This window comes from Aythya fuligula, chromosome Z (assembly GCF_009819795.1).
Source record: "Aythya fuligula isolate bAytFul2 chromosome Z, bAytFul2.pri, whole genome shotgun sequence".
NCBI classification, from domain to species: domain Eukaryota; kingdom Metazoa; phylum Chordata; class Aves; order Anseriformes; family Anatidae; genus Aythya; species Aythya fuligula.
Window position 1 is genome coordinate 21,116,917 of NC_045593.1, and position 270,902 is coordinate 21,387,818.

The 270,902-nt window shown below is 39.3% G+C and overlaps 5 protein-coding genes across 8 annotated transcripts; 1 reads left to right on the forward strand and 4 right to left on the reverse strand.

The window, feature by feature from the left end:
- Nucleotides 1-35,010: 35,010 nt before the first annotated feature.
- On the reverse strand, nucleotides 35,011-58,763 carry DEPDC1B (DEP domain containing 1B). The gene is made up of 11 exons (XM_032206228.1): nucleotides 58,707-58,763; nucleotides 58,079-58,344; nucleotides 51,846-51,981; nucleotides 49,873-50,000; nucleotides 48,957-49,087; nucleotides 46,852-46,899; nucleotides 46,279-46,419; nucleotides 37,572-37,738; nucleotides 36,466-36,642; nucleotides 35,608-35,793; nucleotides 35,011-35,313 (listed from the first exon to the last, which is right to left on the reverse strand). The coding sequence occupies exons 1-11, from the start codon at nucleotides 58,752-58,754 to the stop codon at nucleotides 35,152-35,154; spliced, it is 1,590 nt and encodes a 529-aa protein (XP_032062119.1). The 5' UTR covers nucleotides 58,755-58,763; the 3' UTR covers nucleotides 35,011-35,151.
- Nucleotides 58,764-60,670: 1,907 nt separating this feature from the next.
- ELOVL7 (ELOVL fatty acid elongase 7) lies at nucleotides 60,671-93,899 on the reverse strand. Of its 2 annotated transcripts, none has more exons than XM_032205654.1 (8): nucleotides 93,820-93,899; nucleotides 73,781-73,874; nucleotides 70,980-71,170; nucleotides 68,650-68,730; nucleotides 68,185-68,241; nucleotides 66,366-66,471; nucleotides 63,602-63,738; nucleotides 60,671-62,388 (listed from the first exon to the last, which is right to left on the reverse strand). In XM_032205654.1, the coding sequence occupies exons 2-8, from the start codon at nucleotides 73,842-73,844 to the stop codon at nucleotides 62,185-62,187; spliced, it is 840 nt and encodes a 279-aa protein (XP_032061545.1). In that variant the 5' UTR covers nucleotides 73,845-73,874; nucleotides 93,820-93,899; the 3' UTR covers nucleotides 60,671-62,184. The 2 variants fall into 2 exon arrangements, with proteins under 2 accessions (XP_032061545.1, XP_032061547.1); XM_032205656.1 differs by lacking the exon at nucleotides 93,820-93,899 and adding an exon at nucleotides 84,584-84,813.
- Nucleotides 93,900-114,917: 21,018 nt separating this feature from the next.
- Nucleotides 114,918-149,847, reverse strand: ERCC8 (ERCC excision repair 8, CSA ubiquitin ligase complex subunit). 3 transcript variants are annotated; one of them, XM_032206221.1, is made up of 12 exons: nucleotides 149,768-149,847; nucleotides 148,399-148,494; nucleotides 148,156-148,257; nucleotides 142,515-142,638; nucleotides 140,785-140,866; nucleotides 140,311-140,379; nucleotides 138,719-138,785; nucleotides 135,920-136,023; nucleotides 134,436-134,560; nucleotides 124,165-124,362; nucleotides 118,828-118,914; nucleotides 114,918-116,555 (listed from the first exon to the last, which is right to left on the reverse strand). In XM_032206221.1, exons 1-12 carry the CDS (start codon nucleotides 149,842-149,844, stop codon nucleotides 116,487-116,489), a joined length of 1,200 nt encoding a protein of 399 aa, XP_032062112.1. In that variant the 5' UTR covers nucleotides 149,845-149,847; the 3' UTR covers nucleotides 114,918-116,486. The 3 variants fall into 3 exon arrangements, with proteins under 3 accessions (XP_032062112.1, XP_032062113.1, XP_032062114.1); XM_032206222.1 differs by lacking the exons at nucleotides 148,399-148,494; nucleotides 149,768-149,847 and adding an exon at nucleotides 145,733-145,915 and having other exon boundaries at nucleotides 148,156-148,195; XM_032206223.1 differs by lacking the exons at nucleotides 142,515-142,638; nucleotides 148,156-148,257; nucleotides 148,399-148,494; nucleotides 149,768-149,847 and adding an exon at nucleotides 141,509-141,564.
- Nucleotides 149,848-149,957: 110 nt separating this feature from the next.
- Nucleotides 149,958-208,530, forward strand: NDUFAF2 (NADH:ubiquinone oxidoreductase complex assembly factor 2). The gene is made up of 4 exons (XM_032205779.1): nucleotides 149,958-150,146; nucleotides 187,232-187,321; nucleotides 195,080-195,120; nucleotides 207,374-208,530. Exons 1-4 carry the CDS (start codon nucleotides 150,020-150,022, stop codon nucleotides 207,629-207,631), a joined length of 516 nt encoding a protein of 171 aa, XP_032061670.1. The 5' UTR covers nucleotides 149,958-150,019; the 3' UTR covers nucleotides 207,632-208,530.
- A 1,250-nt stretch (nucleotides 208,531-209,780) lies between these two features.
- Nucleotides 209,781-210,652, reverse strand: SMIM15 (small integral membrane protein 15). Its single transcript, XM_032205780.1, has 2 exons — nucleotides 210,585-210,652; nucleotides 209,781-210,451 (listed from the first exon to the last, which is right to left on the reverse strand). Exon 2 carries the CDS (start codon nucleotides 210,424-210,426, stop codon nucleotides 210,202-210,204), a length of 225 nt encoding a protein of 74 aa, XP_032061671.1. The 5' UTR covers nucleotides 210,427-210,451; nucleotides 210,585-210,652; the 3' UTR covers nucleotides 209,781-210,201.
- Between the last annotated feature and the right edge of the window lie 60,250 nt (nucleotides 210,653-270,902).

Below are 270,902 nucleotides of genomic sequence, written 5' to 3' on the forward strand. Positions count from 1 at the left end.
TTCAGCATCAAAATTCAATTTTAAGCCGTGCATGTATCCTTTTGTATGTGTACAACACCACGCTAACTCTGTTTTGTGTGTGTGTCATTATAAATAACACATGCAAAATAAAACATTTATGCTGTAGAAATAACTATGCTAAGGAGCTTAATGTTAAGTAAGGGCCTACATTTTCAAAATTGTAAGACAATATGCAACTAGGGGAAATACAACTCACTGAAAACTTCTTGGGTCATATATCAAAATTCAGCTATTTGAGCAAGATCAATTGTATTCCTCTCTCCTATTGAGTAAGTTATCTACATACAGTGGCCAATTGCAATTATTTTCCCTTTTTTATTATTTTTATTTTCTTTTATTTATTTATTTTTTAACAATGACCATAACATTTAAGATATAAGATAGTTGTTTGGGATAAACACAGACAAGTGTAGATTTGATTAATCTGGTTTTGTTGCATTCACATCCCTTACATTCTCTAAACTCTGTTTTTCTGATGAAACTGAGTACTAAATATTTTTCAGGCTGTGCTGGCTCAGTTCAGCAAACAGTTCAGCAGCCCTGCAGGTCCATCTAGATCCTTTTCTGTTGCAGGCCATAAAGCCACCTTTCTTTTTGTCCTCCACTTCAGCTTCTAACTTGCCCTCTGGCAACTTCCAAACACACATCAACCCTTCATACATCAATCCACAGCTGGTTGTATACACAACAAATTCTATACAGATAATGCATAAAGCCATTTCTCTTCTTTCATCATCTTTCCAAATCTATTGCTGAGGTGGAATCATTTCATTTTTGAGTTTGGCAGCCTCCATACATTATGCTTGCAGTCCTTAGAGTGGCTCTGATAATGAAAATTCAAGAAAAGTTTTGGTTTGTATTGGTTTGACAGAACTGGAGAGATAAATGAGAACATGATGCATCAAGAAAGTTAACAGAATATGTGTGTCCTATAATTTAGATCCTAGGCTATAGCACACCTGATCTTTGATAGCTATCCGAGCCATTCTGGCAGGTAAAGCTCCTCAGCAGGTTATTTAATGCAGAAGACACTCATTTCTAATATGGTGAACAACAAGATCCAGTGAGCCCCTGAAGGAACAGCAAGTTCTCTGCACAGCAGCCAGGAGCACTGGTACTTGGGGAGAATATTTGTGTTGCTGCCTGAAAACTGAAATATATCTGTATTCTCCTTTGTGCAGCAATACTTTCATTCAGGAAAAGCAAGCTGGGACACAAGAACAGATTATTACTCTTTCAGGTACACAAAAAGAAGCTAAAGGAACCCTAACCTTGACCCTGAGACTGTAAATACATGCAGAGAACCTGTACCCCTGTTGCTTAAGGCATTTTCCTCATACATAAAAACCGTAAATGCTCACCTGTTATGAACATCCAGTCATGCAACTTTGAATTGTATTTTGGTACATGCACTGCATGACTGTTTACAGAAAGTGACTGTAATGATAAAATTATACAAGGTTGCCAAGAGCTGCCTCATTAATAATACTCCTGAAGATTTTCTTATTCCCCTCTGGGCTAAATTGCATCACATGCTTCATTTAAGAGTATATAATTTATTTATTTATTTATTTTTGAGATGCTTTGGAGATCTTCATTTGAACAGCTAATTTTATCTTTAACTTTCCCACTTCTTCCCTTCTGTTTCCTTCTATCAAACTCTTTTTTTTCCTAGTAGATTTTCTTCTCCTCTCCTCTCTTCACATGCTCAACAGCTTTGAATATGACAGGAGATCTCTCAACAGACACATACCACAAATACATTTTTATGCTGTCTAAAGCGGATATAATATATTATTGTAATGATGCTATTACATTTTTTTTCTTTTCCAATATTGTTGTAAATCTAAATGATCAGCCAGGAAGGAAGCAATACTTGTCCTATTTAAAAAGAAAAAAAAAAAATGTTCCTGTTAATTTTCAGCTATTTTTTCTTTCAAGCTCTAGAATAATCTTTATATTATGCAGAGGTAATTCAGAAATGTATACTGGCCACCACAAGCAAATGAGAAGTGCAGTACACTTTGGACAACATTTTTTTTCCTGTGAACTTTGTGTGTTTTGCACAAAAGGTTAGCACATTAAACCACAACAACCCAACCATGTCAATATGTTTCTTCTGTGAAACCAAAGTATTTTAAATCTCTAAAACTGAGGAACACCGGAGTATTTCCAGCACAAGCAGTGCCAGACTTTAAGTTCCTTAATGTCGTAATTCAAGCGATACTAGGTAGCCACAGTGGCATAAGGCCCTGTCAGATCCTCTACTTAAGCAAACCTCTGCTTAATTCCCAAAGCTGCCATGAATTATTAGCAGAAGCAAGGGCTTGCACTAACTGCCCTACTAAGCAATGTTCATGCCTTCCTGTGATTTTGTAGGATCACTTCTGTCAGTTGTTTACATGAAGGGCAGTGGCTAAGTTGGGCACATTGTTTTTGGAAGACAAAAGGAAGGTTTTTGTTTTGTTTTGTTTTGGATTGGTTTGATTTTAATTTGGGGGTGGGGGTTTCTTCCCACAGCTGACATCTGGCACAGAGGCACAACTGGAAGAAATGCTTCTACTGGCTGCAAATGGCTTAGAATTAACTGCCCATCAGGAGGCTTTGACACAGAAGCAGAGCAGGACTCTAGTGCAGGACTGAGCAGATAGTTCTGAAAATTCATAACCAAAATGTTTAGCAGAGTATTTTCCAAAGCATATCAGAGTTTTCACATAAATTATGCTGCTGCAGTGGGCACCTGAGCTTTACACTGATAGTTCACTAGCAAAGTGTGAGACCTTCAAGTTTTAAAGGGGATTTTAGTTCTTTTTATAAGCTCATCCAAATTATGTATAAAAGCGTTTATTCATATCAATCTTACATTTAAGCAGACAAACATGCATGAATTTTGTCCACTTAGGTCAAATACCAATGCATACAACACAACCAGTAGGACTCAAGGTAGGGGCTATATACAAGCTATAACTTGGGCCACCTTTCCTTTAATTTACACAGAAAAGCCTCTGGCTAGTTCTAAACATGAATGCAAATCTGAGATTCTACTAAAAAAAAAATTGTGGAAAACTTAGAAAATTTCTGAAAAATCCATCTGTCCAGATTTCCTAAAGTGGATGCAAAATATTGGAATATTTAATGTAATAGGGTACAAAACGTTTCATTTGAGAAGTGTCTGTTTAGTCCAGGAGGCACTGAACTCTGAATTAAGGAAACCTCTTTGTAGGAAGTAGTACAGTGTTCGGTCCTAGTCCAGAGAAAGCCCTAATTACCCTTCTCACAACATACCTTTGCTGCTTCTAGGATCAAGCAGATGTTCTGTCGCGGACCCCCCAGTGCCCCGCTTCTTTGCTACAGGTATGTCTAATACAACATCATATCGCAGATATATCCCAGGATTTCATTCCTTCTTGAGTTGCTGACCTGCTGTGACTTGCCCAAGGTTATGTTTAAACTGTGTGTACTTCCATCCTGTGCCTACCATCCTGTTTGGTTTATAATCTCACAGGGGCAGGGACAACCTTTTAATACTTGTTTGAACAGCATCCAGCACAATAGGGCTTTGATCCAGGCTCTAGGCACTGCTTGCAGTACATTAGATTCCAAATCTCACCTATAGAATTCTGTATCAGTAAAGGTCCAGTTCCTGGAAACATGGTATTAACAGTATTGAAACAGTCCATGTACTCAGCTACAGTAGAAGACTGATTTTCCACGTTACTCCTCTTGAGATCACAGCATACATGTTGCTTTAAGAAACTCACTCTAAAACTTGCATTTTTTTATCCATAAGTTCATGTCTCTCACTTTTTTGAGCTCAAATAAAGTAGCAATACTCAGAGTTAAATAAGCAGACTAGATTTTAAAAAAATAAATAAAACTTTCATGGCAGAGATAACATTCATTCAAATGAGAAGTGACAAGTCACGTGGCTGTTCAGACCACAGCACCACATTCTCCAAGTTAAATGCCTCACCAAGTTGTTTCCCTCTGTTTTGCATATGTCACAGAGAAACTATGCTGGTCCAGCTTTTTCCTTCTGAGAGAACTACTTCAGATTTCTTATTTTAGAAATATACATAGAAAGTGGTAATTCATGCTACAATTCATTGGCTCACTAAATGAATACCGTCTCGGCCAAATGAATTTCACTGTGGTTTAGGTTTTATATTACATATATAAATAGCGTATATATTTACTATACCTGACCACTACAGCAGAGCTGGCAGAAGTTATCTCAGATATTACCTGCATGAACAAAACACGTTTTTGTTCAACTTCATAAAGCAACTTAGAGGAACTAAACAGTTTGTTTTGCTGATCCACTTCTAACAAAAGTACTTTCAACAGTATCACAGCAGAATTAACTTTCATTTTGTGATCGTCTGCTTGATTCTATGCATTACAATGCAAGAGGTACAAACAGCAATACTGCATTCACCCCGGGACACAATATGTGTAACTGACCCTTTGAAGTAACACACACAATCACACAATCTTTACAAAAAAGAAGTTCAATAAGCATAAAGACACTAATAAATTGTTTTACTTCAATGTTAAACATAAATTAAACAGTTAATTCTTTTCTAACTGTTTTGAAAGTCGAAAATGTAGCCAAACACTACATGAAATTAGAAATTTACAATAAGGATAAATGAAATTTCAAAACTGCATTCTTATTTTTCATGTTCAAAAGATAATGTCTTTGTTGATGAAATGCATTTACAGAAGTTTTGCAAATGCATTTTATACCCCTGGAAGCTATAATATTCAGTGCAAAGAGCAAGTCACCTGTCTGAAGAACTTTTACTATTTTAAAATTTTTTACTCACACAAATCCATCTGAAAAGCTACAGCTTCAAGAAGGAAAGCTGTTAAGAAACAGTGTAGGCTTATATCCTGCTTGCAGAAAGTATGCACTTCTTAGTATAACCCAAGCTATTTACCCACAAACGCTAGCTTTATTACACCACACAATGAAATGATGTTTCCAGTGGAAAAACAAGCAATGTGGAAAGTCCTTTGCATGAACTAATGCATTTATAGCAACGAATATGACCTTGTAGCATTTGCCAGAGAGGTGTAGTGCACTAGCTTGGTAGCTTTCTGATTTCTGATTTCAATCTGCTGCTCCATTGTTTTAAACCCCAGTCGCACAGAGGTAACACCCGTCTATCTCAGGAAACCAACAAGGGAGTCACTGTGATAACTCCATCTGATTAAACTGCAGATCTTGAACAGCATTTCCCACTGGTTTCTAATTCACTGTGAGTAGTTTTTTGTTTTCAAAATGTGTGAACTCTAACATGCTGGCATTTAGCTGGCTACAGAAACAACCCCTACAGATTAGGAAAAGCACTATAGCACCATGTGAAAAAGGGGTTAATTAAGCTATACAGTTGTTTAATATACTGGCTGTTAACACAGCTTTTTTTACCAGTATGTCTGTTCTTATTTAGAGAATTTTTTCTTTTTTGGGGGGAGAGAAGGGGGTATTTATATAGTATGCTGAGAATATTGTGCATTCCTTCAATAGTTCGACTACAATTGCTCCTGTACAACGTACAAACAGTATAGAAGCATGACAGCAGCAGAAGACACGCAATATGCATTGATTAGGTAAAGCAACATCATTATATTTGCCTACAGGAGCACAAAAACATGAAGATCAAACGCAGCTGGTTTCAGAAATGAATGAACCCCAACACAGCATCATGAAGCTGCATTAGCCCTGGCAGGAGAAGAGCTACAAAGTTAACTGTACCTGAGCTGATACAGCACAGAGTCTCAAAGGTTAGCTACTAATGAACTACTTCCCAAACACAAGCATTCTTGTTTACAGCACTTAATTAACAAAGTTGAGAAAGTCAAAATTACTCACAGAGTCCTGAAGATGCAATAGCAAGCTATCTAAGACAGGAAATTCCAGGGCAATATTATAAAACAAGTAGAAATAAACATGCATAAAGTCAGGAACTGACAGGCCTCTGGATTACTGCAACTGTAGGAATCATGCTCATGCATGCTGGGCTATAATTTATGAAACGGAGCCCAGGAAACAACCAATCAGTTAGCTCCTCCTAACAAGTCCAACTGGCTACAAAAAGCTGGAAGTGCGGCACAGAACAATGAAGAGGAGCTATCCCACGTATTAATCTGCTTATCTGGGATTGCTTTATGTGTAGAGAGAGGGGAGCATGAAACAAGGGGGGGGGGGGGGGGGGGGGGGGGGGGGGGGAAGAGAAAAATCACAGTTTTGCTGTGGAAAAAACAGGATAAATTTCAATCAATGGGAAAATCTTCCATTAAATTCAGATGTCTAGTATTATATTCAGACACGTGTGATATCGGCTAAAGCTTTTCAGAAGAGAACCATCCTCCTTATGAGTTGATTTTTTTTTTCTTTTCTAACATTATTGACAGAAAGCTATGCAAACAGAATTCATATTTCCTATGCAATTGTTTCAGTGCTCTCCTGCTCTTAATTTAAATATAATGTTACTGCTTAATATGAAATGTCCTTCCACAAAATCTGATTAGAGTAGGTTTTTTTTTCAGACCACAGGTGGCTGTTCATTGCATTAATGAGCAACCCTTACCGGAAAGCCATCTGCATGCTCTTAGTTTAAAGAAATGAAGGGCTTAAGATTTAAAAGACCATCATTTTCCAGAGAGATAAGGAAAGGAACAAGAATGTCTTCAATAAATAACCAAAAACAGAAACACTTGAAGCAATCTAGGACAGGACAGGATTTACACACTACAGCACATGCAGACCAAGTTGTCCCTCCTGGGAAATTCCATGGTTTTGAAATGGGGGGCTGACCAATGTGAAATAAAACACACAACACTTTGACATTTTCTACTGAATAACTTTTCTTGAGTGTTTCAAGCTAACATAAAACATTTCATTTTCAATTTCAATTTTACAAAAATAAAAATTATATATATATATATATGGTTTCACCTAAGGAAAAATACTTAGGGATCTGACAAGACAGAATCAAATTTTGTTCTTACAGAACTATCTTCCTGTACACAAGCCCACTGAATTCTTCAAGTTGATTAATTTCTACTTACTCTCAAAAGAAGCACGAGACATATTTTAATACAGGGAAAGCTACATTTTTTTAAAGGAGCTGTCAGGCTGTTTACACAGAAATCCTAGTAATGTTGAATGAAAACAGAGATACTTTGGGATGAGTTAGCACGAACTTTACAAGGGTAGAAGTCGTGCATGTTTGCTTGTTTCATCTTTAAATCCTTTTTATGTACAGTTATTCTTCACATTTCTTCCCTTTTCTCCTTCTTCTTGTAATCTGTGCTTTAGAATCATTTCAGAAATCTACTAGGCAAAACATCTTTGATAAAATTCACTCCAGTGTTTGCAGTCATGACATTCAAGTTTGACAGTTTCTACAGATATTTTGCAGCTTTAGATATCTACCCAGGAAACAGCTAGTAGCTGCAGATGACCATCTGGACCCCCTTGTCCTGCTGGGCATCATTACTTGAATTAGAGAAATGGAAGCCTTTAATCTCATGAATCAGGTCTTTTTGCATACCTAAGCAGTCTCCTCCCCAGGTCTCCAGTATATCACTACATGTAATAATCATGAGCTATTTTAGCACTGCATCCTTTTAAATAGCTCTTGATGAAAAATTACTATAAAACACACACACACACACACAAGGTGAAATTCAACATTCAACAAATTAAACAAGTATTAAAAATTTATAAAGGCTTCTCAGATTTGGAATCTGAGATGACCACCTTTGCAAGCCAGGTATCTAATTGGAAAATGAAAAGGAAAAAAAAAAGAAAAAGAAAGAAAGAAAAAATGAAACAGAAACATTAAGTTTCAGTGTCAGTGTTCTGGTGCCATAACATGAGGAAAACAAAGCAATTACCATCTGGTTTCTTTCCACAATAACTGAGGAACAGCCTTTTCCAAAGAAAAGGATTCACTAACCAAAGGGATAGGTGAATATAGAGAGACATATGCAAAGGTGGTTTTTGTTTGTTTGTTTGTTTGTTTTTCAGGCTAATTCAAATAGAGCACTGCCTTTCTCACACATATAGACTTTATAGTCCCCCTTCTATCCTACCATCCACTGAGACCACAGCAGGGAGGAGGGACAGTTCTTCCCACACCTCTCTGCTGAAAACACCCCTCTTACACCTTCTGCTTCCTTTTATGAGCCCCCCCCCACTTCAAAAGGGAAGGTGCTAGCTGCAGTTCTCTATCTCAAAAAAAAAAAAAAAAAAAAAAAAAAAAAAAAAAAAAAAAAGAAAAACACTCTCACCTACACCTTAAGAGGATGGCAGTCGTTGGATTTTCTTCTCAAGTTCACAAAAAGCATTACCTCCATTTCCACCAGTGCAGGAGATGTACAGCCTGACACCCACACTCAGTGTTTTGAAAACAAAATCACTGCAGTACCAAAATAAATTGGTACCGATCCCTTATTTACTGTGTAACTCTACAGAGTATCACATTGCCAGTTTTCTGTAGTTACATTTATAACCAAATAATTTACTGAAATGAAATCTGCAGCAAAGAAAAACTTTCACTGAATAACTGGAATGTGAGAGCTAGGGCAATAAAGTTAATCCTTCACTACTTAAGATATCGTATCCTTGGCATTTCATTTTTTCCTATCTTGTTAAATTATTCACCTCCATAACAGGCACTTTCTGTGTGTAATTCTTCCTGTCTGTCAGAACTCCCTGATTTATTGCTCTTCTGGGTCTGCCACACTGGCATTAATGTCATATCTACTTGGAAAGTCAGCAACCTTAAAAATAATGCATGCCTCTGCTTTTTTTTTTTTTTTTTTTTTTTTTTTTTTTTTTTAAATGGTTCACCCATAAACCATTTCTCTTTGTCAATATTTGAAATACTTCTGTTAGCTGAAAACTTTTTAAACACTATAGCACGCAGCTTGAAAGGAAAGCATATCAAGTAGGAGCTTCAACACTTATCTGCCTGGAGGTTAGTCTTTCTGGCAGACTGAAGGGAAATCCCATTTTCACACGTGGAAGTGTCTAGGCACAGTAGACTTTGAATGCTTAACTGATTGGAAGAGGCAGGCACACCTAGGCATGCATGAGGCAGCCTGGCAATTGCAGCTGGCTGCATGGGAAAGTGTTCACTGTGTCTGCTTCCTTCCTCCTCTCTCCTCAGCTAAGCTGGAACCCATGAAAAAAAAGGTTACTCATGTCAGTGGCTATTAGGTTGTCCAGGAGAAGAGTGCAAAATTATATATTATATATACTGTGTTTTAGTTTTCTCAGCATCCTCACTATTGGTCATGCTGCTCATCCTTTACGTTTCACATTCCATTATCCCTGCAGTTCCAAGAGTGTCTGAACTTTAGGTGAACTGGTACATACAAGCTGGAACACCCACAGCATTCACTTGGTTCTGCAGAAAGTATTTGTGCTTAGCTTTGCTTAGCTAGGATTACTTACAGTCCACGAAGTTCATATGGTTGTGATGGTAATTTTTTCTCTGCATGGCGTAGCTATACATACAGTAACCATATAGGAAGTAAGGTAGGTAACTATAAAGTCATCCCTTGCCATTCAAACTTAAAAAATATATGGAGAGAAAAGCATATTGTGATTATATCCAGCTCTAAAAATGGCAGGGAGATTCTACAAAACACAACAGCATTGAAAACAGAAGGTATGAACAATGCAAGCAGTGATCTGCAGCCAGTCTACAAAAGAAACTGTTTACTCATCTGATTAATCATCAGGTATAATACACTACTGAACATAATTTGAAGAGTAAGGTTACTCTGATAATATTAGGAAACAAGTGTGACTTGAGGTATAAACAATCATACAATAGTTTAATAAACAAAACTTATTCACATCTACAGACACTTATTTTACTTAAAACAGCAACAACGTCAACAAATAGATCATAAAAGATAATTGTACTCTATATGGTAGTTTTGTGCAGGAAATCTTTTGAACAGTGCACAAAAAACATGGAAAATATGCAAGGAATGGAACATATGATCCATGAATACACTTCCTACGTCAGAAGGAGAAGGACCTCATCCAACATGTAATTGCGATGATTTAGCAAAACAGTGTGTAGAAGAATTTGAAACTCCTGCTTACAGTAAGCAAAAGTAACCTCTAGTTAAGATTACACTGTGTAGCTACAAAAACAAGTAGAAGAGAGAATTCACTTGGCAGATTTTTTTTTTTTTTTTTGGGGGGGGGGGGGGGAATCCTATATGCATACAGTCATTTGTATCTCAGGCAGTCATTTTTACTAGTTGTTCAGAGGAATATTAACAAGCCAAACCAGTACTAAACTCACTATTAGTTGCAGAGTTAACTGACAACTTTAACACAGAAGTAATGCAAGCAATTTTCATAGATAATCAGCTTTGCATAGAGGAAGAACAGTGTTGTACAGTTTGTCTATACCACTTGTACCTTAGTATGTAAGCCTGCTCAATATTACGCTGTATTGTATGGACTTCATACATACTTCATGGTACTGTGCTTCTGATGGAGATGCTTGAAAACACCAAGGAACTTCTAAGACAACACAATATTTAGTAATGATTTTTATTTTTTTGCAGTTAAAATAACTACCTATTATTGATTTTGTTAACAGAACTGCTGTATCTAGTAAGAGTGTAAATTAATTCAACCCAGAGTCCCCAGTTTGAAAGTAAATTGTACCGGATGCTTAGTGGGAAACATTCCCACCAAAAAACAAATAGGAGGTTGGGGGGAGGAAGAAGAAGGAATAGAAAATGAATAGAAAAGGTAGTCTTTCTTATTAGCATCTTTTATTTAAAAAAAAAAAAAAAAAAAAAAAAAAAAGCTTAGATCTCAATCAGACTCTCTAGGACTCATTTTGTTTATAAAGAAGAGAAAAACCTGTGCAGCACTTTCTAAAAAAATAAAAAGATGGGAGTGAAGAATTCCTATTTCACACATGCCAATAATACAATATTAAGCAACTTTCCCATGATCACTGACTATGGAAAGGAATCCATTTCTTCCAAGACTCGCTCCAGGATTTAAGCCACAGGCTGCCCATCTCCATCACTATTTACTGCAGTGAGTTATAGCTTTTAAACTACCTGTGAAGCCAGGAGGTTATTTAAACTGCTACTGTATGACTGAGCATCCTGCATTTCTACAATCAGCTTACTGCTAAGTTGTATTACCTAGATCCCAGGCCAGCAGTGATGGAGAATTGTTAAATCTCAGTGGTCTTCTACAAAACAAAGTCGTGTTTAGACCAAGGAAAGTCCAAAGTCAAGGGAAATCAGTCTGCCCACACTGTCTGGTCCATAAATGGAGAAAGAGAATTATTCTAGAAATAGAACAAGATACTGGGACATCACTAGGAGTCTCATTAACAAGAGATATATACATAGGAAGCTTGATCCAAGGGATGGCATCACAGGAGACAAACATATCAAAATACAAAATGTATCGTCTCTCCCAGAGAAGTAAGAAATTCAGATGAATAGCGGGAAGAGAGATTCCTTGATCTGGATAAGTCTTCATAAGAAGTGGTTCCTTTTCTCCATAGGAACCATTGACACCTGGTCAGGAATGAAACAATCTCTGAGAGCCTAAGACAGCATGCCTTTAAAAGGATGATAAACCTCATGTTCAGACATGCCAGATAAAGAAAGGAACCATCAAGTTCAGAAGCTATAAACCCAACGCGTTTACAACTCTATCAATAACCCTACTAAGCGCCTAGCTGGGGAAGTCTTACAAAGCTTACAGTTTTGTTCCTAGAAAAATCTGATTCAATTAAAAATAAAAATAAAATAAATAAAAATAAAAATAAAAAAATAAAAATAAAGTTGTTTGCATTGTGAACACAAGCATTAGAAAGTTTAAAAATGCTAGCTCTGTAGTTGCACACAAAATTGATGCATACAGTCACAGCAGTAAGTTTGGAGTTCTTTGAGCATAGACAGCAACTCTGGTAGAAACCATCTATAAAGCCTGGCATTTCCAAATTCTGAACGCTAGATTTCAGAAACAGTGTAGCATTTTGCAGAGGATTTGCAGGGGAAGTTTTTCTGGAGGGGGAATTGGTGATACACATTGAGATACATATTGAGAAAAAGGGTATGCATGGTATCTGCCACTTGAAGGCTTCACTGGTGGCTGGGAGGATCTGATGCTTGCTGGCCCATAAAACAGATTAAGCACTGACACATACAGTCACTATTTAAACATGTTACTGACAAGCCCACAGACTTGGTAGCCTGCTGGTGTGGATCACTGGGGCCGAGCACTGGCTCCCAAGAAGAGAGAATAAATGGATCCTCCCGTTACCTCTCTCCCCATCCTAACTTGGGAATCTCAGGCTCTTCTTTCATTGCTCCCAGTTGCAAAAAGTAGACATATTCAAACTATTTATTGGATCTTGGTCTCCTATAAATAGAACTAGGTACAAAACAGAGAAAACAGAGTGGGGAAGATTAAAACAACACATTTCCTGCCTAGTGCAATTCTCAGAGGTGCTGTGAGTCAAGAGATCTGTGCAGAGTGATATTAACAGCAGAAAAAAACAAGGCATTTGGTGAGACACACACACACACCAAGTTACTAGGAAAGGGAGGAGAGTGCAAGGCTGTTAGGAAGAGGAGCATTAAAAAACAAAACCAAACAACAACAAACAAAGAGCAATTAAAAAACAAAAACAAAAACAAACAAACAAAAAAAACCACCACTGAGCCTGCACTTTACCTTTTTTGGGGAGCTCCATAAGTTCAATGGTAGTGATGGATCTGTGTGGGGCTGGACTCTTGCCCCAATCTTCCCTCTCACCCCCTCTGGCAGTCTCAGATGTTCTTAGTGAAGCAGCAGCTGTCACGCTGGCAGCAGCAGTGTGAGCCCAGCTGAGTTCATATGTGCAGTTATTTTAGCACATTGCCTTTTTCTTTCTTCTCAGAAAAAAAAATCTGGCAATTTAATACTTTGGATAGTTCAGCTAGAACTGGATAGGATCTCACTAAATAGAGAAAAAATAAAAGCCCTAAACAGGACAGCTCTTTCAGTCCTGAAATTCTTTTTCTCAAACTGTTGTGAACAAAGGCACAAGAGATTTAAGAGGGAAGAGGTTTTTGGTTTTTTGTTTTTTTTTGGGGGGGGGTGAGGGGGGGAGAGTGGTGGTGGTGGTGAAGGGTGGTGGTGGTGGAAGGAAGGGGGTGTTTCTTTTATTTTCCTCTGGTAAGAATTGTTAAGCAACCACGTTGTAAGCAGAGCTGGTCACAATTTTGGTTGCAAAATGCCAACTGAAATACTCTTAAGAATATGAAATAACCATTTAAGAACTGTCAGTGTCATCTCTAGACCACAACCAACTTGTATAATGTTGCTACAGGAAAAACCACCTTAACTCTTCCTTTTACACTCTCTTCCCTGTTGCCCTTCTCGTAGTAAGCAGTAGCCTGGAAGCTGAGCCATCGTTTGAGTCACATTTCTGTCCAATTCATTTTCTCTAAAGTCACAGTCTACCCTCCATCTAGGCACAGGTTATCAACAGCCATTTCTTGTCACAGGTCTTCCACTCTTTACAGAATAGGAACAATTTGGAGTGGACTCTTGATCAGCCTATGTCTTCTTACCTCAGGGGCCATACCTTTCTGTCTTCATAAGTAAGTCATAACAAATTAATAAATATTATTGTATTGTGCTGAAATATCACCAACAATGGGCAACCACATGGTAAAAATGACCACACAGGTGAAATCTAAGCTTCGCAGGCTCTAGGATTCTCTCACATTGGCAACCAGAAGATGCCAATCAAAGAGCAAATGCATAAAAAAATGCCTCTACAGAACGCACTTGCAAACTTCAGTGAGCTGTGGGGATCAGCAACATACTGAGACAAAGTTGGTATCTTAATTTATAACAACTCCCAACTAACTCTTTTCTTCCATTAATTTCCAGTCACTTCTTGAACCCATCTAAGACTTCAACATTCATAGCAAGTTGCTAGAAAGAAATCCACATCTCAAGTAGAAAGACGGTAAAAACCATATCCTTTAGTTCCAAACCTGAAACCTGTCCTAGGTTCAATTGACGATTCCAAGATTTTGTATTTGATAATACAAGTAACAGATTACTTTTTTTTTTTTTTCTCATTTTATCACAGACATCAGTTTTCCCCTCTATTACATTTTCTCCAGGCTGCAGATTCTTTGTCTATTTATTCATTTCTTACGTGGAAGCCTTTCCAGTATGCTGTATACAGCTACCAAACTAACATCTACTCTGGCATAAAAACGTAACCTTGACATTGTAACATAATCTGTGTAATTTCTATATATTCTATAGTGACAGCAAGAACCCTACATCTCAAACAACTGTCATCTCATTATTGAACTCTGTGCAGAACTGGAAAAGTTTCTAGCACTGTCCATTCTCCTTCTCTTCTACCACACTGCAGAAAGGGACAGATTCAAGATTCTCCTACAGTAATGCAATAATACAAAAGCTGCATTGTATGATTAAGAACTTTCTATGTGCTTTAGAAGACCAAAAATGTGCAACATATATGATTTTAATCTCTGCTGAAGGTAGTTTCTTTCAGTAATTCTTTTTAGCTCCTTTTTTTTTTAAGCTTACATTTGTTAAGTCCTTTAAAAGCTACATTGTGTTGTTAATACTGTTGCTGAATCCAATATTTAAGTATTTAAGTATTGTTTAAGTAATTTCCAATATTTTTTATTATTTTTCCTATTAGCAAAAGTTGTTTTGGCAGGCAAGGCAATGGGCATAACAGTTATCTTCCTTCTGCTATCTATTTCTCAAACACTCACATGCACCATTTTGTTTTTAAATGTTGTTAAAGTTACCAAAGGCTATTAGCTCCTGGCTCCAGCATTGTTCATTTTGAAATATTACACTTGCTAAACTCCTGGAAAATATATATTCCCTGAGATTTACTTACCTCATAGTTGGAAATGAAATTTGTTCATACCGTTTGAGATGCAGAATAATGACTGGTTTTGTTTTACTGTCACATACAATGAGAACTTGACCTTTGCTTTTAAGCACATGTTGAGTAGAAGAAATTATTCTTCAGGGCATCTGTGTATTCAGGCCCTTAATGAAATCTGAAGCTTTAGTAGTAAGGGAGACTATTGTTTAAGTCTAGCGCTAAATAATTAACCCTATTTCACATCCACATGCATGATAAGCTATTTGGCAGCAGGCATTAAAAGAGCAGACACCAATTTGACCTTTAAAAGTTGGTACAAATGAAAGAATTGCTAGTTCAGTCTTCCTTATTGGAAGAGTAAACAAGTTGAGACGTGATGAAAACCTTTTCAATTTCACATAATTAACACAAGACTTACAGCTCAAATTATGAAAATACCATAAATCCACACATATTCATTAAAAACTACATTGGTTTCTAAGAATTATCTGTTGGTTAAATAATCATTTTTTCTTAAAAGTATATCTGCCTGACTTATTCAAAATGGCCTCTCTCCATTGCAACTTCTCTCTCCTAGGTAAATATGTGAAAATAGCTCTTATTCCTTGAGAAAATTATGATACTTTTGGAATTGGTACCATTTTCTTATGCACATTTTTAGCTTCATGAAAGTGTTTCAGAAATTCCTGTGAAATTATTTCTTATTGTGCTATGCCAGATCTATGAAGCAAAAGTGATCAAACATGTTAGAAGACAAAGCAGCCATTCTAATTTTATCATATCATGTTTGCCTGCAGTATTGTTACAGCTGGAGAAGAGGAAGAAGTATTTATTTTCATTTATTATGATAATGCCAATAGAATTTCCTTTTTCTTCCCCCCACCTTCCCCCCTCTTTTTTTTTTTTTCCTCCCATTTTTAAATAATTTCATACTGGGACAGTCCTCTCAACCCAATTTATATCTAAAGAACTGGGGATGGTGTAGCCAATAAATATTGTATTGGAAAAGTAAAGTGACCTGACTTCCAGGCTGAAAATATATTTCAGTATCAAATGAAGCATTTCAGATTTAAAAGTTCCGCAGAGTCCGGCAGCTGGTATTCATATATTTAGCTATTTAGTCAATGCATGTGGAGCAGCAATCAACTAAACTCAGACCCTCGGTAAAGTTGCAAATAAACTAAAATTTATAGTGACCTTTTAAGTGTTGTGAAGTTTTTGGCGAACTGTCTACAAAGGGTGAAGCAACAGAGGGTGAAGATTATGTACATAAACTGAACAGCCATTCAGTCTCGTTACAAAATACCACCTCCTAATCTTTCCTCCTAGCAGAAAACATTGTGCTACACAAACACAGAAATATTAAACAATATTGTAATTTCTAAGGTCTTAATATGAGCTGAAATACTCACACTGTTCTCAGTGTTAATTATCATGTACTACTAAAACATCAATTTCAGCAATCACCAGCATCATCAACCATCTTTCTGTGACCTGTTTATATTACGGCAAGAGAAAACAGAAGAGCACTACCATAGTCTCCTTAAAACTAAATGGGTACAGAGTGGAGAATGTCACCTGAGTACCCTCAGGCAGTGCCTCAAGCACTTCAGCTACAATACCTACAGTTTCTCTGTGACTAGGTAAAAAGTAAGAGTCCTTCCTAGTCTGACTACTCAAATTGAATACTTAAATTAAATGCAGAATTCATAATACTTTTTAATCCACTATCTGCAGCAATGAAAGCTACTGATATTTGGAACATATGTTCAAAAGCCCAGACAGAATTTCCTTCCTGTCTTCAGGCATTCATATTTTTTGAGCTACAAAGCAAACAGGTTCCAATCACTCCTGAGAAATGCCTCAGAGATCTGTCATCTGGTAATTATTTTTTCAGTTTTCTTTCCATTAACTCACACGTATTAGTGCAGACACAGAACACAACTTGTAAGTAGCTAGACAGTTATTTAGGTTGATTAGACACATCAAGCTGCATATAATAGTAGTCTGTAGTCATTCAGTCATTTTTGTTACATCACTAATGAACATTTTCAGGGAATCCTTGGGAAGAAGCCCACTGGGGAGGGCTGGAGTGGAAAAGTATAAGAGAAGATTACAGAAGTTCTGCATCAAAAAAAAAAAAAAAAAAAAAAAAAAAAAAAAAAAAAGCATGATCTAGATTTTAATTTTTAAGCAGATTCACTTGTCGTGTAGATTCGTTTGAACAGTCAAGAAGTGATGAATGGATAGTCTAGGACAACCAGTACTCACCCCGAGCTAACAGGAACAAAGCCATATATTTTTTAAAAGTGAAAAATACTAGGACAAGTTTTGAAAAGTTTTCCGAAAAAAAAAACTGTTCTGTGTTTCTAAGAAAGCTGTATTTCCATGGCACCAAGCTGGGATAAATACTAGTAAAACACTGCAAGCCAAGTTAAGTTTTGTGATAGTTAGCTAAAAATAAATAATAATAATAATAAAAAAATCAAGTAAGGTTTAAAGTTACATGATAAATTTCATATGATAGTTCAAAATGTTTCACAGTTCACTCATGCCCACATTGCCCATGCAGTATATTACAAGTTGCAGGTGAGGACTTGCAGAGAGAAATAACTGGGTAGTCCTTGTATCTGTTTTGCAAGGAAAGTTAACAAAATGATCTCGTTCCAACAGAACTGGTCCAGCTAGAGTCTGTAGGCTCAGCCTGTCACGAAGAATTTCATGGTCACATCTGTGTATTCTACAAAGCTAACGTTGTGACAACTCAATGAAATAATTGGCACAAAACAGGTAAGCTGTCAAGTGGCAGAAAGTTGCTTTTAGAAAAGGACAGGGTAAGAACTCAAAATGTTATAACACCATTATGCTTACTCATCTCTTAATTGTGGTCACTTGTTACCCAGGAGGACAGAGGATAAATAAGAAATGGGAAAGGGCTACCAAAGGGTTCAGAAGTACCAGAAAAAAAAAAAAAAAAAAAAAAAAGAAAAAAAAAATGATTCAGAGAAATCACAAGAATTCTCCTTAGAAAACAGAAGACACTTAATTTGTCTCAAAAATACCAGAAGCAGTGGACACGCACTGAAATTAAAGGGCAGTAAACTGACAAAAGTGGTTTTAGTATTTTATTAATACATATTCTAATTTAATAAATATCAGTAAAGTTATTGTATGCCCAAAGTAAAAACGTACACTACTTGCCATTTTTTATATTCAGGAAAATGACTTTTCAAGTCAATTGATTACCCAAGTAAGGAAGAGATTCCCTTTAATACATACCTCAATATATGAATCATACTGGCAGCCTATTTGAAAATACCTTTCATTTCTGGTATAGAGAAGTAGTTTTTTATTTTGTTTTTCATTGGCATCAACTATTACTTAAAAAAAAAAGTATGCTAGAGCAGCAGCGTTCAATATGCTTCTGAGTATTTACATTAGATGAATACTGTAACCTTTTTAGGTGTCTCAATGGAACAGCACTAATTCTTTTCCTCTTAAAAAAAAAAAGTTGTTCAAGTCAGTTGACAACAAAAAAGTTAGTCTCTATTCTAGCTAACTGACCTTTAGAGTGTATGTTTGGCTATCAAGCAGTTTTTAATAAGTATGGATCTGGCACTAGTCACATTCTTGCATAATTCCTATTTTCATAATGCATATGATGGAGTTCAAAGACCTATTAAAGAGGAAGAAAAATCAACAACATACAAAGTAGCTTTTGTCAATAGCTGAACCACAACTTTCCAGTTACTGAGTTTCCTGTGTCCCACCTTAATGCCAACAAACATCAACACAAAGGAGTCCTTCATTCCACCAGGCTAACAAAGAGCTGGTACCACTCTTTTGAACCTGCTATGTGTGTCTGTTCCCTCAGAAGGATTTAATAGCTCAAACTTGTCTTGCCCTACTAAGCCAGTGTCAGAGTATGCATTGCAGGGAGAGTTTGGGAAGTCAGTAACACTGAAATGGTTAATATTGTAGGTGGTCTAAATAAAGAGCCACTTACTCCACTTTGTAAATAAAAACAATCTCTGAAAGTGGTTGTTCATAAACTTTGTAGGCAAACATTTAAATGCTTATATATCAAGTATATTTATTGATGTATTGATTGCTGTAGAGTCTGTAATATGAAATGTCTCTCATATTGGACCATTGAATTATAGTAATAAGCCACGCAAAAGGCTGACAGTCCTGTATAGAAAACAATATCTAATTTGAATAAAACAGATCTTGTTTTAGTAAAGGAGAATGGTCACCTGTCTCCTGAACAGTAGAGAGGAATTTGAGGTACGAAGACTAAAACTCCAAAGACTTTTCAAATACTATTCCACACAAATTTTAATATTCTGACAGAAAATCCACTGTAAGAACTTTGTAAGCAGTTTTAAGTTATTTTTTTCTGCTACTATAATAAATAAGTGGCTCATAATTTCTGATTCAGATTTGTCAGAATTCAGTTTCTAGTTGCTTTTGTCTGTTGTGTTTCATCCAGTAGACAATGAAGTTTCTATTAATAAATTTTCTCTCTTCATACTGACAGAGTAATGTCTTAAAATCCTCTGAACATTATGCAACTCTTTTGCTGGGGACATCATTACTAACTATGGCAACAAATTGAAAGATGTGTCCTGTCTGAAGCCATAATAATTAGGCACAGTAAAAGAAAATACCAACCCTCACATAATACAGAAAATAAGCATTTTTTGATGTTTTAACTCAAAGTACAAATGCTTCAAGTTCTTGGACAAGCTACCTAGGCTGAAGTCAGAGAATCTGAAACTCTGTAAACATGCCCGACCTTATCTGTGTTAATTTGTTGGCATTCTTAAGACTGCTTGCCAAGAAAGGTGTTAAACTAGGCAGCAATTAGGAAACAGCTATCAAGAAATACAGTAGCTGAAGACAAAAGTGTTCATGGGAAAACAGAAAGGATGAAATAATTCAAGAAACTGCAGTCAGAGAAGCAAAGATGTTTTTGGCTTTTAAGATGGTGGAGGCGAGGAATCCATGGGCTGGCAGGTCAACATTGGACACTGCAAGGTGAGTGGTGTGGCACACAAAAGTTAGTGATGAATAACTGCAGCTGGTGTAAGCTATGATGCCTGAACACTTGCCTAGAAGCTTGGACCACACTGGGTGTAAGGCTCTGGTGAAAAGCTCATTTATTAACTGAAAGAGATGTAGTAGAAAGCAGAACCTGGAAGCGCATTTGTGTGGTTTAAAGAGGTGTGGCTGATTGGCAAGCCTGTCACATACTGGAGGGCTGGCAGCCCTGCAAAGGCAACTGCAGCATGGTGAATCGTGCCAATTTAGTGAGATTCATGGGCAACTGCTCCAAGCAGAGGAAAACTAATTTCTCAGTGGAAACCCAAAGGATGATTAATGTGAGGCTTTTCAAGCATTACTAGTAATGTGTATAAGATAAAAACATTATGCTTCTTCACCATCTGGGGCAATGCCTCAGAAGAACTTTCTGCAGCATAAGGACAACATGCAGCGCAGCAAAATTACAGCTTTCCTATCCCTTTATCCAAGTACCAGGCTCCAGACACAGGGGCCCTTTAGAAGGGGGCATCATATCTTCAAAGTTACCCTAAAGGAAGGAGACTCAATGAAAGGGAATTCCAAACATAATGTATTCCAGCAACATCAAAGAGACTAGAGCTGCACTAAGCATCAGAAGCTTTCCATGGTCCTCCCAAAGCACAGGCAGTGAAACTGGCTCGCTGACAGAGGGAAAGAGAAGGTGCAAGAGGGTGTGTTTAAAAAAATTAAAATCTGCAATGCTAACAGATTGCACTAGCGTAGTAAAGTAGTATACTACTACTACGTACTAAAGTAGTATGCTACTATAGCAACATAGCGTACTTTAAAGAACGACAAAAGTACTAAAGCACAAAACCCATGCGATTTATTACATATATATATATACACAGATCACTCTAGCGATAATTTTTTACATAAAAAAGGAAAAAATACTACTGTGTCATATAGTTTGGACTCCTACCAGTAATAAAACATCCTCATACGTTCTTTGCAAAGGAATGGCAATTAGAGACTGGATTGATTTTTGTTTGCTTACAAGAATTTGTAATCACCAGCTACAATTACAGGTCTCAACACCTTAAAGCTTTTTAAACAAAGACTATAATGACCTTGTTTAGACCTTAGGAATGTGCCTTGCATTATCTACATGATAGAGTATTCAGTCTCCATACTTTTTTTCATGCAACTATGCAGTAACACCAAAACAAGCCTGCCCACATACTCCCCAGACACCAACAGGCAGCTATGAGCAAATAAATGGTGACAGAGATCCTAATTTAACCTACCCATTTGTACCTCCCAAGGATATAATCAAAAAATAACTTAACATAAATAATCAACACTAAGATTACAATTAACACCTGTTAAGTTTTTAAGGCAATATAAGGAAATGTCAGTCCTACTCCTCTGAAGAGTCCTATGCTTATCAGGGACCAAGATAAAATAGCATTTCTGTGCTTATGGAAGCACTACAGATGCAGAAGCTTACCCATCAGTCTCTTTCTTGAAACCCATAGCAGTTAACTGCAGTTTAAACTACAGCACTGTACTATGAAGCAAGCATCCATATGGAAAAAATATTGTCTGGAACACACAGAGAGGAAAATACTAAGAGGCTAAAAGCATTCTTGATGACATATTTCAAGTTTCCTCATGTTATTTAGTTAGGAAAATGTCTGTAATTTATGCTTTTATTGTAATTTATGCTATTAATAATGCTTTGGTGAGACCAAAGCAAAGTTGCAACAGTGGAGATATGCCTCTCACTCCGAAAGATGATATACATGTATAACCATTCACAGTTTCATTCTTTGTTCCCGAAGCTGCTTAGTGGTATTTCTGTTTCTCTCTTCCAGTAAACTTGCAAGGGGTTTTCTGAATAAAGAACACTCTTACCATTTATTGCAAATTAACAGTTTTTTAAAAAGCTGTCTGAAGGATCCTTTCCTGCCTCCTGAGCACACATTAGCTTTCAGCATTTCTTCAGAAAGAAATGTTGAATGCCTTTTTTCTCCCATGTTTTTATATCTCATTTTGGTGAAGATAGGAACATGTCCTCAGTGGAAAATAACTCAGCCAACTACAAGCCTTCAAAGCAGTCTCCAGAAAGTAGAAAAGGGTCTTTCCTCCTCCCTGCTAAATCCCTGACTACCCAGAGGTAACCATCTCTAATTTTTAAGTCTTCCCTAAATTTAATTTTCCCGAAGAGAGTATCAAGCTAAGATAGTCTCATTACTGAATCATTTCGATTACCCTCCTGTGCATTATATTCCTTTCTGTTGTTCGTTTGTTCATGTACAAAGCTGAATGAAACCATATTAATTACTAATTGTGCCAGACAATTCATGGGGGGCTATAACATGCATCTTGACAATTAGAGAAGGTTCCACCCCCCTTCCAACAACATCACTCCATTGATTTTGTCCAAACAATGCCTAATGTCATGGCTCAGCATTCTTCACTCATCTGCTTTTTTACCACATCCTCCTTTTTTTCTACCCTGTACTATCTAACTTCTTTTATTCTGCCAAAAACTTGCATACTGGTCTTGTGCAGGCTAACACTAACAAGGTCTTGCCACTGTTGGATGTAATTACAAGTGTAATTATGACCCTAGATGGGGAACAGGGTTCATGAGTCATGTGTGGAGCTAGGTTTGTAGAGGTCATATACAAAACCCAGTCCTTACTTTGGTAGCAGAACTTGTCTAAGTTTAATATATCTGCATTAGTAAAAAAATGTACGAAAAGACAAGCCTCTGCAGGCATCCTGCTGAAGTAATTTCCAACAAGTTGTCAACTGTGTTAGGGCAAGGACTAAAGACACAGGAAGCTGACTGTGACATCGTCTTGCTTAATGCTTACCTTGCCATAGAAAATTAACTGACAGAATCTTGTATTAATAGAGGCTGTTCTTCTCTGAGCAAAGATGTATGTTGAAAAGTCTTTCCCTCTGAAAGCAAATACCTTGGAGGATAAGCGTATAAAAACAAACAAGCGAAATGCCTTTCATAAAATGGGATTATTCAGTTTGTATCTTACTAATGTGGATAGCATTCAGCCTCAAGTTTGCTCAATGCAGGTCTCAAGAGAGATGCTATTTTGTGGTAAGCCTTTAGAACTCTATAAGTAGGCATACTTTTATCCAGTCATTGAGACAACCCATCTATATCAGTAGTAGCAGCCATTATTTTTTTTCTGCTATGCCCCATGACATCCTGCAGCATCATTATCAAGATACCTGACCCCACAAGCCTTAGGGTGATTTCTTTATCCACAGTGGATGGCAACAGACAATATTCTTCTCCACTTTCTAAATAAAAATGTAAATTAAGTATGACAGAAATTCTTCAAATAACACACCACAGATAATGCAAAAGAGATCCACATATCATTTTGTTATCCATTTATTGTCCACGGAGGGCTAGAAAATTAAAGTCCTTATGATTTCCCTGTCCTCTTGGGGTGATATATCCCTACCCTCTCAGGACAAAGTGGCTCTGTCTCTGGCCTGAAAAATTCTTGAATGATGAATCAAACTGAAGGTCAGAACAATGTCTCTCCTGTCTCTTTGGCTTTTTAATGTTGCCTGTTTCAACAGAGGTGATATTTGATATTTATCCATTTTTTTTATTTATTTTATTCTTATTTCTTGCCTTATTTCTTATGCTGATCCTATGTCAAGTTGCTTCCCCACTAATTACCTTGAAAAAATGTGTCATACATGAACTTTTTTTCATAGTTAAATACTGGAAATCGGAAAATAAATCAGTATATGTAATTTCGTTCCAAATATAAGGTTACCACTCAACATAACACTATTCAACAGAAGCCAGAATTTTTCATTCTTTATCTTGTAACTCATGCAAGACTGTAATTGCTTTTCTTTAAATATATATTTACACTTCAGTTTTACTAACCTGTATGACACTTAACTATGCAAGTTAGCTCATTTAATCTATATATTATACAATACTTTGTTAAACCTGTATTTGGATTCATGAGCTCTTCAGGTATTCTCCCAAACATGTATTCAACACACTTGTGTATGAGGACACAGCCATAGCTTTGAATTAAGCTGGCAATAACAGTCCCAAGAAAGGTCATGAGAGTTAGGACTTCTGAGTAGGCCAGAGACATCGCCATGGCTTGGGCAGGTTTGCAAGCTGCACTGAAAGCTGTTTCTTCACTATTAGCATCCATGTTACCACATCAAATTACATTCATCGTGTTATAAAATGCTGCAGTCTTACCTACATTTGGCTTCACAAACTTTAGGAAAAAATAGCAGGTTGATTTTTTTTGGATGCTAAAGTTCATCTTGGGCTTTTGTTACATGGAACAAGAGAGAGACTCTGAAAACAACTCCTTTTGGTTCAAAACACAGGAGATAAGTGCTGAAACTTACTGAAATCAGCAATAAAACATGATCCAGTTGGGATTAATTCTTTATGTAGCTGAATTTGCATATAACGACTCCCATCTTAAATAATAATAATAATATAATAAGCTGGCCAAGCTTTCTGTATCACTCTGCTTTCAAATTTAAAATTCATTTTCAGGGTTTCATGGTTTGAGGCAATAACTGCATTCATTAATACAAACCTGAAAATTTATTGACAAAATGAGGTGAGAAGTACAAAGAAGACTGCAATACTTGGTATAATGGATTTTTTCTTGATATTGAAAGCTTGACTTCCAAACAAATCTCAAGGCAGAAAAACATATTTCATACCAATATTACAGAATTGATGTTACACCTGAGTTTCATTAAAATCTAGATTTAAATGTCTAAACAAAGATGTTTTCTTAATGCTGCAGTGTTTTTCAAAATAAATAAATAGATTTGGTAAAATAAACTTCCTAAATAGTTTATAAATTGTGAAGAAATGATTTTCCTAAGTTCATTCTTGCCTTTACTCCTATATTTTGCATTGAAGACTATAAAACTTCGTTTGCTTTGATTCTATTTCCTGACACAATGAAAATCTACCAGAAAAATAATTGGTGGTTTCAGATACCTGTGAAATGAACAAATAGGCTGTCTTGAACATATCCTTAATTATATCTTATCAGTCAATATTTTGCAGATATTTTGAGCATGTACATATACAATACCGATCATATATATAGAAAAACTTGGCAAAACATGTAGTAAAGCAGGGTGCCAGGTTCAAAACTTCATTCTTTTTTTCTTCTTTTCTTATGTTAAGAAAACAGATGCTATCGTGGTACAAACATTATTATTCTACACACAGATGAATCTACACATCATCACAGAATAGCAGATGAACCTGGCTACAGATGAACAGAAAAACAACAGCTGTTCTGACTGAAAAGAAGTCATGAGAGGAAGTGAAGCAATTAAAATTTGAGTCTTTTTGACTCTTAAGCAATGAAAAGGGAAAAAAAAAAAATCTTAGTAGTCTGTCTTGTAATGAGCTTGAGTTAAAGAAACTGAGGTGGCTATTTCCCAGATGAGCCTATTAAAACACTTCACAGGTGAGCACATAGCCTAGGGAATTCAAATCTGATTTGTCTAGTTCACTCCATACTCTTAGGTTGGTTGTTGTTTTTTATTATTATTATTTTTATTTTTATTTTTATTTTTATTTTTTTATTTAAAGAAAAAAAGAAATCCAAGCCTTTATAAATTTTGAAGTGCACACTAGTTAAATATCATAGCACATGCTGTTCTTCCAGGCTGAGGTGTCTGATATCTAGTGCCCCACATTCAGGAGCATGTGGTACTGCTTCTCCATACAGATTTACACACTGACTCTTGCATTTTTTTTTCAAGTTATGTAAGTCACTCCTCACCCCTAGCTAGGAAAAAAAAAAAAAAAAGCATTACCAGAATTTTTGTTTTGCTTTTGTTTTAAATATTCATGTTGCTAATTTGCCTTATAAACCACTATCCTCAGTTTGAAAGGACAGAAATTGCCTGTTTGTTCCTGTTTAACTCAGATGTGTGGAATTCCAGGAGTAACACATCCTGGGTAAAAGCACTTAGATCTTTTAAAGACTAATGAGATTTGTAGACAGCATCCCAGAAGAACCTGAGCATTGTTGTGTACTTCCATTTGCCCAAATTATTTCTTTGATGAAAGCTTATGCATCCTTACAGATGTAGATGTCTGAAGAGGTTTTAGCTGAGGCTTACATACCTGTGTGAAGCTTTGAAAAGCAGGTTTCTCTGCCAAAACCAGACCAGGCATTCCTGTGCTGTATTCTCAAATGCAAGTGTGGTACAGAGCACAGTGTAAACACCTCAGTGATTTTCTGCTTCAGTAGTCTATGTTCTGTTGGGTTAATCGGTTTTGGCACACCTGGACCCAAGCTGATTCAATTCAGAGAACCAGTCTCTGCACCTACTTTTGTTTCTCAGTGTTTAAGAAAGGCTTCCTATTTTGGATCAAAGAGTTGCTTACATCCCTGGGTTTTCTATATAACAAAAAGTGGCTGGCAAAAGCCAGTGTGCAGAGGACAAAATATGCCTTCAAATAAGAGATTAAGACAGAGGCAAGAATTCAAGAGATGGTGTGCATGATATAACGACAGTTACTCGTGCAACATTCACAATATCTTTCCATTAAGTTAGGGCCTAAATACGTAAGCACATACTATCGGAATCCATAGGATGCCCAAATCATACAACACTGTTTTCATTTCCATGGCATGAGTGGACAGGAACAAGAACAATAACATGCACTGTGGCTGATTAACATTAAATAGGGTTCTTCATCTTCAGACCTTGGCTTTCTTATTCTCCAACTAACAAACATTAAGTGTCCTCAATAACCTGCTCAAAAAAGAACACACTACAGCATTCTGGTCACAGCACAATAATATGAGCTTCCATTTCAGGAAAAGCTTCCATTTTAACAAAGTTACTTTATAAAAATGTTCTTGAAATAGAGATAAAATAATGCTCTCTGGCTGGCAGTTTCTTGGAGGGTTTGTAACCATCTATTGCAAAAGAGAAAGAAAAATGTAATAGCTGCTATTGCACCAAGCTGATCTCACCTCCTTGAAGGCAAATTAAAGAAAAAAAAAGGAAAAACAAGAAAGCATTAAAAAGCAGTCTCTATTCCTGAGGCTGATTTTGACTTGCAGCCTTGCTGCTGAAGAGACACTGAATATATTTTTATTAGCTATTCCAGAAACTCAGAATATTGTTCTCTTCTCAGCGTTTTTTATGTTTAAAAAACAACTCCAGAGCATTAGTAGCCCTATTTCACAGATTAAAAAAATAGTACAGTAACAATAAGGGAATAAAACATCTTTGTGACATTCAGAAAACAAACAGGATGTATGAAAAAGGCAACATGTTTTCTCAGTTTCCAATGTCATGCTCTAGTCATTAAAGCAAGTTCCATTGCAGAAGACTCAGCTGCAGCTTTGACAAGCCTGTTATTGCATATTCACTTCTGCTGCCTAACTGGATAAAACTACTTTGGACCTCTCTCAAGCTCCACAGAAAATTGTGTTCAAGCTAGGCAGAGCAATTTTATCAGCTGTTGTTGACTTTGCCAGTTGAAACTGAACTTATAAATCAGGTAGTCAGACAATTTAAGACAAGATTGCCACTACTACTGATGAGGACTAAAATGTGAATTGTCAACGCTACATGCAATTAGAGTGTTATGCTTATTAATACCAAGGAAACTACCAATGTGTGTTCTAGTATTGTGATAAAAAATAGGAATGGTATTTTACAGGGCGAACAAAACCTTTATGCTTCAGAACTGGTCCTAGGGGTGGAACCTCTCCTTTTCATCCTATCTTTCCCCTAACTTTGTTTTTTAAGCATCAAAAATGAAAACAAGATTTTTTTATGGAAAGGAAAGAAAACCTTTTATTCTTATGCACTGTTAGAAAGAAGTGACAATATCTGCCTATTCTTCCCACCTCCTTCCCCAACTTTTCTTCACATCTGCTTACACCATTAATGTTATGCAGAAATATCACTTGAAGACTTCATCATGAAGCATGCAAAATTCAAACAACAGTTCCATGTGCAGTTCAGTGAAACAATATCAAGAGGGAACACTACCAACTCTGAAAATACAATTATATTATTTAGTCAAATCAGTAAGAAGGTATATTAGTACACTAACAAGGCTAACATTTGAGAGGTAACAATTTTACAAAACGATAGAGCCCTAGTATGTAAAGACAATTTACAACGAGGTATTTAAGAAACCATATCTAGCTACAACACAGTAACATCACTCAATTCTAATTAGCAGGAATATATTTCATAAAATTCCAAAGGCTTTTATCATAACTTTACTTATGCTCCTTTTCTTTGATTATATGCCTTGAAAAATGTCACAAGGCTGACCTCTGCTGGGTCATAAATTACCATGCATCTAGAAGGATACACAATACATTAAACTATACAGTTATCAAGGAGAAAAGAAATTTTTCATAGGATCCCCAAACAGTTTGCATAGATTCCAACATGAAAAAAGACATTCTTCACACAGTTTCTTGAAACAAGAAAGCTAACATTCTGCAAGCCATTGTATCAGCCAAGAGACTAGCAAACCCACTACTCATTCTCTCACCACTATTTGAACACAAAATCATCTACAGAGAGGACTGCATTTCATGAGATCAAATTTAAAAGCTAGCACTGCACATCAGCTTTGAAATAACATAGCAAATCTTAGTCATGCACAAGGCCAGATCCTCATGCAGATAAGTACTTAAGCAAGGAAACAAAAGAAAGATCTACAAACATGTAAATGCATTAAATTATGCCTTTTATTCACCGTCAGAATCAGTCTAGAAGTGCCAAGGTCAGTCCATCCTCTCTTCAGCAGGCAAGCTCAGGAAACACTGCCAGAAGCTTCTCTTATATTGCTAAAGTTTCAGGGAACCTTGCAGTTACTTCAAACCACAATTATAGAAACAGTGTAAAAAAAAAATTCGTAAGAATATAGACAGCTATAGGCTAGTGCTAAGACAAAAGACACTTCAGGTTGCTTTGGATGTTCAAAAGTTGTCTTTCCTAAACATGATTTGATCAGTTCAGCACCATATAATCTTCTATTCTTCAACCTGGTATTTAAGACATACATTTTCGAATGCCTACTTAGATCACAGAGCAACAATGACTGTATTACTGGAACTCATACCAGCCACCAGACCACATTTCTATGTATCTTATCCTCTCTCATTCCCAGTGAAAGCAACTGCAGTACAGAGACATACCTCACTCTCCCTGACCAGAGTGCTGTGCAGAGCAGAGCAGAGCTGATTTTCAATATCCCCATAAGCAGCCATGCCCCAACAACACAAAAGGTGATGTCTCTTTGCCTGTATTTGCTGAGGTTTGGCTGAAAACCAAAAGTTAAAAGTACTGTTTTCTTTAGTTGCCTTAAATAAAATTTAAAAAAATAAATCAAGAGAGTTAACTGTTTTACATCATTTCTTGAACTCGGTGAAGCTGATGACTTTGAACAGAAGAGGGACTCCTGTAAAAATCCTTAGCACACAAGGACTGATGAGCCCTGAGATTTTGTCTGGTCTCCCATATATTAAGTCATTATGCTTCTCCTTTGCTCACCTTGCCCTCAGCTAAATGGTTGCAGTAAACATACACCAAAAAGAATACCTCTGAGAAACCAAGCAAAAGTTAAAATCACCACATTCCAATCATTCAGTACCCTCAATGTCAAAATAAAACCACAACCCCACCTCCCTATTTAAACATAGCTAGCTCCATTCTCCAACCACTGAGTATTGCTCCCTTCTCAACTCATGTCTTTATTCCTTACCAATATATGTACTTCTTTACGTGAATGTACTTCCACGAGCTAATCAAGTGACCTCTTGTTCCTGTTTCTCATGAATGGAAAAGACTGAAATAACGTAAATGCTCACTTTAAGGAAAGTTATTTTGAATTCTCATCTTGCATCATATACAGTTTTTCAAAAGCCTGCAAAAACTGCAATGTTTCAGTGTCAGTCACCCAGTACTGAGCGCGGAGGTCACACGAGAGATGACTCAGCTGATCTTATGTAACATCCTCCAATTTAGACCTCCAAGAATCACATTAGCCTTTTGCCTCAGTATAATGTTGGAAAGCCTTGTGCACTGGGGGAGTAAACCCTTACACAGGGGTAGTTCTCCAGAACACAATCTCTACTGAACTTTTTTCTTTTTTTTTTTTTAAATGACCTACATTTCCTCCTTTTAGATAATTTTGATATGACCATGCTTGAATTAATTTTTAACCTGCACTGTTCCATACTAATGCCCCTATTATTACTGTGCATTCTAAAAACACCAATGAGATTACCTACACTACCAACAGCTTTTTTAATATATATTTTCATATCCTGTTTCCTGTCCAGTGAAAACACTGACAGAAGAACCTAGTACTAAGAACCTAGTACTGATTTCCTGCAAAAATCATTGAGAGCATCTCTGTTAGTAACTATACCGTTGTACTTGTATTTATGCAGTTCTTAATCACTTAAACTATTACTGGCTAATGTCAGTATTTTATCAGATGCTACTTAATGGCATGCCATAAAAAGCCTAATGTGCACAAAATTTTCAGCCGTATCTGTGGCTCCATAACTACTTATGAGGAATCCGTAATAAAACAAAAATTAGGTCTCTTGTCAGTTTACCTAAATCTGACATACTGCTATCTTACCCCCACTGCAAAATTTTCTGAATTAAAAGCTGAAACACACTCTTTAATGAACCTGCAGACCCCAACCCTAATAAAACCAAGTTCACCATCCAAGACAGTGTACTTTCCATAAAGAATTAAAAACAACATATTGACTAAACATTATATTACTCAGCATTAGATTTTTGCCACTGAAATTCTGTATCAGTTTTTTCATTCTTTTACCCAGATTTGCTATCAGATGCAATCCCATGTTCTCTTGAATAAGGAAGCATATTTGGTACTCTTCTAGTCTTCCACTTCTGCCAGAATGAGCAAGAAATTTCTCTATGCAGCCTTGGCTATCCAAAGTTCCCCCCAAAAATCAATGAACTTGAAAATGACAGCCCCTAAAAATATTGTTTAAAAATCCTGCCTCTTTTAATTTCTTCTAGAAAGGACTTCACATCCATGTATCAGCTTCCTCTCTTTTAAAGAGATGTAAGCATATCTGTTATGTTACATAGTTATGTCAGTAAAATCACATGAGAGTCAGGCACCCAAACAGAAACTCATGAATAGGACCTAAATTCACCTGTTTATAATTAAACTTGTCAACTCCTTTTTCAGACAGCAGAATGCAACACCCATTTCTCAAGTATGACTCACATCAAAAGATAAGATAAATCCAGCCTACCTGGACTTGTGCAAAACATTTGACACCATCCCCCATGATATCCCTGTCTCTAGATCGGAGAGAAATGGATTTAATGGATAGACCACTCAGTGGGTAAGGAATTGGCTGGATAGACACACTAAGAACTGCAGTCAATGGCTCAATGTCTAGGTGGAGATCAGTAACGAGTGGTGTTCCCCAGGGAGTCAGTATCAGGACTGGCACTATACAACATCTTTGCCAGTTACATGGACAGTGGGATCAAGTGCACCCTCACCAAGTTTGCCGATGACACCAAGTAGTCAAAAACACTGGAGGGAAAGGATGCCTGGACAGGCTTCAGAGGTGGGCCCATGTGAAGCTCAAGATGTTCAACAAGGCCAAGTAGATAGCGGATCTGGGTCTGGGCAATCCCAAGCACAAATACAGGCTGGGTGGAGAAGGGATTTAGAGCAGTCCTGAGGAGAAGGACCCAGGAGTCTTGGTTGACAAGAAGTTTAACCTGAGCTTGCAACGTGCACTTGCAGCCCATAAAGCCAACTGTACCTTGGGATGTATCAAAAGAAGCATGGCCAGCAGGTAGAAGGAGGGAGGTGATTTTGCAGCTCTGCTTTACTCTCAAGAGACAATACCTGGAGTTCTGCATTCAGCTGTGGGGCCCCAACAAAACAAGGACATGGACTCATTGGAGTGAGTCCAGATGGATGGCCATGAAGATGATCAGTGGATAGGAGCACCTCTCCTGTGAAGACAGGCTGAAGGAGTTGGGGTGGTTCAGCCTGGAGAAGAAAAGGCTCTCCAGGGAAACATTACAGCAGCCATCCAGTACCTACAGGAAAGGTACTAATAAAAGGGGGGGCTACAGGAAAGCTGGGGAGGGACTCTTTGTCAGCGAGTGGAGTGACAGGACAAGGGGGAATGGCTTTAAACTAACAAAGGGTTGGCTTAGATTAGATACAAGGAAGAGATTCTTTACTGTGAAGATGGTGAGGCCCTGGGACAGGTTGTCCAAAGCTGTAGATGCTGCATCCCTGGAAGTCTTCCAGGCCAGGCTGGATGGGGCTTTGAGCAACCTGGTCTGTTGGGATGTATCCCTGCCCATAGCAGGGAAGGTTGGAACTGGGTGGTCTTTGAGGTCCCTTCCAGACCAATCTGTTCTGTGATTAGCAGCTAACAATGGAAGCTAGTACTCCAAGAGTGACTAACATCAGAGGATCAGAGCAGAAACAGAGACATGCAAACCAGAAGATTTTTCAGATGATTTATAATTACCTTTGGAGCTGTAGTGAGCTGTCTTTGTCAAAGTAAAGAAAGCAATGTAGCAAACATCAACAAAGAGGAATGTTGAGCAAAGTCCCAGCTCCCCTTCCAAGAGAGGAAGATCAATACTTTATCTCTTTTAGGAAATGATTGAGCAGAGCTTTCACAGCTGTAGAAAGTAATAGGTTAGCAAAAAAGGTCAAAGTGATGCTGGAGAAAAAGGGATTGCTCTGCTGGGGCAAAACTTAGCATAGAAAAAAAATAGATACAAAAGCAAACCAAAATAAAATATAAAATAAAATAAAACCTTTAAACCCAAGATTCTGGTTCTTGTCCAAAAATCCTAACAGTAACTTGACACCTAATTTCCTTACAGTTTAGGCTTTGGTACTAAGGAGTTAAACAGCATTGTGTGAATCTAATGACAAATTAGCTCCTCTTTACATATGAACTTAAAAGTGGATATTTAAGATAATGCTCTTAGATGACAAACATGAATTTATCATCCTTAAATCGGAAGAAAAAGGCAACTAAACCAATAACATTTACCTTTGAGTCTTCCTCCTGCTATGTTTGAAAAGGGTGCCTACTAAGACTTCATTTAGTGAGCCTCTTCAGTAAACAGCCACTGAGATAAGCAAAAGAATGTCTGGCCTCACAGTTCAAGGGAAATAAACCTAATAGATCCCAGGTTGTTCAGTCCTGGCAACATCAAGACACTGAAGGTTTTAATACAGCAGTACAAGTTAAATTCCTGAGAACATTAATATGAAACTGAAGTTTCTATTGACTATAGTTTAGGGATATAAAGTGTTGTGTTTTTTTTCTTAGACAGTGAATCAAGGTCAGACTTCTCTCAGCTAGCTTTCAAGAAGCCTTCTACACAAGTGCAGTTGACCCACAGAAATGTCATATCTTCAACTTCTAACAGTGGAAACTAATGAGTGAACTCTAATTGCTGTTTAAAACAGGTTAAGGAAGGCTATATGAATAGTAGGAGTGGAACAGTGGGGAAACAATTCAATGTGACACTAGAAGGCTTATCAGCAAGCAGTGAGATTACTTCTTACAAATAAGATAGAATCCTACCTCTCCTTTGCAGAGAAGAGCAAATGGCAGATGACTTAGGGTTAGCTTCCTCTTTTTTTAAGCAAGAGACTTTCCTAATAGCTGTTCTTATGCTTCGTGCGTTACTGTTGTAACCAAATGATTATACAAGTAGTCTAGTCAAAGATAACTGCACATAATCATATACAGCACACTATCACAAATTTGAGGTTATGTCACCTTCAGAGACCTAGAACAAAAGGTAAGAAGTGGCCTCAGTCTAATTTTAATATTAATATTTTCTTAATATCAAACAAGAACAAAGTTCTTTCGTATCACTTTTGTTTAAATAATGATATGAAGTCCAAGTATGAAGACAGATCATGGAAAAACACACTGTTCATCAAAAGCACTATACCTGAGAAACATTGCAGTCTGCTAAGTCATCAACCTCACGATATACATCTTAAAGCTTATTGTCTGGTTAGGGCGTTAGCAAAGTCAAAATGCTCACTGCTTCATTCCACGATAATCACCTTGCTGCTTATTAGAATTTCAGACATAATTTTTGAGATGTCAGATATCTTCTCTACTGCATAAACTTTGTGACATTCAGTAAGGTATGATATATTGTTCTTTAGAACTCTAATGGATAACCTGAAACTCACTAAGTAAATACCTGAAAACATTAATGCTTTAATTGCTCAGAGGTGCTGTCACAATCAAGGTATACACAGTACAATAGGTTTAATAATGTAAAACAAATGAAATCATTAAAACATAAGAAATGTAAGGCTTCAGATTTTTCTCTGAAAATGTGTTCTATTGGACCAGCATCAAATTTTTGTCCAGCAATACTTAGTAAGAGTTATGGAAAAGAGTTAAAAGACTGGGTTGATTAACAGACTAGGTCTGCAATAGTGAAATCCATGGAACTTCAACAGGAGTTGGGTCAAGCTATAATGCATCATAAGAATTAAAATTAAGAATGAGTCTTTACAGTTTTCTGAAATAAACCTTACATATTAAGAACACTAGGCTAGTGTACACATTATCAAAAAATCCAGTGTTTCATACTTATTCACTTCTGTACATAATATGAATTTCTCAAGCTACTTGTGAATAAAGGCCAACTAGTTTACATAAGAGATTCATCTTCAGAAAAAAATGCTGCTCGCTAACAATATTACACAAATACATTTAGACCTTGAAATAAACTACTGAAAGTGTACCTTATCACCCATGTAAGTTAATCATCGAGTTTTTAAAAAAATACAAAACATTTTAAAAGTGTTTTACAAAAATACTGATATTGGTTCACATTTAACTCCTCAATACTTTCCTCTTCTTTTGACCTTTTTTTTTTTTTTAATACATTCTCAACAGTATCCCCAATACTCTTTTTTTTTTTTTTTTTTTTTTTTTAAATGAGTTAATTACATGCTGCTTAGGCTCCTTTTGCATAAGATTGACTGATATGTTCTGACTCAGTTCGATGGTGTATTACAAACCGTTCACATCCGAAAGCTTCTGGTTCTGTGAAATGGTTGAAAAGGCTTTTTTAAGGCCCACATCAAAATTGGTGGTTTCTGTTTAGATTTTTCAGGAAATAGTACTGCTTCAGTTTCAGGGGTAGGAAATCGTTCTTTATACACTTCAGGGTAAGATTTCTGAAACTAGAAAAACACATTAATTTAAAATGAAAAATTCACTAACACTTGGCTTATTAAACAATGTCACCTCCATTTACAGAGCAAAAAAATTCCTCTATCAGACTATACAGAAAATTAACTGATATTTTCCATATGGCTTGATTCATTACAGTACCTCTATTAAAAACAATTAAACAGCAGTTTAATTGCCCAAATATTTATTATTTTAAACCTCTATATTTGCCTTCAATACTTTACACCTAAGTCCTCATAAAGAAGTTTTAAAAAGTCAGTAAAGACTGAGGAAGAATTATTTACTTGTTTGAGCTTCTTCTTCTTGTCTTTCACAGATATTTCTTTGTTCATTGCTATTTCTTCCAATAAAGCTGCCAGTGGTTCTTGAGAGCCAGTAGCCCTTTGGTATTCAAACTCATCTGTGCTGATTTGGTGACAAAAAGATGGAGCAGGAAAAGTTGCATCAGTGTCAGCCCCAGTATATTTTATCTGTAAAAAGAGGAAAAAGAGCTGTTCTCTGCAACAAATTTGCAAAAACCAGCCTAATCGAGTTGTCCATCATTTAGGGATTAATAAAGTCATTTTGGTCATTAAAGTCATTAAATGTTATTCACAGACATTAAATGGAAAAGGACAAGACACAACAAATTGTACTTATCTCCTGCACTATTTGAGCGAGTGCTAGCAAGTCAAAAAAAAGTAACAAGATAAAAAGGAAGTCCACGTAACTCTGAAAAAGTTACAAATGACTTACTATTTCAGTAAAAAAAAAAAATGGCTGAACTAAAAAGCAGATTTAAACAAAACAAAACATGGCACCAGGAAAAAGAAATAAAGTTATAAAAAAGTTGAGCAAGTATGGATGGCTCTACAAGATTGGGATTCCATTCCTGGAGAAGATGATGCAGACCAAGAAGACCAAGATAGCAACATATTTAAGTTTTTGTCTTTTAGTCATTGCATCATTCAGGATCAGCATAGTTTCATTTAAACATGTTGTTATGATTGAGTATCAGCATTCTGAATTAATTAGCTCTTCAAATGCTAGCAGAGACAGAACAAAGTGTTAGATTTGTCTTGTTGATCTGTAAGATCAACTGAAGACCAGAAAGCATAAGCACAGAAGCACAGAGACAAGATTTTTTTCTACTTGACACCTACTTGGACTCTTTGGACATGTACAACATGTTCCTCTATAGATGATTTCAAGGAAGAAGGAACATTTAAGATCTCCTGATAATTGTCCATGAGAAAAGATACTAGTTTAGCAGCAAGCAGTTCATCCAAGTCCATTTCATCTTTAGAGCAAAGAATGCAACGGGAAAATGCCTGAACCATCTGGAAAAAAACATCATTATTGTATATTTTTCTGTTTATAGAGAAAAGTAAGTTGTCTTAAAAAAGAGATATTTTTAAAAAAGATTAAAAGCACTATGCTTACCATACTTCTAATGCATCAGTTAAAAAAGTGCATTATGTATTGAGACGCTGCGTGGATTGAAAATGGCTCTTGCCCCATAAACATAATCTAACTCTTGATTTTTGGCATAAAATGGCTGAATTCCATTTTATTCTCAAGACTTCATCAAATAGGCATTCCACACTGCTTTTCCATTTAGATAGAGCAAATATATTTTCAAGATTTTAACACAGCAATTGAACAAAAGTTGCACACCATACGGAAAACCTGATGCCATTATTTTCAAATCCAAACTTCATATCCAGCTTAGTACATGTAATCTCATACCAAAGTGTTCAGTTACAAGTCTTCTGGCTATGCACCAGTCACTTGACCTTTTAAGCACTGCCAGCACACAAGTTGTTCTGTATTGTGTCATAGATTACACCACTAAATTAAAACTTAATACAAAGTACTTGTAAAGGATTGTAAAGGATTCACTTCTAAAAATAACATTTAGATTATAATGTAATTATTCTAATCAAGTACAATTTAAAGTTAATTAAATTATAACTTTAGCAGTCAATAATTTAATTATTTTAATCAAATACCATTCATTATTAAACTCTTAATTGCTATGAAGCAAATTTGGATTTCTGAATGCTACTATAGGATTTTTATGGACTGGCTCTCCAGCCAAGTCTTCTGTTGTCCTACTCCATGCAGAAGACTTGAAAGTTAGCAAAAAGACTAGAAAAATTATTCATCAAATAAGCAAGCTGTCCTTTGTACATACTCTCTAGTAAGAATATTTTATCCATTCTATTTCAAAAGCCTTGTCCAACTTTCTGCATTCCACTATACTTACCAAGGTTCTGGTCCTCACTGATTCAGAAAGAGGTGGCAAATCTTGGTTAAAGCTAATTCTTGCCATCATCCTCACCAACAGCTGTAGTTTCCTCCGATTTTCTGGTGGCAGCAGCAGACAAGATATTTGGAGAGCTTCTACAGCCTTGCTGTGTTTTTGCAACAGACCTGGTTTATACAAGATCAGGAAATATGGCAACATTTCTCAATTACAATTTTCCTTAAAATTTAATACAGCACTTTCAAATCCATCTCTAAATTCCTTCCCCACATACTCACAACTCCATTCCCCAAATAGTCTAGAAATATATTCCTAGAACTGGACTCACTTCACACTACTCACTTTAAGTATTTATAAGACTACATTCCGATACATTAGAAAATATTAATTATCATAACCCAAAGCTGCAGATACTAGCAAATATGAGCTATAATATTTTAGTTCATCCTTTGCTTATTTATGACACTGAGATCTGAATATGGCTGAGATGTATGCGCAGATGTAGCAACTGTATAAAAATAGTTGTCTGGTGCAACAACCTGCGAACCCAAACAAAACATGTTCTCATACTTCATTACCAACAATGATGATGATACTGGCATGTCCCTCAGACCTGTATAAGTTGAATTTGTGTTCTAATTCTACTTAAACTCTTGAGAAAAAAATAGTGTAAGCACAAAAGATAAATTTGAAGATTGGATACAAATAGTAAAATCTGGAGGTAGCTTATGCACCTATAAATAGGTTTTAACTTCAAAATATCATCCTCTTTTGGGTTTCTAAGGCTCATTCCAAGGCTCAGTGAAGGAAGCATGTACTAGACATTTGCTTAAATAGAACTAGTATCAGATTAGAACAGCTGTCAGAAGAAAAACATCTGATTGACTGTGGTTTCACACTGATAGCTAGCTAGGCTCCACCACATGGTTCTCTCACTCCCCCTCCTCAAAGGAAGAGGAAGAGAAAATACAGTGGAAAGATAAAACTTAAAATAAGGACAGGAAGATCGGTTATGAATTACTGTCACAGGCAAAACATACTCAGCATAAGGGAGATTAATGCAATTTATTGCCTATTACTAACAGACTAGAGCAGTGAGAACTAAAAGCAAACTGAAAACATTTTCCTGCCCCTCCATCCATTCTCTTCTATGTCTTTCCCCTAAGTGGTCCAGAAGAATTGTGGCTGCAGTCAGTCCCTGATGCTTCGTCTCCTCCGCTCCTTCCCGGTCCCTCTCTGCCTGTGCTCCACGTGGGGTCCCTCCCATGGATGCCATCCTTCCCCAGCTGAGCCTGCGGGGGCTGCCCACAGGCAGCAGCTCTTCAAGCACTGCTCCCACACGGCTCCGTCCCACGGGGTCCATCCATCCCCCAGGAGCAAACTGCTCCAGCACGGGTCCCCCACAGGTGGGGTCAGCTCCCCCCAGACCCCCTGCTCCTGCGTGGGCTCCTCTCCACGGGCTGCAGCTCCGGCCCGGGGCCTGCTCCTGCGGGGGCTCTCCATGGGCCGCAGCCTCCTCCAGGCCACATCCACCTGCTCCACCGGGGGCTCCTCTACCCATGGGGGGGCTGCAGTGTGGAGATCTGCTCCATGTGGGACCCATGGGCTGCAGGGGGACAGCCTGCTCCACCAGGGGCCTCTCCCTGCACAGCTCGCAGGGGAACTGCTGCTGCTCTATGCCTGGAGCACCTCCTGCTGCAATGGCCTGGGGGCTGCAGGGCTGGTTCTCAACCCTCTCTCCCAGCTTCTGTTATGCAGCAGTTGTTTTTCCTCCTTTCTTCAGTCTGATCACCGAGAGGCCCAACCAGCGTCTGCCCAACAGCAGGTCCCTTTTGGAGCCAACTGGAGCTGACTCTACTCTGACATGGGGTAGCTGCTGGGCTCTGCTCACAGAGGCCACCCTGGCAGCCCCTCTTGCACCAAAACCTTGCTATATAAGCCCAGACTGAAGACCAACAACAATTTTATATAAAAAAAAAAAAAAAAAAGGAACAAGACAACAGAAATGCACCTTTTCCATATAATTATGGAATAGTTGATACTGGATGGCACATGGCACCTGTGGAGATTCTCTAGACCTCTCCTCCCACTAAAAGCAGGGTCACCTCTTACAACCAGTCAGGTTTTGACTCACTTCATAATTTGAAGTTCCACAGACTCTCTGTGAAACTTTTGCCACTTTGACACTTTTTTCAGATTAAAAAAAGCTATGTTCACAAGTATAAATGGAATTTCCTAAATTTGCATTTGTGCCCATTGTCTAATTTTTCTATTGGATATCACTAATAAAAGCCTGGTCCCCTCTTCTTTACCCCGCCCTACATCAGGGTTATATACACATTAAGAGAAGGCTTCAGGGAGGGATCTTATTCAGTCCTTGCTCTCAGCCTTCCCAGTATAACAGATGCTTCAAGCCCATAATCAGTCGTCTTTGTGGACCTTCGCTGGACTCACTCACCAGTGCTGACTACAGAGTAAAAATCGGCTTTTTCAGTCTGATGGCAGCTCTTAATGCAGCTAATACTTCTTTGCCACAAGGACACATTGCTAGCTATTGGCCACATTGATATCCACCTGGACTACCAAGTCCTTCTCTGAAAAGTTGCTTTGAACCCAGTTACCCACTGCATGTATCTGGCACATAGTTAATCCTCCTCAGAAGACCACCGGGCATTTCCCTTTCTTGATCATGAGATTCCCATTTGCCAATTTCTTCAGCCTGCTGGGCCCCTCAGAGTGACAGTACAACCTCCTGCTACATTAATTGCTCTTCCACATCATATGCAAACTCGCTTAGGGCACATGCTGTCCCAAACAGGGTCATGCTGTCTCAGGTCATTAATGAAGCGTTAATAACCACTACCAGCAGTGTTACCAATTCCCTGCCCTCCCACCGCAGTGTACTGCCTAGTGACTGATCCACAGGTAGACTTCATGCCACTGATCACAATCCTTTGAGCCCAGCAATTTAGCCAGTTTCAGATCTATTCTATTGTAAACTTATTAGCCTGTACCTTGTCAATTTACTTAATGATGTGATAGGATACACTGTTGTTCAATATGAACAACATTCACTGCTGTCCCCTCATGTACTGTGCCAATCATGTCCACACAGTGTAAGAAGAGGAAGTTGTTCATTATTTAAAAATGAAATATACAATAGAATAAATACAGCAAGCAAAACAGACAGTATTCCCAACAAAGAATGGTAAGTTAACTATAGTTAATTGCATTTTCAAAGCAAAACTTTTTCTAAATTCAAAGGAAGCTTTGGCATATACACCGGTGCCTACATTTAGAAGAGGAATCCAAGGAATAATAATCATAGAATCATAGAATATCCCGAGTTGGAAGGGACCCATAAGGATCATCAAGTCCAACTCCTGGCACCGCGCAGGTCTACCCAAAATTTTAGACCATGTGACTAAGTGCACAGTCCAATCGCTTTCTAAATTCAGACAGGCTCGGTGCAGTGACTACGTCCCTGGGGAGCCTGTTCCAGTGTGCAACCACCCTCTCGGTTAAGAGCCTCTTCCTGATGTCCAGCCTAAACTTCCCCATAATGATCATAATGAGATTTATACATACAGAATCATACATACAGAATCATTACAACCTATGCAAAGAGTAAGTTTAATCTCATTAAGTTAGTAAAATAACTGATGATCACTGACAATGACCACCAACACCTCGGTCATATTTCCTTAGCTAGTTTGAATGCTATTTCAGCATTTCAGCATTCCTCTTGGAGAATTGCTCTAGACAGTCACTTCACTCAAAATGAGCAGTGAGTGAAACACGGTCACACAAGACACCTGTGATTTCTGCAAAGAGTTCTCATGCTTTAACATAAAGATTTTAAAAATATACAAAAAAGTCACTTCATAGCTACATCAATGACTAAAAATCATGATCTGCTAACACTACTTTGGCTAGACCTTAAGTCTTCCATTAAGCAAAAAATTTACACACTGAAGGAAGAACAATAAACCTTGTAGAAAGGCTGCAATTCTATTATCAATTCTAATATCAAAAATCAACAACTTGAAGACTGAAATCCTTGCACGTAAATTTCTTAAGACTGAAAATTATTGCTGGTTTTGAAAAGTCATGCTACATTAAAGAGTACAGTCACAGATATGGATCTGTTTTTCCATGATTTGTAAATGCACAGGTTGCTAAGCAATTACTGCTTCAGAGGCAGCACTCAATACTAGCAAGTCACCACCGACACATACAGGAGAGTACTGTGCAGTGTGCATTATCTTCTACATCTACCTACAGCTTTGTAAGGGTCCGTACCTTAGCCTCACTGCTGAGTGAGGACTGTGTTATATAGTAGGCAGAACCCCAAACTCTCCTCTTTCTCGCAGCTCAGAAAGAATATCCCTCCTCCCTCAACCAAGAAACCCAGCTCTAGTCTCAGAAGAAAGAATGCAAGTCATTAGAGATAACCTTGTTAGCAAAATAAATCACATATTTTCATCTTTTACTTCACAGAATGGTTTGGGTTTGAAGGGACCTTTAAAGATCCCAGTTCTGACCTACCATGGGAAGGGACACCTCCATCCACACTAGGTTGCTCAAGGCCCCATCCAGTCTGGCCTTGAACACCTCCAGGGATGGGGCATCCACAGCTTCTTGGGCAATCTGTCCCAGTATTTACCACCTTCTGAGTAAAGAATCTCTTCCTTGTATCTAAGCCAACCCTCAGTTAGTTTAAAGCCATTCCCCTTTGTCACTCCACTATCACTCCACTCCCTGACAAAGAGTCCCTCCTCAGCTTTCCTGTAGGCCCTCTTCCAGGTACTGGATAGCTGCTATGATGTTTCCCTGGAGCCTTCTTTTCTCCAGGCTGAACCACCTCAACTCCTTCAGCCTGTCTTCACAGTAGAGGTGCTCCAGCCCTCTGATCATCTTCATGGCCCTCCTCCTGACCTCACTCCAATGAGTCCATGTCCTTGTTTTGCTGGGGCCTCAAAGATGAACACAGTACTCTAGGTATGGTCTTTCAAGAGCAGAGGAAGGTGACAATCACCTGGGGACCCTGCTGGCCACAGTTCTTTTGATGCAGCCCAGAAAGCCATCTGTACCCTGGGCTGCAAGCAGACATTGCTAGCTCATTCATGTTCCATTTTTCTATCAACCAACACCCCCAAGCCCTTCTCAGGGCTGCTCTCAACCCATTTTCTATCCAGCCTGTATTTGTGCTTGGGGTTGCTAGGACCCAATGCAGGACCTTGCACTTGGCCTTGTTGAACCTCATGAGGTTCTCACAGGTCCACCTCTCACATCTGTCCAGGTCCCTATGAATGACATCCACATCCCTTTCCTTCAGTGTGTTGACCACACCACACCGCTTGTTGTCATTGGCTGAAGATGCCCTCAATCCCCCTGTCCACATCAGGAACAAAGATAATACCAGTTCCACCACAGACCCCCGAGGAACACCATTTGTCATTGGTCTCCACTTGAATATCAAACTGTTGAGCAGAACTCAAAGTGTGACCATCCAGCCAATTCTTTATCCAGAGTGTTCCATTCACCAAATGCACCTCTTTCCCACATGGAGACAAGGATGTTGTGTAAGACAGTGCCAAATTCTTTGCACAAGTCCAGGTAGATGACATCAGTTGCTCTTCCCCTATCCACCAATGCTGTAATCCTGTCACAGAAGGCCACCAAGTTTATTAGACATGATTTGCCATTGCTGACATGAAGCCATGCTGGCAGTCCAGCAACCTCTGTTCTCAGTGTGCCTTAGCAGTTTCCAGGAGGATCTACTCCATGACCTTGCCTGGCACAGAGGCGAGACTGACAGGCCTGTAGTTCCCCCAAGTCTTCTTATTTTTCCCTTTTTAAAATGAGTTATGTTTTGCCTTTTCCAATCCCTGAGAACATCACCAGACTGCCATGACTTCTCAAGTATGATAGACAGTGGCTTAGCCACTACATCCACCAGTTCCATCAGATGCATCTCATTGGGTCCCATGCACTTGTGCACCTTTAAGTTCCTTAGCTGGTCTTGAACCTGAACTTCTCCTACAGTGGGCAGTTCTTCATTCCCAGAGTCCCTGCCTTTGGATTCTGTGACTTGGGTAGTGTGGCTAGATAACCTGTAAGTGAAGATTGAGGCAAAGAAGTCATTCAGTACCTCAGCATTCTCCATATCCCAGGTAACCACGTCCCAGGTAACCCAGTCTCCTGTTTCCTTCTTGAGGGTGCCCACATTCCCACTAGTCTTCCTTTCCTGACATACCTATAGATTTTCATGTTACCTTTGACAGCCCTGGCCATATTTAATATCACTGCTTCATCTTTCCTAACCTGATCTCTGGCTGCTTAGATAATACCGTTGTACTCCTCCCAGACTTTGTCCTTGCTTCCACCCTCTATAAGCTTTCTTTTTCTGTTTGAGTTTGGCCAGGAGCTCCTTCTTCATCCATACAGGCTTCCTATCATTTTTACCAGTCTTCCTCTGTGTTGGAATGTATTATTCCTGAGTTTGGAGGAGGTGATTCTTAAATATTAACCAGTTTTCTCATGCCCCTCTTCCTTCCAGTGCTTTATCCAATGGTACTCAAGCAAGTAGGTCCCTGTAGAGGCCAAAGACTGCTCTCCTGATGTTCAGCGTTGTAGGCTTTCTCTGCATACTCCTCACTTCCCTAAGGACTCCACCATTTCATGGTCATAGCAGCCTAGGCTGCCTTTGATCACTGCATTCCCACAGGCTCCTCCCTGGTGGTGAGAACAAGGTCCAGCATAGCACCTCTCCTCTCTGGCTCCTCTATCACTTGGAGAAGGAAACTGTCATCAACATATTCCAGGGACATCCTGGATTGTTTAATCCCTGTTGCACCTCCAACAAATACGTTTTTAAAGTTCCCCATGAGGTCCTGGCCTTTTGCATGTGAGGCTGCTCTTGTCTATAGAGGGCCTCACCCACTTTTTCTTCCTTGTCAGGTGGCCTGTAGCAGACACGCACTATAACATCACCTGTCCCTGCTCTCCCTTTAATCCTGACCCATAAATTCTCTGCAGATCCTTATCCATCCCCAGGAAGAGCTCCATGAGCTCCAGCTGGTCACTGACAGGATAACACCCCCTCCTCATCTCCCCTGCCTGTCTTTCCTAAAGAGTCTGTATCCTTCCATTCCAACACTCCAGTCACAGAAGCCATAACACCATATCTCTGTGATGCCAATAAGATCACAGCCCAGCAATTATATGCACGCCTCCAGTTCATCTTATTTACTCCCCATACTATGTGCATTTCGTAGAACCATTGAATGGCTTGGTTTAGAAGGGACCTCAAAGATCACCAAGTTTCAACTCCCCTGCCATAGGCAGGGACACCACCCACTAGATCAGGTTGCCCAGGACCTCATCTAACCTGGCCTTGCACACCTCCAGGGATTGGGCATCCACAACCTTTCCAGGTAACCTGTTCCCATGCCTCACCACCCTCTGAGGGAAGAATTTCCTCTTAACCTCTAACCTAAATCTCCCTTCTTTTAGTTGCAAAGAGGTCACTCTGGAACCTTTACTTCTGTAGGCTGAACAGCCCCAGCTCTCTCAGCCGTTATTTGTAGGAGAGGTTCTTCAGCCCTCTGATAGTCTTTGTGGCCCTCCCCTGGACCCACACTAACAGATCAACCTCCTTCTTGTTCTGGGGGCTCCAGAACATGCATTTGCATAGAGGCATTTAAGTTGGGCCCCTTATTTGCTTTCTTACTGGTAGTTCCAAGCAGTTTTGAGTGCAAAAAGGAGAGTTAGGCTCCATGACAGGAAGCCGAATTGTCTTCTTGGCCTCCCTCTATTGGCTAAATAAGGAGCCTAAACAAAACAAAGTAGGCTGGAAAGAATTTTTAAGGATATTACCAAGAATATCTATTGTCTAAGATGGAAGTCAAACTATATTCAATTTGAAGCAAGATTGTCAACTAGATACTAACAAAGTATTAAAACGTCAGTTATTGTTAACGTGGTTTGCAAGTCTCTGTACTTACTGAAAGAGTGGTATATAACCTTAGCAATTAGTCAATGCAATTATTCTGAATTTTTTGAACACCAAAGTTTATTAAATGCAATGTTATCCCCTGATTACTATAAAGCTCAGGAAAAATGGCATGCTACAAAGTGTGTTTCCTTTTTAACTCAGAATTTGTTCTTTCCTGAAACACAAACAAAATGTAATCAAATATGTTCGTATTTACTGTGTCTCATTGGGCTATAGGGTAGGTGAATCCATTATATCAAGCCTTAAAAAGTTGTAGTTAAAAATTACACTGTTCTTTTTTTAAAGCACTATAGTGAGTTTATGTCTAAGTTGAAGCATTGAAGGATGCTAATTTCCCTCAAATATCACATTTCTAGGGTTAAAAACCGTCCTTATAGCCCTATTTTTTAATCTAAATTTCATCATTTAATCAGAATTTATCTGTTAGGTGCGGCAGTGTTAAGCAATGACTAAAGGACTTTAAAAATTGGTTTAAGAGTCTTCTGCCTCTAGTCTTTATAATGTAATCAAAAATAGAAGAATAAAACAGTTTTGAGATATGAAATCACTTTAAATAGTGAACTGTTTTCTACGTAGAATGGACAGGTTCTAGAGAAATAAACTGTGATGCTGTTTTGATTATGGCAAATTAATCTCAGGTTGTTAATTCAAAAGAATATATTTTTTGTTAAATCCAAGACCACTTACCTAACACACAAACAAAAATATCAAAAAAATTAAATGTAAGAAGTGGTTCTTTCATCTGGCCAAAGTAGTCCACTATAGTTTTGAAGACATCTCTTTCAAATCCTGAATATGTAGGCTGCTTCAAATCTGAGCAGCTTGGCCCTAAAAAAAAAAAAAAAAGACAGTTAATTTGCAGCTACCAACCAGGTCAGTAGCTTCTATTCCAGACCATATAAATGCAAATCCTAGCAAAAAAAAAAAAAACAAATGCTTAAACAAGCTATTCAAAATAACTTTTTCCTTATATTTCCAACAGATCTAGTGAAAGTACACATAAAAGAAATACAAGTAGATATGAAATAATATTAATAGGATCTTTACACATTTCATGGAAATAAACTGCATTGTGAGGAGAAAATATGCTCAATATTCTTTTCCAACTTCGCTTTCAAGGCCAGGATCAGAGCAAATACTGACTGTGAATATAAATTATATATGATAAAGTGGTAAAGGAACAGCCAGTCAGTTCAGTTGATTTTTTTAATGGGCTTTTAATATTTTTCCATTTTACTTATAATTTTCCCATTTACTTACAATTTGCTAGGCATTTCATTGCTGACAATATCCAGTGAGGTAGGTCCTCTGCATAGGGGGAAAGACATGGAGAAATATAAAGGTTAAAAAATCCAAGACACTTGTTAAACAAACTCTAAGTAATAGTGAAACTGAAAATTCATTGCATTACTCCTATACATAGATTGATTGCAAAAGTATATTATTCCTGAATATATAAATATCTCCATCATATAGTTTGAACTGGATCTATACTATAGCACTTTCAGTACTCAGTATCAGTTACACTACTGCTTGTACAGCTCAATCAGCAAAACCAATCACATAGTAACTCCTTACTGTGCCTTGTAAAAAGTTAGACAAACGCCTTCAAACTACATCTTCACTACTGCATTACAATAAGTTGCTTATTTAGCACTGAAGATGGTGAATAGCACTTACACATTCAGTTCTGTCATTTCTGACAAGGGGAAGATAGAGGATAATATCTTGAAGTGCTTCAATTGTTTGGAAAATGGACATGTATATGCTCTAGAGTTGTTTATTTCCACAAACCAAGTCAGGTTCCTACCTGATACTTCACTTCTCTAGAGATCTCATGGAACAAGGTGGTAATATATTCAGTAACCTATCACAACAGAAGTGCTTTCATCTCTCCCTGATGAGCAAAGTAGTTTTAAACTTGGTGCTAGTTTCAAAACATGTTGAACGAAAGCTCAAAAATGAAAAGATCTAAGCTCCATGTGTATTTTGATGCTCTCTCAGTTTTTACTAAACATCGCCTTTATGTAGACACTCCAATTCAGGTTAGACTTCATACACTCCATACAAGGTCAGAGTTCTTCAGCCTAGCTTGACAAAGTTGGCTTCAGATGAAAAATATCCCTACCATCCCTATATCCCTATATCCAGTAAGTGAAAACTTGCTGCTCTTTCATTCTTTCAATGCTGATGTGGTGGTTTCACACAGGTAAGTAATTAGAGTCATGTGGTGAGCTTCTCACTTCCCCCCCCTCAAAAGGAGAGGAGGAAAAAATACAATGGAAAAGGGATCAAGGGTTGAAATAAGGACAAGGAGATTGCTCATGAATTACCATCACAAGCAAAACAGCCTCAGATTAAGGGAGATTAATGTAATTTATTGCCTATTGCTAATAACAGACTAGAGCAGTGAAAAGTCAAAAACATTTTTTCTCCCCATCCACCATTTTGTACCTCCTTCCCCGCACACACACAGCGGGACAGGGGAACAGGGGCAACAGTCAGACCATCGTGCTTTGTCTCTGCCACTCCTTGCCCCTGACTCTCCTTCTGCTTTACCAGGGGGTCCCTCAAAAGGCATGCTGTCCTACCGAAACTGATCCTATGTGGGCTTCCCACAAGCAGCAGCTCTTAAAGAACCATTTCAGTATGGGTTGCACCACAGGGTCCATCTTTCAGTAATGGACTGCTACAGCATGGGTCCCCCATAGGCTGCCACTTCCACTAGACCTCATGCTCCACCAAGGGCACCTCCATGGGCTGCAGTGTGGAAATATCTTCCACTGTGGTACACCACAGTGGGCAGGAGGACAGCCTGCTCCACCATGGGCCTCTCCACTACAGGCTACCAGAAAAATTCTGCTACAGCACCTGGAACACATACACCTCCTCCTTGGTGTCTGTGGGGTTGTTTCTCTGGTTCTCATTCCACTCTCCAAGTGGTGGTAGCACAGCAGGTGTTTTTTTCTCTCCCTTTCCTAAATCTGTTCTCCCAAAGGCCCAACCAGTGTCACTGACTGGATCAGCTCTGGCCAGCAACAGGAACCTTTTGGAGCCAACTCTTGGCTAACATGGGGCAGCTGCTGGGCTTTGCTCTCACTGGCCACCCTGGAAGCTCCTCTGCTACCAATGCATTGCCACATAAATCTAATACAACTACTAAAGCAGGGATATGTTCAAGAGTAAATATGGAAGAATAAACACTGATCTTTGTTATTTGGACAATAGCATAGTCAGTAAAAACTCTAGTATGTTTGTATAACCACTTCTAAAGATGCTACATGTTAGTATAGATTAGAATTAATGTTCTTTCCTTAAACCAATAAACTACAATATAAAAAAGTGAAAATTTCTAAAATACTCACTTGACTTGTCTTCTAAAATGACAATGCCTTGCTTATTGACATTGTATGCATTTTGGACAATATGCTTTGAATTCACAAGCTTTGTGTCCAACACTTCATCCAGAGAATTCAAACCCAAGACCTTTTGTAGTCTGCAAAAATACATAAACACATCGTATGTACATCTGATCTGAAAGAGGTAAACATAGTATTACAATATGTAGTTTTGAAAGGGTATTCTTTCCATTGTCTTAATCACGAACATGTAGAGGATACAGAATTTAGAGATCTATTCTTCAATCACTTAAATTTCTATACTACTGCACCAGATCAGGTTTGTTACAGAGATAGTGTGCCAAGCCTAGATAAAAAGAACACATTAGTAAAGACTCAACTGTGGTGTAAAAATAACTAATGTATGTTTTTGCAGGAGGAAAAATAATATTCTAAAGTAAAGCTCTAAATTTTGCATAAGATAATTCATTCTGAAAAGTGTAACAAATATCTCAAAGCTTTCTCTACTCAGATATTATGTTTCTTATATTAAGTATTATACTTGTCATTAAATGGTGTCACGATATCATACCTATACAAGAGTGTTTCAGTTTCATGAAAAGAAAAAGATTAGCAAAAATGTGTTTAAACAAAACAAGCCCACACAATAAAAGGACTTATATACTACAACAGGAAATAAAAATTCAGAAGGTATTAAACAGTTTCCTCGTGGAAGTTATCTGCTGAATTTGATAGACAAATAACAGGTGGTATAGTTAGTCTAGCCACTATGACTTTAATGGCATTAATGAAACGTCAGTGGATGAAACTATAAGTACCGCTAGAGAAGGCAAACAATATACTATACTATACAGTCGCATCCTGTACATTGCATGCTATACAGTCTTACTCAAATTAGCAAATGACTAACAAGTATGCTCACCGTGACAAAGTCATGGACTTCCATATCTCTTCTATATTTGCTTGTGTTAACTCCCTACGGAGAACAAGTTTGCATGCTGGTACTTCCCCTATAGCTATGCTGTGACGCTTGTACCACATTTCAGAGTTCTAAAATCAGAAGAAAAAAACACTTCTCATTAGCTGATGATTTTTCAAATATTAAACAGTATAATATTTGTGGTAGAGCATGTTTCCTACTGCAAGTGATCTAGTTATTCTTAAGTTTTGGAAAAATCTCCAGAATGCAAGTATTTAGGTTTCATTGATGTTCAACATATTTTCTCTTTTATATAACATCTCCAAAGCGGAAAAATCACATCACTGACCATTAAAACTCAGGAGTCAATGGTGCCTAGTCCTCTCTTCAGAACCTGGCCCTGATTAAAACCAGTTCAAGTCACTTGTTTTTAACCACCATTCCACCATTATAACAGGTATGTAAAAACAAGAATGAAAGCCTGTGCAACTCTTTACTCAGCATTCAGATCCCAGCCTGAAGCTTGAAGATTGACATCGATGTCTCATTATGTACACACACAATACAAATTGTGTCAGCAACATACCTTAAAGCAGAGCTCTGGATCATTCCTGGTTACTGTGCTTTGACTTGCATCACAACCATCCTAGATCACATTAACAGTATTCCTTGTGATTACAACTAAGCCACAAAATGCACTCCAGGAACACGCCTAATTACTCCAACCACTAGTCATGTCATGAAGTGACAGACAAGAGCTAGTTTGAAATAACACCCTCTGAAATTGGTATCTGGCTTTCCATATCAGAATTTCACTACCAAGGTCCATGTCTATCAATTCACACACAGACAATAGGTGCTCCGATTGATGCTGCAGCAATTTATGGTTTGCTTAAACCACTTCCAATTACCTGTCCACTTCACCCTTCTACTGGAAGCTACACCTTTTTTATAAGACAGCCAGCAGAAGCAACCTTATTCCTCTGCCACAGATTCTTCAAGTTATAGTCCTGTATATTAACCAAATCTGCCAATGAATATGCTCTTTTTGAGCTATGCCAGATTTCATGCTGTCACATCCGAGACAGATGTAGATAGGCAGACCTTTGCTAACTCTTATCAGGGCAATAATCCTTTTCAGGGAACAGACGTTTAGTTTATTCAGGACCTCTAGATGTCCAGGAGAATAGTGGGAACTAATTTTCCAAACAGATCTCCAAGAAATCCAAAGCTAAAGCCCTGCACTGAATAGCATTAATAAAAAGGCCAAAGTTATCAAAGAAGTCCCAGCAGTTTACAAAAAGGATGTGAACACTCAGTGTAAACTGGAAGTTTGGAGCGAAGGTAATGCAGGAGGCCTATACTTTTAGGATGTCAAATTAGTAAGAAGTGATACAGTTTTATTTTACTTATAAAAGCAAATTTTTTTCAATTACTTTGCAAAAGCTGCAAAATTTGGTTTGGATCAAACCAAATGAACACAGAGTACAATGATTCTCCAAGCTCAAAAAAGACTGACAACAAAGCTGTATTCCTTTTTAAAAAAAAGAAATTGAAGTTGTTGAATTACCAACAACTTCACAGTAGCTGGAAAGGGAGTAATACTGTATATATTCTGCTACATGAAGAATTTGAATAGGAGTTACATTGTAGGTGACGTTAAAGGAGCTATTTTGTTAACAGATGCTTAGATGTGTTACTGGAATTAGAGCAAACTGAGAGGTAAACATAGTGGTAAATGCAACAGTGCTGAATTTAGGATGCCAAGGATATTACAGTCTGTAGCAGAAAGAAAACTTAAAACCAACATCCTCAGCAAAAAATTAAGAACAACTTCATTTCACATACATTTAAAATAAAAGTATTTTACTTTTAAATCTATAACCAAATATTCTGTGCCACAATGAAGAAATCATTGGTTGAAATTGCTTTCCAAACATGCATATGTCTGGTGAAATGAAAACTGAATATCTTACCATTGTGACAGATTTCACCGGGATATGTTCTTGGGAAACGCCAACCTTCGTTTCATTCCAGTCTGGAAATTTAATGACTTCCTTTCCAAATGAAGGTTTCTTTGGGTATGGCTTCAGAGGTGAGGAAGGAGGAAATCTGTAATTGGAGAACACTTTTAAACCTTCTGAACTCCACACTATTCAGTATTTATCAGTGTAAAACCATGTACTAGACCTTCACATGTGTAAACACAGCAAAAGCCTTAGAGATGCACAATGCAACTTACTTGCCTGAAGACAGGTGTTGAATAAAAGTTCAGACATCTTAAGATATCTCATTTAGCCTCCCTGTGTTGCTCCAGAGTAGTTCAAGTCCTTTGTACAGCCCATGACATATCTGAAAGACTTGGGTGGACATTTGATCTCCCAGCATGTCTTAAATAGCACCGGCTGCTTATACTTCAACAACTGACCCTGGTCTTACCTAAAAGGTGTTGATTCTGCTGAAAAAGCGGTAGATAGATTTCACTCATGTCATGTGCACTGCTAGCACGCATAACTAAAGCACATAAACGAGGCCCAGGCAGAATGGCACTTTCTGCAACCTGGTCTAGTGGGAGGTGTCCCCGCCCATGGCAGAGGGGTTGAAATTAAATGGTCTATAAAGTCCCTTCCAACCCAAACCATTCTGTGATGACTAAGTCATCTGATTAACACTTGGATTTAATTAGAATGAATGCAAGTGTCTACACAAAGTTTTGTTCACATTACCATATTCTTCTGTGTCTACATGCTTTCTATGCAAAGACCATATGCAGCAGTTCTGGAGTATTTCTCCAGCTGTTTGTGCAGGAAGATCATTTGCCATTAAAGGCAATTCAAGAAATAACTTGAAATTGGCAGGAAAAAAACCTATAAGCTAGCTCTTGCAGATATTGGAAAACAAACAACTCCAAATCACATTAAACTCAGCCACGTCTTCAACTTGACCAGAATTAAATTACCTCCAAAACTAGGCCAGAGCACATACAAAGGAATAAATGGCAACACATCAGAAAGAAAAATCTGTTTCATAACATTCTTTATAAGCAGATCTCATTTACCTGCACTTCTATGTTTCAGAACCTGAGTTTCCTCACGCTTCAAGAAATTGCTTCTGCCTCCCTCATTCCCTTGATCAGAATGTAAAGGATGCTTATGGCAACAAGAGCCTGTACACCACTGCATAGCATACATTCGTATCTTAACAGAAAGCTTCCCATGCTCAAGAAATGCTCAAATTCTCTCTAAAATTTAACCCCAGCTCTCAAGGCAGTTCCAACATTCTATTAGTTTTCAAATTTGATTTCTCTTGTAATTTTATTAGTCCAGTAGCAATATACTGCATGGGTTAAACTCCTTATGGTTTTGACTACGCAACACTGAGCCCATTTGCCATGTTCAACAAAGCTCTTCAAGAAAATCTCTGTGTCACAGGGAGGTATCACTTATGACAAACCCAGAGGCAGGTTAGGAAGCATCTTTCCTGGAAATTTACTTTGTCTTTTAAAAGTACATTGCAGAAGATGTTCAGCTGTGTTAATTTTTATTTTTTTATTTTTTTAACAATTATTTGTTAGAGTTTAAGGCTATAACATCTGTTGTCTTTTTCCTTTGCTTTACAGTATTCTCAGTAGTTTCCTCTTTTTCTTCAAGTTCATTGTAACTTCTAGCTTTGTCACTTGCTACCCCACTTCCTCAAAGTATCATCCGTAAAGGAATGAGTTCTTACAATCAGAAAAGTATGTGCATTCCTCCTTTTCAGGTATGACAGCAAGGTGCAGATAGAGCAAAGCTTTTGGACGCCCAGTGAAAAGCCTCTGGTTTTATGTTTAATAAAATAATATTAGCTAAGAGCTAATACCTGGGGAGCATGCCAAGATTGACATGTTTTTCAACCAGCAATACTAGTCTTATAAGCCTAGAGAAGGAAGAAATAAAGCTACTTGTTTTTGTCTAGAGTAAAGGCAATGTCAACTAACCTCGAATTGATGGTGTAACAGATGCCACAGATGAATTCCCAGAGGTTTACTAGTAGTGCGCATGTACTGACCCTTTTGATTTTAATAAAATTGCTCTGATTCCAAGAAATGTAAAGCCTGAAAGCTTCCAAAACTGTAACATATCATTGTTATAGACTACACTGAGCCAGTAGGTCAGACTCACAGACAGCCTTCACTTATTTTAGAAGCCATAATAGTTTTCTCACTTGCATTTAATAGTTTTCTAACATTCTCAGGCAAACATTTGGCAACATCTGCTTTATGTTTTTTTTTATGGAGTGAATAAGAGAGGACAACCACAGTTGCACAAGAAATTAAGGAAAGATTCAACTACCTTGTTTCCAATGACACATCTCTGCAGAGTACAATTGCAGTTACAGTCAATTACCATAGAAATATATAGAAAAGATGTTGAGCACATCAAGCTTTAAAGAGTAAGGATTACACCAACAGAACTGAAAGCTCCTTGCATTGCTACTGAGAACATGGTGAGACATGCATTTAAAAAATTAACATTGGGGATGTCCACCAGAGGGAGCTGCCAGGACATTCAATAGGTGAGTAAAAGCGTTCTGGAAGAATGATGTTTAGTTCCAAAAACAGGAAAAAAAGCATGTTTTAATACTTAAACACCGAAAGATCAAGAATATGATTAGCTTACATATTTTATTTATGCATCATGAGTGGTGGAAAAAAAAGCTGGCTTCTATTCAAAATGCATGAAAGGTATACAAATTTATTTTAAAAATATCTTACTATTCAGTTAGTCACTTAGTTGCCTTTTGAAAGGGAAGTGGAGAAAAAAGTTAAGGTAGTTATCACCACAGAGCTCTCGTCTAATAGCAGAATGTTAGGCAGAACATAGAATGAAAGGCGTAGAGATAATTCACCCAACTCCTACAGTGACCTCATAGAAGTCATGGCTGAAAATACAAAGAAGAAATAAACAAAATTTGAATAAGTCATGATTATATCACAAAAAAACATAACCCCCCAAAACACCACCATCCATTACACAGAATGTAGATATATAGCAAAATAGAGTTGTATATATAAATATAATTAAATTCAGAAAAAAAAATGAATTTTATCTTTTGACAAAAGGGAGTCGAAGTCTGTGAAGAAAGAAAACAATATTCAACATGTATGGCACCTCTGTGCAGATAAAGATGCCCTAAAAAGAACAGAGAGCAGGACTGGGCTAGGAAGTACACGGAACCAGTAACACATCTATCAGAATGAGCTCTATCAATGACTAATCATTTTAATAATGTTTCAGAACACACACTGCTTTTCTGTCCTTCAAAGACTAGGGGATAGGAGAAAGAAAAGGAAGTGATGGTCAGTGAAAACCCTGAGTCTGTGTTTGCAGGACACCTTAATATTCAAAATGTCAGACTGCCACCTTTTCAATTTTGAATGAAGAGCTAGTAATGTACAACACAAGTACGAGAATGTTCTGTTTGTGTCATATTTATCAGTTTACAGAATCAGACACAGAACACTGGTAGAAAGAATAAAACACTTCACACCAGAACATAAGCTATCAGTGGATGAAACGTATGCTGTGGTAAAAAGATCAAAGGAAGCCACCAGGTCTACAAAAGCTATATTTGCATCCCCCACGTGGTACAACCCATAGGTTCAGTCTCTAAACTTTCTCCTCACAACTTACTTGTCCCTGATTTAGTCAGGGCAGCAGAAACAGAAGTAGAAACAGAACCCTCAAAAGTTTCAAAAAAAAAAAAAAAAAAAAAAAAGGAAGGTACATTGTACTGCATTAGAAGTTTTTTTCCCTGCACAGCTTTCATAAAGACCTAATCTTGGAAGGAGACATGCGAGAATACTAGTATAAACAGAATAAATAAGTAGTTCTTTTATTTCTTCATCTGCAAGCAGACTTATATCTGAATGTTTTAAGTTTTATTTGTACACTGCTTTACCTGAGCTTCTTCCAATTTGAGGACAGTTTGAATGTTGGCGGCTAATCAACAGTCCTCACCTGGAGGATAAAATCCGTAAGGAATATGGATCCTACAGAGAATGGACTGGAGGACATTGAAAGGATTAGAGTGCATCTTCACAGATTCTGTCATTACTTGGGAGCAAGTATTAGAAGTAACAGAAGACTGACAAGTCCAGTAAAGCAAAGCTTGTGAAAGCTCTCTAAGAAAATAAAACCTAAAGCTAGAATTCGTAAGATCTAAGATAAGCTTGGAATCAGTCTATTGCCCAGTACCAACACGAAACACCAGAGGACATCAATTATTATTCATTTGTCCTACTGTTTCCACATCAAATGTTGCTTTAAATGAAAGCATTCCATTCTTCTTCTAAAGGATTGTTTGTGCAACCAGTAAGAATTGTTTGTACAAACAACCAAAGGATTGTTTGTACAAGCAATAAAGGTTGTTTGTACAAGCAGCAACCTGTGCACTCCCCTTACTCTCCTCCTGTGTTTCTTCAAAACGCCTCTTCTTCCTCAGCACTACTGCTCAAATACACACCTGAAGTTATCCATACAACCAAGTTTGCAGTCTTTCTATTTCATTTCATGAACATAACCCCTAGAACCACCAAACCAGTATGATGAGAAATGTGATATCAATCTCTGTCCTCTGTCCCTCTCAGGATTTTCATGCTACTATCCTCTGCTCATCTTCCCAGCAGAAGGTGATCTGTAGCTTAAGAGACAGCTGCTTTTCCATTTCTGTTTAAACCAGCAAGAAGTCCACATCACACCCTCACATTTAACCTTAGATCTTAACTTCAAGCTGGAGTCAGAATCCCTACAGCTTGTTTTCTATGCCTGTCTTCCAACCTCAACTAGTCAATGATTACCTGAACTATCCCCTCCTACGGGAGCCATAAACAGATGGCAAGAGGCGAGTTTAAGAAGAGGACAACACACAATACTTAACAGAGTCCCCACCCAGCCTGCAGTCATTCTCAGCTCATAAACTCCACGAGCAGCATGTCATTTGTAAATGGAAAATATTTTGACAAGTTCATCCAAGAAAGTCTCTTCCAAAGTATCTACATGTCACCGGGTCCTTAGAAGTTGTGTGTCAAATTTCAGAATTTAACATTTCCCTTTACTATTGATTACATTGAATTCCCCTTTATGGAGCTAAATGAACAATGTCACAGCACAGGTGCACAGCAAAGCAAAAAAGCTTAGGCATCATTTTGCAAACAGATTAGTTAAAATCGCAAATCAAAACAAAAATCTGTCTTTACATGAAATGAAAGATTTGCTTTTCCATGTATTAGGTTAAAAGAAGTAGGTATAAAAAATCATTACAAACTATTAATACAAAAAAAAATCTGTAAGAAGAGGACTAACAAGTAGAAGTGTACCATTATTTTTTACCTATTTTCCTTACAGATCTGCATGAAGAGAGCTCCTACTACCTCAAAAGAAGACTCATCACAATATAGACACACCCATGCTCAGGCTAATGCTAATTTTAACACTACTGAACAGAACAACAACAGAAAGTACAAATTTGGAACCTGCAACTTCTTAACACCCAAGCCTTAACTGAAGTAGTAGGGGGTCAGAGAACAGCCTCCAACGCTGAGCTTTCATCACAAATAAAATTGTTTTCCTCTGTTGACAAACCACAAGTAAGAAGGTTAAACAATCTCCTTTAAACATGAGCAAATACAAATTTCTCAGTTTCAAAAAATATCTTATCTAAAGGATACATTGATGACCCAAGGTATACAAAAAAAAAAAAAAAACAATTGTTATGAATAACTTTTAACTTCAGATGTCTCTCTCTTCTCTCAGAAGGAATAGAAACTTAGTACAAAGTAGCTATGGGTGGGGTTGGATGCTCAGTGCCATCCTGACTTTCATCAGCACCTTTTTCACACAGAGTTTCAGTCACCAACAAACCTGATGTTTATCAACAGCAAACAGAAGTCACTACCTTCTAAAAGCTGCAAAAGCTTTTGCTAGTATTCATCATATGAGATCAAGTTAAAAGTTCCCTAAAAAATATTTTTTAAATAGAAATCAAACAAACATTAAATCTGACCCTTGTCATCACTAGGGAGACAAATGCCTTTAAGAGGAAAGAAAGGAAGTAAAACACTGATACCGTTGCAACAGCATTTCTCAAAAATATTTGCAAGACTAATAACGTAAGTTATTAATGTATTCATAAAACCTAAGGTTTGCAGAGTCATCATCTATAGGCTTACCTGTACAAATGGCCATCATCTTGGAAATCCTCTTTGCCCCATCTTCCTTTAATGTCTTCAATAACGTGGTTTTTCAGGAACTTTTTAAGCAGCTTAACCGTCTGACCGCGAGTCACTTCGGGGCCGAAGTTCTGGTTGGAGCCGAGCAGCTCGTGCAAGCAGTCCACGGCCTCCGAGGCTTTGAAGCAACGCTCGTAGCTTTTGAAGCGGCAGCGGTGCTTCCGTAGGGGCATCGCGGCGCGGAAGAGCTCGATGATCTCGTTCCACTGCCAGAGGGGAACAAAGCAGCCCGTTAAGGGGAATGTCGCTTGGGCTGGTGGAAGGAGCTGAGAACTCAGGCGGGTGTGAATGCGGCAGCGCCTGCTTTTGGATCAGCTGTGCTGGCAAGCGCTCCGAAACGCGAAGCTACGCTTTAAATAGCTGAGATGTGGGAACATAAGAGGGGGAACAGGGGAATCCACAGCCCCGTGCTGCCCGCAGCCGCACCTTTAATCCCCCCCCCCCCCATTTTCCCATTTTAGGGCTTTAAATCTCCTCCCGGCCGCTCCCGGGAGACCCCCACACACCCACTGGGCGGGGACGGAGACCCCCCAGAGCCCGCAGCGGATCCCGGCGGGCGCCCACTCACCAGCCGCGTAGCGCGGTAGGGCCCGGGGCCCACCAGCCGCGCCGACATGCTGGGTGTGAGAGGTGGGGGGGGGGTGCAGGGGCCGGGCAGCGCCGTCCCCTGGGGAGCCACCGGCCGCACGCGCCGCGCCCGCCGGCCGTTTGAATCCCGGCCTGCCGGCAGCCGCCTTTTCTCATTGGGCGGCCGCCGCGCCACGTGACCCACACACCGCCGCCTCGGATTGGTGGAGGCGGACACTGCCTTGCTCCGCCTGGGGAGGGGGCGGGGCTGGGCGTAACGGCTTTCTCCTCTCCCCCCCCCCCCGTCCTCACCACACACACACAGAGGCGGGAGGGGGAAATGGCGGTTGTGGGGCAGGGCGGCTCCTGGCAGCGCCTGTCAGCGGGGCGGCTCGGCTTCCCTCACAGCGGACATTAGCCGCTGGTTTTCCTTTCTGTGGCTGAGCAGCAAAAGGTTGAGGACAGGGAACCAGGCGTTGGCTTGGTAACCGCGCAAACCGTAGCAAGGGATGGTGGGTTCGCGCTGTGTGATTAGCGCCTTGGTGATAACGTACCGCAGCGCTTTCACTAAGTCACAGAAAAAAAGTGGTAATTTCAGCACTCAGTTTCTCAGGAGGAGCTGGTACGATCAGCGTTCCTCCTGCACCAAACCTAAGAACACAGCATCCCAACACACTTCCCCTCATTCTCCATGTTCACTGCACACTTTGTGGTTTAACTGAATGAGGCACTCCACTTCCCAGTGTCACCCAGGTGTGTAATACAATTTTTAAGTACAAAAAAAATGTAAGTGCATGATTCTCACAAGCTACAACACAAACCTTTTGTATTGAAGCCACTAGGGTAGCTACTATATGCAGCCTCTTGCCATACACCCATACAGCACACTGAAAGAATGCATTTTCTTCCTTCAAATGCTTCGTAACGCACAGAAAACTAAACCATTGTGCAAGAAACATAAGCAGGATTCCGAAGTGGTACTTACTGACAGCCCGCAGACTGATCAGCATCTCCAGTTTCTGCTCCTGCTTATTAAAACATAATCTCAAGTTGTAGAAGCAGTTGGCTGCTGCACAAGTGTTGGATTTGGAGGTTTTTCCTGGCTCCTCACAGGAGGCCTGAGCAGCTCAGTTTTGACCATGTGTATTCTCAGACCCTACTTAAGCTTCAATGAGTTTGAAGAAGTTTGTCCTAGACCAACAAACTACTGTCTGGCCCCTCACAGCAGTAGGATGCATTCCTTTTAGAATGCAGCTGCACACTCAATTTCTCTTACTTTTGATAAGACTTCCAAGTGGTTCTGACCTCTGCATTTTCTATTGCTGCAGTGGGTGGAATAACTACAAAATGGTGGGCCAAAACTAGGACTTCCGCACCTGCAATGGGTCTTCTGCAAGCCTACAGCGTAGTCTCTCTTCATCAGTACCTAGTTTTAAGGAAAAAAAAAAAAAAAAAAAAAAAAGCAGCAAAAATAGGCACCACTCAGGCTTTAAAAAGAGACAAAGCCTTTTCCACTGCTTGGGAAAAAAAAAAAAAAAAAAAAAAAAAAGAAGCACTAGACCCCTATTGACAAGAAACAACCCCCCTCCTTTGGAAGTTAAGGGTGTCGGAGGACTGGAGTCAGTAATCAGATTTCCCACTGAAAATGGTTGTGGCCCCCAGTCAGCACCCTGGCTGTTCTGCATTCTGTGCTAAAGCACCTCTCTCACTCTCTCAGGAAGCTAAAACACGGAGCTGAGGATTCCATGATTAAGCACCTAAAAAAATGCAAAAGTCATGATAATCTGATTTCAATCAGCCATGAGAGTTGATGGCTGTGTGGATTAAATGGTGGAAAAATATAAAATATAAATTATTTTTTATTTGTTTTATAAAGATGACTTGTATGTAATTCCGTAAGAATTATTTGCAACACATATCCATGATAAAGTTTAAATTCTTTTAGTATTAACAGTACACAATAAATGTTTCTACACCTATAAATTTATTGAGGTAACAACTTATTTTCTTGGAGTTTTACAACAGGGAAGCAATTGAAACCTGCACCAACATTTCGGATATTTGAAAATCCTGTAGATCAGGTCAAGCACAAAGCAAAAACAACAAGCTTCTTCTCTGTTAGTAGTGAACATAATAGAAAACAATACATTTAAAGGTAACATGTTAATTTAAACACCTCTACCTCCTGAGTTACAAGTCTGATGCATAAACTTAATAAGCTGCATTTGTATTGTATGAGTTTATGTGCAAATAGCTAGACTCTTTAATTTCTCTACGTGTGTGCCCTTAACAATCTGCCATGTTTCCAAAAAAACCACACTGATCAATCTGATACGGACTCCACACGTGCCCTACCACCTCTGCCAGCCCCAGTCTCAGGAGTTCAGAGAATGTCTTGTACTTTTTTTTTCCTCGTTTGACAGAACAGAGGCAAGGTAACCAGTGCTACTTAACAGAGAAATCTTTACTTTAAACTTGAGTTGTTGAAAACAAATAATAATAATAACAAACAATAAGAAAACCCCAGAAAGTCTTTCGAGGCATGTATTTCAATAGGTAATGGAAATGGAAGAAAACAGATCACAGTACAGTCATGGTAGCTAACATTTAGACTTCAATCAAAAACGTTTCTTTAAAAGATATATAAGGACTAAGATTTTGACTGCTGAATTACATATTTATCCCCACTAAGCAGTCTATCCTACATATCTGAAAATATACTGATAGATTAAGATTACTATAACACTTTGGTGAACAAATCACTAGGCTGTTTTGATCATTATACTACAAGACAGTTTGGTTAACCCTCAAATTAGTAGGCTTCCTGCATTTAGGATAACTTTTAAATGAATACAGATTTCCTACATAAATGAATTAAGTTATCTCAAAGAGGGTAGGCATAAAAATTTATCTTCAAATTAAATGCCATACTTTGACAGATTAACATACATTCCTTTCTTTAAAGTAATATTGTTTTTAAATGCATAATGCTTATATGTATTAGTTATATTAATAATAAGCTTTATATTCAAATACTGTATTTATTGAAGATTCATTCTTTTAATAAATTGTAGCTGACATTCTCAACAACTTACAACAATTAAGGTCATTTTTTTTCCCCCTCAATGTTCAAAGTACTTTGTACTTGTCATACACACTAATTTTCTCAACAAGTATCTTTATTTTCCTGCATCTTCTAGATAGAGATCATCTATCCATTCATTTATTGCAGGAAAGACATAAACAAGTTGTTGAAAACACTTGTTTTTTTTAATTCAGAGATACATGCTCTTCTATCCCGCCCCCCAAATTCGGAAACGCAAATAACTTATGGTAAAAATACAAGTTCTGCTTTGGAAGAAAACATACAAAATATACACAGTGTAGTGTGTGCACCTAAATGTCTTGATTGTCAAGTAGCTCAAGTTTTCACTCTGATGTATACATTTTTTCTTCTTTCTTGTAGACAACAGTTTGTTTCACTGATCTTTGCTGGTGCCATTTCTTGTTGTCTTTGGTAGTCGTTGTCCCTTTGTGTAAGCATGGTACCAGAAGTGCAGAAACAAGACTAAAAACATAGAACCATATAGCCAAATAATAAACATGAAAATTGGATACTGGTACGGACAATCATCCATGATGTAGATTTGCCCTATATGGACTGTAATCATAATGAACTGGACCTGCAGGAAAAAGGGAAGGAAAAATATTCATTTTAAAAGAAAGACAAACTTCCTACAGACATTTAAAAAGATTTAGCAGAACTTGCATTCATAAAAAGTTGGGGGCAGGGGCTTTCTCAGCTACAGATAGGGTCACCATTATTGACCCTCTCCCAAATTGTTACTGCATTGAAAAGCACTTCCACAGAGTAAAGAAAGACGTATTGTCCAAGGACAATACGAAGTACAAGCAGCAATGAGAAACCTGTGCTAGAAGAAAGGGAGTCTGCCAGTTCAGTAAAGAAATAAGTAATTTGACTCGTTTGACCAGTGACAAATGGGATATTGCTCTAAAAAAAAAAAAAAAAAAAAAAAAGGCCAGAAAAAAAAATACACATCAGGATCTGTGAACATGATAGTATACAGGTCAGAGGTGAGGGGAAATTCACGTAACACAGAGGTCTGCAGGTCCCAAAAAAGCAATTTGAGGGAGGATTTAAAGAAATTCGACATGTACATTAAGTTAATAATCCACAGATAATACCGCCAAGACAAAAAGCCTCTAAACTTATAAATATTCAAGCTAAGTCATTCCTAGTTACACAGGGTTACGTAAACAAAGACCAGACCTGGTGCAAGCAGTTACAGCCATGGCTGCTTCTCCCTGCTTCTTTTGCTCCTCTGTGAACAGGCCAAACTGATTGTGTAGCCAGAAGTTGCATTTTTTTAAATTTATATTAAAGAAGCTGGGTGTGAAAAAGCACCCATAGCAATAACCACTTCAGAGTGATCTAATGCTAATAAAACACTTAATGTAAATTCTCTACACATAATTTCTATGAAAGAAGGGACATGACATTAGGAAATACTTTTTTCCCTGCAGTCATTACTATTTACATGTAGGCTCTGTACATTAGTTATGTTTTCTTGGTGTAAATTTATATTCTAGTTATTTTTATACAGCAGATGAGTTTTGCATGTAGTATTCAGTGAACACATTTAACTGAAAAGCTTGTGTCTATGATTTTATGGTGAATGTTGAAGTCAGCAGATTTAAATAAATAACTCAACTGGGGCTCATTACTTTTGTTTTACTCATTTAAAACATGAGTAAAAACTGTACCAACTGTACTGACCACACAGATCAACATTAAAGAGTACAAATTTATTGCACTGTCTGCATTAGCCACAATCAGCTTTGGGAGATGTTCAAGTCAAAGAGAAAATTACTCACAAGTTGTATAGTTGTCATGTATTTTTTCCACCACAAGTATTTGTGATAGGCTGGTCCCAGAGAACAGATGCCGTAGTAAGTGTACATGACAACGTGTACAATGCAGTTCAACAAAGCATGAAACGTCCCTAAACCACCTGTAGAAGGAATATAATAAAGTAGTATTATTGCATTAGGTTTATTTAGGTCATTTAAAAGCCAACTCAGGTCCTGGTAGTTTGTTTTGATTGAGGAAAACAAACAAAGACCACAACAAATATAGACTTCAATTAACCGAAGTATTTAACCAGAATTGGGTTGACACCAATTCTGAAGGATCTTATCACACAGGTTTATCTAAGCTATTCCAAAACAGCAGTAAATTGATCTGAGCTAATGACCTTTAAAAAAAAAAAAAATCACTGACTTCTCAAAGTGACATATACACATGAAAGGAAGCAGAAAGAATTTTGTGGAAGCAACATTCCTCCTGTTTTACACCTACTTTCTGAGCTACATGATGAACTTTGCAAAGTTTTAGAGGATAAGTAATTCCCCAACAGAGATTTCCAGGGAACGAATCAGTTTCAGACAGTAAGTTTCTGGAATCATGATGTAAGTGAAGGCCTCACAAATCCACGTTCCATCTCAAAAGCACACATACAGCGGAAAGGAAATTTAAGGCCAACTAATAACCCACCTTGGGGCAAACTCATGACTGAAACTGGTAAGATATTAAACAAAGTGAGTGAGGAATTTTTTTTCCCACTGATCAACAAGGGAGTTAGATGATGCTGCTCAAGGTAATTTTGTTTTAAAGAACATAATAAATTATAGGTTAAAATGATACAAGGGGTGGCTGATAAAGTATTTTTAAGATAAATATGAACATGAAAATATTGAGCTTCAGGAAGAAAACAAAATGTTATGAAAAGCAGACACTTAGTGAGAAATATTTCTTATCCAAAAGCCAATTTGCCATTAAGAATCACTTCAGTTAAAAATAAAGCTTATTTTGTGATTTTATTAGCTCACGCTAGTCTTCCAGCTTGATAGATCATAACTCTTCCAGCTGTGATCGCAAACTTTCTTTGAAACTTAGTTATTTGTATTTTTGAAAATAATTCGTGTTCTCGCAGTCCAAAAAGTACATACTTTTTTTGGCCTGCACAGTGAATATTCAAAAGAAAAAATAAATAGTTAAAGCAAAGAGAGAGAAGCCATAATATAAGAATATGCTCCAAAAAGCAACACCACATGTAATCAACATCTTACAGTTCTCTATTTATCAGAAGAAAAATCAGTATCTCCTTTCACAACCCCTTTTTTTTTTTTTTTTTTAAACACAGGTTCCAAAGCTTGGTTAGTAGAGACCATAGTGCCACTATTTAGAAGGAAGTACAAGCAGTGATGAAACTGAATACAAGATAATCATCAGCAGGATTGAAATTCTTGGGGGAAAAAAAAAAGTTGTCAAATAGAACAATATTTGGAAAGATCAGTATAAAGATAAGCAAAAGAGCTGCAAGAATAAATACAGCTCTTCAAGGTTGAGTATGACTATTACGAGCAGAGGATAAAACAGACCTTGCATAATTTGTTGAAATATATGTCAGATTATCACATGGAAAATTTGAATCTGATGCAAAATCAGAAGCCTGTATCTAGTATACTGATCCAATGTCCAGATAAAAGGCAGGAAGTTAATCACCTATAAGTGGAAATTTTTCAAGGTTGAAGAGGAGAGAGTGCTAGTTGCTGGGATTCTTTGTAGATCTGTAAACAAACTGAACTGCATGCTGAAAAATCTATTTACAGTTTCCTCATTAACTTAAAATACCAGTTTTTCATCAACATTTGAGAAAGACATGATCAAGCTTCCTCATAACAGGAGCTCAACAAAAGCAGCAGAAGTATAGCCTTTCATACACTAGCAAAATCTGCACACTGGACTTGTTCAAAAGACACAATCTACAGCTATCCTAGACCGCTTACAGATATCCTGGTCTGTTTTTAGGGCTTATTTTCACATTCATAAAAGAAGAACTAACAGATCAGATGTAACTACCGTGTGCTTACCAGGCTATTCTCATGGCATTCTATATTTATTAGTGTTGTACACTAATTCTATAGCATAGAAAGATGCATGCACATAGAGCAGGAAAGGAGAAAAGTGAAGCTATTCTGGAGTGGACAGAAGCTCTTACTTCATCACAATTCAAATACAGGTAGAGCCTAACTTTCTATAATAAATAAGGTCAAAAAAACATGTCTGTGGTTTTCTGAAAACTAAATAAAGTATTAGATGTAAGTAATCCCCACTTGTTCTGTGGCTTAAAGACAATAAAAATGACTGCTGAAACAGCACTTTAAGGATAGTAAAAAAAAAAAAAAAAATGATGAGAATGTAGTCCTCCCCTCCAATTCAATTCTTACGGTTTGAAGGAAAAGTGTCTTTGAAGAAGTTTCAGAGTATCTACCTTACACCACTTTTAATTTTTCAATCACATTTTTTTTCATGTAATATTGCTCTTTGTTTATGGTTTTCTCCTGCACACCTTGTTCCCTCAACTCTGCACAAAATGATGTCTAAGAAAAATGAGTACCCCCCACCCATTTAGATAGTTGTCTTGCATGGTGATTTCAGATGTTACAAAAAATTCTGAAGACATCCAAATTTAAAAATGTTGGTGTCTGCAGGAATTTTTAATCTGTTCTTCAAATATTTGTCTAGCATGTTTTTGGTACCAGAAGATATGTAAAAGTTGAACTGTCTCTTCACTACCTGCAGCAAATTTGACTCCAAACCACCAGGTCCATGGCATGATGGAATGATGAAAGACATGCAGGAATGTAACTTGGCTGTTTTTCTTACGTAGCACAAAAAATATCTGAAACAGATTTTAACAAACAGAATGTTATAGAATACTCAAGCCCAACATACTAAAAGAAAATGTATGTATCTATGCTGGTTACTCACTACTATACACTTAAAAATTCTTCACAGCTGCAGTCTAGGGAGAAGATGGGAAACATCTGACTAATTTTTGAAAAAAATTAAACCAGTATTAAAACCCACCTGTGGAGTGAAGCCAAAGCAACCTTCAAAAGCAACTGCCCACAGCTGAGCAATGAGTGCAATGGACAACGTAAAATGGACTTGCTTGGGCTGAGAAGTATTTAGAAGCATCAGATTTTAAGTCTGCTGAACTACTACTACTAAAGGAAAGACATTTGAGAAAACTAACTGAAGGACTAACAAGAGATACAGACAGGAGTAAATATTAATTTAGAGAAGTAGCCTTTATTATTACTACTGACTTAGCTACCCTTGGAAAAAGACAACATCGGGAAGTATAAATGTAACTGTTCTTTATAGATATTGACAGGCCACACTTAAAAAGACAGATATTGTGAGAAATGTTAAGGGAAGACAGATAAAGAAAATTGTATAAGAAGTCAGGTCACGAGAAGGGTGGTATCAGATGGCAAAGAAAGTAATACAGAAGAGAAGTCTAGCATGCTATGGAAAACATTTGGAAACAGATTATTTAAATACAGTTAATAAATAACTTCTGCAATAACACCAAAAAGCTGCTGAGAAACAGGTACCTGATTGGATAGATTCAAAGAAAACAAATAATAATAAACAAAAATTTCAAGCCCAGGGCTAATTAAAAATGGGCAATCTAACAAGAGGGTAGTACAGAGGACTAAGCCAGTCAGGCTTTTCCAGTTTTAGCATTCCTGGCACTTACATTACCATTCCATTTGGCCCAGTCAGTAAGATGTTGAATCATGATTGTTTGTAGATGAAAGTTAGATGGCTAACTTCTCTTGCGGGGTATAGAACATCCCAGCTGCTCATGAGTCAGCTCCTGAATCACTGCTATTGTGCCCGACACAGTAAGATAAACGAAATCACAGCTGACTCCAACATCCAGAAGCCTGTTTGAGAACATCTCCACCATCCCTAGTAGGTGCCAGCTTCAGGAAGAGGGGAAGGCAGATGGCTAGTGGTGGTGAGCAAGGTCTACATTCTGCTTTAATGCACTGCAGCTCAGACTTCTTTTGAAACTGCTCAGAGTGCAGGCCAAGTACCAAACACATCTATGGTCACGGCCAACAAGGTACTTACAGGAGTTTAGAGCAGGTAGTTATGACAAATTATGCTGTATTCAATTCTGTTGATACAAATATTCCAAAAAATGAAAGATAAAATCTGAAGATGACATGGAAAAAAGCTTCAATGTAATCAACACTGATTTATTTTTTTTTTTTTTTTAACTTGATGTGTTGAGACAAGCATTGCTGCAGCACAACAGGTTAGTGTATTTGGCTGATAAATAGCCAAGTTATCAAGGCTTCCAATTTTTATTTTTATTTTTTAAAGATATATTCTCTAATATTTTCCCTGATAAATAAGGAGTGACAGTGCAATGGGAGAATAAGATAGTAAGGGTAAACAACCTGGTGGTATTCTAACAGTGAAGGTTGGAGGAATAATGAAAAAGCAATTTATGCTCTCAGCCCTCAACAGCAGTGGTTCTTCTACTGTGAAAGGGAAACATCACTACATTGTTTATTAGGCTACAAATACTTACGGTGTCTAATAGTTCAATGAATTTGGAAAAGTAGTACAGCCAACAAGTTCGTACCATCTGCAAGAGTGAAAAACAGAAACTGTTAAATCCTAATAGTCATAATTAAAATTAAGAAGCTGCAGGAGAAGTAAGAGTATAAAATGAAAATAGAGAGAGAAGTGGTGTCTTGGTGATGTGTAGGTTGTTTGGTGTTGTTTTCTTTTTCCTTAAAAAATAATTAAAAATTCTTTAATTGATAGAGAATTTTAAAACAAAAAGGAACAAGCCAACAAATAGGTTGCCTTTTTTGGCAAACAGTAAACCTCTACAGTTAAACTCTAAGCATATTAATGCTTTATATTTTACAGTAAGGCATTTTTCTTTAGAGCATTCCACTCAACAGCAATAGATTTGGTTGTTCAAAAAGCATTTCCAAAAATAAAGTCTGTGTAGCATAACAATTTGACCATGCATTTGGCAACTTACTCTTAGAGCTGTAGGTGACCTCGAGTAGTCAACAATATCACAGCGGAATGAGTACCCAGTGGCCCAACCTGACATGAGAAACTAGAGCAAAGAAAAAGAAAAGGGCATGGATTACTTTGTGTCTTATGAAAAATTCATTAAATTCAGATTATTATTGCAATCACTAAGCATGAGGGGAAAACAATGTTATAAACTTGTTGGATCAGCAACTTTGTCAATCATCAGCCTCTGTGTTGACTAGCTACCACAAGATCATTTGCTGCTACAGATTGATTACTTTATAATTCTATGACCACACCTATGGACAAGAAGCTTCTTTCTACACCCATTATGTCAGCATTAGTAAATGAAGAGGAGAAACAGCTGCATCTCAACACACATGCTGGCTAAGCAACCTGTTGTGTAAATCAGAACACAAAAACAAGTAAACCTTTTAGAAATTTTTGAAAGTTATCACAGTCAAATATCTTAGTACTCAAGAAAACCATCACAACATAACAACATAGAAGTAGAACTTAATACTTTAAAGACAAAGAACAAAATCAATATGCACTATATTTTTAGTATCCTAGTTCCTAAAATCTTGCTTAGTTGAACGGCATGATTCAATGAGTCTTTCACTAATACGATGGATGAGAAGCTACTGTTTTTATAATCAAGAGCATATGTACAGGGCAGGACTATATGTATCATCATTTAATCATTTCTCTTGATCATTTGATCTTTTCTCTTGGACTATATTAGAAATCAAGACAAGAGCGACATTGTTAATATTGCACTTGGCTCATTCTCCTACCAGCCATTAGGACAACTGTGTCTCATATCAGTTAAAGAAAAGAAAACCCTTGTCATCAATTGATCATAACCCACTCATGCATGATATGAGGTTCAGCTCGTAACAGACGAAGGTTTTTAGTCTATGACATGTTAAATGTTTTAACTTTGTAAAGAATCAGTTGCTTAAATAAAACAAGATTATAATGCCATCAAGATATCTTAACACTAAAACACCCACAAAATGGCTTGGATCCAAAGAGGGAAAGAATCAGCTTTTTGCTGAGAGTCTGAATCTCTGCTATTGTCTCCCTGTTATACAGCATCTATGCACCCTTTCATGAAATTTTAAAATAGATGTCTTGACAGCAGATTAATTGAGTACTGTGTTAGTATCAGACACTGCTAGAAGTTTAATTTAAGTTTCAGAGGGCTTATAATCAAACCAAGCTTATCACCAAATTACAAACAGATGTGTTTGGTGAATTTTCAAAAAAAAAAAGAAAGGAAAAAAATGTAAGCATTTTATCCCAACACTTAGAACATTCGGCACAGCTATTACATGAAGTAGTTGCTGCTGCACTGTCATTTAAGTGCTGTTAAAAGAAATGTCAAGCAGTTCACTGTAACTCATGATGAGATTTATGCAATTTGAGCTAACAAAAACATTGCCAATTTTACAGGATTATATTGCAACATTACCAATTTACCAAACATAACCACATAACCAGACTTAATATGAAAAGCATCAGTACTGGCATAGGGATATTTAACCAGGCAAATGCAGACAGCTATCATGCACATAATACTATTGTTATATAAATATATTTTCAACTGAAGCAGGCATCATGTATCTTAAGGTTTAAATACTGGTTCTAAAGCTTCTACATGGTCTATGCCATTCATTCTTATGGATTTTTAGTTCTATCAACCCATAATCCTACACAATGCCAGGCTTTGCTGTTTTAAAGTCTAACATTTGCTTCAACACTTGCTATGGACTAGAGCAAAATCTCAACATTCTCTCAGAGAAAAAAATACTTCCTGTTTCTGAAAAAACAGGCTGAAATTGTTCACTGTATTTTTTTTTTTTTTTTAAGAGAATGAAGGTCCCCTAAGTAGATATCATTAACATTTGCAATTTATAAGGCTGACCTAACTGAAGATTATTATTTAGTAAACATACAGTGTTTGAAACATCAGAGCTGACTATGAAGTAGTAGGGTAAAAACAATTACAACAGACTAAGAAAAACATATAGTCTACTTTACCTGCTACAACCCAGGGAAATTAAATAAGTTAAAAATCTTTAATTTTGTGCATTATATATAATGGCACATTAAGTATTTTACCATCTTTCTTTCTAAGTATGACTTCTTTTTATCAAGTATCAGCTCAGTAATTTTGTCATACTGATCACAGAAATATATATTACAACAATCAGAATAACAGTTTTGAGAATTGAAAAGTAGAAAATGCATTAATAAATTTAATAAAATTTATGAGGGTTTTTAGAGACAAAATATGTGTGTGCTGCCTATAAAAGTAATACTTACTTCGTAAGTCATGTACAAAGAGAGGATTACCACACTAAAGTTATAAAATGCCATTATCTGCCTGAGTTCAAAAGGTTTTTTGTTTTCCATGAGTTTGGGTCCCAGAGAAGTTACAAAATAGATGTAGGTTCCAATGATAAATGTTGTTGGAAAAGGCGAAGACATGAGTGGCCAGCCTTCCAGTCTTGGATCTAGAGAAGAGGAGGAAAAAAAAAATCAGATCTTTCCAGTACTCATTAAATCCTAAAGACGCCACTGAAAAGTACTTAATTCCTAACAGTTTGGGTTTTGTTTTCACTGATCAAGAGAACATTTACCTCAAATCTGCGCTGACTGGATAACAACATTTAGCACCTGTCAGATTACTTCTTCCTGCATCATAGGATCATCTAGGTTGGCAAAAACCTAGAAGATGACCACGTCCATCCATCGACCTGACCTACTGAGTCCAATCACTAAACTATGCCCCTGAGCAACACAACCACAGGGATATTGACCCCACCTCTTCCCTGGGCAGTGTGTTGCAATGCCTAATCACCCTCACCATAAAGAAATTCTTTATGGTAAAAAGGACCTAAACCTCTGTTGGCACAACTTGAGGCCACGTCCTCACATCCTGTCACCTGAGAAAAGAGGTTGACACCCACCTCACTACAACCTCCTTTCAGGTAGTTGTACACAGCAATGAGGTCTGCCCTCAGGCTCCTCATCTCCAGACTAAACAACCCCAATTCCTTTAGCTGCTCCTCAGAACTCATTAGTTCTTCACACAGAGAATCACAGGAAATGCGATTTTCAGTCCAGACCCCTCCTCCATGAAAAGCCTGCGTCTTCATACACTGCTGTGGCGCAGAAGGCACAGGCAGGAAAGCAATGTACAAGCAGGTCACAGAGCCTGCATGTCCTAGTGAGACTTCATTATCCTGAAAAAGCATTTATTTTGTCTCACAGTTTAAGGCACAGACAAGCAGTAGCCCCACTTTTCAAGATCCTCAGGCCTTATAAGCAGTATTGTGTTAGATGCAATAACCGTGGGGAATTCAGACCGAGGAAACATCCTCTCATCAGTTGGTATTCAAAGATTGTTCCTAAGAAGTCCTGACACGTCACCCTCACAGTACCTTAAAACTCATAATTTTATATTGCAGATCTCCAAACGGCAAATATGTTGCAAGTTCCTCTCCAGTTATCCCATACTGATTTCAGCTACTGCACAGAGTCCTTCCCCTGCTCATGCTGCCGTTACCTCTCTTCACAGCTGGGACTGACAGACCTACCCTTAAACTTCACCTTGATCCCACTGCACCGATTTGTCATTCATCACCAAGCCTCAGCTCAAAAAGCTTTAACATTTCTCCATAACCAGGATAAACAGAACAAACTTTTTTCTAAACTGACTTTTGGAAGTTTCGTTTCTGAAAGACCCCTAACCTTCCTGTTGAGTCAGCAAACGGCTGCTTTCATGGTCTGCTGCTGGATGCTGGGCATGAAATTACATCACTGCAATTTTTGTTAAGTGTTAAAATCATGGCCAAATGTCTTAAGTCAGTGATGTTCAACCTATGGCATTCAAGCAACATGTCTTGAGGCACTCTGGTGCTGTTTACAGCTATAGTTTTTTTGTTGTTGTTGTTTGTTTGTTAAAAAAAAAAAAAAAGGTTGAGGAAAGCAAATTACAATGCCTTTTGCAGCCTGTTATGCGCCCCATGCTGCTGCCCGTGAGCCAACAAGTATTGTGAAATGCTGCACGTTAGATTAAAAAAAAAAATTACATCTATCTGCATAGCACTGCAAGAGAAGCACCCGCTCTTCACAACTGACTAGTTTTTTGCATTCACCACTTGCACTGATACAACCAAAACCTTCCCGCTGGTTTTCCCATCTTGATTCTGAGAAAAAACATGTTCAGGCACTAATGGTACAATATGCTATACCAAATGCAGGCACTGGCAGAGAGATGAGCAACTGAAATTGTGAATTCATGAACAGGGCAGCAGCAATGTTCTATCACCCATCCTAATCCACTTCATCCACTGAGTCGTACTCAAAAAGCTCCCTTTTCATGTGCATGATCTGATGCTACAGAACAAGAGAAATGGTTTTCAGCTATACTGGAAAAGATAAGCTACTCATTGTAGTGATCAAACCTTAACTGCTTCTTAAGCTTTCCCTAGGAATCAACTAATCCTGTTCATGACGTGACTACCATGATGAGGAACATTTTAACATTATGTTAAAGCAAATCATGCTCTATGTCCTCCTTGTATGAGGTGCACCAAGAGACTGCAATTCTTTTCTGAAACAAGACTGTGAGAGTGAATTACTCTGAGGGCAAATTTCAATATACTATAACTCACCAGAATTTGTATTTCCTTTTACTTTGCAAGGGGAAAATAAAGCATCACCATACACCTAACTCAATTAACTGATAACACAACGTTGTTAGTTAATGAAAAAAATAGAGCTTTACATTCAGTGGAACAGAAAAAATAATTAAACTATATATTCAAGGTGAGCCAGAAACTCTTACAAAGTAATCACTGGTGGCACTTTAGTAGTCTGGGGTTATAGCCCTAAGTTACCTGAGTTGTTTTTTGTTTTTTGTTTTTTTTTTTCCCTTTTTTAAAATTCAGACAATTTGTTATTTATAATTTAAAATGTCAGTAGGTAGCCTGGAAAGTCTATTAAACATGTACAGGAAGACAAGGCTACTTGAAGCTGATATTAGGACATCTACACTAGCTACATGCTGCTTTTCAAACTTATTGAAAGTTAGTAAGTTTTAGACTTTAATGACTCACCAGCATCTTTGATCCATTCATCATACAGTAGCACAGCCTTTGATGTCAGATTGCTGAAGGCCATTTTCACTTGATTAAGATTTTATGATGTTGCCTGCAGGAGAAAAAAACAAAACAGAAATATGGATTTCAGTAATTAATAAAACAAAGGTGAATAAAGTGTTTTGGAAAAAAAAAATCAATAAACAGAATGGAAAGAAATGGAGGAGGTTAACAGAGAAACATGTGAAATACAGATCAGGTAATGTCAGCTGGACAGATCACACTACACTTGATGGTGATTTATAGCTGAGCTGTTATGCAAAACAATACAATTTCGTAATCTCTTCATGCCAAACAAGGTACTTCCATGCCATAAGGCGTTATCTCAAGAAACCATGCTGTGGTTAACCGTTACAGTTAAGGGAAAAATATAAATAAAGAGCAGCTGCTAGAATTGCTTTTTATTGTCATCTCCTTTAGAAGTCCACACTGATAATGTAAAGTTCAGCTTTGCAGCATTTACTACTGAAAATGTAATTTTCTAACTAAGAAGTATTTCTAAGGTAGGTGGGAGGGAGAAGAGGTGCCAATATGTCTGCACACTTGTTTTAAATACAATAATTAGCTATGTTATAACTAGTATGCAAATCACACTCTGATGAATCAACTGTTTCCACACCAGGATTATGAAGCATCATAGTACCACCGGTAATACCATTAACTCACAAAAAATTTCCAGCACTTCCAGTTTGCCTGCAGCACCACCCTCATATGTAAAACAAAGAAGTATGCTTGTATGAATACTGATTTTTGCTTTGACATCAAGTACTCACCAGCCCTTTGCTTTACCACATTTCCCCCAGAAAAGACTTCAAAGAAAAAAAAAAAACAGTTTTGAATGGTGCCTCTCCTTTTCCTATTCAGTGTTTCACTGTGCCATATGATTTTTCTCAATACCTTCACATAATCTTCACACAATAGTCACCTTAGTTCAGGCTACACACCTTGACAATCAGCTCCTGTCCTCTGGATAAAAGGACAGTCTTTTCAGAGAGACATCTCAGCCTCCTTCAATATAAGCCAGCTGCAGCTTTTGGGAGCCAGTTCTGTACCCCACGATACTGCAATGCATCTCTGCTCACTCCTCAGATCTCCCCGTCTTCTCATTTGTGCTCACCTTAGCAAGCCTACACAACAATTTCCCCCATATTTCTAGTTCTAAAACTGTTCACTGCCATTTCATAGTATTTAGACAGCTCAAAGTACACTATATCCCACCCTTCATCACAAAATGCGACACTGACAAGCCTGACCTCACTAGTTTTCACATGATTTACCTCTTCAGTTCTCATTTTGCTACACTTGTTTTCCTGCTTGCGCTTCTGCTATATGCACCTGTACATCTCAAACTATTTCTTGTTCAGAAAATGAATGTTCCTTCAGCTCACATCTTCCAGAAATACCATCTTCCAGCATCAGCACTTCCCAGTTCAATGTCAGTGCCTTTCTGCTGACCATCCTCACATGCCCAATACTACCTTGATTTAGACAGCACCGCATCAATGCTAATTGCTGCACAAAGCATCATCAGTACAACAAAGAGGGAGAGCTTCCTATTTCTTCATAGCCATCTTTTTCAAGATGTATCATCATAATTACATCTTCCTATCTACAGATGCTGCAAAGCTATTTTTGTGGATACCAAAAAGTCAACATTAATCCAGCAAGCCTGTCATCTTTCACTAAATGATTTCTAGGCAACCATCACACGCATCATTGTAACTCAAGTAATACACTAGGCTAACAAACATTTTACATAAATGCAGAATTACTTCCTCATGCTCAACAACAGAAAAAGATACACACAGCCACTAAAAAGGAGAGAACAATCCCATAATCCTCCACACAATCTGCTAACTGCAACGCTCACTTCACAGAAGTGTTATTTTTCTATTATGCTGTACTGAACTCTTCCTGCTAAGTCAGTCTCTCTACCACGTACCCCGTGGATACAGGGTGCTTCTGAGACAGCTCTAAACATTCATTGACATTTAAAGTCTTACTGAAAGCCAGAGTATTTCCGATGCTAATATGCAAGTGTACAACAGTCAATTTCTACCTACATACATTAATTTGATTGGTCTGAATTACTAACCATACAATTCCAACATCATGAGTGTGGTTCAGACACATGAGCAATGAAATCCACAGTGCAGCAACCAATTTCAAGTGATCAAATACTTCTTTTTAATATAAATTAAGTATGAATATCCCCTTTCTACCCCATTTTCCATTTAAACTGGCAAACGTAGTTCAATCTATCTAGCTCCTGATGTGTTATTCTAAGCTATATTTCTGTAGAGGTTTTGGTTTCTTCATTTTTTTTATTTTATTAAATCCAGTTGTGCCTTGCTCTATCCATCTCACTTTGATGGAGATCAAGGGCACTTACTGTAACCGACAAACCATTGCCCACACATTCCTCAGCAACAGCTGTGGCCATACACCCATAGCAGTTGGATTTACTAAACCCGCCCCACACACACAATCACATTGGAGGTCAGCGAGCACATGTAGGCACACGCACACTTTTAACAAAAGTGTGAAGGAAGTCCATGTCTATTCTTATTTAAGTATTGTGGCATTTGATAAAAAGGGCAACGTGTTATAAAACTCCGTGTTTATATAGGTTTATAAAGGAAAAAACGGTACATATAGGGAACATCTCCTTCCTTTTCTAATGGAAACCTGAGTGGCCTCCTTTTTGACAGTAGCTGAAAGTGGTTAGAGACAGATGAGTATCACTGGCAACTTGCTCAGTAAACCAAACCATGGATGATGTCAAATGAAGGTAAACCCCACCCTGTCTTGAACATCACATGCTTTGGATTGTGCTACAGTGACAACTGAGAAACCCAGCTGAAGGTAGCTGGTGCTGTGTGGGGGGGAAGTATTATAAATCTGTATTTTATAAATAATTATTTAAATAGATTGATTACAATAAGTTATCCTTAAAATGCACGATTCTTCCTATTTCAGTCTCCTGAGAATAGTAAATCAAGAGAAAAGGCATATCAGACAAGATACTTTGTTCAAGAGTTCTAACAATATTCCACCAAAAACCTGCAAACAACTTGTGCACACAAAGGCTCAATAGTTCAATAATACACACACACACACACACAGAGATTCACTGAAATAAAGTATCCATGTTACATTTAATCATCACTTCAATAAAAAGTAGCTTATTGAATTCACTGTCAGAGTCTTCCTTCTCACAACCTGATGAAGATCTTAATACAACTCAAACTGGCTAGTTCAACACACTGAACAAGACCCATGCCAAATGAGCAGCCTACTATTTCAAAACATTCTGTGCAAAAACCAGAAATGCTGTGGACGTTGCCTTAAAATGGATTGCTATTTATTACAGGTTTGGGGGTGTTGATTGACTTATCCTTCTCCTTATGCTCAGCCTACAGATTGCAACCTCACAAATTCACAGTTCTTTGCATTTATCCATTTGACATGTCAACACCAGTTCAGTGTATTAGGAGTCAGATAAATGTGCTGTTGGTATTTAATAAGCAACTCTTACGCTAGCTGGCCACTGGGACCAAACACTGTCTTTATATCTGGAACCAGACTACTTCCAATATGTTGCTGTTGATCATGGTAGAAATGCAGCAGACAAAATGGCATGTCCTCACTTTTCCCATGCTGCTAGAAAAACACTTCTCTTACCCCTCCTGACCCCAGCACTCACAGTTCTTCTCCATTTAAAACATTTCATAAGAACTGATGCATCAGAGCCCCTTAGTCTTCAGAGTTTTTATGTTCAAGTCCACAACAGCTGCTAAACTGATTTTGAAAGTTTAGCAGTTCTCTCATCCTTGAGAGAAGGATGCACCAGTCACAGCAGCCAGCTTAGTTCAGCTTAAGGACACAAAGACACTGACTGAGAAATTACTGCTAATCAAAAAGTAAGCAAAGTACAATATACAAAACTTACTACTGTAAGAGCGGGAGTAATGTCAGGAAAGACAAAGCCATTCACAACTTTTCTACAGTTGAAAGACTTAATATCAGCTTTTGCATAGAACACAAATACTTTATTTTCAAAGTGTTTTTACAGTTTTCCTTTTTTTTTTTTTTTTGTACTTAACTAGCTACCTAGTTATTTCTTTGCAAGTCTACTTTTATAAACAATTTTTTTTGCATTTACTTGACTATGTCAGGATTTTTTGTTCATTTGTTAACTATCTACAAGTAGAATTTGTGACTGCATAAGAGGTATTTTGTCTTATCCCATTACATTTGCTTCACACACAAGGTCTCATATACAGGAAAAATACGTTCAAGGCCTCTTGTGTTTCGTTATTGTTGATTTTGCGGGTTTCTTTTGTTTGTTTTTAATACAAGACTGAAAAAAAACAAAACAAAACAAAACAAAAAAAACACCACATAGCCACACACAAGAGAAGCAACTAGATTGTGCTTCAGAAAAAAAAAATCATTTTGAAAGACTGCTCTTTCAGAGTACAACTATATCATTGGGAAATAACCCAAAGATGCTGTGGCTTAATGGAGTTTTCCATAGTGTTTGGCAGTTTTGAGGCCTACAGAACTTATCCTCTAAACAAGAAGTTGGAAATGTTTAGCCTGAAGGCACAAAGACCTGTGGGCAGAGAAAGCCATTTGTTAATACACAGCTTTAGTTCTTCATGCTATAAAGCCATCTACACATGAAGTATTTGTTTAGCCACAGTTCAGTCAGGATAATGTATATTTAATATACATAAATGTTAACATATTTACAGAATCAGCACATCAGCACTTCTTTTTCCAATGTTCTACTTTCTGCTTGTAATAGCATTACAAAAAGCAACTAGAATGTGCTAGCAACAGGGAAATTTTTAAAATAGCATCTAGGTTGTAGTAAACTCCCCCAAAATTACAGAAGGAACACTAGCAGACTGATTTTAAAAATTGGGTTATTTTAAATGATGCATGAGAAGAAATTTACATAAATCAAAAAAAAAAGTCATTTATGTTTAGCCTGCCCAGTGCAAAAAGTTCTAAAGAACATATATGCAGCTCCCTGAAGCACATGCATTTGGAAAACAAGAACTGAAATTATGCCTATGAAACCTGTGAAATCACCTATGAAAAACTTAGGCAAGGTACTCAGCTCTTAGAAAAAAATGAGTGCTATTTTTCTTTTTATTTAAAAATGTCAGTGGGAGTCATCCTGTGCACCTCAGGTCAGGCCAGCTGCACTAATATTTCTAAAGACACCCTTAAACAAATGTGCCTCCATCATTATTAAGGATAGGGGTGTAAGGGAGCCAAATGATAGAACGGGCTGTGTCAAAAGAGTAAAGCCATTTGCTGGCCCCTGGTTCCCTACAACTCAGCAGACAGCTGAAATAGGTGCAGCTGAGTTAAGGCACACAGCTTTGCAGAACCAATTTCAAGTGTGACCATTACCTTTACTGGAGAGGGAGGGGTACATAAGATCACTTACACCAGCCAAGAATGTGCATTTTCATCCAAAAATGCCACATACCTTAGCAAACTGTATGAGAATGCCACAAGATGACAAGTGGTAGTTATTAAGCTGTTACAAGTTTTGTTACTATGCAAAAAACATTAGTGATTCTTGTAATAGGAATTACTGGTATGCCTCACACATTCTTTATTTTTAAATGAGAACAACAAGCTTCTAGCATTCCTTGGTTTAACCCACATGAAAGATATTTGCCATTCTTTCTGCTTATTTATTCCCCCTACGTAGTTTTTAAATATTAAAACATATTGAGATTTGCTTTTAAACAGTAATTTTACAAGCAATGCTTTACACTGATGGCTACTAAACAAATGCAGCAAGCAGAAGAGCTTGACAGAACCAAGCAAAATGAAATAATACCACTGGGAATCTAACATCAGCTTTGTCACTCCATAAACCATCTTCTTAATTAATTTAATTAATTAATATTAAGGCAAGACTTTCTCTTCACAGAGAAAAACTTGCTATTAGAAAGACAGAGATACTACTTAGAATCACAGAATGGTTTGGGTTGGAAGGGACCTTAAAGACAAACCAGTTCCAGCCCCCTGACATAGGCAGGGACACCTCCCACCAGACCAGGCTGCCCCATCCAGCCTGGCCTTGAGCACCTCCAGGGATGGGGCATCCACAGTTTCTGTGAGCAACCTGTGCCAGGGCCTCACCACCCTCTGAGTGAAGAATTTCCTCCTTATATCTAATCTAAACCTATCCTCTTCTAGTTTAAAGCCCCTTGTCCTACAGGCTCTGGTAAAAAGGGCCCTAGTTTTACAGGGACCTCTTAGCAAAAGACATGAAAATCTGATAAAGTACAATCTTCAGTGGGGTAATTTTCACCCAAGTCAGATGTCAGAAACAAAGTTTCTGGAGTGTTACCTCCTTGACACATCCAGCAGGTAATGATGGCAGGACCCCCGTCCTACAGACCCTGCAGGAAGATGGAAAGAACACTGACCCACGCTGGTCTGATTTCAAAATGATAGCACAAGAAGTGACAGTAACACTGGGTGACACATTCAGGCATAATTATGAAACACTAATGCTTCAGAATCATTTAATATACCATTGTTAATTTTGCTTTTGAAGTTCACAGGGTAATTAAACCAGAACATTTCACAGATCATATCTTTGGCTTTACCTGGGAAATATCAGCTCTGCCCTTCCTATTTCCCAAGGTTGTGTTGTTACATAATTGCAGTTATTTTAACTGCTTTACTCCCTTATGCCAGGCTGCAAACAAGTACAAAATGCCTATTACATCAGATTGGTTACTCACCTATATTCTGCCACAAAGTTGTATATCACCTGATGTTACAGATTTTCCTGAGAAAAGTTTCTGTGACCTTCCTGATTCTTTATGCCTTTTCTCAACTAAAGAGGGCATTTTGGGGAAGTTTCATCTCCCAGGTAGGCTGGTAACATCCTGCTTAGCATTAAGCGGCCTTTTTGTTGTCATTAATATTGCTTGTAAGCACTGTTCCTGTCAGATGGCAGTGCTCAAGTGAGTTACAACTCTGTTTAACAGAGGGATTTAAGGAAATTTCCAGGTTTTTGGAGATGTATTAGTTAAATGTTACCTTGATTAAATTTCAAGCTTTGTCTCTGAAGCCAGCCCATTCTAAAATAAAAATTACTCCTTAGTGTGCATCAACCACCTCCAGTAGACATTGGTGAGGGAAAAGCATATTTCCAAATACATGTAAATCCCTTTGGAAATAATGCGGACATCTTAAAAATAGATGAAAGAGGTTTAGAAACTGCATTAGAATATCTGCTTGTAAATTCCCACACCAGCCATATTCAGTAAAAGAATACTTAACCTGTATTGTCACCCTTATTGAATTCGTTGTATGGCACCTCTTTATTTAATGCTTTCCTTTTTAAACTAGCATCAAAACTACAATTTACCTACACAAGTAAAGTAGTCTGTAGGCAGCAGAACTAGTGAAAACAGTTCATTTCAACCACATTACATACTGGTGTTTTTTTGTTTTTTTTTTCTTCCTGTCAGCCTACTGGATTTCCCATTCTGATGCTGGGTAAAATAAAAACCAGTTTGTATTTCCTTCCATGCCCGCACGCAATGTGTTAAAAGAATGGATACTGCAGGCTTCATGCAAGGCTGATTGCTAATGGCCACAGAAAAGCTTCTCCCTATGGGAACTGTGTCAGGTTCTTCACTGGGAATGATTACAGCCCCATTTTGTGCCTGCTCCCAGCTGATATCAAACAGGAATCCTCCTGGTCCACATACACTGATCCAGTGACCAGTGACTGCTGAATAGGGACCCCCAGTGTGCAGTCCCATGGCAGCCCTACTGATGGTCCTGGTCCCCAGGCAGCTGCAGGATAAGCCACAGCAGCTCACTGACCCAAATGAAATCACAATCTTGGGGAAAAAGTTCCTTTTTCGGTCAGCACAGTGGCTCAGAGGGAGCTCATGCAAAGGAAGCAGCAAGACACCTGAGCTGGGAGCTGCAGGAAGGTGGAAAGGTGGGAGCTGCAGCCCTGTCACAGACATTTAAGCTGATGATGAAATCACCGGATCATCATGTCTGGTCCTGCCTGCAAAACCATAGACAATCATGTGCCAGATCGTTAGTTAAGATGTGCACGCACTGCACCTTGGCAAGCCGTCACTCTGTCCATCACATGCACAAGGAGTACTTCACAACACACGAACTGAAGCAACAAGAACGACTTTGTGCTACACCATGGCAGCAAAGGATTGGGCATCACAGATATGTTAAATTACCTGGTGATGCAACTGAAAGCAATCCTAGGAACTAATCCTAGGCCCTCTAGGACCAAACAGTCCATGCAAATGTAGCCTGGGAGGAAGTTTCCTTATGAGTCTGAACTCAGTTATCAATTTAACTCAAGTATGAGAAAGGCACTGGGCTGGATCCTGAAAGGATTTCCAGTTTCACTTGTGAAACAACCACCATAAACCACACACCAGTATATCTACCTCAGTTTTTAATCCTCACATTCCCACCGTTTCAGAGAAAGGCAAAAACATAAACTGAGTCAAAGCTGCTAGAATTTTAACTAGTTATTGGTGGTCCCCTGGCTTTACCAAAATCCTTTGAGCACTGGTATGTCAGCCACTCTGCCTTCAGCTAGCCTCATCTGCCTACCTGCATGCTGCTGAGAGGCTCCTGCACCTGGATTACTGCAGGAGCTCTTTTTGTTGGTCTGCCAGTATATGACTTGTACTTGGCTCCCTTGGATTTCATGCCAGCAGGGTGACAGCAGCTCACAAAGTCACCTAATCCCGCCTGCACAGTGAGCGCCATGACACGCATCCCATGACAACTTTCACCTAGAAGTCAAAATAAGGTTTGCCTGTGACGTAATATTTGTATTAATGCAAACGCATTTCCATTAGATAATGACACACCATTACCCTTATCAAAAACCTCTGGCAAATTATTCATTTAGTATTTGGGCCATATCCGACTCAGGTTAATCTCCTGCTTATGCAAAGGACTTAATAGCTCCTCCTTTTTCCTCCTTGCTAATTACTACAGAAAGTTTTCTGGTTGTATGTTTTAATTTTTATTTGAAGATCAGCTAGGCTTAATGTCACGTTAAGCAGGCTTTCACAAAGCGAGAACCAGGGGACAAGGCAGCGGTAAGGCAATCTGTTATGTTTAGATGGGCAGCACAGGCACATGCGCCCTGTGCAACCCCTTAATTCCTCTACAAGTCGGTGTCTTCATAACCCACAGCTTTTACCCCTTCTGGGCTTCTTTGTTCTGGAGTAGGGATAATTCTGACAGATACATGAAAGTATTTGTAACTGTGGTATTTCTAAAGCATGTACACATTGTTAGTAACCAAGCAAACTACAATATAGATCAGCACAGTTTGAGGGCTAAGAAGTGATATTTAAGCTGCAGTGCGTTTTTGTTTGTTTTTAGCCTGTATAAGAAATACTTTACTTTCAATAAACAATTTATAGATGAGTTCTGTAAAGGTAGTGGGAGTGGAAGTGCTACCTAAATCCCAAGAATGAAAATGGTGTCTCATGACATCAAAAGTTCACATTTTAGAAGACTAAGAATGAAAGGACTTTGTGGATGCATCCACAAAACAGGGTTAATGGCATTTAATTTTCTCTCATTGTGATGATGAAAATCTCTTGTTTTGAGTATACACTACAATTATTTGATTGCTTTGATAAGAACCTTTTCAGCTTTCTACCAGACACCCATTCTTAGGGCAAAGCATTCAGAACGTAGGTAGAAGCATCCTCATAACAGTCCTCAATACCTTATTAACGTACCCTGGGAATCGGCAGGCCATAAGCAAAACAGACTCAGCTAATGTTGCCACATTTATGTTCAGTCTAAAGATCTCCCTACTTCTCCTGTGTTATACCATTGCACAAAGTCTGCATCAGTCTTAAACCTCCATGTAGGATGGTTTAGAATTTGGTCCTGTTATGAGCAACATTGCCTGTACCTACCTTAAAGTTACTTGTGAAAATATGAAGAGAGATAAGAGTGAGACCATCCCCTTCCTTCAGCTGCAAGCTGAGCCACTGGGTTGGCTCCATCACATCTTCTATCCTCATTAAGAGTTAACAGGTGAATTGCATGAGAATATTCTGTGTCCAATTAATTACAATATAAGCAGTTTGCTACCAAGAACGGGTAGAAAACTTAGTTTATGTTCACCCATTATTTCACAGAACCATGACATACATGTATATTGTCATTAAGTAGTCATTGTGGGGAGGACTCCACCAAAGCTGATCAAATAGAGGCAAGAGATGTAGTACTAGAGTTCATCTTGCAGAGCAGACTCCTTAAAACATCTGGGAATGAGATTTGTTACACAGGTAACATATTGTGAATCTAGCTAATACCAATGGAAAATAAAAGCAGACAAGCCTTGTTTCCATTGACATTTTGTAACCAAATAATCAATGGCAATGTACCTGTAGCTATTCAACAATGCAGAAATTGAAAATCAATAGAGAAGAAAAACAGACTATAAATTTCCATCCATGGTAGGCAAAGATGGGGACGCTGTACTGTCTTTTGTAATATGAAAATACAGCAGAAAGGAGATTCATGGGAAGAGGAGACAAATATATATGTGTATATATATATATATAGTTACCTTAAAATATATATATAGTTACCTTAAAAACATAGTACTTAAGAAAGAAGCAAGCAAATAAAGTGAAAAATGTTCATCAATACTGAATGAAGAAGTATTTTTCTACAATCATATCTTACCTATAGTACACACTCAGCTCAGTTACTGTCACCTCAGATGACATGATGCAGAGTCACTGCCGATTTATGGAACTTCTATTGCACCGCCTGCAATCTTGCTGGGTTCAGAATATTAGTAAGCAGCAACACTGATAACACCGGTGTGGAATTGCAACACATTATTTTGTTCACCCTTTAATGCAGCAATTCTCAGAAGCTGAGTTGCTCCCACACCACTCTTTCATGCTGACATGGGCTAATTTCCTTTACCATTGTTTCCCACTGCCTTGCACTTGCTCAACTTACCCACCCTCGAGTCCTAAGCTGATATCCTCGGCAGGAAAATAATGCATTCCTTCTGCTCCAATGTTGCTTGCACTGCACTAGGCAGGCATAAATTTTAAAGGCGTATGACCTAGAACTGACACCCTCCCTATCCACCCACCCTTGGAAAAAAAAAAAAAAAAACCTACTATGCAGCATAGCGGACACGCTGTTGCACACTGTAAACATCAGCAACTGCATCCTCCCTAGCAGGCTCTTCCAAAAGAAAGCTGGGACCAGCTGTGTCCACAACCTTCTGCTGCGATGCACGCAGCACAGCCGCCAGCCCTGGGAAGCATGACACAGGCTGCTGAGCACTGAGAGGAGATGGCAGGGATTTTAGGGCCATTTTTGGAGGAGCCACTTTAAAGGAAATCTGTGCTCAGCATTGTTTTTAAACTAAAGTATCGGAACACGGAAGTCTGCTGTCATTGTCATTAAAAAAGAGCTGCTGCTCACAAGTTCATTCTTGGCACATCAGCTGATGTTGTGAATGTACTTTCTGGAGTGCTCCAGGAAGTTACTGTATGGCCACATCCTAAATCTTTCCAGTGCAGTGGTGATGATTTACAGAGATGCAGTCCCAAATCATCAAGGGATGTGCAATGAGATATAAAGGCCTTCTCTTCTGTTCATTTGTTTTTTAAATCAACATTCTTCAGCATGATGAAAGGTTTAGTTAATCAGCACAAAACATAATCAGAAGTATTAGTGTCAGGCAACCCATGAAGCCACATTATGCTGTTGCTTGGAGATTCAGGCCTCTCAGTCAGAATAACCAAGCAAAGCAGTAAGAACATGAACAGACTTCTAGTTTCTCCTAGCAGCCCTGTTTTTCATCTACACCCCAAAGATCTCCACTTGAAAAAAAAAAAAAAGTAAAGAATTGGTTTACACTTGATCAGAGTTCACGCAGGAGTGCAATACAGCTTTAGAAATTGATTTGATGTGGAAATGCCTTACAAAAAAGCCAGACGTTTCCCAGCCAGCACTTGCTGTATTCTGTCCTCAAGGGAGGAATCACAGAGGGGTGGAGAACAGAAGGCAAAGGGATGCCCAAACGTCAGGGACAGCTGGAGGAAGTGACCCTGCAGACTCACCCTATAGTCAAGAAAGACGCTGTCGAGATAGTACAGTGCTTATTATACTTTTAGTCCAAGGGTGAAAAGACGGAAACAAGTATTTTTATAAACTCCCACTTGATACCGTTTGAAATCTGAATAAGCTTCTGGGTTCCACCCAGGCAGTCTTGGATGCTGCTTGCAGTACGGCTTGGTCAATAGCTTTCCACAGCACCTTTCCCTTTTGAGGTGACTGCACCCCTTACAAGGTTATCCAGTTTCCCAGAGCTTGGACACGGGACATGCGTAAAAGAAAGGGAGCACCTTCGTTTTGGCTTGGCATTAAGAGCAATTCTAGAAAAACTTCTACACTTGCTGTGCAGGTAACTTTCAAAGGACTACAGATGTGCTGGGCATCCAAAGGGTTCCTGTGAAAGAGCTGTTGGTCAGGACTCAATTAGAAGTATGGAGCGGAGGCATTCACAGCTGCCTACTAGTATTACAGAGAGGAAACATCCAGTCCAGATGAATCAGAGAAGTGGACAGCCTATGGAGAAAAAAGGAAAAGGGCAAAGCAACGCTGTGTGGGACAGTAGCCAGAAGACAACCTACCCTCAAAAGTTTACATGGAAACAAGTCTCTCCATCAGCTAAAAATATTAACTGGCTTCTTAGCAAAGGGAATCTTAAAACATTTTTAGAAATCAGATATTTTGAATAAAATTCAGGTTCAAATGGATATGAGCTTTGTTGTTCTACTTCCAAGCAAAAAATATGCAGTAGTGTGCACAACACCAAATGTCAAGTAGAGGCTGATATTATGGGCAAAATATGTTAATGACATGACAGAGTTGTGACGGGTGACTTTTGCCCCAGATCTAGTTACTTAGATCTTACTTGCTGTGCTAATAGAAACTTTAAAGTCTTCAGTATATTGCACTTTCAGGAAGAGTGTATGAAACAGCATTGTTAGGCTGGAGTGTCTTCAAATTAGTTTAACACTGATTAATAACTTCACAAAAGAACAGAATGAAACACCACATTACCGGACAGGTTTATCACAGGTGTGCTGTAATGCACAATTCCACCTGGGAGAGATACTGAATATTTTCCACCTTCTATCAGCATTTTCCACTACCACAGCAGAATGCAGTTTTTATCATCTTCCCAAACACTCAGAGACCACCCAGGACCATGACACATGGCTAGAGTTTAAAATAGATCAGCTCAGCTAGACGGTGGGTAGAGATGAACCAGGCCATATCAACCACACTTATTTTTCCCCTGTTTCTGATCCTGAAAGATTGCCAAATACAAATAGCTCAAGAAAAAAAATTTTAAAAAGTCCATCAACAAAGTGCATTAGGCAGTGGACGTGCCACATTAGAATAACGCAGGAGACAATAATACTTTCAGTGCAGAAGCTTGGCAAGAAGCAGAGTACTCAGACTAATACTGACGTTCCTGTAAAACAACAGCACATGAGAAACACTCAGCATGCAACAGCAGGAAAGGAGAGGAAAGCTGGAACGTCTCCAGTAGAAAGAATGAGCTTATATCTACACATTTCTGTTACCAAAAAAAGTCTGAAATGGCATTTTTCAGGTAGAGGTTTCAGCGTTCTGTGGAGGAGGTCAGCGTGTTTGGTTTATTCTCTGTGCAGAGCAGACGGCAGGTCACTAGAGAAAAAGCAGCACTTTTTTCACTTGTTGGCACAGCAAAGCTGTGAACAAAACTGAAGTGATGGTGCCAGCTCAGTATTCCAGTTACCATGCAAAACTACCAGGCCACACACCACTGCCTGAACCTAGAGCAACACCACAACCCTCGTCACTCAAGCAGGTTTCTAAAGACAGTGGTTTGTCTCTTCTACCTCACCTCCAGATGATTTCACTGTTAACACTCAAACCAAGGAATTTGCTTTCACCCACGCTCACTGCGCTCCACACACACAATGCAGCTGCAGGTTCATCCAGCTGACTGGGTCCACACAGTGAGATGCCTTCCCTCTGATGGGTGGAGGACCAGACCTCTTCACACAGCTGTTTTCTCAACAGATGAGCCAAGGTCACACAACTTCACCATCTGTAAAAGCAGCTCCCTTTCTTACCACAAGCCTGTTTTGGTTCAGTTAAGCTTTGTCTGATGCTCCAACACCTTGGGTGACATGAAAGTACACTCCTCAAGGACACAAATGAAGTGTCTACAGAACACCAAACTGCACAATCCCCACAGGTCCAGAGGCAGTTTTCCATTCAATAACTTTAAATGTAGGTCAAATGGAGCACCTAAGCTGTTTAGTTTTAAAATACAGTAGCAGCTTCCTTTCAATGAATTGGGAAGAACTCCAGATCAACTCAGAACTCCCTCAGGCCAATGGACTGATTAGATTTTGGGGAGCAGTTTCAGGATAACATGAAACTCGGATGGGGAACTTCTTACTCCATGACATTTCAGGCATTCATGAAAGGAGTTGTTGAAGGGAGGCAAGGAGACCTTTAACAGCTTATAACTTCTGTACTCCCTCCTCTCAGCTTTCTCCCTCCTCCAAAATATAGCAGTTGTGCTTTTGGTTAGAACTTAAAATGAGAGGACTTCTTGACCACCAGAGCTATGCGTAAAACGATTTACAGCCATTCTTTACAGTTTTATTACTTCTTCATGGAAAAACAAACTCAGCCTCCTGTAACAACTCAGCTTATTGCAGAACAAAAGGTGCTACAGAAACGAAGTTGTTGGCACCACAGCAGTAATACAAGAGGCAGAGGGAATTAGCATCTATAATAAAGTCCCATGAAACATGGCTCAAAAACAGTTTTGTGAAAGGTTTAATTTCAAAGTTGGTGATCAACACCTCACTTACTACATCACTCTTTTGGCTTTTGTACATAGTCTTTCATACATCTTGTCATGAGTGATAAGGGTGGACAGGGCACTTCCTAAATGCATTACTGTAATTTAATTAAAAGCTTGTCAGGCCCATTCTGTACAGTTAGAAGTCTCAAAAATGAGCCTTTTATTTCAGTACAGAAAGACAAGCCACAGAACTCTGAGTACAAAAGCGATTAAAGAATGTAATTCAATCCAGATATTTCCAACTGTACATCCAAGCAAATAAAAAAGGGATTGTCATGGATGACGTAAATGTAAACACTGTGAAATACACTATTCTATTGCAATGTATCTGGACATAAGTAATTTTCACCTTTACAGGAGAAGGCAACATTATGAGCTACTACTGCTTTGAACAGACAATAGACATTTCTATGTAGTCCATCCCTATCTATTCATAACACCACAGGGCAAACAAATACCACAGTATCTGCTTAACAGAATAAATGAGCATATCTGACCTACAACTCTGATATTCTTGACACTTCAGCCAATACCTTTTAATTAAAAAGAAAACTAGAAACATTTTACCAAAAGAAAACAAGTGAAAATACTACCTGTTAAGTCCTTACCATAAAAAGACAGACATATGAAAAAAGATTGTATTTCAAAACTTTACTGAGCAGAAACATTTTTCCCCACTCCAAAAGATATTTTCTCCTCCAACAGCAGCAGCGGCTCTAAATCAAGGAGTTTCTTCATTCTGGTCACCTTGCACTCTGCTCTGGTATACATCACACAACATCAGCTTCAAACACTAGAAACATGTTCCAGGCACTTTACCTTGTAAATGATCAGAAAAAAAAAAATAATAATAATAAAAAAAATCAAATAGTTGTCACCTCAGATAACTTTCCTGAAAGAAAGGGAAGAGTACCAACGTTAAATGGACCCATACTCTAAGAGCATACAGAGAAGCATTGAATCAGGCTTTTGTGACTTTGTTTTAAGCCATTTTGGGATTGATGATACAATGCAAATTATTTCCAAATCAACAGACAGATCTTTGTGTTTCAAACCCCAGCAGAAGTTGTCTCCTCCTTTTGCTGGGCAACAAAAGAATAAAAGGAACAGAGTTATTCTTGGTGAGCTATGTTTTTATCTCAGACATACCCGTAAGTCCAGCGTACAGCCCCTGGGATAGCAGGGGTTTCTTCAGCTTCCACCCAGGAGAAGCCTAGAGAAAGTTACTAACTTTTTTCACTGTACGTAGTATTTGTTTGCATGTGTTTTAAAAGCACACCATGCAGATTTATAACCACATTCACACCCCTTTGGTGAGGTACTGCTTTAAAAAAAAAAAAGATTTTGAATAGAGGCTCCAGGCACCGGGCCCAGTGTGCAAGGCACCGTATCAATATAAAAGATAATCCCGACTACAAAGAATTCACAATACAATTAAACGCCCACAGGGAACACACAGGAATTCAGAAAGCTGCGACAAGAAGCTTCTCTTGAGCACAGCAACTCTGGCTGTTTACAGGGTAAGTTTTCAATTAAAGAGTGGTTTAAATGGGACCAATGTCAGCTTAATCAACTTCTACCCCCATTACTCACTCCTAATCCCACGTCACTCTTTACTCACACTGGAACAACTGTTTTTCTCACTGCGTAATAAAACAGATTGGGAAGCACATCAAGGGCGGGGGGGGCAAGGCCACAGGAAAAGAAAGAAAAAAGAAAGCTATTTTTAACCTAGAAGAGTTCATCAGAATAGTTCAGCACCGGTCCTCTCCAAGGGTCAAAAGCACTTAGGATAGAAGAACGGATGGTGCAACTGCAGCAGGAGGTGGAGGTGGCATGGTTAGGTGAGGGGAGATAAGAGTCAGCATTCGCTGCTTTTACCATGATGAGTAACACGGCCCTGACACGGTGGAGAGGAGCAATCCGAATACCATTGCTCCTGGCAGATACGATGACTCACTGAGTTTATTTATTGCCACCTGAATTCATCCTCCCTGTGACATCCGTGCTACTCTGTGAGTGGCACCCGGAGCTTACTTTGGGCTGGATAGGCTCTGTGAGTGGTAGTTTACAAGAGATGAGAGTTCTGTGCAAGCTTTGGATTTCAAAGCTAAAAACCTGGTTCCTCTGATTCTCCCACAGTACCAAGATAACAAGGCCCTGTTTACACCTGTGCTGCTCTAAATTCAGTATTCTGTTCACATTATCCAATCTATGAACTGCTTACAGGTCTTCTCTAGTCAACATCTTAAGTAATAAAGAGTTTTCTGTAACCACCATAAACAGAGCATAAGTAGCAAAAGACACAAGGAAAAAAAAATACACACCGACAAACACACGGTAAGCATTTTACTACATGATTTGAGGGGGGGGGGAACCCTGCACTATTCAATGGCCTGAACACTTCAACACTGAAACCAAAGACAGGTAAAGAAAAGAGACATCTGAGTTCCTCTGGTGTCTCTCCTTAGGCTAAACTTTCATATTTAATATCAGCTGAAGTAATCCCTATTACTTCTGAGATTTCACCCAAGTATCAGAAAGATAGAAAAACTCTTAACTGCTACATCATCTGCTACTTCGCAAAACTTCTTGTAAATTGAACATGGCAATTGAACAGGCTCTGCAGGACAAAATTGCACTGCGTGTCTCTTTTTAGCTTTCATTTTCTTGCCTTTTAAAGGAACTACTTAAAAAAAAGTACAATCAAACCTAAAAAATGAATTATTTATTTTGTTAATGTTTTTGTTCAAATATTCCAATATTTTCAAGTAGGAAAATGTTCACTTTTCACCATTTAGGCTGCATTTGCCCTCTGTAGCTGCAGCACTTAGCCTGGGTACCACAGAAAAGCACCTGCAGGGGCTCCATAGCCCTGCACAACCACCCACCTCTGAAATAGTATTTAAAGTAAATTTAAGCGAGCAGAAAGGGATGAGTATTAAATCTCAAAGCAAACCATGACAGTTTTTCTTTTCTTATATACTTTAACTCTTTTTAAGCTATAGGTTCTCTGCAAGTCTCTCAGTGCTGGGCTCCCAAACAGATCAGCTTCCTCCTTAATGTTCAGAACTGCTTTTTGAAGTATAAATTGTAATAGAGAAAAAGGTAACCAAGTATGTCAGGCCTTCAAACTTAAAGTGTTCTTGGGGAATGGGGAAAGAGATGAAAAAGCGCACCTGTGAGTATCACCTGCTGTGAGTTCAGGAGAGAAGAGCAGGACAAAAGCTGCTGCAAGGGACAGGGGTACAAGGGACAGGTAGCAAGACGGAAGGGGCACTTCTCCCTTCACAGCTGCACAGGATTTGGGAAGCAGCTCAGTGCTGCAGACATCCCCTAGCCTGAAACCAATACCAACGCCAAGCTGTGAAATTATCTTTGCAGAATCAGGCTGCACCTCTGAGGATGACGCCAGCCCTTCCATTCATCCCCGCCTGCCACAGACACTCGCCATACGTGTTTTACAAGAGGTCCTGTCCTCTGTCTGCTCCGGGACAAGCCGGCGGGGAGCTGGCACAGACCCTGCCCTGGCACGGCCGGGATTTGGGGATTTGGCCAGCAGATGGGGAAGGGGAGATGGGGAAGGTGCAGGGCAGGATCCAGCTCCCTTTGCCTGCCCGCCGCTGGGCGTGGGAGTGGCGCAGCAGAAGTACAGGGTAGGAGGAAAAAAAAAAAAAAAAGTCAAAAAAAAAAGTTTCCCAGTTTCCTGGTTTGCTGCGGGTGAGAGAAACAAAGCCAGGAAGGGCACGGCACAGTCAGCAAAGACAGCCGAGTCACGTCAGGATAGAGAAACGTACCTGATTAGCTCTTTTGCCGGTATGCAATTAGTTGATAGACATTTTGTGGCGTTAGGGAGCCGCATAACGAGTCAAATCCTATTTGTCACGCGTTTTCCTTGACTAACGCCGCGGCACCTTCCCTGGCACATCCCGGGAAGGTGACTATCTCTTCCTGCACCCTAACCTGCCTCCTTCCTCCCGAAAATGAGCCTGTAATGGAAGGGCACCCCGCAACGAGACGCCGCAAAAAGCCCTGCTGTTCCCCGCTCGGGCGGCAGAGGGGCTACCCAGGAGGACTTTAAGCCGGGTTTTCCCACCTCGGGTCTTTCCTTGCACTTTCTCCAAGCCACCAAGCAAGTGCAAGGCGCTCCCGCCCCCCAGGAGCACCTCGCACACGCAAACGAGCGGCGGCCGTGCCCCGGCAGCCAGAAAAACCCGCCCGAGCTTCTCCCATAGGGACAGCCGCTCCCGGGTCTGGGGCGCAAAGCGGGGAGGAAGATTCCCGATTTGCCCAAAAAGCCTCATCCGCGGCATGGGGGGGTCCGAAACCCGGCCGAAATGCCGCCGACCCCACAGAGCCCAGGAGGCAGCAGCCCCCTGCCCCGCTCCCTCACTGCCCGGAGAGCCCCCTCCGCCGGGGGGAGGCAGCGGGACAGGCGGACAGACAGACAGACGGACAGAGCCGCCCCACTCCCAAGCGGCGGGACGCCGTCCTCCCAGCCCTACATTTTGGGATCCTCCCAAGCACGTGGAGCACACCTCTCCCCCGGGGCTGCTCCTGCGGAGCGGGGGTCCTCAATTCCTCGATGCCCGGCACCGCTCGTGGCTCCGGGGGTTGGGAAAAGGGCACTTTTTGGGGAAAAACAGCCCCGGAGCAGCCTCCTGAGCAAGGCGGAGGCCGTGCTCCTGCCTCACCTCCGGCGCGGCTCCTTCCTCAAGACGGGGCGACGAGCTCGGAGCGGGGGGCACGGCCGGGAAGTTTGGAGGGCTGGGGGCTCGGGGGAGCCTCAGAGGGCGCCGGCACCGCGGAGCGAAGCCGGAGGAGACGGCACAGCGCGGGGAGAGGCTGGGGAGGGAGCCGGGACGGACGGACAGAGGGAAGGAGAGGAGCAAGCAGTGATTTTGGGGCAAGGCGGGTAGGAGCCACCCCGTGTCCCGTCCCACCCTCAGCACAGAGCCGGTGGGACTCCCCCCAAGCCCCTCAAACCTCCCCAAAGCCCCGAGCCCCCCGCACTCACACGGCAGCGGCGCGGCCACACCTGTCCCCGCACCGCCGGACGGGACTGCGGGGCGCCGCCGCGCACGGGCCTCCACAGGGCGCGCGGCGGGGGGCACGCCCACGCCACGCCCAGTGCCACGCCCATGCCACGCCCAGAGCCGTCCCCCCTCGCCCCCGGCAGCCCCCGACTCCTCCCGCTCCGTTCCTGCAGGCAGCGGGATGCCGAAAGAAGAGTAGGAGGTCTGGGGAGACAGGGCAGTTGCCTGCGTTAAACATAACAAAATAATAATAATAATAATAATAATAATAATTAAGCCAAACCGCCCAGCTCCAGCCCAATACCTCAAGCCACATCTTCCTCCCCAAAATATTGCGGGACACAGAGATTTTCCTCTCTCAGGACCTAATTGGGATGAAGGTGATGTTCCCCGATGACTTCCATCCGCAGATGTGAAGGGCAGAATGGGGGGTGATGAGGAATTTCCAGATTTCCAGGGTGTAAGTAGGTGATCCTTTTTTTTTTTTTTTTTTTTTTTTTTCTGACATTCAGCCCACAAATATGTAACTGACAGGTTTTGAGATAGATAGCAAGGAGGTAAAAGCTTGAGTCAAAATAAGAGGCAAAATCTTGGAGGAAGGAGAGGGTATAATGGCAAAACTGAAGGAAAGAGGCAAACACCTCTTGCAACTTGTGGAAAAGCATAAAAGGAAGGGGCTGAGAGTGGATGGTGTTAAACTAGTACAATGTATAAATGCAGAAGTGGCCTCTGAGTTGGGGGACACCAAACAATTCAAAACTAGGAGTCTGAGGCAGCAAAAGGCAGAATAACCATAGGAAGCCTTTTGCAATTGTGGAAACGTTAAGGCTAAAACCAGGTGCTGAGGTGGAGATGGAGAAACAACTCGTAACAAATCCTACAAAAGCTCTGCATTGCTGAGCAATTGATTAGGCTGGAGATTAAAAGGAAGACCCTGAGGTTTTGGGTTTACTTCATGCTCCTCTTGGAATTGTTAAGATTATGACAAGTGAGGAAATCCTGGCACTTTTGAGAGGGCATCATAATAAGATTGGGTTTGGCCAAAAGGGATATGTAGAAATATGACAGTCCATTGAGCAATACTGCATGTCTCACCTAGGAGGGGAAAATCACAAAACCAAATTAAACAACCCCATTCCTCCCTCCATCCCTTAATGTTCAGAACTTGGGAAGTTTTCCTTGATTTTTTGGTTCAAAACTTTTTCTTCTTTTTTTTTAGACATCAGCCAAGAAGAACTACAAACAGACCTTAGGAACCGTACGTCCCTGCTCAGGCAGAGCTTTTGGGAGCGTTGCGACTAATAAGTCTTGACTTGTCCAGAGGGATGCGGCTATATGGCTCAGCAAGCAACTAATATTCCTCATGTGTTGTAATATCTACTTTCCCATGCCTGATAGGGCTGCCCTGGCTGTGGCAAAATGGGACACTGTGGTACATAATAATAAAAAGCAAGTAGGTCACCCAGAGACTTCCAGATACAAGGTTGCTGCCATTAATGGAAAAAAAAAATATTAATATATTGACAGCAATTATGAGATACAAACAAGAAGCTCCAGCACTTTTGATGCCAGCAGTGTTAGGAACAACTGCTACTGCTCTCTTCGGAGCCTGATAACAAGAGCAAGCGGCCTCACCTTCGGTGAGGAGCAAAGGTAGTCCTAAACATTGGGTCGGGAGGACAGGAATAATGGTTGACCTGCTCACGGCAGGTAAATGATTAACATCCAGTTACACGGGCAGGGGAAGGGCAACAGGAAGGAGATGGCTGTGCCCTGCACAGAGGAAGAAAGCACAGGCACGCCAGAGGTCAGAGGCATTTAATTTGCAAGAGAGGCAGCTTGCAGCAGCTCGGCTTTCTCAGCGTTTAGCACGTGAAAGCTGTACCACTTATCCTGTCAAGAGAAGTGGTGGCTCAGGTCCCCTGCCTTTGCCATCCTACAATGGGGTGAGAGGGAAATGAGAGTAGGCACCGGCAACGTCTCCATGGATGTCCTGAGGTGCTGAAGGCTCACCTCCATGCTGCATGACAAGCCAAGCTGGTCATGCATACGTCTCCCCCGTGCCTTTCCCTGCTTTGTTGCCTTACCAGAATCAAAGAGCTCATACGCTACGCTCGGGTGGTCATGTTGTGGGTGAGATTGTGTTTCACCAGGCTGCTGGAGACGGGTGCTCTCCAGGCCGTATTTGGAGCAGGAGGGCCTGGGGAGCAGGAGGATGGAGGAGCTCCCTCCAGCTCTCCACCAGCGCCGGGAGCCTGCTGGAGCACGAACAGCTGTCAGGCAGCCAGGAAGTCACCCAGAGCACACCAGCAGCTATCTGCATACCTATCTTGGAGAGACTCGCAGAAGTTACCAGGTCTTGTTTGCTTTCCTAGATATCGCCTGTTCTGCCCGCGTACTCGCACAGGTGCCCCGAAACACAGCAGCCAAACCTGCCCTCAGTGGGCTCCATAACAGCACCAGCCTGGAGCTGGAGCTACTCTCAGCTTTTCCCTGCAGTTCATTGCAGAGAAAAATGGCCCTTTCTACCCAACCCTCAGCCCAAACCACGTTTAGCCTTCCCAAATGTCCCCAGGCCGGGCCCTGGCCTGCAGAGCCGTGCACGTTCGGGTCTGTGCTGGGCACCAGCTCTGGCCTTCCTTACAGCTTTCCTTGCAGCACCTTACAGCTTGTCACCACTGAGATCTTGAATATAGATGTTGTCTACCAACTGTTTTGTTACATGAAATGAATAGCTACTTCTTTCATTTACCTGTCTGTATGTACCTGACAGTGATGGCAGCAAACATTGCCTTCTGCAGGAGCTTGCACGGAGGAAGCCAAAGGGATCTTTTCAGGATGTGGGAGGGTTGTGGGGTCTGGTTGTTGTACCTTGGTCCTGACATCGTGCCATTTCCAAAGATCCGTCCGTGAGCTGGGGATGTAAACACATCTGGAAAAATAACTTCCCTTAGGAGAGCAGTGCTCCATGACTGCCAACACAATCTAACACGTATTTTAAAACAAAAAACAAACAAACAAAAGCCTTTGACAAAAAAATGAACGCTAATTCTGCAGAATACCTGCCCAGTGCTCAATAGGTTTTTGCTGACCAAAATATGCAGGTGCAGGAACATAACCTTGGAATACACCAGAAGGATGCAGAGCACCAGGAAGATCGATAACAAAGTACTGTTAGCACAGACATTGCCATCTCCAAATGAAAGTGAGAATTTTTGCCTGATGTAAAGTTTGCTTTGTACTATTAGAAGCAAATGAGTTGATTAGGCAACCTGAAGATAAAATGGTGCAGCCTAGGGAAATTCTTGGTGCTAGTGAGGACTTAGCTGTGCACATGACTGTGGCATGCTATGTCCTGCGCAACATCCGCAAGGATAAGAGCAAAATCTTTGCCAGGAGTGGGCTTGAGTAATTGCTGATTTGCATTTTGCCTGAACCCAAAAGTGGCAGCTCGTTCACCCACGTCCCAGCAGCGTGTGATGACATGGAGCTGTGCAAAGAGTTGTGCCTCCCTGGTCACTTTGGCCATAAGGCTGTGCTCTGTGAGTTTGTGTCTTCTCTGGCCAGGAGGGACAGAGCTGCCAGTGAAAAGTGCTCCTTTTTTTTCTATGTCCATGCAGAAGCTTCAAATAATTTTTCCAGTTCCAAGACATTTTGTTGTACACATGCACTATGCAGGAGGTACACCTGGGTTCAGGACTAAAAAAAGACCTTGGAACCAGAGGCCTTGGGTTACCCCATTTGTGTCACACGCAGGAGATGTCAAGGCTCAGGAGGTATTGTATCAGGGTACTGAGCAGCACAGAGAGAAATGGGCATCCACAAAACTTCTGGGGTAGTCACTGAAACCTCACCTGCCCCCTCTCCCAAAGACCAGCCATTTATTTTTTTCCCGTTTGTTCTCATATTTCTCCTGCCTGTGTTCACACAGTTTTGCATGAACACTGCTAAATAGCAGTCTTTCTAACAGCAGAGCAGCTTGTCTTCCCCTTCTCTGCCTGTCTCTGAGGCATGGACAAAACCTAAGGACCAGAAAAGGGAGCTTAACCATTAATTACAACAAATACACAGTCCATTCTGCCTTGACGAGTATTCCAGTACTCACAGGACGCAAAACTACAGTCAAATCATAGAAAGAAATTACTCTCAAAAATTCAGGCTGGGTCAGGCTAGATGTCCTTAACAATGCATTGTGTAAAGTGGATTTTTTTCTTCCTTAATAAAACTTTCTGCAGACAGGGGGTTGGGAAGAAGAACAGGAAAATAAAACCAGAGAAATAGAGAAGGAAAGAGAAAAAGAGAAAAAGGTATTCAACACCAGTTCTGTGAAAACATTGTAGCTTCTCCTGGCTGGGGTTCCTGTCTGATTTCAGACAGTGGCTATTCTCATCTCCATACTGCCCAACACAGTAATGTCACCTGTGCTTGATGCATAGGCCACAGATCAATAAGTTACTTTGAAGTTGAATGTACCCACTCACTACTCATGGAAAGGTAAACCATGGAAAAGTGTCCTTCATGCCTTCCAAGAGGCACAGAAAAGGAGACGTAGGTGAGATATATTTCAAACGGATTAGAATCAGTACCACAAGTTTCCTAATGAGGGCTGCAACACATTCAGAATAAACAAACTGATGAAGTTTAAAACTTGCTAGCTGAGATGAATAAAGTGAGATTCTAAGAATAACCTTGGAATTTGAATGTCTAATCTTGCTGCAGATTAGAGGAGTCTTTGTAGTTCATGTGATGTTGTCAGAGCCAGGTTACACAAATAAACAAGTTGTTTTTGAAACAGAGCCTCTCCACTGGCAATGCTAGACCTGAAAGGCAGCAGTTCCTGAAAATGAAATCCCATAACCTAATTACCAATCAATGTTTTATTTGTGTAACTGTTGCATCTGAAGCCATTAGGTTGCAATCAGCTATACCATAGGGTCTCTAAAACTGCTGACTCTTTTCACGTGACTGTGGTCAATAAATAGAAATCTAGATTACATTTTATAGCTAATTACGCTTCTTCTGTGGTCTCTCATACCTTTAATACAATCACAGATCATGTAGCTTAAAATAAGTCTTCTGAAATTAAAATGAAAATAAAAAAAAAAAAAAAAAAAAAAAAAAAAAAGCCAAAAAGCAAAAAAGCCAATTCTTCATATATATATATACATATTCAATTTTTTTTTTTTTCTAGGACAGATGTGTTTTTTTTTCTAGGACAGATGTGTTAAGGACATCTTCCTACATGTACTATCTAAGTACATCATACTCCTATATGTCTTCTTTTAGGAGAGGACGCACTCTGCTTCTTTCTTGCACCTCCTCTCCTTTGTGCCTTTTACACCATCTGGAAGGGGTAGCAGTTAGCATCTTAGAATCAACTCAATTCTATGAGCATAAAAGTTTGGCAGAGACCTTCAAGGTCATCAAGTCCAACCATCAACCTGTCCTACCGAGTCCCATCTCTAAACCATGTCCATTAGTGCCCCATCCACAATAAATACCTCCAGGCTGTGCACTCCACTGCTTCCCTTGCATCTGGTTCCAGTGCCTGACCATCCTCTGCATGAAGAGTCCATGGAGTCCATTCTAAGCCTTCCCTGGCACAACCTGAGACCTGAAACAGCCTATAGTTTGAGTTATAAGACCACAATGAAATAAAATGAAAATAAAATGACGTGCAGATAGACAACCTGTGCTCAGTAGTTCCCATTCACTTACATGGGTCTATTCCTAGTGCTCTCCAGACAAGTCTGATCCTTTCTACACACCCCTGGCCAGCTAGCACAGACACGCATACTCATGACCATCTTTTCTTCCATGAGGGAAGTAGACAGTCTTGGATTATAGCAGAGACTTTTACTCAGAGCATTGCTCTTATCCCTTTTTTATTTAACCTTTGCAATCAAATGTGAGGTTTTCACAGGAAGCACGTGGACCACCACCAGCCCCAAGCAAGACAACACATGCCTGCCAATTGTTGTTAAAGATCTTCTTCTAAAGGAAGACACACACTTGCAGCATTATCAATTGCAAAAATTCACATAAACATAGCTGGACTCCTCGTATTTGTGCCAGCTCAAGTGTCTGTAAGTAGCATAACAACAGCAACAGCAAGCACAGAGCAAGGAACGAGTGTTTCCTTGAGGGCTCAGCAAGCACTTGTGAGGCTGCTGAGGCTGACAGAGCTGACTGTGCTCGGTAGGAACCATGGCAAGAGAGGAGAGGAGAGCAGAGCAGAGGAGCTGACTCCATCAGCTAATCCAGCAGTTGCTTGTGCTGCTACTGGGCTGAGCATTGCCTCCTTTGGGAGGTTTTACTGGCCTGGCTTTGTTAGTGCCTCATGGAAAAAATCCTGTGCAGCCCATGGCAGACAAGCAGATGATTCAAAATTAACAGGCCAGCACAAATGCATTTTTATTCCCATAATGTCATTGATCTTCAAGGCAGGTTTTTCCATGAGAGTGAAAAGAGAGTGAAGAGTTTTAAGTAGGCAATACTAACACACATCACTGCTGCTGGTCAGGTGGGAGATGTGCTTCCAGAAGTGCTCTGAGTACTCTGTTTTTGTTTGTACTCTGTTTGTTTGTTTGTTTTCCAAAGTGCTAAAAGTTCTAGAATTTCTACTCTGTGAAAAAGTCACTGCTAACAGTTCAGAGCAATGTGTTTTTGCAAATAAACCATCTCCTTCATGTGCTTGAAGGAGTGCAGCAGAGCTATCAAATAGAGACACTCAAGGTGAGGGTTAAAGATATGAGTAGAAGTGTGACTTTAAAAATTCATTCTGCCTTGGAGAATCTGCCCTAAAACCCAAAATGTTCTGTAGAGGAGTCTGGGGCCAGTGTGGAAGCAAAGTGGGAAAAAAAATCTCCAAACAAACTAGTGAAACTTTTAGTCTAAACTGAATAAACCAAATGTTTTCTTCAAAAAACAGGTCTCAGTCTTCCTAGTTTAGCTGAGAAATGAGAGTTGTCAGTAAGAGCCTTGAAATGCAATGGGGCTGCTGCTGGGGTGGCTACTGTGGGGGCTGTGCTGGCCCTGAGGATGCTCTCCCAGGAGGACTTTGGCTGCTGCATCTGGGGACATGTTGGGCAACAGCGAGCGACTCACGGCAGGAGCTGCCATTCCTCCTCTTCTGCAATTTCTTTACTGTTGGGCTGAGAATTTAAATAGGTCAAGAATAACAGGTGGAATTGGGAATGTGGCTTCATATCAGATGGCAGAGCATTATCTGACTCTTATGTGTAGGTGGGAGCTGAGAAAAAATCCTTTTAAGTGGACTTGTTTTCATATCTCCACCCATTTTGACATGCCTTAACACTCACTCTAGTGTAGCTACAGGCAAAATAATGAGTTACAAGAACAGCTCAAACAGAGATTAATGCAATTCTTTACAGCATGTTGAATCTTATATAAAAAAATCCTAGTCTTTCAAAACAAAGCTTACACTTTCTTTGTTGTTATGGTTCAATGAATTACTCTAGTGTTAATCAACAGCATAGTACTACTGAGTAACACAGAGCCTGATGTTCTTCGGTTGGATACATTTTGGGAGTCAAATTTTCAGGGAGGTTTGCAAGAGCTACATTCTTAGGCTGTTTTTGCAGCAGAGGTACTGCTTTCTCTGTGCATGTGATACACACAGATGATTTTTAGAGGGAGGGAGATGGGGATGAGCTCTGTAATCTTATAAGCCAGTAGTTTCTCTTCAAAGCTTAGACACTGGATATTAGAAAACTGTTAAATAAGGCAGCCAGTTCTTTTCTGTCATTATAACACGGCTTCTCAAGTATTTCTAAAGGACACTCTGAAGCTTTCTCCCTTTGCTGCTTCCTTCCTGACTATCGTCTTATCCAGAGGATTTACTGTGGTTGAAGTAAACCGTGATTGTATTTATCGTGCCCACCTTTGCTTACTGAGAGATGCTGTAAGAGGACAGAATGGAAATTTTGAACTTAATAGCAGCATTTTTAGAGACATCTCATGCTCTTGTCTGCTAGGCTTCCCTCGGCTTGATCTTGGTCTTTATTGCTTATAATGAGTTCTACATATATCTCATAGTCTCAGAGGCTACACAAGCTCATACATATGAATGCAGATGAAATCTCACTCTGCAGATATAATGTCAATGTGACACACAGAAAGGTCTAAATTATTGTGCTTACTATTCTCTCTCAGCCATTTTTAAGGCACTTTGTCTCTTCATCAAGTTCTCAAGACAAACAAAAAGAAGTTGTTTCCATGCACCTTTGCTTCTTCTGGTGGCAGCATTTTCATATATGAGGCCATGCAGGAATTAGGGCTCTTTGTCAGGACATGCACCCTGATCCTTCGGGTCTAAGGCCTTGAATATGGAAGAGAATACTGAGGTAAGTCATCCTAAATACTACCAGTTGATGTAATAGTAATGAACAAATAACCATACAAAAATAAAATAGCAATTAAAAATAAAGAACTATGAAAAGCCAGCATCATTCCATTTCTCCCATGCTCTGGTTGTCAGTTTGGTCAGTTCTTGTCCCAGGTCTTTGATTCTGCAAGAAGATCCAGGTGAATTTACAGCAGAATTTGTGAAAGAAAAAATTGTTTTTCTTTTTAAGACAGAAATTGAAAGGCCATTTGAAATTTTGCTGAAATTCCTGAAAGCAAAATGATCTCACAGTTCAGTCTGCCTCCTACTCTTTATTTAAAAAAGAGTTTAGCTATTTCAGCCTAAATGATGAAACAGCTTCTCCGGTGACTTAAAGTTAAAACAAATATTTCAGTGTCACTAAAGAAGGATTAAGCAAAATACTGTGCAGGAAAACTCTCACTGATAGTAGCAACTACTTTTGTTCATCTTGTGTGAGGGAAAGGTTCAAATATCTGTATCTCTTAATCTTGCAGGGAAGTCCAGGTGAAGTTGTAAAGTTCTGAGCATTTAGGTCAAGTTTGAACTCCCAAATTCAACTTGAGCATAAACACCGTTTTGAAAACTCTCTCACAGCCTCAAGTTGCACCAGGGGCAGTTTAGATTGCACATTGAGAAGAATTTCTTCATGCAGAGGGTGGCCAAGCACTGGAGTGGGCTGATAGGGAAGTGCTGGAGTCACCATCCCTGGAAGTATTCAAGAAAAGTTGGGACATGGCTCTGAGGGATGTGTTTTACTGATGGGATTTCATAAGTCAGGCTGATGGCTTGACTTGGTGGTCCTGAAGGTCTTTTCCAGGATATATGACTCTATCTGCTACCAGTGCTTTAGCATTGGGTTTTCTTATCTGTATCATATTAGGTCTAATGGGGTCATTTCAGAGCTTTGCTTTTCCAGCCAGACATGCCCTTCATCCTCTCCAAAAGGCCCTTTTATGTCTGAACTCCTCCACCTGGGCCTGATTCACTGCATTCATCCATTTGTCTCTGTGTGGGCATGTGTGCAGCCCTCCTGCCCTCCACACTGCAAGTGCCCAAGCCTTGCAGAATCAAGGAGCTCACTAGGAAGCTTCATCAAAATTGAGATCTCCAGCAAATAGTGCCACTGAAAGACAGGTCTCACACTGGCTCATTCGCTGTCAGCAGCTTTTGTGCCTCCCCAGGCGGGCATACTCCTTTAGCCTGTGTTTGGTTGTTTTCCACATAAGATTTGAGCGTGTCTTGCTACCAGCCTGTGAAGTGTGATTGAGCCATTGAAGCATTGCTAATAGCAGAGTTTCAGAATGTGGCAGGCAAGAGTCAAGTGTCAGGGAAATGTGTGCTTTTCCACAGATGTTTTAATGGTTAATCTTTAACAGTTAAAAGGCTTTTAGATTAGAGTTCCTAAGGAAACACCTTGTTCCCCCTTCACCCCCTCAACAGGCCACAAAGGAAGGTGGGGAGGCTGAGAATGGTCAAAAAATGTGAAAGGAAGATGGATTAGATAGAAAAGAGAGAGAGACAGAGAGAGAGAAATAACCTGAGCAGACAAAGCAGGGCAGTTTCCATACAAATTCTTTCCATTACGCCGGATTTCTTTTAAGGACTCTGCCAAGACAGCAGGATTTTTGTGCATGGAGGCTGAAGAAGCAATCTAGTCCTGCACAAAGAGCTTTCCTTCTTGCCACCTGAGGTGGGGCAAAGTTAATTTTAACTGCTTTGAACTCCCTCGCCCAAACTGCCAGGACGTCCCTGTGCCTGTTCAGCCTGTCTTGAGCTGAACAGCCCCGAGGGGCTCCAGCACTGCAGACTCTGGTGGCTGCTGCGGTGCAGACCTGTCAGGCAGTGGCGGTGGAGGTGGTGGAGCAGGGCTCTTCCTGCTGACTCTGCCTGACCTTGCCATCTCCGGGAATGACTTTGTCTCCTGCAAAAGGTGGTAGTGCTGAGGGAGATAACGTGGGGTGGGTTTGGGATAATATCTACACACTTGCAGATTTCTACAGTGCCAGTCTGGGAAGTCTTCTTGGCTGCGTTGTGCAGCATGGACTCAGGTTGTATCAGCTCTGGGACAGCTATCATTTTCTTCAAAGCGTTTCTGACAACAGATCATCAATCATTAGCAGCATCAAGCATCTCTGTATAGGCACTCTATGCGATGTTCTGTAGATATCCTCTGTATTTCTTTGTTAATTATCTTTTAAAACCTTAGAATACATCCATAAATGTAATCAAAGACTACTTGGTTTTACTGCTAATCTTAGGTGAAGGTTTACCTACTATATTAAATCATTCACTTGTTTACCGTACCTGTACTCTAGGACCAAGAATATATGAATCTTAATACAAAGAAGGGGTAAAAGCTTTTGGACAGGAGAAATGAAGAGGAGTGGATGATGTGATCATGCAGGAGAAGCGAGATATGTTTGTTGGCTACAACCAGTTTTCCATTCTCTAGGTTACTGATGGTTTTAGACACCCAGGACAATGGGAAAGCATGTGATGCAGCTGAGAGCACAGTGCAGAAAAATCTCATGAATATTTAAGATGTAACCATAAACAAATGTCTGACTCATTTTCTAGGACATACTGACAGAAGTGGGTCTTGAAATCTGATAAGAATGAGAAGTTATAACCTGGGTAGACCAGCTTGGTGTAAGGTCATAAAAAGGGTGGAGATACTTGCTGGAAGAGTAAATGAACAAAAATTGCTCACACAGGTTAGGTCAGAATTATGGACTGTATTGAAAGGAAAGAAAAGTGGCTGAAAGAGGAAGTGACATAGTGTAAGAATAAAAGCAAATATATATAAAAAAAGGGTAAAACAAACAAACAAACAAAACAAACAAGCAAACAAACAAACAAACAAAAAAAAAAAAAAAACAAACAAGGTAAAAACAATTAGCTAGATCTTAGTACAGGAATGATCTAATGACTGTAAAATTTGTGGCACCTTTCATTAAATAGGTGGTAGGCATGGGAAGTAAAGAGGAAGTCATCAAGATGGGAGGTGAGGGAATGAAAGCTAATGGACTCTGAGACACTGAACACAAAAACAAACAAACAAACAAAAAGATGAGATTTTATGAATAGTTATATGGGAAAAAGTGGTAAAATCTCAATGCTGGATGGGGCAGAGCTTACAGCTTCATGTTGTGGGGGCTGCTGGTCTTAGATATGATGAAGGAAGACAAGGCAATGGAGAACACTTTAAAAGAAATTAAGAACTCAATTTGAACTTGCCTAAGATTAAGGTGAAAAGGCATTTAGAAAATCACAGGAAAAAGCCAAAAATGTGAAATTTTGGTAGAGAAATTTGAGTACAGAAAGATTATGGAGAGGTAGCATTTACAAATCAGGATAAAGAACAAATCTGGCAACCTTTCTATATTGCAAAGTTGTAAAATTGGGAAACACTTTAATATGGCAATTAGTAGTGCTCCTGATTTTCTGCAATACTTCGGTTACACTTATTTAACTAACTCTCCTTTTACATAAACTAGAGATCAAGCATTTATATGATAGATTTTTTTATTAAGAGTAAGATATTAAGAAGCTGTAGTTGACCGCGTAAAACAACAATGAAAACAGGTCAATTGTAAATCAAAATTAATATTTAAATGTCAGGTTTTCAGGACAACCTTTTCCTAGTGACTTAATGAACAAAAGCTGCAATGTGGGAGCTAATGAGCTCTTTGCAGAAGTATATTGCACTGGGTCCAAGTGAGTTAAAAAGCAGCTGTTACTCTAGAAACTGCCCGTATATGTTCACATAGGGTTACGAAAAAGTTAATGAATCCTCCCTCCAATTTGCCTTGTTCTGTGGGTACAGTTCAGCCCTAGCATAGCCAAATAGGTTTCAGATCAAAGCTCTCACGTTCTGCTCAAAAACACTATTTGACCTGGCAAACCGCTGTATGCACCTAAGCACATAGCTGTGCCAGCCAAATGGAAATGGGGAAGCAAGGGGAGGATGGGCTGAAGAGCTGCCTGTGGAGGATGGGTGATATTTCCAAAGCAAAGAGAACACCAATTCTAAGCAGAAGAGCTTGATGAACACTACTCAGTGAGCAGAAAGTTGAAGATTTGAGTGTGGAGACAGGCTGGGACTGAGCCCCGGCTCAGCGAGCTGTGTGTGGGCATGGCTGTGTGCAGCAGAGAGCAGAGAAAGGAGATGCAAATTAACAGCAGTGATTAGAGGCAGGAGCTGGAGACTGTGAAAGACTTGAACTGAACTGCCTCTGGGTAAAGCAGTGGAGACAGAGGGAAGATGGAGCTGTGTGGGGTACATTGCTCTCACAGCCCATGTGTGGAGCAGCGCCTTCACCCACTGAGGTCTGGGAGGTTGGGGAGCCCAGTGGTGGGCACTGCCTGGATGACACACTGCTGCAGCACAGGTTTGTTAAGCATCCATGCCCTGTGCATGCACAAACAGGGCTCTACCTTCCCTTCTGTAAACTAGAAAGGCTTCTGTTCTTCTTTCACCTTCATCCTTCCTCTGCCTGTTAAGCTTAATGCTTGAGCAGGCTGGTGAGCTACCGGACCACACTCCACCCTTTGACTTCTACATTTTTTCCTCTCTCTGGCAGGAAAAGAAACTTTGCTGGCTCAGTTCTCAAGGTTGCTGGGACATACAAGCTTTCCTACTGATGTGAGATATACAACTGAGAAGACCTTATTACATATTTAGGGTAGACAGAACAAGCCTGCTGAAGTCCTGAAGCCTATAATCCCAACACAGGGCAACTCTGCTAAGCAGCAGTATCACTCATATCCCAGAAGTCTGCATGTCTCACAGATACCTGCATTTAACAGGACAGCCCATCACGGAGTGTTATTTAAATTACTTTGATATACTTCATTAGTCAACATAAACTTTAATAGGTATCTATAGTGGCAGAACAGGATGAAGCAGCTGTTTCGCACATTCACTTAGGCCCTCAGGTATATTAGCTGCGTGCAAAACAATTAAATGTTCTGGAAACTTTCTTTATAAACAATGATGAATAGCATTCAGATGGCGGAGCTCTGTGCAACTTGAGAGATGCATTTATTATTATTTTTTTTCCCCTGGGAAACAACTTGTGCACTCCCCTGAGAACGTGCCACACACTGCGAGTGAGTGCCAAATGTGACATTTCCCACAGGAGATGTGCAGAAGTCCTGCATGGCGTAAGGATCCTGTTTCACGGTGGCCGTGCAAAACCACGGGACAGTGTCAGGCCATTTGGCTACTTTGGTTGCTTAGCTTCAAATCAGAAGGGTGGTTATGCACACTCTGTGTAGGAAGATGTATTCTCTAGGCCACATGCTCCACCTGCAAGTAGTAGTAATAGGCAAAAGAAAACAGCTTCATTCAAATCCATTTTACAAAGTCCCCAAACATTTTTTTTTCCATGTTTGCTAGCATGAGAATCATAATCAGCTGATTTCCTTAGGAGTTACAGCACAGTGTAGGAGGCGATAGCAACAGTAATTAAGTGTTGAGCAACCGGAGACACTCCCTCCTGACTGCCACAAAACATGAGAACTCGGTATTCTTACCCTACACCTCCTCTTCAGCATGTCTCTCATTACAGCAAACATGGGCTCCCTGGGCTGCTGCATTCACTGTGCTCTTTTGGTGGGTAAGTCCACCAGGAACAGGAGAGAAGCGTGCGCACGCAGGAGCAAGGACAGCAGCCTGGCCGTGGCAGCAGGAAGCTCCACATGGGCGAATGGAGGAGCACCACGTTAGGTAGGGCTGCTGCAGCTAGAGTTAACATGTCTGGATTATGCTGCTGCCTGCAGAGAAGACAAACCCTAAGTTACAAGAAAGGATTCCCTTCTCTCTCTCTCTTTCCCCCAGACTAGCTGTCTTTCTTAAAATAGTCCTGACAGATTAAAGTTTCGCTGTGCAGACCCAGACACATTTCTGTGGATGAAAGTAGCACAATGCAGGCAAGCATTAATAGCTACAGTTCCTTCAGAGGCCACCCTGAACTACTAACACAGAGGATTATGAGTCAACTTTAAATTTTAAATACAAATGGAACTGGCTTGCTACCAAATGTAAGGCTGTTCTTCCCAATGGTCTCCAGCAAGAGCATAACATATTCTTTCATTTATTATGAATTCATTTTTTTTGGATCTAACTTTTCTAAAAATATGATTTCAGATTTTGTTAGAATATTTTAATGATCCTATTGGAGGCTAAGACCTTAGCCTTAGAAGAATACCTTAGCCTATTATAACTAATACAAAACAAGTATGCTAACACTTGCAACTGATCTGAAACAAGTATCCTGATAAATAAATGCTTGCAGTCAACAGGAACAGAAAATGCTCGGTATCTTTCAAACACAGCCACTGAGATAAGCAAAACACCTTTTTAATAACCCCTCTTTTCTTGGCCCCCTGTGTTACTCTATTCTGCATTAAACAAAGACATATTATTTTTGTTGCTGAGTAAATTACCCCATTCTTGCTTAAACATGTTACTCTAGATTATAAACATATGGCTGTAAAAATAACTGGTTGGACTGATTTAAACTGCTGATGTTAATCTCCAATTTGGCATGAGGAAATTTACTATGAAACCTTTTTAGGATCACTTATGCAGCTCTGTCCCACAGCTGCAAGAAAAAGGTGGATTTGTAATCTTCAAGGTGTTCTGGGACAGTAGCACCTCTCCTGTGAGGAGAGGCTGAGAGAGCTGGGACGCTCAGCCTGGAGAAGAGGCAGCTGAGGGGCATGTCACCCATGTCTGTAAGCGTTTGAAGGGGTGAGTTGCAAAGAGGACAGAGCCAGGCTCTTCTCAGTGCCAGGACAAGAGGCAATGAGCACAAACTGGAACACAGGAGGTTCCCCCTGAACACCAGGAAGCACCTCTGTGCTCTGCAGGTGACAGAGCACTGGCACAGGATGCCCAGACAGGCTGTGGGGTCTCCTCCTTGGAGATCTCCAGAAGCCACCAGGACATGGTCCTGGGCAGCCTGCTCTGGGTGTCCCTGCTGGAGCAGAGGCTGGGCCAGATGGACCCAGAGGTCCCTGCCAGCCTCAGCCCTTCTGGGATTCTGTACAGACCTCCTTGACTGGAAGTCTCCTTCTTAGCACAAAACTGAAATGCAAAACCAAAAATAATCTCTCTCTTTTTTTTTTTTTTTTTTTTTTTCCCAGTGTCTCAGGCCTGGTGAATTTGGCAGGAGTGGGGTGGTTGCAGGCAGCCAGCATAGTGGATGACACCGGTTAGCTGTCATCCCGGCAGGACGTGTGGGCTGGTGGGTAAGGCTGACCACACAGCGCACGGATATGATTAGGAGGGATGAAACTGTGGGCAGCAGTTATGCACCTGCCTGAATTCCTGGCCACACAGTCATGCCTTTTTATCCTCCATTCCCATTGTTTTCATAAAATAGACCAAAAGAAAACAAAAACAAGGGGAGGAGGAAGAAGGCATGTCCATTTTGTAACTCATCTTTAACTACAGAAAAGGACTTCAATTATATGTTTTACATATTTTCATTTAGTCGGATGCTACAAGCAGGTAACTGCTCTCTACTGAAACCAGTCTTGCCTTCAAGAATGTCTTTTGGGTGTCAAAACCTCAGCACACATCTCAGTGGCTATGCACATGGCAAGTACTCAGACTCTCTCTTTGTGGACTGCCGTAACCACACTAATCCCTATTTGTTTTATGTCAAAAAAAAGTAGCAGGACGTTTCCCATGGCTTTACTAATACGCCCATTAGTTAACCATGTATCTTGAACTTTATTTGTGCTAAGCTCATACTAAGGCTACATGTTCACCATGACAGGTCCTTGACCAATACTCAGCGAAGAGCTTACAATTCTCAACTGTGTGCAGTAGACTTTTGCCTGTGCTAAAATTTGGTAAGAAGAAAAGTAAGAACTTTCCTCTAATGGTGCCAAAACAGTATCATTTCTATTACATATATACATGTATATATATGTGTATATATATATACCCTATATACATATATCATATATGTCTTCCATATATATATATATATACACACACACACATACACATACAAGGTAGGATAAGGGCTGTAACACAAAGGTAAACATCAGGGAAAAAGTAAATTCTGTTGATATTCCCAAATCCAATAAATTTTCAGCTTTGCAATGACGGGTGTCATACAGGTCAGAATTTAAGCTGACTGAGTATACAAGGAACTTATTATTGATTAAAAAAGATGTCTTGTGCAGTGTGAAGCCTGGCCTGACTACAAATCCAAACAATGCTGGAAAAGGTGGCAAACAAATACCTGCATTTTCAGTCTCATGAGCATAATATAAGAGCAAGTATAAGAGAGAGTATATTGGGTATAGAGAAAGGGGCAAAAGCAGGTAAGCACACGGCATTAACCTGTTTTTACCAGAATTTGGGAGTTAACTGTCTCTGTATGCTCATGTGCTAATACTTTCCCCCAGGAAAAACAGGACAGGAACAGGAAAAAACAATCTGCTTGTTGCTTGGATGTCTGGATGCCCAATTCTTCAAGTGTCATAATATAGACATAAATAATCAAGGAGTCCTGTCTGACCACAGAGCTCAGCTCTCACTCAGGCTGAAGGAGGTTTTTCTCAGGTGATCTGGATTTCTTAAGTTGGGCTGGATAAGACTGGCTTCCATCTCCATTGTTTCGCTCAGCTAGAAGGGAATGGAAATTCTTCGATCTCTTGTCAGAATAAATACATTCTTTCCCCTCTTTTGGTACCTTGTGTGTCAAGCTCAAATAAAAGTCTTCTCATCTTCCTTGGGATGCAAAGTGAGTCTTCCAAGCAGCGGTAAATTCCTGGAATGACTTGAAAGGATGAAAACAGTTTTCTGTGTATTCTAACATAGAGTATGACTGCTAAATCCCAGTACCTGCTACTGAAATGAAGCGCTCTCCAATTCAGCTCAAACTCTTCTCCAACTCTAAACTTTCTTACTCTTTTTAACATGAACCTAAAATTAGCTAGTTGTCTCTTAGTAAATGACTTCATTTCAACATGAATATAGCACTCCTTCTGACACCAGATTTTCAAAAGTCTGTGGTTTTTTTTTGTTTGTTTGTTTTTGTTTTTTTGACTGACACAAGAAGTGCAATGAAGTTTACATTACCCCACTTGCTGTGTTTCTGGCTCTGAAAGAGCTCAAATACTATAAAAATATGTGCTATAAGCATAGAAACAAAGTAGTCACAAAAGAAGGGGAAAATTCAGATTTAATTAGTACATTACAAATATCTGGAAAACATAAATAATAAATTTACTACATTCAGAAAAAATTCACAGGAATTCTAGAAGAATTTTCACAGAAACTGATGTCTGAGATGATGCACACTACCAAAAGGTTTCAAAAGAACATCACCTATGAGCTACTGCCATTATACTGAAGGTTTGCAGCTGCTTGATTGTAGAATCGGCCTGGATTCTCACCCAGATGAGACAGAGACATTTCTAACTTCCCTCACCAGAAACATCTCTCCTTCCATCAGGAGGAAGGAGAACATCATCAACTGATAGCAGAAGAGAATATGGGAAGATGCCTGTGTAAGAGATAATAGGTGTTAATAGGAGCAATAACCCCCCCAGGCAACTAATTCCTATTTTTAGCTGTCTGTGACAGCATCAAACACTAACCCAACAGGTACCTGAAGAAATAAATACTTGGGCAGATAATCCACAGCCCACCTCTTCCTGAGCTGAATCCCACGTTGCATTCATGGCACAGCTTATGCAAAACTGGTGTGATGCAAAAAGTTATCCTGCAACAGCATGAAAATGAGCCCTGTAAAGGCAGAGAGGAATAGATCAGAGCAGAACAGTTCAGTTGGAAGGGACCTTCACAGACCTCCTGGTCCAACTGCTTGGCCACTTCAGGGCTAACCAAAAGGTAAATCATGTTACTGAGGGCATTGTCCAAATGCCTCTTGATCATTGACAGGCCTGGGGCATCAACCACCTCCCTGTGAAACCTGTTCCAGTGTTCGACCACCCTCAGGGTAAAGGAATTTTCCTAATGTCCGCTCTGAACCTCCCCCTGTGCTTTCTGCCATTCCCTTGTGTCCTGTCATTGGTGACCAGGGAGCAGAGACCAGCACCTCTCCCTCTGCCTCCCCTTCTTCCAGTCAGGCCACCTCTTGGCCCCCTGTTCTCCTCACTGGACAACCCTCGTGTCCCCAGCCTCTCCTCACAGGACAGGCCTTCCAGCCCTGTTACCAGCTCTGCTACCTTCCTCTCGATACTTCCTTTTTGCATTGTGGACCACTGAACTGCACACAATATTCAAGGTGAGGCCACATCAATGCTAAATGTAGTGGGAAAATTACCCTTTTTCCCACATTTCAATATATTTAGGGTTCTGTGTGAAAGAATCCCATGTGACTTGGCCCTGGAAAGAAGATGGGTCCAGGAGAGCTGGTTGATTTTCACCTCCCCTAAGTTCAAGCATGATCCATCCCTACTCACAGGAAATCAGGCAAAGGTGGAAAGATATCTGTGAGGATCAAAAAGAGCTCCTGACAAAACTCAAGATTCAAATAGGAAGTGTACAAGAGGTGGAAGCAGGCAGGAATATTAAAATATACATATATATGTATGTCTGATGGGGTTAGGAAAGCCAAAAACCATCTGGACTTAAATCTGGTGATGAAAGTGAATGCAAAAAGAAAGCCTTCTATGGGTATATCAGCAGCAAAAGAAAAACTAGGGAATGTGTGCGCCCACTGAAAGCGTGGGCAAGGTAACTGGAGACAAAGGACATGGAAAAGACTGAGGTACTCAATGCTTCTTTGCCACAATACTCACACATGAAACTGGCCTTTAGCAATTCCAAGTCCCTGAGATGAACCAAAAGTCTGCAAAAAGGAAGAGTCACCCTTGGCGAAGAAGAATCCGTTAGGGAACAGCTGCACAGGCTGGATATACACAAGTTTCTTGTGCATGACTGGATGCACCCACAGCTGATGTCACTGCAAAGATACTCCCAATTATCTTGGAAAGGTCATGGCTAGCAGGAGGGGTTTCTGAGAACTGTAAATTCAAGGTCAAGGAGGAGGATACAGGCCAGTCAACCTCCTCTCCCTCCCTGTGAAGGTAATACAAGTAACCCTGGAAACCATTTCCAGACAAGTGAAGCAAAAGAAGGTGACTGGGAGCAGTAAGTATGGGTATACACTGGGGAAATCGTGACTGATCCTCCTCCTAGCCTTCTCCAAGGATTCGTCTAGCTTGGCAGGTGAGGGGAGAACAGTGGGTGAAACCTGCCCTGACTTCAGTAAGGCTTTTGATACCATCTCCCAAAGCATCCTTACACATAAGCTGAAAAAGGTACAAACTAGGTTAGTGGACAGTGAGACAGAGTGACAAGTGGGTGAAGTGCCAGGCCCAGAGGCTTGCAATTAGTGGCTTAAAGCCCCGTCGGAGGCCAGTCAGTAGTGGTACATGCCACAGGTGCATACTGGAGCCAGTACTGCTTAACAACTTCACTAATGACCTGGATGATAAAACAGGATGCGCCTCCAACAAGTTTGCAGATGACATATGACTGGGAGGAGTGCTTGGCACAGCAGATGGTTGTGCTGCTGCTGCCATTCAGAGGGACCTCAACACATGGGAGAAACAGGCAAACAGCAATCGCATGATGTTCAATAAAGCAAAATGCCAAATGCAGCTCTCGGGGAAAAAAAAAAAACAAAAAACATGACCCAGAATGAGCCACGGACCATCCTGCTAGCAACTTTGTTGAAAAGGATGTGGGAGTTTTGCTGGACTCCATGAACTTTGCTGCAATGCACCCTTGCAGCAAAGAGGGCCATCAGCATCTTGGGTTGCATTAGGAAGAGTGCCATCAGCAAGCTGAGGGGGGTGATCCTTCACATGAGGAGGGGCTGAAAGGGCTGGGACTATTTAGCTTGGAAAGGAGACGGTTCAGGGGAACCATATCAACATCTAGAGACACCTGATGGGAGTGAAGAAAAGGCAGCATAGAGAAGAGAAAGTCAGACACCTCTCAGTGATATCCAGCAATGAGGCAGGAGGCACTGGGTGCAAACTGAAATACAGAAAATGTGATTTAAACCTAAGAAGAAACTTCTACTGAGGGTGCTCAAACACTGGAACACGTTCAGAAGTTGTGGAGATGATCACAACCCAACTGGACACAGTCCAGTTTGACCTGCTCTAGGTTACCATGCTTCAAGCAGGGAGCTTGCGCTAGGTGATCTTCAGCTGATCCTTCCAACTTCAATGACTGTGTTCAAAGCATGGGAAAGGGAACTTAAGACAAAAAGGCCATTCAAAAAAAAAATAACAGAAATAATACAACACTCGTTTATGGCTTTTGCTTTTATAATTTCTCACCTTCTTAAATAAATTTAGATTTCTCTACCTCCCCCATTTTATACACCATTCTACCTGTCACAAGGCCACCACAGACCTGTACTCTTGATTTTTTTTTTTTTTTTTGGTGTGCATGTGCATTTGTGAACTTTTTTTCTTACATCAACACCATTTATGGTCATGTTACAGACAATTGAAAACTGATTGAAAAAATAATTACTTTATTCTTTGATAAGGAGCTTTGCTATGACTCACTGAGCAACATTTTAGAAAATCAAATACCAAATGCATGCATTGCAGTTGAAATATACAATATTGATATGAACACTTATCACATGCAAAAAAAAAAAAAGTCACCCTTAATAATATTTTTTAAAATAAAATAAAAATGTGTAATCTTGCTTCAAATTTGTACCCCAAGTTTTCCACTTTTAGATGGAAGATCATCATTAGAATCACCATTGCTAGTGAAAACTATTATATAAAAAAAAAAAAAGTAGAAAATGCTCTTCTCTAGTCTTTTAAAGTGATAGGTTGGTCCTTAAAGTAACCTTCTTTGAAACTTCTGGAAGTCTTTCACCTACCAGCTATCAATCTAACAGGTCAAATTAAATTTTAGGTCTGCCTCAGCAAATCTGCACTATGTATGAAACTTGTTTAATCATAACATTCCCTTGATATGCCCACTCCTCACTTTGTATTATTCCACTTCTAGACTGATATAGAAACTGTCTCTATCTTGTATAGATATTAAAATACAAAAGCACAGTGAATTAATTCCAGAATGCATACTAATTGACCTAACAATACACATTATACAAAGATTAACTTACTTTCTTTCATTTATTTATACAGTATTTTTTTTCTTCTACATGAACTTTTGCTCATAGCATCACATCTGTTTTGAAAGGAATTTTTTTACTGGAATAACTGTATGGAAATCTGATGCGAATCTCCAGCTCAGGTCTCTGGTTGATGATTAGACTATGTCTGAGGCACAAACTAGTGACTGAGATTAGACAACGCATCCAAAAAACTCCTCCTTTCCAAAACATAGAAAGTATTTGGACCACAAATTCAGATCAGAGCAGTTTTGAAGGACTACATCGATATGTCTGACTTGACTGTTCTTCGCCTTAATACTATACCTCAAGCATGTTTCTGTCTGGGAATTCTTCATACTGGCAAGTGATGTGAGCGAGGCATACACGGAACCCTTATCCTGAAAACCTTTTAGCAGGAGTGATAAAAACAAAAATAAAACTAATCTCTTTTCTTAACTTTATGGGACAGATTAAGATACTAGCAGATGGGATCACCATACAAATACTTGAACAGACGATCCCAGCTATACCTCTATTTCTGAACTGAATATAGATGAACATAACTGAAGCAAAATTAATAAAATGTAAAAGAACACCACAAAATCCTGTTGGCTCCCACAGCACATAGGCAGTTGAAAATGGACGCACTCCACTCCATGTAGACATTGCAAAAATAAACTTAAAGTAACCCTGAGCTAGTCCTCCTTAAGGCAAAATACTTTGTATCATCTCTCTCTGAAACGGAGGGATTATCTCGCTATGTATTAGTGATACCAGAAACAATGCAATATTAACTGGTCCCAAGGGCTTTTTATTTTTTTCTTTATCAGTTGTTCAATACTGAACAAAATATACAAATACAAAAGGGTAAGTATAAATATCAGTAAATCTGAAAAAGTAATCCTTTAGACGTGGCAGTAACAGTGAATAAAATAAACAAACAAACAAAAAAACAAAGAGAAAAGTGGAAACATTTCTGAAAGACCTTGCTTTAACAGAACATTACATGGAATCCGGTCACAATAAATCTGACAATATCCACTTCTGTAGATAAAGTCCTTGAATGCAGTGCTTGAATGTCAATTTTATATCGCCACGTAATTGAAATTCAGCCTTCATCATCACTGCTGCTCCATGCATCTTCATATGCTGGATTTAAATGCTGCTGAGGCAGACACTAAAGAAAATAAAAATTCTCTCAGTGGTTTGCTTAATTAAAAATAATAAAATCAAATTAGGTCAATGCTAAAGGCATTTCTTAAACTACTATCTGTAGACAAACTACTGTGTGCCTTATGGGTATTGTATTTTTTTTGGCCATTCTTCTTTGGCCATTTTGCTGTTTTGAGTCAAGATAAATTATGAGAAGAAACAATATTTAATTCTATTTTCAACGAAAATATCTGAAGCACTGGCTGAAAGCTTTACATATGATAGACAGATATTACAGATAGATATTACTGCTTTCTGAATCATAATTTCACTATCCTCGTATAACTTGGCACTACTGCTTCAAGAGGTAGTCCTGGCCTCTGTCCACCTCCAGACACACAGAATGGTTTCTGTTGGAAAGGACCTTAAAGACCAACCAGATCCAACCCACCACGGGCAGGAACACCTCCCACCAGACCAGGTTGCTCAAAGCCCCATCCAGCCTGGCCTTGAGCACCTTCAGGGATGCAGCATCTACAGCTTTGGACAACCTATGCCACTGCCTCACCACCCTCACAGTAAAGAATTTCTTCCTTATATCTAATCTAACCCTACCTTCTTTTAGTTTAAAACCATTCCCCCTTGTCCTATCACTCCACTCCCTGACAAAGAGTCCCTCCCCAGCTTTCCTGCAGGCCCCCTTTAGGTACTGGTAGGCTGCTCTAAGGTCTCCCCAGAGTCTTCTCTCCAGGCTGAACAACCTGTACTCCCTCAGCCAGTCTTTGTAGGAGATGCTCCAGCCCTCCTCTGGACTTGTTCTAACAGCTCCATGTCCTTCTTGTAATGGGGTCCCAGAGCTGAATGCAGGACTCCAGGCAGAGACTCATGAGAGCAGAGCAGAGGGAGACAGTCACCCTCCTTGCCCCTCTGGCCATGCTTCTTCTGATGCAGCCCAGGATATTGTTGGCTTTCTGGGCTGCAAGCACACATTGCTGGCTCATGATGAACTTCTCACCCACCAACACAGCCAGGTCTTTCTCCTCAGGGCTGCTCTCAAACCCTTCTCCACCCAGCAGCTAGTTCTCACCTCAGCTTCCTTTGCATCCACTCATTGGTACATGCAATCATACACTGCACTAAATAGTTCTGATTCTACACATAGTTCAGACTCTGGGTAAAACTGTTTTTCTTGTTTACTTCTGTCCTGGGTTCATATTCTGCCCATACAGGCACTCAAATGTCTGTTCATGAGAGGTAGCAGGAACCAGTAGCTGGTGGAGGGCAGAACTGCTTCCTTCTGAGGCAGTGCTAATTTACAAAATTTGCAAATAACAACTGCAGCTTAACAGCTTTCAAAACAATGGCACATTTGACAGCTCCATAATGTCATACTTAAAGTGGCAGTTATAATCAGAGATAAGCATGCAATGTATTTTGTGTTGTTTTGTTTTAGTGTTTAGTAACATAGGATAGTTTTGAAATATGTCACGTTTCAAAGCAAAGAAATGTTACAAAACTGTTACAAATCCTATCATTTCCCGCCCAAAATGAAACATTTCAGAAATTTAAAAAAGTGGATTTTTTTGTATGCTATGAGCCAAAACATTACTATCTCTCTATTTATTAACACAAATACGGTTTGTCATGCTCTGATTTTGTGAATGGTTTCAGTTTCTTGATATCTAGAATTTTTTCCCCTTCCCCTCAAACTGTTCATTCAAATTTTTATGGCCAGGATCTAATATAAAGAGGAAAAACATACACTCTTGGAAAACACTGCTATAATGATCTTCCTGCTAACAGTCTGAATGTCTTGCATCAGATACTACAGTTAGCTTACTAGAATCATCATATTTCTGCATCAAAAATATTTGGGTATGAAGTATAGCACCCCTAATCTTATTGTTCAGTAAACTGTATATTTCTAAACAAATTGAAATACAATCTTTGGTACCTTTCCAATTCCAAACTAGCATAAACTACATAAAACAGTATGGAAATTAAGGAACTTAAAGTGAAAGTTGAAAGACTTATAGCCAAAGGAAAATTACTACTTTTAATCAAACAAGAAGCTAGATATCTGCAAAAGATTATATAAGACTCCCAATGAAAAAGCCCTCTCAAAACCCCAACGCAACCTGTTCAGGCTGCACTGAAGCAGTAGGTGATTCTCTAAATCAGCAATTGGTACAAATACTGATGATCTAACACCTACTTCCTATGTAATTATTTTTCCCCCCAAGTATAACAGTCATAAAAAACATAGTTTAAACTGGCAAAATATTAATTATAATTACCTTGTCAGAAACATCATCAGGAACTGGCTCTCGAAGAGCTGGTATCCATGCGAGGATATTACAGTCTTTGCCACCACTATAAAGTTCCTTTAAGAAAGCAAGCAAAAATGACTCCTATACAAATATACTGGATAGAGAACAAAGTTCAGAAAAAAAAAAGTGTCTGACATATTTATTTAGAAATAAAGACAAATATATCGTCTCGAGTTTGTAATATAATCTTGATAAACAACATGCTTTAGAAATATGCTAAGCAAAAAGGGTAAGTTTTGGTATTTCCCCAAACCACTCACCAAAACACTACAGTTCTTATTTAAATTAACTTTATCGCTTAAATGCACTTTTCTTCTTCCCTCTTTCACAGGTCCTGAAGAGAAATCTATTTCAAAAGTTAGTAAGCTTAAAGGATGATTTATTGTCAATGGGGAAGTAAGAAAAGGAAAAAAAAAAGAGGGGAGGGGGGAGGAAACGATTTTTTGATGTAACTAAAAAGTATGAATCAACTCAAAATCATTTAAAAAGATACATGCCAGAAGAATGTATAAGTATGGAGCAAAGAAGTATTAAGAAAACATAGTTTCAGTCTGCCTAGGGAAGGAAAAGAACAAATAAAGAACAATATGAAACCTGTGTCCTGCTGGTAAGGCAGAGATCAGAAAGACCGATTTATTATTTTTAATATAAATAACCCTATTTATTATGGTAATGACAAAGGACTGAGATCCCATTGTGCAAGGCACCCTGCAAACACATGGAAGCAAACAGTCTCTGCACTGAACAGTCAAATACAGCTTTATCTATGTAGTTCGCTCGAATATGAACTTCTCTGTCATTTTAAACAGAGAATGTTTTGCTAATGAGAAATACTGCACCACCTTTGCATTACATTTTACACTAACAGTACTTATATTTTCCAAATGAACAAGCACAAAGTTATTCTCTTACACCTTCAACTTTTAGTCATACTCCAGCTTATTATATAAAATGTCTGGCAACACTTGAGTACTGTCATGTGTTTAAACTGCTGAATTTTAATTAAAATATTTTTTCTGTATTCAAGCCGACAGTCAAAAAGCTTTGTTTTAAATGTGCTGGCTTCAGAACCCAAGATAGTAACTCTGTGCATATGTGCATAATTATTATATGTTGATCCAACATAAAAATTATTTCAGTTCCATCTTTGCAGAATGTCTCCTGTGTTCTGTATGTCCAATTCTAGAACTGCCTGAATTGCAATGATGGTGTCAGAACCTAATGCCTAATTCCTCAAAAATACCCATTTAGTCTTGGGTGTTAGTGGGTAGTTTTATTCAAGTGAGCTAACATACTTCTGTAAAACCACTCCCACGAATGAAGTTACTCACACATAAAACACATAGAAGTTTAGAGTTTATAGTTTTATGATAGAGAAACAACCTACTTATCTTGCTTAATAGAAGACTACAGGTCAAAGTTACACCAAGGTACAGGTCAAATCTCACTTTATCCTGTCAGCTATAATCTACTCAATCATCCTATCTTTGGCAGGATGCACAATATCACTTGAACTTTAAAACAAGCAACTCCCCCCCCCCCAAATTCTGCTTTGTAAGCAATGTAATGGGGACATCAGCATATTTCCACTTAATCTTTATTAATACTTGTCTCATTTTCTGATCCTGAGATTGCAAGATCTTCAGTTAATACACACTGCATTGACTAATATTTACAATTAATTATTACAACGTGAAATGGTGACTCACACAAAGTCAGTCAAAAGAAGAGCCAGCGGATAAAGCTCCTTTCATGTTTACAGTACAGTATAGTATAATATTTCCATATGATGCTTTAAAACTCCGAGGAAAGGTTGCAATAAGGCTGAATCTCACTTTTAGTTATCTTTATGTGTTGTCCTACACTGTACTTGCCTACACTGTACCTTTGCAGATATCATTGGCATTTCCTGAACAATAAAAGTAACTATAATTTAGAACAACACTGGTTCCTGGGGCATGGCTAATATTTTATGACATGTTATTTGTGCGTGGGGCTTTACTGCATTTCTTTTTCTGAGAGGGAAACGTAGGTCTTGTTTGTTTACTTAAATTATTTTAAGCAGTTAACGTCGCACAATGGTATCCAGCATATTTAATCGAACAGTAAACATCATCTAAAAGATTTCACAATGAGGATTTCCTCTTCCACACCACCCCTGAAATTACCTACCTCTGATTAGATTAATGGCTCTTATTAATGGGCCAAATTCTGCAGTTCTTATTACTCAAGCAGACTAACATCTTATTAACTTCACAAAGAGATTTACGTAAGAAAAAAATAGGCCAACAATAATATAGTGGATTTTATGGCTCTATTCCCAGGATCTCATATGGGATATATACACACATTAACTAAATCTCTTACCACCCTGTGGAGATAGCTCCACACAGTATCTCAAACACAAAAGGTTTTCCACACAAACCTGCTAATTAATTTGGACCTAATAAGAACAAAGAGTAATATCATTGGATTGCAAATAGCTAGCTGCTTGGGTATCTGGGATCATATCTGATTACATGGTTCTGATCAAACAAAAGAAACTTCTCACCTCAAATACAAAATTAGTGCAATGTAGAAGTGCCTGTAGAGACTAGGCCAGTTATGAGTTGAAACGATTATAGTGATTAAAATACAGCTAAATAAACAGAAAGAAAGTAAAGGGCTGGTTGCAATCAATATCCGCCAGAAGCTTTGAACATGGGAAAAACAGTACGGAAAAACTACTGACCATATCAAGATGTGGATAGAAAAAGCAATTTAGGAGGGTTGAAGAAAGAAAAAAAGTGTAAAAATAATATTAATACAAAAAAAAAGAAAAAAAAAACTAACAAAGATAGAGACCAACTATTAGGTGGAAATGGTAAAACCTATACAGAACAGATGTAGACTTTGCTTCATATCAACAGAGTTTACCAGTTTTGGATGTGCTAAAAAGTAAGAAAGTTGTGAGAAAATGTCACCAGTAGGTGAGTAACTTGAAAAGAGACTTAGAAGAGTTGTCTCAGAAAACTTCTGGCCTGATTATGTCTTAATGACAAATAAATGAAATATGACAAAGCAGAAAGTGAGCTAATACACCATTCAGAAAAACTAAACTATAAGTGGAATAATACAGATGTTAAAGAACTAATTGACATTTCTTTAATCCTAAACAAGACAGTGGAAAGATGAACAAAGGAATAGGTTAATGAAGAGTTAAGATATTAGGAATATAAATAAAACAAGGCAAAACATTTTGCAAATTATCAGCTTTTATCAAGCAAAATTGATTTTATTTACAATTAGTTCAACTGAAAATAGAAATGAACAGTTCTGAGTAACTAACAAACTGATTTAATATTGTTTGCAAGAGTAAAATAGAGTAAGTAACTATACATTTTACAAATGTGGCTGCATTCTCAAAAAAAGGAGATGTAACTAGGAAATCATAATTTCTAGGTGAATTATATGAAGAATTATATGAAGAATTATATATATGTGAATTATATTATATATTATATTTATAATTATACATATTATATTAGAATTATATTACATTATATATGAATTACATTATATATGAATTATATTACATATCAATGTAATTGTCTCAAGAGAGAATGAGCTATTTGGAAGCACAAGTGTGAACATAAACAGATGAAATACCACTGCCACTACCTTTAGTGTTGACACAAAGACTATAATAATGTGATTCCATCAGAGAAACAATTTAATACTACCAAAAGCAAGGACATTTAATGAAAAAGAAAATCCAGCCAGAGTTCAAGAATGCAGAACTGTACTGTGGTAAAGTGTGAGTCTAAAAGAGAATCAGGGATCACAGTGGATAAACAATTGAAGTTTCTGTCAACATAAACCTACAGCTATAGTGACCAAGCATACACCTACTGGAGCTCATGGGTGGATGCACACATACTCACTAATCACGAGTGATTGTTTTCTAAGGATCTTAAAAGGGAAGCACAACACAGAAAGATGCATTTCCAGGCTGGGAAACGTGATTTACATTGAGATTTAAGTCTCATCTCTTCAGCTTATTAAAAAGAATACCAACAATGACTTTATATAAGCACACAATCATTTTCATTTGGAAACTATTTAAAGACAAAGGGCTTTTTACTTTAGTCAAGGACAGTCAAAAAAAATTAATAAACAGAAACTAAATCCAGAAAAGCTGTATCTTAGATACTACATGAACATTCCACCTTTCAGTGGATCCACTACCTGACATTCCACAATGTCTTACCAGGTCTAATAAAGCCCTGGCTGTATCGATTCCTCTCTGTAAGTTGTTCAAAACTTTCTGTGACGTCTATCTCAGTGGCAGGGAAACTGTTTAAATCAAAGTTACAGGACTCAAAGTGAGAGCTACCAGATTAAATTCTGATGTGTTTTATAAGAGGTCACAAAAAGTACCACTAGGCCTTTCTTGACTAAAATATTTCTGCCTGATATTATAGAATGGAAAGACTAGAAAGGTGCAGCTGGAACATTAGGCACAATCCTCAACACCTAAAGGCAAGTGTACAATGAACTTAAAATCCATGCTAACCTTTACTCTGCTCTTGCCACACCACCATAAGCACAATATGTTGTAAAATATCATATGACAAATTGGTCTTTGTTATTCTTAAATCTTTAATAATGAGAGAAAAATATACCACAGGAGGAAAGGGAAAGTGTGAAAGAAAATAAAAAGTTTGGCAGGGCCACAAATCCCTGTAATGCTACGCTGTCTCTTAGATGAAACATTTTCAGATTAATTTAAGAAGCTTATCGAGCTTATCGAGGCTCAATGACTTTATTCAAACTGTTCATAGATCCAGTGACGGGTATAGCTACAGACATCTGAACCAGATTATATTAGCCAAAAACTTGAGAGGTTTCTCAGTACTGCAAGCAATACTAACGCACTTCACCTCAATGAACTACATGTTCTTTCTTACTGTGAGTATTCTTAGGTATTTCAGGGAAAGGCAAATACCTCCTCTTCACTCTTACAGAAAACAGGAAAACGTCTTAACGTACATCATGTATTAATAGCAATATATTGTCAAAAATTATTATAGGTATATGGAAAAGTTACCTATGTTAGAAGAAATGAATAGTGGATGGAACCCAACATATAAAGGGCCATCACAGGAACTTGACCAAACCTTTTTTCAGTCAACACAAAGGCCACCAAACTCCCTGTTTAGTCAAGTTTTCTGATTAAAGCTCTTCCCTGAAAATGTTTCTTTTTCTGCATATGGTTTGTTAATCTGCATAAATATTCCAGGTTGTCTCCAATACTTTACTTACCTGAAAGTTAGGTTGAAATACACAGCAGCCAACATTATTATAATGTCCTCTAAGCATAGTTACCAGTTCTCCTGAGAAAACTGTATAAACAGCAATGGTACTACCACATGGTACAAAGGCAAACTCTGGACTACAGCCACAAGAGACGGCGAATTTGAGTCCTTTTCTACTTTCATTGCGGACTTTACCATAGTTCACCTGCAAAATAAAAGATGATGTAGTTAGCTATTAATTAAAATGACAGGAGATAACTTTGCATAAAAAGGTCTATTTTATTTCTTCATTGATATCCAATAAAATTCATTAAGTAAACTTCACAGTGCTAACTCAGCTCTTGAGATTCCCAGTTACTGATGTGTATCAAGAGAATAATTTCGTCCTGTTTATTAATGTTCACTCTCTCCTTAGCATTAACTTCAAGGAAGGGAAAGACAGATATGCCTAAGAACCAGCAGTTTCACACTTGGAAATAAAATTTGCATAGGTTGTTACATGCTAGATCTACACTGAGCACCTAAACTACCAGTGAAATCAGAACTGGTTCAGGAATTACCTCCTTAAACATACTCCTAGATGATCCAACATAATTTCTTTCTCTCAAATATTGAAACCATTAAAAGAACTCATTACACACAACACTATACAGTTATAAGACATATTATTTTAGGTTCCAACAATTGGATATTGAACATTTAAAGCTTTAAAGAAACAGCAATTACCTTGTCACAGCAAGTTCTCCTTACAATATGCCAAGTGCACAAAAAAAATACATTGATACATCACATCTAAGTATTAATTTTCAAATAGGAACAGAAGGAAGAAGGTAACCATGTTTTTCTAGTTGGTAGTGGGTGTAGGTCAAGCCACAGGGTTTTATTTACAATTTCAGCAGGAAATGTAAAGGTGGTTAGTGGTTTCAGCCTAGCTTTTATTGAGTGCATTCATGTCAGAAAGATATTTAAAATCCCACCAGTTTTCTGCAAGACTTTTGTCCACAGACTGAAGAAAAACTGACCTACCATTACTTTCTCACTCTGTAAATACCCTTTGTTTATCAGTCACCCAGTGCTGCAGAGAACTAAACTTCTGAAGTTTATGCACCAGTAGGATAGCAAAGAACAGAAATGTCAGTCTAGCCAATGCAAGAACTAGCTCTCAAGAGTTTCTCAGCAAGTCATCCTTTGCTCTAGGAAGAAAGAACAGGGGAAAAGCATCTGCAACACTGAGATTCTGCATCTCTCCCTCATGAGTTAGCAAGAAATGACAGAAGATAATAAGGAGTATGAAAACAACTGAAGCGCAAGCAGAAGGATGGCATTGGTAAAGGACGCCAAAGCCAATAGTAAAGCACTTAATAATTTGTTAAAATATTATGTATTAGTTAAGAATGTCAAACAAAAATTCCCTGACCATATAAAAATGTCCCTGCCCATGGCAGAGGCATTGGAATAAGACAATCGTTAAGGTCCCTTCCAATCCAAACCACACTATTCCATTAAAAATGCCTGTCTTCTATCAGCAGCTAAAACTTGGAGTTCACCACTAAGAAATTCAGTATTGTTCACTGTAAGAACAGCTGGGCTGGGAACAAATGCCACATTTCTGAGACCCTGGCTTAGGAGTTGTGTAAAGTGCCTTGAGAATGAAAGTAGTATTAAAAAGAATAGCTTATTAGCATCTATACATTCAAGCTCTTGGTAAGTCTTATACAGATAAAAAGCTCCTGAAGGTTAAAGGCATTGTTTCCAAACTGGGAACACTCTAGCTGGAAACATCAGTCTAAGTAGGACCTCTATAATACATCAGAAGTAATTCATGAAAAAATACAGAAGCATATTTACAAGAAGAGCTGTACTGGGCTTACGTGGCAAGGTTTTGGTAGCAGGGGTGTTGCAGGGGTGGCCTCTGTGAGCAGAGCCCAGCAGCTACGCCATGTCAGAGCAGAGCCAGCTCCAGCTGGCTCCAAAAGGGACCTGCCACTGGCTAGAGCTGAGCGAGGGAGCAGCACTGGTTGGGCCTCTGAGAGAGCAGCTTGAAGAAAGGGGAAAAAAACAATTGCTGTGCAACAGCAACTCAGAGAGAGGACTAAGAAGCAGCTCTGCAGCCTCCAGGTGAGTGCAGCAGGCTGTCCCCCTGCAGCCCATGGGTCCCACATGGAGCAGATCTCCACGCTGCAGCCCGTGCAGAAGCCCCCGGTGGAGCAGGTGGATGTGGCCTGGAGGAGGCTGCGGCCCATGGAGAGCCCCCGCAGGAGCAGGCCCCGGGCCGGAGCTGCAGCCCGTGGAGAGGAGCCCACGCAGGAGCAGGGGGTCTGGGGGGAGCTGACCCCACCCGTGGGGGACCCGTGCTGGAGCAGGTTGCTCCTGGGGGATGGATGGACCCCGTGGGACAGAGCCGTGTGGGAGCAGTGCTTGAAGAGCTGCTGCCTGTGGGCAGCCCCCGCAGGCTCAGCTGGGGAAGGACGGCATCCATGGGAGGGACCCCATGGGGAGCAGAAGCAGAGAGGGACCAAGAAGGAGTGGAGGAGACGAAGCATCAGGGACTGACCGCAGCCCCCATTCCCTGTTTCCCTGTACTGCTTGGGGGGAGGAGGGAGAAGAGGGTAGATGGAGAGAAGGTGGTTTAATTTGCTTTTATTTTCTCACTGCTCTAGTCTGCTAGTGATAGGCAATAAATTATGTTAATCTCCCTATGCAAGTCTGTTTTGCCTGTGACAATAATTGGTGAGTAATCTCTTTGTCCTTATCTCAAGCGATGATCCTCTTTTCATCATGTTTTCTCCCTCTTCCTCTGAGGAATGGAAGTGAGAGATCTGCATGCCAGAGCTTAGTTAGCCATCAGCATGAAACCATCACAACAGTATAGCTTACACCTAAATAAACTTAATCAAGACTATTATAATTTTGACAAATAAAATGTATATATTTTTTTAAGTAGAGGGGGAAATCAATTATGAATGCCTGAGATTCACAAAATATTTCATGATTTAAAAGAAATAGTCTAATAAAAGTTACAATATTTTAAGACATTATACAAATTCACAGTACTACATAGCATTATATAAATTTTATTTTCAAATAATACCTTCCTGTAACCATTGCTCTTTGACAAAAATGCACACCTACTTGTATATGCACTGTTAATAAAGCTCCCTGGGTTAATTTTAAAGCTCTCTATCTCATTTCCATGGCTTTTAGTGAAAAAAAAATCCTCTGTGTGAAATCTTTCAACAATAAGCTAACGCATTTGTAAAGGTTGTCAGGTAAATATTCTAAAGCAGATGTCTTTCCTTGCCAGGTTCTTGATCCGTACCATGTTGATTGCCTTCATACATTTGAGGCAAATACAAGGATCAGTCAGGATGAGCCAGGCAAGGAGGGAGACTACTTGTTGCTGTAAGGTTAAATAAAGTGTGTTCATATCTAAGAGCACTTATGTAAGAAAAAATTTAGTAAAAAGGAGTCTAGAGAAAAATCTCTCTCATCATAGAAGTGTGTAGAAAGACACAGTTCTATTAGCAAACAGATAGGTTGTTGTTTTTCTTTTTATATTGAAAGAATATTTTCATGAGATATGGGTATTACATTATGTCCCTTGTGGATACTATTGCTCATTTTGTAAAGATAGTGTCTGTAAACACTGACTGTGTTAAGCCTTGTTAATGCTAGCACTTTTAAGAGGCATATTACTGTGCCTATAAAAAGCAATTAAAGTCCTTTTCATAACATGTCAGCTGTAAGAGCCACAATTCCCAAGTCACAACACTACTCATAGCAAAGGCATGTACAATAAAAGGGAGGAGTAAAGGCTAGGAAGAAAAAAAATCTGGATATACGTGGTGTAAACACTCCTGTTGGTAGAGATGCAATGGAAAAGAAAGAACGTTGCCAAAACAAGAACTGAATTAAGATCATAAAAATTGTTTTTGTTCTTTGAGCAATGAAAGAAACAAAAATCTGCCTCCTCCTATTTGATTATTCCTATTTTCAGTGAATCAGTGCTCTGTATTACATTTTGCAAAAAAGGATGCACACAAGATGTGAACAATTCCAACACTAACTTCTTTTACTAGCAGAAACAATCCAGTAGGCCCCAAGTTAGTCTGATTGCTCAAAATTTTCACATGCATGGATTAATTTCTGTATCTTTTGATGGAGGAATGTTCAAATTTGAAGGAAAAAGACGATGTATCTATCACTGAGGTATAGACTTCAGAAAACCATTGTGAAGAGTTGTTAAGCATTATATGAAGCAGCTTAAACTTTTGATGCAGATTTTCTTCTTTGCACACATTCTTCAGCATCTTAATTCTCTTTTGTGCCCAGTGGATTGCTTAATAAGGATGGGATGCTGAATAATTGCATTTTAGAACTTACACCTTTTTCCGTGGCAACAAATAACAAGTCTTTAGTTTGTTTTATGTCAATGCTTTACTGAGTGATTCATCACAGGGGTCTTATCTTAAAAGGAAAGAAGAGATGCTAAGTGCTATTACTGGTTTATAATGCAAACCAACAAATCATAGAATCATAGAATATCCTGAGTTGGAAGGGACCCTTAAGGATCATCAAGTCCAACTCTCGACACCGCACAGGTCTACCCAAAAGTTCAGACCATGTGCCTAAGTTCACAGTCCAATCTCTTCTTAAATTCAGACAGGCTCGGTGCAGTGACCACTTCCCTGGGGAGCCTGTTCCAGTGTGCAACCACCCTCTCTGTGAAGAACCCCCTCCTGACATCCAGCCTAAATTTCCCCTGCCTCAGCTTAACCCCGTTCCCGCGGGTCCTGTCACTAGTGTTAATGGAGAAAAGATCTTGTCAAGAAGTCCCTATACTCTGAGTTTATAACTGTAAAGGAAAACTGTTAATTATCTCTTGTAATGTCCAAACCACCTTTCACTTTTTCCAGTTACAATGTTTATTCTCTATCATCTACTCAGTATTTTTGTCTGAACAGCTTGTGATGTTTGTTGATTACCACAAGTACTGAAAAACTGCTGTGCAAAATGGTCTCTTCTTTGAAATAACTAACCTTAAAAAAGAATTATAGTTTCAGTGCTGTTATTACATACCAGCTAAATAAGTGTATCTGTGCCACAGTTTGAAATTCTGCTGCAAAAATAACTATATAGTATTTAATTAAAATTAATTGATAGGGTACGTTCTCCTCGATCCTCACAGTTTAATTTTTATTTTGATCAGACTTTTGAAGTCTTTGTGTTGTCATGTAGCTGTGGAATGACTGCAGTCAGCGAAAACAGATGATGCATTTGTTGCGTGCACAGTTTTAATTGGCTTAATATCCCCAATGTAAGTATAAAGGCACTAACCACATATATTAGGGCAGTGAGGGAAGAACATCATGTTGTCTTCTACAGGAAAGCTACAGTATCACTTCCACAAGGGGATCCCAAATTGCTATATTTTTCTCAGCACTGCGAGCACAGTTTGTTTTACTTCCATGCCTCCACTCTGTAGAATAGTGCAGTTAATGGACTGGGATGTGAGCATCCTACAGTGGCACTGGCAGCTTGTTTCTTGTGCAAACTTCTTGAAATGCTTTCTGTTAGACTAACTCCAGCAGAGTATATTAAGAATGGTCAATCATAAAAAAAAATCTTTCAACACAGAGGAAAAGCATGCTTTGCATTAAAACTGCAGTGTCACCTCATACCAGAGCTGGCACTTGCCCAACCGCATAAGGAACCAAATCAAAGACAGCTCAAACTACAGATTAATAATCAGTTATTTCTAAGGAGCTCACTGAAAGGTCACAATAGGTGTATGGGTGCTATATGGTGCAAAGGCATGCCAGTTAAAGTGTGTGATAGGGGAGAAGTGCGGTTTTTACATATGTAAGAGCAGTGTATATATGTAGTGCATATATATATATATATATATGTAGTATATATATATATACACACACACTACATATATGTAGTATATATATGTGTGTATATATATATATATATATATATATACACACACTACATATATATCTGCTGTCTTATTCCTTGAAACAGCAATTATGCATTTCATCAGCTTAATTATAATGAAATTACAGCTGAAACTCACTTGCTACTTTGGATGTAATTGTTTCAATTTCCTCAAGCAGTTAATCAATCTTATGTGGAAAGATGGGCTAGGAAGAAACACTGAATCAGAATATCCTGATTTGGACAGGACATACAAGGATCATCAGGTCCAGCTCCTGGCTCCACACAGGACCACCCAAGAATCACACCTTAAACCGTATTCGTTGTAACATTTCTCAGTATTTTTTCTTATAATATTCACATCTTAGTTTCTTCTTCTATCTTACTAATTGAAGGAAGTTAAAAAAAAAGCTGCACAATTTTTACTGTATTTAATTCACAAAAAGGAAAAAGAATAGTAGGTACAATATCTCTTTGTTGTTCATACCTAAATGTTAGAACTAAAGTGCTTTTTTCAATGTTTAAATTGATATTAGTCATTTGCATTTCTGTAGACTATCCACATAAAAATACACTAAAATTTTCAATAGAAGAGTTGAAAACATAAATCAGTTGGCATTCTAATAATAATAATAATAATAATAAATAAAAATAACCAAAACAAGAAATTATAACTCAGGACTCTTGGTCCTTGGCTCTCTCCACTGAGACTCTTCAGGGGGGTCTGTCCAGTGGGACTGGTACTGTTTAATATCTTTATAAGTGACATAGACAGTGGAATTGAGTGCACCCTCAGCAAGTTTTCAGATGACAACCAAGATGAGTGGTGCAGCTGATACCATTGAAGGAAGGGATGCTACCCAAAGGGACCTGGACAAGCTAGAAAAGTGGGCCTACATGAACTTTATAAGGTTCAACAAGTTCAAGTGCAAGGTGCTGCACCTGGGTTGTGGAAATCCCAGACATGAGCACAGACTGAGGAAAGAACTCATTGAGAGCAGCTCTGCAGAGAACGACATGGAGGCTCTGGTGGATGAAAAGCCTGACATGAGCCAGCAGTGTGTGCTTGCAGCCCAGAAGGCCAACTGCATCCTTGGCTGCATCAAAATAGGTGTGAACAGCAGATGGAGGGAACGGATTGTCCCCTTCTACTCTTCCCTTCATGAGGCTCCACTTGGAGTGCTGCGTCCAGGTCTGGGGCCCCAAGCACTAGAAGGACATGGACCTGTTAGAGTGGGTCCAAAGGAGGGCCATGAGGATGATCAGAGTGCTGGAGCACCTCTCCTACGAAGACAGGCTGAGGGAGCTGGGGCTGTTCAGCCTGGAGAAGAGAAGCTCTGGGGTGACCTCATTGCAACTTTTTCAATACTTAAAGGGGGCTCGTAAGAGAGATGGAGAATGACTTTTTGCTTGAGCAGATAATGACAGGACAAGGGGAATGGTTTTAAACTAACAGAGGAAAGGCTTACATGAGATTTTAGAAGGAAATTCTTCACTCAGAGGACAGCACGGCACTGGAACAAGTTGCGAAGAGAAGTTCTGTATGCCCCATCCCTGGAGGTGTTCAAGGCCAGGTTGGACGAGGCCTTAATCTAGTGGTTGGCATCCCTGCCCATGGTGGGGGCATTGGAACTACGTAATCTTTAAGGTCACTCCAAACTCAAGCTGTTCTGTGGACTCTCTGGATTGAAACAACCAAATGACAGCAGCCACTTTGAGATCTGTCTCAAAGTCAGAATCTTCTAGCTTAAGTATTCCAGCTAAAAAAAAAAAAATCCTCCCAGTGAAAACAACAACAAAAAATGAAGTAGCCAACTTTTAGGGAAAAGGGTCCATAAGCATTCTATACTAATGATTTGAGAAATTTGGGAGGACACCTGAAATTTATTTGTATTTGCTTCTAGCATTTGCACTTAATCCTACTTGCATATTCAACCCCCCAAGAGTAAAAACCAAACTTCATATAGTTATCAAGTATTTAAAGCTAGTTTACGGAGAAGTACTCATGTTTCATATCTGCTGGTGTATGGTTCTTTGTCTCTTCATAAAAGTCAGGTATCCACCAAAACCTTTATTTGTCAATAAAAATTCCTGCTATAATCAGGAATAATAAACTGGGACATCAGGGGAGAGGAAGCATATATACGAATTTGGGTGGAGAGGTGTAGAAAAAACGGAGCCATACAAGCATACGGAGGTTATTTTTTGCGTACATTTTCCCCCAGTGTGGTGGCAGATTCAATATAGTCACCTGCTGTTAGTGCAGGCTTCTTTATATATTTCTATGTCTAGCCAAAGAGAAGGGTGAAGGTGGCATTAACAAGGAGAAGGGGAAAAAAAAAGTTCAAAAGGACTAGCTAGCAGGGGAAATAAAAGGACTGTGGTATGAGCACATTACCTTCACATGCATTTGTCTGCTGGTGTCTTAAAATCATTTTAAGAATACCTCTAGATAGGGTATGAGAATAAAGAAAACTGAGCAAAATAAATCTGGACCTTAGATAACAAGATAGGATCATGCTATTCAATGCCAAAAAAAAAAAAAAAAAAAAGTAGAACAGCCAATGAAACAAGTCAATGAACTAACAGGCACAGAAAAACAAGAAACAGTGACCCAGCTGGTCGTAGTAGAGTGAACAAACTGTATTATCTACTTTGGTAATGGTGATTTGAAGACAGAAAGATGTTTGTATATAAAGTACTGAAAACAAGTTGGCAAATATGGGTAGCATGGGGATAGAAAAGTGCTTTCATTTAAATGCCTACAGGGAATGTTTTTTGCTCTGTTCTGAAACTAAGCAGCAGAATTAAAACTGACAGGCATAAAAGGTGGGTCTGTGTGAACCTCATGAAGTTCAACAAGGTCACGCACCTGGCTGGGGCAATCGCAAGCACAAATACAGGCTGAGCAGAGAATTAGCTGACAGCAGCCCTGAGGAGCATTTAGGGGTGTCAGTTGATGAAAAATTCACCGTGAGTGGGCAATGTGAGCCTGCAGCCCAGAAAGCCACCTGTCCTGGTCTGCATCAAAAGGAGTGCAGTCAGCAGGTGGAGGGAGGTGATTGTCCCCCTCTGATCTGCTTTTGTGAGACCCCGCCTGAAGCACTACATTCAGCTCTAGGTCCATGTAAGAAGGACATGGACCTATTGGAGCGAGCCTGGAGGAGGGCCACAAGGATGAATGAGAGGGCTGGAGTGGCTCTCCTATGAGGTAGAGGTTGAGGGAGTTGGGGCTGTTCAGCCTGGAGAAGAGAAGGCTCCGGGGAGACCTTAGAGAGGCTTTCCAGTACCTAAAGGGGTTCTGCAAGAAAGTTGGGGAGAGACTCTTTGGAAGGACTATAGGAATTGGACAAGAGCTCTAAACTAAAAGAGGGAAGATTTAGATTAGATATTCAGAAGAAATTTGTTACTCAGAGTGTGGTGAGGCACTGGCACAGGTTGCCCAGAGAAGCTGTGGATGCCCCATCCCTGGAAGTGCTCAATGCCACACTGGATGTGTGGCAACGTGGTCTGGTGGGAGGTGTCCCTGCCCATGGCAGGGGGTTGGAGCTGGGTGACCTTTAAGGTCCCTTCTAAGCCAAACCTTTCTGTGATTCTTTGAAAAGATTTCTAAGACAGAGATAAAAATTATTTTCCTGATAGCAATGACAGACCATCTTATCATGACTAGCTAAAATCCCATGGTAATTGACCTATTACTGTGTCTTTCTTTCAATTTAAATATTAAGATCAGTAAATATAATCGTCTCCTATATTAAAACAGGCCATAGAAAGCACTGGAGCAACAGAGGAAATTTTCTTCCTGTTTGGTTGCAATGCAAATACAGAGAGATAGAAAATTTTGACATGTTCTAAGACTCCCCGGGAGAGATTCCACAAAAACATAAAGGAGAGCTGCAAGAAAGCCAGACAGTCAATTAGTGAAACACTCTGATATGGACACGTGTCCTGTAAATAGTACAATGGCAACTAAATTCTACAAACAGTCACTGTGTGTCAAGTTTTTCATTACTGTCTGAAGCATTTTCAGCTATGCTTACAAATAATGAACTTCAAGTAAACGATCAATCTTCAAGTAGACCCAGGCTTCTTCATATATATATATATATATATATATATATTTATATTTGTATTTATATATATATTTAATTTTAATGAACAAAAATAAGAGAACTCTGGAAAACAAAATGCTCAAAAAGTCTTCAATGTGATTAAGCAGCTATATCCTTTATGAAAATCAATAAACAGCTGAAGTTGTAATGACAGTTGCGCAATAAGTGATCTTTTAAAATCAAATGTAAGTAAAATTATAACTGAAGATCCTTGAAAACTTACTAATGTGTTTTCTCCAGTGGAGCTGTTCCAGAGTCTCATCCGATCATCTGTACCAATGGTCAACAGATGAAGCCCATCACTCATATAGCATAAACCATTAACTCTCCCATTGTGAGCTGTATTTGCTGTCAGGAAAAAAGAGTTGGTTCAGATTTCCACAGAAGAATTTCTGTTTTGTATACACATTTAAAAGTATGGTACTTAAAGTACTGTTTAAATGGTAATGTATAAGTAAATTAATAATTTAACTCTTGGTTTATAAAAGCATGACTCTCTCCATGGTCACTTAATTTAAAAGAAAAACAATAATAAACAGCTGGTATATACAACAGTTCATTGCAAATATTGCTCATAGCTTAATAGAAATGCATTCCATTGATTTCACCTGGCAAAACTGCATATTCTTAAGTAGGATAAAGTGCTAAAATCCAGCTCCATTCTACCACAGCACAGCTATGGTGCCCACAAATTAACTCACTGAGAAATAGATACGGTATCTCTGTCTGCATTGTACAGCAGTGCACAATTTTATTCTTCTTAACCTCTTAGGTTAAGAAGAATAAAAAAGCAATATCTGTTTTCCAACAATATTAACCACTAGGAATTATGCTACAAAAATCCCTTTATTCAGAACCACAATATACGGTTTCTACTTTGTGAGTTAATTCCACTTACTATGTATTTTTAACTCAGAGCAGAGACTGTTCAAGTAATTTTTTGGCTTTCCACAATTAAATATCTTTGGTCCAAAGTTGATACAGAGTTAAATTTATGAACTATAATCTATGATACTGAATCTTTCCCTTTAATTTAGTTTGCTTTTTAGGAATAGAAATGTGACCTGAAGCAATACAAATAAGTTAATGTTGTAAGCTAATAAAAATTGATACTAGGCACCATGTAATGTACTGAAAGAAGTGTTATTTAATTTTACAGGAAGCTAAATTATACTATCATAAATCTAAACCCTGTTATATACCCTATAGGACATAATTAAGTAACATAATTGATTTTATAGCACCACATCTGAGTCAAAATATTCTAGTGGCTTGCATTGGAATCAAGATTAATTTAAATAGGAAAAGGAATGTTCTTTTTGTGGGTTTTGTTTGTTTTGTCTTGCATTTAAGAAAGGGTAATTAACCACTGGAACAGCTCACAAGGTATGAAGTGATTGTTAATTTTATGAAACCTAATCTATATCAGCAATGAATTCTTCTGCTCATAAAATGGATGTCAAGTTTTCCCGTTTTAAAGGAAAAATCATTTAGAACAGACAAAATACTGTTGTCAAGGAGATGTCTCTAAACGATAACCCCAACCACAAACACAGTCTCTCTAACAGATGTACCCTAAAAAATTCAGTCGAATGTGTTATGCAGTAGTTAACAGCTGGGTGACCATTACTGTCCTTGTATTCAACATGTAGGAAATGTAAGAAAGCTAGTTACAAATGGATTACTACCAGTTATGGTCTGTTTTACCTGCCTCAGAAGATGCTTTGGTCTTTTCTCCATTGTGCTGATCAAGCGTAGTTAGACATCCAGATGCTCTCCTCACATCCCATAATTTTACTTTACTGTCAGCACTAAGAAAAACAAACTTCACTGATGTATGCATTAGGGAAAATGCTTTCACCCAGGTCGATATCTGACTTTAGCCAACCCACCTGGCACTCACCCTGGTCCAACAACTACTCTGAACTACTCATCATGCACTCACATTCAAGCCAATAGGATTTCACAAAGAGATTTTAAGACAGACTTCAGACTTTTGTTTATATGAATTAATAAATACAGCTGGTATCCTTTAAGCACCCAAGTTAAGAGTGAAACAGTTGCCTGGGAACTCAGGCAACTGCTTTTGCTATTGCAGCAGTATAGTGTCTCTGGTACACAAGCTAGCTACCTACGTGTAGGCTGGCTAAGTCACATGCTCAGTTATCATACAGCACAATGACTGAAAAAACAGCGTGACAGCTGGCTTCTGTAAGAATGTACTGGGCCTGTCTACATTGTCACACTGGCACAAGGAGGGAAAAAACAAGTTTAACTGTATCTTTACCAGCAAAAAAAAAACCAAAAAAAACCAACTATGCTAACTGTTGCATAAGTTCCTGCACAGATGCAGACAGCAACACTGCAGACAGTGCACTTTGTTTGGCACCTTGATTTGAGCACTCCACTAGTGTGCTTCATGTGTACCACAAGACTCCGAAGTATATGTGAGAAAAATTCATAGAAAAGGCCATTTTCCATGCACTAAGTGCACGTGTTTAGATGTGTTCACTAAAATGATTTGCAGTTCCCCTCAACTTAACCATCCTCTTCGATTAAAACAACCAAAAACATAGATCACTTTGCACCCCAGATAAACAAAGACAACTGCAAGGATGGTATAACCAAACTGCTTCTTAGATAAGCCATCATCTACCTGAAGTAAAACATGCCTGTTCCTGTGCATTCTCAAGTTAGATCTGCACATTAATAGTGAAAACATATATAGTAGACATATACTGACTGATCAAAACAAAAACGACCATCTGTCAGATTATTCCACATCTCTTCTGCACCTGACAAAGCTAATATTCAGTTCTTTTAATGTAAAAGCAAGCTCTTCTGTGCTCCCCTCCACTAGACTGGTTCTGTTTGCTTCCAAGAGGTATTCCAACTGAATAAGGCAACACATTACTCCGCTGCAAACAGATATTGTAGGACCATAAATAGAGGTCATTGAGGTTTGAGCTTATCATAAAGTGAGCAACCAATTGCAGGTAGTTCACTGAAATATTCTTGACAAGGGCATATAAAGAGATTTCTTATTACAAAAGCCTGTCATCCAGTTTTGATGATGCAGTGTCTATTGGCTAATCTTTTCAAACCATTTCTAATGAGAAAGAAAGAGCTTATCTTCTCTAGTGCCTGAAACTGAAGAGAATGGAAAACATCCAGAAAATAACTCTTCTCTGACCATTCCAGTCTCCTGGAAGAACTATAGAAGTGCCCAGCATCATGTAGAGAATTTTAAAACATATTTCATAAGCAAGTCACATAAATATATATATACAGTATATAGCATAATATATTTTCCTTCCCTGAAGTGATGATAGGCAAACATACAATTGCCTAGGAAAATTGTTATATTGGATAAATATGATCAGTCTAGATTCTCTTTTTATTTTAGCAGTACTGGTCAGTTTCTCCTCTGTATTTTCATTACTTCAGTGTTGACAAGTCTTATCCATATTTGTCTTGGCAGGCAGAAAGACTGCATTATGTTATTAGGAAACAGTAGTCCAATAATAGTAGTAAATCAAGAAATGAAGCCAGGAGAAACATATTTAACATGCAATTATCATAAGGCAACATAACAAGATAGGTAGATGCAGTTTATAGTTGCATGACTTTGAAGCAAAATGCTTCAGATGTCAACAAATCAATATTTAATAAATATCAAAAATTGCTACTATTTGTGTGATGGAAAGACAAGGCAACAGTTTTTCATTTGCTAAAGCAAAATCACACAAAAATTTTCCCAACTCTTTTGAGCCTTCTAAAAGCACAGCAGCACAAAACAAGGGCATGTAACCCTGTCATTTAAATGAATTGTACAGACTTGAATTCTGTAATTGAATTATTCAGATTTCACTCTCAGCTTAAAAAAAACAAACAACACCAGCCATTTCTCTCTATAATTCGAAAGAAAAAAACTTGCCATTCAAAAACTGAGTAGTGCCAGAAAAATCAACTCTAACTGTTTCAAAAGCTATAGGAAAGCCAAGAATATCTTTTACATTGCAAATGGCTAGGATAAAAAAAATGCTCTGCAATTATCAAAATACAATACATACTGACTGAATTACTGAAGCTGGGAATTATTTCAGCTAACCTACCTGTGCTATTTGACATAACTGACCATGATTAACCAGGATGGTATTGTGAGCTGAACATGTGTTACTTTGTTAACAAACAGATTAGCAACATGCTTACCATTAAACAGTATGAAGTGATCATCTCTATAGTGCTATATAATTTGCCTGTAACTTTAAATGCTACTACTATTTTCAAAACTCTGTACAATCTTCCTATAAAATAAGCATAATTTGGATAGCTCTTCAGGCTGCTTTTCTGGAGTAAGATCTACAAAAACGAAAAAAAGTTAAAGCAAACAATGAAGACTAACTTTCAAAGTGCATTTGAATTGTAAAGTGCATGCACAATGAATACATCAAATTTTGCCATTAGACATTTTTATTGTATGTAACAGCAGAGCAGTATCTCTACCTTGCTGTTGCCAAAATATATTCATGACGTGGGGACCAAGACACTGCCAGTACTTCTTGCCTGTGACCTACAAACAGTAAGAGAAAGCTTATATTATATTCTAGGAAAAGATTTATACACACTATTTTATATAAATGACTAAAAATAAAACAAATGATTAATTCTATAAAACACATCAATCCAGAACAATAATCTAAATTGCCTAAATTGTAACATGTATTTGGATTTTGTGAAAAAAAATATTTTGAGCTAGAGATTATTCCCCTTTCCTCTTCCTCATGTGGGACTGCAATGAGCTGAATGTGAGGCATGGAGTATTACATATGTATAACTTTTGATAACAAAGATGTTTTTATATATGCAAAATACAATATAAAACAGCACTGCTGTTGAGACTACTTTAAGTGTCATTATTAAATTTCAGCACTCATGTTCTCAAATGCAGAAGAAACATTACTTCTGTCTTTCAGCAAGTATTTACAAAATATTTAACCAAAAAAATGCTTATCCTATAAAGTTTTATTCAGCTTACCCTTAAACATTCTGCTCTTGAATTTGGTGTAACCCTTATTATGTTCTAGATATTAAGATAAATGTTGTCTTAGTGGTAACATACCCAGTGCAGCTTAGTGGTAAGAAATATATATATAAACTTTACAAATTGGAAAGTTTCAAAAACATTAAACAAATACAGACAATAGGAAGTCTGGGTCAACCTAAATGCAATGATTGTAACTAAACCTCACATAATAATATAAACACAGTCCTGAAAAATAAAGTCAAAAATACATTTTTGCTATGCAGGTTAGAGTTATGTGAACCACCTTGATTCTGGTGCATTAGTTGGCTTTCCATTACTTGACCATATGTATAAATAGTCATCCCTTAAAAAGTAAACACTAGGAAAATATGGAATTTTAGAGAAAGTTTTGAATATTACTTGCTTTTTACTACAACCTCCTAAATATACTGGGAATTTCTTATAAAACACCAAAAACCTGCTATTAAACAGTGCTTTGTAGCAAAATAACACTAGACAGTAAGGGCAAATTCTTATTAAGTACAAAAAGTAATACATTACAGAATAAGAAAAAAATATAGCTTACTAAATTAGGTAAATACAAGGGATTAGGATGGTATTCTTCTAGAGTAAGCAGTATCTTACTTTTTATTGACACCGATAAAAAAATATGCAAGCATCTCTACAGAATATTTTGTTAAAAAGAGTGACATTTTTTGTTCGTTAAAATAAAAACACCCCCCTAAACAGCATTCCCCATATTGAATTTATGTGAATACAAACACAATGCTAACACTTAACCATGTAATAATTAGTAATCACTATTGATTAGATCATGAAAGTGTCCCAACATTTGTAATAATTATTCATTAATTAATATTTGTATTCTCCAATTCATTACCACTAGACTAACACCCAGAAGAATCTTTTTCACTGTGCAACTTTCACAAATGGCACTAAATACATTAGTCATGTTACTTACAAAGAATACATTGTATACAATGTTTCTTTATAGGGCCTAGTTTACTCAAAGTAGTTATTGTTTAACATTTATGTTTCAGACTAAAAGTACCCTGCAGAATGTGAGAACAGGATCCAGACTTCAAGTCACAGAGCTGTACTTTGGGGCTTTTGGTACCAACTGTAAACAAGAGAAACAAAAGACAGCTGAAAAAATACCATAATTTGAAAGAACAACAATCTTAGCAGTAACAAAGAAGTAGAAGAAAATTTTAGTGGCTTAACTGTTCATCTAGTGAGAGTAACAAACTCTGTAACATTTACATTTTTATTGCAAGTAAATTTACTATCTAACAAGTAACATGTAGAAACTGGAGGCAAACAAGACAATACTCATACAACTTAAGAATTGAAAATACTGTCTCATCAACACCATTCAACCAACTGAAATGTTTTTTTCAACAATGTCTTTTTTATGAAGACTGAAATTATTTAAGAATGTCAGGAGGAGAAAAAGTTATGAATATTACTTGCTTTTTACTATAACCTCCTAAATACAGGGAATTTCTTAAAAAAGTGCACATACCTGCTACTAAACAGTGCTTTGTAGCAATTGGAGACATGTGATGGCTATAGACTGTTCCCTCAAAGTGAAATACATCTGCAATCTGATAATAGAAAGATTAAATTAATCGGACTGTAAATATGTTATCAGAATGGAAATCCTCACAATTAAGTATTTTTCGAGTCACAGCTACAAATAAAGCTAATACAAATACTACTATTTGCACACTAACAATAACTCCCCTAGTTAGAAATCCAATCATGCAAACATTGCTAAGTAAGAAAGTTTGCTTACAACACTAGACAACTATGCCAGAGCTGGGAGGAGACCCAGAAGAAAGTCCAAGGAAACTGGCTGATCAGAAACATGAATTCAGAGGGTTTATGGATTATCACAAATTAAAAGTAAGCAAAGAAAAAGAGCAAAAAAGAAAGCTGCACTATGGAGAAAAAGTCAACAAGGAGGTACTCAGCCTAGATCTAAAAGCCTCTTGTCAATGCACAAGCCTTGCATGCTAACTTACATTCCTAGAAATAATTTATATTTATAAAAACAAACAAAAAAAACACATAATTAGTCACTTTGTGTTAAAAATTAATGAAATATTATATTGGCTTTAATAATCAGTACAATGAATTTCAGGTATCATTGCTTTTGTTGTCTAAGTCTAAAATACTGAATAGGAAAAAACTAATCTTCACACTATGTTTTTTGTGTTTAGTGGAAGAACAGGTCAATCAATTACCTTCATGTGAACATTGTGTCTTGTAAGTGATGCTCACAAAACCACCTGGAAGATGAACTGAACTGTGCATTTAGGAGATTTAGCGACTGCAAACATATCTTTACACCTCACAAAAAAAAAAGTCTGTCATCCTAGGAACATAACTTATACTTTTTTAATTTTTCATTCTTTCACTGTGCATTGAAACAACATTCAAATAGCACCAGTGTAAATCCATTAATACTGGAGATCCATTAATATATGAATACTGGAAGCAAAGTAAACTGCTCCGCAAAATTCATTGTTCAACAGTTAGGTGTTAGGATTAACGAGTCAACCTAAAAGCCTACAAAAACTATGATCTTTAATAAAGTCAGTAACATTGGTTAGCATTTTCTTAGTGGTTTCTCTCATTCTCCACCAATTTTTAGAAAAAGTATCTGTAGTGTTTACAACAGAATTTTGGACTTAATGATCCAGTAAGTTCATTTCAACCCCATGTGACTGTTCTCCACATAAAACACTTTGTCCTCTTTATTTCTAAATGTCAAGAAGATCAGTCCTTCAAAAGCAGTATTTGTACCTCAGTTACTTAAAATAATTAGCCCTGCTGTATGCTGCTGTTGCTACACAACACAACTAAATAAACTGGAGAGGAGAAGAGGACGAGAGGGGAAGAAGGGGAGAGCAATCCCAGAGAATGAGCTACACCTTCTGACCAGCGGACAAATTTATGTAGCATAAATAAACTAGCTGTATTCCTGTTCACAGCAAAAACAGAAAAGAACTGTCCCAAGGGCTCCATGCTCCCATACAGTTTAAGCACTCAGGTCTTCAGAAACAGGCAGCTACACAGCAATGAATGTATGAATGCCAGAACCATGCCACCCTGATGCTGTACCCACAGTTCCAACTGTCTGTTTTTCATCCTTCTAAATGCTCACACTCCTGTCGAGCTCTGGGTGAACTGCAGATATGAAATGAGTGACATGTATAAAAAGAAGACTGAAGTAGCAGAAATTCTTACTTGTAAAGTATTAGTATCCCAAATTTTCAAGGTTTTATCAAATGAGCTGGATGTAAACATGCCAGTATCATGAGGATACCACTGGACTGTCTCCACACTGAATCTATGTACATCAGGATGGCTCCTAAAATGAAGTAAAAGATTCCAGTTGGTTCGAGTTTTGGTAATTCGCTTATTATACCCAAGTTTTCAAGGCAAACTAGTTATTTTGGTATCTCAAATTTCAATCAACCAGTGTAAATTGGCTAACAGAGTCCTTATTTCAGCAATGTAGGGATCGTTTACCTTTTCAAAATATGCTATCCGTAGCATCCCTCAAAGTAAGATACTCAGTCTAAGGCATAAAAGGCATTAATGTATTTTGAAAATTTTCAATTCTTATGCTTAAAAATCTAATGTTTAATGTTAGGGCAGAATACTACAAACATCCCACTACTACATCCCTCTGGCTTAGAGCCATATCCACTGAAAAAGAAGATCACATAAATAGTTCAAAAAATTCATGATTATTAGCTAATAATTACAGCTAAACATTTATTGGAAATTCAGGTATACTAAAGTCACCAGACAGCAGTAGATTAAGTTACTGAGAGTTAATTTTTTTTTGCATTCATAAATATAAAAGGAGGAATGATATGAAACTTTCAACTCAACAATGCTTAGTAACAAAACGTAATCTAATTAATAATACATTAGCAGTGCTGGGAAGAAGGGCCACCAGAGCCAATCTTTTTACAGCTCCAGGATATGATTCAAACAGACAGACTCTGAACAGGACAGGCAGTTCCACATACCTGCTAGGCCACTCATATCTGAGCTGCATCCACATGGATTCAGCTTCAGGGCCCAATACCATGCTCCCAGGTTCAGAAGCATCACACTGTTGTAGGTTAACCCTGGTAGCTAAGCACCAACAGAACTGCTTGCTCAGTCACTCACTCTCCCCAAGTGGGATGGGAGAGAGAATTGGAAGGGTAAAATGACAAAACTCGTTGGTTGAGATAAGAGGCAGTCTAGTAACTCAAAAGAAAGAAACAACTAAAGAAAAAGAACTAACAATAAAAAATGAGTAGCACAAAAGCAATTGCTCACCACAAACCGGCTGATGAACAGACAGTCCCTAGGTAACAGCAGCCCCTGGAAAACTGCTCCCCCACAGCTGCCCCAAGCCCGCATGAGTTTATATGATATGGAATACCCCTTTGGTCAGCTCAAATCAAGAGTGCAGGCTGCATTCCCTCCCAGCCTCTCATCCAGCCCCAACCTATTCACCAAGGGAGCACAGTGAAAAACAGTGCAAAAACACGTGCAAAAGCAGTCCAACTGGCTCTTTCTGGAGCTATTGAAGGGCTCACAGGATTTCTTCACCCCAACTCTTATCTGTACATTGTTCCTTCAAGTCTCCTGGCCTCCAAAGTGACAACTATTGCCGGGGTATCATTGTGTAAATACAGATCCAGATCTTCTGTATAGATCTGGCACTACACCTAAGCTGATAAACATTTCTGTTTATTTAGGTTGCTAGAAAGCACAGAAGGTATCTGAATGTCTTTAAATAGAGTCAGCCTGAAGCCAACACTGACAATACTAAGAACTATTGAGCAAGTATTGAGCATAGTTCAATAACTCCTCATTGGTTATCTCTAAGCCGTAACCCTAAAACGGCCTTTTACCTTGTGCTTAGTCTACCCTGATTTTGGGCACCTATTTTAGAGGGAACCAGGGTAAATATCTTCAGTACCTGTAATGCCAGGAAGTTAAGCCTGACTCAGTGTGAATTTACTTCTGCAGAAGCATTTGTATACATCATGCAGAAAAATACCAATTCACTGTGCAGGGGGAAAAAAAAAAAAAAAAAAAAAAAAAAAAGAATAAATTTGTGGAACTAATTATGCTGGTGCAGTAAATACAAGTGTACAGCCCTGGACGGCGTTCAGTACTGCACCAAAACAGTCGGTTCTCCCATATTCCCTCTTGAGTAGCTCTGCAGAAATCATCTCTGTCTGGCCAGGCTTAGTCATGGCCATGTGCCATTCCACTTGGCTTCACATCTCAAGGCATTGTAAGTTTCTAGTTCATTCTAAATGCAGTATTTTTGCCCATTACTCAGGATATCCCAACCTTTGCTACAAAAGAAAAATACAGAAATAATTCTACAGATGGTAATGTCACTGTCATTCATCTTGGATAGGTTTCAAACCTACACAAACTATGTATTATCTAGAAGCTGGTATTGTTCAGTTGCTCTCAAGTGTCAGTTTTTGCGACATCAGATTACCAATTCTACAAAAATAGGTAAAAGCTCGGTGTGTTGATGCCCAGAAGAGCAAGGAAAAATGTAAAAATTTCTTTTCTATTCAAATAGTAGCCCCACATTCTAGATAGGAAACATTGGGTATCTTGCAGTCTACTGTCTGGAATGATCTGCTCTAATGGTCTGAACTACTGGACCCTCAACTAGCCCAGGTCAGAAACTATGAAGAAATAGCTTCAAAGGGCATGTAACGAGAGCTTATTCTTTAAGCAAATTTCATACCAGAGTTGCCTTGTGCCCTGCAAACTTGGAGCACAGACAAACCTTTGCAATACGTAATTATCATATGTTTCAATAGAAGCCAGATAGTCAGATGGGAAGTATTTCTCACTGGTAATTATAAATTCATTTATGATGTCATGAAGTCTGCATGAATGGTATTCTAGTATCTGAAGCTGTATCTGTAGCTAATTAGCTACAGCAAGTACTTAAGACATAGCAGGAAGCGACATGAATACTTGAAATAAATAATTTGAGGCAAAAACCCTGCTATGGTTACTTTAAGAAATAATAACAACAACAACACCATCATCTTGAACACTGTGCTACATACACTTGGATTTGCTACTATGATTCAAACTTCTGTACAAGTGATGAGAAATAAAAGACAAATCTACCCAAATAAACACCTGCTCAAGAAACAGACTGCCAACTTGCTAAACTCATAAACATAATTTTAAAGTATGGAACACTTCAACGTACCAGACTGAGAAGTAAACAATGGCTTGATTTTAGCACAGATTTGTATTTCTTTTTTGCTGTTTGTTATCAGCACACATTTCTTCAGTTTGCTGTTTTTCAAAATTTATTTTAGTTCTGGGATTTGGGGATATATAGTCATTACTTGTTCTTAATTACAGTTTTAATTTATTTTGTTTAAGAAGTCCCAGACATCAACACTTACCAAATACAGCTTACTTGCAGTAGATTCTGTTCCTACCCATTTGTTTTGATGTAAGTTCTACAAGTCGTTTTTCTTTCTTTCTTATGGTCCAATATACCAATCCGGGACTCTGTATCTGTTACAAATATTTTCCACTCTTGCTGATCTATTCATGAAGCTATTAGACCTCAACTAATCTGAAGACTAGAGAAAAATAAGGGAAAAAATGTAACTACTGATTTTTTTTTATTTTTTTATTTTTTTACAGAGTTGGATAGATCTTGTTGTTACACTCAGCTAAAGTTCTAACCTATGGGAAAACCTTAATATCTATGCACAAGGAAGAAACAGTTTTTGCTAGTGGACAAAGCCAATAATGGACAAATTTAAACTGTTTGCAGGGAAGGTCTTAAACCAATAGAAGTTTTGAGTTTTCATACTGATTATACAAGCATTATAGTAGTACCCAGTCTTCAGAACAGTATGTCCGATTTTTGTCAGTAATGCATCTGTCCTCATTCAAACATGTTCTTAAAAAGTTTTGCATTAATTACTACTAGACCTGATGAACTTAAAATAGCTACTTGTAAAGCTGGGAAAAGGGAGAGGGGAAATTTGACACTGTCTCCCATGATATCCTTGTCTCTAAATGGCAGACACATGGATTTGATGGATGGACCACTCAGTAGGTAAAGAATTGGCTGGATGGTCACATCAAAGCGTTGGGGTCAATGGCTCAAGGTCCAGGTGGAAATCAGTGATGAGTAGTGTCAGTATTGCATCACTAACTGTCAGAACTGGGATGGGCGCTGTTTAACATCTTTGTTGGTGACATGGACAGTGGGATTGAGTGCACCCTCACCAAGTTTGCCCATGACACCAAGCTGTGTGGTACTGTCAACACACTGGAGGGCAGGGATGCCATCCAGAGGGACCTGGACAGGCCTGAGAGGTGGGCCTGTGCGAACCTCATGAGACCCAACAAGGCCAAGCACAAGGTCCTACATTTGGGCAGGGGCAATCCCAAGCACAGACACAGGCTGGGCAGAGAATGGATAGAGAGCAGCCCTGAGGAGAAGGACCTGGGGGTGCTGGTTGACAAGAAGTTCAACAGAAGCTAGCAATGTGCGCTTGCAGCCCAGAAAGCAAACTGTATCCCAGGCTGCATTAAAAGAAGCATGGCCGGCAGGGCAAGAGAGGTGATTCTCTCCCTCTGCTCTCATCACACCTCACCTGGAGAACTGTGTTCAGCTCTGAGGACAGCACGAGAAGGACACAAGTATTAGAACAAGCCCAGAGGATGCCCCTGAGGATGATTAAAGGGCTGAAGCACCTCTCCTACAAAGACAGGTTGAGGGAGTTGTGGTTGTTCAACCTGGAGAAGGCTCTGGGGAGACCTTATAGGAACTTTCCAGTACCTAAAGGGGGCTTGCAGGAAAGCTGGCGAGGGAAAATTTGTCAGGGAGTGCAGTGATGGGACGAGGAGTAATAGCTTTACAATAAAAAATAGGGCAGATTTAATTAGATCTAAGGAAGAAATTCTTCACCGTGAATGTGGTGAGGCCCTGGCACAAGTTACCCAGAGAAGCTGTGGATGCCCCATCCCTGGAGGTGCTGTTCAGGACCAGGCTGGATGGGGCTTTGGGCAACCTGGTCTGGTGGGAGGTGTCCCTGCCCATGGCAGGGGGGCTGGAACTGGGTGGTCTTTAAGGTCATTTCCAACACAAACTATTCTGTGGTTCTAACTAAAACCCACAAACGTATATATATATTTTTTCCAATTAGCTGAACAAGTTAAACAAAGGTTATTTTTCCTTTACTTAAACACATAATTATTCCAAGATGCATATATCTTTTTAATGCAAGAAATATTTCTACAACAGTCATGAAGTGATCACCTCATAGCTGATAGCATAATGTCAGCAGATTTTAATATAAACTAGTAAGAAATCTCAGAGGCGAAGAATTGTGACATGGAAGAGGATTTCTTTTTTCTTACTGTTAAAACGTGAGATTGGAGTCCTATCTCTGACTGTGGTCTACATCAATGCAAACCTCTCTACTTTATTTTCCATTTGGCACAATTAACCCTCTCCATTTTAACCTTCAAACTACCAGAGATCTGCTCAAACGGTATCAACAATGAATCAAAGCACATGCGTAGTAGCTCTTAGAATCCAAATAAAATAATAATAATAATAATAATAATAATAATAATAAAACAACAATCCCAATACTTAGTAAATCACATAAATTGTCACAAAGTTTCTTGCCTTTTTTTCCCTGTATGCCACAAACATAAGCCACAATCTAGTCCTTAAAGATTTCTGGCACTATTTTCTTGTCTTCTATAGCCTAGAAGTAAGAATTCACATTAACCTGTCAATTTAGTGCTAGTCTCTCAACAAATATCACTATGAACTTTTACAAGAATTTGTACATACCTTCCCACAGAACAAACTGCTTTACACGTGTAAGTTGGTTTTCTGCTCAGGTTTTCAAGGTCGTAAACTACAATAACACCATCTGAACCACCTGATAACATGCTGAAAGTGTAAACAAAGTACTGAAGTTACATGTATGATCTCAATTTGATCAATACAAGTTCAGAAATAAAATAACTTGGTATTACCAAAAGACAGTGAACTGCTTAAAAGCATTTTTACTAAACTGAAGCATATACTTACTATCTTCCCTCAACAGGCTCAATATCAAGGCTGTTAATACCATTTCCATGTATTCTTTCCACATCTCTATCTTTATTTAATTCCAAACTTAGAACCCTTAAAAAAAAAAAAAAAAAAAAAAGAAAACAGAGACGAACAATAAGAACAACAGATCTTTAAAACGTTGCTATGTAGTTATAAACAGCTTAAATCATATTTTCACTCCTCCTCAATGCATCTAACCCATTCCCATCTTTTTTTCTTTTTTCCCCAAAATTAGACTTGCAGACACAATACTGCAATACAGACACAATGCTGGAAATAAGACTTGAAAATCTGACAGAAAAAGTATGTGCTGTTTGGAAGGTAAGATGGAAGTATGTATGTAAAACAGGCTCAAAGGAATACTGAAGCTGCACTTGGGGTCAATATATGAAGCATAAAAACAGGAATGTAGTTTAACAATACAACATGGGGGTAAACATTATGAAGTATTTGTCACAGCTGCAACAAGTATTAGTTACTTAGAAGCTTCATTATGCCCCATCACTCCTCCTTGGAACTACGGACACCTAGTGGACAGATTCGTTTAGTTTAACAAATTACAGTATTTCCTGTCACGGCACAATCTTTGTGCGTTATGTTTTCCACAACAACAAATAAGAAATTTGCTCTCCACAAGGTGAAGCTTCCCTGAAACACCTTGGAGCTGTGATTAGTATTTTCTAACATTTTCCGGGAGAAACTTGAAAATGTTACAGGTAGACCCCTAACAGCGTGCCTACAGACGTGCTTCAGAAGCAGTTAAGTCCTTTAAGCGCTTTTAAAATACAGAAAACAACATAATTATGCTAGATTGTTGGCTTGCACAAGATAGTTAATTAAAAGCTTTCGGGCTCAAGAATTTTAGTGACGTGATGAAACCCCTTCGAGAGATGTTTTAAGGCACGTGACTGCTACACGTTAGATGGCAGTTACACACGTCAACTGCTGAAGACTATAAAAGGTCTCTTTCAAAACCAAAATGAAATCTTTTAGGGAGAAAATAATAATAAACAAGTCAGGTAAAGGGTCGTTTGAGTAACGTGAATCTGCAGGCTGCGCTTCCTTCTCAGCGCTGCACGGTGAGGGGAGGAACGCAGCCTTCCTGTCGCGACACACAGAGGGGCAAATCCCTGCCGGGCTTCACCAGCACACCCGCCAGCCCTGCTCCCTGACCAAACTTTATCGCGACAGTCGCAGGAGCCCCGCCGAGCCCCTCCGCCCCGCCACCGCTCCTCCGCCGGCCCCAGCGCCAGGCAGGCGGGGGCCCCGCCGCCAACCCCGCGGGCAGCGCCGGGCTCCCGGCGGCCTCCCCGGGCCCGGCCCCGGCTCCCCCGGGCCCCGCTACCTGCGGGTGGCCTCGGCGCGGCGCAGCCGCAGCGGCTCGTCCAGCCCGGCCTGGCGGCCCGACAGGAACCCCAACATGGCGCCCCCACCGCGACGCCCGCCGCCCCCCCGCCATCTTGCGCCCGGGGTTGGCCGGCCCCCGCCAATGGCGAGCGGCGTTGCTGGCATGCCGGCTCCAGGGGCGGGGAGCGGCGCCGGGGCCGGTTGGTGACCGTTAACGGGCCGTTGGGGGCCGTTAAGCGGCCGGCCCGCCATGAGCAGGGCTCGTCAGGCGCTGCGGGCTCTGCGCCTGCGGCTGTTCGGGCCCGGCAAGGAGCTGGCGGGCACCGACCAGTTCGGCAACAAGTACTACCGCGTGCCCGAGCACGAGTCCCGCGCAGGTAGGCAGGGCGCGGCGGGGCAGGGGGCGCAGCCCCTTATCCAGGGGGTGCGGAGCGCGGCCGCCTGCCTGCAGTGGGGAGCTGGGCAGCAGCGGGCTCTTCTCGGTACTTCTGGGCTCTTCTCGGTACTTCTGGGCTCTTCTGAAGCGCGTTCCTGCGTGTGTGCTCGCTGCGCGTCTGAGGAAGGGCGGTTTTCTCCGTTTCTGTGTTTGGGGAGCTGAGGTGTGTGTATAGCACGTCCTCACAGCGGTCTCAACGCTTAGCGCTGCGCAACTCTGCGTAACGAACTGCAGGTGTCACCCCTGAAGCTGTGAGTGTACATGCCACAATGTTTGTCAGTTATGTTTTCATTCCCTGCACAGGCTTATTTATCTGCTTGCTGTACTCCATATATTTTACATGATCAATTCAACCAGAACGCCCCAAGGCTGTGGAGACTCATTCTGTGTGATACTCTTCAGAGTAAAAGCAGAGGAGTAGAAGCAGAAGATTTGAGGCTGTGAAGTCACTGAAGTCAGTGCCCTTCCTGAAATGCAGGGGGTAGGGAGGAGGGCACATGTCATCCCTCCAGATACATGTAATGTCTTCTCGAGTAATGGTGCCTTCCAAGAAGTTCCCTGACTTGTTTTGCTATATGGCTTCTTGAAGAACTGGCAGTGACTTAAAGCAGGTCTGCTTGAACAAGTATTTGGGAAGATGATATGAATGCCCTTTTGTCAGCAATGATTCCTCTGGCTTAATACATCGTAACAATCCCAGGCTTCCTGTGTCTTGCTTTTGGTCTTCTCGCTACTGGGTCTAGTTGTGACTTTGAGGAGCATACAAAAGTATTTTAAGGAAAGCAGTCTATATTCTGCACAGCTTTGTATTAAGATTTAGAGGGCTTCATAGATCCCAGGTGGATGTTCACAAGCAAAAATCTTCTCTTACTAAGAAAGCGTTCATCGTTATGCTGAAGGGAAAGAGAGCCAAAAAAGAACCCATGAATATCAGACGTGTAGATACAGAGTTTACTGCTACCAAAAGGGAGAGATCTCTTCTCCCTGTTTTCTTTATCACTGATGCTAACTTTTCACTGTTATTTATTTGACCTTTCTGCAGAAAACTTTAATAGAAAAATGATTTAAAATGAGTTGATGAAGAATAAGCTGCAGGCTAAAGCTGGCACGGAAGAGATAATGAAGACGATGAGCTGTTAGATAGGGTAAGGTTATACAAGTTGTCTTGAAACAAAGTCAAGAGCTATCAGTCTTACCATACAAACATATTTACCATGTTTACTTAAGTCTTCCTCGACTTTCTGTTAGAAAGTTTGCTGTTAAGCTCTTTCCTACTTCCCATGACCAAACCCAGTTAAATGGGTGTTGCTCGAGAGAAATCAGGAATTTTTAAAAAATATTAAAAAAAACAGGCAAGGAATAAATATCTGGCAAGGGGCTAATGTTTTATTCACTCTTCCCATGCTTCTCTTCTATTTTTAGAATGAAAGTAAGGGAAGGGTTATAATTTTACTCTACAACCTGAAATTTGGATTACTCAAAAGTAATACCACATCTTTCATAAATGTCTTAAGTCACAAACAGACAGTTCTCTCCTTTTGTCCTTTTGATGTAACTACAATACAGGAGAGTGCACATGGAAAATATTACTAGAAGTCTAGGTGAAAATATTTTTGATAATTGTTTTATTTTTATCTTACTGATGAATGCTTACAGGGCACTAATTTTAACGTTAGATGATCTAAAAAAATCCCTGATCAGCAGCAGGATGAAAGAATTCTGAATGAAGTGAGCAAGAATTCCCTGCTCAAAGAAGTGATGGAACTTTTTCATGAATGCGTTTAAACTTTGCTTTATGGTCTGTTGATCTGTTTATATTATGCTAATTGATGGAACTCATTGTTAAAATCAGACACACTTGACCCATATACTTGAGTATATGGGTTATAACAATTATTAAGGAAGGAGGAAATAAGTAGAATGAAAACAGTATGCTTTAAGAAAATGGCCTTCAATACATTCAGAAACAAACAAAAAAAGCATATAGTGGAGTTGTTAAAGACTTCTGAGAACATGATTCTACACAAATGACAAATTATCTGTAATACAGCATGTACGATATTAATGTTATACATTTCAGTTCCACGTTCTTTTAATTCGGGTACCAATTTTCTCTGTCTGTGTCCAACTTGTAGGCCGGTATCCATTTTACTCACACAACAAACTGAGTCAGGGGGTATTTGTTATTACTATCACTTCTTTTAAGATTTCGTCTTCCTTGAGCTTAGCCTCTTGCACCAGTCTAAATACAAATTGCTTTGTATTCTTTGAATATAGGAGATTTTATATCCCTTAAACTTCCCCAACTGACGGAGACTTATTTCTGCAGTAATTTCTTCTTAACTGCTGTAGATAAAGATCCTACTCATTTTTCAATTATGCTGGTCTTGCCTCATGATGGTGTTATCTTGGGGCTGAGGCTGTTAGTGATTTTTTCACTACCACTCCATTTCCTCTATGAAAGTGGTAACAGGTATTTACAGCAACTGCCTTGGTTATTGTAGAAAGACTCGGTTGTTGTCTACAGGTTCCATTGTGAGATCCCTTCAGTGTGTCTGTGCCGTGCTGTTGAGTTTTAGCCCCAACAGGTGGCTCTGTACCATGCAGCTGCTCTCTCATTCTCCCCTGACTGTATGGGGAAGAGAATCAGAAAGGTAATGGTGTGAGAACTCATAGGCTGACACAAAGACGGCTTACTAGGTAAAGCAAGGTCCGCATGCGCAAGCAATACAGAATGGGGAATTCGGTCATTACTTCCCATCAGCAGCCAGGTGTTTGGTCACTCCAAGGAAAGCAGGGCTTGTCTTACATTATGGTTTCTTGGGAAGACAAACGACACCACTTCAAATTCCCCTCCTTCTTCCTTTTTTAACTGCAGTTTTTACTGCTGATCACAGCACCACACAGTGTGGGACATCCCTCTGGCCAGCCTGGGCCCGCTGTCCTGGCCGTGTCCCCTCCCAGCTCCTGGTGCACCCCCAGCCTCCTCGCTGGCAGGGCAGCACAAGAAGCTGAAACGTCCTGGGCTCTGTGCAAGCATGGCTCTGCAACAGCTCAAACATTGGTGTGTTATCACCACTATTTCTATCAAATGTCCAAAACACAGCATCAGACAAGCCTCTAGGAAGAAAATTAACTCTATCCCAAACAAAACCAGGACACCTGCTTTTTTGTGCTCCAGATTTGGAAAGACTAAATAGCTCGAGCACAGTGCTAGGCCTAATGTGCTCTATGCCTTTGTACAGTACCTGACCAAATAAGCTCTTCTAGAAGGAGGGTGCAAAACAGACAGCTGCTGCTTTCTCTTTAGTTTCTTAGTTTCTTTAGTTTCTTTAGTCTCCTGGGTCCCAGACCTGGACTTCATTTTAGACAAGCAGAGAGATTCTACCTTAAACTGGAAGTGAGGATGGACTGTTTGTAGTAGTATCTATCAGTCTAAAAGCTAGCTGCCGACTTTCTTTTGGCCTGTGCTGATGTCTCATAGAAGTTAAAATAGAAATACATGGAGTCTACGATACAAAGAATTTACATTTAGTTTCTTTTGGTTGTTCTCCCTAGACACAGTCCTAGGTCCAGGACTCTCTTGAATCCTGGGGCTCTGTCTACCATTAGTAAGAAGTGGTTGTAGCAGATCAGTGCATCTAAGTACTTGGTGTTGACTTTCTTTGCACCACAGTTCAGATGCAGTGGGACTGAGGGTACATTGTGTAGTATTTTTCAGGGACTTTTATTTTAATGCAGGAAGAAACTCGTCTTCTAAGGAGAGTCCAACCTTCAACACTGTGGTGAAGGAGGTTTGCTTTGAGGAAAAAACAACTCTCTTTTTAATAACATTATATAGATGGTTTTTTGCCTTTTTTTTTTTTTTTATTTAAGAAGATTACCCTTAAGTTGATGACAATGATTAAGTATTACAACTGCATTGTGCTTGTCATGAGATGAGCATCCAGCATACATAACTCATTAACGCTGACTGTTCAGATGCCAGTCCTGAAAGCAGATACAATAGAAGCTGGGAGTAGACAACTGGGTAGTGGTGATGGATGACTCATTTTGGTATTTCAGACAAGTATTTCACTAAAAAGACTAAATTTATCAATGTAATGCATTTATTTTTCTTACTATATAACACACTGCCATGGCATTGCTACATGATGAATTGTTTTTGCTGCAGAACATGGAGTGATTGTTAAAATGTTCATATATATTAATTATGAAACAAATTCTTCAGTTTATATTGACAACATTTTTTTTTGTAGGAAATAACCAACTCCATTTTCCATTGAAAAAGTTAATAGAGACTTTCTGCATTTTTATTAATAAACTGCTATAAAGAGTCACTGAATATTTAAGATTGGGTATAATATTTTTTATCTTCTCTAAAGGCTGATTAATGACCAGTTTATATTTAACCTTTCTGTGTCATCTGTTGTAAGGACTAGTAGTTAAAATGAACATTCCATAAAATAACAGCCATGTGCAAGTTTTTTAAGAACAGTCGATTAGCAACAAGAGGTTAGTTTCTGTAAATGCTTATGTATCAGTACTAAAGGCACGGATCATTAGTTTTAGAGATCCCTGTAGAAAACAATAGACTAAGATCAAACTTGTTTTGGAGCTGCATTGTGCCAGGAATAGCTGGAAAAAGCCTGAAGTGTACCTAGGTTTTTATGTCTTGCATAAACTGCGCATTAGGGGGCATATGTGACCTAAGCTTGTGATGATCTGAGCTTTGAAGATTGAAGCTGACATACAAGATGAGTTTCTCAGTATTCTTGTAAATTCTATCTAAAACAATAGTGGCAATGTTTCTGTGGGAAACCTTTCTGCATGTGGAATACCCTCTTAACTTCACATTGAAAGTGTTTTTTCTGAGGAATTGTTTTGCACAATAAATCAGAAATGTACAAATAAGAAAGAACTGTACAGGAAAAGAAATAATTGCTCAATTGTGGGAAACATGTAGGATGTCCTGACTTTAATAGAAATATGTACATGTATTTAAAGAAAAACAAACAAACAAAAACATTCTGATGGAATTAAATTAATTTTGTATGACTGTTTTTGTTGCTGCTTGTATTTTTTTTCCCATTCTGTTTTAGCTCATGTTCTGTTGCCTTCCTGTGCATAGAGCAGAACTTCTACCTTTTATTTTTAAGAAGTTTTCTATCAAATAAATCTGCTGCTGGAGGCTAGATTGAAACATTCCTGTAATGTTTTGTAATGAACAGGACGGAGTGGAAAGAACAATGTCTCATCTCTAAAGCTTGTCTTCTGAGGTTAGAGCTAATGCTTTTCTCTTGAATATTATGTTTCTTGCTAACAGAAATGAAGTCTGGGGAAGAGGCAGAAATTGATTTCTTATGGTACAAAGCATTTGCAAACTGATTATTGAATATTACTGGTGTACATCCAAAAAGAAGTTCTTTAAGCTAATTTTTAAAGTCTGGTAGAAAGTTACAGTTTTGTCCAGATGGTGGCAACCGTTGTTTCAGAAACAACCTTTATTGGAAACTCATGGAATGGAGCTTTCCATTGTGACTGCATATCAGAAACCTAGCTCTAAAATAATTGTGTTTATGCGTATTTGTACAGAAATAAAACTTGCATTGCAGACTGCCAGCTTCTAGGACAGTAATTCTGGAATGACAGAATAGCTTTTCAGTCTGGGTGATACATTCTGCTGCAAAGCAATTACCTTGTGAAGAGCTTACTGCAGATTATAAAAGCATTAATATTTGAAAAACAGTGCTTGGGTGCAGTGATATGTTTTTCTGTCAGCTGCCAGAAGTGAATTGACAACAGGCATGGTATGTTAATCTTGCCGACTTGAAAACCACAAATAGCAATAAGTAGTCGTATGCACAAGCAATAACTTGGCTGGGTTGGATCTCTGGTATGTACATCGATATTTTACTGAGATGCTGATTTAGTTGAATATGCTTGCCAGTGTTTAGTTTTATATGCTGAACATTTGTTACTTTTAATTTTTCTGGTTTTGGTTTGAGAGGCTGTTTTCATACTTGCAGAATGTGTGTTGTTTTTTGTTGGTTTGTTTGTTTGGCCAGAAGTAAAAATGCGTTTTAAATTTTCTTGCGTTAATAACTTTCTCTTTTTATATATAAAGAAACAGTGGAGTATTAGGCAGATAAATGTTTTTAATATCTATAAAAATCTTAGCTGATATTGTTAGTCACACTGTCTTAAACAGCTGCCACCTGCAGTGTTCTAAAAACAGCCCTTCTGGTGGTTGTTACGAACATGTTTCTCTAGACATATTTTTTCTAAGAGTTAAAATAACTAACTTGTGCTGACTTGTTGAAGTTGCTTGCACTTTGTTTCCCTATTTGTATAATTCAAAGTAGCATGACTCACCACTACATCACTCCACTCGCTGTAAGTTAGCACAGGTGAGCCTGTTCTGAGTCCAAAGTGTCAGGAAAAGGCAGCTGTCCCAAGAATAGGAGGACAGCTTTTGTTGCTTTCCTGTGAAAAAGTCAGCAGCCTTGTCCATGTTTCATCCTTGGAAAATGATCACTATAGAGATATCAGTTTGTTGCAAACATGATCGTCATATCCATCATGATTGTCATCATATTATCTTAACCACTTTATGGCTAGTGTCTGTCACTTCTAGATTAACGGGGGGGAAAAAAAAAAGAGAATTTGATTTATTTTTCTTGTTGAAGAAAGGGGGAAAAAAAAAGGTAACATAAGAAAAATCACTCTGTATAAAGCTCTGGGGTTTGAAATTGTATTAGTAAACTACAGAACAGGTCTAATGTACAGCAGAGACTTAAGTGTATCTAGCTGGTGTAGGAAACGTTTCTCTAATATCCCTGTTTAATACTTACATGAATCTGAGTGAACGAAATTGTAAATGCTGTCTAAATGCTTTGTTCATTTTGGTAGTCATGTGAGAATTTTTGATGTCCACTTCTGCTGGTAGCTTATTTGGTATATCCAATTATAGGATACAGTGGTTTATTACTGTGAAATAAGACTAGGAAGAAAATTAGAACATTTTAAAAGTGGAGGGGCTATATTATTTTTTAAAAAGGAAAAGAGAGAATAGAAAGAGTAAAGAGCTGAAGAAGAGATTGCAGATGAGAAATCACAGTAAAAGAGAGGTTAAATAAAAGGAGCTGAGGAAGGCTGGCATGCTACCCTGTGGGCCACTGTAACCTTTTCAGTTTCTCCTGAAGAATAGAGAAGGTGGTAAGGAATTAGGTTTGACTTCTGCTTTGTACAATAAGTTTTTTGTATTCTTTATAGATCATCAAAATACCAAATAAAGTTTCTGTCATAAGAGGCTTGATAGTTTTAAGGTCAGATTTACAGAGATACAAATGGCTTTACATTGAGGGGAGGGAAGAATCATTTTCATGTTCTGCCTCTGGGTACAGGAGTTGCATAATGAAGAAAAAAGACTTAAAAATGAGCATGACAGGCTGAAGAAATGGAAACAATGAAACAGGGAGGTAAAATCTTAACTTCCAGATGTCCTTTGTTTATGCCCATGTGCATATAAAACATGAGGTGTTACCATTCATCACTTGAAGTGAAGGACTAATGTCACTAGCTTCTTTAGGTGATCTAAAAGGGAATCAAGAGGAACTGCAGTCAGTATGAGATTTGAGTCTGGTCAGGAAAAGTCAAAGAATGGATGAATTGTGGCAGGTGTTGACTAATGCTGTCGGAGTTTGAATATGCCACAAGCCTTGGAACTCATGAAGCATGCAGACCTACTGACATTATGTACCTGTAAGAGGTCTCATATTGAACTTGTGTTAGGGCAGGGATGGAGGAAGAAAAGATGGCCCACCGATCTACTATCAGAAAGGTAGAATGATAACATCATACAGGAGAGTGACCACTGCAGATTTCAATTTCGGTGTTGAAAGCAAGTCATATTGGCTCACTGTTACTCAGAAAGACTGTGAAAATGTGTGTCAGTGAGAATGGCATCACCTCAGCCAAAATGTTTTTGATTGTTATGGTTAATATAGAGAATGGGGTAGTACAGTTATATAAGGGTCTTTGCTTCCATATGGTCAGTATTTGGGTAGGGGTGTTGTTTTGAAGTGTATTGGAAGAAAATGCCGGTTTGGCAAATAGGTGCTTCTGCATCTAGTCTGCCTACTTTGCCTTAATTTTTATTCCAACCTTGCAGTTGAACTTCCTGTAATGTAGCATTTCCAAGCAACATAGTTTTATAAACATCTAGATGTGTGTAGATTTTCCATACCCTCAGTGGTAGCTGCTTATTTCCATCAGTCATTTATTTGCTTCTTTGTAAGAAGATGGCAAAAAGGTTCAGGACATAAATTGAGGCTTACCTTCCCGTGCCATGGAATAATTGTTTCTTTTCCACTGAGGAATCTTAAATTACAATGATCTAATGAGGCAGCCTGGAGTAACAGAATATTCCTAGTGCTTCTTAGTCTCATAGTCCTGTCTGCTCCTTTTTCACCCTCACCCATAACTAGTATTTGTGTTTTTCCTCCTTTTTGATTAGCATTTAAAAGTTACAGTTGAGAATGGTGAAATTAACAGTTGTAACAGGAAGAAATGGAGATAATTCATATCAATTGCTACTTCCTATATTCTTGTATTGAAAATTACATGCATCTTCTACAACATCCCTTTCTGGTCAGAAATATTACTTATCATGTTTTGTTTTCTGAATCAAGATGCACCATCCCAAAGGCTGATTGCAGTCAAGGTGTAGTTACCACTGAAGCAGGGGAGGAGTTCATTCAGGAGCATTGTCCGTGTTGTATTAGTATAAAGGTTAAATCATGTAGACTGATAATTATCACTGCACTGTTAAATGAGCTAAACTGTGAGTATAGTTTCTCCCAAAGAGTGATCACAAGAAGGAACTGAACATCTTTTTCATTTAGTGTCTTCAGTACAATAAACTGATGTTCAGGGAAGACTTCGTTTTGTAGTCTGTCATCTGCTTCAGCTACTGTAATGGAGACTTAATGATTAGGAATTGGATAGGAGGAATATAAAGTTCCCAGTCATGCTGAGTGGCAGAATCTGTGACTTCCTGTAGGATTGCAGGCAGTTATTTGAAGCAGATGCATCAAGTAGCAGGGTACTAAAGAAATACTTGTTTTGCTCCTGTGACCAAACTGATCACAAAAGATTTTTTTTTAAGAAGACATTTGGAAGGCACAGCTCACAGTAGCGTTGTGTGTGGGGAAGAAAACACACAATTTAAAAAGAATTTAAAATTTATTTGCAATTTAGAAGGACTTCAAGGATAGTTGTATAAGGTGAGCCATGTTATTGGTAGTTTTTTTGGGAGTGTCATGTTATGATTTTGTTTGCCTGATCCATGGAAAACCACCTCTGTTTAGGTTATGTTGCATCCGATACTGGTGGTGCCTTAAGATGATCCTTGCTGCTACTTTTTCAGGCCAGCATGGGCCCAGGGCCCAGTGAGTTTTGCCAGCTTAATCAGTTTGTATTTAGCATCTTTGCTTGTTGCACTATCAAGAAGCAATCATTCTGTGGTAACAGAAAGGGGGGAAAAAAAGTGTGAAGAAGAGCTTCATGCCGTACAAGAGCTGTGGTGGGTTCAGGCTGAGTGTAAGTTTAGAGTTTGTTGTTATCGGGAGACTCAACAAAAGCTGTTCCAATGTTAAGGCTGAAGTAAGTCATGGAATCACAGAATGATTTGGGTTGGAAGGGAGTGTTAAAGGTATCTAGTAAAAACCCCCTGTTTGGTCATTTGATCTTGCCCTCTTGTATGAGGGAAGTCGCACTTTTTCTATGACAGTAGGAAGAAATTGAAATACTGAATTCTGGTTGTCACAATCATGACACTATTGAAACAACCAAGGATTATTTTAAACTTCAGATGGATTGATATTCCTTAAAACCTTAAAAAAAAAAAAAAAAAAAGTACAGAAGTTTGTACTGATGTTAACAACCTCTAACTGTGAAACTGTGAATGTGTCAGTTATAGTGATGAGACCTTCGTAAAAGTGTATAACGTATCTTTGTCTATTTTTAGTTAGTCAAGAAATGTAAGTTAATAGCAGAAGACTTGATTATGGCCAAACCCATGTGTCAATCTCTTTGACTACAACAGATTTTTAAAGACGACTTTGAACTTCTCAAAGATAAGAGAAGAAATAGATTCTATTGAAGTGAATGACAAAGATTCTTTTTTTTGCAGATTTTCACCTCTCTTTTTGCCATTCTTGCAAAGTAGCTACTGAAAGAGGAGCTCTGCACATAAATGTATTTTTAATTCAATGCATATGGCATGTATTGGGGTTTAAACTGATATAAAACTATAAAATGTAAATACTTGATCTGAGCAATATTCTAGAAACAGTAGATTCTAAAATTTCTGAAAATAAACTGTTAATGGCTCCATTTTGTGAGAAACTATGTGGCTATACTAAAATTAACATTTGGGCTTATTTCCATGATACAGTAAATCTCTGAATAGAAAGCAGAAATTAGTATTTGTGAAAAAAAAAAAAAAAAAAAAAAGCAGATGGTCTTTTTCCTTTGTCAGGCTGCTTACATTTACTTTATCTTGGCCTCTCCCTCTCCTATTACAAGTGCTTGTGCAGCCTCATGCTTTGTCTGTCATCTGTATAACCCAGCATGCTTCCTATTTTCAGGAAATGTTGTTACCTGGTCTAGTTCATGGTATGAGCCATACAAAAAGGCAGGTCTGCTACTTTCAGTGGTTCTTCTAGTTCAAATGCAAGTTGTACAGCTTGCCAATTCACATTCACAATGGAACAGTTTGGGTAGTTCTAAAGGATCAAGTCTGCACTGTTCATTGTTGCCTATCTGTAAAAGCAGAGATTTGCAAGGTACTGTTTTTCTTAGCTCATGTTTGTAAGAGCATTGTGAACTTCGTTTTGTACACTAAGATAACAGTGGCAAATCTATTAATTAAAGATTGTATAATAATGATAAAGGAATCAAAGGAAAAAGGTTCAAAAATCAAAGGTTCTAGAAATAAGTTATAGTCTTACCTGGCCAGGATTATTATTATTAATTTTTTTTTTAATTCAGCGTAGTAGTTCTGTATCTCTGTAAGAATTCATTAGTATGAACAAATATCTGTTTCATCTAACAGCATTTATTTGGTATTGTAATGTGGATATTTTCTCCTTTAAAAAATAAAATAGTTTTCTTAGTCCACTCCTAATTTGAGAACCAAGAATACAGCAGTAGTGATTTTTTTTAATAAGCAAATCATGATGTTGCTTCAGTGTGATGCACCAAGATTTCCTAGGTTGTTGTTGAAATAATTGTGAGAAAATGTCAGTTTATGAGATGGGCTGTTTTTGTGAAATTTCTGTCTTCTCAGATAAAATACATGTCATGTAAGCGATTTCTGAGCCAGAGCTGGAAAATGGGCACCTCCTGTTTTTGGATCTGACCCAGATATGCAGCAGTAGGGGATGAAGTCCAAAAAATTGGAGCCACGCTCTCTAGTTGAACCTGAAGGTGAAGTGAGATTGTTTTGGCAGATTTGCATAATAGACTGGTGGTGCTGAAAGGGACAAATCTTGTTCTTTCTTTACCCTCTCTCCCTCAGGCTGGCTGTAGCACTTGTGAGACATGTTGCGGAGCCAGTTTAACTCAGTGTTTTTCTAGGCTTTTTGTTTAGTGTTAGAAAAAAGCATCAATCTTTTTTTTTTTTTTTTTTTTTAAATGAAAAAAGTGGTAGTATTTGCTAGAGTAGGAAAGTATAGTGTGATTTGTTTTGGTTGAAGGTGAATGGCAGGTATATTAAACATTTTTATGGTTCTGGAAGAAGCCATTTTAGCACTCTCACCAAAAGAGATTGCCGAATTGAGGGGTTTTAACAAAGTTTCTATGAAGATTCTGTCAGTGGAATTTCTATGAATTCTGTACTTCCCTTCAGGTGTACCGTGGGTTTACATGGTCTGTGCAGGTCCTGTGTGGTGGCAAAGTAATGCTTCTGAGGAGCTCCTCCTGATGGTTCTAGGATAGGGCTTTCTTCTGATCTGGGGAAGGAGGAAAGGATGCCCAACCTATTCTGAGGTCAAATTAATTCTTAGACTTTTGCAACAGCCACAGCGTTTCCAAGTGTGATTACCAGTGCTCTGAAACAGGAAGACAGGCAGTCTCTATTTTGTGCAAAAGGGCTGTTCAGTACAGCCCATGACTCTGACCTGATCTCTATGTCCTAGTTGTTGTGTATTTAGTATTTTGCTTTGCTCTGGTTGAGACAGCTGGTGAGCAAACAGTTCAGATAAGGAATGAACGAGTCACCCAAGCACCTGAGTCAGTTGCATCTACCGTGTGTACAGGGAGAGAAAGACCTTCAACCAGTGTCCTGGTTTCAGTTAGAACAGAATTAATTTTCTTCCTAGTATCTGGTGGAATGCTGTGTTTTGGCTTAGGATGAGAAGAGTGCTGATAACACCCCGATGTTTTAATTGTTGCAGAGCAGTGCTTATACCAAGCCAAGGACACCTCAGACTTTTGCTCTGTCCTGCCAACAGGCAGGCTGGGGGTGCAGTAAGAGCTGGGAGGGGACAGACCCAGGACAGGTGACCCAAACTGGCCAAAGGGGTATTCCATACCATCTGACGTCATGCTAAACAATATATAGGGGTGGCTAGCTGGGGGGAGGGGGCCGGACTGCTCGGGGTTAGGCTGGGCATCGGTCAGCGGGTGGTGAGCAATTGCATTGTGCATCACTTGTTTGTACATATTAGTAGTACTATTATCATCATTGTATTATTATTATTATTATTATTATTATTTTCCTGTCTTATTAAACTGTCTTTATCTCAACTCACGGGCTTCACTTTCCATTTCTCTCCCCCGTCCCAGAGAGGGAGGGGGGAGGGTGAGCGAACGGCTGCGTGGTGTTTAGCTGCCAGCCGGGTTAAACCACGACAGTCTTTTTGGCGCCCAACGTGGGGCTTCTTCAGCACGACCCACCTCCTCCTCTGATGATATCCCGAAGTATTTACCTTCTGGCCAGTCCATAATCACTTCCAATATTCCTGGGCGACTGGGGTTTCCTATTCGAGCCCGCTGAGTAATCAGTGCAACCCACTTGCTCCATGTAGCATCAGTTGCATGATGCGTAGAAGAGACCCTTCCCTTGAACATCCAGCCTAGTACCGGCAATCGGGGTGCTAGGAGGAGCTGCGCTTCAGTACCGACCACCTCTGAAGCAGATCGAACTCCTTCATATGCTGCCAGTATCTCCTTTTCAGTTGGAGTATAGCGGGCCTCAGATCCTCTGTATCCCCGACTCCAAAACCCCAGGGGCCGACCTCGAGTTTCCCCAGGTTCTTTCTGCCAGAGGCTCCAGGTGGGGCCGTTCTCCCCGGCTGCAGTGTAGAGCACATTCTTTACATCTGGTCCTGTTCGAACTGGCCCAAGGGCTACTGCATGGACTATTTCCTGCTTGATTTGTTCAAAGGCTTGTCGTTGTTCAGGGCCCCATTCAAACTCATTCTTCTTACGGGTTACTTGGTAGAGCGGGTTTACAATCAGACTGTAATTTGGGATGTGCATTCTCCAAAACCCCACAACACCTAGGAAAGTCTGTGTTTCTTTTTTGTTAGTTGGTGGAGACATAGCTGTTATTTTGTTGATCACATCCATTGGGATTTGACGCCGTCCATCTTGCCATTTTATTCCTAAAAACTGGATCTCTCGTGCAGGTCCTTTGACTTTATTTTGTTTTATGGCAAAACCGGCTTTCAGAAGGATTTGGACTATTTTCTTCCCTTTCTCGAAAACTTCCTCTGCTGTGTCACCCCACACAATAATGTCATCGATGTACTGCAGGTGTTCAGGAGCTTCCCCCTGCTCTAGCGCAGACTGGATCAGCCCATGGCAAATGGTAGGGCTGTGTTTCCACCCCTGGGGCAGTCGATTCCAAGTATATTGGACTCCCCTCCAAGTGAAAGCAAACTGTGGCCTGCACTCTGCTGCTAGAGGGATGGAGAAAAATGCATTAGCGATATCAATTGTGGCGTACCACTTGGCTGCCTTCGATTCAAGTTCGTACTGAAGTTCCAGCATGTCCGGCACTGCAGCACTCAGTGGTGGCGTCACTTCGTTCAGGCCACGATAGTCCACTGTTAGTCTCCACTCGCCATTAGACTTTCGCACTGGCCATATGGGACTATTGAAAGGTGAATGAGTCTTGCTGATCACTCCTTGGCTCTCCAATTGACGAATTAGCTTATGGATGGGAATCAGGGAGTCCCGGTTAGTGCGGTATTGCCGCCGGTGCACAGTTGTGGTAGCGATTGGCACTTGCTGTTCTTCGACCCTCAGCAACCCCACAACAGAGGGGTCCTCTGAGAGACCAGGCAAGGTAGATAATTGTTTAATGCCCTCTGTCTCTAAGGCAGCTATACCAAAAGCCCACCGGAACCCTTTTGGGTCCTTGCAATATCCTCTTCTGAGATAGTCTATGCCAAGGATACATGGAGCATCCGGGCCAGTCACAATACGGTGCTTTTCCCACTCATTCCCAGTCAGACTCACTTCAGCCTCCAATACAGTCAACTGCTGAGATCCCCCTGTCACTCCACAAATATAGATGGGCTCTGGTCCTTTATAGCTCGATGGCATTATAGTGCATTGTGCACCGGTGTCTACTAAAGCCTTATACTTCTGTGCGTCTGATGTGCCAGGCCATCGAATCCACACAGTCCAATAAACTCGATTATCCCTTTCCTCCCCCTGGCTGGAGGCAGGGCCTCCCTAATCCTGGTCGGAATCTTCTTCGTTTCTGTGTTTGAAGGACTGTCTGCTGGAAGTTGGAGCAGCAAACTTTTCAGAGAACCCCTTTTTCCTGATTGTTTTCTTTTGCAACTCACGTACCCGTGCCTCTAGGGTCGCGGTAGATTTTCCATCCCAAGGATATTCAATATCTTGGAGAGCTATTGTAATAAACTCGGAGGATAAGAGGGTGGTGAAGGAGGAAGGGAGAGTGATCAAGGAGGATACAGGGGTGGTGAAGGAGAAAGGGAGAGTGATCAAGTAAGAAAAATTATCTTCCCCTTTCCCCTCCACAGATTGACTCCCTAATGAAAAAAGGCAACAGATATAATTGCTAATAGTTTCCAAAATACAGTTTCCAAAGTATAGAATCGAAGATGTTACTGAGTACAAATACCAGGTTAGAGTCATGGCCAGATATTTCATCAACACATCCTGAGCTCTCTTCTGAGTGACAGCTGTGCACTTGGCTGTCTGTCTGGCTTTTATGAATAGTGACTTTGTTTATGTCTCTAAGCTTTGTCTGAGTATATCTACATACGTGTGGTAAGCTTTGTTTGAAAAGCCATCATCAAAATATCTTTAACAATTTGCAAATGCATTGCTACAAGTACATCAGAAAATGTGACTTCTAATATGAATTACTATCTTGGGACCCAAAAAAGGCTCTGGATTGAGTTTTGTCACATGGTTGCATAGCTGTAAATATTACTAGTTTTTATTACTAGTTTACCATTTATCACAACTGGTATACCTTTGGGATAGGGACAGGGAAGGGGCAAAACCCCATGTTATACTATGCAAGGGAAGACGGAATTACCTAAGATACTTTTCCGTTTGATGTCCACATCTAAAGAGTGATCTAAGTTTTCACCCTGGAGGTCTGCTGCTATGAAAACCTTACTGCAGTGGATCATGGACTTTACCATGAAGATCAGTAGGAAGACATAGCTGCACTTACCTGAATTTATGTCCCACCTGAATTTATGTCTAACCTTTTCACCCTCTCAAATGAGAAGAATGAATCAGATGGTGGGTGAAGATGGAAACTGTCAAGGAGCGATGCTGTTCCTTAGGAGAGCTTCAGCCTCTTTTGATGGAATAAATGTTATTCTGAATGTTTTTTCCTCTCTAAGCATTTTAAAAATCATCTGCAACTTGAAAAAGTTGATTTGAATTACTCTGGCTTAAAAGTTTGGAATAACATGATGTTTAAGTGCATGTTAATTGATTGTTTCAGACTCTGCTTGCCAACATCATGCACTTTTACTTACCTTGCAGGCTAAATACATCCAGTAATCTCTGGCTTGTGGAGATTTTTTCCAGCTTGGTCACTGCTCTTTAAAAGGAGATGTAGTAGTATGCTGACACAAAACTACAATACCTCTGGTAGCTGAGACAAAAGAGCTGGTGATTTAAAATATCCACTAAAAAATCTACTTGTAGACTCTGACCACGGTTGAGCTGAGAGGGATTGTGTTTCCTTCCTCAAGTGTTCTTGTATCCCTGTAAATGCATCATTCTGGGTACAAAGAGTTCATGAAGGAAATCTTCCTATAGTGGGGAGAAATGGCATAACTTGAACGAGTATTGCAACTAACTAAATTCATATGGGAAGTTAAGTGGAACTGAATTGTGTGAGCTAGAAGAAATGAAGCTGGTAATTGTGGCACAGTGGAAGTCAAATTTTGCACAATGCTTTGTTCTGTTCAGATGTATACAGCACAAATGCAGGCACTCTGTATAGAGGGATGAGAAGAAGACCTTCTTACCTTCTTTTCATTTAAATGTTGTTTTTGTTTAGTTGGCCAGCGTAGCCTGAAACCAGGGGTGGCATCACTGGCTGTTTTCCTGGCTGGGTAAGCAGAATAGACTTATTAAAAAGTCTAGACAAAACATTGCAAGGCATTACATAATACTAAAATTACAGCTGCCAGGTCATATGTTCTGTATATTGATCAGGTGTGGATTTATATAGGCAGCTAAGTGGATTATAGACATCTTTACTGTTAACACTGACATTGCTCAGTGTAATGCAGTGCGATTGAGTACTGGTCATTGTTTTTGGCAACCCTGTTTTACTGTGACTACCTCTATATATCTCCCTTCAAGTATTAATGAAGTAAGAAAATCTCAAATATGCTATTTCTTCCTTACTGCAATTTCATTATCTATAGTGAGCTGTTTTGTTTCTTGTTCTATTAAACACTAAACCGAAGTGTCTCATTTTTTTGAAACTGGAAGAACCCAAAAGAACCACATTAGGAGCAAAAATAAGTTGTTTCTGTATGGAATTTGTATTGTAAATATATTTGTAAATACATTGTAAATATATTTGTTTATATACAGTTTTTTCAAATTGCTGACCTTATAGCAGGAGAACACTGCTATAGAACTACTTCAATATTTTCTGTATCACTGGCCAGAGTGCAAGAGGTGTCTGTAGTTTTTTGTTAACTCGCTGGCTATTGCTGCACTATTTTTCCCATCCAAGTAGTTTACATTTTTTTACAGGTTTTTGCTTGTAAGTGTATTATGCTTATGAACTACAAACGGTGCCTTGCCTCTGAGTGTCTGCTTACCTGTTGAGACAGAAAGATAGTCTTCTTCGGAAAACTTTGAAGATGATTCGTAAGGAAAGACACTTAAAACAAATGTGGATGGAAATGGCAAAATTTTAGCAAGTATTTAACACACTCGTAGCCTGAATAACTGAAATTCTCGTTTTAGATTTCAAGGCAAAGTAGAATGTGTAGGAAAATTTTGAAATTAGTTTGTTGATATTGAAAGATAAATTCAGTTTGTCTGATACAGACTGGTCTGTGATAAGAGTCTACCTGGCTTAGGCTACAGAAAGACAACAGGAGAAGGGACAGGTTGCAGAGGAGTTTGAAAACTCCTCATATCCTGGGTGGAAAATAGAGATCCTGTGGAGGGCCTAGAGATAAAATTGAAGTGCTCACAGTTTCTGAGTAGAAAAGCAATCTTTGCAGCAGTATTATAAATTCATGAGTAGGATAGAATGCATATGCCAAGTCAGGAGAAAATGGTGTTGTAGTAATTGAGCCTGGATGACAGATTTAGCAGTGTGGAAAATCAGGAAAGTTTTGCTGAAAAAATCTTTTGCAGAAAGAAATGGTAAGTTTGAGATACGTCCCAAGTGTAGAGATGAGAGCTCCAATTCTAAAATCATACCAGTAAAAAAAAGGAGAGTGATGGCATTTTTCATAGTGATTGTGGGGAAAGGAACGAGAATTAAGATCTGGTTTTAATATAAAGATCAGACATCTATTTGGAGTTGGAGAGAGATCTTAAGGCAGAAGGAGGTACATCTTGATGTTCTTAGAAGAGAATAATTTGTGTTTGTGTATGAGATGGGAGACGCCCAACAGTAAACTTTAACAGCTATGGAAAGGTGCTCAGCAGTAACTTGTATCAGAAATCAGCTCTGAAAGAGATCGGTGATGTGCTTTAGCATTTTGTGCTATGCAATATTTGTCTGAAGGGTGTTTGTGTTACAAAGATGGCAGTGTATTCAGAGATGAAATACAGAAAGAGAAGAGGGGAACAAGGAGTTCCCTATTGCCAGGAGGCAGTAGCCTTTTAAGTACTGCAAAATAATTATTAGTTATGTGTCTCTGAGAGCAGCTGTTAGACCAATTGCCACAAATCCTGTAGTGCATTGGAGCTTTCTAGCTCATCTTGCTGTTCAAAATGCTGACACAACAGAAAGATCTGGGAGCCAATGAGGTAGCATAAGAGAGGCAAATGTAACCACGGCAAGAAAAATGTCTTGTTTTGTGTGTGCGTGTGTGTTTTTTTTTTTTTTTTTCAAATGAGTGCACTCCAGATACGGCTTTCAAGGCTATCAAAAATTAGTTATATTTATTATTTCTGAGTAACATGATTATTTGCATCACTTTGCAAATGGTGCAACAGTTCTGGAACACAAGCTTTTACAGCAGTTTTACATGCAAATTAATATACTGAGAACTAGGTTTGAGAGACTGTAGAATGACCATATATGCTATTAAGAGATGAACCTTGTGGGTAGTGAACCTATTGGGGTAGTATAGTGGAGTATATTATATGGAGTATATATATAGTGGAGTATATTATATTATATAGTGCATATATTATATGCAGTATTACCTTTATCTAAGGTAATCTGACATCATCTAAGCAATGCTTAAAAAAAATCTAGAAATGGTTTAGTTTGTGCCTGAAGGATAAAATAAGCATTTCCATTCACTTTCTTAATTTCACTAAGGCTCTACACTACTGCTAATATGACAATTTTTCTCTAAGGATCCAACAGCTGATGGAAGCACCCAGTTTCTTTCTCATTGGTAATGGAAAAGGAGAGGCCACTGAAAGAAATAGATGCAGAAAGAAGATGAAAATACAAGCATATATGAACCTAGCTGTCTTTGGAAGGACCAGATATTTTTTCACAAAATCATAGAACCATAGAATGGTTTGAGTTGGAAGAGACCACACAGATGAACCTGTTCCAACCCCCTGCCATGGGCAGGGACGCCTCCCACCAGACCAGATTGCCTGAAGCCCCATCCAGCCTGGCCTTGAGCACCTCCAGGGATGGGGCACCCACAGCTTCTCTGGGCAAGCTGTGCTACTGCTTCACCACCCTCACGCTAAAGAATTTCTTCCTTATACCTGTCTACCCTAATTTAGTTTAAAGCCATCATTGCTTGTCCTGTCATTGCTTTTCAAGTTGTGATGTTGTTTTTTCTCTGTTACTGCTGATGTCCAAGTTCTTGTCTGCAAAATCTTCCAGAGAAAAGTCAAGGAGGAGAATATCCCACCACACAACTTCTGTTGTTGCAGTGATAGGCTGTTCATTGTGAATTACTCTATTTCCTTGTTAATATGTGATGGATAAATGATAGAAACTGTACAGAGTTTGAAAGTTGATGATCCTGGGGAGGGCATATCTTTCGTACCATGTTGTAAATATGACAATCCTGCAAATAATAGATTTGACCAATGTATTTCTTTTCTATTTTGAAAACTGTTATTTGCATTATAAGGCTTGCTTAACCTCCATCTCTATTTTCATGATGATATTTTTAATGATTTTTTAAAGTGGAACAACTTAACTTTTGCTTAGGGATTGTTATGTTACAAAATACCTTTAATGAGAAAGTAATGAACAGTTACATAAACGAAGAGAAAAATAAACCTTTTTGTTTATTTCCATTATTCATTTCATTGTCCCTTCACTTGTGGTTTTGCCCCCTTCTATTACTGTCATTGATTACCTTTTGTTTTAGGACAAAAATTAGCTTCAAAAGGTTATAGTGCTACCAATCTTTCTAAGAAAAAACTTGTTAGATCTCATGCCATTTACAAATGATTGTAGTTGCTTTAGGAAGAAGATGGGGGGAAAAAAAGGAAATTTTCATAAACTTGTGTGCATGTGTTATTAAATTTAAAACAAAACTAAATCAGTATTATGTCCAATCAATGTGAAATTCAACCAAGGTAAATGCTGAGTTTTGTGCCTGGGACAGAGTAATGCTAGACGCAGATACAGACAAGTGGCTGGGGAGCAGCTCAGCAGAAAGGGTCCTGCAGGTGCTGGTCGACAGCAGGCTCAACGTGAGCCAGCAGCGTGCCCTGGCAGCCAAGGGGACAAACTGCATTTTGGGGTGCATTAAACACAACACAGCCAGCCAGTCAGAAGAGGAGATTTTTTGGCTATATTTAGTGTTGGTGTGGCCTCACTGTAAATATTTTGTGCAGCTCTGGGCTCTACAGTACAAAAAGGATGTTAAGGTGCTTGAAAGCATCCAGAGGAGGGCAGCAAAGCTGTTAAGAGGGGTGGAAGGCATGGCTCTGTCTCTCTTCAGGGGACACCTTTATTGTCCAGTCGGGAGAAGAGAAGTCTCAGAGGTGGCCTTATTGCTCTCTGCAACTTACTGAGGAGGGGAAGCAGAGAGGGAGGTGCCAATCTCTGCTCCCTGAACCGATCACAGGATGTGAGGGAACAGCACAAAATGGTACTGGGGAGGTTCAGGCGGTTTCATGAGGAAAAATTTCGTTACCATGAGTGTGGTCAAACACTGGAACAGGCTTCCTGGAGAGGTGTTTGATGCTCCAGGTCTGTCACTGTTCAAGGGGAAATTGGATAATGTTTCAACTTCTGGTGGCCCCAAAGTGGTCAGGTGGTTGCACTAGGTGATCTATGAAAGTCTTTTCCAACTGAACTATTCTGTTCTAATTATTGACTATTGAGCAGAAAAGTCAGGGAAAATATTGTGGTGGAGTTTTAACCATGATCATTAAAGCAAGGCAAAGTTTGTAGATAGAAGGCAATGTTTTTGTTAAAACCACCAATATATATCTTAAGGAAAAAATAAACAGACCAACTTTTGATCTAAGAAACATTAATTCAGGTTTTGAGTCAGAAGTCAACTATTTCAGTGATAAACATGTGAGTTGGGAACATCTGCAAGAACATTAATACAATCTGCAGGTGATGAACCTTAATACCATAAACATTACAATTTTTGTGCATCTGAAATACTTCTGACACATTGCACAAATGTAAGCTTAGTGTCATTCTAGGTTTATGAGACTTGTTTTATTACTATTATTTATTACTGCTATTTATAGTATTGTTTTGTGCATTTTCTTTTATATATATTGGCGAATGACTGAATTCTTCTCCTAATATGACTTTGCATTACATAAAATTCTAAAACTGTTTTACTCAGGGTTAGGGCTCGTTTCAAGTGCATAAATTTACTATTCTTGCTAAACATACATATGTAGTTGATATGCTAATGACTTTCAAGGTTATATTGGAAGGGGAAAACATTACACTTGCTTAGTAGCTATAATTATGGTGCCAGAAGATGGCACTGAGCAAATACATAGTACATCTTAGGTTTTGTAGGGTTGAATGTGTTGGTTGTATACCACAGTGAGTTTTCTTTTCTGCAGCTCTGTGTTACCTATTCACACTGGTTTCATTTTTCTTGCCTAGGTTTTAAAGTGCGTTGGCGTTTACACTTATGGTAGGAAGCTTTGCAATTGGCTTGTCTGAGTCTGCACTGAAACTGGAAAAATCCACACTTCATTGTGTTAAATGAAGGTTTAATCAGCTCCCCATGGAAAGTGCTGCAGCAATCTGTGGTTTAATAAAGCATCATGGCCTAAGACTTGAGAGGTGAATAAAATGGAAGGAATCATTTTCAATAAATAGTTGTGAGGTTTTGAAATAGTGCAAGACAAAATTAAATCTTAAGCTGAATGGTAACAAGTGCCAAATGGTGGTTGATAGTACAATTAGAGTGGATTCCTGGTGCCTGCCCTTTGCCTATATTGCAGTGAGTACTATCAGCAGGGCTCTGGATACTTTGAGAAGTGGACCCTGATTTTCTTGTTATACCTTCTTTTTTTTTCTGGCAAGCTCCATAGGCAATTTTAACAAAGTAATATAATATCCAAGAAGCTGTTATAATTAAAGCTATTATAATGCATTCAGTAATTACCGTTTTTACTATCTTTCCTACCAGAATCTGTAGCTACACTCAGGTGCTAAAACCTGTGTGTGTTATGGAACATCTGCTTGACTATGCAAAGTGACTGGCATTAAAGAATAGATTGGTATGTGCTTTTGTTTTGCTGTTAAAACTAATAAACATTTGACCATGTGAAAGTGAAATCAAGTCCTAGCATTATTTGATCTGGGATGTTGTGACTCCATGGATCAAAAACAGAGACCTGCTGAAATAACATTTTGAGTGAAGTCTTTTGTGTGTGTGTGTGTGTCATGCTGAGCAGAGAATTTGCAGTCTAGTTAATAGGTTTATAAGAGTGAGTTTGAGTATGACCCAAAAGGGAGCACAGGTATTTTTCCCTGAGTGAGTTGCCTTGCTCACCTGCTTAGTTGTTAGAGCGTAAGGCTTCACCGAACTGCCCCCTTAGCATCTGCAAGCCAACATTCTTACCTTACCTACAAACCTGATTTTTTGACACAGACTAGTTCTCTTACTCTTCTTTTTTAATTAATAGACAAGTCATACTTAAGAAATTATAAAAAATAAAAATAAAGAATTAAATCATACTTAAGTAACATACAGGGAAATTGTAAGGATCAGTTAGTTTTGAGAGTTTGATAATATGATAAATTCTTAGGTCATTCTAGTTCACATAAAACAGAATGCAGTTACGAGTTACCTGGGGCAGGTGAGAGACTTGGCCAAATCAGTGCTTCAGTGACAATAAGAGTGATTAAAACTCAGTACATTTTCAAGGGAATCATTCTGTAGCTGCCCATATTTAGCTTGCTTTCCCCATTCTGAGAACTAACTGAAAGTTTGAGGGGTGGAAAAAGATGCCCTATTGAATTCTTGTGCAAACTGAATAATGGGCTTGTGTCTGTGGAGATAGGGTTTTTATTGAAATATCCAAAACAGAATCGCACATTTAAGTGTTGATAAAGTACACTTCAGTATGTCCCACTGCCCCCTGGTCCCAACACAAACTTTCATCCTTGGAGAAAAGAAAACAAATAGACAGCTAGTTTTTAACCATAAGAATATATGAATTGTTTTTATCAGTGAATTTCTCATTGAGAAATGGTATCGTAATATATATGGAAAGGAGATGAGAAGGATATATAATAAATTACGTAATTTATCCACTACATTCTAATGTACATAAAATACATAAATTATCCATAAAGAAGGATATGCAATAGATTGTTTAGTCTGCTCATAACTTGGAAAAGTAGTATTGTTTTACATATTTCATGTTAATGTCTACAGAAGAGAAATAGTCATCTAAAGCAAAATACTTGGGTTGCTATATTACACTGGATAGTCTGTGTGTGTTTTCTAAACTGTGGTAATTGAATGAGAAATTGTATTTTGCTTTACGGTATTAAGAGAACATTGATCTGTTCAAAACTGTACCAACAGTTCCAGTCTTAGATATTTACTTAGATGTCTTTTTTTTTTCCATCAACTTTTAAAGTAAGTGAAGATTTAGGAGAAACAGAATCTGTCTCTGCAAACTGAATTTGCTCTCCTTGAATATTTGACAATATTGACACTACAGGAATTTTTCTCAGTTTTACTGCAGCTAATTTCTGTGCTTTTATCAGTGTAAAATACTCTAAAATGAATAGAGAGTTGAAATAACTGATTTGAAAAACCTTTGGTATATACTCTCTATTCTCTAGGAATAGAAAATGTAACTTAATTTTTTATATAAAAGGTAAAAAAAAAAATCTATGGGTTATTATTTAACCCTTTCAGTGACACAGAGAGAGAGATAATGAGGAGAAAAATGACTTGTCTCAAGCTGCTAGACACTATATCTGGGCTAGCTCTATTTTAGTGCAGCTCAAATTCTAACATGAGAAAATTGCAGAAATTTACAATTCAAAGTATGTTTCATCAGGGAGAAATCCACAGATTGTTTTGACACTCAGTTAGAAATTCAGCATGAAGATGGACGTCTCATGAAATTTGCAGCTGCTGATTGAATTTATATTTCCATAAAGGCTATCAACAGTAGCAGCCTGCGGGGGAAGTGAGGGGGAAATGACAAAAATTGTGAGGCTAGCATTTTTTCCTTAGCCTTATAGTAGCAAATTACTTGTAATAAGGTCCTACACTGACCAGGATTAAAGAAAAATATAGACAGCCAGGAGGGAATGATATCTCAGTTTAATTGATTTGAACTAAAAACGTCTGAATTTGATATTTAAATACACGTTCAGGCATGTGTATGGTATGTAAAATTCAACTACAAATCAGAAGTGTCCTTAAATTGAAAAATAAGACTCTTACTGGTAATTACAGAAGGTTTATCATACAGGTAATTTGATTTTGTAATAAATTCCCAGGACACAGAATGAATGATATCAAGATGTACAAAAGTAGGTCGTCTTTATTAGGGGTAAAAATCTCATCTCATCTCTTGAATGCACTTGCTCCCTCTCATTCGTAGACACACATACATATATGAGAGGATGTGCAAGATCTGAATTTATTTTTCTGAGTAACAGCTCTCATTATGTTGATCATTTAAAAAGCAAACATGCATTTGCAAAAACAAGTTGATGTTGTCAAAACAATTAGTAAGAAATGTCATTGAGAGAAATAGCATAATATATTTGATCTTTTGTTTATGATGCTTTGTGTCTTGCTTTTGATGCATGTTTCTGCTACATATACTTATTAGCCACAGCAGTTGCAATCAGTGCTTTAGCCTTTAATAACAGCAAAATACTCTAAAATCAACAAGCACACAACTGAGTATTTAGGTACTTGGTTAGGTACTTACATACTGTGAGAAGCACATAGTCCTTTGTATGTCCTGGTTAGCCTAAAGTTTCTTTACTGAAACTTAAACTATGGAAGTGGAAGAACTGATCGGTGGGGAACGGATGTTACTTTTTTTATTTTTTTTCTAACTTGTCATGAAACCACAGAAACTCCAAAATTTGAATAGAAAAATACAATTCTTGGGTTGACACAAGCTGAAAAAGTTTTCTGGGTTTCAGCTAATCTTTAGTCCCTGTTCCACTCCTTTCTTTTCATGCTCAAAATACTTTTTAAAGAGAATGAGACACTGCTGCAGTACCTTGGTTGTGTGATTTTTTTTTTTTCCTTCTTAAACACCTACAGTACTCTGATCTGACCAAAAGCAGCTAAAATGTTTGTTTTTCCTGAATTAGCATTATTGAAAAATACATTAAGTAATAGATGTACACAGGCCAGCTTAAAGAGACAAACTTTTGAAGCAAGGTTTTAAAGTAATCTAACAGCGTATAGTAAGATTTAAATAAGGCAATTTTTTCAGCTTTTGAAAGATTCTGCAATGTCAATGCCTATCCACTAAACAGCTGTACTTTTTAGAAAGCATTATTTGATTTAATTAAAAATTTTAAAAGGTACCGAGAAGGTACCAGTTACCTTGGAAACACTTGCTTTTCTTATAACTCTAACCAAGTAAAGATTTTTGGTTCCATATATAACAAATGACTATATTATGCACACTGCTGACTTTCAGCATTAATGGTATGGAAGTACATCTTAACCATACTAATGATAATTAAGTTTCTATAAGCATTATCATAGCAGTCTTTTAATGAGCATATTACAAATTATGCTTTCAATCCTTTTTTTCCTTTTGGCTTCTGTAGCTGAGTATGTTTAGTGACGATGTGAAAAAACACTCAAGAAATTTAAGTATAAACAAACTTGAAAGTAAAGCAAGCTACAGGGCTGGTGAATGTAAGTCGTATTGAACTCGTGTCAAGTGTCAAACTGGTGAATCAGAAATACATTTAGAAAGTTGATCCTAAACTTGTGTGCACTCTCTTTTAGATATGTTATTTTAAGCAACTCTTTTTCAACTCTCATACATTTTATTTGTAAATTAGGATGCAAGAATAAAACTGGGAAGTTTTATGGCCTATTAAGTGTCTACACAGCTTTTTATAATAATTAATATAAATTGCAAAGGATTGGGTATATCCTCTGTTTATTAGAACTGAGATAACAGTTTTGAATTTAAGTTGTATATCCATGTCATGGTAGTATATATACTGTCTTAAAGCCCTTTTCAGTAATAATTGTTTTCTTACAATATATGATTTGCTTAGTGTGTAAGGTTCAGTTAGTTTACCTGAGTAAAAATTTAAACCTTCATTTTGGAAATAAGTGATGGTAACGTAGTTGTATTTGAAATCATTGCTGCAACATGTTTGTTCGACCTAACATTGGTAGTTTGAAGCACGGAAAATTTTGTGATAGCATTTTGAGCTATTAGTTCAATGTAAATTATTTTCAAACAAACTTCAATATTTTCTATATAACACGAATAAAATGTGCAAAAGATGGTTGCAAGATCTCACTCTTCAGCTGTTAATAAAGTGCCTGTATTCTCAGGTGGCAATGCCCCTGTGGGTACACCTGGATTTGGTGGAGTAATGTCATTTTTCATGTCAGTACGTACCTCTTCACAGCCTTCTCGGCTGCTTTATCCGAGAGCTGACGGGGAAAGGCAGTCAGTGTTGTCACTTTACTGGGTTGCATTGATCCTGACTGTCTCATCTCACAAGGCACTTCATTGCCATGCGGGTTATTTTATAAAAGTACAAAACTTCCTGTTAGACTCAGCTGCATGATGAAATGGAAAGTGTTTTCTTTCGGGGCAATCCTGGCAGACTCTACCATTATCTGCTTTTATTTCAGTCTTTGTTAGGTGTTTCATTTGCTTTAAGATGCGTAGTTTTCCTCTTGACTCTAGTAGGCTACACTTAGCAGATACTTCTGCAAACCATTTGCTTGCTGAGGGTCATGCTGCATTCACTTCTCTAATTAGAAATTGCTTCCTCATCTCACAAAAAGAAGCAATCTCCTAGGTGGTATTGTGTGAGGACCACACTGTGTTTAGGCCCTGTTCTCTAATTTCCCCTACCCCCTTTCTTTCCCAAAGCCTCAGGTTTTCACAGCAGTAAATATTTCTTGTTTTCTCCCCAAAGCCGTATTATAACTCATGAAGAATCTTAAATGACCTGCTGGATGAAGTAACCTTACTTCACCTGAGAGAGTTTTTTCAAACAGAATTCAGCATGTCTTAAGTTGACAGTGGCATTTGCAGAGAGGGTCAGTAAGTAGCTCAGTCAGATTGTACTCAGACTGTACAAACAGATTTCAGACTGCACCACCAACTTCAGAGTCACATTGGCACATTTAGATGGGGCCCACCCCCACCTTCTGTGCCTCAAATATTAGGAACTCTGTTCACATCTAGCTGAGATGCAGACTTTGAAGGATTTGTCTAATTACTTTGCAGGTGGGAGTAAGCAACTTAACTACTGTAGGAGTTTATTATTTATTTACTTATTATTATTTATTGTTGTGTTACATTGCTGTATCTGCATCCACCCCTTTTTTTTTTTTTGGTTTGAGCCTGTATTTGTGAGACTTCTGTTGGTGAAAGGACTAGATCCTTTATATATACCTTCTCATATGTTCTCAAATGTTCTGTCTTGGAGTATATGAATAGTACACGCGCAGCTGCAAAGCATAATTTTGTAACTTACATGGTAGAATAAGTAGCATATAAATTGTAGGACAAAGTCGTTTTTAGTGCTATGTAAAAGAAATGCCTGTAGCATAGACATATATCTGATATGGGTAATATATCTCAAAGGACAAGTTACTCTGTTGGCTAACATTCCTTCAGAAGTTGTGCTCATGTTGACTCCCCTATACTCTGCAATGAAAAACAAAATAAAGTGGAATACAAGTGTTCTCTAGTCCTTCAAGTACTATGCACTGTATTAGTTGTAATTGTGTTCAGACCTTGTATGTGACTGAATTTTCTTTGCAAATCTCAAACCAGTAATCCTTTTGTAAAATTTATTAAAACTTGCTTAAAAAAAAACAAAACACAGCAGCAATCACATTAGCTTCTCGAGAGTGTATGTGCAGCTAAGCTAGCTGTAATAATTCCATTTATTTTGGAAAAAAAAAAAAAAAGGCAAATGAGAGTTTGTAAATGACTTATAATTGAAATATAATTAATCATCCAAACCAGACTGTAACACTGCTGTGTTGGGTCATATTGCTTAATTGATGTTCTCCACAGCTGTAACTTTCTTTTCATTTCATTTCATTTCATTTACAATTCATACCCTTGCTGTCATTTGCCCATTTCTCTTCCCTGCATGACTGCCCTTTGTTTATCTTCCTGCATTATGTTTTTATTTATAGAGTACAAGTTATTGTACGCTTTCTGTCTGCTTGCTAAATTCCCTTTATACATGCTAAATTCCCATTTTAAGCCATTCTTCATACATTTACAGAAAACATTCAGTACTTTATTCCTGGATTTATTCACGTTTTGACAGTAATTGGTAGAAAATGGTTTCTTGAATCTGATAGACCAAAGCAAAACTAAAGAACAGTTGGGAGAAATCTTCTGCATGGCAAAGCACTGAACATTGATCAGCTATTGAAGGAAGTAGGATCATTTAGACTTTTGTTGCAAAAACAACTGTGATGTTGCCTATTTCTAGTACATTTGTTATAGATTCGTTTACAAAACAGAAATTCTTTTTAAAGGTGTCATATAAAGTTGTTGGGCTTTGTGCTGCTTTAATGAGGTACAATGTGCAAGGCTTTTAATGAACAAGAAATGGGGCCAGGTTTTGGTATGTCATGCTGGGAGACTAGAGTGACAATGGGCATTCAGCAGAGAGCTTTTAAATCTCATTGTCCAGTGCAGGAACTTGCCTCTTAGTCAAACCACAATAAGAGGTTTTGTTACTGGAGTTAACCTTATGTTTTGAAAGCCTGCTGTTTGCTTACACGTGTATAAAAGCCACGCACTCTGATCCCTAGTGCAGTTGCAGGTTCATCTTTTCAGATTGTTATATTTGTCATTCCTGAAAAGGAAACAAAAAACACAGGATGCTTTGTTCATATATTGACATAGAAATAGGTGAATACAACTTGACTGCTCAGCATCTTATAATTGTTCATAGCATTGTAAGTTTATTAGCATAAACTTTTAATGTTAGAAAGAAAAACACAATTCTAGCATCTCCTGTGAGCAGTTTGAATGTCATACAATGACAAAAAGTAATAAAAAGCTAAAATCAAGATGGTAGATTGGGTACAGAGAATAGAAATGAGAATGAGAATGTCTGAATTCATTTTGTCCTTATAAACAGAAAACAGGATGAATCTATGCAGTTCAAACAGAGGACAGTTATCACATATTTACATAAGACCTGAAGTGAGCATCAAAGCAGACTTCTTCCCTAAAGAGCTTTCAGGTTGATGTCACAAGTGAAGTTTCAGTATTTCTTACTTATATTTGTAAGGAAAGGCAAAGCAAGATTTGTTGCTAATTCTGTATAACACCCAAGTCCATAGTACCAAAGGATAAATTATATTCAAGGGCAAGAAGGATACCAGTATCACATCTGAAGCAGAAGCTCATGGAGCTGAAGGAAAGGCTTTCTTCTGGCTCTTCCGTAGCTTACATTTATTAGTCATGCTTTCAAATAGAATAGAACAGTTCAGTTGGAAGGGACCTTCAAAGATCATCTAGTTCAACTGGCTAACCTCTCCTAAGAGGTCAAAATTAAAACCGTGTTAATGAGGGCCTTATCCAAATACCTCTTGAACACTGACAGGCACATCAACCACCTCACTAGGAAGGCTGTTCCAGTATTTGACCACCCTCACTATAAAGATATTTTTCCTCAGGTCCAGTCTGAACCCCCTGGTGCTGCTTTCAGTTGTTCCCTTGCAATACTGACATTGGTGACCTGGAAGCAGAGACCAGCACTTCCCTCTCCATGTCCCCTCCTCAGGAAGTTGCAGAGAGCAATGAGGCCACCTCTGAGCCTCTATTCCAGACTGGGAAATGCAGATGTCCTCAGGGTCTCCTCACAGTGACCCTGTTACCAGCTCTGTTGCCCTTCTCTGGATGCTTACCTCCCATTGCTTTTACTGTAAATAATACTACTAAAACAAGAATGTGTGTATAATGATAAGAGGAGTATCTGGAGTAAAAGCTTCATAAAAAGTGTAGTTTTGCATTATAATCTCCTAAACTATGGTTAGCTAAAGTACAGATTCACTGTGGAAGCCTCTGCCATGTATCTTGCTCTTCCTACATAGTGGTTTATCAGTTAAAGAGTTATGAAGTGATCATTTCTTGCTGAGAACTAAGCCGTATTCAGAGCCTAGCCAGTCTTATAGTCATTCATAACAACAGAACAGGCTTCCTGGATTTGCGGGATGATTTTTTGCAGCCTACCTCTTAATTTTTTTTATTTTGTATAATTTTTAATAATGTAGTGTTATATCATAGAAGTATTTTTGTATTTTATAAAGTGTAAAATTAAATACTAGTTTATTTTTAATATATAGAAAATGTAATACCTAATCTACCTAATCTATCAATGATTAGTGGTTGTGGTGACCTTTTTCTCCCTTTGCTCGTCTTTGACCTCATTAGCAGAAGCATTGCATCTATTAGTTTTTTTTAAAAACTAGTTCATAGCTTTTCAACATTAGAGTCAGAGTTGCAGTATCAACTACCAGTTTGCCAGGGATTATGTGCATGCATAGAAACTGTGAAACTGTCCTTCTCATCATTAGCTGCTTGACAGTCAGATGTGAATAAAATTTCTGAGTTGTTTCTGGGCAAATTGTACTGTCCAGAGACTTCTGCTACATTTGGCACCATGTACTTTTGCATATTGGCACCGTGTACAGCTCTTGACCATTATTTTAAGAATGAGACAGTCAAAATAGAATCATCATCATAATTGCTTGTTTGGTCTTTGTGGAAGTATTTCTCAGTGTGTATGAGCCCTAGGCAAATCCCTGACTGCACACCGATTTCTAATCTTTCAGGGAAATAATGTGAAGTAGCTGCACCAAATGCTTAATATTCTCATTTTGTATTTTGCATTCCAGTTCCATTCCTGCTGTCTTTATAATGCATTTTTAAATTATTTTACTGGACCAGCTTCTTACTCCCACTGCACCAGTGGAGTGTTACATACTGTTTAGATACTGTGGACTTCCTAAAGTCTGCACACATTTGTCTGCTTACCCAAGTGTAACACCTACAGTGCAGTGAAAATGTACCATTTGGTCTTTTTCGTCCTTTTGTCTGGGGCTAAGGTTTTGTGTGGTATTTTTGTTGTTGTTTAGTTTAGTTTTTTATTTTTCTCCTTTCTGTCTGTAAAGAAGATGCTGTAGAGCACCTGGATCCAGAGAATTCTGTGACTTCCTTTTTTTTTTTTTTTTTTTGGTTGTTGTTATTATGTGAATTTAGTTTTGCTGCTTAGAAGGAATTTGTGATACTTCAGAATGGATGTCTTCATTTGATTTATAATCCCTTTATTCCTAAGTGCTCTGAAAAAATACTCTGATTACCAAAGAGAGAGTTTTTATCTTTTTTACTGCTATTTGTATATTTTTTTACTGTTAATTAACTACCCTTTTATGAGAGTAGTGTTTGTTGTTGTTTTTTCCTGTTGTGTGTTTGGTTTTGTTTGCTTTTGTTTTCCTTCTTTTTTTTCCTTCAGTAGCACGGGCATCAAAGATAAAAAGCAGTACAGTTTCATCGTTGTCTATGACATAGATTTCTAAGGTATTGGTATACATGTACTATATGTGATGCTACTTGTATCCTCAAGAATAGTGATGGTATCTGCGTCCTCAAGAACAATGTGACAGAAACAATTACTTATAAATTAAAGAGTCAGAGTTCTGGACAAATAGGCAGGGACTATATGTTAACAATTGACAAATTCAAATCCAGCCCAGCAACCAAAATCTGTAGAAGTACTTAAATCAAACAATTCGTGCCACACCAGATCCATTAAACTAATACCTCAGATGAGCAGATGTCCTCAGAATATAAGGTAAATAAGCTTTGCTGCTTAACAACGTGCAGTATATCCTCTTTATCAAAAGGCAGTAGGTGACCAGTGCTATGAAGTTGGGGTGTCTGGGGACTGCAGTCCAGAAGTGACTGTAATGCATGCTGATGTATGTTGATGTATTTGGGATTTTTATACCAGTAGTGAGAATTAATAACAATGTAACTTGTAGACATACAGATTGAACAAGCTTATCCAAGGCCTTAGGTTACTTGGCCTCTGTGACAGAGTGTACAAAGGAAAAAAAATAAAGGCAGTTCAGGTGCATACGTAGGATTTCTCTAAATACAGAGAAAAAGAGAAACAGAGAAGCTAACACTGTCAAAATCATTCTGGTTAGTGGACAAAAGATACAAATTGGTGTTTGAAATTGGAATGAATCCCTGTAGACCTGGTTACCTTATAGTATTATTCATGTAAGGTAGAAAACCTTACAGTATTATTCACATTACAGTATTAATCATGTTAAGATTGGGTTAAGTAGTGCAGGACTGAGTTTTGCCCACTTGCAAGGCACTGGTCTGTAAGGCACTATGTAAGAGGATAAGGCATTTAATTTTGTTATAGCTGTACATGACTCCAGCAAGGATGTTACTAAATAATTTTTCTATTTGCCAGCAAACAATTTTCTTGCACTCTCTTCTCAGAAATAAACAGTATGGCTCTTCTTTCAAAGAATAATGTGTGATCTTTCTTCTTGATGTAGGTTTGTTTTTTGTTTCCTTGCCAAGTACCTAAACATTGTGATGGATCAGTTATCAATTCACGGACTGTTGGACAGTAGACCTTGTTTGCAAAAACTTAAATTCTCAGTATATGCTTATAAGAAGGGCAACATCTCGATGATATTTAGAGTAGGGTTTGTTAAGTTAACATTTTGGCTAGCTACACTATAACGCTGTTGAAATAGTAGCACTGGTCACATTTACAAGAGTGAGAACTTATCTGGAGTACCAACAGTCCATCCTAGAAAAGCTTTTGAAGTTTATTTATTTACATATCCTTTTCATTGAGAAACTGACAGTGGATTCCGTCAAGATGTGAAAATTCATCATCAATGGAAATTTAAATGGAGAAGTAAAGTCTGTGTGTGGCTGTTACACTCATATCTGTTTCTGACAAAACATACAGGGCAGGGACATGTCTCTAGCAAAGCTAACGTTCCCTCATCTAAATTCAGCTTTAAAATTTGATGTCTTCTCTGGTGACTGCAAGTACATTCTGACAACTGAAACAAAAGCAAAAAGCTTTCTCTCCTGTAAGAGACCATAAGGCCCATAAGTCTGATTTCATCTGCGTTAAACTACTTGGGCCATATTTTTTAAGGTATATTGACCAGAGGCTTTGGTAAATGTAGAGTATTTGTACTAGTGTTAATTGCTTGGTCAGGTGTCTGGAGGGTTGATCATTTCTCCCATCTTCTTTCTGAGTTCGAAAAAGCTCTGAATTTACTGTGAATAGGTAATTTCTGGTATGTAAGGTAAATCACTTAAAACTAGCTTGGCTATCTTTAGTTTTTGTTGCAATGTGAACCTACCCTTAATCTTTTTGTACAATGTCAAACACATTATTTGTGGGATATGAAGAATACTTAATGAATGTTATTGGAAAGATATCTCCTAATCAAGTGAATCAAACATGGCAAACTGTTGCTATCTTGTTGGACATTAGTTGAAAGTGCTGTAGAACATCAGAGTAAGGTAGGAACAATAGTTTCGGTACATAGTGTAGGATTGTTGAATCTGCAGTTGATAAAAAATAAGAAGTAATACTAAGACAGCATGGTTAGGATGCTGACACTGTCAGCTGGCATTTCTTTTAGGAAAAAGGTACTGGGGAGCACGGGAAGCTTTTTCCTTTGACAGTATGTGTTCCCAAAAGTGTAAACAATTGTCCTGACTTGAAACCTTCAATAGAAATCTGAAGAAACCCATCTTCCTTTGCAATGAACTCTATTTGGATTTATTTGAATAAATCCAAATTTATTGTTGATAAATGTAAGATGAACAGCAAAATAAAAATAGCAAAAAAATAAAATTAAAATCATGATTCTGGCTCCAAGTACCAGGTAATTCCAGCTTCTGTGGACTTGCTCAATCAACACAAGTTTAGTATTGGTTGGTCCTGTAACACTGTAAAACTGGAATTGATTGATTAATTTGATTGACTGATTGATCGTTGTTCTCTTGAGGTTAATGGAAATCAGAACCACAGAATGAAGTAGCCTGTGGTCTCACTTGCTACTCTTAAAAGTTGAAATAAGTTTCAAATAACACTTATATAAACTGTGAAAATCCATTTAGGGCTACTAGATATCTTTCAAATAATATATATATTGTTTTAAGAAACTGATATGGAAATAATTTTCCTTCAAATTACAGAAAAACACAAGCTTGGTATTATTCATTATTCAACTTCATTTTGCATTTTGATATAGAGGGTTCTTCTTTTTTTTTTTTTTTTTTTTAGTACAGGTGTGGTTTAGTGGTTGCAGTGAAAATTACTAGTATTTTTTGTTTCTAGGAGAGGGACCCTTCCCTAGAATACATTGAAGTATTAAAATATTCATTTCATAACATCTGCATATGTCTACAGTTAACCATATTTTTTGTCTGTAGAGAAGGCTGTAGAAATTTAAAGGTAATCCATTAAGCCATTTGCTAGCCCCTCATGTCAGCAGGCTACATAATGCCTGTTAAACACTTTAGTTTTCAAGCTTTAATAGAAATTAAAGTCATCACACTGGCTTTTAGAAAAACTGGGACAGAAAGGCTTAGAGGAAGTATGTACAGTAAGAAAGTATACAAATCCAACAGTTGAAGTCAGTGTTGTAAGTGCATTACAAATGCAGAGAGATGTAAAAGCCACCAGCACTACTATGCAATCATTCTTCAAAATAACATATTTAAGAAATAATTTTGTGAGTTTGGCTCTCCAATATGATTTGACTGTGGAATGCAGGAAATGATTTTTTTTTTAAAATGTGTCTTACAAAAGCTTGCAGCACAATGCAAAGCTTTGTATGTTAAAAGTAGATTATACATTCTCAAACAAAATATATTCTGAACTAAAGATGTAACTTCAATCACAGTTTGAGGTAGCAGGTTGAAAAATACATTCCTTCTTTACTTTTTCTTATGTTATTTTACTCACTGTGTTATTAATACCTGCGTAGGACTGAAATAATGGACAGTTTTCAAAGTGATGCTGTGCTCACAGTAAAATGTAGTGACTATCCAACAATGGAGAAGAGTGTTAATTCCAAGACTTCTATAGGATCTGGCCTAATTAGATAGATCTTAAGTTTTTTCTGGAAATCTTCCCAATAGGGAGAAAATAAGTCTGTATCTCTCTTTTGCTTAATAGGTAAAGAAAAGGTTGTTAAAATGATTTATCCTCAGTATTGTTGAAAAGAAATTATTTTAAGCAAGTGTATGAAGCATAATGTATCCAGCATATACAAACCGTGTATTTATAAAACAAATAAATATAAAACATGTATCTTTTAACACTGATAAAAAAATTAATCTTGGTGATGAAGGCACAAAACACTGTATTTTCTTTACCTGAGCATGCATCTCTGAAACAGTAAAAATGTTAGATACAGAAGCCACCAAAACTGATACATTGTATAAAGGTAAAAAGAGATAGTATAAGCTAAAGAAGGTACTTAGAAAAAGAATTGCAATATCTATACAAATTCTTATTATTCTGCTGTATTAAATACTTGATAATGAACAATAGAATGCACTTCAGCTGTTAATCAGTGATGGGTTAATTGTCAGTACTGACTTTCATTATGAAAAACACATACTTTATACAGTTACTTCTTTCATTGTTTCCTCACCATGTCAAATTTCTCCATAGCAGCCTCAGTGCTAGGAGAAAAAGCCTGGGAAATGTTAGGCGTTTTTTTTTTTTTGTCTGTAAAGAGTGGGGAACTTCCACATATTTCCCAGTATCTGTTAATTTAAAAACATTACAATGCTCTCTCACAAGTGAAAGCTTAGTGGTTAAAAATATTTTAAATGTTTTTTTTTCAATCTGAAATATACACCATATATTCTTCTGTACATTAGCATGGTATACAGCAGATGTACTGCCATATCATCAGTCAAACATTAATTTTACCTTTTTGGGTATAGTAGAATCTATGGAAAAGGTGTAGGTCGTGGTTCTCCACACTGGCTCCTCTTATAATGTATCGAATGTTTACTATCAGGGATATGCCTAATGGTTTTCATTTTTTAATACAGAAAATATTCAGTTTTCAAGTGCGTGCAAAAAGACTTGTGCACAGAGCAGTTGCCACCAATAGGATTGATGTGGCCTGGCTGCTGGGCAAAGCTCACCAGTGAATCAACTGTGCTGGTTTTTGACTCTAGGGCAGTTTCAAGTTTCTGATTCTTCACCAGCGAAGGCGTGGAAAATGTCCGACTGAAGGAGAAAACGGGTGATGGAAAGCTGAACGGAAACTTGCCTCAGAGAAGCATCCTCAAAGAGAGGGATAGGCTGAGGTGGACAGTTTGACTTGAAATATATTTGTCATTAGTAATCCAACTGAACTATAAAACATGCAAGCTTCTGTTAAAATTAATAAAATAGAATTTCAGATAGGCTTCTATGGGAGATGGTAATTGTCTGCCCAGTATTTTAATCCTTCATTTTTATCCTGCAGCCATCGTTACACTTGTGTAAGAAGAATTATTTCAAAACAATAGTATAGTCAACAATTTAAATATTGTATATGTGTATATTTAACTGTCCTCCCCCCTTTTTTTTTTTTGCTATAGGGCAGATCATACCAGAGAGAAGATTTGTAGAAGCAATAAATCGGCAAGCTTATCAGTATGAGATGGGTGACTTTCCAACAGAATGGGAAGGTAAATCTTGAAAATTTTGGTTTTATTTCAATATAACCTTGCCATTGAATTTAGGTTCAGTATTTTTAATGAAAGGCCTGACTATATGAATAGGTTGTCTCTTATCTTGTCTTTTGAGTAATGCAGACTTTTGTTTAACTGCTTGGTTATTACGAATTTGTAACATAACCCCTTTACAAATAGGATAAATGTTTAGGAAGTAGGTACTTAATAAAAATGTAAATAAAGCCTGTGTGATCATGACTTTCTCCTATTAGATGTGAAAATACTTGTGCCTGAGGGGGGATCAGATAGAATAACCAAAACTAAATGTATTAAACTTCTTAATTATGCCTTCACTGCAGTGCTAATTTGTATGTCAGTTGAATTATTGGTGGCACAGTGATGTTTGTTGTTGCTGTTGTTTTCAGAGTAGTATCTGTTTTTCTGCACTCTGGTTTCTTACACGTCTCTGCACAATCTCTACGAGAGTTGGAGAGCCTGTAAATAATTAAACATTTTTCCACCAGTACTGGTGAAAATTTCTATGTCCCAAAGTTTCAGACAAATTCAGGGAGGCTGGGGAAATTCCTCAAAATTAACTGAGCAGCCCCTGGGGAAGGAGAGAAAGGAGAGAGGGAATGTGAGTTGGTCCTTGTGGCCATAGGAGCTTGAGCCAAGAATGAGGTCAACTGAGCCAAATGTAAGGTAAGCAGGGATCCTCTGAAATGTGGGAATTCCACACACACACACAAAAAAAAAGCTAGCCTGTGGGTTTTTTCTTCTTGAACGTCAATCTAAGGTGTATAAACAGTTTTGTGGAAATTTAAAATAAATTTTAAAAGCCAAAACTGGAATTTCTGCTGTGTTTGTAGAGGCATTTCAGAGAATTATCTTGCCTTGGCTACATATTGAGATATGAACTAGTGATGTGGGATGCTCTGAAGTTTTGTTCATCTCTACTTCTTGTCTGCTTCCTGTAAAATGCTAAATTTTTTTAGTAAGAAATGGAAAAGAATGAAATGAGTAGAGGGTTCTAGTAATGCTGTAGAACACAGTCAACTGAGTGTGAAAAGTGTAACACAAGGTTTTAAGATGTGCTTCGCTGAAAGGTGTGGTGGTTTTACCGTGCTGGGCAGCTAAACCCCACAACCTCTCTCTCACTCCCCCTCCTTTAGATGAGGAGGGGGAGAAGTAAAGCAAAGAACAACTCACGGGTTGAGATAAGGATAATTTAATTAAAGGGAAATAATTATAATAATTAAATAAAGACTACCATGAACTAAACAATTTAACTAAGGGGAAATAAAAAGGGAAAGGGGAAAAGGGAGGGGAAAAGGAAAAATAAAACGAAGGAAGGAAAACAAACAAAATAAATGAAGGCTATATGGAAGTGCAGAGGAAAGAAATTACTCTCTACTTCCCACAAATGAGCGATGATTGACCACGTCCTTGAAGCAAGGCCTCAACACACGCAGCCGGTGTTCGAGAGGAGGACCGACGTTTTCCCAACGAGAGCCCACCCCTCCCCTCTTCTTCCTGTTTCCACCTTTTATTGCTGAGTGTGACACCACATGGTATGGAATATCCCTTTGATTGGTTTAGGTCAGCTGCCCTAGTGATGTTTCTCTCCTCACTTTTTGCCCACCCCCTAGGAGGGTTAGAGAAAGGCCCAATGCTGTGCCACTGCTGCTCAGCAGTAGACACAGCACTGGTGTGATAACACTGCTGTTCCAGCTACAAGTACAGAGTACGGCGCTGTATGGGCTGCTGCCGGGAAAGTTAACATTCCAGCCAGACCCAGTACAAAAGGCTCGTAACAATTCTCTCCCTGTATTTTTCCTCTTTAAGAGGAAAGGAGAAATCCAATGTTTCCCAGGCTCAGAAGACCTGTGCTGAACTTTCACTCTGTTATCTCCTGTCCAGGCTCTTGAAAAATTCCCAGTGCATTCTTCCTTTGGGTGTTCACTTTATAGCTTGAGCTGAGATGGACACTGATCATTCCAGCAAATAGTCTGATGCTTTGCAGTAGGATTTCTAAAATACTTGCTGTTTATCTCTGAACAGTAGAAGATTAATATAAGATTAGAAGGCTGTATAATAATTCCTGTTATTGTTTTTTCCTTATTGTTGGATTTTGGGTGGGATTTTTAGTATTCTAAATACTCTCTGCTGGGCACATGCTTTTACCTCCAGGGACCTTCTCTCCAAATACTGCATATGCACTCTGACATTTGCAGCCTCTCTGCTTCAGTTTTGTCTGGTTCATCAATAACATTTTCCTTTTCTAGCCTTGTCATTCTTTCCACTTAAAGGACTGTACTAAAGTCTCCACTCCTTTTTTCTAGAGAGCCGCAGAGAGCTTTTCACCTGAGCTGCCTTTGTTCTACCAGGGCTCAGCTTTTTCACTTCTGGCTAATCCTTAGTGACTATCTGATGTAAAGCCACTTACCCAGGCATCCTTTCCCTCTCCCCTTTCCTTACATCATCACACTGTGATTTAACCTAAATGAATAAAAGTACTGTCCCTGGAAATATTTAAGGGCAGGAGCTGCCTGAGGAAAATCCGCATGAAATTAGGGGCAAAGGGATTGCTCACAGAGTAGGAGCGGGCTGCAGTGAAATTTGAAGGGGGTCTAAGATAAATCTCACTGTATTTCTAAGACATACAGCCTGTACTGCTGGTAAACTAAGGGGCTGATTTTGGTGCTGTGTTTATCAAGTTATAAATATGAAATAGGCTAAGTGACACCAAGTAGGAAGCTATAAAGCAAGTAGGTAACGCAGTCATCTAGATTACAGGCTCAGTGTGTATAAGATGCTTCTCAGACTTGGGAGAGGATGGTTGTGTGTTATTCCTGGGAATTTACCAAATACAGGGCCGAGGGATTGCTCCTGAAGGGTTTGACTGGAATTTTCTCCCAAAGATACTAATTTTGAGTGCATAACAGGATTAAATTTCCTAAGTTATCAGACCTGTGAAATCTACAGAACACCTGAATGTCCATCAAAGCTTTTGTAGAATTGAAACATGCTCAGTGTTATAAGGATAGAAAGATAATCCCTTGTGTTCTCCTTAGTGTTAACTATTTGTGTGCAGCATATAAAGTCAGTTTTTGTTTCAAAAATCCAAAAATGTTTCCTTCTATATTGTAGTTTTACGTTTAGAAAGTAATTCTGGCATACAATACAAGTAGTACATATTTTTGTTTAGATGAGGCCTCTTACATTTTAGTACGAGGTGAGAGTGCATACTTTTCTTTTCCCTAGGCAGCCAACATATAACCTTTTTGTGACATTAGTTCTGAATGTTCACCTACTGTAGAATGTGTAATTTACCTCCTCAGGACGTGTCAATAGTGCTCCTGAGAGGAGACCAGTAATTTTACATACTTACAGAGATTCATGAGATTGCATGCTTCTTGCAGCATTTTATTGCTTGTCTACTCCTAATCCTCTTTTTTATTTTTTCCTGGTAACATTTAGTGATTAATGGGAGTCTTAATTTGCATGCTCACTTTTACGCTTATTACAGTTTGTTATATGCCAGTAGGAGTTTTAAAGTTCAATGGAAATCTCATGCATGCTAATGAGAATGCAAATGAGCACTGATGAAAGAATGCTCGGGTCGCAAGGTACGAAACGTCCAACTATCTTGCTTAATTAACTTAAAAATTTCTTTTAGACAGAAGTCACCTTACAATGTGTACAGAATGTAGGAAATGCCATCCAGATAACATTAGAAGCAGCATTGTAATTAGCTTGAAAGTGGAGGCAATCAATTCATTTTGCTAAAGTGCTGTGGGGGCTAGGGGTCAGGGAAGCATGTTTTGGTTGCAGCCAGTACATACATGTAACCATCATTGCTTTATCTAGTTTAAAGCATCGTGGCTGACAGTGCAAGAGAACATTTTGTTTTGTTGATGTAGAGGACGAGAGTGTTCATGTGGAAATCCCTTCCATTTCTCAAGTGTCACTGGACACTAAGAGTGCATGTGTATGTGTGTTCAAATAACATGTAATAAAGCACACACCTGCCTTGTTTCCATCAACAAATAGGTTTAAATCTGTTTACTAGTTTAAACCTCTTGTGACCAGAAGTGTAATGGAGAGCATAAAGAAGCTGGGAAAGCTATATACTGACTATCCACCTCTACATTATATATACTGGTAGTATTTTTAAAAGGGAGAGTGAAGTGTGTTAATTTCAAGTTATCGTTCTGTTGGATTTTGTTAAGGCTGGTGCTAGATGAGTAAGGTATCACTGATAATACAGTTTTTAAGCATTCATTCTTTTTTTGTTACCATGAATTTCTTATGCCTAAGTTACAAAGGGCTGGTGTCCACTATTCTGCAACTCTGTGTTGGATGCTGAAAATATTGTTGATACTATAGAAAATTTGGAAGGCTTTTTTAAACTTTTGTTTGAAGTAGAACCATGAGAAAACTGTTGGGGATTAAATATATAAAATCCACCAAATCTTCTCCCTAAAGACTGATGAAGAGTAGTCAAGTAAATGATTAAAAAAAAAAATCAATTAGAAATTGAAATAGAAAAAGATTGATAAAACTATTTGAAACTAAAGTAGAATATACTAAAATGCACCCAATTCAGATGATGTTTTCCTTGCCTTTAATCTTGCAATGTATCCTGAGCTGTGCTTTATGTAAAATATTTCTGAAATGGATTTTCACAGAGGGAATATTGTATATTAAAGCTAACTAACTTCATCATCTTATGGCTATAAAGAGATTTTAGTGATTTTTGTTACCATATTTCTTCCTCAGCTCCCCAGCAGGGGAGGAATTTTTCACTAAATGATGATTTTCTAATGCAGTTCATTAGAGATGCTAAAATGAGCTTACCTATAGGAAAATGGTCGCTCATCTTTGAGTCAGCAAGTTTTATTTAGGATTGAGGTGGAAAAGGTTTGTAATCCTGATGTCTGTTAAAAAGAAGGAAGGTTGATAACATCTATATAGTGTGTAGTTAAATGTTTATTATAGCTGGGAAGAAAAATAGCATGGTAACTATACAAATTTTTTGTGTATTTAAATAAATTCAGGATAATTATGGGTATGGTTGATGGGAAATATGCCTAAGCTGAGGATTGGTTTTTTGCTTTTGAGCGTGGGTTCTAATTGAGATGTATTAATGAACAAAAACAAGTTGCATAATGTTTTGTTCACAGAACTTGTTGCAGTATATTACTCTTCACTGGTCTGTTTGTGGCTTGTTAAACTCAGGCAGATAATTAAATGATAACATCATTTAATAGAAGCATTCCATTCATCTGAAAATCATTAATGAAACAACCAACTACGAGTCTCAGCCACCAGTAAAACAAAATCTATTGTAGTGACTATATATCAGCAAGAGTTTTTAACTGCAGCTTAATTTTTGTAGGATTGCAAATTTTAAGAATCACTAGTTGTAATCTATTTGTTAAAATGCAGCTATGAGTATACTGGTACTGTAAGAAAATACTGGCAGTTTAAACAACGTTAAGCAGTTTTTAAGTGCTGAGAGCTGTGGAATTCAAACCAGTAATATTGTAACAAATTACCTCCGTACAACTGAGAAATTACACATATGAATGAAGGAGGATGATACTTTGTTGAAAGTAATCCCTTAAATTTAGAAGGCTTAATAATTCATTTTTCACCAGACATTTTAAACTGCTACTTTACCAATTTTCTCCAACTGTGCATCTTTTATTGGTTAGCCTCCAGTAGACATGCTTCACTATACTTGATGTTTCTAGCACTTTCTTGCTTTTCTGTATGTGGTTAGAACTGTTGCTATATATGAGCAAAGATGACTTCTGTCAGGAGGGAAGGCTTGTGTGCTACGATTTTCTCTAATAACATTGTTGATCCTTTTACAAAAAGTGTCTGTAAGGCTGTCAGCTGAGAAGTGTCAGTCTCCATCACGCCAATTTAGGTTCTGGTCTTACCAGATTTTATATTTGAAAATTCTAATAAAATTGAAGTGCTTGAAAGTGCTACAGATACATGCAAATTTTTTTTCTAACTCTGTAGAATTTAATGATGTCATATGTTTGCATTTGCATTATCATAATGAGTTTTTTTTGCTTTCCAGTAACATAAAACTTCTGCAGAAAGGGGCTGATGTTGACTGTTCAGTAATCAGTTACTTCCCCGCATTGTCATATTTGGGTCTAATCTTTGTTAGTATCAAAAGACTGCTGAGAAGAGCTGTCACGTAGTGGTGTTCGTAAGATGTTTCTGAAAGTGTCATCTGATAGACGAGAAACAAAAGTAAGACCTTGTTTCATATCATTAAAGATATTTCACTGTTAGCCTTTACTTAAGGCTGTTGGCCTTGCCACTTTTTCTAAGCTATGTAATGGAATTTTACCTCCTTTAATTCCATTCTTATATTAATTGGTAGCTATTTCTCCTAAAACCAGTTTCATAATGTTGCTGAAGCAGAATAGCATTAGAGTTTCATTGTATGGGTAATTGCACTTTCAGTAGCCGGGTGAAATTATGACTCCATGCAGCTCATAGGGTTTTGGACTTGCTGCATGACCCATTCCCAGTTCCCCCCAGCATCTGGCATAAATGGCATTGGAAAATTAAAATTTGAAATAGTTCCTTCTTAAAGCATTTCTGTGTCAAGTCAGACCAGGAGTTTGATTGTGGGATAACAAAATGTCATTTTTGCTCTAATTTTGAAGCACAGTAACAAGCATCTAAATCTTAATTATTCAAACATACAAAAGAACATTTTGCTATTTCTCTGCACTTGGAACTGTCATTCCTTATGTTTGTCCTTCTGCTCATTAGTAGCCACTTGCATTCTCCTACTCATTCATCTGAAAAATACAAGCAGAAAAAACAAATGTCTACAAAGTACGCAAACTGGCACTTAGCAATTCTGTGGATTTGAACAATTGTGAGAAAATGCTACAGTAGTGGTACTTTTAAAAAGATGGATATTGACTTGGTCACACTCAGGGAATGTGTTTCTCTGGTAACATCTGTAATAGAGTTGGGGCTCTGTATGATAACTCATTGACTGAATGAAGTAAGATTGGACATGGTGCCACTTTTCCATCTGTAGCGGATCCCCTTGGATTGCTGCATCTGGTCAGCAGTGTGGCGGGAGTGGGCACACAGCTATTGACTGTGGTTCATAATGGAAAAACAAAATCACAGGACAATCAGCGTCGGCACTGCTTCAATTCATGGTCCTTTCCAGCATTGCATCCATCCTATGCATCCATCTGTCGTGATGCAACCTGGGCTCATGCATGTTTGGGTCTGTATCTTGCGTCCTTGTAAAGGAACTCCAGGCAGCACTAATGTCAATAAGAAGTTTTCAGGCTTTAACAATGCCTGGGGCATATGCAGGAATCCTTTTTCTCCTGAGTGGTCTAAAGCTTTTCATACTATTTTGTAGTCATCTTGTCATCTTCACAGGGTGAAGCTCTGCTTTGTATAGCAAGCTTAACAAAAGGCTGGGCCTTGAGCCCTGCTTAAGCTCTGTTTCAGCAGTCTGGGTGGTATGTGAACTGTGCTTAAGCTCTCATAATAGGAGTGCCTTTTTTCCCTTCTGTGAAGACTGAGAGTATTGACATGGGAAATAACATCCTGGAACTTTATACTTTAGAAAATTATATTATGGCTTGCTAAGTTGTGGCAGATTTTTGTATAAATATTTACTTTCTGTTACAAAGTCATTATCATTTTGAGTTGTAATACTGGCTGTGGTCTTCGATATAAGCAATTGGATTTTTATTTCTTTTGCAGCTTGGATAAGAAAAAAAAGAAAGGATCCACCAACCATTGAGGTAAGTGATGAATTGTCTTTATGTTTTCAATTGTTGTAGTTAGACTACAATAATACATTTAAAGTGAGCTCATCTGTCCAGTAATTTGTCACTTTATGGAGAGAATTTAGTGCATTGCTTGCCTAATTTGTGAAATTTAGATGTCTAACTCTTAGGAAAAAAGGAAAAAAATGGGAATAAATACTTTAATGTCTTTAGTTGTTTCTCTTAGCTATGGGAAATAAGAGCCTTTTAAGATAATGATGGTCACACAAGAATTTCTTTAATCAGATGAATTCTCAAATTACTGCTGTGAATTTTTAAAACAGGTCCTCTACGTATTAATAGTGTTTTTTTTTCAAGGTAGTTGACATGAAACTGTGGGTTTCAAATTCAGTTGCCAGTGTATCCATCAGTACAAGAAAATAAAATGTATTAACATTTTACAGTGCTAACGAGATGAGGGAGTAACAGTCATGACTTCTTCCATAAGTGGTTTCTAGTGGAACAACGCAGTGAAATATCCTACCATCTTTCATGGTGATGAGTTTTTAAAGAGTGGAATGAGTTTAACTGTTGATCTGTGTATGCACAAACATGCACTCCTTACCCTTCACTTGCTTTACAAGTTGCTAAGTGCCAGCTAGAGTGATTGAATAGATGAAGCATGGGTAACTATAGAAGACTCAAACTGACACCCAGAGGGGCAGGTTCTTGGCTTGCATCAGTAGAAATAAACTGCATTGAATGCAGTGAAGCTACACTGGCATGCTCTGGCTAAGGGCTTGGCCACTTAGGTCTTCCGAAGTGCACTGGTTGTGAAAAGTTGTCCTGCCTACCTGTATGTTAGTACGAACATGGGAAGCTTGTACATTGATGTTTACAAGCCATAGCTCACAGAAGTGAGCCTCCCACAGAACTTAAAGCTTTTCAACATTTATCGCTGCCTCTTTTTCCCATTTGCCACTGAAGTTTTAGAGACGATAAGAAAATACACTCAAGAATGGAAGAAAATTAAGTAAAATTCCTTCTCAAAGCTTTTAAGGACCTGAAACAAATGAACACACTTCGTTTTAACCTTCAGAGAAGCATTGTTTTGTTGTTTAAACTTTTTTTTTTTTTTTTTAATTCCTGCCTTCTAATCCTAGTTATCTGTGCAGAAGGGATATTTCAGTAGGTGTTCTGTCTAAGCTTGGGGCTGACCTCCTTATAAGTAGTTGTGGCTCATGCTAATGGTATACATACAACTTTTATTGTTGAAAATATCACCTCATGTGACACTTGAAGATGTGGGGTGTTGCATGTGTTTTATCCTGTCATTTTCAAAAGCCAGACTGCCCTAATAAGGCTAAGATGAACCAGAGAACATGGACAGCCCTGGTTTTAGAATTGGGGCAATAAAGCTCCTTCTGGCACTGGAGATGTTCGTTCTGTATCCAAAGGAAGTCTCTGCTGGTAAGAGCACTGTGGATCAATGGTGTTCTCAATATTTTAGCTTCCAGAAAAAGCAGTTTGTGGAGGATTAGACATTATTGTGAATAGTGGTGCATTCAGAGTAACAGGACTGCTTATACCTTCAGTTTCATAAGGTAATAGATCCGAAAAATTATTTAGCAGCAAGGTACTTTACCTGCCGGGCACTGCATTGACCTTATCAGAGCAGAAGTGATATACCAGGAATTTGAAAGGTAGTTATATTTTCTTTGGAGTAATCTCTAAAGTGCTTTTTTTTTGCCCTCCTATATAAGAAAAGCTAGTTCAAATATATGTATATTAAAATTTTTTGTTAATTTGAAAATACTATAGTCACATTTTAAATGTGATACTCAGCTTGATTTTTTTTCTCTAATATTATGGGGATGATAAGCATGTCCTATTTTTGTTCTGATTTGAAACCCATATATCACAATATAATTATACTAGTGAAGCACATACAGATTACTGTTTGGCCCACATATGTAGGACTGATTGGCTTTAGTGTTTTAGGCACATAAACTTTAGTGGCTGCTATTTAGTGTTATATTCCCATTTTGACAGTAATGCTGATACGGTAAACTGCTGTTTGACAGCTAGGGAACCAGGGAATATTTCTGACTGTGTTTCTTGCTGAAACCCTGTATAACAAATCTCCTCGTTCTTTCATATATTTCTCACGAGGCTAGACTATTTCTGAAAAGGAATGCAAAGCCCACAAATTTTGTATTTTGTGCCTTAATGACATTTTACTGTCAACATCATATTGTAACACCACAAAACAGCATTACAGTTCCTGAAACATAAGTTTCTGCAATTGTGCCAATATTCCTACCCTTGTAGTCTGTATTAACACTTTTTTGATTATTTTTCATTTTTTCCACTGTCCATTTTGCATCTTTTTTTTTAATATCAAATTTGACATGTGTTAAACTTTATTAAAATTTCTGTTCCCTTTCTCTATTCTGTTTGCCTACCATCCCCCTTTAGTGTGTGTGTTTGTTTGTTTTTGTATTTGTTAGGCTTATCTTTTATTCGGCTTCTTTTTTTTTTTTAATCTTAGGCTTATCTTTTATTTACCCCCAGCTCCCCACGCCTAACCTTCAGGGAGTTCTAGAGAGCGATAAGGTCTCCCCTGAGCCTCCTTCTCTCCAGACTGAACACCCCCAGTTCCCTCAGCCGCTCCCCATAGGACTTGTGCTCCTGGCCCTTCACCTGCTTCGGAGCCCTGCTCTGGACATACTCCAGTGCCTGGATGGCCCTCTTGTAGTGAGGGGCCCAAAGCTGAGCACAGCACTCGAGGTGTGGCCTCATCACAGCAGAGTACAGGGGGACGATCACCTCCCTGCTCCTGCTGGCTGCACTGTTCCTGATACAAGCCAGGATGCCGTTGGCCTTCTTGGCCACCTGGGCACGCTGCTGGCTCATGCTCAGGCGAGCATCAACCAGCACGCCCAGGTCCCTTTCCTCTGCACAGCTTTCCAGCCACTCTGCCCCAAGCCTGTAGCACTACATGTGGTTATTGTGGCCAAAGTGCAGGACCTGGCACTTAGCCATGTTGAACCTCATCCCATTGGCCTCTACCCATTAACCCATCCTGTCCAGGTCCCTCTGCAGGGCCTTCCTGCCCTCCGGCAGATTGAGACTTCCCCCCACCTTGGTGTCGTTTGTAAATTTACTGAAGTGAGAATGAATGTGAGTTGGCCTTACAGTGGTCAACACAGTGACCTTATGACACCAGCTAAGGCTATTAGACACTGTTCTTAAGGTTTGGTAATGTTTTGTAATCAAGCCATTCTTTCTTCCAGAAATACCTAACATCTTTTTTGTTGTTGTTACAAAGCATTAATTTTCATGCAGAGGAAATGGCTTCACATCTTCTCTTTAGATTGTAATTTTCCTTATGGAAGAATACTGCAGTGACTTCACAAGACAACTTGTTCAGTGTTGAGTGTTCCACATGCATACAGTTTCTTTCTTTCATATCTCCAACTGGTGTCCCCCCACCCCCCTCACCCCCCATTTTTGTAGGACAATCTTTTGGAGCAGGACTTTTGTGCTCTGGGCTAGTCATAACCCAAGAACACTGCTTATTGCCTTGGTTATTTCTAATCTGACCCCCAATAGAAGCCAAAGCAAGCTTCTGGGACACTGGAAGCAGTTGCTTGCCTTTTGATATTATTACAGATTGAAATATGCCAAATCTCATTCTCGGTTATGACAAGGGTGTAAACTTCTCAAATGAATGCATATCAAGTTGTTTCTTATCTTGTGTTTAAACTTACCCTGTTACTATGGTGATTAGGGTGTCCATTTTGATAGAAAACTTTGCATCACATCTGTACCCTATGTAAGCATGTGTGTGCATACACCTACACGTATATATACACACGTACACATATATATACACATATATACATACTGCTTTATAATATGTGAGGATCTGAGCTTGTATATGTATATTTTTGTATAGTTATATCATTGTCACCTGTCCCTTTACATATATTGTGTATGATCGTATATGGTTGTCTGAAAATAAATTGTCTTTACATTTGTTCCTATGAAGCTCTAAATCATATTTTAAACAATTTAACAAGTGATGAATAATTGGAGTGTCACATTTCCTTACTGTCTGTATTGGAAAATAGATGGACAAAGCATTTTGGGGGAAAATAGGAAATCTATCTTGTCTAGAGAGGATTTTAAATAAATGAAAATATTTAAAGACTACAGATACTAAAATATTTTTAATCAAATCCTATTTTGTAGAAGCATATTTGATAATTTATCCCTTTGTATTGAACTTTGTTTACCTGCAAAGCATTCATGTCTGAAATTATTACTAAAAGTTGTCTTCGGATATAGCACTTGTTTTATAGGAGTGATGTTTTAGCAATGGAAATCATTTCTTTAAGAGGCTGCTCTCTTTCTTCAAGCTATAGTTAACTTCTCTTTCAGTATGACTCATCAAAGCCACTAAGTTGGAAGGTAAACATAAATATGCTGTCTAACATACACTCCTAGCTCTCACTTTTCCTTCTGGCTATGGATTTCAGTCCTTATTCAAAACATGGCACCTTCATATTTTGGATTTTTCACATTTCAGTTCTAAAGGAAAGAGAAGTTGGGACTTCAGTGATAAAGCAACTTTGCATGGCATTCACAAGCTTTGCTGCATTCTATATCTCCTATATTCATTCTGTGCCATTTATGCAAAATTTTAGCTTCTGTTGGTGCAGCTCCTAACTGAGATAGTTGCTGGATGCATAAGATACTTCTAAGCTTGGGTATGATCAATGATATTTAGCACGTAGCCAGGTTTCCCCCCACATAGATAGTGGGAGTCGTATCAAAATTGATTTAGGTATCTTGTATCTAAGACATATTGAGTTTTCAGCTTCTAAACTGGAGATAAAGAATTAAGAGAGATATTTTTAAGAACGAGGCAAACGTTAAAAATATCAGGTATCTAGTGAGGTTTTTTTATTCTATTCTGTGTAAAACTTCCATTTGTTTTCTTTAATATTTCTGATTTCAGTGAGCACTGGAGTTGTAGAAGCTTTTAAAGAATCCTAATGTCTGTAACACAAAGTCCCTGAATGTATCGAGAAATTTAAGCCTTGTTTTTACCCTGCAACAGACTTTGCAGCTACACACTGCTCTTGACAATGTCCTGAGGTTCAAAAGCATCAGAGTATCTTGGCATTGTTTATGACCTTGTTGGTAGAACGGAGATAGAAGTAAGGTTACAGGCAATCTTGGGGTGCCAGAAAATGTGCGAACTAAAACCACAGAACAGGTTCTCATGGCAGTGCCTAGAGAAACTGGTATGAACAGGAATGTGGTTCATTTCTGAACCTGCCAGAGTGATAGCCCGCAATTGCCAGATGCCTACCTATAGTATCACTACTCTGTGAAGATACATCTTTATACTTGAAGACACTGCACTGTAACCTAGGTGCTGCTTTCTTTGGTGTCCGTACAAGGCTGCATAGCTAGAGGTATGCCCAGTTGAAATCAAAACATCACTGTTGCTTTGTATGCAGGTAATAGATGGTAATATTGGTTTAGATGTGGTAATATGTGTGCATATATGGTAATATTTCATGGGAGGTAAAATAGAGTTGCATGTTTCTTTAACTAGTGCCAAAAGCCTGGAAATAGTTTGAAATAAGAAGTACCGTAGTGAAGGAGTGCTTTTCTCATGCATTATGTACTCGTTACACAGTAATAAAACGCAGTAGCTTCTGAATTGCGTAGTTTTATAATGGGTGAAATGTTGAGAGGGAGAGAAGAAGGGAGGAAAAATGTACTTCAGTGACTTGTAATAAGCATCAAGTTTCAATGGTTGTCCCTCCCTGTCCACCCCTCACCCCCAGTAATTGCACTGAAATTGCATTCTGTTTGGTTGCCACAGCGCATACCTGCTTTTCCCATTTGTTTGATCGTAAGAATTATTTATTTGAGAGTTGGTATGCTATAAGCTAGTTTCAGTCATGGAGATTCATTTATACAGAATTTACCTTCCTTTAACCAGAATGGGGTGTAGTTTAGAAAAACTCATTGTTTGACACTGTTTGGATTGCACATTATAGTTTGCTTTTATCTTCTTTCATATGCTTCAGCTGAGAAGCTTCAAAATGAGAGCTCTGACATGGAGATTGTACATTCTTACTCAGAGAATAGGGTTTAGCAAATGAGCATTTTATTCCTGAAGCCACAAGAAAGCTGTGGAATATGATTTATAGTTCTGGGAAATGCTGTTAAAAAAGCGAAGGGATAAACAGCTCTTCTGAGCAAAATACTTTCCACCATTATTGTCAGGGATCACAACCATGATTGAAAATTTGGGACGTATTCAAATGATTTGACTTGCACTAAATAGTATTTTACGTAGTAAATTGTGCGTGATCTCAGAGGATTATTACTCAGTGTGGAAGGGCATTGTACTTGACAATATAGAGCTGAGCTACAAAGCCTAAATTAAAGCGAGTGTTCAGAGAAGTTGCTGGAGGTGGGATTTGAAGAAGCCATTGTCTTTTAGAGTTTTTCCTCTTATTCATTTTAACTTTGTTTTCAGATTCAAAACATGGGTGCTTGTCAACATACACAGAAGATTATGGAGATCCCCATACTTCCCACTTGCCTGTGTTGCAGATCCCAAGGCTGTATGGGAGGGAGCTGCAGCCACTGCTGGTCCTGTCAGTGTGGGTGGGAGTGCATGGAGCATTGATTGGCTCTGTCTCATAATTCACTGTCAGCACAGCTGAATGGGGGTGGAGGGAAAAGTAAAGTGTACCAGGAAGAGGGCTGGTACAGATTGCATCATGCATAGAGTAAGGGGAAAGCAAGCACCAAACTGGGACTGAGTCACAGCTACAGTTCCTTGTTTGCTCTGTAGGCACCAAGGCTATGTGCTGCTGCCCTTTATTCCCAGCAGACTGCATTGGTGCCAGGCTAGTTTATGATTTTTGCTGCTTTTACATAGTTTCAGCTGTGGTCTTGAACATTTCTGTGGTTCTGTACAGAAATCTTTGCTGTATTGCAAAAATAAGTCAGAAGCAAACCCATTCCGACTCCAGGTGTCTTCAACACACCTTACATTCCAGGATCTGTGCCTTTCCTCTTCCTTTTCCCTCTCATTACAACATTCTTGCCAAATGTGTGTGCCACACTGTAGTGCCCTAGAAACTCCTTCAGCCCATGCCGGTTATTTTGTAGCTCAGGAAGAACAATACAGTAATTCAGTCATAGCTACCATTGCTTATGCGTAGGTTTGATTTACACAAAAATTGCTGTGAGTTAGCATTACCATTTAACAGATTTAACTTGGTAGTAAATATGGCATTGTATCTAAAACTAAATACTGGGCTATTACTAAAGCATCTACTTGTAACTAATATATTGGTTTAACACACACTGTGGAGTGCTTTAAACCTTCATTGCAAGTTTTGTGCTGTTACTGATTAAAACCAAAGAGCTTGTGCACCTCTCATTTGCAGCATCAGGAGCTCAAACTAAAAACTGTTTTCACAAGGCACAAGAAGCATTCAGCTTAAGTAAACTTCAACAGATAAACCTAAGGAATTACTTTTCCCTTACAGAATAGTGGGAGTGAAAGTTTCTCTTGCCAAAATGCATGCAGTACCATACAGGTCTGTTTCTGTATCTGCATATGTTCAAGGGGTTGCTGCTGGTTGTAAGTAAAAGTAAGTATTTTGAAACAACAGCTATGCTTGTTCAGTAATTTGAGTAGTTTATCTGATTTACATTCAAAGGTCAAAAAAACTGTTGTACAAAACCTAGGCAATGAAAGATGCCATAAATTGTCATGTATCCTACCAAGATAATTCTGATCAGTTTAGTTTTGAATTATGTAGGGAGCATCCTTCTTAAAAAAATAAGATCTATTGTACAAAACACAGTCTGTATTTTAGTGTTGCAACTAGTCAGATATTTGAAGAAACAAAACTAAGTAAAGCAAATCTTGGATTGATTTGACTAATACCAAATGTTGATTGACCAGAGATATTTAGAATACCTCTTTATAGAATTAGCAACCAGCTGGCTCAGTGTTTGATTTCAATCAGTATTTTAATAAAGTCAGATAAGTCTTCCTGGTTTAAACTGCTCTTCTGTTTTTTTCCGTGCATCGACACAGCCCTTCATTTACCACATCATTTGTAATTCCCAGCTTGGTGCTGCTGAGGTCATGCTCAGTTGCTGAGTTAACAAGACCTGTCCCGGGTCAGAACATGCAGTGCTTCCCAGTGAGAAGGTCATCTCTTTGCCTCCTAGTCTTGAAATATGGTATAACATCCCTTTATTTTGTCTTGGCTATTTAACATGTGGAACTGGAAAAGGGAGTTTAGTGAACCAGTTTGGCAATACCACAGGAGCAGATGATTTGACATGACATCTAGCAGTTTGCTGGACATTTGGTTATTTTGTCAGTAAATAAAAAATTCTGACATTTAAAATTGTCTCACAATCAACTTTTTGAATATTGTTTTAAAACAGATTTTTCCCTTTCTGTCTCTCTTCTTAAATTTTTGGTTTTAAAAAGGATTTCTGCTAACTTGTATATATGCATTCTTAAGAGTTCAAAGTTAAGTTCACTCATAATTAAACAAAGTATTTAAGATAGACACTAAACTGTGGGTATTCTATGAATATGCAGTGTCTGTACAGTTCAAAGAACATTAATCTGTCCAGATGTTTCTCAGTTCTGCACCAAATACTACTGAGCTGACACTGTGAAACCAGGTGAAATCATGAACATATCAGAGTATATAATTAAAATAACTTAAGTTGGAACAGTTCTTAAGGCAGCATTAAGAAGCTATTTTTTTATTTTAATCAATATACAAACCCATCTGAAATAGAATTTTTGGCCCAAAATAATAATACATTAAGCCCTTGGATTTATGGGCTTTGATGTAGTGTCTTCAGAAAATTATCTGAATAGAACAAAAACAAATAGGTAACATTGTTAAAACAACCTTTAAACAAAATTCCTTTGGATATTGTCACATAGTACTGTATGTCTAGCCACCTTTATCCTTAGAGCTAGTTGCTCATAAGTCTGGATTGTCCTTTGCCTTCAAGAGATCGAAAATGCTTCATGAGAGGCAAGTGATATTATAACCTGTGGATGGCTTGAAGACATAGGGAAATGAGAAGGAAGAAAGAGGAAGGGGAGGAGGAGTTCCTCAGGTTGAAGAGTTCAGGGGTGCTGCAGGATAAAAGGGGTGAAGTACAGGCATTTGCTTGTGGAGAATGTGAGCAAGAAGTAGAAGTAGTCTTCAAGGACTACTTGCACTTCAGAGCAAGACCCCAGCTGTGGGAATAAGTGAGTATAGAGAAACCTATCTTGCATTTATGGTATTTTCCTACCAGGAGGAACTAATCTTATTTATTCTGTAAGTCTGTTTGTTTATTCAGGAAGGGTAAAGCAGCAACATTATGAGATCCTTGAGGAGTGAAAGAACAGTCCGCTCCAACCTTCAACACAAAAAGCAGGTCCTCTGTCTGCACTTAAGCCACTGAAAGTCCTTTGACTGGGGACAGACAACTGAATTTTCTCCTTTCCATAGAGGATAGACATAGTTTCCAAATAACAGAGAATGCTTGGCAATACATCTCTGTGCATATTAAGTGAGAGCTCTAAACAAAAATTCAGCTTGCAAAAGTTTGTAAGAAAAAGCAGAATTACTGAAAATCCCTCATCAGCTCACTCAGATGTAGCAGCTGGAACAGGCACACCAAGAGGGTCACATGCCAGCAGCATGAAATACAGTGTGGTCCCTTTTGCAGCAATGCACTTGGGAGTCAGCCAGATGTCCTGGACTGCGCTGCCTCCATGAGCAGGTCATCTTTTGTTCTTTGTTGGTTATCGCATTCAGATTTGGAACTACTGGGACTCCTTGGATTTATCTATTTATTTATTTAAATGCCTGTAGTGGCAGGGAAACTTCAGTCTCTTAACTGCTTCAAACTGTAGTGCCTATGGTAATGGAGCCAACAGTATTTAGATATACAATCTCAATGTTTAAAGAATGTGTAACTTCTAATGAGAATTGAGAATGAAGTAAACAAACAACAACAACAACAACAAAGAAGTACTTAGTGTCTATGAAGTACTTTCACAAAACAAAGTATCAAAGGACAAGATGTTTGCTCTAAGAAGACCCTGATCTGTTTGACTCAATGTCTCTATTCTGCTGCAAGATTCCTGATTCACATTTTCTTTGGTTTCATCACAGGAACCCTAAATTCAGTGCATGTGTTAGTAGCGTGAATTTTATGCATAAGCTGGATGTGCAGTTTCTTTCAACCTGAAATTTTTGTCTAGATGTGATTGTATAGATTCTGAACAAAGAACTTCTGAAATTTTTTTTGGTGTATTGGCTAATGACAATCATTTCTCATGCTTTTTTTCAAGATAAGCATGGTTATTTTACTAAATTGCAGCTATACTTTGGCTACTGAAAGCTGATAAAAGAGCTTTATCTGAGTCCAAAAACCAGATGATGATTATACATCAACATGTAAAATGGGCTTAAAGCATTCAGGATTTAGTTACAGCTGTTATTACTCTGCCACATAAGATAAATTTGTTAAAGGAATCATTGGAAAAGATTTGAAGTTATAAAGTAGTTGTTCACAGTAACTGAATTAAGTTCCTATTTTAATAAACCATTTTGTGCTGTTATAGCAGATACTGTGAAGCAGTCTTCAGACATCACAGAGGTATATGCTCTGATTTCTTAGTAGTGGGGTAGCACAAGCACCCCTTGAAATCAATAAGGTCACGGTTGATTTATGTGGTAAACAAGACAGAGTTGAGAGATGTAATAGTGAGGTTTTGCTATATTGGCTGTTGAAAATTTGGCCTTGTTACACTTGGTAATACTTTTGTTTTTTTTTATGGGAGAATTTTCCCCACTTCCCCCTCCAGTCTGCAAATTCATTTATATCCTGCTTGTGTATTTTCTCGTTATATAGGCATGTGAAGTGTTTTGCCTCTGTTCAGTATATTTGTGCATTTAAGCAAACAGGCAATTAAGGACTAAGGAAAATATGTTAATATTTATATCTAAGTGATAAGGCTTTCTTTAAATACTGCCTTATATATATATCTGTGTTCTTAAACGTTGCACATACTTGCTATGTCAACTCTTGGCAATATCACATGCATTTTAATGCTGTTCCTAAAATAAATTTGTGGTCTTCTGCACAGAGAGAAGTGTACTGGTCTAGTTTCTCCCTAGCTCTGCCATGTACTTGTAACTTGGAGAAAGCTGCTCAGCTTTTTCCTCCTCTATCACAGTTCTGAATTTGGATATTAGCAACTTCCTTGTTAAACAGTTTTGGTTGCAATTAAGTTGTCTTTGGGTTCAGAGTATTGTAAAAATTCATATCACTTTTCTGCTGCTGCTTCTACTGCTCTTCACTGTCTGCCCTAACAAAAGCATAGGCAAATTTTGTTTGCAGAATTTACGTCCTTACAAATCAGCCTTACAAATCTGATAGCTAGAGTTAACATACAGCCAGCCTAAGTGCTGGTGCACGCAGTGTCCTTACCACAATACCCAGTTGGCCTTTACTGGCAGGCAGTTATCAGCTGAGAATGTGTTGGCTGTACCAAGCTGTCTTCTGGATCTCTGGGACAAGGTTTACCACAGACAGTTTTGTGTGTTTGTTTTTTTTGTTTGTTTTTGTTTTTCCTCTCCTGAATTACTAGTGCCATCTCAGTAATTTCAGTTCTGTCCTACCTCCTTTCAGTTATTTTATTTATCATGTATTTGTTAATCTTGCATGGCTTTAGCATATGAACTAACAGAGTCAAGGTTGTCCATCTGCATTTCCCAAAACTGCACCCTGGGGCACAGCTGCCCGCAGTTCAAGGCATAGTGGGTTACAGGAGGAAACACAGGTAATAAATAGCTGTTTCGCAGTAAGTCCTAGATAGAAAGTAAGGGTAAAGGTAACTTGATTTTCAGTGCATTTGTGGATGACTATCTAATTATTCTTCTTTTTGATCTAATAGAATAGTGAAACTGGGACATTACAGTACAGCTTTGCTTCAACAACATAATCAGAGCATTAACATTTTAAACTAGGGATGAAATTGCAGTTGTAGAAAAACAATTAATTTTACCACATTTTTTTTTACCTACAGAGCTGAACACTTCGATTATAAAATGAAGAAAAACAATTTCTTTAAAATGTTTCATTCCAACATTGTGCATTGCATTTTCATCTGTTGTATCTAATTATCTTTCTGCTGTGTTTTTAGGAGATTCTTAGGAATGAAAGTTATAGACAAGAGATGGAGCAGAAGGTCAAAGATGTGTATGAGAAGGACAAGCTTCTTCAGGCCAAGGAGTACAAGGAGGGACTTGTTGCTGAACCAGTTCGTACGCACGTTAAAGGCCACGCATCAGCTCCTTACTTTGGAAAGAGCGAGCCTTCCCAAGATCCAGCAAGCACCGCGAACACCTTTCAGCCGGGCTCCTGGATCCCGCCAGCCAGCGGCAGTAATCAACCTAAATAACCACCTGTAATATACAGATACTGGCAATGGATAAACACGTCAGCAGACAAGCTGACAGCATAAACAGGCCTTACATATGGCGAGTGTGTGCTCAACTGGTATTAAAACCATGTACAAGTTCCATGTATTTTTGCAGAACAGTTCAAATAAGTTTAGTTGTGACAAACTACTGTAAAATGTTTTAATTTAGTGAAAAATTGGATGCATTAGTAAGTTCATTCTCCGCGGTTGCTGTTCTTCCATTATTCCATTATTCGTTATTCTTTAAATAATTTCAGGTGGGTTTTCTGGATAACTTAATTTTCTTAAATAAGTTGCTTTTTTTCTTGAAGATGGATTTATTTTTTAAATCGTTTTTGATGTAATAAACTTTGGCTAATTAGTACATTTAAATCATCATCCCAAACATAGGCATTTCATATAGTTCTTCAGAATTCCTGTTCACTTCTGTGACAGTGCCCAGCATTGCTGAACTTGCAAGCTTTCCTCTGGCAGTTATATGGAGAAGTTGATTTAATTAACAGGAATCACTATGACACTACAGTAATTTTAGAGACGTTCTTGCAACTTTAATAAAGGAATTAACGTATTTGAATAAAGTTTTACTTGAAGCCAACAATAAGCACAGGATAAAGTCAGAGTTAGACTGTCTATTGTTATTGTAAGAGGTTAGGAGCATTTAGTAAAGATGGTGACAAATGGCAGAGAGGTTTCAGGAGAAGGGATTGGCACTAATACTCCTCCACCCCCCAATCATTTTTTATGTCTGGTGTATGCTAAGACTTCCCTAAATTATTTGATGTGTTTGGTTCAGATACATAAAATGTGCGCATTGTTTGCTTAGAAATGATGCTTGAGAACTTCAAGTCAAAATAAAGTCCACACAATCTTTTGAAAAAGTATCAAATTTATTTATGCAGTGCATCCTTAATCAGTTCTGTTCAATGTGTTTTAAACTATGTAGGTGCTAAAGGTGGCATACACATTTGACGTTTGAGACAACAGCGACTTAATCCCCCGTACCACAAGATGTGGGTATGTCATTCTAATAATGCTTGCCTTGACCAATAAAACTAAAAGATGGTCATCAGTTTCTGGTTGCAGGTAAGTACTTCACATTTACTTGAAGTCATTTCAGTTAAACTTCCCCCTTCTTATCCTGCTACTGTCAGCCAGCCCTATGGGTCTCTTTGCTTCTTCTGACATTAAGGTTTCATTTTTAAACATATAATAAAGGGCTAGTTGGTAGCAAGCATGACTTTGTGCTGCCATTTAGCAATATGCAAAGTCTGAAAATGTAATGACTTCAACAAGCTTTAAAACTAGACTAATAATCAAAATTAGGCTTTGAAAAAAAAATCATTTGTTAGAAAAACATGAATTGGAATCAAGGTTAAAAATTTTTGGCATATTTACAACAGAATCCCCACTAAGACTTTTTCTACTGTGCCAGCACTTTGCAGCCTGGAGAGTGGTGCAATTTCAAGGGCCACAAGAGCACAGTGATACCACCTAGAGTCTGAAGGTCCTAAATCAAAGGTAGCACGTAGGAAGAACCACTGGCATCAGCATGCACATCCTAGTCGTGTACTCTCCCCACAGCCACCTAGGTCACGACGACACAGAACATGAGACCATTGGGCCTTTGCTCTGCCCCCATTTATGGCTACTCTCTGAGGCATAAAAAGCTTCTGAAGACAGAAACGAGTTACAGGTGCACTGTTCAGGTGATTATGGGGGAAAACCAAACAATGCGGTAGTGTGCTTTGTAGAACATGAATAGCATCAGACAAATGGAGGTATTAAGAACAAAAAATCAATTTCCTAAAGAAAACAAAGACTGATGATGGGTCAATAGTTCTGGAAACAGGAAAAGCCAAGTTAGGTTCATTGTGCAGCCAAGCCCCACCATCAACTAAGCTACAGCAGCCCCTACGGGCACACCATGAATGAACTGCATGTCCATACGCCCTGAGCGTGGATGAAACACGTTAGCAAACCAAGAAGCTTGGAAGTCAGCTTCTCTACAGCTCTGCTGCAGGTGTACCAAAGCCTGCCTTCCTGTATTCCAGTTTACCAGGAACTACAAAATACACACACGTAAGCACAACATGAACAACCCCAACAGAGAGGTCCCGCAACACAGAAAATGGCTTGCTATACCGAGAAACCAGAGGTTATAGCATTTAATGAGTCATCCCCATAATTTGACACTTTTAAGACACTTGTTACGTCATAGCTCAGCTATAGAAGAAAAATAATAAATAAATGCCCCCAGTGCCACCCAACTAAATCACTTCTGAATTTAACATGCAAATTTAGAAAAGCAGTCTGCACTGGAACACAAGTCGATTAAACGGCTGTAACATGTGTCACCTGGGCAAACTTTAACACAGATCATTTCGGCAGGAAAAAAAAAAAATATATATATATATATGTATACTGAAGGAGTTAAATGTCATACTTCAAGATGTAAGAGGATCAAGTATCAAAGGAAGGTTACAACACAACACGTCCCAACAGTGCTTCATTAAAAAAAAAAAAAAAAGTGGGTTCGTGTCCCTGCCCGCTTAATCCCTCTTGGCCCGCTTGGCTTTGGCGATGTTCTCCTGGCGCTTCTGCTTCTTCTTCTGCTCGCGCTCCCGGGCCTCGATCATCTTGGCCAGCTTCCAGGACAGCGCGGCGCTGATGATGAAGAGCGGCGTCAGGGCCAGGATGACGGTGGTGAGGAAGCCGTAGGGGTCCTTGGCCGCCCACTCCACCACGTACTCGGCCCAGCCCTTCACGTCCAGCATCTTCCGCGCTCCTCGCGCCGCGACGCTGCGGGGCGAGAGACAACGGCTGAGGGAGCGCCCGCCGGGCCGCGCCGGCACCCCCTCAACGCCGGCAAGCCAGCCCCCGGCCGTGCCGCCGGCCGGCCTGTCGCGACACGCCCCGCGATAGCGCACCCCACCTGCGGGCCGAAGCGCCGTGCCGCGAGGCCGGGACCTGCCCCCGGCCGCCCCCCGCCGCCCCTCGCCCGTCCCGGAGCGCTGCGGGGCCGCGCGGCGGAAGCAGGAAGGGGGAGGCCCCGCCGCGCCTGCCCGCAGCCGCCCCGCCCCGCCCCGTCATGGCCGCCCGGCGGCGGTTGGGGCCGTTAACGGCCGGTGCCCGGCGGCGCGGCGCTGCTCCGCCGCTCCAAGGGTGGGAGGCGGGCGAGCGGGAAGAAGTTTTGACAAAGGGGGGGTTTTGCTGACGGGAGGTGGGAGCCGCCCAAAGTGCGTTAGGCTGAGTGAGTGAGACGCAGCGGGGTGCAGCTCGGAAGGACTGAGTGAGATAAACGCGTTGTGGTGCTGCGTGCTGCTTCTCGTGGAGGGCTACCCGTGAGTTCCTACCCAGCACCTGCCCGCTGGGTTCAGCCTCTTCGAACACCTCCTGAAAACTTCATCTCTGCACAGGGCTTAGCGCCGGCATGCACATCAGCATCAAAGCTCTTGGGGTATAGGTCCCTTTCTGATCTGTACCTTGCAAATGTTAGTAAAAGTATACCTATCTGAATTTATCGGCGCTTAGATACTGGTTCTGAGGTGTTGTGTTGTATCCCTGCAAGGTGTTTTTGCATGCTGCGTAGCCAAGCATGCCTAACATCATCACCTTTAAACCTACTGCAAAATTAATTTCTAGTCCCAGTCTTTCCCACAATAGTAATAGTCTCATCTGTCTGTTTCTGTCTCCATCTCTTCTAAGCTTTATTGATTTAAAGACAAAAGCGCCTGATTCACCACAGCAGGGAAGAAACAAAAAGCAGGGATTTTTTAATTTGCTTTCCTAAGATAACACCTTATGTAATTACCTTCTCTGTGTGTCCTTCTCCCTCTCACAGCTTCTGAAGCAGTTGGCCAGTTACACTGGCAAAGCAGCAGAGACCTCCTACATAATGATTATGTTCCATTATGGTTTGTCAAAATGAGCAGCTAGGTGGAGGAGAGAGGCCCGGGCCGTACACAGCCTTGCATCTGTGTTTGTCAGGAATGAAGGGGAGTTACAGGATGCCCACCGAACGGGGGGCTTAATTCAGAACAGTTCAACCTCCTTGTTTTGCTTTTGTGAGTTATGTTTTCAGTTGTTACTCTTCCAGTAGTCAAAGAGTGAGCAGAAATTCCAGGGTTCTCTGTTAGTTAAACAAAGCAGCACAACTGTCCACTCACCATCAGAGCACTTCAACAGACCACCTTAAGCTTATGTTTATGTTCACTGTAATTTTAGCAGTTAGCTGCAACTTTGTAAATCTGCGCTTTATTTGACATCTCTTCTGGGATACCTTTAACTGACCTGTCCCGTTAATTTCTAAGCATGTGCCTGTGTGTAGTTTAATCCAGGCACTATTTAATTCCGTATGTCAGTTATAAGCAGAAGAATGAGAGAATTTTAAGGGCTTTGATGGGGAGGGAAGGATACACTGGTGAAAGATCACATCATTTAAAGTGTGTTTTGAAAGTCATGGTCTTCTGCTTCATACCAAATATCCCAATGTTTTACTTAGGCCTCATTCCAGATATCTAGGGTAGGAAGGAACCTTACTTAGGGTGGAATTAAACTTGTCGATAACTACATGCCAACTCAATGCCAGCAGCTACAAAACTAGCATCAAAATATCACACAGCAGGAATTTATGAACTATCAAGTTTGATAAAGTAAAACCACTTGTCAATTTTTAAAATTTATATACATATACATACGTGAGCAGCTTAAGAGTTCATTTCAATGGAATTTCATGAGAACATGCTGGAGGGGACAAGCATTACTGTCCATTGTCACACTTTCAAAGGGGGAGTGGGCAGAGGAATGGAAGTGGCTCTCCAAAAATCCAGCAACAATAAAGCAAGATTCAGTGCGCAGAAATGTGCTGAGAATGTACTATAGGCATGGGAAATTGGAGAGTTACTTGCATGAAAGCAGAGCATTTCTCATGCCAGCAGTCACAGAAGAGTGTGTGAGTGTGCGTGCTGAAAACAAGCTTTGAGTAAACACATTTGTTTCGCTGGGGTGTGTTGACATGCGTCAGTGGTCCAGAATCTTTCTATACAAGGAAGTTGCTAAACGTTTCACACTGTGTAATTTCTAACTACCCTTTCGTCTTCTGTGAATTCTGAGGATAAACTGGTTCCTTGAAACTACTTTTGTTCTATATGCAGTATGAATTCCACAATAACCTTTGTGTTTACTTACTAATTTTGTGGGCATGTTGTATTCCATCTGCTGAATGTTCCTGTTCCTATAAGAGCCAGGTAGAAATCTTTCCCCCTCCCTGATCCCGTAAAATCTCTAAGCTGTCACTTTTTTGACAGTGCATGATACATCCACAGTATGTGCCAGCCAATAAGCGTTCTGGGTTCTATAGCTTTACTGGAGCCAACAAAACTCCTTTGTACCATTGGGGATTAAGGATTCTTTATTTTTTTTTTTTTCTTTCTGCTACAAATCTGTATTTAAAAACATTGGTGTTTTATGTTTTAAGTGGCTCTGCCTTACATCTTTGTTCTGTAAATTTTATTAGCAACCCCTTGTATTCGTTGTTTGGCTACCATTCAGCACAGCTAGGCCTGAGAATCCAAGATGAAATCGTGAGTAATAGTGCTGCTCTGCTTAGCTCACTTCCAATCATCCTTATAAATTGTCCTGATACTTTGTGCTTCTAAGGATGGGACAGTGCATGACAGATAGGCCAAGGAGTATCTTTTGTATCTTAAGAAAGTGGTAATACCTGTCTGTATCTGTATCTATATCTCTATCTATAAATATATATATTTAAATAATACAAATATATGGAATATTAAAGAATATTCAAATGCTTCTGTGCTCACAGGTGACTTACTTAGGTAATAGCATTATTTTTATTATCCTTATAATTAATTATATAACTGAAAAACTAAAGAACATCAATCCTTTTATCCACTTTTATTTGTTCCTCTTTTAGTTCTTCTACGTTTAAAAATGGAAATGAAATACCAAAGATGCAAATGGAAGTTAAACAAATAATATAGATCTTCCCTTCACTTAGATCATTACTGCAGTCTGTTATGACTGTAGCTGATACGAGTATTAACTGGTTCTTGGATTTTCTTGGAAAATCTTTAAAGGAAAGGAGAGTTAAAAATCATCATCAATAGAACTTTATGAATCCTCAGATAAATCCTTATACCAACAGTGGCACTGGGCGTGGGCTCATCCTGAGAAGTTTAGGCATCTTAAGTCTCACCGCCTGGGAAAAGAGTAGAAAGTCCACATCGAAAGACTGATGCCTCCGAACTATGATTCAGGCAGTTCACGATGCGAGCCGTTCTCTGAAGCTGCCTGTTCCCTTTCACGAACCATAGAGGGCACTAAGGATTGAGGATAACGCTCCCTAATTTAAGCACCTCTGTTAAAAGCTAAATTGAAATGCAAGGAACACAGAGCAAACAACATACCCTTCAGTGTATCAACTCCGTGTCTTTATGTGTATGTTGAGGATAATATTTATCCACCTTAACATATTTTGAAGTTGTTGAATAAAAGAAACAGTGCCAGTTTGACCACGAGTATAACTTTTAGGTTTCAAGTTCAGGTTTCCCTTCATTTTGTCGAAGCTAGAGTTTAACATCCAGTACATGCCTATTATAAAGCCATATGCAAGTAATGGATCTAAACACAAAGTTTTCAAATTAATGGGGTATGGATGCAGTTCTAATATTTTTTTTTTCTTCTATTTGTGGTCTGACTCTATTTTCTACTATATAAACTTCATAGAATTTGGTGTTTCTAGTGGCTATCTAGTCATCTCCCAAGATATTTTTCTTGTGTGTGTGGCTCCCTTAGCAGAAAAGGTGAAGATGAGGAGACTGATTGACAAGTAAGTCTTAAATTATTTTTATGACTTAATGCATGTACACTCTAAGGTCAAAAATGTAGCCTGCTCTGTAACTACTATATATGTTCTGAGAAGACCTGGAGAACCAGAGCCATATTTCTATCTAGTTCATCACAGTTCATAAAAGAGCTGAGATAGTTATTTTTAATTTAATTACAAGAGCAGTAGAAAGTAATGATGCTGCTTCACTAAGTTGCAGCAGTTTCAGCAAGTGTCATGCTATTCCTAACTGTAATGGAGTGAATGTCCCAGGATGATGACTCCAAGAATCCCTCTGCTTGTGCTCTGTATACGGTGTAAAAACAAGGTCCTGATACTTGCAATAATAATAACTTTACTCTGTAGTATTTCAGTACTCTGAAGTGTTTGTCTCATAGTCAGGAACATCTCTCACAGCCTTTCTAGTGTCCTTGCTAAATGCTAGATCAAGTAAACCATATTTTCCTAAAGAATTTCCCTTTCACAGCTGTGATGATTTTGATTTCCATTTTACAGGGTACCACAAGAATTCTGGGTGATCCAGGACAGAAGTGCAATTTCAGACTGTTTCACTGTGGGATAAGGTTTAATGACTCAGGACTGCTTTCATAACAAATAACCCATATCCTATTTCCTCTCTGGGGAACTAGACCTATGTGCTATGGTATATTTTTCCTGTGTCTTGTCTGGCTTCCTTCTATTTGCCATCTGAAGATTGCAGAATCTTTTTTTTTTTTTTTTTTTTTTTCCTTCATATATGTGTTCAGAAAAACTTGAAAAACCATTGGGAGCTCTCTGATGATTAAAGATATTGTGTAATTCCTCAGTACCAATATTGAGTGTCCATTTCAGAATTAAATTAACTTATAGGAGTGGTGTATGTACAACTCTCTGAGATGTGAAAGACAGCCAGTGTTGTAGGCTGCTTTCTGCTCTGTCTCATATGGAAAAAAACCTGTTGTCAGTGGAAGTGGGAGTCTGTACCTTGCTGGAATTCCTAGTCCTACGAAGTAGAATGCTGTAGCAGTCTGTAGCATTACAGACATAAACCTTGCTTCCACTCAGCAGTCTGAATATGGAAAAAAAGTGAATTCTAGTATGTTCTTTCTCCTTGTATTCATGCTGGAGTTTAGACACCTAAAGTTAAAACATTTTCAATTCTTTCTTAGCAAAGCAGAATGATCAAATATAGGGGAATGTTGCCAAGATTAGAATATAAAAACAGCAGTCTTGAGACTAATCTCATGATCTGAAATACCTTGGCTTCAGGATTGTGCTTCAAAGACATCAGTGGTCAGCTTAGCAAAACATATAAACATGTGTTCTTGAAATCAAGTTGTTAATGACATGCATATCAGTCTGGATAACTGTCAGCTTGCCTATCCTTGCCAATGCCAGGTCCACTCCCAAGTTTTAAACATATGGAGGATACGCTTAGAACAGGCATCAGTTAGCACAAACAACCAGCTCAAATCGTGTGACTTAGGCTGTCACCAGATACACTAGTGTGTATCTGATTCATTTGAGGAGCAGCTTGGTAGCCTGACTAGCACAGCTCAGACAGCTGAGCTCAGGCACATGATAATTGTTTTCAGGGTGTTTCATGTCTGCAAGTACATCACTTGCTTTTCCTTAACAGTTTCTTCATTCTGAGTCATTCAATATGGAACTTTCCTAAATCTGAACTTTGTATCTTCCACTTTCACACTTTCATTTAAGAATGCTGTAAATGCTTAAAAGCTAAACAAATAACAAAAAAAAAAAAAAAAAAAAAAAAAAAGTACAAATGATTATTGGACACTTTTAAAAACATTTTAATAGATGCCCCATAAATCAAAAATCCCAGAATCAAAAAGCAGATAGTACAGTCTAAAAATCCCATTTAGAGAGAAAATTAAAGCAGCTATTTCAGAAATAAGTATAAAAAGAGGGAAAAGAGGGAAAACTAAACATTAATGTGCATTAGTAAATCAGGGGGTAGAAACTTCAGAAAGGTGGTAAGAAGAAAAGAGGATGAGCTTACAGCCATCAGGGTTAAGGATAACTAGGAGTTTTGATTATATTCTATTCTAATAAAAGAATTGGTTCAGAAATAGTTGAAATGTTCGCTAAATATTTATGATCTATATCTGGAGAAGAGTCTTGTTCATGGCCTAATATGTGCATGCACTTAATATAAAAGGATAGGTCAGGCTCACATACCTTGAAAGGACCTTTTTCCAGGGAAAGAGAGATTTTACGAAGAGGGTGCTTCAAAGAAATCTTGTGACCAGGATCAAACAAGAGCTGGCACGGGTGGTCATAGGGGATTTTTTTAAATACATATTTAGAGAATAATCTATGGAATTGAGACCAGCGATTCTAGTGACAATGAAGTCAGTTGGTGGTGGCACCTGAAGGAACTTTTTGCCTTTTAGATTTAATTTTTATTTCCCGTTAGAAAACATAAATGTATCAGTATTGCTTTTGAAACAGTCTTAGTCAGTAGTATTTTTATTGCAGAATGATCCTACAAGTTAAGGATCAAGATTTTGTGGTATTACTATCTCTCATCTATCCTGGATGATGAGGTAGGTGTTGCTTTGTCGCATCTCCCCAAGGTTTCATCTGCTACTTTCCACAGTAGATAATAGTTGCTGGAGAAAGCCAATGGCTATGGTGTCTTTTTTGAGTGGAAGTGTTTCGTAATGTGGTTGAAGACTATGATTCAGCTTTACCTTTATGTAACACGGACACTGAATTGTCTACTCTCACCAACATTTTGAGACCCCTTCAGCATAATATGAAAGAGATCTTAGACTTGCAGCAAACTATGATTAGCAAAGAGACACCTGTATGACTGTTTCTTCTGTTACAGATTTTACTTCATTTCTCTCCTTAAATTTTATGCTTTTTCCTACAATTTGCTTCTAAAAGGGAAACCTTCTCCTCTCTGCCCCGTCTAGGATAAGCTTTCACTTAATCAAAAATACCAAGGAAGCATTCCAAAAACAGAGGGCACACATTTTTCTGCTCTGACACAAAAATATTTTTTCACATTCATCACAATCCTTTTCAAGGAAGGGAAAGGCATGGACCCTTATTCCTAAAACATTTTGAACCGAACAAGTGTGTTTATACTCAGCCCCGAAGGTTAAATACTCTGTGCTTGTTGTGTTTATTTAATTGCTCAAACATTTTCACTGGAAATTCTGCTTTCTCCATTTTCAAATGGAGAACAGAAAGACATGTGACTTGTGGTTTCTGCAAACTGCCCCAATAATCTCATTGCCCACATCAGCAGTGGAAAGGACTCCTTTGCTAGATGAAGTGTAGTTGTGGCACCAGGACCACTGCTGCCCTGTTGGCGTTGGTATTGAATTTCCCATTGACTTGACTGGAAGGAGAATAAGACTCATAGAAATGACAGTGAGAAACAGGATGCAAATTTATTACCCTCAAAACGATTGGTTAAATCAGTCCATGGGAGGCAGGTACTGAATTGTTTGTCTTTTTAAAAGTAGCTGCTAGATTTTGCTCCCCTGGAGAATCTGCATAAGAAAAAGTTAAAGGCAGAGGAGGGGGCTTTCTCAGTTATTTAGAGATGACTGCCTACACTCAACTTGCATGTTGATATACAATATAATGCTTTATAATGTGCCTCTGCCTCAAGGAGCTAAGTTAAAACAGTTGTATCTAATGAAGGAAGGTAAAGTAAATTAGAGAATTTCTCCCTTGCTTCCCTCCAAAAGTAATACCCAAGTCCCCTGTATTAGTGATTCAGATTAGATTCCTTATTGCTAGCAGAGGCTTACCAGGGAGGAGATATTCTCAGATATTCTTCGCTCTCTACTCTCCCTGGTAGTGCCATGGAAGTATAGAACAACATTAGTGTTAACTGAGGATTGGACTGACACAATGGCAGATTTGTTGCTTCTTTTGTAGGAAATGCTTATATTAATTTACAAACGCTCCCATAAATCATGGCTAGGAAAAGTCTTGTATGTTAAGCATCTTCACTGTGCTGCCAAGTGGTAGAAGTTGGGACCTTGCTGGCTACATGCCCTTTGGAGAGAAATCAGTAATGTGATGTTTGGATATCCTCCAAGTATAACTTCTGCATTTACGCTGCACTTCACATCCTTCGTGAGAGGTGCTGATAAGCCACCTCTTTCCTCAGGAATCTTCGGTCCTGATTCCAGTCAGTTCCCTGGAATCAACTTTCATCAAGACTATGACTTTCCATCAATTCTTGGCTGTGCAAACGTCCCCACAAAGAATCTTCATTCTAAATAAACCCTATGTGACCCGTTGTGCTACATGTTTGCCTCTGGTGCTCTATTTAGCATCTTTAACCCTTAGTTGAGAATGCATTAAAAAATATACTTAATGGAATATAGTAACTGTAAATGTACATGCAGTGATTCACTAATGCAGTGATTTCATGAAAAGATGTCAGTTTGATGCTCACTTTAAAATTGTTTTTGATTATCTTTCAGTTCTTTGAAATATTGCTTAGCTTCCTCATGTGGTCAGTGAATGTTGAAAAGAATATGGGATTATGACATTAACCTTCTATTACTTGCTTGGTTAACAATTACAGCATAAATAGAATGCATTTACTAAACTCACAGGCTACTGAAACTAGGTATAACTCAGACCACTTCTGCTTTCAGGCCACTTCAGTATTATTTTAGCATTAGTGTTTGAATCTTCCTCAATTATGATTTGTGGTGCTTAAGAATGTTTTTCTTATTGACCAGAATTCCTACAACCATTGCATTTTACTTTTTCTCATAAAAAAATAACGGACAACGTAGTGGAATGCTTTCTTTTTACAGTCTACACTTCTTTTTATTTATTGATTTGATTTCTGCAGCACCAATTTGATTTCTTAGTGTATAAGGATACGTTAGTGTCTCTTTAAATCACTTGTGAACCTTTTAATAGCACCCTCTGTGTTTATAGAAGCTGCCAGAAACCAGTCAGAGCAGCAGTATGCTCCTAGCTATATCTTGCATGTTTGTGTATTATTTAGTAAGTGCGGTTATTTGGGACTCAATTATACTGCATGGTTTCTTCATATCGTTTTTGTTGTGGAACAAGCAAAAGACATATATAATGAACCCCGGTTCTAAGTACCTTTTGGCATTTAGCATGACGAAAGCCTACGAGTTTTCCAAACAATACTTGAGTTCATCAGGACTTCCAACTATGAATGTTCCTATTTACATATTCTAAAAAAAAAAAAAAAAAAAAAAAAAAAAAAAAAAAAAAAAAAAGACACTCTAGGGATCCTTCTTATGAAATCCCACCTACATTGTTCTTCATTTTTCCAGCTTTTGCATCTCTCAGGCCTCATCCTCTTTGAATGCCTGTAAGATAAGAGGGACTATGTAGCATGCCTGGAATGTTTCTAAATCCAGGAACTAGTAGACCAAAGAGGGAATCGAATTCCAGAGCCTAGGGCCCCTCATGGGGAGTACTCCATAAGTCCTAAACTCTCAAATATTTTGGAAAGTTTCAGAGTTGGGGGTTGGGTTTTGGGCCAGTGCTATCTAGCAAATACCTGGCATAACACACAAGAAATGTAAAGAAGAAAATAAAGATTATGCAGTTCCTTTGTCAAAGCATTGGTTAGCAGCTGTAAATGTGAAGGCGGAATATTTTTCTTTTCAAACATGACAGCATCTTCACAGAGAACATATGTTTAATATGACAATGTCTTCTGTTTTGTGCATGCAATGTAAGCTAATAAACTCAATGTTTACTTGTTTAAAGAGGAGGGTTTTAAAGAAGTAGAATATGAAAGAATGTAAAAAAAAAAAAAAAAAAAAGGAAGCCTCCATGTCAAGGTGGCTGTGGCATTTTCTATTATTTACCTGAGATTTACTCTTTCAGTAGTAAGAGTCAAGTGTTTGCCCTGCACTTTGGTCTGATGCTGCAGATGTGTGCAGTGGCTGTGTAAGATACAGGCTTTTTAGACAAGTTTCCCCTTTCCTTAGAGATATAATAAGAACCTAGAGTTTCCAGCTTTTCATAAAAGTTTTACAAAACAATTACTTGGATGCACAGCAAATACATTTTGTATAAAGCATGGAGTATGATTTGGGAGACTTTATCTTTAGTCAGTTTTAAGAAAGTATTCTGCATTTTATTTTTCATCTTTTTACTGTCTGTGCATTCTTCTCTATGAACCCATATGTGTCTCCACTACCACTGTGTCAAAATATTTTTATTTGTGAAATCCTCAGAAGAACTAACTAAAAGACATTGTTTCCTGCATTAGATTGCCACCAGATTTTTACCAACAAAGTAGCTGGATACTTGGGACTTACCTGTTTGTGTCAGTGTAAAATGAAGTGGGTTAAGCATTACAGAAAAAATATATTTGTGGACGCTCATGTTACATGAACATGTTTTCCTGTTTATATCATTTATTTCCAAAGTGAATTAAGAGCAACAAAGGTCATTTTTATCTTGGATTCTAAGAAATCTGGAGCTGCAATGGCTACTCAGACTCTGTCAGGTGAGCTGCTAACTTCTGTGCCAGTTTAGCTCTCCAGGACATCTCAGTGTTAGGTAGATAAAAGCCAACCCAGGCAAAGTGGCAGGACCTATGAGCTACCATTCCCCCAGAGACACACTACTGCATCTCCTCCCTTGAATTTAGGAAAGTTCCTCAACATAAACCCTTTCCACGTGCCAGGATGTGAAGGAAGAGGGGTTTGGGGAAAGAATTGCTGGGTTTGGCAGCAAGAGCATGCTACATTTGTTTGTCTGTAATTATTGATAACCCAGTCATGAAATTTGTCTGCCATACAGTTGAATCACATCAGATCTTCTGTATCCAAGGTCTTTTTGGGGTGAGATGGAATAGAGATAGTACATGATTCTCTTACATGGCAAAGAACCATCATACTTGAAGCAATATTTTCTAATGGTGGCCCATGGGCCTTCTGTCATCTTTAGGGCACATTCACAAGACGTGACTGTAACAGCTGGCAATCCTTAAGATAGATCTAGGTTGTAGTGTCACCCACCTATCCTTTCATGTAACCCAGAGTGCAAAGCTCCTGGAAGTTCTCATACGAACTGACTTTGCAGCTCATTGCAGTGTCTCCTGCCTGTATTTTCAGCACTTCCAGCCAAGTGGGGAGTGCTATCAGCAATATTGTAGAGATCAGAGAAGTCTGCTCAAGCAGGTGTGTGCAACATCTTTTTCTTCTTCCGTACAGCATATAGGCTGAGGAAAGATCACTTTCATCTTGGTGCTGTGCCAGGAAACAGCTGTGCCCTGAGAGATTGACTCCATCCACTCGACTGACTCCATCCACACTGGCACAGTGTTAAGCACGGACTTCTCTCTCAAGCTGCTGGCACTGTATTCCTCCAGATAAGGATGGGCATTCTCCATGAAACAGAGAACTTTTCTGTCCCTAATAATTTCCCATCCCTATCCTGAATCTGATCCCATTCCTGGAAGGTTTTACACAGGCTTTTCCCCAACTTCATGCACTGATTTTTTTCTTCTCTGCTTCTAATTGAGATGTGTCTCTTCAACAAGTATTGGTGAAAAGATTGGTCTTGCCTAACTGCTACAACTAAGTCCTAATACCTCATTAGAGCTGCTGGAAGAAGTGCCAATTTAAGGATATGATACATCTGACACAGCTCAGAGTGTTGGTTTCTGTTAAGACGAACCATAGCCCTGGAAATGCCTAGTTGTTTCTGCAGTATTGTTAAAGGGACTTTGTGTGAGCAGATCATCCATAAACATATACTTACAGTTCGGTTAATTCCAAATGTATGTGCCTCTTTCCTCCTCCTTCTTCTCACGCTGTACCATAACAGCCCTCCCACCCAGAAATTGCATGTCTCTTCCTCAACACTCCAGAAGCACATGTGGGTGCTTCAGGCCCACATACTCTTCAAACTGTACACCTTAAAAATCTAGTATAGCAGCCCTCAAAGCAAAGAGAATGGCATTCAGAGCATATTTTTTCCTGTAATATGAAAAGAACTTACACTATACAGTTTTTAGACTAGGCTTGCTTTTCACACTACATAAATGTTTAGTAAAAAAGATTCTCTCCTTGCTTTCAGAAATAAACACAATTTTATGTTTCTATGGTTTGTGTTTCAGTACAGATTTTGTTATTTTCTTCGCCTGCCACTTTCCAGAATGACACTGTGCTTACTGGATTGTATCTAGAACTACTTGGTGTTGCCTAAGCAGCTTTGAAAGCAATTTATAAACCAGAAAGTAACATCCAGGAGAGCCTTTATAAATACACAAGAGGATCTTTTCATTACATCTGGAAATTAAAAGCATTTATATTGAGTTCATATGGCAGATACTCAGGAAGCAATTTTTAACATGCATACTTGAATAACTGGTTTGCCTATAGAAAAAAAATAACAACAAGGAAAGCAAAAATTTATGATAGAAAAATAAATATTTTAGTTATCTTCTAATAAATACAGTTTTATTAATGGCAACATTCTGTGTATAAATGTCTATATGAATTTGAGTTATTGCATATCACATAATGGAGAATATTCTGGTCTCTCAGGTCAGTGCTGTCCCACATAACAATAAAATTAGGTAGAGAACACTGCAGCATCCTGGCAACAGAATCTCCTTGGAGTCATATGATAAGGTTGTGGGATTTTGTGCTCTCATGCATATCCATGTAGCAAAGCACATGGAAAGACCTTTACCAGCTACAGGAACAACAGGGTGCCTGTCAAATTGCTTTTCTTGGTATACTTTCCCTACCAGTACAGCACCTTCATGAGTCCCACTCCCATTATTAAGGCCCATCTCAGGCCAACCTGCACAGTGTGGGGTATGTGTGCCCCCATGACCTACATAGGAGAATTGCAGGAGTGCTGAATGATACCCGAAATGCAAACCAGGATGCGCAGGGCAAACTTGTTCTAGCTCAATCTCAGTTTTCTCTTATTTATTGCACAGCAAGGATGTTTGCATCATTTGTGAAATTCTTTGTGTTAACGGTACGCTCTTGTCCTGGATTTGGCTGGGATAGAGTTAATTATATTGATACACTTTGATGTTTTAATTGTTGCAGAGCAGTGCTTACACTAAGCCAAGGACTTTTCAGCTTCTCTCTCTGTCCTGCCAGCGGGCAGGCTGGAGGTGCAGCAGGAGCTGGGAGGGGACAGAGCCAGGACAGGTGACCCAAACTGGCCAAAGGGGTATTCCATACCATATGGGGTCATGCTGAACAATATATAGGGGTGGCTAGCTGGGGTGGGAGGGCCGGCTGCTTGGGGATAGGCTAGGCATCGGTCATCAGTGGTGAGCAATTGCATTGTGCATCACTTGTTTTGTACACACTATTAGTAGTAGTGCTATTATCATTACTATTATTATTTTCCTTTCTTTTCTGTCCTTTTCTGGCACAAATTAATAGGTAAGCTGGCAATGTTTTTCATAATCTCTCAGTCTTATGTCTTGTGCCTTCTTAATCAGCCTTTTGTCCAAACCCAAAGAAGTGCAAAGGTCCAGGGTCTATGCACAGGAGTTGTTATACCCCCACATGAAGGAAGTGTTTCTGTGCATAATGTAATGTTTTTGAATTGTTTATGCAGGTGCTTCTTCTTCTTGGAAGTCAGCAGACTGCTTCAGAGTATCCTTGACAGAGCTAAGGAACATGTAGCTATAAGCAATTTTTACTCCTGGTGTATACAATCTTTATACATTTATAATAAAATCAAAAGTTTCATTTTGGCTTTGAAAATAACTGTTTTCATTTTCTCTTTGCTCTGTACTTGCATGGATAAATGTCTGAAATGTTGTGAAGCTCTTCTGGAGATGGGTACACTGGGATTGCATGGGATGGCTCCCACCTCTGGTAATTGATTTTTGTTCTGTTGTGCCATGTATTTGCCTATTCATAAGATAAAATAGAAATCTAGAAATCTATTTTTATATATATATATATATATATATATTTTCTGTTGTATTACACCAGACAAAAATTACAACTTCATTGTATCCATTAAACATGGAGTCCTCTTACTTAAAGTGGAAGTAGAAAGAGGTAAGCATATGAGAACCTAATATAACTCTTGTTCTTTATGTGTACAAAAAAAAATAAAATAAAATGTTTATTGTAAAAAATCCACCCTCCCCCCCCTTTTTTTTTTCTTTTTTTTTGTTGAGCAAGAATTCATAAAGAAAACTGTACTTATAAGAAGAAACTGCCAATCTACGTGCAGTTTTGAAATCATGCAGCAGTAACTAGCCATGTAATTCAGTGAACTTAGAAGTCAATGGTAGGACTTCTACTAATTTCAGTGGGTTCTGGACAAGTCTTTGAAACAAGGTGAATTGGTGCTTTGTACTTCAGTTCTGGGACTTGTTCTGGTTCAAACTCAGGTGTATTAGTGGATATAGATATCTTCCCATCTTCACACATGTAATACTTCAGCTTTTGAAAGAAAATAAAACAGTATAAATGTACATTCTCTCCTGTGTTAAACGAAGTCCTGTTAATATTTACTTTGAATGTCTGTTTGCTTAGTACAGCTAATGTGGAGGAGCATAGTCTACTTTGTCCGCACAGTGACATTTCCAAGTGCTGAGTAAATGGCTAAGGAATTATAAAATTTGTTGTTCAAAATTTAGCCAAAGGGGTGATGCAAGTTCCTATAAAACTGTGTGCGTATTCCAGGAATTAAATAGTTTCTATTTCACTGCTAAAGTGTAACAAACCAGTTACAAACAAAAGTGTCAGAAGATTTTTTTTTTCTATTTTCATGGGAAATACTGCATTTTACCTTTTTTTTTTTTTTTTTCTATAGATTTTATCTATCTATATATATATATATATATGCAGTCATATTTATCAGGAAGCACTGAAAAAATACCTTGTTGAGCTTGTTTATACTGTTTGTGCAGTACTTTCCATGCGCAACTATGTAATTGTGAATCTGGCAGTGAACACACAAAGAGAAAAACCTGTTTGTTTGTTTTCTTGTTTTCTTCATGTTTATTTTACAATATACTGCATTTCTATTTATACGATAATGTTTCACAGTACACCCCTGCCCCGTTTCTGTGCAGCTTCCTTGACTATAGAAAGATGGTTCTTCTGGGCCAGCAACTGTATTCATTTGATTTCTCAGCTTTGTTTTGGATGAGAAGTAATTCTAGATATGTGTGACTGATGCAGACCACCTTCAGGTGATGGAGGTCATTCTCAGTGCATTGTGCTCAGCACATAGACAATTGCCATGATTTCAGCTAGATTGTTGTAACAATGTCCTGATATGAGTGTACATCACCTTATCAGTTTTCAGAATCATAGTTAGATATTAATCCTTAATAAGAAACTATGCATTATCAATTATATGTAAAACACAAATTTGGGATATTTTGGGATATCAGTGTATGTTTGGGAGTAGGGCCCATATTTTGTCCACATTAACATGTTATCGGAAGAGTAGGGGAATATAACTACATACCAGTTGCTTTTGACTATTTGTTATAGTTTGCCTTTCAATCAATAAATCTGCTTATAGTTGCTACATTAGGAAGCAAAATGAATATAACTGAACTGATTATAATTATTGCTATTATCACTGAGTTATGTAATAAGACTACCTACTTATGTAGAAAGTGAAGATAATTTCATGTAGATTTCTTATGATTAGTTGCTGATAAATGTAGTTTGGTGCTTCTTGTGCTCTTCTCCAGGTGGTCTTCACTCTGAAATGTACAGCAAACAGAAATCCACCATACGTTTCAGCACCTCGTAACTCTAAATATGATTTCATGTTTAACACCTACCCTCCTTTTCTCACAGCCGCACTGACATAACTATCTCTGTAGGGGCTGTCAAGGTGAAATACTGGATGGTCTATAACTACAACAATGCTGCACAAAGTTAAATCAGGTGCAGGGAGTAACTTTTTATGAGTGAGCTTGAAAATCCTAAGCATCAGTGTGCTGCAACTGTGTACAGTGACTGAAATCTTGGCTTTGTAGCATGCAAGTGGCAAAGATCCCACTGCCTTTTTCGGTGTAGCCAGAATTTCACTAATTGAGTATTTGAAGTAATAATCCCTCTCAAAGACTGACTACTGTGGAGTGGCATTGGCAGATCAGCAGATATCCTAAAGCAATTCTTATCCTCCCAGCTATTGAACTGGAAGCAGCACCTCCTGTCAGGCCCTGATAAGAGGCATTGATTGAGGGGCACTGTTTCTGGGTATGAGGAGCAGTAGCACGACTGGAGTAAAACTAAAAGTAGTAGGCCTGGTTTCAACATGCAGGTCTGATTAAAACTACTGTACAGCAGGTGTGTCTTGATTATAATCAAATTGAAACAAATGCATGTGTTCAACAACATTAGTAAGGATAGAGGTGAGAATGACATGAGGGGAATACAGTGGGCAAAGCTGTGGAGGAAACATGAGGATAAGAAAATTTTAGTTAAGATTTGTATTTTTGTGGAGTTGCTTAGTTTTTGTATTTTATCATGCACCTTCCTGGTAATGTAGTTTACCTGTAAACTAACCTGTCTCCACTCTTATTTTACAAATGATGAGACTGAAACTAACCAATGATGAGGATAAGACGTATGTATTCAAAATTACCTAAAGCTGGCTGCCTCAGAGGGAACTTGCTCCTCCTTACTGTCTCGCTGTGCCCCCTGCACCCCTCTAGTGGTCGTGTGGCTACAAGGCAGGATGACTCGAGCTGATCCAGAAGACATGTAAGCACACACAAGTGAATATAGCTGCCAGATTAGCCCCCTGCACCTGTGAGTGCACAAGAAAATAAAAGAAAAATCAGGTCGTGGGAGAACAAGGTGGGAGCAGGACAGTTTTTTTACCAGCAGCTAGCTGGCAGATCAGTTTTGCCATAACAAGAAACCTCACTCTTAGTCATTCAGAACTTGGCTTCAGATATTTATGACTTCATCCAGAGAATATCCCATCTGACTGCAAGGAGAACTGCAGGTGTCCAGCGCTTTTGAAAAGACAGGCTCAGTGTCTAAGGCAAAGCATCTGGAATTAGAAGCTGCTTTTGAATATTTGAGTCTTTGTGATTCACTCAGTTAAGAAACAAGCCGGTGGCACAGTCTGAAATAGATCTGCTGCCTCCTGTCTCTGCCATGCTCTCTGTGCAGTAATGCTCATGCTAGACCCTGCCATCTCCCACATACTTTGTGACTCATTCTGTCCCTAAAATTATTTGCACCTGGTGTTTTACTAACAGTGTAATGGGTAAAAATATGGCCTTCAGAAGCATTTAATTAAACCACAATAGTTTGCTTATCATAAGCCTCTGAGCTTTTATCCTATGCTCCATAGTACCTGTATTGTCCATTTTGTCCTTTGTTCTATTTAGCAGCGTTTAGGCTCAGACGCACAGACATAGGAAGGATGTGACTTCCAACTCCCGTATCTCTCATGCCTACTCAGTATTCCCAATGTACTTTTCTGTATCACCATTAAACATGTCTTTAAAATTCCTTCCTGCCATGATGCTCTCTTCTTGTGCTGCTCAGCAAAGACACATCAGTGTTTTGTTTTGTTTTGTTTTGTTTTGTTTTTTTTTTTTTTTTTCATTTTTCTGCTCTTGCAAAGAGCAGAAGTTGCTAAGTCAGAACATAATATCCTTAGAGCAGGCTTATTGTCTGTGTGCTTAACTAGAAGAACAAAGGCACCTGCAGTGCTCATTAATATTACCACTGCCATTGCTCCCCTGGAATCCTTAAACTCTTATTTCCTTTTACAGCATAATCGATTCCCTCTGTATGGGTTTTGTATATCTCCTGGTATGAAATTAGGCAGAGATGAGTTTGTGAATGTGACATGCATATCCCAAACACTAAAAGATGGAAGTAATCTGACTAGCTAGCCAGCTAGAAATTCATCTGATAGTGCAGCTATTTAGGATTACTTTGGTGATAAAGGGATAAATTTCACAAAGAAGTGTGCTTGCACAGTGAAAATATTGTGAGTATTGTGAGCCTTAAAATGAACACTGAGTTTATGCTTGTTTCATTCTTTTCCCTCCAAACATGTTTGATGATACTAGCTGGAAGAGAAGCACAAGGGCTGTTGTGAATTCTTCCCCAGGAGGAGGTCTGAGAGCCTCTAGGAACTACAAAATCACACCTCTTGCTCAGTACTCTGAAGTCCAGTAAATCTGGCTTCTTTGTAGACATTGGCTTCATAGACTGAATCTTGCACATTTGAATTGTCTTCTCTGAAGGGAGATTTGTGTAATTGAACACACTGAGGCTGAAGAGGGATCTTAAAATCTTTAGTTATAGGAAGAAAGCTGCCAACAAAACTTCAATCCTGGATATGGAGAGAACAGACTTCAAGCTGCTCAGGGAACAATTAGTAAGGTCCCTTGAAAGTGGCTTTTGAAGATATCAGGGTCCATCATTGCTGGTCATTTTCTAAGTACCACCTCTTAAGAACACAGGAACAGGCAATACCAAAATGTTGGAAGTCAAGAAGGTGGGGCAGAAGGATGTTTTGGCTGAGCAGGGATCTTCTAGAGCTTAGGTGAAAAAAATAAAGTGTATGGCCACTGGAAACAAGGTCAGGAAACACAGAAGGCCTACAGAGATGCTGTTCTTCATTGTAGAGGGAAATTATTGTTGTCAAACCTCAATTAGAGTTGAAACTGGCCAGTGCTGTGGGGGACAATAAAAAGGGTGTCTGTTACATGTTAATAGCAAGTGGAGTACCAGAGATAACAATGGTCCATTACTTGAGGGGGATGGTCACCTCACAAATAGGAACGTAGACAAAGCAGATGTTTAATGCCTTCTTTGCTGCTGGCTTCAACATCAGTGATGGGCTCTGGGACCCTGAGGGCCCTTTGTTGGAGCCCTAGGACTACAGAAACAATAAACTCACAGCCAGACCGTGAACATCGGGACTTTCTGCTTCAGTGAGATGCATACAAATCTGTGGAGCCCGATGGGATTCATCCCAGGATACTCAGAGAGCTGGCTGATGTCTCTGTGAGACCTCTGTCTCTATTTTTCAACAGTCTTGGGAAACTGGAGAGGTCCCAGTTGAATGCAAGCTGGAAAACGTTGTTCCAATTTTCAAAATGGCAAGAAAGAGGACCCTGGTAATTACAGTCCTGTCAGCCTCACTTCAGGGCTGGGTGAAATTATGGAGAAGATTATTCTGGGAGTTATTGAAAAATATCTGAAAGACAGCACAGTCATTGGTCATAGCCAACGTGGGTTCATGAAGGAAAGCCCTGCCTAATGTATTTAATTTCCTCTCATGAAAAGGTCACCCCTATAGTTGACCAAGGGAATCCAGTTGATGTAAGCTCTTTTGTATTTCAGCAGAGCTTTCAATACTGTGTCTCACAGTATGCCTCTGGACAAAATATCCAGGACAAATCTGATAAATGTAAAATACGAACAACTGGCTGACAGGTTGGCCTCAATGGGTTATAGTAAATGGGGTTACATCACGCTGGTGGCCAGTTGCCAGTGGGATTTTTCAGAGCTCTGTTTTAGGGCCAGTTCTCTTCACTGCTTTCATAAATGACTTGGATGCAGGACTTGAAGGTATACTGATTAAGTTTACAGATGACACTAAATTAAGAGGAGCTGTTGACTCCGCTGGGGGTAGAGAGGTCTCACAGAGAGATCATGACAAACTAGAGAGCTGGGCAATCACCAACAATATGAAGTTTAACAAGAGCAAGTGCCAGATTCTGCATCTGGAATGGGTCAACCTTTGATACACATACAGACTGGGGGATGACAAGAGGCTGGTGAGCAGCCCCTCAGAAAGGTGAGTGGGGGTTTTGGTTGACAGAAAGTTGAATGGCAATCAACAGTGTGCCCTGGCAGCCAAAAGGGTCAACCATACCATGGGTTACATCATGCACAGCATTGCTAGGTGGTTGAGGGAAGGGATTGTCCCGCTTTGTTCTGCACTACTGTGGCCTCAACTCAAACACTGTGTGTGGTTTGGGACACCACAGTAAAAGATGGACAAAGAAACTATTAGAGAGCATCTAAAGGAGGAATAAAAAGACGTCAAAGGGTCTAAAGGACAAGATGTCTGAAGAGCAGCTGAGGCCCCTTGGTTCGTTCAGCCCAGAGCAGAGCAGGCTGAGGGGAGGCCTCATGGCGGCCTGCAGCTCCCTCACGAGGGGAGCGGAGGGGCAGGCGTTGAGCTCTGCTCTCTGGGGACAGCGACAGGACCCAAGGGAACGGCATGGAGCTGGGACAGGGGAGGGTCAGGCTGGGGGTTAGGGAAAGGCTCTGCACCCAGAGGGTGGTTGGGCACTGGGACAGGCTCCACAGGGCAGTGGGCACACCACCGAGCCTGATGGAGCTCAAGAAGCATTTGGACAAAGCTCTCAGACATCTGGTCTGATGTTTAGGTGGTTCTGTGTGTAGCCAGGAGTTGGACTCAAGGATCATTGTGGGTCCCTTCCAACTCAGGATATTCTGTGGTTCTGGGATTTGATGATTAGATCATTCTATGAATGCTCTTGGATTTTCCACTTCAGGTAAGTGCTCTAGCCATTGGGTTGGATATATCATTTCCTGCACTACCAAGAAATGAATCTGAAAAGAGTAGCAAATGCAATTGCATTTTGTGAAGAATATGGTTTTGTCACCTTCAGTTAGGTGTGACTGGAGAGCATTTACTGATCAAGGCTTACATGTCACTCTCCAAGTTTTTCAGTCCTGCGGTGCTTGGAGAGTGCTTGTCTAGTCTGGTGGAAGCAGTCACAAGTTATATAGTGCTTATGGGATGCTCAGGCCCAAGACCTCATTTATAAAATGGCCACTGTGTGGGTGAAGGACGGCATCACAGACAGGGACTTAAATGATGGCAAACATATCTAACTCTGGTTTTGCTTGCTCAAATCCATTGATAGATCTGACTGAAGCTGGAAGTGGCAGAAAGCAGAAGAGATGAGAGCAGAATTGAGGGTATTCTCTGGGCAAAACTCTTGTGCTAAATGTCTCACCTTAGCAGAACTCACTTTAGCAGAACTTATATTTTAACTCTGAGTGTTTAAACTCCCTCAGTGACAGTCTGTCTGGCTAATACAGGCCATTTCTACATATTAATCTCAAAGGAAATTCTTTAATCTAGGGCATATACCTTACCTTATCAGAACTTTGAAGAAGTTCTGATACCAGAAATGGTTCTGATTTTGCTTCCTCAAAAACATTACTTTAAATAAATAAGTAAAATGGTAGATCCGGTCTGTCCACTGAGACAATCAAATGAGGGGTAAACTTCAGACACCATTCAAATGGGACGCAATTCATTCCCAGTGTTTCAACCTCTAGCCCTTCAAAGAGAGGAGTGTAAATACATTTTTAGAAGGAAGTATTTGCTTCTTCTGAAAATTCTCAGTTATAAAGTGTGATATTACATGATTTCCTTAAAAATAACTGATTCATTTTCAACTGGAGTACATGAGTAACCAGCCTCGGGTGGTAAGTTTTTGGAGTGACATTTCACATATTGGAGTGCCATACTTTTACTAGTATGCTAATAAACCTATGCAAGGTGACCTAAAAATAACTTTGGGGATAAGGTTTGGGTTTAAAATGAGTTTTCAGAGACAAAGTAGGCATGTCTCTGATTAAATTATACATTATAGAATAACATGTTTTTAAAGTGAAAGTAAATTTAGTGTTTTTCTGTCTTCTGTAGCTGAGGTCAGTGAATTCAGATCCTTTCTATCAATTATCGGGGATGGGGAGGTTCACTCCTCTTCAAGATTTCATGGACCAAAGCTAGTCCATTCATATTTCTGGGGTGCCTTGATGCCTACCATAAGGAAACTGTTCCTTTCTTTGAAAGTGCCCCACTTAATCCCTGTGGAAGCAGCTGTAAGTGGAGATAAAATCAACTATGCTTATGACATTTGAGCTGGCAACCCATCTTTTTCGAAGCGTTGTAGTTCTTTCCCAGATTTACTATGCTTTTGTGGTTAATTTATTTATTTTTTATTTCATTTTTATGGAAAATATACAATATACTGTAAGGACTAGCAAGGACAGCAAATATAGCCCTGGATTGCTGGACAATTGCACCAATCTTGGTTATGGCAAACATCACAACTACCAAGGAATGCCAATAAGGGAAAGACATCACATGTACTTTCCCTTACATTTCTTGTGTTACTAGTTATGTGTCTCTTTCACTAGGACAAAGACATTCTTTATTTTATAGGTTTAAAATAAAATATTTTAATACCTCTTGCATGATTTTACTAGTCTTGGGGCAGTGATTAACATGTGATAAGCTCCCCTGAGAGCAAAAACATTAAGTTGTTAACAAGTTGCAAAGTGTGCACATGTAGAGTTTACAGTAAGGTATTGGATGTCTGCCATAAAGTGTTTAAGAGTGGCTGAGCAAAATCAATGTAGTTTTGCCACTGACTTCAGTAGATGAGGATGTCATGCACTGGGGAAGTCTACTAGAAAGAATTTTGGGCAAAATTCAGTATTAGCAACCTATTTCTATCTCATTCAAGAATTTACCTAATAGGCAATTAAATGATGTCTTCCTGATAAATGTTTATATACCTTGTGAGAACAGCTAGGGTGGTGTTTAAGCTTGATGAAAAATCCTGATAAAAAATGAATAAATAAAAGCAGCAAGGTGAGAAAAATTTATTTCTCCCTGTTCCCTCTCTGGGGGACCAGATTGGCCACCACTGTGTATTCCAGTCATTTGTTTTGGGAAAATTAATCCCTCTGAGATTTCCTTCTGCACAGAAAGTGTCTAACCAAACAAAAACTTCAATGGAAAGCTTTAATGGTACTACATATTTTTAGTATCCAACCAGTAGCCAAACAGATGTGTCCGACCAGTATGCAATGCAGGGGATGCATCTGACAAGCAGATGAATCGACTATTTGATTTTGACTTCCTTAATTTTCAGCCTTCAGAATTATTCTTTCTGGACCCTGAAGCCTATATTATTAAAAATATCATGGCTGTTATGGAGGCCATCGGGCATTTTAATATAATGAAATCTTAGTCTAAGTCTTCGTGATTTTATATTTCAAATGTTTTCATCCATTCGGGTCAAAATTTTGTCTGTAATACCAGCTTCCTGGATTGACAGAAAAAGAAACAACTACAGCAGGAGCTGACCAGTGCTCCCCTTTCTTTAAGTAGCAGCCACTGCCTTTGAAATGACAAACTGCTTGTGTCATTCAGTTCCTAATAAACTTGGGTCCTTTTATCAGAAGCCACTGCCACTTTCTCTTTTGAATAAAAAATAAAATAAAATAGGGAAGTGCCAGCAGAACAGTGCAGCTCTAGAGAAACAAATATTTCTCTAATTTCTGTGAATTGTTGGAGAAAAATTCACTTTGCTAATAAAATAGTTTGCAGGTAGCAATTAGATATCATGTGGTAATTTTTCATGGGGGCAGATCCTTGAAGACACGGTGTTCTTTTTCCCTAGGAACAGGGGGAATCTTATCAATGTGTCTAAATACTTGACGGGAAGAAAGGAAGAGGGAGCCAGGCTTATCTCAGTAGTCCCCACAGAAAGGACAAGAGGCAATGGGCACAAATAGGAACACATCAAATTCCAGCTGAACACAAGAAAATACTTCTTACTGTCCAGCACTAGAACAGGTTGCCCATAGAGGTTAATGAGTCTCCATCTGTGAGGGTTCTCAAAACCCAACCAGACATTATCCTGGGCAACCTGCTGCACCTGGTCCTGTGAAAGGTTTGTGAGCTAGGTGGTCTTCCTACCTTTAATGCTTCTAAGAGGGGCAGAACCTCAGGGTTAGACTATTTTCAAGTGTATCATTTCAAAAAAGCCCAAAGAAATAGTGGAGTATATTCCATTTCACCACACTGACAAATAGTGTTCACTGTAAAATTCAGGGCATTTTCCTTCTCCACAATTCAGCTCCATATTATTGTGAATTCTGTACCTTGCTGACACAAACAGTGTCACTCTAGATTCATGGACAAGGCTGGAGGGGTTTTTGTTAGTTTGTCTTTCAGTAAGCAAGATCTCCAATTATTTCTCATGCTAACAAAACTAGGAAAAAAAATTAGTTTTTATCCTTTAAGATGGGTGAACGTTTATTACTACTGCCACAAACACAACGTCACTAACAACTGTTTGTGAGAAACAGGACAAATTGCTAGAAGGGAATCACACCTTGAAATAAAAAATAAAGGAATATTCTCCATTGAAGAGGGAAATTCCATACAAATGCAAAATCATATTGAAAAAATGACACTCTGAAGTCACGTTGTCAAAGCAAGGAACATCATTGTTTGATGTTTACCAAGAGCACAGCAGGAAAGAAGAATCTCTTTCACACTGCAAATAGCTGTTAGTGAAGAAAAAAATCACTAGTGTTTGTTACTTAAGAAAGACAGATACTTAATACTGAAGTTTTCACATAAGCAGAAGTATGAAACATTCAGTATAAGCTGCCACCATGTTATTCAGAGAGAGACTGAAGGACAAAATGAGTTTCACCCCTTAAGACTGTATTTTCTTCTTCAATTTTTCTGTAGCCTTAGTGCCTTTCAGTATTTGTGAAGGTTAGCTAGAAATGTAACTATCTTTTTAAGACTCATGCTAATGTTTTGCTCTAGGTATAATTCATCTAAAAATCAGCATGAGTTTGGGGGACACTCCAGTGTATTATTTCAATGAAAAATCCCAAATCTGGATAGCCAATCTGTCAGCTTAGAAAAAGACTACTCTGATAAATGCACTGCAGTGTTTACAAAAACATGTTTTATTTCTCTCACACACACGTTTAATCAGTATATTAGATTGTTGTGGAGCAAAGTCCAATAAGGCTCTAATGGTAAGTATTTGGAGTGAGCATGCTTTGGCATACATTTTTTATGCAGATCCTCTAAGATTTTCAGTAGTTAAACCTTCACAATACCTGTGAGCTCTCTTGCTTACAGAACTTATTTGGTGTTTTGTTTCTCCCTCCATTGTGCTTTTCCCTTGGATGTACACTGTTTTGCAGAGAAACCATTAAATTACTGCCCTAGAAATTCTTCTGTGCACTGTAAATCAGTTTTAACGACATTTTAGAAGTTAGCTTTTCTTTTTTTTTTTTTCCATAAATGGCAATTTCTGAGAATTATTTTACTAACACATAGTCGAAGTACACTTCTTGTAGGTAATAACAGAATAATTCCTACCCATTGCATTAACATACACTTCTGGTGTCTATATTGCATGCCCATTGAGTTGAGATGATTTAGGAAATATAGTTGCTCTGTCTGTGCAGTTTTGATTTTAAGGAGATGCTGGTAATAGTTTGGGAAATCTTTCTGAAACTGTTTTTCTGCATGAGATGACTTCTCATTTCTAGTTTACTTTTAATCCATTTGTCGTTTTCCAAAAGAATGGTAAGTGTTGATGTAGCTCTATTCAGCATGCTTGCCCTGCTGTTACAAAGCCAATGAATAATTATTAATCCCAACCTTACATTGGAATCGTACATGGTTAGGATACCAAAAGAAGTAAAGCAGGATATCTTTATATAATTCCTCTTTAAAAGGGCTGTTTCTTTATTTGACAAGTAGAAAAAGCAAAGCTGGCAAATTAATGCATGTTCATTTAATTTTCTCTGGTACTACAGTCAACAAGGAATTAAAAATAAATACTTAAATAATCAGATTCATTCTGTAATAATAACAAAGAGAATAAAGAACCTAGGGCTAACAAAAACCAAATGCAAATTTAACATACATGCCAAAGACAAGCCCCTTGCCATCTTTGTTTTTTTTTTTTTTTTTTTTTTTTTTTTAAATCCAAGTTTACTTTACTAATTGGATGACACATGGACCAGATTTTGGCTCCACTGCAGCCTTGTCCTTTTACAATACCAGCGGCCAGCATAAAATCAATCCAGGAATATCCCCTGGAAAGATAAGTTAAATCTTCAGCATCTTCTGCTTTGGGGAGGAGTAGAGGCTGAAGTGGAGAAGCCAGGGCAGTCAGAGCAGCCCAGGGTCCTGTCCGTGACCAGCCCAGGGACAGCCATTACAAGGTGACTGCCAGGGGCTGGTCCCCAGGGTAAGATACAGAGCTGTGGGGACTGTCTTGGTTGGGTAGCCCAAACAAACGTCTGGTGGTGTAACACTCAGGGGGTGTAGCAAGACACCTATTTCCCCACCTTGGCCTTTCCTCAGGATGGGTTGAGCTTCCTCTCTATCTCCTCAGTGTAACACCCAGTGGTCTGGGTATTGCATGTCTCTCTGTGGATGCAATAGAAAGATTCTCACTGACTTCGGTGGGCTTTGGGATTGTCTGTGATGAGCTGATGATCATCTTCAAAAGATCCTTGTGGACACATGTATCTGATTTTGTGTTTTAGAATTGTGATCTTCCGGCTGTGCTTCTGCAGTTACAAAGACCTATCAATTAAAAAAATAAACTCATTTCTTTATACAATAAACAGCAGCTGAGGCAAACTATCAAGTTTTTTGTTTTGTTTTGTTTTGTTTTGTTTGTTTGTTTGTTGTTGTTGTTGTTGTTGTTGTTTTAAATCACCATATAAATAGAAGTTCTTAGAACACTAAACGCATGCCAAATTTCGTCAAAGTCATTGGGACTTTGGGACGCAGAAGGAATGCTGCCTTGTGACATATTCTGTGTGATGCACTTCAGATGGAAACCCCCCCGCTGGACACTGTTGCAATAATAAGCCCAGAAATTACAGCTGTAAGACTCAACTGCATGACTAAAGCCTACGCAGTTTGGACCCTGAAGGGCATCGTATAAGCCTTGACACAGTTACACTGTGAACACATGCTCCAGCCACATGCACACATGCTGTATTTTCTAAATGTTAAGGCCGTGACAACTTTTGCTCTTTGCTGTGCTTGTGGGTATGATCAGGGCAATGGCACAGAACAGTCTGAGCTATTGAAAAAGTCTGCTGCACACTTCCTTCTACTTGTGTGAGCGTGACTAACCATAAAATGGGTCGGAAATCACACCCAGGCTCACAGCTCAGTACTGGAAGACAGAAAAGAAAAATCTTTTGACTACTTAAATCCTAACAGCTTGTTTTTCGTGAGGGATTATTATTATTACTGTTGTTATTACTATTATTATTAATACTAATATTATTATTATTACTAACTTCAAAGTTTTAGGCCTGATCCTACTCCTCACACCTGCTTGGTGTTAAATCCTGTTCATCCTGTGTTTGTGGGTTTCTACACATTCCATTATTTTCAGTAACATTTCATTTTCATAAATCTGCAGCATGGCAGATCAATCAAAACATATAATATCAGAATAATTAAAATAACTCCATGTCAAAATCTGTAGCAAAGGCTTGTCCTGGTAGATTAACAAAATGTCCTAAGTTAATTGCAGTAGTTTAGAAGTCATTCAGAACCTTACGTAGTCACAAAATGTCATGCTATGGGACAAACTGTGCAGGAGCTGTGGCCAAGAACGATGGCAGCAAGTAGGAAAGGTGTTTGTACTGAAGGGAACAGCAAGAAAAATCCCTTTAAAATATTTTCCTTTATTTTAAGGAAGAAGAATGTCATGTACCTACAGGATTCAGACAAAAATTAGAAAAATTGTTAAGATTTTCCAGAGGATGGAGGTGAGTACTGAAGAATGTGGTGGAAGTAGGAACCCATGGTGAGAAGTGGCTGTAGCTTTGCTGCACCTTCTCTTTAATATGTGTCCTTACCAGCTGGACCATCTTCAAAAGGCACAGCTAACCTCCTGTCCTCCCTGCTTTCCATAATATGACTCAGATTCAGAGGAGCCCATGGAGGCAGTGGAACTTTTTCAGCTGCATAGGTGTAGGCAGGAGCCCTGCCATAGGTTCAGCCGAGTGACTTGGCCCTCTCAGATGTGTAGTAAAGCGCAGCATGGCAGTGTACTGAGCTGAGGCCACGATTTTGCTGCTGGTTTTGTTGCTGAGGCCTTGGGTAAGTCGGGTCTCCTGGTTCCTTCTCTTCATGCCTTCCTCTCCCAGTCTGTCAAGAGGAGGTGAGGGGATACAGAGGTGCTCACCTCTCCAAGGTAGTGCTAGGTTATGGGTGAAGCTCTGAAATTATTATACGAGGTTTTATTAGTAATGTTAATGTTCACAAAGTTGATCAGCAAAATCACCAGATTTTGTCACTTTCGATCATGGATTGATAGTGTGCACAAACATTTTATATAGACATTTGTTCATAAACATCTAAAACCTGCTTTTTGCAGTCACCTGTGTTTGCAAGCCTGAGACTTCTTTTATTAATGCTTCTTATAAACAGTCATATAAAGCAAAATATCTGAGTGTCTACAGTGTGTTTGTTTATATAAACAGAGGCTGTGTGTACATTATCAACGTACACACCCAGATGTGATTCTTGCACATAATCACTGTAATTTAAAGAGGTTATTTCCTGGTTCAGTGCAATGTTCTGTTTTATTTGTTTTTCTTATTTTTTTTTTTCCCAGAAAAAAATAAAGTTTTATCAATTTTGTGATTTCTTGTTAGTAAATAGCAGACCAAAACTAATTGCAGGTAGGATTCTGATGTATATAATCAGAAATTTGATGCGTAGCATATATAGCACAATAAATAATACCTAATGTGACAGCTTTTTGCTTTTTTGTTGTTGTTGTTGTTGTTGTTATAGAAGGAAAAAGTAATGCCTTTCTTTGTTGTTTTGCTTTCTTTTCCTTATTTTTTTTTCTTCATGTCTATAGCAAACTTGTCAATGGATTTTTTTTTTTTCCAGTGATTCTCTTGTACATATGTATAGACAGATACAGATATATATGGCAGGTTCAAACTGACTCCCAAGCATGTCACCTGATTAGAAATTATTTTTGCCTTATAATAGCATAGATGGTGAGGAGCTCCACTAGAGCATTCTAAAAGGAAATCTAATTTTTCAGCTTGAGAGAAATGGCTGCTAATTCTAAGCTACCATTTTCGTTTTTCTACAGCAGAAATGCATATTTTCCCCAATGATAAAATTTTCTCATAATAGAAATGAGCCAGTCCCCACGGGTGTGGTTATCAAGAGATAATCTCACCCCAATCTGATTAGAGGCATAAGGCTTGTGCCTCAAAATGCTCCAGGGTGTGATTATCTTATGATAACCATACCCGGTATCATGTCTTATTGATTAACTAATAAAGCTTCAGCATTATTATTCAGAGGAGGAACTAAGATATCAGCAAGAGATCTGGTTCTGGAAGGGGGAAGATTCTTTGGAGCTCTCCAAATAGCCTCTCTTGTTCTATTATAACATCTCTGAAATTATGGGGTCACCAGATGCCAGTTTTTGTTTCTTATTGGTGATTATATCAATGGTTTATTAAAACTGAGCCATACCCACAAATACGTAAAGACCCATTTTCATTAAACTGTTCCCTTTGCATTTATATTACAGATTTAGGTTACACTGCAGAATACAATTATGTTCTCTGGAGAGGATTTTGTAGTCTAGACATTAGCTGAGCACCTCTTGCAGGGCAGCTCCACATTGTCTGTGTGGTTATGGCATGGGGAGGTGGACACGTCTCTGTCCCACCAGTGGATCACTCCTTCCATGCCCACACACCCTTTAAGAGGTGCAATAAAGCCAGCCCCACCAGCCCTGGGTCTCCTGAGACTTCCAGTCCCAGTCATCCACTGTTACAGGCTGAGTACAGCTGTTTAGCCATTAAACCTCCTGAACAATAGCACAAAGAGGCCTTAAACAAGTGCTGGAGCTTTAACTAGAAAGCCACCTCCCCCTCTCCACAGTGTAGTTTGTTCTGTATAAAAAAAAACCTACTTAATGATGTGGGACTTGCTTGAACAGGCAATCTGAAGGCTAATGTCACAGCCAGCAGATTCTGAACTCCTCTGCATCAGTGAAGCACTGGAATTAGTTCACTGACTCTGGTGGAGCAAAACCAGGTTAATAGATACATCTAGGAAGAAAATATGGCTGGTGTATGCAAAAAGAGCCTCACTAGGAATTCCCTTGCAGTGCAACTTCTACATATGGATGGCAAAGGAGGCAATGTGTCCCTCTCTGTTAGAGTTAGATGGGAGTTTTTTGTTTTTTTTTTTTTTTTTCTTTGAAACAAAGGCAATGTTTACATCTGTATTGCAGTCTTCTCAATAAAAAGTGAGATGAAAATGTAAAACGATGAAATGTTTGATCAAACTTCTCATGTAGGGATGTGCAGTTCGCACCTAACAAAGGGCTCATTATACAGCAATGCAATCCACACCACAGTAATCCACTGTAATGAATTCTTTGGCAAATTTGCTGTGTCTGTTGTGGTGCCATACGCTCTGCTAATGGAGAATGTTAATTTCTGGAGCTAGCTGGAGCTTGCTGGTGAGCTGTCATCCTGCCCTTTCATGCTGTGTGGCAAAAATAGCTTCTTGTTCCTATTGCCAGCACAGCTCCCTTTTGGATAGTCACAGAGGTAATGCGGGTATAGATCAGGCTCTGAAGACCACTGGCATTTCCAGGATCCTGTTACCTACAGCTTCCCGGAGCAGGTTCACGTGACAAGTAGCCAAAAAAAAACGTCTTCCTTCAGCATTCTCACAGATGTTTCCACCACTGTGGCTCTGTCACCATTTTTCACTGGGAATTGCTAACATCTCTGGAAGAGATGAGCTATTTAAGCTGTAACCTGTCTCTATTCGACATTTCTTGTGTGGGTTTCATTCTGCTTGAGCCATATAAAGTTATAAACCAGACTCAGGGTTTTTACCATCCAGCTTCCATCTGCAGTCAGTGGAAAGAGATCGGCAGCTTCAGGAGGTGGGTGATGATATCCTAGGGCAGGTGCCCATAGCAGAGGTGGTAAACCACCCACCGGGGTGCCTGTCCCTCACCCTGGACATCAGGGAGGGAGCCCAGATGGCAAGTTTGGGTGGGGTGCTCGTACACAGCCAGGTGAGGTGAAAGGAGTCCTGCCTTTACTACAACCAAGTCTTCACTGGAACTAGTGTTAACAATACGCTGTCTTCACTGCTGCCCTTCTGCTCCTGATCCATGTGGCTGGTGCTGCTTTGCAGACTGCAGGCTGTAGGCAGCAGAGCTGCCCGTTTCCTGCATCCAAGATTTAGTGCCGGATGCCAGGCTCCCTCTTAAGTCTTGTCTTTCCCTCTACAATGGTTCTGCTGCAAAGAAACATACAATTCCTGCCAAGGACACATCCTAATGAGGACATTTCCCCCTTCAACAGCACCTTTCTGTTCCATTGTTAATTAATATGAATAGAGTTCATCCTGAATCATAATGCATATTCTTCTTGTCTTGAATAGGTTACAGTCCAGGTGACAGAAAGGGAGGAGGCAGAGCGGATTTAGAAGACCAGAAAGTAAAATACACTCACGAAGTGATCTTATTTTAAATGTCAGGACATTTTATTGCTCTCTTGCAACTTGCTATGATAATTATAACTTTGTTTTTCTGTGATGTCCAGAAAGAATTTTTGCAAAAGTGTTTCTGATTTTGTCCATATGTTTTTTAGTGGAAAATGTCATGTTCTCCATATATAAGCCTGCTTACCACAGACCTAATCTTATTCCAAGAATTCTCTTTTCCTTTTATAGAAAGAGTAAAAACAAATGGTCATCCTGATTATCAAAACCAAAGTCAGTGTCTTTCCATTCTCTGAAACATCCTAGATTGAAACGTACACCTTCAGGACAGGGCAAATGGGTGGTTATCAAGGGAAGGAGTCAGACTCCACGTTACATCACACTTTCTGCTTATCCTAAGCAATATCCCTCTGTCTGAAGTACATGGAACAAGCAGTTCTGCTCCCACAATGAGGTGGGCAAGGAATCTGAGTTACACTTGAGGAAGAGCATTGCAGTAGCCCCAGAACCCTTTTGAAACTTAAGAAGTGATTATCTGTTTCCATGAGAATTACTTTAGATGCGGAAACTCCAATCTTTAGTCCAATCTCCACTCCTTCTAGTCCAAAATCTCTGATCCTCTAAAGTCGTGTCATGGGGTCATATCATGATGTCATGATGAATAAAAGAAAGCCTTGGGGCACTCTTTTTTGAAATTAGGCCTATGCTCAATGGATGGTCTGTTCTGTGTTTTTTATTTTTTTAATTAATTTTTTTTAATTTTTATTTTTCCAAAGCTCATCACAGATATGCAAACCAACAGCAGTTGCTGTAAGAATGCCCATTTGCCTTCCCTCTGCTGCATATGACTTCCCTCTTCCTGCTCCTGTTGCTTGGTTGCTGTGTCCCTCTCTGTATTCCCCATCTGGGCTCTGCTGCAGAGAGGCTGTGAGCAGCAAGGGGTCGGGGACCTGGTGCAGCCTGTGGAGCATCCCTAGTGATTACATAAAACTGCTAATCTTCCTGGCCATTGCCAGCACAGATCATAAGCAACCAACAATGTCATTTCAGTGAGCCAGGAATAATGCATCCAAATCATGGCAGTGCCCTAAACCAACCCATTCTACAATATCATGGGTCTAAGCTTTTGTGTGCATACACGTATATGAGTACAATCTTCAGATGGACCCATTTTCCCGAAATCTTAACAGCATTTTAAGGATCTTTGAACAACAAAGCATATAAACAGACTTTAACTTGGTGCATAATATCTTTTTAAATATTAAGTACTTCATTAAATCTTTGTGGGCATGAAGTAGGGGCATAAAATATGTTATGACTGGAAAATACTAATCCAACAATTCGTATTTACTTTGTTGCTCATTTAAATGTGGGAGCATTCAGTTAATCATGAGGGAGGATTTACTCGTTTGTTTGTTTGTTCATTTATTAATTTATTATTTTCTTTGGCATTATCCCAGGCAATGTGCTGGACTTGCTGCACGGCTATGTTTACACAGGCACTGCAGTTATGAAGGGTTAGAAGTCATTGGCCTCGCTATTCCTGAATGGTACATTATTCCACAGATAGTTTCATCTATTTTAATAGGAAAACTTGCACAGTAAAATATTCTCCAATACTGGAAAAGGAATCAGAGCATGATTTGTGCCCTTTGTGTTACGTTTTTGTCCATTGACTGTAAGTTAGAGAGAAGATTTAAAAAAATATATGTGTTATTTTGAGTGCTGCAACAGGAAATGCAACTACCTAGATCAGCATATAAAAAGGCATCCCATGGAGTTAAGCATGATGCACAAAAGCTGTAATGCAAGAGAAATGGTACTTTAAACCCTGTACAGTGCTATTTCAAGCAGAGTTTTCTGGCAGATTTTAGTTTTTTGTAAAGACCACAAAAGTGTTGTTATTGTTGGATAAAAATAACAGCTGCAAGGGAGGCTGAAATTCTTTCTGAGATAACAAAGAACAAAGGAGAGACTTTGCATCGGGATTTGTGTCAGCTCTAACAGCTAAATTGTGCTCTCAGCTCGGTGGGCAGGGTTGCCATGAAGTCATTGTGTGACCACGCTAGCCCATGCCCAAGGGGTGAGTTTGGTTCCAGTGAATGACCAGATCCAGGGCCGAGGGCCAGCAGCCGGTGAATGAATTGTCCTTTCACTGAAGCCTTTCAGAAAACGAAGGGGCTCGTCTCTAAGTCCGGTGCTGTGGCAGAACAGTGAGGGAGAGGGATTTAAGATGTCAGTCCCCCAGCCTGGCTGGCAGGGCAGCCCCGTGGGTGCCAGCAGGGAGGAGGGAGTGTGTTGCAGCACAGGGCTGAGTAGCTGCACCACTCCCGATGAGGTGGGACACCCCTGGGTGCCATTCTTAGCGTGCTGGTTACATTTTTGCTACTGCTCAGAAAATTAGTGATTATTGAAGCCTCTTGCATTCAGGTCTAAGACCAAACAAAACACAATACAGCCCCAGGTCCCCTGAGCCAGAAATGGGCCTTTGTGGATGATGTGCATCAGTCTGGAATGTTTATTCTGTGCAAACTGAGGAACAACAGGATAAAGTAGAGTTTGTTCATTCCTGAATAAGTTAGCACATGTGCCCTGAAGAAGTTCTGATCGTGTAGGCTTTTGTCTGCTGGCCCTTTGGTCTACAGCTTCTGAAAATTATATGCTGTTTCTAAGTCTTTAACACCCCTTTTTAACAGATAGGGTTGGCTGTGCACGTTTTGGCAGCACTATGCGCAATGAAAAATGCAGATAGGAATGCTCTAAGAAAGTATTTTTTTAATTACTGGAAAATGTGTTTCATTTCACTGCAAAGACAAATGGCAGAAGGGACCAGCAATTTGGAAGTCCCTCACAGACCGAGGCCAAGATACAACACATCATATTCCGCCCTCGAGCCGTGTCCCTGGGCCCAACTGCTCAGAGGCAGGGGCTGACCAAACACCACCTTTTTGGGGTGCTGGGCTGAAACAGAGGGACGTCTCTCCTGTCCGGCCACGTTGGTGCCAGCAGCCACTCATGTTACCAAAGCCCCTGGTGTCAAACTCATCTGGGACCTAGCCAAACACACGGGCTTGTGCAAAGGAACAGTCCTCTTAAAACAGGTTTTCTCATTTGGGAAGCTGATCATATAATTTGCCTCCAGTTACCGTGGATGTGTAATGGGTTTACTTGATTTAAAACCAGTTCTCCATTTGGGAGTGAAGGAGAGAACAGAATAACTACATGTTGGACTCTTTCCCTCTCTGTGGGTGACTTACAAGTTATATTTTAAGCACAACCTCATGATTCCCTGGCTTTTGCCTTGAGTGGGGCAATATGGACCCCTGCGAGATATAAATCTAAGCATGTTAATAAACAAGCAAGCAAGTTGTATCTAGTTGTCACTGCTAAGATACACACAGCTAAGGAGGGGGTAAAGGGGATGGGGAGCTATACAAATGTTTGTTTGAATACGAGAGAGATGTTTGCAGTCTTTTTGCTTGTTGACACATATCTCCATGCTCCCTGATTATTGCAGGGTTTGAACATTAAGCTATACCTGAAGTAAATAAACACCTGCACCGAGGCTGTAAAAAGCAGGTGAGCCCCTCCTGAGCCACCAGCACCTCTCTCCCATTGACAGCCTGAGCCACCAATGCCACCGGCCCACGGAGGATAGGAGGTGAACAGGTTGGGCTAATGAGCAAGGGCAAAGAGCTGCAGTTTCCTTCCCCACAGCTGCACATATGGGCTGATGGAAGGCAGCTGGGCTAGCCCCAAAGCTTTTTCTATCCAAACCCGAACTACACTGTTTCAGCAGTGGTCTCCTGTGAGAGATTCCTCCAGCACTCACCCCTGTGGCTTGTTTGGATGCTGTAGATACTTGGCCTTTGTTCTTCATTGTAGCACCTGTCCTGTGGGTCTTGTTGTAAAACTTCAGTCTTTTTGCCCTTCTTTAGAAACGAGCAGGCTTAGCACCCAGTGTGCTGCAGCATGGAAATTGGCAGGGCACAGTCTGAGGCAGCATGGAAAGATGATGTCCTACAGGTAGCTGAAGTGCACGTGGACAGCCAGCCCTCTATTCGCCTTTTTGCGGGGCCGTCAGTGCCTTTGGTCTACAGCCAGAGACTGGGATCTGATAATGCTGAAGGTCAGTGCTGTAGGCACCCAGTGGCATCTCTGACATCCAAATCTGATCCACGGGTATGCTGGAAGTTTGGTGCCTTGGCGTGGGATTTGTGGAAGACAGCTGGGTGGGGAGCTGCCAGAGCTGGGCAACAGCTCTGCCAAGGAGAGGAGGGTATGTTTTGTATCCTGTCCTCCTCTGAGAATTGAAGGTCTTACTCTGGCCAACAAAACATGCCATTTTGGAATTGTTCTGCTGAAACGTCTCTGCCTTTCTTTGAAGGAGCAGATAGCTTCATGTTTGGCTTTGAGAAAATCCACGTTGCCCTGGTGCTGGGGCGCCTGCTGCAAGCCTCTGCTGAACGCCAGCTTGTCTCCATCGAGCTGTTTTCTTCCATGACGTTTGCAGAGGCCTGAATAAGTCAGGCTGCAGATGTGCAATGAGTACTGCCTGACAGGCTGTCCATTACTGCTATTTTTCTCATACTCCGTTCGGTGCCTGATTATTGTGTCTTTTTTAATATCAAAATTGTAAGGGCATATAGGGAAGGAAATGTCATTCTGCTGTTTGTTTTGCTTTTTGGTCTCCACATGAATTTAGCTCTCTGTGGTCCTAGGCCAGGACATAAATGCAGATCTGACTCTCTGTGTGTTCTTGAATCTATTCAGGAGACAGTTGCAGTGTCACAGGACCTGCAACCCAGAGAACAGAAATTAGGATCATCGGTGTTGAGCTTTTTGCAAACACTTTGTTCATAAGGAATTACTTGCTCACTGCCATTTGCAAATCTTAAGTAGAGGGTGAATTCAGAGAGCCTAGGTGCTATGCTCTGTGTATTTGTATAAAGCCAGCCACTTTTACATCTGAGAAATTCTTTACTGGCTGCTTAAACAGCAGGGAGCAGAAGAAAAAAACCTTTGACAGTTCTCCCCTGGGATGTCATGGGCTCTGTGATATCTGTGATAGACTGACTGTAAAAGGCTACCATGGCACATGATGGGAATGATGCATTAATTGTCTTACGTGTAACAGAACTGCTGCTAATCAACAGGCAGATCTGTAATAGCTGGCTTGACCTGTTTCAATACTAAATAAATATTTGGCTTCAGATAACAGTTAACATTAAAAAAAAAAAAAAAAAAAAGAAAGAAAGAAAGAAAAAAAAAATCAACAGTGTTGTAGAAGAACATCTGGGGGATGATATCAAAAGGAAACACATACCCAAGTTTATTTTTATCTACATTGCATGCTACCTGAAAGTTTGACAGCCAGATGTCTGGCCTCCCTCTCTAGGCTGTGGAGAAAGTGCTGGGTGGGATGAAGCACCTGCCAGAGGTGCTCCCTCTATTCCTTCTCAGGTGGCTTCAGTGAGCCTGGAAGTGCCTGTTCCTCCTCTTTGTCTATAGGTGGAGGCTTATGACTACCCTAGCTAAATGTCTAACTTTGAAATAGACACAGCTGAGTAAGAGCGACCTCACCCTGCTGTGTGCACCCTCCTCACCTCTCTACCTGCTCTCTTCCACTGGAGAAAAAGAGAGGTTTTTTGGGTCTGGAGTCACCTCCTATGCTAAAGCGATGGGGCAGCACCACTGCCAGCTCATGGCTGTCGCCAAGTCCGGGCCACGAAGGGAAGCCCTGAGCTGAGGAGACCCCTTGCCTGCCACGAGGCTTGGTGGGACATGCCAGGGCTCGGGGCTGCACTGGCTGCCCCAGCACCCCTCGGCCTCGCAGGGCTCGGGGGGCAGAGCAGGTTCTGTGCCTTGCCTGGGGCTGTGGTGCCAGCGTGCATGTGCCACAGGAGCTCAAGGAACCAGAGGAACATGTGTCAGCTCTGCCCAGCCAGTAGGAAATTTCCCCGTGTAAATAATGAGGTGGACGTGAGATAGATTGGGTTTTGTATTGGAAAGAAAGGCGGGCAGAACCACAGCTACATCCCTCCTGGAGGGCATCTCCTCTGCCCAAGTAATTCCTCCTGCAGTGACTCCACATGCGGGTCCCCTGCAGGAAGCATGGAGCGAAATCAGATTGCAGCCACCACTGGCTTCTGCCAACAAAGCCAGAGTCACTCAAGTCGTTCATTCTTGTGCTGCATGCAATAGCAGTCAGTTGCAGGCAAGCTGAAGTTGCCAAAATTTCACTTTTCTTTGAAAAAAAAAAAAAATTAATAAGCAGAATTGTGAAGCCCATGTAGAGCTAGCCAGCACAACCAGCTGCCAAACCCTACTCGGGAAAGAAAGCAGATAAAAAACAAATACATTATCACTCCACCTTAGCTAGCCCATACCACAAACTTCTTTCTCCCCACTTGTCTGCCACTCAGACATTTAGACAGGCTGTCATTATCAGCCACCCGCTGCCCCAGCTTTGCCCCAATTTTTTTAAGCCCTACAGCACTGTCATTTGATGTGTCTGGTGAGAGAATTAAAGTAGATGAAGACTGAGGATACCACTCCCTTAGGTAATGATATATTCTGATTCCCTCCAGCTATCTTTCTGACAATCCCGTCCTCCTCATCCTGGCCCTACTCCCCTCTTCCACAGACTGAAGAATAATTAAAACTCCTCTGCATAAGGCATGGCTGCATTCAACACTCAGCTCCGACTCTGTTAAAAAATGCTTGTGACAGGTGGGGTATAGTCTGTGCCATAGCAATAAGCAGTCGGCAGGCAGTAGCCAGCAGAAAAGCAGACAAAAATACCTGGCATACAAAGGCCAGGAAGGAAAGGAGACAAAAACACTGAATTATGTACTTTTGAAACAGAACCTTAAATAAGACCTCATAAATTTAAACAATAAATGTTAAAACTTAAAATTATTGTGCAGGTACTGTCCTGAATGCATCCAGCAGGTATAAAACCGCTAAGATATTTCTCTGGATCCAATAGATATGCAAGAGACCTTAGCATGAGCCAGGATGTGCAGTTATTTGGAAATCCAGTAATACTGCAAATCAGGAGAGCTGCACCTGGGAGGTCAAAATTACAAGTTCCAAATAGTACTGGAAAGGAGAAAGGAAATATTCAATGAGGTGAACCACAATTAATGCAAGTTGCCTAATAAGGGAACTTCAGGAAGAAAGTTTCCAGAACAGGCAGCTTAAATACCACCAGGCTGTCAACATGCCCATGCTGGGGTGATCCTGGAGATGTTCATTTTCAGAACTGGTTCTTCCTTCCAGCCACAGCACTGCCGGGCTCTGGTGTAATTAGTCACATGTTTAGATGCAGCATTCACACTCAGAAGCTTCCTTCCTATCGTAAAAAACACAGGCAAAAGAATCAAAAATTGCGTCCAAAACATCCTCCAAAAACACAGAACTCATTTTTAACCCAAAGACACCCACACCCAGTTATTCTGACAAAATGATACTCTCCCAAAAAGCAAAGCTCTCGTGGCTTCTGATATTATCACAGCCTTGGAATGTGTGCACAGAGTTGCTTGCAGGGTTACTTTTTTTTTTTTTCTTAATTGTATTCAATAGTTGATGGATCACATGCTATTGTAACAAGAAAAACAGGTTTGATAAAACAAATATGCTGGTGAATAGAACGTGTAGTCATAACTATTTTTAAGAGATAAAATGGGCAAACATGGGAATTAGGTCCAGAATAAAACTGAATGTGCCATGGTTTCCCTGATAATGTGGGCTCTGTTTCATGCTCCTCAGAGGTGGTGCAAGAAGCAGGCACTGGCCAGCAGGTGATCTCTGTCTGAGCATTTTTCTTTGCTGCATGTTGGGCAAGGCAACACACACTGCTCTAATCCAGGCTGCAAAGGGACCCCTGGCTGTGGCTGGTCAGGGAACCCTGCAATATGCATTTATTCCTTTCTACAAACTCTCCATCACTTTCAGTGCAACCTGAATTGCCCATTTTATGTCAGGAAAGGGAGACCGAGGAGCTGAAGTAGTCCTTTAAGGACAGTAACCAACAGAGCAGTCTTGCCTGGGCAGCTGCAGCCCAATAACAGCTCTCAGAGAGCGAGATTTAACGAGGGCAGAGAATGGCAACACCCAGCCAAAGGGAAGGAGTTTTCACCAAGACCGGACTGGAAGAGCAAGCATGAATACGGGGGAGCAGAAAGACTTGCACTGCCCAGGTGTACCGAGGATACCCAGAAATGACATTTCCTATTCTTTCCCCCAGCTTTCAACTCTCTTGTTTTATCTGTAAGTGAAATGGGTGACTGCACAGCCAAGAAGTCAGCTTGTGAAGGCTGTAAATGCTCTGCTTATCACGTAGCCCTCAGAGAATCGAACCGTGGACTAGAACAATGATGTGGTGGGCTGCACAGTCCCCGGGGGGGCTACCTGCACCTGGGGAAGGTCTGTGGATGCAACCCCAGCTGGGCTGGTTTGAAAACAAACGCGAAGTAAAAGCCAGATCCCACATTTCAGCCCCGAGACTGGTTGCACCAAGGAGCCCAGCCGCGGCTGTAACAGGAGTCCTGTGAGCGAGGGCCCCTGGCTGGGGGTGCTGGAGGGTACCAAAGGCAAGCCACAACAGGTTTGGTGGGTTTTATTTCTGGTGTTGTGACTTTAATAGGTAGCCTAAGTTTTCAGGAGGTGTGGTTTAGATACCAGAGATCATACGCCAGCAATTACACATTTGATGATTTGCATATAGAGTTTATTTGCGTATAGAGCCCTATTGCTGTTTCACCACCTATTTTACTGCACTGTGAGATGCTGTTATTTTCCTGGTTGTCTGGGGCTTGTAGCCATAATTTGGGTCTAACATGGTGAAGGGACAGGAGGTGCCCAAAGGGATGTGGCTAGGTAAAAGCACCGTTACCACCAAGCGTAAGATACCCACTCTGCACACAGGGTTATATCAGGAGCTAGCTAATTACAGAAGAAAAGGTAGAATAGACTGTTTCTGGTCAAGAGGTCTTGCTTTAGTGTCTAATCAGGGAGTTTCTACCCCAAACTCATAAAGGGGAGAACATAATTACCCTCTTACATGGAGAGAGATGCAAGAGGTGGTTTCCAAGAGTTGGATCTGCTCAGGACTGTTGAGAAAGGTCTGAGCCTGTGGATCTGCCTCCTAAACACAGTGATGCTGAGCTGGCTGAAACAAGAAGCTGAATTCCCTTAGTGTGTGGACTTTGCCATGGTATTTCAATCGTTGACTTTCTTGCCTAAGACTCAGAGGAGGCTTTATGGGAATGGCTCTGCTGAAGCTGCACTTTTTAATATGGAAGGCTCTGGGTTTCCTTGCTTTCATCTGTAACTAATAAAGGAAGAGGAGTCACTTTCCAACCCATGCACTTTACACTCTGTTGCCTATTATTCGCAGAGAGACCTGGATAACAAGTGATGCACTGAGCAGAGTCAGCCTAGCCATTTGGAAGGAAAATGTTCCTTCACAGCAGGAAAAGCAAGTGGGATGTGGGAGAGCATGGGAGGAGAAAGCAGCCTCACTCTTCCAAACTGCTTATGTAAAAAAACAAAAAACAAAAACAAAAACAACACAAAACCTACATTAGGCATGGGTGGCCCCAACCCTTTTATTTTCTACTTGTGGGGAATAAACTACAGCAGAACATACTGCCCACCACTGATGGCCTACTATGCCAAGAGTTGGGGTAAAACAAACAAAGAAACAAAACAAACAAACAAACAACAACAACAACAACAACAAACAACCCACACTTTTACGAGAATATTGTTTAAAAAGAAAAAAATTAAAAGATATCACATTTGGTATTTTCATATGAGTAGATCAACCTGAGGTTTGTCCTTTATACCGGGAATACCATAGCTAATTAAATCTGAATGCATTTTTATCACATTTCTCATTTTCTACACGAGTTGAAGATTTAACATGGCACTCTGATGACAACCTGAGAATGTGACTTTTTCAGTAAGTTGTAGTATTTTTCCTCAGATTTCCTCGGATGTGTTTGAATGTGTGTGTTCCTGAAGCATAAGTAATGTTGGGTTTGAGAGAGCAAACACTGGGAGTCAGACACTTCCCCACCTTCAGCATGCCGTCCTCGTTTGCCAGCATGCATCCTTTGAATTTTACAGGCATGAGCTATCAGCGAGCTGCCCTTGGCTTTCACTAGGAGCTCCTGTGCCATATGGTGAGAGCACCTTGGGCGACCCTTGACGTGCAGGCAGACATCCCAACCACTCCTGTGTGTCTCAGCGAGGGTGTCGCAGCACATCTGAGACCAAACGGCTTGTAGGTCTGCCTGCTTGATGCTACCTCTTTATCCTCCTTGCCTGTCTCCTTGGCTGTGGTTTCCCTGCTGGAGTTTCCCTCGCTGCCCCTCACCAGCCTCCTGCAGCTCCCCAGCCTCCCTCCCTCACCCACGTACCTGCTGCAACCCCTCTGCAGCCTCTCTGGCAGCCCCGCATATCCCGTGGGCTTCCCCATCCCCACCTTCAGGTTTCAAATCCAATGGGGGAAAAAAAAGAAAAAAGGTGTGAATTGAGAAATGAAATAAAACATGAAATTTGGGGCAGAGCTGTGAACGCTTTGATGCTGATCATGCAAAGCGTCTCAGCATGAGCCGAGCTGCGTAAGCTGCCTTCTGCAGTGTGACTTGGAGTGCGTGCATCTGCTCATCCCGACTCTGCCTGCATCTAAGGCTGTGTTTATTTTCACTACAGAGTTATTATTTCATCCCCTTGGTCTCTCCTTCTCTCTCTCTCTCTCTTTTTTTTTTTTTAATCTATCCCTGCACGGTGAAGTAGCAGGCACACTTTAAACCTCATAACAGAATGGTGTCAAGAGAGCAACAGAGATTGATGCTGGCTGGAGTGAGAGTGAACTGGTGACAAGAGAGAACGTAAAAAGTTCACCATTTGTGATGTATATTATGTTTTCTCTTCAATATCTGAGAGGCACTTGGAGAGGCAGAACATTAGGTCTTTATTGATGCAGCTCTAGAGAGATGTAAAATGGTGCACTCAAACAGGTAACGCGCTGCTGAAAATGATTTTGAAAAGATTGTAAGGGGAAATATTGAGTCATCATTCAGGGCCTCTTTTCTGTGATATTAGCATTGCTGCCATCATCAGTGACACTGCTTTAGTATTGGCCAACATGACTGACAGAGACATAAACCTTGGGACTAAAATAAGCTACAAGCCTGTTTGGAGGTGTCCCCCTGTTCCCAATTTCTGGGATTGTGACCCACCTTTGGCCATAGCCCCAAACTGTTGTTATCACCACAACACTCAGCAGTGACCAAGCAGCAGTGAAGCTTCACTGTATCTCCAACCATTCTTCCCCAAACCTCTCTTCCCAGCTCTTGTCCCCTGCTAAATAACACAGCAATTTGAAGACCCTCTTGTTTTTATTTAGGACATCTTCCCATCTCTGTGTAAGAAGTCAGTAGTCCACGTAGCTTCCTTACCTCTGTTCTCACAGTTGTAGGCGCTGGGAAGCGAAAGCTGTGAATTTAGAGATGGATGCTCAGGGAACAGCAGTAAATGGAGAGAGCTGCTATTTTCAGTCATGGATGCAGTCAGCTTCTTCGTGATTTCAAGTGCTCTGACATAGCCAATGTTGTGGGGACCTCGGCAGACTGATAATGCCAAACAGTTCAGTGTTACACTGCTGTATCAGCAAGATCCATCCTAAGGCAAGCTCAGGGACGAGCAGATGTCACACTGGCTGTGGAAAAATTTAATCCGGGTGAGGAGCTCTCTCTCTGCTCCTCTTTTGCTTACTCATGTGCTGTAATTTGCTTAGGCAATTACCATGCAAATATAAACCAGTGCTGCAATATGTACAGCACCCGATATTTGTTCTTATGCAAAGACAAATGAAATTAGGAAAATAATGTAACTGCTTATTCTAATAGCATGTTATGCAGCTTGCAAGAGGTTAGAAAATGCAATGAAAACTCTCTGTAAGAGGAAAGGAAACCCAATATGTTCTCCCCTGAATGACTACAATGTGTGGGAGGACGCAACCAGAAACCGTACCCCCTGCAAGCTCTGGCAGATCACCAGATCAGGAGGGCAGAACTCAGATCCTTGGTTCATCATTGGAGATAGATGGGTGCAGCAGAAAGCTGTGTGAGAAAGAACCGCCTTTGTGCTTGGTCACTACGAGAAGCCCATCGCTCTTAGACGCCTCACTCTGCATCCCGCTGTGTTTCTGGCAAAGCAGAAAGTGTAACACCAAGTGATGGAGTGAGAAATGTAGTATTAAAGTATGTCTGCTTTGGGCTCTACTGCCAAACGTGACACCAAACAGATCAATCTCACTTGTTAATTTAAGTATGTGATTACATAGCTAGGTGGATGTCAGTGATCTGCAAACTTGAGAAAGGTAGAGTATAACTAATTTTTTTATTACATATATATATAAAATATTTTATATGTATATATATATATATGGAAAAGAGACAAAAAGACACTAAAATGCTCTGGCACTGTAAGGTTTGGAGAATCCTGCATGGCTTGATATCCATGTTGTTTCAAAATCCAAAGACAAAATGTGCCTGGAATCTAGCACATACCAAAAAACACACATTTTTTCTCTCAGGAAGATAATGACAGAATGAAGGGGAATGGCTTTAAACTAAAAGAGGGGAGATTTAGATTAGAGATAAGGAGGAAATTCTTTACTCAGAGGGTGGTGAGGCCCTGGTACAGGTTGCCCAGAGCAGCTGTGGATGCCCCATTTCTGGAAGTGCTCAAGGCCAGGCTGGATGGGGCTTTGGGCAACCTGGTCTGGTGGGAGGTGTCCCTGCGTATGGCAGGGAGGTGGAACGGGGTGGTCTTCAAGGTCCCTTCCCACCCAAAGCATTCTGTGGTTCTCTGATTGTGAAATACAAAACTTTTTTAATGATGGGTCATTCAAAGTATGCTAACAGTCCTTGCAACAATAGCTTGTGCATCAATTCAACATTAGCTTAATGTATAATCAATTTGTGCATTATTTTATTTTATTTTATTTTATTTTATTTTATTTTATTTTATTTTATTTTATTTTATTTTATTTTATTTTATTTTATTTTATTTTATTTTATTTATAAAATTCCAGTTTCATTATGAACAAGCTCTTTTGCTCCACTGAGGAGTAAAAAAAGCCAAAAGATGAACCTTAGTAGACTAACTGTATCTATTATATTGTGGGTCTTCTCTCAGGGCAGCCAAATCAATAACTTTCTCTGTCTCTTTCTCTGTCTCTTTCTCTCTCTCTCTTAAAAAGAGATTGAAGAATTTTTTCCATGCATCATGAAACTGATTGCTCAGAAATGGAAATTATTTTGTGATTTAGACCAGATCTTGCTGTTGAAATGTAGCTAAAGTGATACACTAGAAGTGAATTCTTGTATGTTATGATTCAGGCTAGAGAGCCTGTATTTAAACAATGTTTTTATTAAAGTAATATTTAGGCTGAGTCTCAGATTTCAGTGATGCACAGATCACAGAATGCTTGGGTTGGAAGTGACCTTAAACACCATCTGCTTCCAACTCCCTGCCATGGGCAGGGACACCTCCCACCAGACCAGGTTGCCCAAAGCCCCATCCAGCCTGGCCTTGAGCACCTCCAGGGGTAGGGCATCTACAGCTTCTCTGGACAGCCTGTGTCAGTCCCTCACCACCCCTTGAGTACAGAATTTCTTCCTTACATCTAATCTAAATCTCCTTTATTTTAGGTTAAAGCCATTCCCCTTAGTCCCATGACTCCACCCCCTGACCAAGAGTCCCTCCCCGGCTTTTGTGTAGGCCCCTGTAAGGTCACCCTGGATCCTTCTTTTCTCCAGGCTGAACAGCCCCAGCTCTCTCAGCCTGTCTTAGCAGTAGAGGTGCTCCGGCCCTCTGATCATCCTCATGGCCCCTTTCAGGACTTGCTCCAAGAGCTTTGTGTCCTTCTTGTGCTGGGGGCCCCAGAGCTGAACACAAAACTTCAGGTAGGGTCAACCAAACCATATAATGGATAAACAAACCATTTTTTTGTCTCTTAAAACAGTATATTAGCTTTTCTAACTAATTTGCAGCATTGCTAGAAGATGGTGCTTACACCACTTAAGACAATTATACCTGATGCTAAATAGGTGCTACTACTGCTCTGTAGCATCAGTGCCTGCAGTGCAGGCAAAGTAGAAAGTAGTGAAATTTGCAAAAATTTAAATTCTGGGATGACTTAACTTGTTTGCTTGTTTTTGGTGTGTGTGTGTGTATTTAATTGTAAAGAAACACTTTTCTCATCTTTACAGGATAAATACAGAACTTCAGTTTTATATGTATATATATATATGTGTGTATATATATATATATATATATATATATTTTCTGTTATGAGTGTTCTGTCTTCTAAAAATCTCCAGCCAAAACCAGAAAGAAGTTCAATTTATTGTTTAAAATCAGATGAAAATGAAAAGATGTTTATCTTGTAGCCATTCTGCAGACCGTTTCATACCAAAGCAAGGGTGAGAAGGTTCATCTGCGGCACCAGCTGCAGCCTGCACTACCTACCCCAGCCAATTTCCAGCCCACTGATTCACTATAGAGTTTTGTCATAACCTGTGGGTCAAAATAGGATTTGGATGTCACAGAACACATGAATAAATACCAAAATGCCAGCTCCTACCCTGTCCTACATATGCTCTACATTTATGACATGGCGTAACAGCTTTTAGTGAAAGGAGGGTGAAGGGGGGAAACTGGAGGGAAAATAAAACAAGCAGGGTTTGCACAGCAGACAGGCACCTTCTCACCTGCTCAGCTGCTGCCAGCTGGCACTGCTGCGTAGCAGTGCCTGTTACAACTTCAGTCACTGCAGTTACAGGTTTGGTTATTGTTCCTTTGCATTACTCAAAATACTCTAAACCCTTGCTTGACCTAGTGTGTGTGTGCAACCTCCTCTCTTTTGCTCCCCTTATCGCTTTCTCTCCCTTTCTCTCTCTCTCTCTCTCTTTCTCTCAATTTCTCTTTTTCTTTGTTCATAGAATCACAACATGGCTTGGGTTGGAAAGGACCTTAAAGATCATCTAGTCCCTACCCCCTGCCATAGGCAAGGATAGCCTGTACTATCCCTTTCTCTCCCTCCCCTTTTCTCCCCCTTTTTTCCTTTGTCTCTCCTTTTCTCCCCTTGTTTCCCCCTGTCTCCCCTTCTCTCCTATTCCCTCCCTCTTTCTTTATCTGGGCTTTTAACATTGTTTGAATGTAAGGCTGAAATTAACCTTTTCTGCACATCGCTATATCAAATCCATAGGGTGGCTGCAATATACATTGAAGACTTGCCTCTTCATTTCTCTAATGCTTGGGCACCAGCATGGCTCCGGGAACCTCTCTGCAGGTCCCTGTGCTTTCGGGCAGTGCTCTGGCCAGCGGCACAGCACTCGGTGTGCCAGGAGCTGTGGTGGTGCTGAGGGGCTGGATGTGCTTGGCAGAGAGCTGGAGAGGAGCAGGGTGGGATGGGTGGTGGCATCCAAAGCCTTGCAAGCAAAGCTCTTGGCTGGTGCTTGGGTGTGATCCTCTTCCTTCAGCTAAAACTGAACATAATCCTTAAACACTGATGCTGTGCTTTGGGTTTCCCAAGTCCCCCAGAGGAGGTAAAATAAGGTTAAACTTGCCTTGCTGCTTTTTCTGAACACACTGCTCTATCTTGCCTCTGTCCGGCATGAATAGCAGAAGCAGACTGGTTTAACTGGCAGGCTCTCACCGACGAACACTTTGTTATTCTTTCCACAACAACAGCATTTTTTTTTAAATCATTACAATTGTTAAGTTTCTCATCTTCCTTCTTTCACACTTTCTGACATTAACAATAGCAATAACCCTGAAACATTTCAATGAAGCACAGCATGTTCCTACCTCATGTCATCAGAGAATTGTGACACTAATCCATGATACCAAAAGTAAGAAAATAGGGTAATTGATTTGATGCTTTTAATAATCTCCTGGTTTTTGTTAAATGTTATTCTCCATTCTTTTATGTAAACCAATTTTGAGATGTTTTCCTGTCATTTTCCACAGGTATTTTAACATCATTTTCCACAATTCTACATATTTACTGGGTCTTAAGACTATTGTTTTATTAATATGACAGATACTGATGAAATAGAAATCGTAACTTGTGCATGGTGTCGAAGCAGAAGTAGTACACAGTATTGGCATAGAGATATTGTATATTTATTTAATGAATTCTTGTTTTGATTCCGATAACATCTTGTAGAAATCAGGGCTAATGCAGTTCTCATGAAATTTTCCACAAATTATCTTGAGGCAAGTATGTTGTAATTGGGTGTTGAAAAAATGTACTGCAGAAACAGCTCTAGACAAGTACAGTCTGTATTACTCAGGAAGTTGTAACATGTAAATACTTAAAGTGCATCTTTGAAATATAATGATACATAAATTCCTAGTCTAAGCATCATCAACACAGGGACTATTGGTGTGGGTGGAAACATTTCTTTTGCTCTTTGTTTTGTTACGACGAAATGCAGCACTAAACATGCAATGGAGAACTGGTATCCGGACTGGAGAAGTCCAGAAATCCCCAGCCTTGTCAGTGGCCTGCCAATAGTTTTGTCGTGTTGAGTCTGGATGGAAAACAACTTTTCTGTCTGTGAAAAATTTCAAAATGCCTTTTATTTCTATATTGGCACCAGATAATTCCTTTCAGGAAATGAGGAACATCTAACAGTTTTAAAGAGAAAGTGGGGAATTGCTCTTTCCATTAACAAGAGAAAGGAGAAGACACGATCCTGCTGCAGCCAGCAGCCCCGAACCCACCCTGTCCCAGAGACGCCCTACACATTTCTGTGCTGTTGTCAAAACTGCTCCTTCCTTTGAAACATTAATTTTCAAACAACTGTTATCCTTAGGTGGAAAAAAGCTTTCTTCTGAAACGTTTCCACCTGCTGTGCAGAACATGTGCCTGCTCCCGTGCACGGCCTGGTTGTTTCCACAGGACTGCTCATGGCAGCTGCCACTGGTGAAACCCTCACCCTGGCCCAGCACCACATTATTTTAAGTGGGAAAAACAACAACCCAAGGCTGAGGGTGCTGTTATGAGCTATTTGAACCCTTCAAGCTGCCACTCGCTTGAAAATCAGACCCCACGAGCCCAAAGCTACTGCAGGCACGGAGGTTGCCAGCTAATCAGAAAAACGGCTACAAAGAATTTGGCATTTTATCTTCAAACTTCTCAGAATTAGTAATGCTGACAATAGGTCTGCCAGCTTTACAGGCAGAGAAAATGTCCACCACTTGCCCGTTGGTATTTTTCAAAGATAAGAAGTATTTATTTGTTTTCTTTATTTTTAAAATGAAATGGAAGCCTACAGCAAGTGACTCACGATTTGAAATATCACTGCCTTCATAGCTGTGAGGAACAAAGACTGATGGTGCCTCAGTTGATCTGAAGGGTGCATACCCAGCAAGAGAGGACTTAAAAAGATGGGGGGCAGCGGAGGTGTCCACTTCCACGACACCCCAGCTTGTCGTGAACCCTTCTTCCTGTGGGAGCAGTGCTGGGGCTGAGCAGGGCATGGCGTTTGTGTGCCAGAGCAGCTCCGGCCTCCTGTGCCACCACTGCAGGGCTGGCTGGGCAAGAGAGGCAACTAGCCTCTTCAAGGCTCTTTGGCTTTTTTTTTTTTTTTAATTATTATTTTTTTTTTTTTTACAGAATGGCTTGGTAGTTAGCGAAAATACATTCTGATTTGGTATTTACATTGTAATTGAATTTATCCAGGAAAATCATTTCGGATTTGGCTTGACAAGGTTTGAATTGCAAAACAAGCTTTGCAACTATATTAATCAAGTCAGGCTGCTATCAGCATGACAGCCTGTTTTGCCACAGTGAGACTTTTTGTTGGTAGACTCCAGTGCCAAAATAAGCAGAAATGATGTGCTTATTCTTTAGGGGCAAGTATAGGCCAGTGTGTTTTCAACTTGCCCTTTGAAGGCCTACCCACAAAATGGTATAGGTGTAGGTCCTGTCAGGAGCAGCTGACAGGAATCACTGGGAGCGCTCCGCTGCATCAGCAGCAGATGGGCACTCTCTCTGGCTGCCGCTTACTTGCATGGGAAATCTCAGTTTAGATGTGGCATTTGCAGTCTGGCAATACGGCCCCTTTTCTGAGGGACTGACCAACCAGCCTGGATCTGCACAACCCTGTAGCTGATGACCCGTGGTCGCAAGTAGAAGTGCGACCTAGAGCAGGGATGCCCACATGGGTGTCACCAGTTCTGCCCAGCCCAGCAGAAGACCCTTGGCCCATCCCTGCTCCACGATGCTCTCCTTCCCAGGGTCACCCTCTGGGGCCAGTGGGCTGCACTCGCAAATATTTCTACCAGTTTCCTACGGGCTCTGTGTATCTTCCTCCATTACATGCTTGGAAGTGCACCCATCCATGCCCATGATTCAATACATCTATTCTGTGGCAGAAGCATATGTAAAAGACTCTTTTCTGACCACATTATAATGTAAAGATGGAGCTGGAGCCTGTGAGAGCCCCCAAAGGAGGTAACACAGCCCACCCCCATTAAAAAAAAAAAAATCAGATAATGCTGCTTTAATATAATAATGAACCCTTATGTAAGCACTTTTGATGTGAAAGTTCACAGACGAGAAAAGGTCTTTGCCAAGGTCCCGTCCTGAACCCCTTAATTAAAGGAGTAGTCCTGTTAATTTCATAAGATTACTTACCTAAATGTGTACCACTCCTGTGAAGAAAGTGGTGCATTATTTAGCCCTAAACAAATTAGACTATGTTAAGCAGATTGACAGGTGAAGAGACCATTACAAGATGAAAAGGAATCACAGTCTGTTTTGTTTTGAATGCTAGTTTGCTTATTCTTTAGAAGGGCACAGAGTGGAAGGTATTCAAGGTTTGTTTTTATCAGAAGTAATCCAATCTGCACCTAACCTTCATTTTAGTGGGCTGAATAAGCCTACCTCTGGAAATGTCCTTGGTTTGCCCCTCCTCTCTAAGAGCAGTTCCTCTGTATCCTTGGGACACTGCATCTGCAAGTCTCGTGTTCTCCAGGCACTTTGGCCTCTTCACTTTCCTAAGCTCCTCAGATACACCTGGGGTGAAGTGGAGATCTCCTGCCGAAACTGATGGCCTTCTGGAAGACATCTGTGCCGCTTCAGGCTAAGCTCGAAAAGCAGCAGCTAGAAAACAAAACCTGCTCCAAAAGTGTTGTGTGCATTTGTGGCAACGTAAAATACAAATCAGAGAGAGAACACGATCATTTCTATTAAAATCATGTTTGTAGTTCTTCACATCTTTCTGCCTAGAGGTGCCTTTAAGAAAAGTTCAAGTAATATTTTTGCAGTCATCTGTAGGGACTAAACACTAGGCTGAAAATTGACAAGTCAGCAGTCGGCCTGGTAGCAGAATGCCTCCATGTGTCCCTCTGAATTTTGGGTTTACTTGAACTGGGTGCTAAGTCTTTGAAAATTGGATTTACATATGGCCATTGATAATTGTTTGCATAAGCATTAGCCAATAACTGCTAAAAATCTGCTTTTTGTCTTATCTATCTATGCCTAGGTTTTTGGAGCTCTCAAGCCTATCAGGTCCTACATCCAGATAAATGCCCCAGACCACATCCTACTGCAAGATTACTGTTGTTTTTTTCCCAGTCCTGGAGGATGTTACGACTGGTGATGGTAGCTTACATCTCTGTTGCCATTACCGACTGTTCATAGGCTGTCACATTCTACCACAGTCCTAAGGTATCATATTTTGAATTTTATTTATCTATCTATCTATCTATCTATTTATTTATTTTAAATGAAGGATTCTTTTTAAATATGTTTAATAGCATATTCTAATTCAGTGAGAAACAGAATATTGGGTCACTTTTTTCATTAACAGCTTCAAAAACAGTTTAGTCAAAGATAAGGACAAGAATATAAGCTTTGGTTTCTAAAGAAGTTGACTCATGAAGTCTAAATTAGTGGGAACAAAAGAGATACTTACCTAATTTTGTTTACACATAATTACTTTCTGTAATTTTGTTTTCTTGTACCTTCTCTGGTAGTGAATACTGTAAAGGGTGCAATGATAAGAGAGTGAGGAACTCCTGTACAGCATACACTAGTGCTGCTGTTTTACCCATACCAGCCGTACCCTTTACTGAATATAGGTTATTATATTAAAATATAAATTGGAGTATTTAAGGCAATATAAGTAAGAAGCCCTTCAAGGTAACTAAAAGACTCCTGTTTAATTATAGATTTATTATCACAGGTTTATTAAAATAATTCTCAGCAAAATTAATTTTCTTTCAAGGAGCAGAACACTGAATTATAAGAAAAGTAATATTGAATCATGTGCTAAGATACCAGCAGTGGTTAAATTGAATCAGTAAGCTTTGCATCTAATGAGTCTGGTTCCACAGCTATCCAATTAATGTATACTTGTTATGGTGGAGTTAGCCTGAACTAAATGCATATTACCAAGATGAGCTAGCTATATAATCAGTTCTGTTAAGACACTAGTTTTTTTTAACCTGTTACTACCTGAAACTGCAATATAATGACTAAAATTTATTTGTCATTAAGGGCAGGGACTATCAAAGACTGAGATCATGTTTTACTACACATATCCGAACTGCAGGTAATTTCTCCTGAACAATTACAAGGTAAACTTTCTTTAATATTGGTTTATCCTTACTATGAAAAAAATAAAAAGGACAGAACAAAAGCTTGAATGAGTGACTCTGACAAGCTAATACTGAAGAAATCTTATTAATTTAAAATTGTTGAATGAGCTGTGTGGCAATGCAGCCTGAAAACCTGAGAGAGAAAAAGAACATTTAAAAATGCTGTAAGCTCTAAATAAAACATAAAAATATTTTGTGTGTATGCGTTGGGGGGGGGAGGGAGGACCATTACACGTAAGTTGGTGTTTGATATGTGGCATATAATTACAGGAAGTTTGTAGAAGGTGCCATGATACCTGTCAATTATCAGCAGGCAGAAAATGCAGATAACATACATAATTCATCAGCATACTGCCCTTTGTTGTTAAGCCGACTGATTTAGCTCCATAACATAACTGCTTATTCAAAACAAGACATTTACATTCAAATGAAATACTGTTACCTCTTCAAAATGCATTCAGTTATTATACTGATTCAGATGTACATATATGCATTGCTAAATGTTAGCAAGGAAGAGTACAACTGCACTAATTTATATGTGCACACAAATTTGTTTTACTGTAAGGGAAAAGAGCAGCTATCAACATCAGTCAGCTCTTATATTATGACATGACAGAAATGCCTTTAATAGAAAACATCTAACAATTAAAATGATGTTAATGTCCTCAATATATTTATTTATTCTGTTAGTTTCACACAATTTATTTTAATAATTGCAAATATACTTTAATTTTGATAGAAAAATCAATGCAAATGTCAATTCAGCTTGATTTCTCCATCTATGGCATTTAATTGGGCCTCCTTGAAGTCAGATAATTCTTAATAAAAAAGCCATGTATCTAGGTAAGAGCTAGCCGCAGGTGTGAGTCAGATACGGTGGGGTATGTTTTCATGTTTTTATTCTGAGTGTGTGTCCTCACTTAAAATGAAAAAAAAAAAAAAGTAATAGAAATACAGAGGTTCTGGAAATTATAAGTTTCCATTGTTTGCACGGGAGAGAGAAAAAATCCATATTTAGTGGGACATTGATCTGAGATAAAACAGAAAGTTGAGTACAGTACAAAAAGAACAAGCAAAGGAAATAAATTAACCTCCTATTTGCATTTTTGTAATACAAGAAGGAGAAAATGCATGGTAAAACCAAAGGGACAACAATAGAAAGCTTGTCAAGGAAATGTGTTCTGTAGAAAAGAAAGATTTTAGTAGTTGGAGTTCACTCCCACAAGGCGAGTGGGAGCAAAAAGCTCTCCTGCTTAAGCAGGATTTCCACAAGGTTTGAACTTTTATGAGTGATGAGTGCATCACACCCATGTAAAAGGAAGCTGTGAGTGTTCTCATTGCATATGAAGGTCTGTGCTACTGTACTGAAGCTGCCACTATCTGATGGATGCATTTCCCTTACCAGGGGGTTGTGTGCATTTTCCTGTGCTGTGTCTGACTCTGGATAGGCACATACACACCTACAGCACACTGCATCCTGTGCATAACTAAACAAGCACAAAATCCTTCTGTGAGGCAAATCTTTTTTACTCAGAAAACTGCTTTTCTATATCATCAAATTCTCAGTGAATTTTAGCTTCTTATCACAAGGTAGCTTTTGTATCAGCCCTGTCCTTAACTGCAGTGGCAACATGTCGGGTCATACATTTTACACTGCTGATAGCAGCAGGACCTGAGGGTGAAGAAGACAGTGGTTTGCCTGTTCCACCGGATACACAGCACTTGGCCTGGCAGAGATACTACAGCTGCTACGGTCTTGTGTAAGTGGGTTTGCATTCTTTCCTCTGCTCTTATCAGGATGCAGCCCTTGCTGCCTGACATTCACGCGCTGGTCAGGCTGGCAGGATGTAGGCAGCTTTATAAAGCAGCACTGGGAGGGGAGGAACGAGCAAATTTCAGTATGAAACCTTTCACCAAAACACTGGGGGCATCTGGAGCTGGTGTGAGGGGTTGCTCGGACTAGAAGAGGTGAGGTGATAATCCCGTGCAGCTCTATCACCTTCCTTCGGCAGCTGATGTCACCGAGGCAATTGGTGTCACTCCAGTCTCTAGGTGTAGCTGCTCCAAAGGCAGTGGTGAGCACGCCTGACTTTTGTCAAACAAGCTTTGTAGGCTGGTCAGAGATTAAACAGAGTATGCTGGAACAGGGAAGAACAGGATCAGAAGGAAAGCAAAGGTTGTGGTTTTGTTTGGGTTGTTATTCCTCTGATTTATTTATTTATTTCCTTAAGGCAGCATAAACCAGCACTGACATGAAACCGAAGCAATAGAAGAGGGTAGGAATAAGGCTCTGGAACTGCAGAAGGGAGACTGAGCAGATAAGGATGTCATGTGGAAGGAGGAGTAATAAAATCTAGTAAATCAGATGACATGAAAGATCTGATCGGAAAAGGGGAAGATGTGCCAGGGATCTGTTCCCTTTCTGGGCTGCATTTAACTAAACAGAGTTACTGGCACCTTGCCCTTGTTCTGTGATCCTTTCCAAGCATTATTTTTTTTTTTTTTTAATGATGATGATGATGATCCCTTGTTTCTACTACTGACTTGAATGAGAATAAAATCACTCACAGCTGAAAGGAAAATCCTCCTCATTCAGCTTAGTAAAATGTTTTTGCTTTTGAAAAGGCTGTTGATGGGAATAGCAGAACAAGAAGCAATTGCCTACAACCTGGTTCACACATTGTTAAAAAAGGAGGGACCGGCTGCAAAACCAGGTTCATGGGAGGAGCTCATGCTGACCCCCTTCTCTGCATCTCAACATCTCCCAGAGCACAAGCACTTTTCTCCCCAGCTGCCAAGGTGAGAGCTGCATCACCGCTCCACTTTGCCTAGCTGTCACTCAGAGGAAACTATGCCTATGCTGTTTCAGGGCTACGAATATCCCCTGCTGGCGTGACTTGAACCAAAGGAGAACAAGTATTGTAACACATGATAATTCACAGTAGAGGACATTAATTGTCAGTCCTCTTAATCCAGATATACTTCATATGCTTAAAATGTAGAACGGCATTGTTTTAATTTTTGCATGTGCAGCTGGATTCAAAAGCTCTTTCAGTCCTCCTGATGATTACATGGAAAGTTGTCCAGTAAATGTAGGAACATGTTATTTTTATTTTTTGTTTATCCTTCCTGTTCTCTTGTTTATTCTTGCTGTCTGGGTTCTGGAGCTAACTGATATCTCAATGGGTGGGGCATCCTTTGGCCAGATCCGAGTTGTTGCAGGTACCGAATCTTACTTTATATTTTATCATGCAAACTCACTTCTGCCATAAAATGCTGCCTATTTGTTCTAGCAAATACCAAACTGAATATCCATAATTAAAATCAGGTTTTGGATATGGCACTTTGCTTAGCTGCAAATAAATTCAAATTAATTTGTCAGCATGTCAAATAACACAAGTGTTGCCATATTTGTGTCCAACATGTAACATAGACTCTCTATCCATGATAGCACTGCAAAAAGTAAGCAGCTTATTTTGAAGCACAAGTAGAAGAAATAGTCATTTCTCCTAAGGGAGTAAAGCTGTACTCAAACATGCTGGCTGCACAAAGTATTTAGTATACTTACACGTTATTTGTTTACCCTAAATGTAAAAATTACTGTGCTGCTGATTATTTTCTTTAATTATCTATAGTTACACATATACACATTATGGGTACATGTATATATATGTATATATAATTTTCTATGAACATATATTCCCATGTAATGGCAAGATGGCAGGGGAATGAGGACTGGAAGGAGTGGAAGGCAGCCACTGTTTGGATGGGCAGAGGATGTTGTCCCTCTGCAGTAAGATGGAGTGACTGAGAGGCACACAGTTGTCAAGCAGCAGTGAATGTAAAAAAAAATGGGAGGCTGAGAGGAGGAAGTACAAGAGAAGTCTGGGGAGCTTCTTGTTTAAGCTTTGCCACCAACCTAAAAAGGACATTTTAGCTACCCTTGATGGTGTTTTATTTATCTTCTGTCACATGATTTGTATCATGCTTCTGCTTGCACCTCCATAAGGCTTGTGAAAGGCAAGAGTGTTCCTCTGGCATGGCTCCTTTGGCTCTGCTGGGTCAACAGCTCAGTCACAGCTATTGTCCAAAGCAACCAACCCACAATCCCCTCACCAAGCCCCACGACTGCAGTAGGACCTGGCACATGTTGTTGAAATCTCACTCACAATTTGAGATTGTAAACATCTAGTTTCTTTAGACTGGTTAGTCGTAACTCATTCTTGTTCACGCATTTGTAAGAAAATTTGACCACAGAAGAGGAAAGAAAAATAGTGCCCAACCCTAGCTTGTTCCCCCTGCCCCTATCCCCCCCAACAATTGGAGGGTTTAGGAATTAAGTGGTACCTAGAGATTTCTCGAAGTATGTATGGGAGTATTAAACAGAGGGGATGATGCAGAGGAAGCATGAAACAACTGGCCCTAGAGTTAGATAAACCTTCAAGTAGCAGGAAAAGAACAGAAAAGCTGATCTCCTAAAATCCACTATTCTGTTATTAATCAATGCTGCTACTCATGCATACCAGGAGAAGTTACTTTTAGGTCCAGATGGATATAACGTCCTTGCAAGGTTCAAAGACAGTCAGATCAGTGACTTCTGGGGAACAAGTTGGAATAAAATTTTATTCTTTTTCTCACTGATCTATTGTGGATGTTTTCTGAGAACAGACAGAAACTTCTGCCATTCAATACAGGTGTCCCCAGTGGGTGGCAGTCATGAAGTATGCCTGAGCCAGGCCTGAACGCAATTTATAAAAATGTGCTGTTTATATCTATGCCCTGTTGTTATTAATAGAAAGGGAGCAATTGCAAATAAATTTTAAAGTAACAGGGGAAAGCTTCATGCTTTATGGCACAAATAGTCCTTACAGACAAAATTGTGTAACATACTCCTGTAATGTAAAAATGATGATTTGTTCTGTGTGAATTGTTAAACCAAGAATTGTAAATAAAAAATACACACTTTCTTCAAACGTGCTGTGATAGACACTTTATTTACAGTATCACATTCTGGAATAGGTCAGAGACCATGCTTCCTGCGAAACATTTCACAAATTCTTAACCATATTCTTGACATAGATAGTTGATGTGCAATCCATGCAATCTCCTATTACATACAAGGTCAGATAGCTACCAAATGTCAACCAACGTTCACGTGGCTTGAAGAAGAATATAGAAATCAGAACAAAAACATATTAAAGTGACAAAGCTAAGCAGCTGCTTTAAAATATCATGTATAATAATGATCATGGTCAGTATAAAGATATGGCTAGCTTCTAGCAGAGACAGACTCACGGGCTTTGCAAAAGGAGTGTTGGCTTTTAGGTCTCTCAGCAAAGTTGCTGTCAAGGGCTTTTGCAGTCTCTGTTCAACCTTCATTTTTGATAAAATACAGGACACTATCCCAGTTAGTCAGACACAGGACAAAGGACTTGAAGTCTCTAGTATGCAGTTGACTGCTGGCAGTAAGTAGCAGGTATTAAAATAGCTAGACTCGGGCAAATACTAGGCACTTATTTTTCAGATTAGTTAAAACAGCATCTGCTTTTTATTACATGGTTTTCAGATGCAGAACCTCAGATGGTATAAATTATCAAATCCATTGAAGTTGACTAGAACTATGATAATTTACACCAGATGAGAATCTGAACTATCACTGGAGATACAGCCTCACTTGCAGGAATCTTAAATGAGAAACGATGCCCAGTGGATGCAGCAAGAAGTCTGGAAAATCATTTGATCTGATTGTATCAGTCAACCCATATGTTAAAAGCAAGGTGTGAGAGTCAGGGGAATGGCTGCCAGTTTGTAGATAGGATTTCATTGTAATTTAAAGTGCAGGTTACATGCTCCATTTTGTAGCAGAAACAACATGGTATCTATGGAGTTGAAACAGCCTTCAAGAGTACCTCAACCAGGAATGCTTTCAGCCTGGTGGAGCAATTAGATTGCTGCTAGTAACAATTGACTGTTACCACAGCACTTTGACATAAGCCTGGGGTGTCTCCCAGGAAAACCTCATCAGAAGTCTTTAAAAGACTTGGGCTGCTTCTGAAGAGAAACTTCCTTCAGTGAAAAGACAGAAAGCCAAACTGGGGAGAGGAAGACGGGAAAGATTTTGCCTCCATTCCCCACAGACACAGATCAAAAGTTATTTCTTCAGATGCCTGTGAGAAAGGGTGAAATGATGGTCAAGGGTAGTTGCATGTAGACCAGCAAATACTGTGGTGAGCGCATGCATGAAGACACGAGACTCCCTTTAGGAGAATGCAAAAATCAACCGAGTCACCTCACAACAGTTGTACTTTGGAGTCTCCTGTCTTAGTGAGAGTTGCCAGGCAGGTGGGACTTCCGAAGATCCAACGTTAAAAGACGATTCTTAAAAACACGCAATCCAAAACTGGAGTTTCCAGGGCATGGAAGCATTGGACCATCTACACAACAGACTCAGGCCTATGAAATAAGACCTGTCTGTGGAAATTGGATGCTTTTCTTACCTGTAGACTTCCAAAGTAGTTTGCTTTTTAACTATAACCAAACAGCTATCTAATTTAAACATGGATGAGGGAGTGCAACACATAACAAGTACTCCTCAATGAGTGGTGACCAGTGAAACCACACAGATCATGTAAAACAATCTGATGAGAACATAAAAGAGAAAAACTACTGCTAAAAGTGAATAAAGAAACTTCTCAGTAGTAAAATATGACTTTTTGGGAGCTTAGTTACTCACTTCATCTGAGTAGAGGCTGAGACCTGGAGCTGCTAATACCAAGGTGAGCAATTAGCATAACTCCCTCCTGGTCAGTGCTACAAAGACGAGGTGACCAGTGCTAGCTACTGCCTTCATGACAGCACTGGCACTCTTCTTTCCGTTGACTTCTTTAATCATTTGATTGATTAGCTTCTGCAAAAGAAGACAGGAAAACACAGGGACTTTTCTTTGTTATTTTATTTTTTTTAATATATATATTTTTAAAACACATCCTTTCTTCATCAGTATCAAAGTATTTGAAGAGTTTGGGAGACTTGCATAAGACACTATGGCCAACTTTGCACCAAAAGGCTTCCACGAAGAGCTGCTATCAGGTATAAGGTTTCAGTTTGGAGGAAGATCAATAGAACATTCAGAAGATCATAAAGACAAATGTGTGGCAGCAGAGATACAAACATCCAATTCTTGTTAGGGATTACTTGGAATGCTGATCTCATTCAAACATGCTCCCCAACTTATTTTGAATTTCTTACGTAATTATACTCTGTTTTTAAGTTTTTGTCACTGCACAGAGGTCCCTTTTGTATAAGTTCAAATTCGGGTCAAGTTCAGAGAGAGAGGCTTCACAGCCATTAGAGACAGGACATTGTCTTTCTGCCAATGTGGTTTTGCCCCAAGCTGCAACAAGGCTGAAGTAACCATTGTAAGGGATCTCTGCATTTTTTATTACTTGCAAAAAAGAATTTTTCAGCCAGGCAAATACATCATTTTAGTCATCTATGAGCAAAGAGGGAATTGGTTTGCTGTAAATAATGATAAGCTAATGTTACTTATTATTTTGCATTTTTTTCCTTTAATGCTAGATACCACTTTACAAGAGCCCAAAAATAAGTTCTGGACAAGCCAAAAGATCAGGTGTCCACATGGACATATCCTTGGTGCATTTAAAATCATGCAGGAGTACAAAAGTTAATGCTAGCACTTTTAATCCAAACAGTATTCCGCCTTGTCTGGAATATTATAGAAGCACAGCTAACCAGATGAACTCTTAATTCCTAAGATTGTTGCTTAGAAATTTCAATAATTAGAAAAGGGTGTATTAAAGTTCCACACATGGCTGGCTGTCCTCTGTGGACACCTTTAGGACAGGCTTTATGCAGTCCGCATCCCTTGCCAGCCCATTTAGACAGGTAACACTACAGCTGTGAGCATCCATAGGCAAAAATATGAAGCATGTGGTAAGCCCATAGCAGAGCTGAAGAAAGAACCAAAACCAGCCTGGTCCCCACAGGAGATTAGGCCAGAACATCTACTGTGACCATCTGGGGCTGATCAGCTTTGTCACACAAGTTCCTGAACCACCTAGTTCATCTAGAACATGTCTTTTAAGAAAGACATATCGTCAGGTGGAAATGAGTAGAGATGGAAAGGCCATTATAATTCTCGTAAAACTGTTCCAATGGTTAGATATCCATTGCTTAGGGAAAAAATTACCACACGATTCTAGTCAGGTTTTGTTCGGCTTCAGCACCAGCAATTGGATAGTGTTATGTCTTTGTCAGCTAGATTGAAAAGCCATGTCTTAAGTTTCTGTTTCACTGCAGATACTTTTGGACATCAGTCAATACACT

Excerpts from the sequence above, each read along its gene's own strand:
- DEPDC1B (XM_032206228.1), bottom strand. The coding sequence starts at position 58,754 with ATGTCGGCGCGGCTGGTGGGCCCCGGGCCCTACCGCGCTACGCGGCTG. Across the intron at positions 51,982-58,078 it reads GATGATGGCCATTTGTACAG|ATTTCCTCCTTCCTCACCTC; the intron begins GTAAGCCTATAG and ends CTCCAATTACAG. Across the intron at positions 35,794-36,465 it reads TACATGTCCAAAGAGTCCAA|ATAAAATATACTGGGGCTGA; the intron begins GTAGGTGTCAAG and ends CTCTTTTTACAG.
- ELOVL7 (XM_032205654.1), bottom strand. The coding sequence starts at position 73,844 with ATGGCCTTCAGCAATCTGACATCAAAGGCTGTGCTACTGTATGATGAA. Across the intron at positions 66,472-68,184 it reads TCATTGAACTATTAGACACC|ATATTTTTTGTGCTACGTAA; the intron begins GTAAGTATTTGT and ends AATCTGTTTCAG. Across the intron at positions 63,739-66,365 it reads TGGAGTCAAATTTGCTGCAG|GTGGTTTAGGGACGTTTCAT; the intron begins GTAGTGAAGAGA and ends TTCCTTCTACAG.
- ERCC8 (XM_032206221.1), bottom strand. The coding sequence starts at position 149,844 with ATGTTGGGGTTCCTGTCGGGCCGCCAGGCCGGGCTGGACGAGCCGCTG. Across the intron at positions 148,495-149,767 it reads CGCGCCGAGGCCACCCGCAG|GGTTCTAAGTTTGGAATTAA; the intron begins GTAGCGGGGCCC and ends TTTTTTTTTAAG. Across the intron at positions 118,915-124,164 it reads TATTTCAACCTAACTTTCAG|GAACTTTATAGTGGTGGCAA; the intron begins GTAAGTAAAGTA and ends GCTTTCTTAAAG.
- NDUFAF2 (XM_032205779.1), top strand. The coding sequence starts at position 150,020 with ATGAGCAGGGCTCGTCAGGCGCTGCGGGCTCTGCGCCTGCGGCTGTTC. Across the intron at positions 150,147-187,231 it reads CGAGCACGAGTCCCGCGCAG|GGCAGATCATACCAGAGAGA; the intron begins GTAGGCAGGGCG and ends TTTTTGCTATAG. Across the intron at positions 195,121-207,373 it reads AGGATCCACCAACCATTGAG|GAGATTCTTAGGAATGAAAG; the intron begins GTAAGTGATGAA and ends CTGTGTTTTTAG.
- SMIM15 (XM_032205780.1), bottom strand. The coding sequence starts at position 210,426 with ATGCTGGACGTGAAGGGCTGGGCCGAGTACGTGGTGGAGTGGGCGGCC.